Source organism: Zeugodacus cucurbitae, chromosome 4 (assembly GCF_028554725.1).
Source record: "Zeugodacus cucurbitae isolate PBARC_wt_2022May chromosome 4, idZeuCucr1.2, whole genome shotgun sequence".
In the NCBI taxonomy this organism is placed as follows: domain Eukaryota; kingdom Metazoa; phylum Arthropoda; class Insecta; order Diptera; family Tephritidae; genus Zeugodacus; species Zeugodacus cucurbitae.
This window is the reverse complement of record NC_071669.1, coordinates 73,655,118-73,860,080: the sequence shown is the minus strand read 5'-3', so window position 1 is coordinate 73,860,080 and position 204,963 is coordinate 73,655,118. Positions and strand designations below refer to the sequence as shown.

Sequence of the window (204,963 nt, the reverse complement as noted above, 5' to 3'; positions counted from 1 at the left end):
CCTCTGATCTGCTAGGCAATATTATAATTTTATTTAAACAAAGTTTTATTTTGTTTTCTTTCTTTATTATTGATTTTCTCACTTCTCTTTAGCTTTTCTGCTAATCTCATTATCGAACAAAAGCGAGTGCAAGGCGATTTTGTGGAGAGAACCTCCGTATCAACGCTTTGTACGGTTGATCGTAGTGCCAGCAGTCGTATATACCCGCACACATCCATACATACGCACAGAAGTGGAGCAGCGCGATAGAGCCGTCACAGCTTCAGATACGAATACTCCGGCTCGGTATCGCTTGATCGAGTGAGCCGCACTCAGTTGATCACAAACGCTCCAGCGCACCGCTAATACACACTTGTACGGAGAAACGCAAGCCCGTGCCGACTTGCCTGCCAAGTACGTAGAGTTTCTGTGTAGAGATTTTGAGAAAATACCGAATTAAAAACAAAAAAAAACACAAAAAAACAAAAAACAATAACAAAAGCAAACGTCGTTCTCGCTTCTGATTGCGATCGGCCCATAATTTGTTGTTGTAGTTGTTCCAAGTGGTAACCAGTTGTGCGTGCTCCATCGTTAAATATACAAGTGAATTAAGAAAAAAGCATTTAATTGCCATGCAAATGAATGTGTAATTAAGTATGTAAATACATACATACATACATGTTTATGAGTGAAACGAAAAATGGAAATTTTACAACAAGCTTTCGTCGATATTTCATGAGTTCGAAACAGAGCTTTAGCTGAGCAACGGAGGAGTTCGATGTGATCGCGAGAAGAGGGTGGGAAGGCGGTGCTGTAACACACACCCACACACGTAAATCGTTGTGAGCATACAAGATAATAGTGAAAAATATCAAAAAACCCAAGCAAAAAAAAAAAATTAAAAATTGTTTTGTACGCGCTTTTAAGAATAGAAAAGTAAATAAAAAGTAAAGTAAGTGAAATGCCGTAGAGAATGTGCCACTTAGTGTAAAACCAGTTACTTTAGTTAAGAGGATAAATACATACATACATTCAAATTCAGCTGCAGCTGCAAAGGAATCTTTTGCAACTCGTAAACCTCAATTCTATGTAAGTTCTAACAATTCACTAAGGGCTAGATGCGTCGACAGACAACCATTAAACCTAAGTTCAAACATGTAGATTGTCCCATTAGCTCTGTATATCTCTTCAAGAATGTTTCAAATCAACTCACAAGAACACCAAAAAAAGTATCGCTTTCTCTCTAGTTTGGATTGTTAAATCTTATTCAACTGTACTTTACAAGTACAATTAACGGTTCAGAGTGTTCCACGACAGTCGTTTACCAAATGATAATTGTCTTTATTTCTCAACGTCCATAAAAACGGGAAATAACAATAATTGCCACACGACTAATTTTTTGCTCTAATAATTTCCTTGTAAAAGCATGCATTGATGCTAATTACGAAAGTGACATTGATTAGTTAAGGTTTATATCCAGAAAAAAATAATATATGTAAATATATCATATTCCTAGGTATTTAAATGTATAACCAGGTCTAATAGCGTTTAGGAGTGCGTCAGTTATGTTTTAGCTTTAAGGATGACTAGATTATCAGATGGTTGACAAAATGCTCGTTCGTTTTGTTGCTCTTTTGTCGAACCGGTTAGTAGTTTATATGACGCCCATATATCTAGGAAAGATGAGTATGATTTCATCCCACAATTTCAGTTCACTCCAATACATATATATTTTTAAGCTAAAATCATCAGAACATTTCCCGCGCGCCACCAGATTTGGCAACTTTTTGGATTGTTTGAAAATCAATTTTTAACTTTCGAACTCTTCGGAGAGTTTTGTTTGCCCTGCCAAATTCGGTTTTGTCATAAATCGCTCACATCTGAGTTCTGAGAGATCCAGAATACAATATGTAGTTCTGCATTTATTCGTGCGCGTAAAAGCTCAGTTTGCTTGCACGGGTGTATGTATGCGTGTGAATCACACACTCATAAGCAAAGCACGTCATACAAAACCAGATACCAGAAATGCTAATTTTAGCACCCTTTCGTTCTGACTGTAAATTGTCTTCGTCTCGTCTCGAGGAAGCGAATGCGATAAAATAATTTGCATCGACTTTTTTCGCCTTATCAATTCGCAGAAGTGTATTTGTTTGTAGAAACGCTCGTGCAAATGTTCATTGAACAAATACGCGCAAGTAAGTGTGTTTGTGTGTGTATGTGTGCGCCGAACGCAGACGAATCGGCAAGGCTGCACGTCGCTGAAACAGCCGTCAACTGTGCACCTTAATGGCGTAAATAAGCTGGGTTGTGAAAAACAACAACAACAACAACAACAACAAAAGACAACGAATTCCACTTGTTCAATATACGAGTGTGTTTGTCACTGCTTTGTTGTTTACAGCCGGTTGCGAATACTTAATTTTTTTTTTGCAATTCAAGTTATCAACTTATGGCGGGTGTGTGCAAACACATTAGGGCGGTACATGCAACTCGCTTTAATTATGCTATTAATAATTGAAAGTTATTGAACTTAAATTCTTTGGATTCTTCGCATAGTTTATCTTGACGTTTTAAGCCTACAACATTTTCACTGGAATGGTTATGGCAAAGTAAGAGAGCACAACTCGACATTTTATATACTATTGAACTTCCATAACTCAAACTTCTTTAATTTCGTTCAAATTTCTTTCCATAAATCGAACTTTTCGAGTAGAAATTTGGACTTCCGCCTACCGCAAATGATGGCCAATAGGAATTTTCAACTACGGGAGCCGATTTTTTTCTTGTAAAAATAATAATAAAATTTTAATTCGAAAATCACTTAAAGAGTAGTTCCTCCTAAATTAAAAAAAAAAGCTAGTTGCTTACACAAAACATACAAAAATGGTTCCCTAAATCCTTCCGATATATGTATATGAAATTAGCGTTGAACCGTTTAGACGGTTATAGCCGAATCGATGATAGCGCGCCACTCCTCTCTTTCCTTCGCAGTTCGGCGCCACTTAGAGATCCCAAGTGTAACCAGGTCGCTCTCCACCTGGTCCTTCCAACGGAGCGGAGGCCTTCCCCTTCCTCGGCTTCCTCCGGCGGGTACTGCATCGAACACTTTCAGAGCTGGAGTGTTTTCGTCCATTTGGACAACATGACCTAGCCAGCGTAGCCGCTGTTTTTTATTCGCTGAACTATGTCAATGTCGTCGTATAAATCGTACAGCTTCATCCGAGACATTCTTTGATTTTTCATTGGTACTTCGTTTTTATGTGGTGGGTCCCAAAACCTACAACAACCGCCGAAGCGGGTTCGCCTTCTCACTTTAGCTCGCGTTCAAACGGACGTTTGTTAGCTATCCAGAGGATACTTGGTCTAAAACCGGAAGTCGTGAGCTGCTTGAATCATGTGTAGAAGAATCGTTTCTGGCCACTCCCAAGTGAATGACAATCTAAAACTTTCCTCACTTACGTGAACTTCTACACATGATCCCATCAATAAAGTAATAATAGTAAGACTATTTCATGTGGTTTCTCTTGCGTGGTTCTTTTGAAATCACGGAGTTTCGCATTATTTTAGTGAGTAATTGTGAATTGCAACTATTGTCATTGTGCACTTATTTAACCGCATTATAATGTACGCATGTAGAATGATTGACGTCAGGCCAGCATAGTTCGACAATGTGCTCCCTCCCACTTGATTTTTAAATTGTTGTTAAACCAAAACATTATTGGTAGCATGGATAAACGCTGCCTATTGGTGTGTGTGTGTTTGAGTGTGTAGGCATTCGTCATTTTGACACGGATTTGCCAATCAAAACTTCGTGCATTTCTGAGAGCTCGACTTCGGTATTTGTTGACGCTATTTATCTACTGTACACAGATAAGATAAATCGAAGTTATTTGCAAACACAGATGCCATTAAGGAGCAATTACATTAAAGACATAATCTAAGCTAGTTAATAATATTGAATGATTCTAGAAATAATCTGTTGTAAGGGATTGCCAATGTATGTATGTATGTAATTGGTGTAGGAACCGTTATTGGATTATAGTCCAATGTAGCACCTGCTGACAAGAGTAATTGATTCTGCGTTTGATTCCATGGTTTACTTTAATTGTGTTGTTGACTCTGGTTCCAACTTCAAAGTTATGACTGTCAACAGTGACGTGGAAGTCAAGTCGCGAATGTGCTGACTGTTTGTTTGAGGACAGAAGATGACAGGAGATATCAAGATAAGAGGTTCAGCTATTTTTTGAAAGAATATCCAAAGATATAGACTACTGTTTCACATTTATTGACAAACATCGTTGCGTGCATATATTGCATAATCTCTATTGATTGTTTCCTCTTTCATTCATTACAGAGCTCATAAGCGAAGAAATAGTTGTGAAATGTCGCCGTATATACAAATAATGTGATAATACGTGCGAAAAGCATATCGACCAAGATAACTCAGCGCTGTTGAAAATATGTAATGCAATAAAAAACGAGAGTGCATGTCTCAGTAAAAACAGTATTCGTAATTCAAGTATTGAATACGACGTTTATCAACGTGAAAAATGCATTTAAAGAATGATAATGAAATGAACTCAAATGCGAACATTGGCACTCGTCTGGATGTGAAACCGATTGCAGTGAAACCTTTGCCAAGTGCCTTTAGTGCCACATCAGCAATAGACGAGGCAACAATAATACCGTCAACATCGTCAGCTGGCAGTTGCGCCTCATCGACAGACTCTGGCGTTATCATCACCGACAACAACCGAAGAATATGCGACAACAACCACAACAAAAGTCCACATGCCAACAATGTAGATATCGATCGCGACAACCTCAATTGCAATGCTACAAGTGGCAATATCACAATAGATAACAGCAACAACAATATTGCCAACATCTATGGCGACGAACGACGGCGCAGCGTGGAAAGTTTGAAAGCAAACAAGAATATTACAATAAATACACAAATTGATAAGAATAGCATAAATATTGAAAATGTAATCAATGTGCGACGGCACCGTAGCTCATCCGGCAGCAAAGCGTCTTCAAAGAACGGCTCGCCGGCAGTGTCGATACGCAGTAATACCATATCCATCATATCGATTGATGAGAATGCCATCGACTCCAGTGTCGTCGATTCGGACTCGGACTCTGAGGGTCAACACAGCGGGTATGTCGTGAAAAAGCTCGGCCAACAAACAACCTACGAGCCAAACCACCCCAATCTGCCGAACATCAATAAGGGCATGCAAGTGCTGAGCCAGACTATAAGTCCAGGTGCAATACCGCCCACGGCCGGCACGCTCTCCGAGACGATACTCAATGGTGGAGTGCTTGCGACTCCCGTACTCGGCCCTCCTATGCCGCCAAATTCCGCACAAATCGGTAGCATCGCGCTCTCGAATTCCACAGATGTTACCTTCGGCGACAAGCATTTCTACGAGGGACCCGTCACGATACAACAGTTTCTCATCGATAGTCGTGATAAATGGAAGAACGGTGAAGGTGGAAATGATAATCCTGCGTTCACTGGCGATCCAGGTGAGTAATGCGTCCACTCAAGCTGCGTTGAATCTTGTTAAGAGACTTGAATTTGTTGTGTAGAGTATCAGCGAACGTTCACGTGCTGTTACTTAAGGGCCTCAGCCGCATTGCTGCTACACACTCTCGTAAAATTCATATTTTGTTGTTATTTGGGCAGTTAAAATTTTTTACACATTGAATATTATTAATTTTATTTATAATGCAAGTACATTCATCATCATCTGAGTTTGTTTTTGTATGTTGTATGCATTTAAAATACTAAATGAGCTCACCTTAGTAATTGCGTTCTCCTGAGGAAAATATTTAATAGTGTTTGCTCAAGTATTTGCAAATTCATGTTCATTTATAAAGATATATGTATATAAGATATATAAGAACATTTTAAAGCATATATACCTATACATATATACATATGTACAAACAGCAATAGCTTGTTTACACGAACGCATTTGAGTTTGTTTACAACTGGGGAATGTATTAATCTGTTGAGGCCATAAATTTGTGCCGAAATTATGTGTTGATGAAAGGAAAAGATGCTAAATGGCAATTCGAGCTCCCACCTACACACATACCTGCAATGATCACCACATACACACTCCATGTAGTCATAAGAATCATTCGGAAACTCAAACAATTTTCACCTATTCCTCTGGCTACAGCGTAGGCGAGTTCGATATTGCTGGTGTAATTGACTAGGACCCATGATATAGCTGCATAACAAGATGTTATAATATAATTGTTGGTTTTTGTTGAAAATGATAATAATGAGAATCCATTTCCCATAAATCAAATATACATATATGTATGTATATCGTTTATTATTCTTAGAACTTAGCACTTATGCTTGTCTAAATGGAAAGAGATATCTCTTATAATCAACTAAAAATTAAGGTTCCTTCTGATTTTAAAGACTAGTTTTTCACCGGGTTCTTTCACATCCATGTACATATGTATGTATGTATGCATCGATTAGAATATATGCAAAACAGCTTTTATCTAATTCCTAGTTTGTTTATTAAAAATATTAAGTCATCAGATTTAAATTAAGAAGTATATGTACCTACATACATATATGTGGTTGTAACTTATTCTGAATGAGTATTAAGCTCCCCCAAATAAAACAAGGCAAACGAAATTATAATTAAGTTGGCGTTTGCGCTAGACAAATATTATTTTATATTTAATACATAAGTAAAGTCAGCGCATCTCTTATCATTTAGCTACTAGTAAAAATCTGTTGCTCATCGGAGACGTTTTAATTACGTAAATTCACTCTTAAGCAGGTATCTTCTAAAAATACAAAATTTCCACACTCTACAGTCATATATATAAATGTGTTTTTGTATTCAGCTGCGAATACTCAAAGTAAACAAATGAGTAACACAATCACTTAATCAATGTTGTGATTTAATTGCCCCCCTCCCCCCATTTCCAATCTCAATGTGTCTTGTGTAGCGTTTAACTTAATGGGAGTGATTTAAACCGTTTTAGAAATATGTTCTGTTTCTGGATTGAGCTTTTATAATTTGCGCATTCACGCTTGCTTGTTCATTCCACACGTTTGCTCGCTTTGAAGTCGCTGATCTGGTAATTACCCGAAAGCTAAACTTGTATTGAGTATGTGGAGTCTTCCACAACTTCTCCAACCAATAAAAACATTGAAATCGCCGACTATTTAAGGGGACTTTTTTTCAAGAAAGACAATCTACATAATCAAAGAATGAGACCTTTAACTGTTTTAATTGATTTCACTGCTCCATTCATATGATTCGCATATTCCATGACTTCGTCTTGTCCGAAACGTTTGTATTTTGAAATCAGTTCGTTCAGAAACATCGAAAAAGCCACATCAGACCAGAAGCGTCTCACATTAATACTGCAATTCATTTACCATTCTCCGAGCCTCCTCCGACGTCATCACGAAGGTCAACAATCAAGTGTAGAGAAATGTCTTTTTGTCGTTGCTGCAACAAGTACATTGACTTGTATTCATACGAGAATGCTGTTAAATGCAATGGCCCTTGTCAGGGAGAGTTCCACACTTCCTGCACGAGTTTAAGCAATCAAGAATTGCTAATAAGTGTTTAATAAACGATATAATTCTTTACGAAATGGAAAAACGCATTCAAGTATTGGAGAAACAGCTGTTTACTTATTCCATGATTGGAGATATGAGTGAGTGACCTCTGTATTCGCAAATTATTCCACACATATCATTTAATTGTCGTTTAATCAAAATCGTAGATGGTTACTTCCAATGATAATTCGGGGTATTTACCGTGGGCGGTGCTTTTCGTAACTGTTCTCTAAACATGCCGTTTTGTGATAAGCCGAGAGGCAGGCACTGTCTGGCATGTGGTGAATATTATATTTTTAGATCTTACCGCTATCATAGTAGTTCTCCCGAAAACTCATACAACCACATTTGAACTCAAATTCTAAATCAATCTATGTCAATTAATGTACTAACAAGTAATATTTTTTGTTATTTCCAGAAAACGCCGAGAAATCTAATGATTCGTCCACACCGCCCGAAACGTCATATATATTCAACTTTCGTCGACGAGCTGTCATCATTACCGGCACTGTGATACTTCTAACGTTATTAGTTGGCATAGCTATAGTCACTGCGAATGCTTTCACAAAACAGACGAATCGAAAAAGTAAGCTTGTAGGCGATGGCGACGATTCCAGAAAGCATATTCCAATCAATTCAACAATAGGTATTTTTACACAAAATTTTGGTGCTCATGGTGGTTAAAACACACATACACACACACGCAAACACATATTCATACGCACAACAATTACGCAGCACACTTTCCATTTGAAACAGTTAAATTGACTAATCTGAATTTGAGATTGAGATTGAGATTTGACTGAAGCAAAACACTTCATTTTCATTTGCATACGCATGTGCAGCGATTACAAACCGTCCATTTAAGCTTTATGTCCTCGTCCATATTAGCAATAACTATTTCAATGAAAAGACAATGCGCCTTTTTTACTTTAAGGACGTATACCTATTTTTACGCATTTGTACACCCCTTCATTCCTCGGTGTGGTTTTCTCAATAAATTCGGGGTGCAATATCACCTTGTTTTTGGCCATTTGATGCGCTAAGCAATAGTAGTCAATATACATACGTATGTGCATATGTATGTACATAAAGCAACACAATTTGTTTACATACTATCCACCATTTGAGCACATCTAGGAGGCAGGATAAATGTTTCAGAAAACTTCTTTAACTTCTAACTCTTTAAACTCCTTCATTGCTTAAAATTTATAATGTAGGCATACATTTAGATCTACATACTTCGTCCAATATATTTCCAATGTGATGCTTGCAGTGCAAGACTCTTTTCTCGGTTTCTAACTAAACTGCTCTCTATAAATACAAAGGTGGGATTCGACAAGTGATATTTTTTATATATCATGAAACGTTCCTTATCCTTATGTTAGGTATATGGGAGCGAAGGGAAGCGATTGCTCGAATTTATATATTTTTGACACAGAGGCATATTAATAGAAGACAAATATTTTCTGTGATTTTTCTATATCTAAGAGATTTACTGGTGTTTTCTGTAAAAAATTATCCATAGGCACATCCGTAACATCAAGACGTCTAGAAAATATTGTGCACTAAATTTGATTGAATTGGTCGTGTAGTTTCTGAGATATGGCTTTTGACCCAGATGTGGGCGACGACACGACTTTTTTAAATGTATTATACCCGACACTCAGATTGTAGTACCTTCTTCCCTTGTATGGGAGGAGACCGTGGTTTAGTTTAGTTTTAGGAGTTACAAACAACCGTTATTGGAAAAAAACTCATATACTCCAAATATTCATATATAATATATGTTTACTTGTGCAACATGTTGCAAGTGTAGCAAATATATCTTAGGAGCCAATCAAATGCTTCTAAGTTACGTAATAACAGCTCCATTAGAATTATTATATTGCTGGGGTAGATTTATATTGTCGTATCTTGATAGCTAGAATAGTGATATTTCACCTTAAATCGGACACCATATTATCCACCATTTGAGCACATCTAGGTAAAGCGGAAACCTTATAAAACCTCAATTTTTTGCTCGGTAGCCTCGAAAATGCTCCAGTTACAAAGATCTGCCGTTAATAATGGGCATTCTGCTGAAGAAAGCCGGTACAGGTATTTATAGATTATACACCATATTTTGTATTCTAATAGCCAGATAGCATCTAGATCTTCAATCGGAGCTGTAATACATACTGGAGACATACTTAAACATTCTTATGCTTATTTGAGAACTACAATTGAATACGATTACACGATTAGTTCTCTGACACGAAATATTGAAGCTGTGTGCGAGAATCGTTAGGGAATGGCAAAAGGGTAATCCCCCACCGATAGTATTAAGTGTATTTAGAACACCAAGGTTGTTTATGAAAATGATAGATGTGATCTTTTAAGCCTCAACATCCCTCTCTTATCTGATAGCAAAACACAAGAAAGATTTGCTCTAGATTATATTAAAGTGTTTATATATATGAATTAGATTAATATGATATGAATTACGGCGCCGACGAATTCTGCATATCACTTTATTAGCTGGTCATCTTTTCTCTCACATTTGAAGTTCTTTTCTTTAAATCGCACAATCATCCGTCACATACATACTTACATAAGTACTTACACATTGAGATGTCTGTGCCTCAAAGTTTTTGTGCCTCAAAATGTGTGTACTTCAAATTCATATGTTAAATAATTGTGAAAGTGGTTTAAAAAAACATACTTATTGGAGCACCAATTTAAAGCCAAAAAGTTAAGTTGAATGGAATTAATGTATTTAATCCAGCTAACCATAATTAAACGCACAGATATTTAAAAAACAAAAAACGATTTTTTTTTCATTTCAGCACCTCGGCCGGATATTGGTAATGGTACATTGTGGGTAATCAGCAAAGACGAATGGAACGGAGAGGCCGAGCATGATGGCGTTTCCGAATTAAAACTGCCTGTGCCACGCGTCATTATCGCACACACGGCCTCAACATCTTGTGAGAATAAGGTAAGAAACCCACAAAGTTAGAAGAAAATTTTGGAATAGTTGTGTAGATATTTATACATATATCAAATTTGTGTCCTTCTCCATCTTGACATTTTATAGTTTCAATGCGATGCTCGAGTGCAAAGCGTGCAAGCCTTTCATATACACTCAAATGGTTGGGGCGATATCGGTTATAATTTTCTGGTTGGAGGCGATGGTCTGGTATACGAAGGACGTGGCTGGTATAAGCAGGGCGCACACACCTTGGGTTATAATAAGGATAGCATCTGTATTGCATTCATCGGTACGTTTAACGTGGAAGTGCCCACAGAAAACGACTTGAAGGCTGCCCAATTACTCATCGATGAAGGTGTGAAGTTAGGTGTGCTCACGGAAGACTACCGACTTTATGGAGCACGACAACTAAGTGCCACTGAGAGTCCCGGCAAAGCACTGTATAGCATCATCATGAAGTGGCCACACTACAGCAGACACGTTTGAATGGAATACAGTGAATTTATATTGAATTTTCAATTCAAAACTAATTAGTAGAATCAATGCATTGTACATTCTTGTGCTTTAAATAATAGTATAACCTTAATTGTATTTATATTATTAGTATACGTGAATTTACAACAAATATATAATTACATATTTATACAATATGATTACACAGTATTTTATATGCACTGTTGAATCAATTTATCAATTTATGATTTCATCATTACATCCCTTCTACATGCGAAGTGTGTCATAGCTGCTTAAGTACTCATGGTTGAAAATTACATCAAATTTTGAATTTTCTTATAACATTTCTGTCTACATTTTGCAGGGGATGATAACGTGGGAGGAGGCAAGATATTGAGAATAGTTCCGCGTGATGCTTGGTTGGCTCAGCCACCATCGGGTGATCCGTTACCTTTGACCACCCCCATTAAAAAGGTCATTGTCCTGCCCACACGTACGGATGACTGCGAAACACAGGTATGTAGAGACCACCTTATAACGGTCGAACGCAAAAGTTTGAAAAACGAAATCCTTGCTTATTTTAGAGCTTTACTATCTTTTAATGAGCATTGCCAACAAACTTTTGTCACCGACTGTACGTGCAAATAACTCAATTATTTAACAGTTTCAAATTTTTCCCTTTCTTTTCCCAGGCCATGTGCGTGTACCGAGTGCGCATGACACAAACTCTGAACATCGAATCTCAAAATCACGATGATATTATCTACAATTTCCTAATTGGCGGCGATGGCAATGTGTATGAAGGTCGTGGTTGGGATGTGATCGGCGCTCATTTGCGCGGCTTCAATTCGGACAGTATTAGTTTCGCCTATATTGGTACTTTTAAAAAGCAAAAACCATCTGAAAAGCAAATGGACGCCACCAAATTGCTGCTAGCCGAGGGTGTACGACTGGGTAAACTCTCGCAGGACTACAAGATATACGGAGCATTTATGTTGGATCCGACTTCGACGGATGTTAAGTCAGATGAGTTGTACAACAGCTTCAAGGATTGGCCACATTGGTCTGAATACAAATCTAACTGAGGCACAATGTATACATATATACATACATCGCTATATGTGCATATATTATATAATGAGTTGTTTTCTAAATTACTTAGTCACGATAGTTTTACGTCATATATAAATATTCTATAGATAATGCTAGCATTTAAGTCAGACTTAACGATTTAAAGAAAAGCTCTACAGAAATCACAATTGCGCTGGTCTAATTAATAGACGTATGTGTACAAAAAAGTCCTGATAATTATATCCTAATGTTACAAAAAGAGATGTAGCGATGATTTTATCGAAACTTCACAAGATAGGATTTATAGTTGATAGTTTCGCACCGTGAAAGCGAATTCCCGGTGGTGGGAATTATAAATACCAGTTTTAATAGATATTTCTTTTCACATATTTTTTGCACTGAAACAGGCAAGATTGTACACATGAAAATTGTTGTTGCTTAGAAAGCGCTTTTATTATTTTTTGGAGAGTATATGTACTGTAATCGCTCATTTTCGAATCTATATAGACTGCGGGTCTATAGTATTTTTATACATTTTTTTTGAATCTTCACAAATTCTTATAGCCTTTTTATCTAGTCAAAAGTTATAACTTGTCAACAAACGTTTTTTTTTACCAAATTAATAAATATGTTTTGTAGAGTGTAGAGTATATGTAAAAATTAAGCTTATTATATAAAACCAAAACACCTGGCACGTTGATTTCGAAATTTCATAAAGAAAATAATCGCGACAAATAATCGCTATAAAACGCAGACTGGAGAAATAACTCATCGATGTTGTCAAATCACATTATACACATGTATATATGCTATAGATATACTATATAATACAAGTAAGATTACAGCTGGAAAGCTGGAAATATCGTATGAAATTCTCGTTAAATTAGATATAAATTGTGATATTTGAAATAACTTTTAAAGGCACATTTTGTAAATTTTTTAATTATAATTATTAATGTTTGTATTAAAGAACAATAAAAATCAAATTAAGCAATCTATTCAAATTTTACTAATGTGACTCATCGAGTGTAATATTGAACATCTGATATTAATAAATAAATAATAGATCTACAGAAATTCAACTATTGCAATTATACCTCAGCTGGGGTTGACACAAAGATGTTCAAATAGTTTCCAATAGAATTAGTAGATTAGTTCTAACGAGAAAAATTAAGTCGAACTTATCAATTATTCGAAAAATTTTTTAGTTTTAGTTTAGGAGTTCAACCAATAGTTCTTCAAAATGAGTACAGTTCCAATTGGCCACTTGTCTGTGCTTATTTATTTCATCTAAATTAAGTAATTTCAAATTTAATATTGAATGCAATTCCCATAAGTTAAATTTACTATGAGGAAATAAATGTGAATTCTGTCCGTAAACTTGTATATACATACATTTTATATGTATAATATGAGCATCTGAATAAATGTCTCAGAAAGTTAAATGAAAGCACCGCAGCAATACTCAAACATATACATGTGTATGTGATTGGCGTTGCAACCGTTTCATTATATATCTATTTTATCACACAAGTTACATATGGTCCATATGTAACTGTTCATACTCAGTGCATTCAAGTCATTATAATCAGAAGTAAAATGCGTTCCAATGTACAGTCCGGAATAAAATAATACACTCGATAGTTTGATTTTAGCATTAATGATAGATCAGGTCTTCCAAACCATCTCATGTAAATAGATTTTAAGATCAGAAGTGTCAGAAGTATCTCAATAGCAATAACTTCGTTCGATATGATGGTGTTTAATGCAACTAACAGTACAAGCAGAGTGCGGTCGATGAAATCACAATGTGAAATCTTCGACTATAAGTATTTGGAAAAGGTAATGCCATTATAAAGCACACAACTGTAGCAGTAAGATGATATGCATTCAATGCTTTTTTATTTGCCAATCATCAGATTGCACCTATGATTTTTATTAATTATTCAATCTGCTCCATTACAGAATATGTGCATATCAAAGCAGTATTTGACTGTTCTCCAGACGTTACACATCACCCAAGTCAGCATCGTTTTGCTCAACTGTGCCCACCATGAATTTCAAGGATCACAAGTTTCTTGTGATTACCGTCAATCTCTTGGTGATCGCATTCATAATTTATACAATGATCGCTTTAAGTTAAATGGAATTGTAAGCGCAAAAGTCATATAAATAAATTACAGTTATTGTTCACTACAAAAACATAAAAGATATGTATCATTTCATTTACAACAAAGGAAACTTAGGAGGAAGGTAAGAAAAGTGCATAGCAATATAGCAAACCATTGACCATTAAAGCTCTACGGGAGATGTCAGGTAAGGAGGTTAGTTGGAGAAAGTTCTTTTCTTCTTCTTATACTACTACTTCTGTCTAGAATCACACACTTTCGGATTATCGGCGAGTGGGCCGAGTTACGCAGCCTCCGATTGAAAAAGTGGCTGTAATAAAATTTGATTTGCTTTGATTATTAAAAAAAATATATGTGACTTGGTCTACGGAAAGGGGGCTTAGGTGTCAAAAAATCAATTTTCACTTTTTAGTTGATTTTGGAAGATGAGAGTTGTTTATTTTTAACAGCTGTTTCCCAGAAAACTAGTTTTCGCACGTTAGCTCCCTTTTCGTAGACCAGGTCACATATATAGACTTTGTTTCAATGAATAAGGCTAGCCTGGAACGATTTCAACTATTTGCGCCACCAAGCCATTTTATATTATATCCAAGATGTTACTTTCACTTTCACATAGTAACCGATAAATACGGTATAAAGTCCACCGGAAGTTTAAAAATCCGTATATGAGATATACATATGCTAGAGGAAGTATTGACCTGAGTTTCGATTTCATCCATTTCCAAACTATACCATTGGGTTGCCCATTCTACTCGTCATCTTGATCATCATTTTAATATAACTCACATCCAACTCTTTTAGTTTTAGGGGGTGAAGAAACTATTATACTTTGCGCAACATGTTGCGAGAGTATAACAATATTACAACTTTTCCAGTTTGAGAATTTTTAGTCTATTGATTATTTAGTGATTGATTAAATAAATCTCAGCTTATTAATTTATGAGCCGCCCTATCACAACGTATGCATGAGTAAATATATACTCGTATATAGTACGTACCGCTACCGAGCTTTACTCAATCACTTCCACAGAAGAATTTTTTGTTTCTAAAGCTAAATACAAGGAAGTAGAGGTTGCAGGGAATCACCGTTGGGGAGATAAGCATTTTTACTCGTCAATATTTTGATTCGATTTCTACTATTGCACTAAAGTTTTAAACATCGCAGAGTATGGGTCGCAAAGTTGAGTCTAATTGTGGAGACTGCAAAGCAGGTACAAAACAGGAACATTGCAAGAACTTAGTGAACCCACACGAACTTAAAGAATCCTATAATTTAAGCGCTGAAGGGACCACTCCCGAAAATAATCATGGCAACCCCAATAAGGAATCATCAAATGAAATCAAAGTAGATTCCGCCAATTTGCTTGCCTTGGAGAAACGTGTAGAGGCTCTGGAGAGTCATCACAAATCATGTTCGGTCGACATAGGTGAGTTGCTTTGTTAATGAACTGGTACATTTCTGAAAAAAACAAATAATCTAAACTTATTTATTATTTAATGTTCGGATGTTCTTTGCATATTACAAGGTCCTGATTCAGTAATTTTTTGAGATTCTAATTAAATGTTCGATTTTGCTTATTTTCAGCGAATGTCACTGAAACCAGCGATTCTCCCACACAATCCGCAGCACCGTATAAGTCCATGCTTAATCGGCAAGTGCTCGTCTGTATTGGTGCCATAGCTCTGTTAATAATATTCATCGGAATTCTGTTGTTCAGTGAAGGTATCAAAAACAATGAAGGTATATATAATGCGAAAATATATAAACCCACTTGCCTACGAGTGGACCCATACATGTTAATTTCTCATTAATGTGCGAACAATCTCGTTTCATATATTTTGAATAAGATTCTTTCATATTTATGTTAAAGAATCTTAAAAATTAATAAAGCTTTTTATGTTCATTATATTATCGGGCTCTCTTTCCAGTGCCTCGTTCGAACGCGTCATTGGTAATTGGTAAAAATGAATGGTTTGGAGAGCCTGAGCAAGACAATCTGGATAAACTGAAACTACCAATAAAGCGGGTCATCATCGCCCATGTCGGCAACAAATGCGAGAACAGGGTCAGTTACAAGTGAATACATGTGTAGTCCAAACGAACAACTAAGTTCTCGAACTTTCAGGTTCAATGCGATGCTCGAGTGCAAAGCGTGCAAGCCTTCCATATACACTCAAATGGTTGGGGCGATATCGGTTATAATTTTCTGGTTGGAGGCGATGGTCTGGTATACGAAGGACGTGGCTGGTATAAGCAAGGCGCCCACACCTTCGGCTATAATAAGGATAGCATCTGTATTGCATTCATCGGCACGTATAACGTGGAAGTGCCCACAGCAAACGACTTGAAGGCTGCCCAAGTACTCATCGATGAGGGTGTGAAGTTAGGTGTGCTCACAGAAGACTACCGAGTTTATGGAGCACGACAACTAAGTGCCACTGAGAGTCCCGGCAAAGCACTGTATAGCATCATCATGAAGTGGCCACACTGGAGCAGACACGTTTGAATAAATATTGGCCGTTTTAGATCATTCGATTAATATTATATTATCGCTAATATCATATATAATATTATAAATAAATATTTAGTTAAAAAAATAATTACACTTTTATATACTCGTAGACTATATATTCTCTATAGGTATTACCTTATTCTGATTCCCTTTGCTGAACCAGTAAAAATGTAATTGCAGCAGTAGCAGAGAGCGAAATCGAAGGAGTTTTACAACACTTTTAAGTATTGGACGTATTTAGGATTGAGCTACGGATCTTCAGAGCGAAATATTTATTTTTTGTTTTTTGACATCCTCATTGACACTCAAATTCACAACAAAAATACTTTCAAATTCCTTATATATACATTTTAAATTTCCTAAAATATATCGTTTAAGTAACGAATTTTAGACAGATTTTGATATTTATGAAATAGGGGCGGTTTTTTGACGATTAACATTTCAAAAGCTGAGAACGAATGTGAAATACGAGTTATACAATAACAATAAAATTTAAAAATCTTAACATTAAAACAGGAAAGGAGCACATGCCAAACAATGGACGTAACGGAAGCGCAAATGGAAGAGGGACAACAGAAAGGCAAAGAAAAGTTCAAAAAGAATCTAATTTGTCTAGTAATATTGAACGCTTTTGTGCCTATATTTATAGTAGTTGTATCAATATTTAAATAAATATAATTATATAGTCATATGGAATGTACTTGGTATATACATACATAGATATGTTTGTACATTTCTCCTGTACTTGGAAATTGCCAAGCCGTCCATCGTGAGGGTATAAAGCTTTTTGGTTCCACATGTTCCGGATGTTGGCAAAAGTGTTTCAAACCCTAGCTTCCATTTATAGTGATTCAAACCTTCCCCTAGCTTCCATATGTAGTTATTTAAGGATTACGATCTCCCAGTTGATATGAATAATTTCTGATAAATCGTAGATTATTTTACTTATTTACTGCAAAATCAAGGGATATTGAAGTGTAGATCTGCCAATCGGTTCATTCTATATATAATTAGATGCAGGATGAATATGTAAAAGTTTTTTATGCAATGAAAAAAGTCCACTAAAATATCTCGAATTGACTCCAAAATAATTTCAACCGACATACATATTATTCTTATTATGTGTTTTGCAAAAGCCCCCCCTAGTATCGTAATATCATATGCGAGCGCATGTACAATATGATTAATAGCAATGCTCATTAACAATGTCGTGTTCTCGTAACTCAGTCCAGCTTGCGAAGAGGCGAGGTGCGGCTTGATTTTTTATTAATAGAAAATAATGACGTTATGGGAAAACAGAAAAAGTACCATGGGTTATCTATCGCCTACTCGAGTAGAGCACAAAATTCAAATTATTCGCAAAACAATTTAAATACACTCTCACAGTTGTATGCGTAATAATAGCAGTGATTCATTACATCACTCTGATCTCTTACAATATTATCAGTGCTTCATTAAATGTTCATGGTGTGGAGACTAATACAATTATATAAGTTGAGCTTAACATGTCAAAACATTTTCTGTAAATAAATCTCAATTAGTCAGTAGGAAAGGAATAGATATGATACGATTGTTTCCAGCTCTGCTACGAAGAATTAGAAATGCAATCAACTCAAATTCTATTAAATGACATATGACCGAAAACATTACTGTATAAATTATAATATCTCGGAACATTAAGGACCATTCCAATTAGAGTATGAGTCTGAGTAGAGCGGCATTGAAAAACTACAGCGTTTTCCCATTCATATATAGGCACTGTTATTATTATGAACATAACTGTATGTATTCACATTGAGCCATAACCGCCGATTTGACTTTAGTGAGTAATAATTTTGTACCCAGGCTTCTCTTTCCCTCTAAGGGTACACGGATATGAAAGTGGTTTTTATCCTGCCACACGTAGGATAAACTCTAGCCGAGTGTCCAGCACTTTGGTGCAATCTTGAACGGGTTAATAACACACAACACACAATTTGGTCTCAAAATTCAAAAATAAGTTTCGGAACCCTTTTCATTGCTCAGAGTAATTAATTTGTATAGAAATTTGCGAGACTCAGATACAAGTACGTTTTATAAGTATCCGCAAGCGATTGTGTACCTTATTATATCTATGTGCATGTACATACATATGTATTTATGTATATAAAAATATACTCGCTCAGTATTCTGAGATAATGACATTCGAGTACTTTTCACACAACTCACCCATGAAGTAGCTGTGCTGTAGCCGACATTGTCAGTAGTGGTGTAGCTCTGTCTTCTAACGAACCGATCACGCTGAGTAAAATGTATCAAATCACCAAGCGGTTAATAAGAAATCTTCTGTTATTCACAATCATCTCCGCCTGTGGAACGAAAATAACAGCTGCTGATCCAAATATTATTAGCAAATCGCAGTGGAACGGTGTCGAGTCGATTAATGAGCTCAGTGAGCAGGCTTTGCCAATTGGTCGCGTTATTATTATACACACAGCCGGTGCCGGTTGCCAAGATGTCGTGAGTTAATGATTTCTAAAGCAACACTTGGTACATGATCTCTTAACATTTCAATTTTCAATCATCCCTTTAGGACAGCTGCTCGCAACAAGTGCGTAATATTCAAAAATATCATCTAGACTTACATTTCGATGATATTGGCTACAACTTCCTGATTGGCAATGATGGGAATGTGTATGAGGGGCGCGGTTGGGATGCCATGGGGGCCGCCGTAAAGAACTACAATAATGGTAGCGTAAGCGTGGCATTCATTGGCACATTTGAAAATGATCCACCCACTGACCAGGCCTTAGAGGCCGCTAAGTCTCTCCTGGAAATGGGTTTGCGCACGTCCAAATTGGCAGGGGATTACAAACTCTTGGGACATCGTCAGCTGACGTCCACTTTAAGTCCAGGTGCGGCTTTATATAAGATCATCAAGCTGTGGCCACATTGGGCACGTAGAGCACGATAGAATGCAACATCCACGTGTTATATAGTTGTCGAACATAGTTTGCTCATTACAAAATAAAAACGGCGACTTCATTTGATACTGTTAAAGATAGTGCAAAAACAACAAATATACATAATAAAAAAAGAGTGTGTAGTCAGTTTCATGCGAATTATTGCCAGTGTTTTATTTTAAATTAAATCTCACAGTTCTATTGGAAAATTCAGTAAATGTATGTAATTGCGTACATCTTGGCATTACTTAATTATAACAAAAGAAAAGAAAAAAAACCTACCGTTTCTTATAACGGTTTCTTACATAAAATTATATGTACCTCAACAAACATATATATATATATATGCATATGTATGTACATATTTTCTAAAGGTGCTGAAAGTGAAATTGCCTGCTTACGAAATAAATTAAATTGTAGTTACATTCAAATGGCAAACTATGTACAAAGCAGCTGATTTTCACACACATTTTACTCGTATATTACACATTTAGATTCGAGCTATTAGTATTTGGATGTATGTATGTATGTGTAATCCGTAGGCTAATCCTCCATTACAATGCTGCATATCAAATCAAGACAAAAACTATAGAAGTAATATTCTACCGTCTTTTATTTTTATTTTAGTGGAATCACATCTTTGCGTAGTCTTCGTTTGCGTTGTCGCATACGCATCACTACTACTATGTCTGTTTTGGGTTTAGTGTATTTCCTTACTGTATATTTCCACATATTTCTTCTAAACTTTTAATTATATGATCTCTCTTGGCTGCGCCCAATTGTGAGTCGCCCTTCTGGTTATGTAAATTTTGAAAGCAATTGGTCATTGTAACTTTTGGTGTGTAGTCTTCGTTAAAACCATGCTCCTCCTCACTTGCTATCAGTATACAATCGTCGTCCACCCAATCATTTCGTAATGCAATATTTTTCGTTTGTGTGAAGAATCCACGATCTGTTTTTCGGAGGAAGTTATACAACGTCACACAGCCGAGAATCATTTTACGACCGTTCTCCTCATCAATCCGCAGTGGTTGCGATAATATGGGAAATATATTAGCTAGCATTCGTAATGCATTTTCGGTATGCTTATTAACCATATTCATGATATTATTGTAATTAACTCGCGAGTTATTTGGCACATCGGTCGGTCCGCTGAGGAGATAAGGCTTCAAGGGCAAACCACATTTACTTGCAAAATAGTATGATTGACTAATGTCATCTTGTGCTTCGTAACTCACTGGCAGTTTAACCTCGTCATTTTCAACTAACTGTCTAAATGTGGATTTCTCATAGATTTCATCGGAAGCTTCCGCTTCAGTTTTTTCGATATCGATGTACAGGAAGTTATCATTAATATCTACTATTGATGTGAATATGAGTGGTTGTTTGTTGATAAAGTCTATTTGCTCCTCGGCCCGCGAAGAAGAATGGAACCTGATTTGTTGCATGGACAAATTCCCAGCGCAATTCAGCATACGGTGTTTTCTCTGAAACTCGTTCGCCACATTTTGCCATTGCTCATCAGTCTTTGGTAGTGATACAAATGGATCCTTGAGTAATTCGTATATATTGAGGCATATGTTGGCTATCATTTTTAGTATCACAGGTTTCGAGGCACGGAAGCAATAGTTACGACACGAATGTACTTCACCTGAAAATATTCAATAACATGTTTTAATGTTGTAGTCATATGCTTTTTCAATGAGTTTATCTATATATTGAATTTATTTTATATAATACTAGCTGATCCCGTAAACTTTGTTCTGCGAGACAAATAAAGATTGCGAGCGATCGATTTAATACTTATTACCATCATTTTCCATTTTATTTTTGTTTAAATTTCGAAATGCCCTTTTCCTTTATATTTTGTAAACTTTCTAGACATACATATGTATGTACATTAGGATACGGATACTACATTCACGTATTAAAAACTGGACAGCCTCTTGATAATATAGATCGCTATATATCATTAACTTATGTTTATGAAAAAAAAAACGTGTAAAAACATTTATCAGAACTTACCCGTTGCCAAATACTTAAGCGTAATAGCGATTCGCTCTTCTGCACTGAATGATTTCTTCTTTCGATGAGGTTCATAGGAACTTATAACTGGTGATAGTTTATTCACCAAATAGCGAAACTGTCTTTCCGTTATGTTGAAGAAGCAATTGAAGTGGTATATTTCATTACTTCGGAATAGTATCTCTTTCCGTAGGTTTTCTTTGCTCAATAGCTCAGCTTGATTCTTTTTCAGCCATTCTTTTGTCCATTCCAATCGTCGTTTACAATTCAATATACCGGCCAAATCCAAAGCAGACATTTTTGGTAATTGTCGAGTAAGTGCTGATGCAGTAGTGTTTCGGTTGGTTGGTGCATAATTGCCACCCCCTCCACCGCCGTCGTCTTTCACATCTTCACCTTGTCCGACAATAGCAACACTTCCAACAGCACTGTCTGTAATTGCAGTTGAAAGAGTCATCACACGACACACGGCATTACCATTATCATTTGCAACACCTTCGCGTTCACGGAGTACGCCAATAGTTTTTATTTTTAATTTCTCCATATTTTTGATATATTTTAGCTTTTCTCCGTCTTTTACTGAATGGGCTGACGTGCCAGCGAACTTTTCACAGAACACGAGCCCGAAAACGAAATCGATTTTCGTTTTCAAGTATTGTAAAAACACGCCTTTCGATTAAATTCAACGGATAGAGATCCCAAGTAAACAATTATTTCGTCTAAGCCGTTTTTGGATATTGTTTATTATAGGTATAGGGTTGATTAGGTGTGGCCTATTATGCACAGTCAATCCGATTGAAGACAGATATTTTTATTTGATTTTCACCAACCTGATTTTTTCTTGGAATGTCGAACCAACGAACTTCGAGCAACACAAGGCGACCAACAACAAATATACACACAGAAAAATGGCAGCAGGCAGCACAAACGTACACACCCCGACGGCTGATCGGCAATACTTGATGCTAGAGTTGTTGCTATTATGTTTTTGCTTCTGCACCCGATTATGCACCAACTTCGAATATTCATATAAATATGAACGACTTTTCGGAGAATTAAATTACTTATTTTACCACTGGTTACTCTACTATTTATATAATTTGCAAGTAACCCTTTATGGTTAATGAAAAATTAATAAACTTTTTTAAAACAGCAATCAGTTTTCTGTTTTTATGTTTCTTTAACACGTTCAATCAGAATTCGTGTAGAAAACGAATTAGAGTTCAATTCATATTTCTTGTTTTCGTGAAAACAGCTGTTTGATACTCAGCTGACGCGGCGAGCAGGGTTGCATTTTTCGAAAGAGTGCTACCATCTCACCAATTCATAATTTGATATTTGAACAAATCATTGAAATATGAATCATCCTGTTTTTTTGTAACTACATTTTGCCTGCGGCGTAGGGTGTGTTCAAAGAGAAAATAATAGATAAAAAGGACAAGTCTCAAATTAACCTTATAATTTATCATACTCGTAACTTCTAGTCTAAATATGGTTAAATCATTACAATTATTTTACATTTCACTTTAAAATTTCGTTGGTACTCGTTTGAAAAAGTAATTCGGTAAATCATTGAAGCTGGAATTAGTATGGCATCTCTGCTAGCTTAAAGTATATCCGTAATACATTTTAAATGACAGTTAAAAAATTGTTTAAACGACATTTTCATGAATGAAAATTTAGAATGTATATTTCAATTGCTCAAATGTTTGAATAAAATCTAATAAAGCAGCAGTTACTAGATTCTTATGTGGATCTACTAATAGTTTGGTTATTGATTAATGTGCGTAAGTTGATAATATTTAACTGATTCAGGAAACAAGTGTGCAATAGTATATTTCGTCTTGATTTATTTCGCAGTTCACGAATCCAACGCATTCTTATACGACAAAGTGGAGATTAGCTTTTTAGGTAGGTACTGCTTTGGGCATATTAAATACATTCATCTATAAGTTTTTCATACATTAAATATGCATGCGGCAATATAGAATCTGGATTCAGACTTAAAGAGCGTAAAGACTTCAAAGACCAGTGACGAAATGTGTTTAACCACTCAATTACCATATTTTATTAATTTCAGTGGTGTTCCCCGGAAGACATATTTCTGTGACTAAAGTAAAGGTTTGCACTTACCATGCCTAGCTGACTGACTTTTCATACAAAAATTAAAAAAAGAAGCGTAAGGCCGTAAGTTTTATTAGATTAAGCATTTATTTGGTTAATCGTAGGCATGTGTGTTGCATTACAAATATGCTGTGTCCTCTCATGCATCGATAGGAAATGCATTTATGTTAATATTTACTTTGCAATAAGTTTGACTAATAATAACTGGTAATACATGCATTTTGGTATGTTTGTATGAATGTATGTGTGTGCATTGTTACATAAATATGTATCATCAATATTGTACTTAATTTATTTTAATGTATATATTAAATTTAAATTAATAAGATGCTTAGGCTTTATTTGCTCCTTTGGATTAAAAAATTAAAAAGACAAAGTCACTTTAAAAGCATTTCTATTTTTTTATAATTTTTATTATTTTTGTTTTTCTTATTAAGGCATCATACATGTGCAAACTTATACGCATGTATTCCATTGAAGCAGCTTAAACTAAATTACATCCATATGAAAGACTTATATATTCAAATAAGTTTTAAAAAATATTAAATACTCTACATCGTTAGTAATTTCTCCATTCTTGCTAACATCCCATATTAATATAACTTACCGCGTACAGTTTACGTAATCAAAAGCATCGTAGAAAATTTAATTTTTCCAAATATTACATACCGTTAAAATAGCAACAAGTATACATGTTCGCATAACCATGTTTTAAGTTTTTCATTAAATTTTATTTCACATTTCACATTTAGTTTTTACTTTGTTAAAAGCCAAGTAACGAAAATAGATGCATACATTTAACAGATAATATGTACGTACACTTAAAGAGTAATTTGGTTCATGTTGTTGCTGTTGTTGTTTTTTATAGCAAACTAAATATAATAAGTACATTAAGAATCGCTTAAAAACAATGTTTAACAATGTCAAAGTTGTGTTAATATGTGTGGATTAATAACCTTTAGTAATGCTTATAAATGTTTCGTTTAAACTTGTGTTCTATGTAGATTGGAATTAGTTAATAGATTAATGTTTATTACTTAAATTTCGATGCGCCGATAATACTAAAATGCAATGCTTGTATTTCTGTAGGGAATGTAACAGTAATATATGTGTCGAGATCCCCAAGCCATTTCCTTCGCCTGCTCACCATTAATAAAGCAATAGTTTGCGTTTATTTATTTAAATCTGCAAAAGAAAAATTTACATTTCAGTATTATTCAAACGTAAATCTCACTCACTCAATGGCTTAACGTCATTTGACTTTCTCTTTCACCTTTCTGGAAAAGATTCAAATGGAGATGAGCCATTTTACCGATGAGCATTATACAACTGTGTACCTACTGAACTACAGGATGTTCTAAAACTTTTATTTACTAGAATATGCTCCGCAAAATACTGTGCAGTTAAGGGTTAAGGATGTTGAACATTCGATTTTCATTTAAAAATGTTGTTGGAATTCATATAAAAAACATACATACGATTGAGTTATGTAAAAACATGTTAATAAATGAACTTTATTGCGAAATCCAGTATGAAAACGATTACAAATTGCAATTGAATTGAACTAAACTCGTCCATGGTAAATGTCTTTGTTCTTTGTATATATTAATAGCTTATATAAATTATAAAATATTTACTTTAGATGCATATATGAATGTATGTAGGTATATTTAAATGAATTTACTGTTTCATTCTTATAAGCAACTTTTTTGCTGAAACAAATTTTGAATAGTTTTCATGAACTTTTAAATTGAAGTCTATGATTTGAGCACCTTCTTGAGGTGCTGTAACCAATTCGTTACAAGTCTATTCCAGAGGATTTAATGCTGCGTGCTGAACACAGTTTAGAAAAAAAAAACAATTTAGTTCTAAATGTTTCGTCTCATTATGTTCTTTTATAAAGCATTTAGTTGAGCTCTACTGCATTTTTTGTTGTTGTTGTTTTTTTTTTTGTGAAGACAACGAATTTTATGAAAGAATTATAAAGACAGAGGTCTGCAAGAGAAAATCAAACCTTTTCTGCACGGATACATTTATGGGAATACAAATACATATGTAGGTAGCTAGCTACTAATGGGAACTCAGTGAAAATGTGCGAAGTGTTGCGCTTACCTAACCACGGATGTATGTATAAAAAGCTTGTAATCCCTTAATTATGTATATTTATGCGTGTCGTTTATTTCTAATTGCATTATCGTTTTTCGCTATCCTCCATATCGTCTAGTGCTGGTCGTCGTACTCTTGTCGATGCTGCGCTTGGCGACGTTTTAGAGCCTCAGCATCTTCCAGCAATACTTCCTCAAACACATTCTTATCTTCCACAACCGTTGATTCCTCGTGTGACCAGAAGCTAGACGATGTCAGACTGGAGTTTACACCCGGATATGAGTCCTCCATGAGTGTGCTGGATGCACAACTGGTCACACTCCCTGACATTTGCGAATTCCCAGCACTGGTCTGATAAGTAGCAGTAGTGCCTGCTGAACTCGTATTGGTTTGTTCAATGCAAAGTGAGTCGGCCGATGCGTCTTTGTGTAGCTGGCCCGAGGGGAAATCTAAGTTTATACTGCCGCTGGCGCTTGTGGTTGTAGTGATGGTCTGTGTCACGATGTGTTCATGTCCTTCCGCATCTGTAGTCGTAGTGGTGGTTGTTGTAGTCGTTGTCAGACCTTCGCCGAGTGTCGTTTCGCCCGTTGGAAATCTAGCCAATAAATCAAACTGTTCATTTTCCATCGAATCGATGCTCTCTTCACGTGTAGGTTGTTTTCGATCAGTTTCCAACGAGTCGATATCCGAGCGTGTTGTTGCATCCTTTGATATTTCGAAACTTCCAATGCTGCTAGAACGCATATCTAGACTTTTGTTGATCTCCAAACTGTCTACACTGCCTTTCTCCGAGTCCTGTTTATCCAGTTTAATTTTTGTCTCCAATGGCTCTGTTGACATTTCCGTAAATTTTATCATTGCCTCTCGACCTTCGCATTCTTCCAACTTCTGTTTGAGAAGCGCTTCAATAGTTTGCTGTTGTGCCGGCAGCACTTCGGTGCGTGTTACGGTACGTGTTACTTTGCTTACAACAACATTGCTGGCACCGTTTTCTCGATCACTATCATTTGACTTGTTCGAGTCGTCCGACCGTGAAAGCATGGCTGCCTCTTCTTTGGCTTTGATCTCAATCAAGTGTGCTTCTATGCACGCATTCTCCAGACCCTCAAATTCTTTAAGGCTTGAAATTGATATATCATCGCCTTGTGCTGTGGCATTGCCACTGTGACGGACCATGTAGCGTCGAGTGAAACTACCGTTACTAGAGTCCGTTGAACCCTGATGGGTTTTATTGCGATTCTCCAACGAAATGGCTTGTTCAAGCGATTCGAATTCTTGCAAACTATTCATAGACAAATCATCATGTTCGCCACGTGCGTAATATCGTCTTGCTGCCATAACATCATACTCAGGTGTACTGGAAAAGGAGTCTTTAAAACTGCTTATGCGACTACTGCCCACTTCGAACTCGCCATCCTCTTCCTTGATGTCCTCTAATACGCCGCCGGTAATGTCGTATGGATAACGCAATTGTGAGTCCGTAAGTTGCATTTCAACCCATCGTTTGTTAGACGCAGCCATGTCTCCCGAATCGCTTTCTTCCTGGGGGTCGCTGCTACTGCCCGCAGTTGGCGGACTTTCTTCAAACTCGAAGTTTAGATCATCTCGAAATATTTGAGAACCTAATTTGGGATCAGCGGGAGCAGATTTTATGATAATTTTTTCAACATCTTCATCATGTTTTGATTCGTATTTTGTTTGTTGAATTTTAATGCTCTTTCCGCCCAAATCAGCTTCATCTGCTTCTTTAGCTACTTCTTCGATTATCACAAAATCGTCGGAAATATCTGGTTGATCAATCATTTCAAAAGAGTCTGGGGAATCTGGTGCCTTGTCATAGTCATCGTAGTCGATATCTCCAACTTGTGGACGTTGGAGATCCGCAAGCTTTTGCTTGTACTGTTCTTGTACTAATTTTTGAAATGTTTCTTCGCTTTTATCCACACGTTTCTGCTGGTACAGAGGTTCATCAGCAGCCTTGTGCAATTCCTCTTGTGTTTTCACTTTGTATAACGACTTCTCTTCAAAACCCTCAGCATTTTCTTCTAAACTTGGTGACTTTTGGAAGTCCTCAGTTACTGTTATATCTGGTATATTTGAGTAGTCTTGCATATTTTGAGAAGGTCGCCGTTCTTCTTCAATCGCTTCGGCCTCCATCTCCTCGGTAGCGCTATCTTCAACTATAACCTCAGCCACAAGTTGTGAGGGAGTAAATGGACGTTTTTCGAGGTCAAAACTATGATCCATTTCGGCAGCTGCTTGCTTTTTCTTTTTATTGTTCTTTCGTTCATTCGGTGACCGAAACTGTCTGGTGTACTCAGATTCATAGGGGTCTGTGTCCGATTCGCTTTCAGACTCTTTATTTTCCCCCACTACTGGTAGATCCTTATCCGTAATGGCTTTTAAAACATCACCAGTGATCGAAGTGCTCTCGCTCCGCTTATGACCGCGTTTGCGAGTTTCACCGGGTGGTGTTGTAGCGGCAGAATCTTGTGGAGAGTGTTCCTTGCTGTCCATTTCCATTGTAAATGTGTCTTCATGCTCGTAAAATGAAGATGCCTGTTCATCGTGTGGGAACCCAAAGGCTTCAATGCCAGTTAACGAGGAAGAACCAGCTGAACCAATCATATCCTCAAAGTTTTCTACAACAGTTTCTATATTTGATGTACTTGACATGCTAACCGAAAGGATGCTACCTTCGTCTAAGCTAGAAGCCAGTTTAGTGTCGTCAATGGAGCGTCTTATGTCGCTGTGATAGAGAAAAATATCTTCAGGTCGATCTGTATCTTTTCCTTCGTCTATTTTAGCTTCATCCATAGGATAAGCTAAACCCCAAGTTTTCTCTACTTCCTTGGGTTTAGGAAACTCTTCGATCATTACGCTCTCGAATTGTTTTTCTTCTGGTTTGGTCTCCTCGATTTTTGGTTTAAATATCATTTCTTGTGAACGTTTCATCAGCGATCTTTGCATTTGTTGTTCGGTTTTATTGTAATCTTGAATGTCAAGACTTTCATCACTGTCCTCATCATCGTCACGCAAGTCACGAATATGGGCTAATTCTTCAGCTTCCAAAGCATCCGGTTCTGTAGAGGACGCTACCAATGTTTCTGATAATTCCGAAACATCAATACTGCCTAAATTACCGGATGTTTCGGATTGCGAATCGAAACTCTTCATGCTTGCATGTGAACTTATCGTTTTGCCGCTACTACTCTCAAGTGTGCTAACTGCGCTTATATATTCGGTTGCTTCACGTGTTACTGATGACACGTCCAATGCTGTTTGATATTCCGAAGAATTTCCTTGTGTCACTAAATTTTCGACATCGGACGACAACGGACGACTGTCGTTTTTCTCAAAGCTCTTGTAATAACTCTCACTGGAGCTCGATTGGTCAATTTCGGGTACCGACCATCTATTCGTGACGTCTACAGTTCCAGTTTCAGACTTGATACGATGCGTAACTTCCTCGAATGGTTTCATTGTTTGTTCGTTACATATTTCTGAAAATACTCCAGTAGCGCCGGGCTTAGTATCTTCGGCTGGAGATTTAGGGGTCCGATCTGGCTCTTCTGTGACAATGCTTGCTTTGGCAATTTTCTCTTGATAATAATCTTCCATTGAGCTAAAATCCTCCACAGTTTCAGTTGAAACGAAACCAAGGGAAGCATGTTCCTCTTTAGCTGCGAATGCCTCCATTGAGCTGTAGTCATCTGCAGTGCCAGTTGATATAAAGCCTAGTGAACCGTGTTCATCTTTAAGCTCTTCCTTAACATCATCTAAGTTAGCTTGAGCATAATGTGTAAATACTGCTTCTTTATTCAGAGTCTCTTTTGTTGTGTCTTCAAAAGTAGCTTCGGTTAGTTTTGTTGGTTCAAATGTCGATGGAGGTTGGGTCTCTTTCAGAGTATCTGGTATTCCTATGAATGAAGAAATATCTTCTTCTTCCATGAATTTAGGCTCCTTAACTTCCTTTTGCACAGAGCTTTCTTCTGTTACAACCTTTTCTTTTTTCTCAGCGCTAATAAGTGTGTTTGAAATCGAACGGAATTCAAATTCGGATGGTGACTCTTTGATTGACTTACCATCCTTAACTATGAACTTCAGCTCATTGTTTGCCGCATTCAATGATTCCTGCGCTTCCTCCAATGTTCTGGCAACCATTTCTTCATCAATTAGAGATTTTGGCAATTCAGTAAATTGCTGTGGTGAGTGTACTACCTTGGGTTTGGCTATAGGGATCTCTTTCTCTGTTGTTTCCCATTCACTCTTTTCTAATTGCAAGTCGAGTTTATCGGACTTTGAGCCACCGAACTTGAAACATTCATACTCATCTAAAGAAGTTTCTCCCTTTTCTTCGGTTGGTTGAGAAATTTCAGCTGTGATCAGAACAGTTGCATCATCGGGTTTTTCCTTCATTGGCTCTTGTTCTAGTATGTCATTTCTTGTTTCGGAACCTTGTCGAACTATTTTGCTTTCTACTTCATCCGTTTCACGCTTCATTGTCACAAATTCCTTAAATACGTCATTGGATTCATCCGAATCAACAGAAATCTCCTTCATCAATGCGACATCCTTTGCTTCGATTGTTTCCTCCAAGGCTTGATCGGTTGTTGCCGTTGTTGGGGCGGAGGACACTATATCGGCGTCTGGTTTTGTGGGTGTTGTCTTAATTATAACGTTACGGCTTGATTCACCAATATAGAAACTTGTTTTTGATCTGCCGTCAGAGAGCTCAGACTTTTCAGTGTCGGCTTCTGCATCATCTACTGATATCTCACTGGTTGGTTCCAGTGATTCTGTGCGATCCTCGGAGGCGGTCGTAATGGTGGTAGTTGTGGGATAATCACGTGCATGTGACGATTTAATAGATATTTCTGTTGAAACATCATCGGTTTTCGAAAGATCGTCGGTCATATCCAAGCTACGCAGACTAATGCTATCCGATTGTTCATTTGCCAGAGCGGCTAAATTCTTGAACGAATCGGTCGGTTTCATTTGTAAACGTGGCCTAGGCACGGGAGCAGATATCGACAGGTCGGGTAAGATTTCAGAGGAATCGGTAATGCTGTGTGCCTCATCGCTTTTTTGGTATTGCGTCAATTCGTCGCCAATATCTCTCACGGGTGATGCGGATTTGGCGGCGCGAGGCTTGGGTGTGGGGGCATCATGTCCAGTTGGGGCAGAAGTCGGCGCACTAGTTGGTATCGGAGTGGTTTCGGATGATTTAGCGAATTCAAAGCCTGTCTCTACAAAGGTAATAATAAGTGTGAAAGTAAAGGTATTTCAAAAGTATTAAAGAAGAATAAATCAAGTTTGAAATGAAAGGGAGATAATAAGCTAAACTAAATGGATAGACAGAGACAATGTGATTATAGAAAGCATATTGGTTTTATTTGAAACAGTTAAATTATATATATGTATTAATAAGTTTGCAAAATAAATAACTACTCAATTCAACTATCAAAGTAAATACAAATTGTTTCTTCACATGCAATTTAATTGCTCTTCTTGTTATGAAAGCAAAATCAAGTTAGCACTTACCAAAATCATAAACTTTAAAAATTAGATACGCAATTAGAGCTCAACTTTAACAAAACCTAGCTTTTACGCTTCATTGCTTTATGGATGCATGACTGCATACATACATAGCTACATACATGCGTAGTATGTACGCGGGCCAATATATATGTCTAATTAGACATACATATATAACGATATACTTGTAAGGACGTTTTCAAAAAGGGCGATGGATGGATATCGAAAGACTTCTTCTTTGAAAATCCTAAGGAGACCTTATGTAATTAGTATAGTATCTCGGCTCGAATACGAATTGTCCAACTATCAGTAATTTTTTGTTTGGATCATCCCTAAAGATATACCTGTAGGGCGGCTCTGCGAGTGAGAGTGTCATCTCTATGACTTTCATAAGTGTTACCGACTAGCGACAGGAAAATTGTGTTGTTTATATTCTAGTTTTATTATTTTCTAGTGGATGTCACCGGCGATCATGCACTTGCTAAGTCATTTTCAAAAACTTACAGATTAGTGCCACCGGTCCAAAATGAATATATACTCGTATATTTCTTTCCTTATAGCAAACTCTTAATTTGATAAAAACAGATAAGTCAGGCCGATATAATTGCTTGACATCTACCCGCGCCAATCGAAAACGTTTCAGTATTTCCATAAAAAAAGTACGTCTCATCGAACCATTTAAGCCGCTGCGTAGTCTACACTCACATGACTGAACTCATATAATGCATATGCTAGTAAGTATTTATGTATGTAGATATGTACGAGTATATGTATACTATGTTGGTTTTAATACCTGTTGCTATATCTTGTATATCGTTATCTGGTGTATTTTGACCGATTTCGCCCAAAGTGTTCGTCGTGGGCGACACACTATCGTCCCAACTCATTTTCGAAAACTCACTTTGCAAATTACTTATCTCGTCGTCCTGCACCATCGCATCGAAATCTGCATCGAACGCAGATGCCTGCGCGTCGATATCGCCGACATGTGAAGTGAGCTTTTCGAATTTGTGCTCAATGCGCCGAGACTTTGCAACACTGGCATCTTCTGTAACATTTTTGGGATCGCTAGTACCTGTACCTATAGGTGTATGCATATGGTTAATTCACGCTACAGTTTCGAAACGAAAATAAGTGTGTATGTATGTAATTGAAAAACAGTTTAAAGTTTATGAGGTAACCTAATGTCCGGGCGGATTTTTTTATACACCCCATGTCGTTCATGTGGATGTATGTTATCTATTAATTGTTCTACTATATGTAGGTGTGTATGTCTATATGTATGTTTGTGTGCTCTGTGCCTTGTCAAAAATTACCTTTTGCCTCCTTGCAGTTTGCTTCTTCAACAGCAGCATCGACATCACCACTACCATCATATGTACTAGCTTCGTTTAAGGGATCAATTTGCGTAGTAGTTGTTGTAGTTAATGTAGTTATAGTTTCTGTTGCTGACATGGGCTTGAAGCTGTCTTTGAGACTAATCAAATCATGTGACCGTTTTTGTTGTTGTGTTGTGGTGGTGGTGGTGGTAGTGGTATTAATTGTGGTGGCTGCAACACCGGGCAAAGCGCCGACTTGGACTTGCGTTTGTTGCTGCGCGCCAAGCCACTGCTCGTCGGTGAAGCTCATGTTATCGTCGAACGATTTACCAGACATAGACTCAATGGTTGGCGATTTGATGACATCCAAGCCACCAATATCATCACAAGTTATGGCATAGTTTTCACTTTCTGAATTGTACTCCTGCTTAAGTGAATCATAGCCATTGGCTTCTTGCTGCTGATGCTGCTGCTGTTGACGCGTGCTAATGATGCTAATGCTCTCTTCGAGCACGTTATCAATCAGCACTGTGGCCTCTTTGCGTATGTTGGTGTTGATGTCGAAATCGATGAGCTCATCACCGCCAGCTTTTCTACTACGATCTTCATCATCGTCATCATCCTCATCATCGTCATCATCATCATCATCAGAGTATTTTTCATAAACGTCATCCACATCACTATATTTATAAATACCGCTATCTTTTCTTTCTTCAATGTCTGCATTAAAATCTATTAACTTGTCTTTGTCATTATCTTCGATTGCGGCGCAAATGATTCGTTCTTTAACGTCGTCGCCTGCAAGACAATTGCACATTGCGTATACAGTATGTACCATATGTATGTAAATGCAACAATAACCCAATACTTAAGCACCATTCAAATGAATGTACGAGTAATTACAGCAACATATTTGGCAAGAACCGAAATTCATTTTTATTTTGTTTTTGCATCTTCCACTTGGCTAGTCAAAGCGTGCAAATCCATTTTCAATGCAATAATGAGGTGGTTATGAGCGTGTTTAATGTCGTGTTTAACATATTAGATATACATATATGTAATGATAATGCGATGTGTTTGCATGTGAAGCTTAAGAAGCGGTGACTAAGGAACACTTAAATTACTTATAATCATGTGTAAAATGAGCCTAAGACGTTCAACGGCGACCTGATCGTTGTTATCATTCTCAAACCAGTAATGCCTAAGATATCATTTGAGAACGAGCAAGCAATTTCAAGTACGACCTCTCTCAAACTCTGTAATCACTCTTCATGAGGCAATAGTTAAAGCGCGTTACCAGATGATCATCAGATGATACACACACACACACACACACACACAAAATTATTGAATGAAAATAACTAGAATTATCAATATTTAACATGACACCAGCATCTATTTCTAAAACGGTTGATTCAAATAGTGGCTTTAGCTTTCCTTACGCTTTATCCTTCAGTTCTACTTCTCTGCATATGCATGTATAGTGGTATGTGTGTGCTTTTGGATATGTTGGTGAATATTTTGTGTGAATACAATAGAGTTCTGAGTATTATTCTGTAAGAACAACGCGAGATCGTAGACGTTTAATACGAAATCATATATGTATTAATGCCCCAATAGTAAGTAGTACGTGTTCAACCAAACTTCAACATTAATAATCGCCTGGTTTTGTTAAATTTTGCTCTAATGCTCTAATTGTTATGTTTTCTCTTTTGGAACTTAACAGAAATGAAATGTGTAAATGAGTGGCTTAAAACTAAAACTAAAACTAAATAAATGCAATGGAAGAGGCGTGCGTGTTGTTGTGATTATTTTAGGTGTGATGGTAAGGCTAAGCGGGTGGTTGAAATCGTTCTTGTTTATATATACATAGATATATATTATAGGTACATAGAATGTATAAATAAAATAACAATTTTTGAGAAAATAAAAGAATACTTTTATACATATCTGCAACTGTTGACTTACCAATATTTCGGAATGAATCTTCATCTAAAACGAGCTTTTCTTCTATGGTTTCTATAAAAAACATACACACAAAGTAAACAATATTAGCAACTCGGTGAATTGAAATGTGGCGGCATTCAAGATAGAGATGTGATGTGAGCGTGGAGAGTGGAGAGTGGAGAGTGACAAATGTTTGTACCATAAACATAAAATGATGACCACAAAATGCAATGAAAAGTGATGCAAGACTAAAAATACTAGATGAAAACTTTATAACTACGTACTAGGCATGGTTATGTAGGGTTAAAACGCACTTAGTAAATCCAGTGCTTATAACTCAAGGCTTTTTGTTAGCAATGTGATTTGACGTTTAACGGTAATCGGGAGTTTGTTAGTAGTAATGACGACAACTGACATTCATATTTGTTAGTGTATTTTAATATGCATTAATTATTATAATTTGTTTTACTTAAAATGCAAAAACGTTGACATCACTAGCAATATTCAAATATCCAGATGAGATAGTGTTTTAAATTTTTTTTTTTAATTATATGTAGGAATATATGAAACGTTTTTTACTTACAAATTATGTTGAGTTTTTTTATTTTTTATTTTTTTTTTTTTAATTTTATTTATTTTTTTGTTGTTTTGTTTTCTGATTTGTGTTTGCTTTCTTTGTGAGCTGTATTATTGTATGTATTGATTGGGTACTCGTTTTAGTTGCTGGCTCTGGCAGCCGATTCGTCGGATTCAACGTATTCGATGTCTGTATGCGCATCGCGAGTTTCGACATTGCCTTTCATATGAAGTTTCTCAGCTTCGGCGTTAAAGCTATTGGTGTTCTTCTCGTGTACCACAGTGTAACTTTCATTTAACAGCTCGTTGAAATCAGCGCAATTGCAAACGCGCGAGGCATCCACAACTTTATCGCTGTCAGCGTCGTCGGCCTCAGATGGGCACTGCACATCTTCAATATCGGTATTTGGTGGATTGGTACCATCACCACCGCTGCCACCGCCGCCTAATGTCAAAGTTTGCAAATGATTTATGCAAGACTTCCGTTGGCCGTCTGTCTCTATTGCCAGCATAATATTGCTGTTACTCACTATGTACGCCTTTAAAGTCGAACTGCCAACATCCGCTTCGCATTGGGCTTCGTTATCGGATGCATCCGACACGTCATCAGCGCTGATATCCTCTATGTCGGTGGCTTTATCAATGCTGTCGTCTTGTTGCAGTTTTTGCGCTGCATTCAATATAACATTTGGTGGCAGACCGTGTTCGCTTAGATCCATATCTTCGACGTCAGTGCCACCATCCTCTTTAACTCTGACAACGTCTAAGAGTTTTGCTTTTCCTTTGCTCAGACTTCGTGTCTTCAGCTTTTTACGCCTATTTGTGCCATCAACATAGATTTCTTCAATATCTGTCACCGGTTCTGTGTGAGCATGCAATTCGAGACGCTTGCTAATCTGTGGTTTTAACGTCTCATTCAGTACAGTGACTTCGTCTTCTATTAGATTGTCAGCATTTAGACATTCTGCTACAGAGACGTTTCGTTCCAAATCATCGGCGCACGAATAATCTTCATCTTCAGTTTGCGCATCGTCGGATACGGTGTTGTAGACACCAAACTGATATTCTCGATCTAATGGCATAACATTTTCGATGGTGTCTCCAAATTTATCTTCTTTAAGCACTACCATCTCACGATGCACTGGTGGCAGCACAGCATCCGATATGGTGTTAAATTCATTTGAGGACTGTGTTCCGACATCGTCGCAAAATACATCTTCCACATCGGTAATGTCCCCGGAATCATCGCCAGTAGCCCTCAGTATAACCGCTCTAGGTATAGATTTCTCTTCTTCCTCACTATCGAAACTGTCCTCAGCCGCAGAGTCGTCAAGTTTTTCAACATCTGTTAAGACCTCATCTACATGTGCATTGGCCACCGTCAGAAAAGCATTCTTATTAAGAGACATAGTCGTCGACTTCCGACGCTGCTGACTGCCACTGCTGATGAAGGCAACATCAATGGGCGGTATACTTGCATTACTAGCATTATCGCCGTACACCTGGTCTTCATCTTCATTTTCGGATGCAGATTCTGAGACTACGATTTGACACTCCTCTTCATCGCCTGACATCTCTAGCACTTCATCTTCGGACATACCGCGTGCGCCGGCACCAGCAACATCCGACAGCGCCGACGCGAGCTCGCTAATATCACTCAGCACAGATAAGTCTTCGTATTCATCAGACTTTTCATTCTCGTTGGTGGAACGTGCACTATCGGCAATGAATACTCTATTCTGCTCACCAACGGCAGCATCTAAGTCAACACAAACCGACCGCTCACAACCGTTCTCCAATTCTGAATCAGTATTGTAGTCTTCACAGTCCGTTAGATAATCATTTGTCTGATTCAAGTTTTGTGCTTGCAAAAAATCTCCCTCTCTGTTCTCCACCTTTTCTTTTGCTTCATTGTCAACCATACTTTGTTCGCGCAGGCCGTGCTGTAAAAATTCTTGAAGGGATAGCTTTAATTCGGGATAAACATTGCTCTTTTCATCTTCGCCATCATCAGAATCGGTGTCATTGTAGTCTTCAATATCGGTGGCATCATTGTCTCTCTCACCGACTTTAGGTACGTTGAGCATATGGGTGGGAGCTTTCTGGGTTGGCAATATCTTCAAATCAGTCTGACTATCGAAATCCTCAACATCTGTGACCTCACCCGTATTAAAATTATAATCCATATCATTGCTGTTGGAATCATCAGAGGATTCCAATTCCGAATGATCGTTGGTGGTAACGGAAATGATGGGAAGCTTTGTGGACATTTTGTTTTCTTTCGTTTGGTTTGGATTGGTTTAGTTAGAGTAATTTAAATGTTCTTATTAATAGTTTGAGTTTTGAGTTTTCGCTATTTGTGGAAGAGTCAAATTGATTTTAAATTTTGAGTTATTTCCAATTGTATCAAATTAACATAAAATAATCGAATAAAATTTACGAAAGCATTTAAAGCATTGGACGGTATTCATACAAAAGCATCGCTACTCTAAACTTTGTTGTATGAATACCAGCAACAGCACATTTACTTAATTGACGCGTTTGTTACACTTTCGTGAGATGTTTGCGTAGTTATTGTTAGGCGAATAAGAGTTGTTCTTTTATGATATGCAACATGTCTTTGTACCCATGTTCCAAAGCTGCGAGATGTGTGAAACAGTGGACCAATTAAGTAAGCATACGCGAGATCTGCCGATGTACTCATATTAGCATTTAATGCACCACAAATGTACTTTACAGTTAGAGCGATCTAGCGATCTCTTTCTATTTGAATGATCTTAAAAGGGTCCTTCAATGCGTAACTGGTGTATGCTTACTTAAGTGGAAGCTTGCATGTATTCACAATGAGACTGATAATCCAGTAAAAGAGCTAATTTGAGGAGTATGAAGAATATTGAATATTTCGAAATATTTGTGCAGTTTTAAGAGATCTTTACAGTTCATCATAATATAACATAGTAATTTAACCCCAGACCTTTACATCTAACGATGTTATCTATTTTAAGAATAGGGTTTGACAAACAAGCAGCAATCTTTTTTACGCGGATCAACATTTTATATATCCATTTTACCTATAACATGGACTCATTTAACTGAAGCAGTTTTCACATTTAACAGAAACAAAGCTCAATATTGTATTTCTAGGAATACAACTGAGAGTATTTGTAAAGGTATGCAAAAGTACTATCGGTCTCGTTGTGAATGCATATCAAAATATTTACATAACAAATAATCGGAAAGAGTTCGTTAAGCAGAATCGTTCAATACAATTTTGCTGAGGTTGTGAATTACCATACTCCGAATTTAGAAGCACATTAACGAGCTCTCTCCAAACATTTATCCATATCTACCATATAAGTTCCATTATAAATATGACTAAAGCTTTGAACTAAATCGCTCAGTAACTATTTTTTTATAAATTCAAAATATTTTCGAAATTCGAAATCGTTAAATACTATTAATTTATTTACAAATTCATATGTAGATTACGTTACGCATTCCGTTCTTCGTATGTATGTATGCAAATATGGTATTAAAAAACAGTGTGTATGGTTTGTACGAGTAGGCTGTCCTGTATATACGAGTAATACTATATGCATATGTACGAGTATGTTTGACCTTTGTATGTAAGCATTTAAATACAACTTCGGAATCGCTTGTATTATAGACTAAATAAACATATTCGCACAACTTTCTAAGCTAACTAAATATGTATGTGATAAACGTTTATTTACCTTTAGGCGTTTCGTTCTGGTCCGATCGAGAATTGCGCGATGATGTCGGGCTTATACTTCCCATACGTATGCCAGAGGCACTGAATTGCATTTGTAGCGCGGGATCCACAGCATAACCGGCTTGCTGCCGTCGCAGAGTTTCTTCGATTAAGGCTAGTGGACTACGTGTTGGTTTTGGTGAGCCTGGACTTGCGGCTAATAAGCGATCTTGTTCGGTATTAAACATTGGCAATGCAACTGAATCGGACAAACTGGAATCGGTTGTATCAATGAAACTAACATCAAACTCGTTTGTACAACGTTGATCTGTTGATGGTGGCCGGACAATGGATGTGGAATCCATGTCGGTATCTGGTTGTCGATAAATAACTTCGAAAGCTTTATCTGGCCCAAATGTTTTGGTAAAAACTTCACTTGTTAAAACTTTTCTGCTTCCAGAAGATGAGGTAGAACTTTTTGTACTCTCCGTGGATTTAAAGGAGCGCGTTATTTCCGCATCGTCATCAATTATAACTGTACTGACGATAGCAGCAGCTACCGGCTCTTGGCTAACTTTTACCACCGTGGTGCGTGTGGGTACGGCTGGTATCTTGGATAATTTCGATGTGGTAAGTACAGACTGCTCTGCCAAACGCAGGTTAGCCACATCTTTATCCAGCTTTTTTATATTTGTAGTGGTGCGCGTATACTTACGTACGCTACTCAATGAGCCACTGGCACTAGTATTGCCGCTGCCTGTCATGCTGGACTCATTTAGAGAATCTTTAATTTTCTTTTGCACTTTCACATCACTCTTTCTAGTTTGAAATCTCTTTTTCGGTTGTTCTGTTTTATTTGTGCCATTACCTGTTTTAGTAATGTCGTTCAAGTTACTTTCTGTTCTAGTGGTTTTAGTTATTCTTCGAGTTGTTACATTGGAAGATACGCTAATGGGAACCTTCGACCGATGTTGGGTCCTTTCATTTCGTATTAGTACTTTCGTTTCTTCTGAGCTGTCTCGTGTTACACTTCTAGGCGTTCTGCCGGTGGACACATCTAATTTTGCGTTTTCCTTTGGTCTGTTAATTTTGTGCTTTAGTTTACTTTGATTTGACTTATTCAATACATTACTCATTTCCTTACTTGATTTCGGGGGCATTGATTTATCGGTTATGGATTCGCTATGTGCTATCACAGCTTTTGGCTTGTTTACATTACTTTTTCTATGATACAGTTTTTCAGTGCTTTTTATGGACTCCTTGCTATTAGTGAGTGAGTCCTTTTTTAAATTCGTCAAACTACTTTTAAAATTCAGTGTTTTCTCCTCTTTGGATAGATTGCGTACATATCGTCTTTGTGCATCAGTAGTAGTAGTGGTGGGAGTATTATACTGCTTACCTTTTGGTTGTAACACCGCTGGTCCCGGTGACTTTGTTCTCAACGTGATATCCGAAGCTGTGTCTATCTGTTTTAACGTGGACTGTGTATGTCCGTATCGCAGGCTGTGTGCCAAAGTAGGCTGCATGTATCTGTGCATCACAGTTGAGGTAGGTGTAGTTAGCCGCTTTCTTTGAGCATCTTCACCTGTTGGTTCGGAAGATTTCGTGATTGTCCTTGTTTTGGTTTTCTTTGTAGTGGTCTTCTTATCATATTTGTGGGTTTGCGCGTAAACGCTAGTTACATGAGAATAGTCGGCCTTTGGACGGCTAGGTGTTGGACTGAACGTTCTTAGTGTCGCATTATACGGCATTGCGGTCACATCAGTTCGAGTTCTCGGCCTTGGTGTCGTTGATCGGCTACGTGAGTTGTCTTCGCTTAAACCAACATTGACTGTTTGCGAACGAAGACTTGAAGATCTATCGGGTTGGCTTGGTGCACATTTTACAGTAGACAATTTAGAGACTTCATTTTTATTTTGCAACTGCCTTTTCTGGCTCCTCGGCACATCTTCTCTCTCTTTAACATAAATAACTTTCTTCGGAGTATCTTCACCAGCAGGTGTCGCATGAATTTTCTCAGTTTTCGACTTCCTGGCGGTAGCCCTAGTTTGAATTCTTGTTGAAGACGCGTAAGTTTTCTTCTCTTCCCTAATAAGTTTCTTATTAACTAAAGCTTTCTTCAACTTTACACTATTCTGCTTAGGAGCTTCCTTTCCTTCATCCAAATTTACAAAATAAGCAACACCTCTTTCATTTCGCAAGTCTGCATTCCGTACAGCTGATCTTTCTAAACTATCTAAACTACTACATGAGTCTAAAATTTCTCGGCTGTATGATAGGTCCGTCGACAACTGACACCGTTCATTTTCAGATGGTACTTCTTCGCTACTAGTCATATCAGTACCAGAAACTACCGACAGTAAGGGCCGAAGCAGATGCTTCACCTCAGGCACCTTAGGTTCGTCACATTCTTCTTCAGATTGTTCAGAACGCTCATCAATGTTTAGAGGAGATTTTGGTTTGTCTTCTGGTTTAGAAATTGGTTGAACGTCTTTAGTATCTTTGTCTTCTGGTTTGCCAATTGAAGGAACTACCGGTAATACTTGTTTTACATCAGTGACCTTAGGTTTATCAAACTCATCAGAAGAGTACAAATGAGAAACAGGCTTAGCAATGTCTGCAGGAGATTTCGGTTTGTCTTCTGGTTTAGAAATTGGTTGAACGTCTTTAGTATCTTTGTCTTCTGGTTTGCCAATTGAAGGAAGTACCGGTAATACCTGTTTTACATCAGTGACCTTAGGTTTCTCAAATTCATCTTCAGATTCATCAGAAGAGTACAAATGAGAAACAGGCTTAGCAATGTCTAGAGGAGATTTTGGTTTGTCTTCTGGTTTAGAAATTGGTTGAACGTCTTTAGTATCTTTGTCTTCTGGTTTGCCAATTGAAGGAACCACCGGTAATACTTGTTTTACATCAGTGACCTTAGGCTTATCAAATTCATCTTCAGATTCATCAGAAGAGTACAAATGAGAAACAGGCTTAGCAATGTCTACAGGAGATTTCGGTTTGTCTTCTGGTTTAGAAATTGGTTGAACGTCTTTAGTATCTTTGTCTTCTGGTTTGCCAATTGAAGGAACCACCGGTAATACTTGTTTTACATCAGTGACCTTAGGCTTATCAAATTCATCTTCAGATTCATCAGAAGAGTACAAATGAGAAACAGGCTTAGCAATGTCTAGAGGAGATTTTGGTTTCTCATCCGGTTTCGACACTGGTTGAACGTCTTTAGTATCTTTGTCTTCTGGTTTGCCAATTGAAGGAACCACCGGTAATACTTGTTTTACATCAGTGACCTTAGGTTTCTCAAATTCATCTTCAGATTCATCAGAAGAGTACAAATGAGAAACAGGCTTAGCAATGTCTAGAGGAGATTTTGGTTTCTCATCTGGTTTCGACACTGGTTGAACGTCTTTAGTATCTTTGTCTTCTGGTTTGCCAATTGAAGGAACCACCGGTAATACTTGTTTTACATCAGTGACCTTAGGTTTATCAAATTCATCTTCTGATTCATCAGAAGTGTACAAATGAGAAACAGGCTTAGCAATGTCTACAGGAGATTTCGGTTTGTCTTCTGGTTTAGAAATTGGTTGAACGTCTTTAGTATCTTTGTCTTCTGGTTTGCCAATTGAAGGAAGTACCGGTAATACCTGTTTTACATCAGTGACCTTAGGTTTCTCAAATTCATCTTCAGATTCATCAGAAGAGTACAAATGAGAAACAGGCTTAGCAATGTCTAGAGGAGATTTTGGTTTGTCTTCTGGTTTAGAAATTGGTTGAACGTCTTTAGTATCTTTGTCTTCTGGTTTGCCAATTGAAGGAACCACCGGTAATACTTGTTTTACATCAGTGACCTTAGGCTTATCAAATTCATCTTCAGATTCATCAGAAGAGTACAAATGAGAAACAGGCTTAGCAATGTCTACAGGAGATTTCGGTTTGTCTTCTGGTTTAGAAATTGGTTGAACGTCTTTAGTATCTTTGTCTTCTGGTTTGCCAATTGAAGGAAGTACCGGTAATACTTGTTTTACATCAGTGACCTTAGGCTTATCAAATTCATCTTCAGATTCATCAGAAGAGTACAAATGAGAAACAGGCTTAGCAATGTCTAGAGGAGATTTTGGTTTCTCTTCTGGTTTAGAAATTGGTTGAACGTCTTTAGTATCTTTGTCTTCTGGTTTGCCAATTGAAGGAACCACCGGTAATACTTGTTTTACATCAGTGACCTTAGGCTTATCAAATTCATCTTCAGATTCATCAGAAGAGTACAAATGAGAAACAGGCTTAGCAATGTCTAGAGGAGATTTTGGTTTCTCATCTGGTTTCGACACTGGTTGAACGTCTTTAGTATCTTTGTCTTCTGGTTTGCCAATTGAAGGAACCACCGGTAATACTTGTTTTACATCAGTGACCTTAGGTTTCTCAAATTCATCTTCAGATTCATCAGAAGAGTACAAATGAGAAACAGGCTTAGCAATGTCTAGAGGAGATTTTGGTTTCTCATCTGGTTTCGACACTGGTTGAACGTCTTTAGTATCTTTGTCTTCTGGTTTGCCAATTGAAGGAAGTACCGGTAATACTTGTTTTACATCAGTGACCTTAGGTTTCTCAAATTCATCTTCAGATTCATCAGAAGAGTACAAATGAGAAACAGGCTTAGCAATGTCTAGAGGAGATTTTGGCTTCTCATCTGGCTTAGAAATTGGTTGAACGTCTTTAGTATCTTTGTCTTCTGGTTTGCCAATTGAAGGAACCACCGGTAATACTTGTTTTACATCAGTGACCTTAGGTTTATCAAATTGATCTTCAGATTCATCAGAAGAGTACAAATGAGAAACAGGCTTAGCAATGTCTCGAGGAGATTTTGGTTTCTCATCTGGTTTAGAAATTGGTTGAACGTCTTTAGTATCTATGTCTTCTGGTTTGCCAATTGAAGGAAGTACCGGTAATACTTGTTTTACATCAGTGACTTTAGGTTTCTCAAATCCATCTTCAGATTCATCAGAAGAGTACAAATGAGAAACAGGCTTAGCAATGTCTAGAGGAGATTTTGGTTTGTCTTCTGGTTTAGAAATTGGTTGAACGTCTTTAGTATCTTTGTCTTCTGGTTTGCCAATTGAAGGAACCACCGGTAATACTTGTTTTACATCAGTGACCTTAGGCTTATCAAATTCATCTTCAGATTCATCAGAAGAGTACAAATGAGAAACAGGCTTAGCAATGTCTACAGGAGATTTCGGTTTGTCTTCTGGTTTAGAAATTGGTTGAACGTCTTTAGTATCTTTGTCTTCTGGTTTGCCAATTGAAGGAACTATCGGTAATACTTGTTTTACATCAGTGACTTTAGGTTTATCAAATTGATCTTCAGATTCATCAGAAGAGTACAAATGAGAAATAGGCTTAGCAATGTCTCGAGGAGATTTTGGTTTCTCATCTGGTTTCGAAATTGGTTGAACGCCTTTAGTATCTTTGTCTTCTGGTTTGCCAATTGAAGGAACTATCGATAATACTTGTTTTACATCAGTGACTTTAGGTTTCTCAAATCCATCTTCAGATTCATCAGAAGAGTACAAATGAGAAACAGGCTTAGCAATGTCTAGAGGCGATTTTGGTTTCTCTTCTAGTTCAGAAGTTGGTTGAGCGTCTTTAGTATCTTTGTCTTCTGGTTTGCCAATTGAAGGAACCACCGGTAATACTTGTTTTACATCAGTGACCTTAGGCTTATCAAATTCATCTTCAGATTCATCAGAAGAGTACAAATGAGAAACAGGCTTAGCAATGTCTAGAGGAGATTTTGGTTTGTCTTCTGGTTTAGAAATTGGTTGAACGTCTTTAGTATCTTTGTCTTCTGGTTTGCCAATTGAAGGAAGTACCGGTAATACTTGTTTTACATCAGTGACCTTAGGTTTCTCAAATTCATCTTCAGATTCATCAGAAGAGTACAAATGAGAAACAGGCTTAGCAATGTCTAGAGGAGATTTTGGTTTCTCATCTGGTTTCGATATTGGTTGAACGTCTTTAGTATCTTTGTCTTCTGGTTTGCCAATTGAAGGAACTATCGGTAAAACTTGTTTTATATCAGTGACTTTAGGTTTCTCAAATTCATCTTCAGATTCATTAGAAGAGTACAAATGAGAAACAGGCTTAGCAATGTCTAGAGGAGATTTTGGTTTGTCTTCTGGTTTAGAAATTGGTTGAACGTCTTTAGTATCTTTGTCTTCTGGTTTGCCAATTGAAGGAACCACCGGTAATACTTGTTTTACATCAGTGACCTTAGGTTTCTCAAATTCATCTTCAGATTCATCAGAAGAGTACAAATGAGAAACAGGCTTAGCAATGTCTAGAGGAGATTTTGGTTTGTCTTCTGGTTTAGAAATTGGTTGAACGTCTTTAGTATCTTTGTCTTCTGGTTTGCCAATTGAAGGAACCACCGGTAATACTTGTTTTACATCAGTGACCTTAGGTTTCTCAAATTCATCTTCAGATTCTTCAGAAGAGTACAAATGAGAAACAGGCTTAGCAATGTCTAGAGGAGATTTTGGTTTCTCATCTGGTTTCGATATTGGTTGAACGTCTTTAGTATCTTTGTCTTCTGGTTTGCCAATTGAAGGAACTATCGGTAAAACTTGTTTTATATCAGTGACTTTAGGTTTCTCAAATTCATCTTCAGATTCATTAGAAGAGTACAAATGAGAAACAGGCTTAGCAATGTCTAGAGGAGATTTTGGTTTCTCATCTGGTTTAGAAATTGGTTGAACGTCTTTAGTATCTTTGTCTTCTGGTTTGCCAATTGAAGGAAGTACCGGTAATACTTGTTTTACATCAGTGACCTTAGGTTTCTCAAATTCATCTTCAGATTCATCAGAAGAGTACAAATGAGAAACAGGCTTAGCAATGTCTAGAGGAGATTTTGGTTTCTCATCTGGTTTAGAAATTGGTTGAACGTCTTTAGTATCTATGTCTTCTGGTTTGCCAATTGAAGGAAGTACCGGTAATACTTGTTTTACATCAGTGACCTTAGGTTTCTCAAATTCATCTTCAGATTCATCAGAAGAGTACAAATGAGAAACAGGCTTAGCAATGTCTAGAGGAGATTTTGGTTTCTCATCTGGTTTAGAAATTGGTTGAACGTCTTTAGTATCTTTGTCTTCTGGTTTGCCAATTGAAGGAACTATTGGTAAAACTTGTTTTATATCAGTGACTTTAGGGTTCTCAAATTCATCTTCAGATTCATTAGAAGAGTACGAATGAGAAACAGGCTTAGCAATGTCTAGAGGAGATTTTGGTTTCTCATCTGGCTCAGAAATTGGTTGAACGTCTTTAGTATCTTTGTCTTCTGGTTTGCCAATTGAAGGAAGTACCGGTAATACTTGTTTTACATCAGTGACCTTAGGTTTCTCAAATTCATCTTCAGATTCATCAGAAGAGTACAAATGAGAAACAGGCTTAGCAATGTCTAGAGGAGATTTTGGTTTCTCATCTGGTTTCGATATTGGTTGAACGTCTTTAGTATCTTTGTCTTCTGGTTTGCCAATTGAAGGAACTATCGGTAAAACTTGTTTTATATCAGTGACTTTAGGTTTCTCAAATTCATCTTCAGATTCATTAGAAGAGTACAAATGAGAAACAAGCTTAGCAATGTCTAGAGGAGATTTTGGTTTCTCATCTGGTTTAGAAATTGGTTGAACGTCTTTAGTATCTATGTCTTCTGGTTTGCCAATTGAAGGAAGTACCGGTAATACTTGTTTTACATCAGTGACTTTAGGTTTCTCAAATTCATCTTCAGATTCATTAGAAGAGTACAAATGAGAAACAGGCTTAGCAATGTCTAGAGGAGATTTTGGTTTCTCATCTCGTTTAGAAATTGGTTGAACGTCTTTAGTATCTTTGTCTTCTGGTTTGCCAATTGAAGGAACCACCGGTAATACTTGTTTTACATCAGTGACCTTAGGTTTCTCAAATTCATCTTCAGATTCATCAGAAGAGTACAAATGAGAAACAGGCTTAGCAATGTCTAGAGGAGATTTTGGTTTCTCATCTGGTTTCGATATTGGTTGAACGTCTTTAGTATCTTTGTCTTCTGGTTTAGGTTTCTCAAATTCATCTTCAGATTCATCAGAAGAGTACAAATGAGAAACAGGCTTAGCAATGTCTAGAGGAGATTTTGGTTTCTCATCTGGTTTAGAAATTGGTTGAACGTCTTTAGTATCTTTGTCTTCTGGTTTGCCAATTGAAGGAAGTACCGGTAATACTTGGTTTACATCAGTGACCTTAGGTTTCTCAAATTCATCTTCAGATTCATCAGAAGAGTACAAATGAGAAACAGGCTTAGCAATGTCTAGAGGAGATTTTGGTTTCTCATCTGGTTTAGAAATTGGTTGAACGTCTTTAGTATCTTTGTCTTCTGGTTTGCCAATTGAAGGAACTATTGGTAAAACTTGTTTTATATCAGTGACTTTAGGTTTCTCAAATTCATCTTCAGATTCATTAGAAGAGTACGAATGAGAAACAGGCTTAGCAATGTCTAGAGGAGATTTTGGTTTCTCATCTGGTTTAGAAATTGGTTGAACGTCTTTAGTATCTTTGTCTTCTGGTTTGCCAATTGAAGGAAGTACCGGTAATACTTGTTTTACATCAGTGACCTTAGGTTTCTCAAATTCATCTTCAGATTCATCAGAAGAGTACAAATGAGAAACAGGCTTAGCAATGTCTAGAGGAGATTTTGGTTTCTCATCTGGTTTAGAAATTGGTTGAACGTCTTTAGTATCTATGTCTTCTGGTTTGCCAATTGAAGGAACTATCGGTAATACTTGTTTTACATCAGTGACTTTAGGTTTCTCAAATTCATCTTCAGATTCATTAGAAGAGTACAAATGAGAAACAGGCTTAGCAATGTCTAGAGGAGATTTTGGTTTGTCTTCTGGTTTAGAAATTGGTTGAACGTCTTTAGTATCTTTGTCTTCTGGTTTGCCAATTGAAGGAACCACCGGTAATACTTGTTTTACATCAGTGACCTTAGGTTTCTCAAATTCATCTTCAGATTCATCAGAAGAGTACAAATGAGAAACAGGCTTAGCAATGTCTAGAGGAGATTTTGGTTTCTCATCTGGTTTCGATATTGGTTGAACGTCTTTAGTATCTTTGTCTTCTGGTTTGCCAATTGAAGGAACTATCGGTAAAACTTGTTTTATATCAGTGACTTTAGGTTTCTCAAATTCATCTTCAGATTCATTAGAAGAGTACAAATGAGAAACAGGCTTAGCAATGTCTAGAGGATATTTTGGTTTCTCATCTGGTTTAGAAATTGGTTGAACGTCTTTAGTATCTTTGTCTTCTGGTTTGCCAATTGAAGGAACTACGGGTAATACTTGTTTTACATCAGTGACCTTAGGCTTATCAAATTCATCTTCAGATTCATCAGAAGAGTACAAATGAGAAACAGGCTTAGCAATGTCTAGAGGAGATTTTGGTTTGTCTTCTGGTTTAGAAATTGGTTGAACGTCTTTAGTATCTTTGTCTTCTGGTTTGCCAATTGAAGGAACCACCGGTAATACTTGTTTTACATCAGTGACCTTAGGTTTCTCAAATTCATCTTCAGATTCATCAGAAGAGTACAAATGAGAAACAGGCTTAGCAATGTCTAAAGGAGATTTTGGTTTCTCATCTGGTTTAGAAATTGGTTGAACGTCTTTAGTATCTTTGTCTTCTGGTTTGCCAATTGAAGGAACCACCGGTAATACCTGTTTTACATCAGTGACCTTAATCTTATCAAATTCATCTTCAGATTCATCAGAAGAGTACAAATTAGAAACAGGCTTAGCAATGTCTAAAGGAGATTTCGATTTGTCTTCTGGTTTAGAAATTGGTTGAACGTCTTTAGTATCTTTGTCTTCTGGTTTGCCAATTGAAGGAACTATCGGTAAAACTTGTTTTATATCAGTGACTTTAGGTTTCTCAAATTCATCTTCAGATTCATTAGAAGAGTACAAATGAGAAACAGGCTTAGCAATGTCTAAAGGAGATTTCGATTTGTCTTCTGGTTTAGAAATTGGTTGAACGTCTTTAGTATCTTTGTCTTCTGGTTTGCCAATTGAAGGAACTACCGGTAATACTTGTTTTACATCAGTGACCTTAGGCTTATCAAATTCATCTTCAGATTCATCAGAAGAGAACAAATGAGAAACAGGCTTAGCAATGTCTAGAGGAGATTTTGGTTTCTCATCTGGTTTCGCAATTGGTTGAACGTCTTTAGTATCTTTATCTTCTGGTTTGCCAATTGAAGGAACTACCGGTAATACTTGTTTTACATCAGTGACCTTAGGTTTATCAAATTCTTCTTCCGATTCATCAGAAGAGTACAAATCAGAAACAGGCTTAGCAACGTCTAGAGGAGATTTTAGTTTGTTTTCTTTTGGTTTGTCAATTGAAGGAACCACCGGAAATACTTGTTTTACATCAGTGACCTTAGGCTTATCAAATTCATCTTCAGATTCATCAGAAGAGTACAAATTAGAAACAGGCTTAGCAATGTCTACAGGAGATTTCGATTTGTCTTCTGGTTTAGAAATTGGTTGAACGTCTTTAGTATCTTTGTCTTCTGGTTTGCCAATTGAAGGAACCACCGGTAATACTTGTTTTACATCAGTGACCTTAATCTTATCAAATTCATCTTCAGATTCATCAGAAGAGTACAAATTAGAAACAGGCTTAGCAATGTCTAAAGGAGATTTCGATTTGTCTTCTGGTTTAGAAATTGGTTGAACGTCTTTAGTATCTTTACCTTCTGGTTTGCCAATTAAAGGAACCACCGGTAAAACTTGTTTTATATCAGTGACTTTAGGTTTCTCAAATTCATCTTCAGATTCATCAGAAGAGTACAAATGAGAAACAGGCTTAGCAATGTCTAGAGGAGATTTTGGTTTCTCATCTGGTTTCGCAATTGGTTGAACGTCTTTAGTATCTTTATCTTCTGGTTTGCCAATTGAAGGAACTACCGGTAATACTTGTTTTACATCAGTGACCTTAGGTTTATCAAATTCTTCTTCCGATTCATCAGAAGAGTACAAATCAGAAACAGGCTTAGCAACGTCTAGAGGAGATTTTAGTTTGTTTTCTTTTGGTTTGTCAATTGAAGGAACCACCGGAAATACTTGTTTTACATCAGTGACCTTAGGCTTATCAAATTCATCTTCAGATTCATCAGAAGAGTACAAATTAGAAACAGGCTTAGCAATGTCTACAGGAGATTTCGATTTGTCTTCTGGTTTAGAAATTGGTTGAACGTCTTTAGTATCTTTGTCTTCTGGTTTGCCAATTGAAGGAACCACCGGTAATACTTGTTTTACATCAGTGACCTTAATCTTATCAAATTCATCTTCAGATTCATCAGAAGAGTACAAATTAGAAACAGGCTTAGCAATGTCTAAAGGAGATTTCGATTTGTCTTCTGGTTTAGAAATTGGTTGAACGTCTTTAGTATCTTTACCTTCTGGTTTGCCAATTAAAGGAACCACCGGTAAAACTTGTTTTATATCAGTGACTTTAGGTTTCTCAAATTCATCTTCAGATTCATCAGAAGAGTACAAATGAGAAACAGGCTTAGCAATGTCTAGAGGAGATTTTGGTTTCTCATCTGGTTTCGCAATTGGTTGAACGTCTTTAGTATCTTTATCTTCTGGTTTGCCAATTGAAGAAACTACCGGTAATACTTGTTTTACATCAGTGACCTTAGGTTTATCAAATTCATCTTCAGATTCATCAGAAGAGTACAAATGAGAAACAGGCTTAGCAATGTCTAGAGGAGATTTAGGTTTATCATCTGGTTTCGAAATTGGTTGAACGTCTTTAATATTTTTATCTTCTAGTTTGCCAATTGAAGGAACCACCGGTAATACTTGTTTTACATCAGTGACCTTAGGCTTATCAAATTCATCTTCAGATTCATCAGAAGAGTACAAATGAGAAACAGGCTTAGCAATGTCTAGAGGAGATTTTGGTTTCTCATCTGGTTTCGAAATTGGTTGAACGTCTTTAATATCTTTATCTTCTGGTTTGCCAATTGAAGGAACCACCGGTAATACTTGTTTTACATCAGTGACCTTAGGTTTATCAAATTCATCTTCAGATTCATCAGAAGAGTACAAATGAGAAACAGGCTTAGCAATGTCTAGAGGAGATTTTGGTTTGTCTTCTGGTTTAGAAATTGCTTGAACGTCTTTAGTATCTTTGTCTTCTGGTTTGCCAATTGAAGGAACTACCGGTAATACTTGTTTTACATCAGTGACCTTAGGCTTATCAAATTCATCTTCAGATTCATCAGAAGAGAACAAATGAGAAACAGGCTTAGCAATGTCTAAAGGAGATTTTGGTTTCTCTTCTGGTTTAGAAATTGGTTGAACGAATTTAATATCTTTATCTTCTGGTTTGCCAATTGAAGGAACCACCGGTAATACTTGTTTTACATCAGTGACCTTAGGCTTATCAAATTCATCTTCAGATTCATCAGAAGAGTACAAATGAGAAACAGGCTTAGCAATGTCTAGAGGAGATTTCGGTTTCTCATCTGGTTTCGAAATTGGTTGAACGTCTTTAGTATCTTTATCTTCTGGTTTGCCAATTGAAGGAACCACCGGTAATACTTGTTTTACATCAGTGACCTTAGGTTTCTCAAGTTCTTCTTCAGATTCATCAGAAGAGTACAAATGAGAAACAGGCTTAGCAATGTCTAGAGGAGATTTTGGTTTCTCATCTGGTTTCGAAATTGGTTGAACGTCTTTAGTATCTTTATCTTCTGGTTTGCCAATTGGAGGAACCATCTGTAATACTTGTTTTACATCAGTGACCTTAGGCTTATCAAATTCATCTTCAGATTCATCAGAAGAGTACAAATGAGAAACAGGCTTAGCAATGTCTAGAGGAGATTTCGGTTTCTCATCTGGTTTCGAAATTGGTTGAACGTCTTTAGTATCTTTATCTTCTGGTTTGCCAATTGAAGGAACCACCGGTAATACTTGTTTTACATCAGTGACCTTAGGTTTCTCAAGTTCTTCTTCAGATTCATCAGAAGAGTACAAATGAGAAACAGGCTTAGCAATGTCTAGAGGAGGTTTCGGTTTCTCATCTGGTTTCGATATTGGTTGAACGTCTTTAGTATCTTTGTCTTCTGGTTTGCCAATTGAAGGAACTACCGGTAATACTTGTTTTACATCAGTGACCTTAGGTTTATCAAATTCATCTTCAGATTCATCAGAAGAGTACAAATGAGAAACAGGCTTAGCAATGTCTAGAGGAGATTTTGGTTTGTCTTCTGGTTTAGAAATTGGTTGAACGTCTTTAGTATCTTTGTCTTCTGGTTTGCCAATTGAAGGAACCATCTGTAATACTTGTTTTACATCAGTGACCTTAGGCTTATCAAATTCATCTTCAGATTCATCAGAAGAGTACAAATGAGAAACAGGCTTAGCAATGTCTAGAGGAGATTTCGGTTTCTCATCTGGTTTCGAAATTGGTTGAACGTCTTTAGTATCTTTATCTTCTGGTTTGCCAATTGAAGGAACCACCGGTAATACTTGTTTTACATCAGTGACCTTAGGCTTATCAAATTCATCTTCAGATTCATCAGAAGAGTACAAATGAGAAACAGGCTTAGCAATGTCTAGAGGAGATTTCGGTTTCTCATCTGGTTTCGATATTGGTTGAACGTCTTTAGTATCTTTGTCTTCTGGTTTGCCAATTGAAGGAACCATCTGTAATACTTGTTTTACATCAGTGACCTTAGGCTTATCAAATTCATCTTCAGATTCATCAGAAGAGTACAAATGAGAAACAGGCTTAGCAATGTCTAGAGGAGATTTTGGTTTCTCATCTGATTTAGAAATTGGTTGAACGTCTTTAGTATCTTTGTCTTCTGGTTTGCTAATTGGCGGAACTATCGGTAATACTTGTTTTACATCAGTGACCTTAGGTTTATCAAATTCATCTTCAGATTCATCAGAAGAGTACAAATGAGAAACAGGCGATTTTGGTTTCTGTTCTAGTTCAGAAATTGGTTGATCGTCTTTAGTATCTTTGTCTTCTGGTTTGCTAATTGGCGGAACTATCGGTAATACTTGTTTTACATCAGTGACCTTAGGTTTATCAAACTCTTCTTCAGATTCATCAGAAGAGTACAAATGAGAAACAGGCTTAGCAATGTCTAGAGGAGATTTTGGTTTCTCATCTGGTTTCGAAATTGGTTGAACGTCTTTAGTATCTTTATCTTCTGGTTTGCCAATTGAAGGAACCACCGGTAATACTTGTTTTACATCAGTGACCTTAGGTTTATCAAATTCATCTTCAGATTCATCAGAAGAGTACAAATGAGAAACAGGCGATTTTGGTTTCTGTTCTAGTTCAGAAATTGGTTGATCGTCTTTAGTATCTTTGTCTTCTGGTTTGCTAATTGGCGGAACTATCGGTAATACTTGTTTTACATCAGTGGCCTTAGGTTTATCAAATTCTTCTTCAGATTCATCAGAAGAGTACAAATGAGAAACAGGCTTAGCAATGTCTAGAGGAGATTTTGGTTTCTCATCTGGTTTCGAAATTGGTTGAACGTCTTTAGTATCTTTATCTTCTGGTTTGCCAATTGAAGGAACTACCGGTAATACTTGTTTTACATCAGTGACCTTAGGCTTATCAAATTCATTTTCAGATTCATCAGAAGAGTACAAATGAGAAACAGGCTTAGCAATGTCTAGAGGAGATTTTGGTTTGTCTTCTGGTTTAGTAATTGGTTGAACGTCTTTAGTATCTTTATCTTCTGGTGTGCCAATTGAAGGAACTACCGGTAATACTTGTTTTACATCAGTGACCTTAGGTTTCTCAAGTTCTTCTTCAGATTCATCAGAAGAGTACAAATGATAAACAGGCTTAGCAATGTCTAGAGGAGATTTTGGTTTCTCTTCTGGTTTCGATATTGGTTGAACGTCTTTAGTATCTTTGTCTTCTGGTTTGTCAATTGAATGAACCACCGGTAATACCTGTTTTACATCACAGACCTTAGGTTTCTTAAGTTCTTCTTCAGATTCATCAGAAGAGTACAAATGAGAAACAGGCTTAGCAATGTCTAGAGGAGATTTTGGTTTCTCATCTGGTTTCGACACTGGTTGAACGTCTTTAGTATCTTTGTCTTCTGGTTTGCCAGTTGAAGGAAGTACCGGTAATACTTGTTTTACATCAGTGACCTTAGGCTTATCAAATTCATCTTCAGATTCATTAGAAGAGTACAAATGAGAAACAGGCTTAGCAATGTCTAGAGGAGATTTTGGTTTCTCATCTGATTTAGAAATTGGTTGAACGTCTTTAGTATCTTTGTCTTCTGGTTTGCCAATTGAAGGAACCACCGGTAATACTTGTTTTACATCAGTGACCTTAGGTTTATCAAATTCTTCTTCCGATTCATCAGAAGAGTACAAATGAGAAACAGGCTTAGCAACGTCTAGAGGGGATTTTGGTTTGTCTTCTGGTTTAGAAATTGGTTGAACGTCTTTAGTATCTTTGTCTTCTGGTTTGCCAATTGAAGGAACCACCGGTAATACTTGTTTTACATCAGTGACCTTAGGCTTATCAAATTCATCTTCAGATTCATCAGAAGAGTACAAATGAGAAACAGGCTTAGCAATGTCTAGAGGAGATTTTGGTTTCTCATCTGGTTTCGATATTGGTTGAACGTCTTTAGTATCTTTGTCTTCTGGTTTGCCAATCGAAGGAATCAGCGGTAATACTTGATTTACATCAGTGACGTTAGATTTATCAAATTCATCTTCAGATTCATCAGAAGAGTACCAATGAGAAAGAGGCTTAGCAATGTCTGGAGGAGATTTTGGTTTGTCTTCTGGTTTAGAAATTGGTTGAACGTCTTTAGTATCTTTGTCTTCTGGTTTGCCAATTGGAGGAACTACCGGTAATACTTGTTTTACATCAGTGACCTTAGGTTTCTGCAGTTCTTCTTCAGATTCATCAGAAGAGTACAAATGAGAAACAGGCTTAGGAATGCCTAGACGAGATTTCGGTTTCTCATCTGGTTTCGATATTGGTTGAACGTCTTTAGTATCTTTATCTTCTTGTTTGCCAATAGATGGAACCACCGGCGATACTTGTTTTACATCAGTAACCTTAGGTTTATCAAATTCATCTTCAGATTCATCAGAAGGGTACAAATGAGAAACAGGCTTAGCAATGTCTAGAGGAGATTTGGGTTTGTCTTCTGGTTTCGATATTGGTTGAACGTCTTTAGTATCTTTGTCTTCTGGTTTGCCAATTGAAGGAACCACCGGTAATACTTGTTTTACATCAGTGACCTTAGGCTTATCAAATTCATCTTCAGATTCATCAGAATAGTACAAATGAGAAACAGGCTTAGCAATGTCTAGAGGAGATTTGGGTTTCTCATCTGGTTTCGATATTGGTTGAACGTCCTTAGTATCTTTATCTTCTGGTTTGCCAATTGAAGGAACCACCGGTAATACTTGTTTTACATCAGTGACCTTAGGTTTATCAAATTCATCTTCAGATTCATCAGAATAGTACAAATGAGAAACAGGCTTAGCAATGTCTAGAGGAGATTTGGGTTTCTCATCTGGTTTCGATATTGGTTGAACGTCCTTAGTATCTTTATCTTCTGGTTTGCCAATTGAAGGAACCACCGGTAATACTTGTTTTACATCAGTGACCTTAGGTTTATCAAATTCATCTTCAGATTCATCAGAAGAGTACAAATGAGAAACAGGCTTAGCAATGTCTAGAAGAGATTTTGGATGGTCTTCTGGTTTAGAAATTGGTTGAACGTCTTTAGTATCTTTGTCTTCTGGTTTGCCAATTGGGGGAACTACCGGTAATACTTGTCTTACATCAGTGACCTTAGGCTTATCAAGTTCATCTTCAGATTCATCAGAAGGGTACAAATGAGAAACAGGCTTAGCAATGTCTAGAGGGGATTTTGGTTTGTCTTCTGGTTTCGATATTGGTTGAACGTCTTTAGTATATTTATCTTCTGGTTTGCCAATTGAAGTAACCACCGGTAGTACTTGTTTTACATCAGTGACCTTAGGTTTATCAAATTCATCTTCAGATTCATCAGAATAGTACAAATGAGAAACAGGCTTAGCAATGTCTAGAGGAGATTTGGGTTTCTCATCTGGTTTCGATATTGGTTGAACGTCCTTAGTATCTTTATCTTCTGGTTTGCCAATTGAAGGAACCACCGGTAATACTTGTTTTACATCACTGACCTTAGGTTTATCAAATTCATCTTCAGATTCATCAGAAGAGTACAAATGAGAAATAGGCTTAGCAACGTCTAGAGGAGATTTTGGTTTGTCTTCTGGTTTAGAAAATGGTTGAACGTCTCTAGTATATTTATCTTCTGGTTTGCCAATTGAAGGAACCACCGGTAATACTTGTTTTACATCAGTGACCTTAGGCTTATCAAATTCATCTTCAGATTCATCAGAAGAGTACAAATGAGAAACAGGCTTAGCAACGTCTAGAGGAGATTTTGGTTTGTCTTCTGGTTTAGAAATTGGTTGAACGTCTTTAGTATCTTCATCTTCTGATTTGCCAATTGAAGGAACCACCGTTAATACTTGTTTTACATCAGTGACCTTAGGTTTATCAAATTCATCTTCAGATTCATCAGAAGAGTACAAATGAGAAACAGGCTTAGCAATGTCTAGAGGAGATTTTGGTCTCTCATCTGGTTTCGATATTGGTTGAACGTCTTTAGTATCTTTATCTTCTAGTTTGCCAATAGAAGGAACCACCGGTAATACTTGTTTTACATCAGTGACCTTAGGTTTATCAAATTCATCTTCAGATTCATCAGAAGAGTACAAATGAGAAACAGACTTAGCAATGTCTAGAGGAGAGTTTGGTTTGTCTTTTCGTTTAGAAATTGGTTGAACGTCTTTAATATCTTTATCTTCTGGTTTGCCAATTGAAGGAACCACCGGTAATACTTGTTTTACATCAGTGACCTTAGGCTTATCAAATTCATCTTCAGATTCATCAGAAGAGTACAAATGAGAAACAGGCTTAGCAATGTCTAGAGGAGATTTTGGTCTCTCATCTGGTTTCGATATTGGTTGAACGTCTTTAGTATCTTTATCTTCTGGTTTGCCAATAGAAGGAACCACCGGTAATACTTGTTTTACATCAGTGACCTTAGGTTTATCAAATTCATCTTCAGATTCATCAGAAGAGTACAAATGAGAAACAGACTTAGCAATGTCTAGAGGAGAGTTTGGTTTGTCTTTTCGTTTAGAAATTGGTTGAACGTCTTTAATATCTTTATCTTCTGGTTTGCCAATTGAAGGAACCACCGGTAATACTTGTTTTACATCAGTGACCTTAGGTTTATCAAATTCATCTTCAGATTCATCAGAAGAGTACAAATGAGAAACAGGCTTAGCAATGTCTAGAAGAGATTTTGGATGGTCTTCTGGTTTAGAAATTGGTTGAACGTCTTTAGTATCTTTGTCTTCTGGTTTGCCAATTGGGGGAACTACCGGTAATACTTGTCTTACATCAGTGACCTTAGGCTTATCAAGTTCATCTTCAGATTCATCAGAAGGGTACAAATGAGAAACAGGCTTAGCAATGTCTAGAGGAGATTTTGGTTTGTCTTCTGGTTTCAATATTGGTTGAACGTCTTTAGTATATTTATCTTCTGGTTTGCCAATTGAAGGAACCACAGGTAGTACTTGTTTTACATCAGTGACCTTAGGTTTATCAAATTCATCTTCAGATTCATCAGAATAGTACAAATGAGAAACAGGCTTAGCAATGTCTAGAGGAGATTTGGGTTTCTCATCTGGTTTCGATATTGGTTGAACGTCCTTAGTATCTTTATCTTCTGGTTTGCCAATTGAAGGAACCACCGGTAATACTTGTTTTACATCACTGACCTTAGGTTTATCAAATTCATCTTCAGATTCATCAGAAGAGTACAAATGAGAAATAGGCTTAGCAACGTCTAGAGGAGATTTTGGTTTGTCTTCTGGTTTCGATATTGGTTGAACGTCCTTAGTATATTTATCTTCTGGTTTGCCAATTGAAGGAACCACCGGTAATACTTGTTTTACATCAGTGACCTTAGGCTTATCAAATTCATCTTCAGATTCATCAGAAGAGTACAAATGAGAAACAGGCTTAGAAATGTCTAGAGGAGATTTGGGTTTCTCATCTGGTTTCGATATTGGTTGAACGTCCTTAGTATATTTATCTTCTGGTTTGCCAATTGAAGGAACCACCGGTAATACTTGTTTTACATCAGTGACCTTAGGCTTATCAAATTCATCTTCAGATTCATCAGAAGAGTACAAATGAGAAACAGGCTTAGCAATGTCTAGAGGAGATTTTGGTCTCTCATCTGGTTTCGATATTGGTTGAACGTCTTTAGTATCTTTATCTTCTGGTTTGCCAATAGAAGGAACCACCGGTAATACTTGTTTTACATCAGTGACCTTAGGCTTATCAAATTCATCTTCAGATTCATCAGAAGAGTACAAATGAGAAACAGGCTTAGCAATGTCTAGAGGAGATTTTGGTCTCTCATCTGGTTTCGATATTGGTTGAACGTCTTTAGTATATTTATCTTCTGGTTTGCCAATTGAAAGAACCACCGGTAATACTTGTTTTACATCAGCGACCTTAGGTTTATCAAATTCATCTTCAGATTCATCAGAAGAGTACAAATGAGAAACAGGCTTAGCAATGTCTAGAGGAGAGTTTGGTTTGTCTTTTCGTTTAGAAATTGGTTGAACGTCTTTAGTATCTTTATCTTCTGGTTTGCCAATTGAAGGAACCACCGGTAATACTTGTTTTACATCAGTGACCTTAGGCTTATCAAATTCATCTTCAGATTCATCAGAAGAGTACAAATGAGAAACAGGCTTAGCAATGTCTAGAGGAGATTTTGGTTTGTCTTCTGGTTTCGATATTGGTTGAACGTCTTTAGTATATTTATCTTCTGGTTTGCCAATTGAAGGAACCACCGGTAGTACCTGTTTTACATCAGTGACCTTAGGTTTATCAAATTCATCTTCAGATTCATCAGAAGAGTACAAATGAGAAACAGGCTTAGCAATGTCTAGAGGAGATTTGGGTTTCTCATCTGGTTTCGATATTGGTTGAACGTCCTTAGTATCTTTATCTTCTGGTTTGCCAATTGAAGGAACCACCGGTAATACTTGTTTTATATCACTGACCTTAGGTTTATCAAATTCATCTTCAGATTCATCAGAAGAGTACAAATGAGAAATAGGCTTAGCAACGTCTAGAGGAGATTTTGGTTTGTCTTCTGGTTTAGAAAATGGTTGAACGTCTCTAGTATATTTATCTTCTGGTTTGCCAATTGAAGGAACCACCGGTAATACTTGTTCTACATCAGTGACCTTAGGTTTATCAAATTCATCTTCAGATTCATCAGAAGAGTACAAATGAGAAACAGGCTTAGCAATGTCTAGAGGAGATTTTGGTTTCTCATCTGGTTTCGATATTGGTTGAACGTCTTTAGTATCTTTATCTTCTGGTTTGCCAATTGAAGGAACCACCGGTAATACTTGTTTTACATCAGTGACCTTAGGCTTATCAAATTCATCTTCAGATTCATCAAAAGAGTACAAATGAGAAACAGGCTTAGCAATGTCTAGAGGAGATTTTGGTTTCTCATCTGGTTTCGATATTGGTTGAACGTCTTTAGTATCTTTATCTTCTGGTTTGCCAATTGAAGGAACCACCGGTAATACTTGTTTTACATCAGTAACTTTAGGTTTATCAAATTCATCTTCAGATTCATTAGAAGAGTACAAATGAGAAACAGGCTTAGCAATGTCTAGAAGAGATTTTGGTTTCTCATCTGGTTTCGATATTGGTTGAACGTGTTTAGTATCTTTGTCTTCTGGTTTACCAATTGAAGGAACCACTGGGAATACTTGTTTTACATCAGTGCCTTTAGGTTTCTCAAATTCATCTTCAGATTCATCAGAAGAGTACAAATGAGAAACAGGCTTAGCAATGTCTAGAGCAGATTTTGGTTTCTCATCTGGTTTCGATATTGGTTGAACGTCTTTAGTATCTTTATCTTCTGGTTTGCCAATTGAAGGAACCACCGGTAATACTTGTTTTACATCAGTAACTTTAGGTTTATCAAATTCATCTTCAGATTCATTAGAAGAGTACAAATGAGAAACAGGCTTAGCAATGTCTAGAGGAGATTTTGGTTTCTCATCTGGTTTCGATATTGGTTGAACGTCTTTAGTATCTTTATCTTCTGGTTTGCCAATTGAAGGAACCACCGGTAATACTTGTTTTACATCAGTGACCTTAGGCTTATCAAATTCATCTTCAGATTCATCAAAAGAGTACAAATGAGAAACAGGCTTAGCAATGTCTAGAGGAGATTTTGGTTTCTCATCTGGTTTCGATATTGGTTGAACGTCTTTAGTATCTTTGTCTTCTGGTTTACCAATTGAAGGAACCACTGGGAATACTTGTTTTACATCAGTGCCTTTAGGTTTATCAAATTCGTCTTCAGATTCATCAGAAGAGTACAAATGAGAAACAGGCTTAGCAATGTCTAGAGGAGATTTTGGTTTCTCATCTGGTTTCGATATTGGTTGAACGGCTTTAGTATCTTTATCTTCTGGTTTGCCAATTGAAGGAACCACTGGTAATACTTGTTTTACGTCAGTGACATTAGGCTTATCAAATTCATCTTCAGATTCATCAGAAGAGTACAAATGAGAAACAGGCTTAGCAATGTCTAGAGGAGATTTTGGTTTCTCTTCTGGTTTAGAAATTGGTTGAACGTCTTTAGTATCTTTGTCTTCTGGTTTACCAATTGAAGGAACCACTGGGAATACTTGTTTTACATCAGTGCCTTTAGGTTTCTCAAATTCATCTTCAGATTCACCAGAAGAGTACAAATGAGAAACAGGCTTAGCAATGTCTAGAGGAGATTTTGGTTTCTCATCTAGTTTCGATATTGGTTGAACGTCTTTAGTATCTTTATCTTCTGGTTTGCCAATTGAAGGAACCACTGGTAATACTTGTTTTACATCAGTGACCTTAGGCTTATCAAATTCATCTTCAGATTCATCAGAAGAGTACAAATGAGAAACAGGCTTAGCAATGTCTAGAGGAGATTTTGATTTCTCTTCTGGTTTAGAAATTGGTTGAACGTCTTTACTATCTTTGTCTTCTGGTTTGCCAATTGAAGGAACCACCGCTAATACTTGTTTTACATCAGTGACCTTAGGTTTCTCAAATTCATCTTCAGATTCATCAGAAGAGTACAAATGAGAAACAATCTTAGCAATGTCTAGAGGGGATTTTGGTTTCTCATCTGGTTTCGATATTCGTTGAACGTCTTTAGTATCTTTATCTTCTGGTTTGCCAATTGAAGGAACCACCGGTAATACTTGTTTTTCATCAGTGACCTTAGGCTTATCAAATTCATCTTCAGAGTCATCAGAAGAGTACAAATAAGAAACAGGCTTAGCAATGTCTAGAGGAGATTTTGGTTTCTCATCTGGTTTCGATATTGGTTGAACGTCTTTAGTATCTTTATCTTCTGGTTTGCCAATTGAAGGAACCACCGCTAATACTTGTTTTACATCAGTGACTTTAGGTTTGTCAAATTCATCTTCAGATTCATCAGAAGAGTACAAATGAGAAACAGGCTTAGCAATGTCTAGAGGAGATTTTGGTTTCTCATCTGGTTTCGATATTGGTTGAACGTCTTTAGTATCTTTATCTTCTGGTTTGCCAATTGAAGGAACCACCGGTAATACTTGTTTTACATCAGTGACTTTAGGTTTGTCAAATTCATCTTCAGAGTCATCAGAAGAGTACAAATAAGAAACAGGCTTAGCAATGTCTAGAGGAGATTTTGGTTTCTCATCTGGTTTCGATATTGGTTGAACGTCTTTAGTATCTTTATCTTCTGGTTTGCCAATTGAAGGAACCACCGGTAATACTTGTTTTACATCAGTGACCTTAGGCTTATCAAATTCATCTTCAGATTCATCAAAAGAGTACAAATGAGAAACAGGCTTAGCAATGTCTAGAAGAGATTTTGGTTTCTCATCTGGTTTCGATATTGGTTGAACGTCTTTAGTATCTTTATCTTCTGGTTTGCCAATTGAAGGAACCACCGGTAATACTTGTTTTACATCAGTGACTGTAGGTTTGTCAAATTCATCTTCAGATTCATCAGAAGAGTACAAATGAGAAACAGGCTTAGCAATGTCTAGAGGAGATTTTGGTTTCTCATCTGGTTTCGATATTGGTTGAACGTCTTTAGTATCTTTGTCTTCTGGTTTACCAATTGAAGGAACCACTGGGAATACTTGTTTTACATCAGTGCCTTTAGGTTTCTCAAATTCATCTTCAGATTCATCAGAAGAGTACAAATGAGAAACAGGCTTAGCAATGTCTAGAGGAGATTTTGGTTTCTCTTCTGGTTTAGAAATTGGTTGAACGTCTTTAGTATCTTTGTCTTCCGGTTTACCAATTGAAGGAACCACTGGGAATACTTGTTTTACATCAGTGCCTTTAGGTTTCTCAAATTCATCTTCAGATTCATCAGAAGAGTACAAATGAGAAACAGGCTTAGCAATGTCTAGAGGAGATTTTGATTTCTCTTCTGGTTTAGAAATTGGTTGAACGTCTTTACTATCTTTGTCTTCTGGTTTGCCAATTGAAGGAACCACCGGTAATACTTGTTTTACATCAGTGACTTTAGGTTTCTCAAATTCATCTTCAGATTCATCAGAAGAGTACAAATGAGAAACAATCTTAGCAATGTCTAGAGGGGATTTTGGTTTCTCATCTGGTTTCGATATTCGTTGAACGTCTTTAGTATCTTTATCTTCTGGTTTGCCAATTGAAGGAACCACCGGTAATACTTGTTTTTCATCAGTGACCTTAGGCTTATCAAATTCATCTTCAGAGTCATCAGAAGAGTACAAATGAGAAACAGGCTTAGCAATGTCTAGAGGAGATTTTGGTTTCTCATCTGGTTTCGATATTGGTTGAACGTCTTTAGTATCTTTATCTTCTGGTTTGCCAATTGAAGGAACCACCGGTAATACTTGTTTTACATCAGTGACTTTAGGTTTGTCAAATTCATCTTCAGATTCATCAGAAGAGTACAAATGAGAAACAGGCTTAGCAATGTCTAGAGGAGATTTTGGTTTCTCATCTGGTTTCGATATTGGTTGAACGTCTTTAGTATCTTTATCTTCTGGTTTGCCAATTGAAGGAACCACCGGTAATACTTGTTTTACATCAGTGACCTTAGGCTTATCAAATTCATCTTCAGATTCATCAGAAGAGTACAAATGAGAAACAGGCTTAGCAATGTCTAGAGGAGATTTTGGTTTCTCATCTGGTTTCGATATTGGTTGAACGTCTTTAGTATCTTTATCTTCTGGTTTGCCAATTGAAGGAACCACCGGTAATACTTGTTTTTCATCAGTGACCTTAGGCTTATCAAATTCATCTTCAGAGTCATCAGAAGAGTACAAATGAGAAACAGGCTTAGCAATGTCTAGAGGAGATTTTGATTTCTCTTCTGGTTTAGAAATTGGTTGAACGTCTTTACTATCCTTGTCTTCTGGTTTGCCAATTGAAGGAACCACCGGTAATACTTGTTTTACATCAGTGACCTTAGGCTTATCAAATTCATCTTCAGATTCATCAGAAGAGTACAAATGAGAAACAGGCTTAGCAATGTCTAGAGGAGATTTTGGTTTCTCATCTGGTTTCGATATTGGTTGAAAGTCTTTAGTATCTTTATCTTCTGGTTTGCCAATTGAAGGAACCACCGGTAATACTTGTTTTACATCAGTGACCTTAGGCTTATCAAATTCATCTTCAGATTCATCAGAAGAGTACAAATGAGAAACAGGCTTAGCAATGTCTAGAGGAGATTTTGGTTTCTCTTCTGGTTTAGAAATTGGTTGGACGTCTTTAGTATCTTTGTCTTCTGGTTTACCAATTGAAGGAACCACTGGTAATACTTGTTTTACATCAGTGCCTTTAGGTTTCTCAAATTCATCTTCAGATTCATCAGAAGAGTACAAATGAGAAACAGGCTTAGCAATGTCTAGAGGAGATTTTGGTTTCTCATCTAGTTTCGATATTGGTTGAACGTCTTTAGTATCTTTATCTTCTGGTTTGCCAATTGAAGGAACCACCGGTAATACTTGTTTTACATCAGTGACCTTAGGCTTATCAAATTCATTTTCAGATTCATCAGAAGAGTACAAATGAGAAACAGGCTTAGCAATGTCTAGAGGAGATTTTGATTTCTCTTCTGGTTTAGAAATTGGTTGAACGTCTTTACTATCCTTGTCTTCTGGTTTGCCAATTGAAGGAACCACCGGTAATACTTGTTTTACATCAGTGACCTTAGGTTTCTCAAATTCATCTTCAGATTCATCAGAAGAGTACAAATGAGAAACAGGCTTAGCAATGTCTAGAGGAGATTTTGGTTTCTCATCTGGTTTCGATATTCGTTGAACGTCTTTAGTATCTTTATCTTCTGGTTTGCCAATTGAAGGAACCACCGGTAATACTTGTTTTACATCAGTGACCTTAGGCTTATCAAATTCATCTTCAGATTCATCAGAAGAGTACAAATGAGAAGCAGGCTTAGCAATGTCTACAGGAGATTTCGGTTTGTCTTCTGGTTTAGAAATTGGTTGAACGTCTTTAGTATCTTTATCTTCTGGTTTGCCAATTGAAGGAACCACCGGTAATACTTGTTTTACATCAGTGACCTTAGGCTTATCAAATTCATCTTCAGATTCATCAGAAGAGTACAAATGAGAAACAGGCTTAGCAATGTCTACAGGAGATTTCGGTTTGTCTTCTGGTTTAGAAATTGGTTGAACGTCTTTAGTATCTTTATCTTCTGGTTTGCCAATTGAAGGAACCACCGGTAATACTTGTTTTACATCAGTGACTTTAGGTTTGTCAAATTCATCTTCAGATTCATCAGAAGAGTACAAATGAGAAGCAGGCTTAGCAATGTCTACAGGAGATTTCGGTTTGTCTTCTGGTTTAGAAATTGGTTGAACGTCTTTAGTATCTTTATCTTCTGGTTTGCCAATTGAAGGAACCACCGGTAATACTTGTTTTACATCAGTGACCTTAGGCTTATCAAATTCATCTTCAGATTCATCAGAAGAGTACAAATGAGAAACAGGCTTAGCAATGTCTAGAGGAGATTTTGATTTCTCTTCTGGTTTAGAAATTGGTTGAACGTCTTTACTATCTTTGTCTTCTGGTTTGCCAATTGAAGGAACCACCGGTAATACTTGTTTTACATCAGTGACCTTAGGTTTCTCAAATTCATCTTCAGATTCATCAGAAGAGTACAAATGAGAAACAGGCTTAGCAATGTCTAGAGGAGATTTTGGTTTCTCATCTGGTTTCGATATTCGTTGAACGTCTTTAGTATCTTTATCTTCTGGTTTGCCAATTGAAGGAACCACCGGTAATACTTGTTTTACATCAGTGACCTTAGGCTTATCAAATTCATCTTCAGATTCATCAGAAGAGTACAAATGAGAAACAGGCTTAGTAATGTCTAGAGGAGATTTTGGTTTGTCTTCTGGATTAGAAATTGGTTGAACGTCTTTAGTATCTTTATCTTCTGGTTTGCCAATTGAAGGAACCACCGGTAATACTTGTTTTACATCAGTGACCTTAGGCTTATCAAATTCATCTTCAGATTCATCAGAAGAGTACAAATGAAATACAGGCTTAGTAATGTCTAGAGGAGATTTTGGTTTGTCTTCTGGATTAGAAATTGGTTGAACGTCTTTAGTATCTTTATCTTCTGGTTTGCCAATTGAAGGAACCACCGGTAATACTTGTTTTACATCAGTGACCTTAGGCTTATCAAATTCATCTTCAGATTCATCAGAAGAGTACAAATGAAATACAGGCTTAGTAATGTCTAGAGGAGATTTTGGTTTGTCTTCTGGTTTAGAAATTGGTTGAACGTCTTTAGTATCTTTATCTTCTGGTTTGCCAATTGAAGGAACCACCGGTAATACTTGTTTTACATCAGTGATCTTAGGCTTATCAAATTCATCTTCAGATTCATCTGAAGAGTACAAATGAGAAACAGGCTTAGCAATGTCTAGAGGAGATTTTGGTTTGTCTTCTGGTTTAGAAATTGGTTGAACGTCTTTAGTATCTTTATCTTCTGGTTTGCCAATTGAAGGAACCACCGGTAATACTTGTTTTACATCAGTGACCTTAGGCTTATCAAATTCATCTTCAGATTCATCAGAAGAGTACAAATGAGAAACAGGCTTAGCAATGTCTAGAGGAGATTTTGATTTCTCTTCTGGTTTAGAAATTGGTTGAACGTCTTTACTATCTTTGTCTTCTGGTTTGCCAATTGAAGGAACCACCGGTAATACTTGTTTTACATCAGTGACCTTAGGTTTCTCAAATTCATCTTCAGATTCATCAGAAGAGTACAAATGAGAAACAGGCTTAGCAATGTCTAGAGGAGATTTTGGTTTCTCATCTGGTTTCGATATTCGTTGAACGTCTTTAGTATCTTTATCTTCTGGTTTGCCAATTGAAGGAACCACCGGTAATACTTGTTTTACATCAGTGACCTTAGGCTTATCAAATTCATCTTCAGATTCATCAGAAGAGTACAAATGAGAAACAGGCTTAGCAATGTCTAGAGGAGATTTTGGTTTCTCATCTGGTTTCGATATTCGTTGAACGTCTTTAGTATCTTTATTTTCTGGTTTGCCAATTGAAGGAACCACCGGTAATACTTGTTTCACATCAGTGATCTTAGGCTTATCAAATTCATCTTCAGATTCATCAGAAGAGTACAAGTGAGAAACAGGCTTAGTAATGTCTAGAGGAGATTTTGGTCTGTCTTCTGGTTTAGAAATTGGTTGAACGTCTTTAGTATCTTTATCTTCTGGTTTGCCAATTGAAGGAACCACCGGTAATACTTGTTTTACATCAGTGACCTTAAGCTTATCAAATTCATCTTCAGATTCATCAGAAGAGTACAAATGAGAAACAGGCTTAGCAATGTCTAGAGGAGATTTCGGTTTGTCTTCTGGTTTAGAAATTGGTTGAACGTCTTTAGTATCTTTATCTTCTGGTTTGCCAATTGAAGGAACCACCGGTAATACTTGTTTTACATCAGTGACATTAGGCTTATCCAATTCATCTTCAGATTCTTCAGAAGAGTACAAATGAGAAACAGGCTTAGCAATGTCTAGAGGAGATTTCGGTTTGTCTTCTGGTTTAGAAATTGGTTGAACGTCTTTAGTATCTTTATCTTCTGGTATGCCAATTGAAGGAACCACCGGTAATACTTGTTTTACATCAGTGATCTTAGGCTTATCAAATTCATCTTCAGATTCATCAGAAGAGTACAAATGAGAAACAGGCTTAGCAATGTCTAGAGGAGATTTCGGTTTGTCTTCTGGTTTAGAAATTGGTTGAACGTCTTTAGTATCTTGATCTTCTGGTTTGCCAATTGAAGGAACCACCGGTAATACTTGTTTTACATCAGTGACCTTAGGTTTCTCAAATTCTTCTTCAGATTCATCAGAAGAGTATAAATGAGAAACAGGCTTAGCAATGTCTAGAGGAGATTTCGGTTTGTCTTCTGGTTTAGAAATTGGTTGAACGTCTTTAGTATCTTTATCTTCTGGTTTGCCAATTGAAGGAACCACCGGTAATACTTGCTTTACATCAGTGACCTTAGGCTTATCAAATTCATCTTGAGATTCAGCAGAAGAGTACAAATGAGAAACAGGCTTAGCAATGTCTAGAGGAGATTTTGGTTTGTCTTCTGGTTTAGAAATTGGTTGAACGTCTTTAGTATCTTTATCTTCTGGTTTGCCAATTGAAGGAGCCATAGGTAATACTTGTTTTACATCAGTGACCTTAGGTTTCTCAAATTCTTCTTCAGATTCATCTGAAGAGTACAAATGAGAAACAGGCTTAGCAATGTCTAGAGGAGATTTTGGTTTGTCTTCTGGTTTAGAAATTGGTTGAACGGCTTTAGTATCTTTGTCTCCTGGTTTGGCAATTGAGGGAACCACCGGTAATACTTGATTTACATCAGTGACCTTAGGTTTATCAAATTCTTCTTCAGATTCATCAGAAGAGTACAAATGAGAAACAGGCTTAGCAATGTCTAGAGGAGATTTTGGTTTGTCTTCTGGTTTAGAAATTGGTTGAACGTCTTTAGAATCTTTGTCTTCTGGTTTGGCAATTGAGGGAACCACCGGTAATACTTGATTTACATCAGTGACCTTAGGTTTATCAAATTCTTCTTCAGATTCATCAGAAGAGTACAAATGAGAAACAGGCTTAGCAATGTCTAGAGGAGATTTCGGTTTGTCTTCTGGTTTAGAAATTGGTTGAACGTCTTTAGTATCTTTATCTTCTGGTTTGCCAATTGAAGGAACCACCGGTAATACTTGATTTACATCAGTGACCTTAGGTTTATCAAACTCTTCTTCAGATTCATCAGAAGAGTACAAATAAGAAACAGGCTTAGCAATGTCTAGAGGAGATTTCGGTTTGTCTTCTGGTTTAGAAATTGGTTGAACGTCTTTAGTATCTTTGTCTTCTGGTTTGCCAATTGAAGGAACCACCGGTAATACTTGTTTCACATCAGTGACCTTAGGTTTATCAAATTCTTCTTCAGATTCATCAGAAGAGTACAAATGAGAAACAGGCTTAGCAATGTCTAGAGGAGATTTCGGTTTGTCTTCTGGTTTAGAAATTGGTTGAACGTCTTTAGTATCTTTGTCTTCTGGTTTGCCAATTGAAGGAACCACCGGTAATACTTGTTTCACATCAGTGACCTTAGGTTTATCAAATTCTTCTTCAGATTCATCAGAAGAGTACAAATGAGAAACAGGCTTAGCAATGTCTAGAGGAGATTTCGGTTTGTCTTCTGGTTTAGAAATTGGTTGAACGTCTTTAGTATCTTTATCTTCTGGTTTGCCAATTGAAGGAACCACCGGTAATACTTCATTTACATCAGTGACCTTAGGTTTATCAAACTCTTCTTCAGATTCATCAGAAGAGTACAAATAAGAAACAGGCTTAGCAATGTCTAGAGGAGATTTTGGTTTTTCTTCTGGTTTAGAAATAGGTTGAACGTCTTTAGTATCTTTATCTTCTGGTTTGCCAATTGAAGGAACCACCGGTAATACTTGTTTTACATCATTGACCTTAGGCTTATCAAATTCATCTTCAGATTCATCAGAAGAGTAAAAATGAGAAACAGGCTTAGCAATGTCTACAGGAGATTTCGGTTTTTCTTCTGGTTTAGAAATAGGTTGAACGTCTTTAGTATCTGTATCTTCTGGTTTGCCAATTGAAGGAACCACCGGTAATACTTGTTTTACATCAGTGACCTTAGGCTTATCAAATTCATCTTCAGATTCATCAGAAGAGTACAAATGAGAAACAGGCTTAGCAATGTCTACAGGAGATTTCGGTTTGTTTTCTGGTTTAGAAATTGGTTGAACGTCTTTAGTATCTTTATCTTCTGGTTTGCCAATTGAAGGAACCACCGGTAATACTTGTTTTACATCAGTGATCTTAGGCTTATCAAATTCATCTTCAGATTCATCAGAAGAGTACAAATGAGAAACAGGCTTAGTAATGTCTAGAGGAGATTTTGCTTTGTCTTCTAGTTTAGAAATTGGTTGAACGTCTTTAGTATCTTTATCTTCTGGTTTGCCAATTGAAGGAACCACCGGTAATACTTGTTTTACATCAGTGATCTTATTCTTATCAAATTCATCTTCAGATTCATCAGAAGAGTACAAATGAGAAACAGGCTTAGTAATGTCTAGAGGAGATTTTGGTCTGTCTTCTGGTTTAGAAATTGGTTGAACGTCTTTAGTATCTTTATCTTCTGGTTTGCCAATTGAAGGAACCACCGGTAATACTTGTTTTACATCAGTGACCTTAGGCTTATCAAATTCATCTTCAGATTCATCAGAAGAGTACAAATGAGAAAGAGGCTTAGCAATGTCTAGAGGAGATTTCGGTTTGTCTTCTGGTTTAGAAATTGGTTGAACGTCTTTAGTATCTTTATCTTCTGGTTTGCCAATTGAAGGAACCACCGGTAATACTTGTTTTACATCAGTGACTTTAGGTTTATCAAATTCGTCTTCAAATTCATCAGAAGAGTACAAATGAGAAACAGGCTTAGTAATGTCTAGAGGAGATTTTGGTCTGTCTTCTGGTTTAGAAATTGGTTGAACGTCTTTAGTATCTTTATCTTCTGGTTTGCCAATTGAAGGAACCACCGGTAATACTTGTTTTACATCAGTGACCTTAGGCTTATCAAATTCATCTTCAGATTCATCAGAAGAGTACAAATGAGAAAGAGGCTTAGCAATGTCTAGAGGAGATTTCGGTTTGTCTTCTGGTTTAGAAATTGGTTGAACGTCTTTAGTATCTTTATCTTCTGGTTTGCCAATTGAAGGAACCACCGGTAATACTTGTTTTACATCAGTGACCTTAGGTTTCTCAAATTCTTCTTCAGATTCATCAGAAGAGTATAAATGAGAAACAGGCTTAGCAATGTCTAGAGGAGATTTCGGTTTGTCTTCTGGTTTAGAAATTGGTTGAACGTCTTTAGTATCTTTATCTTCTGGTTTGCCAATTGAAGGAACCACCGGTAATACTTGTTTTACATCAGTGACCTTAGGTTTCCCAAATTCTTCTTCAGATTCATCAGAAGAGTATAAATGAGAAACAGGCTTAGCAATGTCTAGAGGAGATTTCGGTTTGTCTTCTGGTTTAGAAATTGGTTGAACGTCTTTAGTATCTTTATCTTCTGGTTTGCCAATTGAAGGAACCACCGGTAATACTTGTTTTACATCAGTGACCTTAGGCTTATCAAATTCATCTTGAGATTCATCAGAAGAGTACAAATGAGAAACAGGCTTAGCAATGTCTAGCGGAGATTTTGGTTTGTCTTCTCGTTTAGAAATTGGTTGAACGTCTTTAGTATCTTTATCTTCTGGTTTGCTAATTGAAGGAGCCACCGGTAATACTTGTTTTACATCAGTGACCTTAGGTTTCTCAAATTCTTCTTCAGATTCATCTGAAGAGTACAAATGAGAAACAGGCTTAGCAATGTCTAGAGGAGATTTTGGTTTGTCTTCTGGTTTAGAAATTGGTTGAACGGCTTTAATATCTTTGTCTTCTGGTTTGGCAATTGAGGGAACCACCGGTAATACTTGATTTACATCAGTGACCTCAGGTTTATCAAATTCTTCTTCAGATTCATCAGAAGAGTACAAATGAGAAACAGGCTTAGCAATGTCTAGAGGAGATTTTGGTTTGTCTTCTGGTTTAGAAATTGTATGAACGTCTTTAGTATCTTTGTCTTCTGGTTTGGCAATTGAGGGAACCACCGGTAATACTTGATTTACATCAGTGACCTTAGGTTTATCAAATTCTTCTTCAGATTCATCAGAAGAGTACAAATAAGAAACAGGCTTAGCAATGTCCAGAGGAGATTTTGGTTTGTCTTCTGGTTTAGAAATTGGTTGAACGTCTTTAGTATCTTTGTCTTCTGGTTTGCCAATTGAAGGAACCACCGGTAATACTTGTTTCACATCAGTGACCTTAGGTTTATCAAATTCTTCTTCAGATTCATCAGAAGAGTACAAATGAGAAACAGGCTTAGCAATGTCTACAGGAGATTTCGGTTTGTCTTCTGGTTTAGAAATTAGTTGAACGTCTTTAGTATCTTTATCTTCTGGTTTGCCAATTGAAGGAACCACCGGTAATACTTGTTTTACATCAGTGATCTTAGGCTTATCAAATTCATCTTCAGATTCATCAGAAGAGTACAAATGAGAAACAGGCTTAGTAATGTCTAGAGGAGATTTTGCTTTGTCTTCTGGTTTAGAAATTGGTTGAACGTCTTTAGTATCTTTATCTTCTGGTTTGCCAATTGAAGGAACCACCGGTAATACTTGTTTTTTATCAGTGACCTTAGGCTTATCAAATTCATCTTCAGATTCATCAGAAGAGTACAAATGAGAAACAGGCTTAGCAATGTCTAGAGGAGATTTTGGTTTGTCTTCTGGTTTAGAAATTGGTTGAACGTCTTTAGTATCTTTATCTTCTGGTTTGCCAATTGAAGGAACCACCGGTAATACTTGTTTTACATCAGTGACCTTAGGCTTATCAAATTCATCTTCAGATTCATCAGAAGAGTACAAATGAAATACAGGCTTAGTAATGTCTAGAGGAGATTTCGGTTTGTCTTCTGGTTTAGAAATTGGTTGAACGTCTTTAGTATCTTTATCTTCTGGTTTGCCAATTGAAGGAACCACCGGTAATACTTGTTTTACATCAGTGACCTTAGGCTTATCAAATTCATCTTCAGATTCATCTGAAGAGTACAAATGAGAAACAGGCTTAGCAATGTCTAGAGGAGATTTTGGTTTGTCTTCTGGTTTAGAAATTGGTTGAACGTCTTTAGTATCTTTATCTTCTGGTTTGCCAATTGAAGGAACCACCGGTAATACTTGTTTTACATCAGTGACCTTAGGCTTATCAAATTCATCTTCAGATTCATCAGAAGAGTACAAATGAGAAACAGGCTTAGCAATGTCTAGAGGAGATTTCGGTTTGTCTTCTGGTTTAGAAATTGGTTGAACGTCTTTAGTATCTTTGTCTTCTGGTTTGCCAATTGAAAGAACCACCGGTAATACTTGTTTTACATCAGTGACCTTAGGCTTATCAAATTCATCTTCAGATTCATCTGAAGAGTACAAATGAGAAACAGGCTTAGCAATGTCTAGAGGAGATTTCGGTTTGTCTTCTGGTTTAGAAATTGGTTGAACGTCTTTAGTATCTTTATCTTCTGGTTTGCCAATTGAAGGAACCACCGGTAATACTTGTTTTACATCAGTGACCTTAGGCTTATCAAATTCATCTTCAGATTCATCTGAAGAGTACAAATGAGAAACAGGCTTAGCAATGTCTAGAGGAGATTTCGGTTTGTCTTCTGGTTTAGAAATTGGTTGAACGTCTTTAGTATCTTTATCTTCTGGTTTGCCAATTGAAGGAACCACCGGTAATACTTGTTTTACATCAGTGACCTTAGGCTTATCAAATTCATCTTCAGATTCATCAGAAGAGTACAAATGAGAAACAGGCTTAGCAATGTCTAGAGGAGATTTCGGTTTGTCTTCTGGTTTAGAAATTGGTTGAACGTCTTTGGTATCTTTGTCTTCTGGTTTGCCAATTGAATGAACCACCGGTAATACCTGTTTTACATCAGTGACTTTAGGTTTATCAAATTCTTCTTCAGATTCATCAGAAGAGTGCAAATTAGAAACAGGCTTTACAATGTCAAGAGGAGATTTTGGTTTGTCTTCTGGTTTAGAAATTGGGTGAACGTCTTTAGTATCTTTGTCTTCTGGTTTGCCAATTGAATGAACCACCGGTAATACCTGTTTTACATCAGTGACTTTAGGTTTATCAAATTCATCTTCAGATTCATCAGAAGAGTACAAATGAGAAACAGGCTTAACAATGTCAAGAGGAGATTTTGGTTTGTCTTCTGGTTTAGAAATAGGTTGAACGTCTTTAGTATCTTTATCTTCTGGTTTTCCAATTGAAGGAACCACCGGTAATACTTGTTTTACATCAGTGACCTTAGGTTTCTCAAATTCATCTTCAGATTCATCAGAAGAGTACAAATGAGAAACAGGCTTAGCAATTTCTAGAGGAGATTTTGGTTTCTCTTCTGGTTTAGAAAGTGGTGGAACATCTTTAGTATCTTTATCTTCTGGTTTGTCAATTGAATGAACCACCGGTAATACCTGTTTTACATCAGTGACCTTAGGTTTATCAAATACATCTTTAGATTCATCAGAAGAGTACAAATTAGAAACAGGCTTAACAATGTCTAGAGGAGATTTTGGTTTTTCTTCTGGTTTAGAAATTGGTTGAACGTCTTTAGTGTCTTTGTCTTCTGGTTTGCCAATTGAAGGAACCACCGGTAATACCTGTTTTACATCAGTCACCTTAGGTTTATCAAATTCATCTTCAGATTCATCAGAAGAGTACAAATGAGAAACAGGCTTAGCAATGTCTAGAGGAGATTTTGGTTTCTCTTTTGGTTTAGAAATTGGTTGAATGTCTTTAGTATCTTTATCTTCTGGTTTGCCATTTGAGGGAACCACCGGTTGTTTAACATCAGAAACCTTAGGTTTATCAAATTCAGCTTCAGATTCATCAGAAGAGTACAAATGAGAAACAGGCTTAGCAATGTCTAGAGGAGATTTTGGTTTGTCTTCTGGTTTCGAAATTGGTTGAACGTCTTTAGTATCTTTGTCTTCTGGTTTGCCAATTGAAAGAACCACCGGTAATACCTGTTTAACATCAGAAACCTTAGGTTTATCAAATTCAGCTTCAGATTCATCAGAAGAGTACAAATGAGAAACAGGCTGAGCAATGTCTAGAGGAGATCTTAGTTTCTCATCTGGTTTCGAAATTGATTGAACGTCTTTAGTATCCTTATCTTTTGGTTTTCCAATTGAAGGAACCACCGGTAATACTTGTTTTACATCAGTGACCTTAGGTTTCTCAAATTCATCTTCAGATTCATCAGAAGAGTACAAATGAGAAGCAGGCTTAGCAATGTCTAGAGGAGATTTTGGTTTCTCTTCTGGTTTAGAAATTGGTTGAACATCTTTAGTATCTTTATCTTCTGGTTTGCCAATTGAGGGAACCGCCGGTTGTTTAACATCAGAGACCTTAGGTTTATCAAATTCAGCTTCAGATTCATCAGAAGAGTACAAATGAGAAACAGGCTTAGCAATGTCTAGAGGAGATTTTGGTTTCTCATCTGGTTTCGAAATTGATTGAACGTCTTTAGTATCTTTATCTTCTGGTTTTCCAATTGAAGGAACCACCGGTAATACTTGTTTAACATCAGTGACCTTAGGTTTCTCAAATTCTTTTTCAGATTCATCAGAAGAGTACAAATGAGAAACAGGCTTAGCAATGTCTAGAGGAGATTTTGGTTTCTCTTCTGGTTTCGAAATTGGTTGAACCTCTTTAGTATCTTTATTTTCTGGTTTGCTAAATGGCGGAACCACCGGTAATACCTGCTTTACAGTTTTTGCGTCGGTAATATTAGTTTGGAGTATTTGATGTTCCATTTGATGTTGAGTTTTGTCATCTTGTTTGTAAGCAGTACGTTCTTGTTTTAACGCTTCGTAATCAGAAAATATATTTTGGTGTTCGTCAACATATTTTTGGGTATGTATCAGTACTGTTCTCTCGGAAGTAGTTGTGAAGTCTTTGTTTTCAGGAAGAAGATAATGGTCATACGTTTCTAAACTTTTTAATCCTTCTTCATTCAGAATAGTGTTTGAAGTTGTCGTTAAAGGCACAGGTGGTCCAGTGGATGTTTCCAGTGGTAATTGTTTTTTCTGTAAATGCTCATATGAAATAGTGTTTGTAGCTTCTGCTGGACTTTCTATTTTGTTAGTTTCTTTAGTTTCTATATAAATATCTTTTTGCTCAATTATCGGTTTCGATAGAGCTACTGGAAAGCTTTTGATTGTTGAGTCTACTTCGGAAGATTTCATATGTCTCACATTCTCTTCGCTATTTATTTTTTGTTTAACGTTTTCTAAACAAGCTTCTAGCTTGAGTTCATTCTCAGCTGTTTCATACATTTTCAATTTATACTCCTCTATAATGGTCGTACTTGTTTCAGGTTTATCACGTGTTAAGTCAACCCCTTCTCTATGTTTCATTGGGAAGCTTAAATTGTCTATCACAAGTTTGTCTTCGATTGGAAATTCGGTTTTATCACATATCGTTTCAATGAAGTCGTTTGCAGTGTCCGCAACCTTGTGCTCAGCTAGGACCATAGAAACTATTTTACACTTATTGTCTTTTAGGATATTTTGATCAATCAAGTTTGTGACATTTTCTCTACTTATTTCAGACACCTTTTGTTTTCTCACTAATTGTTCTGAAACCTCGAATTCTTCTTCTTGTTTCAAATCGCTACCTAACCTTTCCTGAGTTTTGCTGGCGCTACGTGGTAACGCATGCTCTGGAGGTGCTGTTCCCGCTAAGATTTTCAAAATTTCCTCACTTTGACTGAGAACTTGTGTGTCTAAATATGTTATGTCTACTTCATTTTGCTCATTTTCTGCACGAGAAATAAGTTTGCGAGTGGGTAATGGTGAGGATTGCAGAGAAGCGAACTTCTGCTCAAATGTTTTAACAACATCTCTAACATTTGGTAAATTTTCAGAGACTTCACTATCCACTAATGGCAAATCAATTTCTTTAGATAACATCTCAATCGGAGGCTCAACTTCGGGCTCTGCGTCATCAGTCTTATCCTTAGCAATTTCGAACATTTTACGTTTCGTGCAAACTTTTTCACAAATCTCTTCCTTTGGCACGTCGGAGTTGTCCAACCTGGTCTCTATAGCCGCAACAGGCGAAAGTTTCACCTCTACTGCCGGCGGCTTATGTGATATAAGGTTTTCCAATGCAAGATCGGCGTCCGTTAATATTTGCCGCTCCAAAGCATTCTCATCCACATCAGCTGGCGTTGGATCGCGTTGTCTCACCTTAAAAGGTATTGTTTCGACGGCATAGTCATGCAATTTATTTTCGAAACCTTTTACCACCTCTTTAACAGCCGGGATCTTTTCACCCATCTCAGCCAAAGACTTCTGCTGGCCAATAGTGGAAGTCGGCATTTGGGTTCTGGTACTTTCCAACTCTATAATCTTGCGTTTAACATCACCCCGTCCCTTTAAATGTTCCAAATTAGACTCAAAGTCTTTAGTAACTTCAGTTGCATTCCCATATGGCCTGTCTTTAGCTCGAGCTGTGTCATGTATATGTGCCATTTCGGTTCTGGTTACAGCAGTTGTAATAGTTGTCTTAATTTGACTACCACCACTCATTTCTGAAAATGAGGTAGTGTCTTTAAGATCATCCTCTTCTTCTGCGTCGGCTGTTCCAGCCATATTGTTCGTGTCGGGCGACTTTTCAGATTCAGTAATCTTGGCAAAACTACTAGATTTAATATTTTGAATGCTGACGTGCTCTGTGATAAGTTATTTCATTTCAATTTTATATTCATTTCAGTTGCACATCCGGTGAGTTAAAAGCGGTTCAGAGGAATATACGATGTAAAATAACAAGTACAATTAACACTAATGGATAATGCCATAAATATCGACTGAGAAATCAATGAGGTCAGTTGGTTATACTATAGTATTTATCTATTTAGTATTTAGTATTTAGTATTTAGTTGACAACATGCATTAGTGAGATGGTGTGTTGATTCGTATGATAAATTTTTATGTAGGCACCAAGTTGCATGTGATACGAGTATATGGTGTGTGAAGCAACAAAAGAATAAATTTACAATGATACGACCAGCCAGCAACCAACTTAAACAGTTCAAAGCTGCACATCGCCATTTTATGTTAATACGATTACGAGTATATGATTATACATACTAGGTACATATGTGTAGACGTAATATGCTATACGAGGTCGTGGATTATATGCAGCTGGTGTTTCTGTCTTGTTGTGCGAGTATTATATATTTTGAATTTAACCGTTGCTTAATATTACATTTATTTGAATACACAAGTGAAAGGTAACGTTTGCATTTTTAAAGAAATATCAATTATGAAAACACTTTCGAGACCATTGAGTGTACAAAGTTATCTAAGGAAACAGCACGAATGAGATTCTCAAATTTCGTGAGAGCTTGTCCAACCACGACTTCATATAACATACAGAATAATATACATACAAAAAAAACGAACAAATGGTAATCGAGATACATACAGCCGCTGCATTGCCAAATTTATTTGAAAAGCACAAAAGAAAACGACTTGTGTATAAATAATAAGCGAGTGCAAGAATACTTCCTTTTCCCATATAATGACTAAACTAAATCCAAAACCGCGTTGTGTCTTATATGGTTAATTTAGCGTGTGTAAAAACAAATCAAAACAGCAACATATTATGCAAGATAATTTACATATATACAAAGTATTCGTGTTAATCGCATTTTCCCAAACCAAATATTCAAGAACAAAATCAAGCCATACAAATAGTATAAACAAATCATTATAATGTAGTAAATGTAAGAAAAAAAGGAAAAAAAACATATTTCTATTTCTCAGCTTCTGTACATAATTATGTTACCCTAGGAACTTTCTGCTATACACGTATCCCAAATATAGTTTATTCTTTAGAACTAAAGGGGTATCATCAAATTTCCGGTAAATATCTATTATTGTAATGATTGTATATATGTGATTAATTGCCGGACATCAGTCAGTGCTTTTAATTTTTGAGCTTTGAACGCTTTTTTAATGTGACTCAATTAAAATTTGCTAATGCAGATTTGTATTATTAGCTAAGTGAACATCTTTCTAGTTGAAACTGCAAACATAATGGCAATTGCATTTTAAATGCATTAAATAAATTAGATTTCAGTGAAAGACTTTTTTAATTAATCTTCATTTTTCAATAGTGCCAACCCAGTCATCCGAAATTAAATTTTATATGTGGAATTTCTATTTGAATGTTTTCCCAATTAAAAGCAATATCGAGTAAAAGCACGATCCCAATTACTTATGTATTAGTTATTAATACTATGAGAAGTATTGAATTGTGTGGGTTCACATATTATTATATTATTCAATGTATGTCATGAAGCTAACATGTATGAGGATATTTACTTGAGACTTTAGAAATCGCACATTAAAAAAAAAAAAAAAAAAACATTTCGAAAAAAGTCAGAAATTTAATGAGCCAAAAGTTGCAATTTCAAAATCTTTCAATTGAGCATAGATTTTGAGAATAAGTATTTGCGTTTATTTAAAGATATAATGTTTCACAAACGTGCCATTTTTTTTTTAACTGTACACTCACACTCTTTTCAATAGGCGACTACTGATCTCTTACACACATGAGCATTAACTTACGCACACATATACATATGCATATTTCAAACCAAATTGAATAAATTAGCTTGAAGTAGTTTGATTGTTCAACATAATTTCTTCCATTTAAAATTGCAAACGTTTAACAACTTCATTTCGATTTCGATTTCGATTTTAAGTACTACATCGCTATGGTAATGTAAGATATGTATGCCTGATCTTAGGAATAAAACCAATACACACTGTTTTCTTTGTTTCTTCATATTTTGTGTCATGAATACATTTCCACTTTTCTTCTCAACCTCAGACCACAGGGACTCCGACATGTTTATGTAACTTACCGTTTGATTGAATTCTCTTTATTATTCGATATTCGTATAAATGAACTTTACTTATTTACGTTATTCTAAATAAACGTACAAAACGTAAATCTACGGCTAGTAGATATGTATTAGTTAATATTTTGCTTTTGTTAAATGAAAAAAACTACATTGGAAATAACTCAAAATTATTTATAGTTCAAAGTCGTATGTATGTATACTACACATATATATGTATGTATATATTTGTGTGAGTATTCGATGTGTTTCAAATTTCTTGACCATACGAGGCTATGTATGTATGTATGCTTGAACACCAACTTTTAGCTTACGCCCAACGAGAAACGAGAAACGAGAAACGTTCACGCGAAAGTCAAATATCTAACTGTAAGCGAATTATCTGTTACATTTCGCAGGAAAGAAAATATTTTCCCACAACTTTGTACAAATTAAATTAGCCAAGGCAGTCGCAAAAGCGGGTGGGTGGTGCCATTGCCGCCAGCTCATAGGCTATTGCGGCACGAATACCTCCAACACATGCATGTCACATACATATGTTTGTATGTATGTCTTTTGTTGAAGCTTAAATATGTAAATGTCGCATGGTAGTTCCATGACTCTGAAGGCCAAAGGCGTTGGGGAGCGTACTAAAGCATCCATAGAGGTACTCGCAAACACTGTTAGACTTGTTATACCACCTGTGTGACCTATGTAAGTCTATATGCGCAGAAACGTATGCGGGAGACCTGATACTTGTGCTATTTTGTTGGTAACAACTAACAGTAATGCTTATTGAAATACAAAACCAACACGGAATGCATTTTGTTTGTGTGGTATGCCTCTCTGCTTCTTCAACCTTTAACCTTGGCAATGCAAAGATGCAACGTAACGGAGCATTTCAAAAAATCAATATGGAAACCATTCAAAGGTCTTTTGAGTTCAATAGTTCGAACAACTTTTAATGATGACTACTCGCATTCTTGCTTTCATTAAAGTACTTAATTGTATGGACGTTTGTACATACATATGTGTCTTAAAAATAAATATTACTCAACGAACTACCATTGGCTGTCTGAATGCTAGTACGCTGATAAGCTAATTTCTGCTTTAGGCTCTTCTACGCTCCTAACATACATACATACATACATATATACATAAATATCCAAAACTATAAGTATAGGGTATTGAAATACTCTCTGTGGGCGTTCGATACATTCGCATATTCGTTTATTGTGAATATATAAAAATAGGTTTTATTTCGGTTTTGTATCACTACCAGCCGCTAATTCATTCAATTAGCTTCTGATTTTTATTTTTTTTTTTTGTTTTTTCGGTAAACACAGATAAACATCGTTTTTACACTAGAACATGAATGGAATTTGCATACAAAAAGCCTATGGGAAAACAAACTGTAAATATGTAGATACAATAAATAAAAAGGTAAGGATAAGATGATACGAAACAGAAAAATGAAATCTACAGTATGCCATACAAACAAAAGAAAATGGTGGTCGAATATATAAATTTATTTACTTCAGAAAATGCTAAAAGGCAACGAAAACATGAGAGTCTCCTAATAATAGATACTGTCTGATGATATGGTTTAGCGCTTACCGATTTTTGAAATTCCCGAAACACGTTCGAATGTCGATTCTGTGGTCTTGTGCAAAGTGACCACAGTGTCAGGCAAATGGTCTGAAAAATATAATTGTTAAAGACATATTATTGTACAAGCTATTATATAATAACGGTGCGCATGTACCTTTTCCCGTAAATTTAACACGCGGTAAGGATTCTTCTTCTTGTCTATCAGTTCTAGTATCGATCGGAGTTGGTGGTGGGGTTTGAGAATCAGGTATGTCGCTCGCTGCTCAAAAATTTGAAACAATAAAATCTGTACAATAAGAATTTTATTGATCGTGAATATTTACCGCTAGTTTTGAGCTCGTCACTAATTTCAATTTGTCCCGCACTCATCTTCTTCGTGATCGTTTCCTCGACTGACTTACAAAACTCAGCGTCTGTCAGTGTTATGGATTTGCGTGGTTCCACAGGCGCAGGTGCAGCAAGTTCATCAGTCATTCTTTGTGCAGTTTGTGTTTCAGGTTCAGCTGCGGTCTGATCGGTTGAAGGTTTCACAACTGGTAATTGTGTCCGCTGCTCTGTGGCTAAGAAATCGTTCGTCATTTTAATGGCATCGATTTTCGTTGCTGCCTCAGTTACTATCTTAGCAATTTCCTCGCTTAAACCAGCCGATTGTAGACTGCTGAAAGTATCTGCAGCAGCTTGTTCTTTTTCATGGACCGGTAGTGTTGTCATTTTTCCATAATCGTCGGTTACGATTGTTTCTTTGATCGGTTCAGTGCTTGTAGAAAACTGTGTTGTCTGTTCTATGGTGAGGAAATCTTCAGTTAGTTTCCTTATACCAACAGCAGACACTTTGTCTGTCTCATTTATAGGAGCGGCTAATTCGATGCCATCTTCTCGAGACTTGTCTATTACCTTTATGGTTTCCTCTAGCTTTTTAATGGATTCTACTAGTTTAATACTCTCTTCTTTGACCGTATCCGTTACTGCTGAACTCATCGTAAGTGTTGTTGTTTTCTCATCAATAACGATTTCTGGCTCAAAATCTTTTAGAGTTGCATCTTGTTGAATACCCTGCGTAGGTTGCTCCGAAGTTGTCGGAAGATTCAACGACCTCTCATCGCTTTTAGTATCTGTAAGACTTTCCTCCATTGATTTAATGGTCTCCGCTGCTGCAACTGTCGGTACAGTCGCCATAATAACGCTTGTTGTTTTGATCAGGTCACCCATGGCGCTTTTGATTTCGACAGTTTGTGTCTCCATTAGTGATTCTACTTCCTTAGGGGCAGTATCTGGTAGAGGTGCTTCTTGTACGTCTACCAATGTTTCTTCGTGCTTAACATTCCAGTCAGTCGATGTAATAGGGACGGCAGTTGCACTTAAAATAGATGGCACGACTGTGTGAGTGGCCGATTTCAAGAGTCCATAATTTTCATCATCAGCTGGGGATTCTTTGGAATAGGAGAATTTCTGTTCCATTGTCAAGAAATCTTGCGTTAATTTTTTGGTTTCCGCAGATTGCAAGAGGGACGTTGGCTGAACAGTACATACCTCATGTTTGATGCTATCAAACTTCGTATCTATTATTTCTTCTTTGTCCCTTGAGGAATCACTACTTAATTCCTTGGATCCAATTGTAGATGTTTCTTTTATAAGGGTGTTATCGGCTTCCAATATTTCTGATTTAATTTCTTTGTCATCTGGAATATTACCAACCGCAGATTGCATTTTTGATTTTTTTTCATTTTCAAATTCATTTAACATTGTTGTGGTTTTTTCCATTTTTGATTCTATTTCTTTCTCGCTTAGCTTCTCAGATTCTTTCAAGATTTCTGTTGGTTTTTCCTTCACACTTTCTTGTTGTTGAGCGAATTCCATCAAATCGTCGACTTTACTCTCCTTTATCACCTTCTCTTCAGTTTTTTTCAAAAATTTCGTGGTCTCAATCACTTCTGTCTTCATAACACCGTCCGATTCCAGTAAGTTAACTTTGGTTATAGTTGTCAGATCAGTTGCCAATTTATCTTCTATATTCTCTATTGCTTCTGTGAGATCGCCTGCGGGTTTTGCAATATCGGTTTGTGTTATTCCATCCCATTCTTCTGTGACTTCTTTCAATTGAGCTTTATTTTTTTCTGCGTCTTTCATTGGCAATTCTAAATCAGTTGCAATCTCGAAATCATCAGCCGTTGTTTCAAGCACTTCCGCCGTACTGGTTATCAATTTAGTTGTTATTGTTTTCTTTATTTCCATTTGGGGACTCCGTTCCTTATGTGAGACCTCAGTTGTAGCAATTTCGATATTTTTATTCATATGTTTCTCGAATTCTTTTATAATTTCCGTAGCTTTAGGAATGTTCTGCTCTTCTTTGTGCTCTGTTATAATAGACTTTGATGATTCTATTTCATTAGATGAACGTGTCATTGCCTGAGGCGCTTTCTCAGAAAGTGATGCTCTCTTTTCGGCAACTGGAGCTACGTGAGCGGTTTTTATCACTGCACTATCCTTTTCTTGTTGAGTAGCAGCAGTCATTTCCTGGATAGATTTAATGGCTGGTGATATTTGAGCTTTTTGTTCTATCGCTAAAAAGTCTTCTGTAATTGTTTTTTCAAATGACTTGATGGGTTCCTGATGTTCTTCATAGAGCTCGTCTTCTTCTATATCCTCATGTTTCTTTAAATCTTTTGGTAGCACTGATTTCATATCATAGGTAACCCCTTTTGCTTCGAAGTCGGCAATTTTGTCCTCAATAGAGCTGCCCTTTACTTTACCTTCCGTAACAGCGTGGATGGTTTCCGTTATAGTGGTAGTTTTACTAACAATGGTATCTTTCTCGTCATTTTTGCCACTCTCAAATACAGATATAATTTGTTCGATCTTTTGACTCGATTTCTCAACCAATTCGGTAGTTTTCATTTCTTTTTCCTTTACCTCCTCAACAAACTTCTCACTGATGGTTATATCAACTGGAAGTTGAGTCTGCTTCTCAGCATTTAAAAAGTCTTCGGTTAGTTGCTTGGTTGTGTCATGTAGTGAATCTATCGGAGACTCCTGAAGCTTCTTTGACTTTTCAACGGCACTAATGTCTTGTACTATTTTCAAATTTTCATCTTCATCAATGTGTTTGTATTCTGTTGTTAAGTCTTCCTCTTCGGAACTGCGTCCGGATGTCTTTAATTTGTGCGTCAATTCCTTGTCAAAATCACTTTTACTTATCTCAGCGGAATCCATTTTTCCCATTTTCATTTTCATAACTTGATCGGGTGCAACGGTTGACTTCACTATGTTATCTGTTGGTAATTGCATCATGATTTCCGATTCATGTATAGCCTTTTTATCCTCGATAAGGCTCTTACGTTTTATTTCGGAAATTTCACGTGATATCTCTTTCTTTTGCGATGAAGCAGGAATTTGGCGTTCAATGGAGAGTCGTTTCACAATCTTGTCACGTCGTTCAGCAACAGTACGCTTCGTGATTTCCTCATCTGATTCAGACTCTTCCACTTCTTTCTCTTCGGCCGAATATTTAACTTCCTCATGATCGTGAATCTGTTGAATCCGTTTACCTAAAATAAAATCGAAACATTCAGTTTCAATTACACAATTGGCTAGCACACTATGAATAATTAAATATGTACTTACTCTCTTGTCGCACGAGCTCCTCCACCGATTCCGAATTCTTCATAATATCAGTTTCATCAAAGTCACGCGAATGCGAAAGTCGACCACTCTTACACTTCTTCATAATATCTTCGCGTCCGATATTTTTGAGTGCAGCTTCTAAAGCGTGAATATCATAATTTGGTTTATCTTTGAATAGACGAATCATGCTTTGGGCCTGCCGCGCAATACTATCAGTATTTTGATTTATGATGTCATCAATTTCTTCCGTACTTATACCGATTTCAGAGGCTAATTGTATCCAATCCTTGCCTAATAAATTGGACAAATCCACAATACGTATATCGCCGATATAGTGATCATTCTGGTGTTTACTCAAACTAAATAGGGAGCTTCGGTAGGTGGTGGTGATCTTATCACTGAATTCGGTAGTTGTGTCCGGTATAACAATATCCGGTAATACGATATTCAAAATACAGATAGGATGTTGCGGTGGCTCGCCCTTGGCAACTTTTGGCTCCTTCATGAATAATGTACGTCCAACAATGTCAGCGTGTTGATCCTTCACTCGTACAGTGAATGGTAGACGATTCTCACGGAACCCTTTGAATTGCAATTGCAATTGATCGCCAGATTTTGTTACTGGCACCAAATTACCCGCCATTTCAATGTATTGTGGCTTGCCTTCCAGCACCTCAACGTCGCGACTCTTGGCAACTTCTGTAAAGAGTTCCTGCTTTTCGAGAGTCTTATCCTCACGATCATCGGTCATGCAGAACACACGTAAACGTGCCTCGTACGGTTCCACTTTCTTTGCGAAGACTACAAACTTGGCCATGAACGGCACATGTATTACCTCCCTAAATGGAAACGTTTTGTCATTAAATAACTAATTTAATAATAATAATATATATTTTTTTACTATCAGAATTGATAGTCGTAGTCGTATTCTCATACTCTTATTTACATAAGGGTAGATACCCATTGTTCGATAAGTTTGCAATACAAATCTAAAGTAACATAGGTAAACAAAATCCCTGGAACTGTGCATTTCCCATTATGAAAAGTCGACTAATTCGATACCGAAAATGAGGACAATCAGTTCAGAATTTTACTTAATATCATAAATTTGTAAAATTGAATATTGAAGATCTTTCAGAATATTTCATACTATTCCCGAAAGGCTTCAATAAGTCCATGGATATTTATTTCAAAAATCATTAGTATGAATCTATTGTGAAACGTCCTTATTTCCGACAGTATATAAATGTATATGTATGTATGTCATTTTCAAATCAAAATACGCACTTGTATAGCTCGGTCGCCATTTTGGTAGCCTCGGAGATGTTCCTGCAGTCCATTAACCAAAATCGTGCTGAAACAGTGGTCGTAAACGACACGCAATCATTCACGAAGGTCAACGGCGTGGATCCCGTAACGTCTTCCCATTGCGCGCGAGAGGGTCCACCTAGATCAGGCGACACATACAAAAAAGACAATGCCACAAAACGTAAGATCCTTGCACCATAGCATCGGTATGCAACAAAAACATTTTGCTTATAATTACTGTTTTTGTTTTTCTACTACAAATTCATTAGCAAAAACATAAGGAAAAAGAGTTGTAAAAAATGTCTCAACGAACCAAAGAAATAAATCAATGTGTAAATAAATCATGGTGTCGCTGTTAAATGAAATGTTTAGGAACACAAAACAAAATAAGCTTAATGAAAAGCTTCTAGAGTAGATAGAAGAAACTTAGTTAGAAGTTGTGAGGTATGGATGCAAAATGTAAACAAAAGTTAAATCGCAATTGTCAAGCAGCGTTTTAAGATAGCGCTAAATAGCATTAAATATGTATGTATATGTACACATATATGTATAATATATATAAGTACGAGCATATTGCTTTCAAAATGGTTATACTTCAATAAAGAGATCAGTTAAAGCTGGATTATCGCTATTGTACAAAGGTTATTTTAATTTATTAATTCTTGTTTTTACAAAATTTAAAAAAAAAATTTAAAAACATGCGCTTTGTAATTAAAATCAATGAAATGTGAATATTTTGTTGTTGTTTTTTAAATTGTGTACGTGTTTGAAGGCAAACAAACGTTGAAGAAATCATGAAAAATTACCAACATTAAAATAAATATGTAAATAATTAGTAAGGAGAATTCATATGAAACCAATTTGTAAAAATCAACAACTTATTCAAAATGAAATAAGTATGAAGTCGATAAAATATAATTAAATTCATTATGCATGGAAATAATGTGAATTATATAAGCTGCGCTTGTTTTTGGCGTATTTATGTTTTCGTTTGTATTTTTGTTCGCAATAATTGAACTTTTATGAAATTGCTGTGATTTGTCTTCACTTTTGAGTAAGAGATCTCGAATTCGAATGCGAATGAATAGCACTTTTACAATATCAAAACATTAATATTTAGTTAGAATATACATATATGTACAAACGCCAAATCGTTTCCAATAATGTTGAGGCTCCCCTTTTCAGAAAAGTTCTCTTTGGTACCACAAACAGTAGGAAATTCATATTATTACTTTGAAAATTATATTTGTTTATTCATTTTATTTTTGACATATGTGCAAAGAACCAAATAAAACATCAAATAAAGCAATACAAATGAATACAAAACTAATAAATTTACACAATTCTAAACATAAGAAAGGTATACCTATTTGTAAGAGTGTTTATTTTACTTTGATAGGTACTTTCAACTATTCATTTTGAAAATTTCACTGGCATTGGGGCAGTACATTTCAATGATTCACGCTTTATATTTAAACATGTGATATTTACGTACGCAAATTGGTTACTAAAAACGGTAATGAAAGCTAAATTAGGAACATTTTTTTTTAATTATCGAATTTCCACAGTGACGTCAGAAACGAAAATATGAATTTTGTCCACAGACCGGTTTTCTCCTACCGTAATTACTTGCCTAATCGTTAGATACTGCTAAACACTGAAACTTTTTTCATTGACATCTCAATGTTCCGAAGATTGGAGGTTGGAGATTTCAAATTTATGGTATTTTTTACAAAGTCAGTACTATTCTTCACTTACACTCTTTCTTACATTATCGAAAAACTCTCAAGAAGTGTAGATAATTTGATTACCATTTTTTTTAAGAATAAATAAATTTCTAACAAAAATAATAACAAAGATTTTTAACTAAAATCAGACTAAATTTTCACTAACTAAAAATAGGTGTATACACATAATGAACAAATTCGTTAAATAAATATCAATGGTGTACAAATCGATCGTTGGAAATTAAGTAACTTGCTCTTTAACTGTATATTAACTTGTGCAATTCTTAATTAATTCCAAACGTACATGCATATGTACAAAATAGAGTAACTTTGGTTCTAAGAAAACACATTGGGAACTTAATAACTTCAGTAAACCATAATTTAAACAGCTCTTCTGGAATGCTAGGAGAAGTGTGTACGACTATATGTGTAAATGTGCTTTAGCCCGTGTGAAATAACTTTCGAAATATCTGATTGTCGGTGGAAAAGATTAACTTCTGAGTTATCTGAGACATAATACACGAAATGAACTAGCAGTATATTAAAGTGTGGCCAACAGAAGTGCCCATAATAAAAAAAATGTGACAAATCGACAATTTGGAACGCAAAGACCTACATAAAAGATCGTGTTTGTAAGTGCCAATATTTAATTACGTTTCGGTGCACTTGATCTTCCTCTATCAGAATCTGGCTTAACCAGTGAAGTCGTGATTTTGGAAAAGTGTTTGCCTATAAAATGTTGACATAATATTTATATTCATCTCGTTCATTTAACTGAGCTATTTTTATTAAAATTATATTCCGAAAAGATTGTGTTTTAATGTACACAAATAATAATAATAATAATAATGATATTGAATTGAAGTTTCAAATTAAAGCCAAATTTCCAAGAAATTGCATATAGTTATTTGGACCAAAGAGTAACTTGCAGTAAAAACTGTTGTCGGTGATTATTTTCCATAGTATTTTGTACGAGTATGTGAAAAGGTAACCTAACCTAATTGTGCAGGAATTTAGTTAAAAATCATTTGGTATCAGTTATAAAAATCGCGTTTGGTTTACAAATTAAAAATGGAAGCAAAGCTTAAAAATTGAATTAGTTATCTTTCGTTAGTTAATACATCATTAGCTTATACATTCGCTGTGCATTCGTGTATAGCTCGTATTTAATATCAAAACAAATAAATGGTGCTTTGCCTTCGAAATTTATGAAATAGCTTCCAAATTGTTTAATATTCATTTTTAAATTATGCAGAGGTTGTCTGGTGAAGTGAAGGATTCGTCAATTTTATTCGCACAAACAGATCTCTGATCACTTTGGAGAACATTCAAGATCCGCAGGCCAGATTCTGTTTATGCTCGGTGAATTTCAAATCGGTAAAGTGGTACCATTGTACATATCCTTAACTGGAATGCTTCCAAATGGTCTTTGTTTTTACTAACTTTACTTTTACTTGACAACCCCAGCATTAATTTAATGATTCAATTTTGAAAACGACTCTTAATACATTCGCTTACTTAATTATATGGATTGCTGAACAAATAATTGAATTAACACAACAAAATTTGCGTATTTGTGGAAAGTAAAAGCAAATCAAATTTATCGAAATCAAGTCCAACAAAACAAATAAACTTAGTACATATATTTCGTAGTTAATTAAGTTTTGCTTCAAAGCATATTATATATTTAAGTATTGGAATATTATAGAAATTGGAACTGTTTGATCGAAATCGTAAAATTAATCGTATGCAGAATCTAAAATGTTCAATTCATCAATGTTATTTCAGTTTTTATCGAACTAAAAATTTCTTGAAATTTGTGTAATTTTAATTATATTTTTTTTTCTTATTTGTAAAATTAGATTTCAACATTGGGCTTCAGATAAATGTATGTAAATCTAATAACAATAACTCAAAATACAAAAATGCTTTTGTCTGTCTTAATTGAATTTGAAATTTCATACATGTTTGTGATTTTGAAATTGCTAGTTACCTTTTAGAGATCTTTTCCGAAACACACCTTCAATGATGGAATAAAAGAATGGTATGCGTGCACATATGCATTTACGCATTAGTACAAAATTATATACGAATCGAATACATTTTGAAATCTAAATCAGAGGAAAACAACAAAGGCAATCCGAAATAAATAAACAGAACAAACAAAACAAACAAAAAGAAAACAAATTTCAAAAAGTAAATCATTTTTAACCAAAACCAAAACTCGAATTAATTAAAAATTCTGGAAAAAGGAACAAAATAATGTTAACTTCATATTGTTGGCATATGTATGAGTCGATTCCATATGTACGAGTATGTATGTATGTGTGAGTGGTGTGGTGTATTACATACGAGTATGATAGATTAGTGTTAAGACGAGAGAGTTGAGATTGTACAAGTGTAGAGTGTCGTGTATGAGATTGCGAATGAGTTTAGTTTATTACAAAGGAAAACCAAATCTTATGCGAAGTACGAGTAATGCATACATACACAATGTGAAGAATGATAATTGGATAACAATTTAAGCGAAAACACGCAATTCGTTAGATATTATTTTACTAGCATTTACTGACATATTTTGTATGTGATTATGTACTTTTTTACATACATACATACGTATCAATAAAATCTGTATGCTCACTAAATAAACATTCATATTATATATGTAGGTTAACTACTAAATAAAAAAGTAAATTTCTCTTTTTAAATTCTTCATTTTCTTGAAGCTATTTATATATGTAGTTTTTGGGTACATGAGCGATCTATAATTACAATATGCTATAAAATGACTATCCTAATGGCTATAAGGGCATTTATGTACTTCACTATTAATAAGAAACGAATTAAAATATCAAACTAAAAACTTTAGAAATTAAAAATGAAGGAGTGTGTTAATGCAAAATGTTTATGACCGTTCTGGTGTAAGCACTGGTTAATGTTCGACATATTTCAGGTGTTTTCCGGCAAACGGATGTGTGTGACACATCATAACACAAAAAACATAAAAACTCAGCAAAGAGTAAGTGATTCATAAAGCGATTGGAAGCGGGAAGCTCACGGGGACTTAACAAATTAGTATCTACTAGCCAGCCATTAGAATACACTTCACCGGAACACACTCAACGCAAATGGTGCTCGTCTTAGTTTAATAGGCCGCTTCTTAATCGCCAACTCACATCCGTAATTAAATGCTAGAAAAAGTCACAAGATTTTGGGACGTCAGTTGTGAATCAGCACTCCGTTATAACCGTTCCCATTTTCAACGATAAGTAAGTAAAAAGAAAAAATCAATGTCCCCGAACTGTGAAACTTTATATGGACTATGATTGTCTGCGAATTTCGCCACTAGCAGTTACCACTGTCAAAAAGTTAGAAAGCTTTAGAGTCACCGAATACAGAAGTTTCCAAACTTGTTGTTCACATTCCTCTTACATCACTTTTCTATACCGGACCTTGTGCATACCCCGCCTTATAATTGGAAAACTATTTATATAAAATTATTTCTTTATATACGATATATATGTCATAATCTCTCTGATTTTTTTTTTGTCTTCTCGAATCAACCGAATCATTTCGAAATTTTCTTTACTAATTAGATTAGATAGATTTACCGATAATTCTGGCATAAAGCTTTTCTAAAATCTACTTGAAAAAAAAAAAATTTAAAATTAGTGAAGATGCACACATCCATATGTAGTATACATATATGTCAGTTTTTTAGTAAATCGCACTTTATATGACAGCTTAAATAATGCGACGGATAGCTTTAGCACATAGAACAGGTATTTATTTATGAACAATACATAAATGTACAAGTTGAAATGAAATAAACAAATGCAGTTGTGTATACATAATGTACATATCCATATATGCATGTATGTAACGTATGCGTACAAAACACTGTTTCGGGTGCGATTCAAAGGTAGTCAAACTTGCTATTTGGTTCTTTAGGCTGTTTGAATATCAATGACTGAAATGTCTCACTGAACATTACGACCGACTTATTAAATGGTTAAAAATGTAACAATAGATTATATAGAAAATGTGAGTATGTAGTTTATAGAAATAAATTTTGTCTTTTCAAATATGTAAAAACCAAATACAAAGAAAGTTAAAAAGTTAGTTAACAATTTAACGGAAAATTCTGAAATGAACTTAACGCAAGTACAAGTATTTACCCAAATTACAAACAAAAGGAAGACAAATGGAAATTAAACACCTAAGGTATACATAAGTTACAAATACAAATCTTATTTTAAGTAATCGTTAAGGAATAAAGTTATTATTTTCTCTTGTTCTTCTCCTTCTTCAAGGCTAATTGAATTTATTTAATTTGCTAAGGCTCGATAATACGAGTAGGGAGCGAAAAGAACTGTGTAAACATACCTGTTATGGAGCAGAGTAGGCGTAGCGTGGGTGTATTGCCGGAATATTGATTTATCATGCCCTGGCTATGCGCCTTGGGTGCGGGCATACTCAATGTGATGGCCTTATGGAATTTGCGACGTCTTGGCTCGACCGTTACAATCGGCGAGACCGCCACACCGCGGCCAAGTAGTTTAGCAGTTAGATCTGGATCGACTGGTTGTGCCTAGAATGAGGTAAACACAAGAAATGGTCGATACATTTTTGTGGTTACCATTTCAGTTATTTTATGGTTAACTGTGCGCTGATCTCGCCAGCTTTTCGCTCTGTTCTTTCTTACATATACGAGTACAAATGATTATTTCAACATGAAAATGGCCACTTAAGACTAAAGTACAAGTGTGGAACAAGCGGAAAGAAGAAAAAAGCAAGTAAAGCGTATAGAAGCGACAAAGGTATGCATTTGCTTAACTACAAGTAATTTAAAAAGTTTATGAAATTGTAAGTCCTCTTTTCAATAAGTATACAAAAATTTAGCGATTTACGTTACGTATAAGTTGTGTATGTTTCCATTACTTCATTGATTTACTATATATATATAGGTTTGTGTGAATTATAAAAAGCGGAGGGCTTCTGAGCTAATAGCTGAACATTTTCCATATATCTCTAATTTAATAAACTGTTGGTATATCGTCGATCGTCAATCAGCAATCGTCGACTGGTATTACAAATGTTCAGGCCCATTAGCTTCCCAATAAATTTAGTTATCAAATAAACTTTAAAAACTGCAATACATTGTTAATAAACTGTTTCACATTTATGTATACATATTTGTTAAGGTATTCCGATTACAATAATTGTCTTCTTAAGGGCCGTTGAAAAATCATTAATCATTTTATATACGAGTATATGCGATATGCTTGTAAATGACTTTGGCACATTCGAGGCACACAAATCCAGACCCAATTGCAACAACTATTTACTGTATGAATATGTATTGTGACATTTTAGACATTTCTTGCATCTTACAAGTATTCCTGCGCGCTTCTTGTGCGCCAGTTGTTAAAAACGTAGAACGATTAGGAAAATGCACACCAACAAAAAAACATTTTGATTTAAAGTTTATATTGGAACTAAATTTATTGGGTATTTTTGTTAATCGATTATGTTTAATTTTAAATATAAATGTTGATTATTGAATAATTAATAAGTTGTAGAGAACATACGAAATATACGAGTATATACGAGTCCATACATAAACATATGTATAGTAGGATAATACTAATACAAATACAAATATTTCTTAAACGAATATAATTGTAATAGTGTAGTACATATATACGAGTATGTAGTAGAGTAGTAGACTTTACTTAGTCGAATAGACCATATGTATTTCATGGTCACTTATTTCTAGCCTGGGGAAAATTCCTTCGTTTTGTCATAAAACATTCTTTGTAAATTTAAATTTGATTTTTTATAACTTTGTAAATCAAAAATATTAGTGTTAAAGGACCATAAAGTCAATGTCAGAAAACGGTGTAATCCATTTAGCAACGGAACAACCTTAATGTAGCAAAGGTCCTCTGGTTTTGTGTTTCTTGATTATGTAATATTTTTATAATTTTATTGTATTGAATGTTGATTTGTGCAAATTTTTACTTTGATTTACAGATATTTCACGATATGGATCATGTTTCTAAGCTATTTTCCTTTGTTTTTGAAGTACATTGATTGTAGGTTGGTCCTGAATTTATTTTCTCTTATAACGTGCACTTTTTCTAATGAAAGCGAACTTGGCCTAATTTAAATCAAATCAGCCGAAATCTTCTATATACTATATATAACACATATTTAGACTGCATATTCTATTTAGCTACTTTAAGCTAGTTTTAAGCGATAGATTAAATATTCAATACTTGGTGTCTTATTTGAAGAGTTTTTAAATGCTGACTAGATTGGTATGTATGAAAATCATGCCACAATTTTTATACCGAAATATATCTCTTCGGCTTATGCTGGACAACAATAATTCAGCGCTACTAAAGACTGAAAGTATTTTTTTCATAAAACGAAAGTGATTCCAATACATATTTGTGCGTGAATAACGGTATTCCATAATTTTTAACCGTTTGAAGGTTAGGAGCTATTTTGTGAAAAATCAATTTCAGGGCGTGGTTTCCTCTATTGGATGAAGACATTATGGTGTATAACCAAATCTTATGTTTAGATTCAAATTCTTCACTAGTCTATCTTTGCCAATATCGATATATAATTGTGTAGTTTGTGATTATGTATTCTCCGTAATATAAATGCATACATTTTTGATTTCTGACTTCATATAGCATAGGAATAGATTATACTCGTATGTGTGAAAGGTTATGCTACGACATTAATACTAATTTTGATAACTTGTTATTGTGAAGAGTATTCTTCTTTATAGTATATGGGCGCAACCATTATGTACTAATAATAATTCGGTTTTGCTTATGAAGTTTACCAAATAAGTGAAAAACGCTTCTTCTTTGGTACATGATTAACGCTGATTTTTCGCAATTTTTCTGGTGCAACACCTTTGCGTGGTTTAAAGAGATTTACCTGCAAGCCCACTTTGATCTTTTTGGTGAGTGCACCCTGCGGGAAAACGGCCTGCACTTGTGGCACCACTGTGCTGGACACCATGCCGCCCTCGGGTCCGATGGCATGCACCTCTTGGCGTATGCGTGAAACCACAGCAAAGTATTGTGGGAAGTCATAGGTAACAAATCGGCATACATGATTGCCACCTTGCTCCTCAAGTTGTGCTATTTCTAGAAATAACAAACAAATTAACAACAATTGAATACGTTTGCCTTCATAAGTTTGCCGATGTTTACCTTCGGGCTCAAAACATTGTTGGAGCACATCGTGCATGATCTCTTCGGAATTGTCGATTGTGTGTTCTCGCCAGGTTTCGCCATTATCTGAACGCAATATGATGATTTCACGTTCTTTGCCGCGGAGCGATGCGAAATGTGGTACTTCCATGATTACGGGACCAATAAACTTGGTGGACACAGGACCCAACTCCAACACACGGCTGGCCAAAGCTTCGCCCTCCATTAGCTGCGGAGGATGCATGGTGCGTTGGGGTTTCACATAACGGCAAGTCACACGCGTCGGCTGGCAAGTGGAGCGCGAGGGTATAATCATGCGCACGCCACTGTGACGGCAGCCACGCATGGCGCCTCCACGTGCATCCACCAGAAACGATACAAGGAAACTGTAAGATAAACGAAAATGTTGATGTTCAGAAAACGTTATAAATTGCGAAGAATTCGCACTACACCAATTACACCTATCAGACAAATCCAATTGAATGTTGTACGATATAATGAACTAAAACGATGTTTGGTTTACCTTTTCCACGAAAGCTTTCGGCTGCTTGTAAATAGAGTTTCATAAGTGAATTATTTGTTTTACGATTTTTCGATCTTTTGAAACTCACCCCATATGCTTTTGTTCGTCATTTAAGCCGTTGCCCATATAAATACCGTCCACAAATGATTTCCCAACACCATGCACTTGAGCTTTGTGTGGACTTATAAGCTCCTCTGCGATGGCCTGCTGTTGCGACGGAGCTCCGACCCCACCAGCATACTCAGCGCTGTGGGTCATCATGCGATTGGAGTCGATGCGTTCATCACGTGTCACATCGATTGGCAAGGAGTCATCGCCTAAGGATTTCATTTCATCAACTGTCAAATAACGGTAAGGCTGATCGGATAACATATTATCTTCGCCTGGTGATGGTTGGTATGTAGTGGTAAGTTGACGTTTGAGTTTTAATATTGTATTTAATTGGCATTCCATTATAATCCGATTTTTTCGATTTGGTTATTGCAGTTCAATTGCGGTGTCGGAGCGAAAAGTGCAAAAAAATTGAAGAATTTGAAGAAACATAAATAAATATATGCAAATAATTCCTTTCGATTTGAATGATAAACACACATGCATAATCAATAATCTGTCGGATTAAATATGAAAGCTGATAACACATTTGCAGTAAAATTAAAAAGAAACTCAACTGAGGATTATGTAAATATAAAATGCTCACATATATGTATGTATGTTCTTTTTTATACAAATGCAAATGTTTCCTCTATGTACAGGTATTGATTTGATTGAAATGAACGCACACAGAAATGGTGATAACGGATAATTAACAGGAATAGAGTCCTATAAAAGCCATTTCGAAGTAAGTAAACCAATTTGTAATAAGATTTTCTCTGTCTTTTACACGTAATATTTCCAATTTTATACAAGTGATCTTATCTATATACACATTTCAGTTTTGGGAGCAAATTGTTGCAGAAACCCAATCATTTTTACTTGTATTCAGGAATACGTACTTAAGTATGTGTTCAGATATTTCCCAGTTTTTATACTCTCTCAATATGTTGCACATTTGAATTGAAAAATAAATTTGAAACATAATTTCGTGTGTGTGTGTGTGTTTCAGTGTATCGTATATCTCATGTACGAGTATATTTATTTACATGAATAAGACTATGTAGAATATTTTTTTTTTTCATTTACAACAACACCAAGATTCGTTTAATTTATACATGGAGATTATTATACTGTAAAAACATTGATTAAGATGAATATTACATATATGTACATGTACATAGTACTAGGGTGACACTTGCATACATTATTGATATACAGTAGTTTTCCGAAATAACGAACACATTAATTGTCAGGCCTGTTCGTTATATCGAATTTTTCGTTAATTCGAGTACTCACTTAGAAGTATGGTTTTCAATAAAAATGAGTTAAATATCCGTAAATTGCAGTTTAATAAATTATTTTATTAATTATTTGTTAAAAAATAAAAAAAAAACATAAAAACAATTGAAATCCATTAAATTCTTCCAATATTGAGCAATTCTGACACTTATACTTATATTTGGTGCTGACCAATAATTTTAAGCTTTTTTAAAAATTCATCATATTTCAATTCGCACATTTTCTTTTTAAATTTTTTCAAGTTTCATTTTTAATTCTGGTCGAAGTTATTTGATTTTTTTCTCTTTCTTCGTATGTCTTCTTCATTTTGTTCGTTAAACCGAGTACTTACAAATCCCCGATGTTCGTTATTTAAATGTAACAAATTTGCTTGTTCGTTATAAGCGGTTTTCGTTAAAACGAATATTCGTTATTTCGGAAAACTACTGTATTTAATCAACCAGCTAAAGAGTACTCCTAAAAACATTACTATTAATATTGTCATCGCCAAGTTCATATACCAGTCAAGCTGAAAAGCTCGTATGTTTGTACATCATCCGATTATATATTTGTTTTATACATAATTAAACGCAAAATTCAAAAGACATAAGTTATTCAAAAGAGGTTATTGTGAACGAAAACCTCGAGAGCTCTTGCAAAAGGGTTTTGGATGACCAGTATATAATGCTTATAAAGATCGCTTTTACTTTGAAATTGGTATTTGGATATTATTATATTATTATTATCATTATGGGAACGTTTGAAGTCCCAAATCGCAGACAAAATTGTTTCATCTGGATACCCTGACATAAACCGATGAAAATTATATTCAAACCAACTACATTAAATTATTTAAAAATTGCTTCCGCATTCACCATATTCTTCGGATCTGAAGCCAAGCGATCTTTTCTTATCGCAAACCTGGCTGAAAACGAATCCAACGACATTAATCAGATAATTGCCATTCCCATTGCCATAAAATTGTATTTTTCTTTTGGAAATAACGAACTTTTCAGCTTGAAAGGCGTTTATTTTTTGGCACTATGTTTCTTAGTTTCAATATAATCGTAGGTATTTATTATTCATTTTTGAGCACCCTAGTACCAGCACCTCAAGACATTTAATAAGAAGGTGTATCATAAGAACTTTCGTGTATGCGAGTAGTCTATGTACATATGTATATCCCCCGTAAAGTGTGAAAGGTGGTCTAAAAATTTTGACATGTTACTAGTTATTTTCAAACATAAACCGATTGCTTTAAGCGAGCTTTTCACCAAAATGCAAGCTTCAATGGAAACACTGCCACACACACACACTTTATAAGGAACTTCTCTTTGAAAGGGTTGTTTAAGGAAAACGAATACGAATACGAATACGAATACGAGTATGTTTGCTTAATTCACTGTAGTTTTTCAATACTGCTAATAAGTGTAAAGCTCAGTGTATGAGACTTACTAGACATAAAGAACGCTTCGCCCTGGTAATACGGAAGGTAAACGTGGTCTTCATTCGTATTTTGATCACCCTTAATGCCGTAACAAGGATCCCAATCGTTTGTGTCACCTGAGACACAGTTGTTGTACAAAAAATATATATGTATTTAATGTTTAGAACTGTAAATTTTAGATATGTACATTTGTCAAGTTCATGTTTGTTTCGGATATTATATCCTCATTATACGGATAGGTTAAGATACAATGGATAAAGTAAGATTTTTTAACTGCGTGTCTTATTTGTGGAGTGCTTCGCATTGTGTTCTTCGAGTAGCATGTCAAAGTTTCCATACCGGTATTGCATACGAGTATTTGAGGTCTAACATACTCAATATAGATCTGGACTAACAATTGAATGCATGATTTAGTGTGTTGTAAAGCGATTGTTTCTCTATGCGTATGTTGAAATGAAATATAAAGGGTGCTTTTATGTGACACACGAGATGTGGAACCAAGCAAAATTTTCAAATGTAAATGAAGTCTCATACGCTCGTACAAATGTTCATACATATGTACAAAATACAAAATATTCTTTTTAAAGTCGTCTTTATACATACCGCCTTCTTCTTCCGAATCGGACATGAATGACTCGTGCATTGCCTCCGGTGCAACAACGCGATACTTCTCATCGGTTTGAGTTTGTGCTGCGGCATCCGGCTCATTCGTAATCGACTTTAACGAGTCCAAAACGCTTATGTAACCCAATTTGCGTGCAATATGCAACGGAGTCTGTCCATTGACCGTCTGAGCGTTGGCGTTGGCCTTATGCTCCAGCAGTAGATTTACGATGTGGCAATGTCCTTGCTGAGCAGTTTGATGTAGTGGCGTATAACCGATGGATGTGGCCGCGTCTACATTAGCGCCATGATGCAACAAAAAGCGGACCATATTCGCCTGACCGAAATGAGCGGCCACATGCAGCGGTGTATAGCCGGCCTTGGTGGCCATGTCGATGTTGGCGCCATTGCGTTGCAAGATTTCGGCAACATTCACGTTGTCTTCTTGAGCACACAAATGCATTGGAGTTAAGCCGTTCTTAGCCGGATGATTTACACCGGCCTTGTGCTCGATTAGCAAATTCGATATCTCAGCATGACCCTCCTGTGAATATAAATTATTTTTATTAGAGAAAACTATTACAATTATGCGTGGAAAGTTGAGCCATGATGATGATGTTGTTACTCACTTGACAGCTCAAATGTAAGGGGGTGAAACCAGCTTTGCTCTCGGCATTCGCCTGGGCGCCGTACTCCAAGAGCGTTGTGGCAATGTCCATTTGATTTTTACGTGCCGCAATATGTAACGGTGTGTGTCCATTTTTGGCTGTAGCATGTGGGCTAGCGCCCTTCTCCAGCAACAATAAAGCGACCTTCTGGTTGTCGTAGTGACAGGCCACATGCAATGGCGTGACGCCATTCTTTCCCTGTGCGTCCACATCCGCCTCCTTTTGCAACAACAATTGGGCAACCTTGATGTGACCATATTTGGCGGTCAAATGCAATGGTGTGAAGCCCTTCTTCGTAGCAGCATCCAAAGCTGCACCATTCTCGATTAGAACGGCAGCAACCTGAGGGAATTAAAATTTTAAATGTTCCTGTATATACATATGTACGTGTGCGCTTAAAGGGTGATAAAGAATTGCTAAAGAAATAATACAAAATGAAAATTAGTTTCTTCATAATTTATTAAACATTGTATTGAGGCAACAAAAAAATCATAACATTTCAATCATAACAACATATATTAAACCAACTTGTACCAAACATAACAAAAATAATACAATTAACAAAATATAATTTTAAAGGACTTACGAAATATCAAAGAAAGAACAATAAAACTTAAATACAAGAGTTTTCAATGTCCACTGAAGTGAAAAAATGGTTTTAACAAATAAATTTTTATAAATATTTTAAATATTAAACCAATGTAAAAAACAGTTCTTACAATTTTTAGAAAAGATTTTGTGAAAAAAAAATTCATTTTTAACTTATTAATAGAAATACTGGAAACACACAATTCAAGTTGAGTTTATATAAAATTTAGAAAATAAATATATAAAAATGTTCGTATCCAACCGAATCCACTGGTGTAGCTGCGCTCTCAACTAACTCTGTGCGACAGAGCAGTCGATTTTGCAACATAAAAGTAATAACAATAACAAGAACTTAGGTAACATTAAACTAAAAACAAACTTAAGCATAGGCGTACATAAAATGAGCGAAAGAACTAAACAAGAAATCATAGATCAAATGAAATACTCCTGGTGACGTATCCAAAACAATTGCATCAAATACACCGTGTCAATGTGGTCCACAATTTTTTTGGCAATCAATTGCTTTACCTCATCCTGACCCTCCTTGGCCGCAATATGCAATGCCGTGTACATATCCTTGGTGGTGGCATCCACTTGAGCGCCATGCTGCAGCAGTAGCATGACAATGTCCACGTTGCCGAGACGCGAGGCGATGTGCAACGGCGTTTGCTGTTCACGTGCACGTGCATCCACTTGAGCGCCATTGCGCAACAAAATGCGAATAATATCAGTCTGTAAAGGCGAGTAAGCATTTTCAATTAGCATCGCAGTTGCACAGTTGCCCTGTTTCCATCCTAGCAAGACTTACCTGATTTGCTCGTGCGGCCAAATGGAGTGGGGTCTCTCCGCGCACGGTCGGCACGTCTGGACTGGCGTCATGTTGCAGCAAGTAGATGACGATGTTCATGCAGCCCATGAAAGCGGCTACGTGCAGCGGCGTCAACCCGCTTTCCGTAGTGGCACTAATGCTGGCGCCGTGACGCAGCAGCAACTCCACCACCTTTATACGATTCTTCTTGCAAGCAATGTGCAGCGGCGTGAAACCATTGAGTGCACGTGCATTGGCGTCGGCATTGCGATCGAGCAATAGCTTAGCGACACGCACATGTCCACAATGCGCTGCCACATGCAGCGCCGTCAAGTAGTCCACGGTGACCTCGTCGACGGGTGCACGATGGTAAAGCAGAATGCGTGCGGCATCTACGTGCTCACCCTGTGCGGCCATATGCAGCGGTGCAAGACCGTTCTTTGTTTTAGCGCTAATCGGGGCACCGCGCTCCAACAGCATGTCGACAACTTGCTCGTGCCCGGAACGAGCCGCACAATGTAACGGGGTTAGGCCATCGCGTGTTTTGGCCTCTATGTTAGCACCCTTCTCCAGCAGTAAGGAAACCATGTTGGTTTTACCCCATTTGGCGGCAACATGCAACGGACTGATATTGTGCTTGGCGGCGAAATTAACGTCGGCACCCTTCTGAATGAGTAAGGTGGCGATGGCTTGATTGCCATAGTGGGAAGCAATGTGCAGTGGTGTAAAGCCAGATTTGGAAGTCACATCAGGATTGTGGTCATTCTGTAAGAGTAGGTCGGAACACAACAGAGAGATTCGCACATTAGCGAACGCAACGATTTCATATTGAGCGTATACTCACATCGAGAAGTAGTGTGGCGGCCTTCACGTCGTCTTTCTTGGCAGCAATGTGCAGTGCAGGCAAGCGCACCTTGCCGCGTGTATCGCTCTCCAAGAGCACCGCGACGACTTTATCATGTCCTTGCTGCATGGCTACTGCCAACGGTGTGAACCCATCCTCGGTGGCCAAGCTTTGATTGGCGCCGTTGGCCAGTAGTAGCTTCACAACGGAATCGTGATTCTCTTGCGCTGCCATGTAGAGTGGCGTGAAGCCGTTCTGCGATTGTACATTCACGGCGGCATTGTGCTCCAGCAGGAGTTTCACCACCTCTTCCTGTCCGGCCAGTGAGGCAATGTGTAAAGCTGTGTTGCCCTTCTTCGTTGCACTGTCAACAATGGCGCCACGTTTCAACAGCTCGGAGACAACATGCGTATGTCCGTCCTTCGAAGCCAAATGCAGTGCATTCAAGCCATTCTAAATGCCCGGCCATAGAAAATGATTTTAATTAGAAACTTACGAAATTACGAATTACGAATTAGAATATATACTTACAGCGTTGCTGGTGTTAATATCAATATTGTTTTTTAAATGTTCCAAAACTCGTTCTAAATTTCCAGCTCTGGCAGCTCGTAGAAATGACGTGTTTCCATCGCCCTGCAACAAAAATAACACAAGTCACGGAGTGAGTATTGAGGATTTTATGCGGAATTATTCATTAAATTAAAATACAGTGAAACTGCTCTAACTCGAATCACCATAATCCACAAAAAACTTCGAGTTAGAGAGATTTCGAGTTATAGAAGTTCGAGTTATGGAAGGAAATTTGTATGAAATTTGATTTCTAAACGCTATTGCCAATTGAAAAGTTCGAGTTATGGCGATCTTCGACTGTACAGTTCCTCTGAACTTTCAAAAGAGTGACGTAAACATAATGTCTTCTGCCGTTGGCGACCGCTCCATCTATAAACATGTTAATTGTTGAATATTGCTTTTAATATGAAATACCTTTGATCGATGGCATGAGTATTGGTTCAAAAGGAACGAGGTATACATTTATAAAATGTTCGATGGCAGCAGAGCACTCAGATCTTGATAAAAGATTTGAATCGAAACTATTCCACAAAAGCGTGCTTTATTATTGTATTCAAAGAATAGAAGTAGATGTGCCTATGACAACCCCCCATTATTTAGCAGAGCATAATACAATGAACAATGCACTCCCCCAACACCTGCAAGAAAGCAAAAGAAATGGTCATTCAACTGGCACAGGTGCATTAGAGGCTACCGGTTGCCACTCAACCACTCACTCCACCATCCAACAACTAACAAATTATGCACGAGTGCACGGCTGCAATGTCAAGCTGAAGTGCGCACTTAAATATATGCAAACAGCTGTCAGCAAGTGCATACAACGTATATAAATACACTTTCACATATGAAATACATCTTATATATGTACATATGTATTCATGAGTGTGTGTGTGTGCATTATAAAAGTTGTTTACTAGACATTTGTTTACAAACTTGAGGGGGTTGAAAGGTGAGCATGCACTTAGAAAGCGAAAACACTCCGAGTTCGAAAGAGCGTTCATGCTCGAAAATGGCGTCATCATTTCGAAAGCAAGAGAACTTCGAAAGCGAAATTTCGAACATGCGCTCTCCACTCCTTTACTGCTCATTTCTTCCTTTTTGGTATTTTTGCTTCCGGCTGGAAATGAAGTGAGTGCTCAGCAATAACGGGCAGACAGTGATTTTTTTGCATTGTCCTCTGTGTTTACCCAGTACATATTGTGTGCACGCATTCTATGCACTGAAAGGAATCATCCCTGTGGGCATGTTGTAGAAATGCATGGCAGTTTTCATTAAAAGAACACCTCTTTTGTAATAGAAATATGAAAGAACTTAATACCGGAAGTAATCTAACATTTTAATAATATTTACTTAAGTTAATGAGCATGCTTGGCGAAGTTAAGAAGCTAGGAAGCAATTGTGAATATTAACGGTGTTTGCCTTAACTTCTTTACAAAGAAAGTAGCTTTTAGCAAATTAAAAGGTTTATTTTGACAAAATACATACATATGTAGATATTAATTATTATTACCCGCAGATATATGGACATAACAGGACAGTCATTAATAATTTATTTTTTCAATCTTTAAGGTTATAATTAAAATATAAATTAAAGAAAATAGTTTTCGAATATTTTATTTTGTTATTGTTATTTTTTAATTAGACAAATCCTAAATATATTGAAATTAATAAAAAAAATCAATTTAGAATTTAAATTTATTTAAATATTATACTTAACTAATTGAGCATTTCTCTAGAGCTGCTGTCAGAGATTGTAGATTTATAGATTTATATGCTCGAATTGTAAAAGCGAAAATTTCAAATTGAAATCAATTGCATTATTTTTACAAAATATGACGGTAATCGGTAAGGTTTATTTGATTTATATTTATCTTAAACCTTAAGTATTTCTGTGGAAACGAAATTTCATTAGCTGTTGTTTGTAGAGAAATTGCCAATAAATTGACCTATTCCATTAATTCATTAAATATTTCAAAAAAAATTATAATTACATAAATAAATTCGAATTTGCTGCGAAATGCACTCAAGCACCTGTCTTCATAGGCATATACACGTACGTGCATTTATGAGTCAAATTAAGTAATATAGATCACTTTTAAATTGTCCAAAAGCTTTCCAAAATTTATGGCGTATGACTCATTCAGCTGAAAAGTGTGCACAATAATAACAATAAACAGGACATGGGGGTACCGTTAATATGCAAAAACAGTGTCAGTGCATATCTCGAAATTGGGTTAATCTAAAAATAAAATGAATGTTGGATACGTTCAACCAAACGCGCAAACACGCACATCAGTCATACTGCCATAGTGCCGTGTCACACCAAAGCCGCGCCCAAAGCAAAATTATCTCATTAATGCACGCACAACAAATACACACTTGAATAATATTTCAAAAAGAAACGCGTTCCCCTGATAGTAACCGCTAGCTGAATTGTATCATATGTTTGCATATGAAGCTAGAGGTCCTGCAATGAATTACCATTTTAATCACTTGACAATTTTCACACAATTACACTACTATCACCTGCACTGCTCCCTCAGCACTTCAAAGTTCGCTACTCATGCGATAGTCGGCGCAGAGTAGAATAGGAAAATCGATGAAATTTTCACCACCTCATATGGGTGGGTCCCGATGAAAATTTCTTGCATTTTTCAAAGTAAAATTTCATTTTCTTCATCTGATCCATTGAGATATTGAATAAATTTGCCAATTCCTTGCAAATAATGTATAATTTGGTTGCGAAAGTGGTATTATTCAATGCAACTATGAAAAATCGATATTTTCAAAGATGGACGCCAATATGGCTGCCGCATAATTGAACAACCAAATCGTGAATTTTCACTGAATTATAGAACTTTTCATATAAAAATCATATTAGAAATATTGAAATTTACCTGGGTTCCATTTTCAGTGACCATTTTGTAGAAAATCTAAATTATTTGAACGTTTAACAGGCAAATTTCTTCACTTTAAATTTATGTAGTATAGAGAAATTGTGTAAGTCGATGTCGTCACTGCTTAGTCATAGCTTTCATTTCTTTTCCTGGTTTGAAATTTTCATTTATGTGCACGATAATTTATAAAAACTTATTGAAAGTGACCTTTTAAAGGCTTTGCAGTATTATTTTCATTAAATTTATTACTTAAAATACTTTAAAATTCGTTTTTAATATTATATATATATATATTTGTGTGTATATTATATTTATGTATATCTATAGTGGATAGCTTTTTCACTTAGACGCTGATGTTAAGAAGAATTTTTGCTTCCGATTTCTTGAAAATTTTACTCTAGACTGGATGTGACCGCAACTTCAGCGTATCCTAGTAGCTGGCTACCAAGTTGTCGACTCAGGATGTTCGAAGGACCTGCGCACTGCATATTCGAAACGAGCGCTTTCGAAGTCACACATTGGGAGTGTGCGAGCGCACTTCGAAGAATTACAGAGAGCGTAGCAATCAACAGCTACGACGAGAGAGTGCGAGTACAATCGCCGGTCGCGTGCCAAACAATGAGTTTTAACACGTGCATCTGTTATTGTTTTGATTAGTTGCCGGTTGTCTCGTATATATTTTGCCTTCATATAGTATCATCTATATGTATAGTATACGGAATTGAAAATAAATATTTACGTGCCTACAAGTGTACGAGTGTGTGTGACTTTAGCTCGCACATGCGCAACACAACTTTGATTAAGACACTTTAATATCTTCGGCACAACATTTTAGCATTTCACACAGTCGTTTTGAAATCCATATTTGCCGATAATTTTGGTGTATTCTTAATTTTTTCGATGATTCATTGCACAGCCTCTACAAAACACATACTTATGTACATATGTGCATTCTTTAGAACAGACAGTTTTTAATTAAGCATAATTCAAAAATAAAAATAAAATAAATAAATATGTTAACGGTTATATTTATAAAGTACAAAGCAATGACAAAATGAATTAAAAATCGTATGTTTTTTTCGATGGCTATTTAACAATTTGAGATTCAAAAACTAAGAAATGAATACTTCAAGTTTTAATTCGATGGCGATCGGTGGATGACCTTTGACAGATTTTTGCAGTTACGAAATAAGCGTATGCACTTTTGGAAGTACATATTTATATATAAATATGTCTGTGTTTCATGCGCTAATATACTCAAGATCAAACAAATAGCATCGAAAACACAAATCCAAAATGGCATGTACATGAATACAATGCATATGTATGTATTTGCATGTATTGTATTACATTGTGCATAAATTGAATTGCATTTCCGTGACACATAACATAAAATGTTTCGCTACGTACCGCAAAGCCAAGCCAAGTCAAGCAAAGCGTGAAACACACGCACCGGACACAGGTCACGTTTTATTCGCAAAATATTCCAATTTCAAATGCATTTCGGCTTCACCCCAGTCAACACATGCGCCCTCTTTTGCAGAGGAGGGTTGTTTCAGCCCCCAACTCGCGCTTTCATTGTTGATAAACTGCACTTCATACACTTGGTACACATAGCTAATCGCAACGACGCCTACGTATGCACATACATACATATGTACGGAAGTGTGTATGAATGTATGTAATGTGTGAAATTTCTTTATTTGAGAGTCTCATTCACTTACGACTCTTAAACGAAACATAAGCATTCAGCTCTAGAACCAATGAACTGTTATTAGATATACGAAATATAACTAATTTCCGTTGGAGTTTCATGTTGTCAACCTAAAACTAATGCTTTCACAACTGATACATTTACAATAAAAATCTAGATTTTATTTCAAATTACGTTGATACTCTGGATCCTATTGAACAGAAAGAAAAGTCCAATGACAAGTAAGAGGGACTGAATGCAGAAATCAAATTAACCAAATCTAAAGACTTAAGAAAAAGTAAGTAAAAAAAAGATTGATTCCTTGAATCCGATCGTTCAGTTTGTATGGCAGCTATATGATATAGTGGTCCGATATCGGCAGTTCCGAGCAGATTTTTGAAGAAAAAATAACATCTGCAAAATTTCAAAACGATATCTTAAAAACTGAAGGACTAGTTCGTATATATGCAGACAGACAGACAGACGGACATGGCTAAATCGGCTCAGTTCAACATACTGATCAGTTATATATATACTTTACAGGGCCTTCCTTCTGGGTGTTACAAACTTCGTGACAAACTTAATATATGTATAAAAAAAACCATATTTTTGCCAGGATATTTTTGATATAAAGCTTCCAGCTTGGCAGTTAGGTTAGGTTATGTGGTTGTCGAAACGACGCACCTAGGCCTTTTGGAGGCCCATTGTGACACCACTGGGACTAAGATCCCTCACACTATAGGGTCATCTTTGAACCACCCTGTGGTCTTAATAAAGTGAAAAAGTTCACATAATTTGATATGAGCAACTTCACCCACATCCTCGAGAAAACCGCGTCCAATAGTCGCAATTATTTTCCTATACAGAGCCTTACATCCACATAGAAGGTGTGTAATCGTTTCTTCCTCTTCTTCTTCCTGGCAGCTTCTGCAATAATCGTTACTAAGTAACCCCAGCCTGCTGGCATGTCTACCAATCAGACAGTGTCCCGTTAACACCCCTACAAGGGTTCTTGTGTCATTCCTATTAAATTTCAGTAAACGACAAGTGCGGCTCTTACTCCATTCAGGCCATGTTTGTCTACTTACGGAACAAGTCGTCCATTGTGATTCAGCCATATCAACAGCATGTTTATCTATTAGGTAACTGCACGTTGCCAGAGGCATATAAATTCCCTTTTTATTAGCATCTAACTGCAATGTTGTGCCCAATCTGGCTAATTCATCTGCTACACAGTTTCCAGGAATGTCACTATGTCTTGGGACCCATTGCAGGTGTATCGTGAAATATGATGTCATTGCTATTAGTAAATCCAAACACTCTTTCACTATCTTCGATGATATTCTATGCGTCTTTAGTGATTTTAAAGCCGCTTGACTATCCGAAAATATGAATATGTGCTTAGTCGTTAGCACTCTTACAAAAACGAGAAGGCTTTCTTTAATTGCAGAGATCTCTGCTTGGAAAACACTGCAGTGATCCGGTAATCGGAAAGCGATTCTGGTATCCAGTTTCTCTGAAAATACCCCGCCTCCTACTCGTTTGTCCAGTTTTGAACCATCTGTATAGATACTTATCCCAGAATATTTGTCCACTTTTCCCATTTCCCACTCCTCTCTAGAGGGGAAGGATATGTGTAGGTCCGAGTTTAGATTCATTTCTATAGGATTTCGAAAGTCCGTACTATTCGGTATAAATGGGAACTTGCCGAGTATACTGGAATGTCCCCTATTACAGTTTTGCAGTAGCGACGATTCTCTCAGCCTTAGTGCCGATTTCGCCGCCTGTTGTTTGCAAAATAGATCTATAGGCAGTAAATACAGAATCGCATCTAATGCCTGGCTCGGCGTTGTTCTGAGAGCTCCACTGATACATATACATGCAGCTCTTTGTAAACTTACCATACGCTTTACTGCGTACTTCTTGTCAATTATTGGCCACCAGACCAGTATCCCATATGTCATTATCGGTCTAACTACAGCTGTGTAGAGCCAATGTGATACGCGGGGAGTTAATCCCCATTTTGGTCCAACCATTCTTTTGCAAGTGTATAGTGCCAAAGCTGCCTTCTTTACCCTGGCCTCCAAGTTTGGTTTCCATAACAGCTTCCTGTCTAAAATAAGTCCCAGGTAGCTTGCCTTTTCATTTATTGGTAGCGAGGTGCCGTTTATTGAAGGTGGTGTGAACTCTGGAATCTTGTGTTTCCTTGTAAACATCACTACTTCAGTTTTGGTTGCATTTAGCTTGGCAGTTAGAAAAGGTATAGTCCAATTTCGAATATTCTTTAGATGACTACATTTTAGAAGCACGCTATTTGCTATGTTTATTCCCATTAACATACTTAATGGAAAGTAGACGTAGATGAAATAATATGGCAGTTGTCTACCATTTCTTAAGCATACTAAGCTTAAGCCAATTCGGCCTCTAATTTATTTATAGAAAATTCGTTTGCTACTGTTCTACTAAAACTTTTACAGAAACCGTGTTAATAAAAGAAACAGTTGGATGCTAATGGAAGCACTTGTAAGGTATATTCTACTATTTTTACTTTTCATTTTAAACTTTTTTTTAACCAAGGAAAATAATAATTATTGATAAATAATTGTGTCAGCGTTAGTTGTTTTGGATTTTCGCCCTTTATGAACACAACTGTAAATTATTAAACTTATAAAAGTCAATAACATCCATCAATAATATACGCTGGGGACAGCAATTTCACCTCACATTCAAATATTATATGTGAACTTATCTGTAACTCGTCCGTGCATATCTTTATTTATAGTACGAAATATGCACCAGTAAGAGCGCCAAATATTGCAATCTAACAAAGAACCCAGCTCTTGTTCAGATTTTCCAACAGGGTCTGCAAAACAACACAACTAGTTGTAGTTGTAGTTGTTTAATGCAAAAATTGTTGTATACACAAGATTTTACTGCAGACATTTCAGACCAAAGCAACATAAATATATATATGTATATATGTATATAGTTGTATGAAGCAAATTACATAAATTTCCTCAAATAATACAACTTATTCATTCCGACTACAATTCACCAAGCAATTAAAATAGAATTACCGCCTTAGAGTGCAAATGGCAGAACTAGTTCACCAGCTCGCTCGTTGTCGGGCCAATGCATATTAATCAATTTGCATGTAATTGCTATCGTTTTTCATAATTTATATACAATATTTTGCATACGCGAGTACATAGAGCCAACTTCACTTCACTTCACTCCACTTCACTTACACCCAAACTTTGTAGCGATGGAAAGCGCTTCTTCAGTGACAGCATTTTGCTCGGTTTTCTTTGCAGTTGGTTGGGTAACTGTTAATCAATAATGTTAATTAATAGTGTCGCGAGTTCATTAAATACGGCTTTTCACATCATAATTTTATCCACGAGCAGGCGGTGGCAAAACAACTTGTATACTGCAGAGGAAAATGAAATCCATTTTGTAGTTTCCGAAGAGGCATGTGGATACCGTTGCGCCGAGGAATTTCTCGACGAGATTGCTTGTTTGCTAAGCATTTATGTTGTTTCGAGCAGAATTAGCAGAATTTTGAAAACAATATCAATCTATTTTTAAATATTCTTTTACAAAACTTCTCAGAGAGTGATATTTATATTGGCTTGTGCTCTCGATTTTAGTTCGGTCGTTTCATTGTGGATCGTAGTGTGGATTGCAGACACAGTTGTTTGAATGAGCGTTCTGAGTTGTCTAAATAGATTGTTTGGGTTATAGTTATACAAAAATCGAATTCAACTCCAACGAACACCTGTACTGAGTATTTTTTTTAATTAATGGGAAGTGATTATCTCTTCCCCGCTAACATGAATACAGAACATGTTCCAATTTGAAGACACACTACATATTTTGATAGAGATATTTTTTGTAATATTGTAATCCATACCCAATGTCGTCTTAGATGTGTGCGTTTGGGGGTTGTCACATAGAGATTGTAGCATAAATACCGAGCTAGTCCTACGTCATAGTGGTGGAGGACGGAGAAATGAAAATGTGAAATTTAAAACTCACTTTAACAAATCGACTCGGTAGATATGTACATGCATACATTCCTTAATATATCATCAGCGATTAGTAATGCCCCCATCCTTTAACCCAAATACAGTATGACTTTAGCTGCCAATGTGGCGACAACTTTCCAAATACAACATTTAAATCTTGTCTGCGCAACATCTTTGTCTCATTTTGGATTACGTCACTCTTTGTACATCTACTCTATATATAGTACCTATACACGCATCATCCAAGGGACATGGTAGAGTCACCTTAAAGCCATCCGGTATACGTAGTATATCATGTACATCTACACAATAACAACTTCATATATCTAGGTACTATATGTAAATCATGTTTGTTGAGATGTTGTTTCATATCGATTCTATTTAGTAACCATCCTAGGCCAATTGGGCATCTAAATATTGACATGAGCACCTGATTAACTGTAAATAAGCTATTAAGGATACCCTCGCTCGCTCTCTCTCTCCTTCGTCTACATTACTTAATCATCTCTGAAAATATCCGCACATTAAGTGTGGCATGTATAAATATTTTGATGAGACCACAAAGGGTCTATTTTGATGTTTTATGTTGATAGCACACTCATACGTACTCATAGATACATATATAATATGTACATTCGTATGTATAGTCAATAGCTGTTAGGTTAACATGTATGTATGTATTGTATGTATGTACTTACAGAGCTGTGATGTCCGAAGTGCTCATGTTTGGCTCCATGTTTGCCCACGTGATAATGGTGTGTTGGTGCGCCACTTGGCGGCGACGACAGTTGCGACGGTGGGCTGTGGTGGTGGTTGTGATGTTGTTGTTCCTGATGCTGCTGATGATGCGAGTGCTGGTGATGGTTGTGCGATGTTGGTGGCGACGGCATATTGTGGCCGCTGTGAGGCAGATGAGATGTGTGCTGCATGCCAACCTGATGGCCATGGTGATGCGGTACATGGCCCTGCGAGGCCTCCAGCAACGTCGGTTGTATGTGCGTTACGAATTGTGCCATTTTATATATTTGCGGATTATTTTTTATTTAATAATTTTTATAATATTAAATATTTTATTTAAGTGAGTAATATTTGAATAATAACATCCACTCACTTCACTTTGAGCTTTTTACTTTTTAGATTTTACAGATTTTCAAATACATGTATTCCAGATTTATGGGCGTAAATATAAAATTAAGTTAACATATAGATACGTGCAAGAGCACACACTAAATTTTTGTATCGCACTTTTAAATTCTATTTTTGTAATAGTTCATATATATATATATATATATATATGTACGTATATTTTTTTTAATACAAACTATTTAAGTTTTTTTCAAAAGGGTTTTCGGAATATTTGCTTCACTTCATATTGTAAATTTTATATAAGATCGCTTGGGCATACATATATATATGACAGTGCATATTGTATATATTTGAAATATTTTTATTTTTGCAACTTTTCAAAAACACATCTAACCACTCACAATTTGCCATCCATATTTGCACTCTTCGTGTTAAACTTTAAAATTTCAATGCTTTGGATTATTCGATTAGATAACTTTTGCATAAAAATATTTTCACATTTTGTGGGTATACCAAAACTAGATGTGTGTGAGTTTTGGTGTACAACTGGAGTTTTCGCGATGTCAGCCGTCAGGACAACCTTTTGCCAGGAACAATGTCAAACAACTGATACTGCTTTCGTGAAATGTTCTGGCTTTAGCCTTTGCTTTTTGGCATTGCAGGACTTTCCGTGCACAGCACTTCGCATCGCTTCGGCATCGCTATGTACAACATGCGAACGTGTGCGTGCGACAAAGCCCTGGTCGCTTGTTGGTATTGGTGTTAACAGGGCCAACCACCTCGTCACTGACTGGCGCAAAACCAAATACAATCAAAACAAGGAAGCTACAACAACATTAGCGAAACGGGCACACAAAAGAATGCCACCGAAGAAGGCATAACACATTAAATGTGTCCATCATGTTCTGGTCTGGGTTGTGAAAAAAAATATTTCCACGGCTCCCTTTTAAGAGGGTGAGCAAAATAGGGTGTTGCCGCGCTTGCGATGTTGCTAAGATGCTCCACCGAGATGTGAGGCATCTATGTATGTATGTTTGTATATATGTATGTGCATATGTATATATGTACCATATGGATGTTTGTGTGTCAAGATACTTCCGGTTGGCAATTCTTAATATATTTGGCAGGAATTAACTTCCCTCACTTTAGACATAAATACATAGTATATTATTTATTACTATTATATTTCATTAACGATATACATTTTTTGAATATATTTGTAAATAAATTTAAAAATTAAATACATCATAACTTATTACTGTACTGTAGTCTATAAATATTTACATATACATTGTAAGTATTTTAAGTGACAAGTGAATCAACTGTCTCAGCATTGTGTCATCACTACACGTCAATTTCTACGTTAAGTGCGTCCGTAGCGTCGAAACGTAACATTAAAACAGATAAGTATGTAGCTAAACTGTGGTGAAAAGTGTGGAGCGCAAACATGTTATTATTGCGAAGAAAACAAAACAACACATACATTCACATATACATATGTATACGTACGTATGGATGTATCTATGTATGTGGAATTATACAAATGTGTTGATAACAACTGGTCTAAAGAGAGTGTGTACACAGAGCGCACAGTTCCAAAGTCCAAATCCGATGCACTGACTTTCAATAATAAAGCAAGAGTGCTGAGCAAATTTATTTTTATTCGAATTCGCGACGTAGCATAGTCGGGAACAAGCCACCTCACATACAGCACCGTGTTACAGCATACGTACGTTCGTCGGCATTTAGATTTCACTAGGTCTAATTTCTTGCTAATTTGCAACATTTTAATAAATTATATTTGCGCAATCACAAACAGCGATGGCCTTTCTAAATAAGGTAAGAATACGGGTGAATTATGATCAGATTGTTAAGCGAAGATCGGTAGAAGTAAGTAAAACCACTTTTGTAAACCAGCCGAAGAGCAGAATTTTGTGAAATATTTCAAATAAAATTTCGTTTTTAGGACAAGTGTGCGTACATATGAACAAATACATATGTATATGTACGCGAATATAGAAGGGAATGTGGGTGTGTGTGCAATAAAGTGACGTGAGCAAACCAAGCAAGTAGTTGTTGTTTGTTTATTTGTTTGTTTATTTGTTTATATGCGTCAATTCTGTACTTTGACCCCTTCACTTGATAATAACCGCTAACTTATACGAGAATTTGTTGCTTCGAAAGTCTGATTGGGGGCCAACTTGTTTATTAGAGATACCAAACCTTGTGTGAAGGTATGATGATAAATACTTTATACGAGTACAATAAAGAATACACAGATATTGACATACATATGTACACATATGTGTACTATATCTAATCAACACAAAATCAAATAAGAAATTTGTACGTTTATGTATATATGAAGTATAAAGTCAGGGGTACTTGAGTTTAATTTGAAATAATAATAGGAAAACAAATGTCTTTAAGCCACATATAGCCTTAAATAATTATTGTATAAATTCTCAGCATACATTCATATAGATTTAAAAATTTTCGCTCTATTTTATAAATTAAAATTATAAAACGATTCATATCGAAGCACTTTCCAACCCGTACGTACTCATGACAAACAATGGAATTTATATAACCGGTGTGAACGCTAATTTATTCACAAATCTTTGAAATTATTTTATGTTGTTGCGACAGCAATACAGCTTGGATATTAAATTTATATTTATTTATTTTTAGCTCACAGCCACGCCTCTGCGCCAATTGGCATCCCGCAGTTATGGAGCACTTTCTCATGTCTCACCAAATGGACCCTCCTTTGGCATTACCGAAGACCAGAAACAAATGCAGGAGCTTACACGGAAATTTGTGCGCGAGGAAATTATACCGGTGGCGGCTCATCATGACAAAACTGGCGAATACCCATGGGATATTATCAAGAAGGCATGGTCGTTGGGCTTGATGAACAACCATATACCAGCCGATATCGGTGGTATGGATATCGATTGCTACACCAGTTGTCTGATAGCCGAAGAATTGGCATACGGTTGCACCGGTATCATGACAGCCCTAGAAGCGAGTGGTTTGGGTGTAAGTAAATAAGTGACAGTTCATAGTTCTTCTGGTATGATCGATTTTTTATTTATCTACAGCAAACACCAGTTATCATTGGTGGTAACCAAGAACAGAAGAAGAAATATTTAGGTCGCCTATTGGAGGAGCCGATAGTGGCCGCATACGCGGTTACAGAGCCTGGTGCCGGTTCCGACGTTAATGGCATTCGAACGAAAGCTGAGCGCAAAGGCGACGAGTACATTTTAAATGGGCAGAAAATGTGGATCACAAACGGTGGTGTTGCCAATTGGTACTTCGTGTTGGCGCGCACCAATCCCGACCCGAAAGCCCCTGCCTCTAAAGCCTTTACCGGTTTCATTGTCGACCGTGACACACCCGGCCTTACGCCTGGTCGTAAGGAACAAAATATGGGTCAACGCGCGTCTGACACACGCGGCATCACATTCGAAGATGTGCGTGTGCCAAAGGAGAATGTGTTGATTGGTGAAGGTGCCGGTTTCAAAATTGCCATGGGTGAGTACAGGCGACGACTGTCGACGACTATTTTTTCCTATCCAATTAAGTAGATAAAATATTGATTAATATAATGTAATGTTTTTATATCTCTTTAGGTACTTTCGATAAGACACGCCCACCAGTTGCTGCTGGCGCTGTCGGCTTGGCGCAACGTTGCTTAGACGAGGCACTGAAGTACTCAATGGAACGTAAAACGTTCGGCGTGCCAATCGCTTATCATCAAGCTGTACAATTCATGCTCGCCGACATGGCGATCGGAGTGGAAACATCTCGCCTGGCCTACCGCTTGTCCGCATGGGAAGTGGATCAAGGCCGTCGCAACAGCTACTACGCTTCGATAGCCAAGTGCCATGCGGCAGATATGGCGAACAAGATTGCCAGCGATGCAGTACAGATTTTCGGTGGCAACGGCTTCAACACCGAATATCCCGTCGAGAAATTGATGCGCGATGCTAAAATTTACCAAATTTACGAAGGTACATCGCAAATTCAACGTCTGATCATCTCCAGAAATATGTTCGAGGAGGCCAAACAGTCGGCCAAATAAGTTAGGAAATATATTTATTTATATAAAATATGTAATGAAAGATCTAAATGAAATTTATGTAAGTTTTTTACGAACTGCTTGATTGTTACAAGTAATCATATGGAATAAGAAATATACAATTAAAATATATATGTATGTAGGTCAAAAGAAATAAATTATACAATTAAACTTAATTTAAATTTTTATTAGACTCTTTCTTTCATTATTCATTATTCAAATTGCTTATCTTTTTACATTCTTCATTTTGATGAGCACTTTATATAAAACGTGTTAATGAACAAGTTCAATGTTCAATCCGAACTGACTAAGCCCCCGCCCCTCGGTGCTTATCAGCTCAACCTTTACGACAACCGCAATATTGTTGTCCGACTGGGGGTAGTTATTTATACATGTCTACACTTAGTGGAGCATTTGTTATCGCTGGAGTACCAGATTTTATTTATTTACTGATAACGGGGTCCAGTTAATAGAACATATGCATACATACATAAGAAAATGTTTTATATACAGTGACGATCATATAAATTCGTACTTTTAACAGTTTCAATGAGATTTTTTAGACTCTGTACGCGGCTGCCACGACATCACACTCAACGACGGCGATGTGTTCTATGGAAAATAGAGCACACCTATTAACTGCGTCATATGGCTCATAATAATTTTGAGTTTCTCACTTTCAAGATTTATATGACCTTTATACCACTTCAAGGGTGCGATAAACAGATTAAATATGGATTTCGTACGTAGAAGGGACCAATTGGTTCACAACAATAATAAAGGAGCTCATCTATTACGGTTTATGTTTTTTTTTAATCCATGTCCAAATTAATTAATCCGTAACAAAATTTAATTTATTCGTAATATGTACAAATTTGTTCTTTAATAATACTAATATCTAACGATAACTACCAAAGTATCCTTTATTATAAGCATATGAACACTTACGTTAATCCAAATACTCGGATCATTACCAGAAGACACACACTATATCCAGACAAAACAGCCCAAAAACATTATGATATCGATGTCCAGCTATCGGCAGTGAAAATGTGTTGTCCTCAGAACTGCGCGTGAAATCAACTGTTTCTCTATCACCAATTCTGAAGCAAATCCTTTTCGTTTATATGCAATAGTAAACATCCAGAATATGTTTTTATTTGCGCCTTATCGCCCCAATGTGATTGCCACAAGCTGCGCAGCCGCGGCTCATATTCATTGCATCTGTCGCCTAGAGTTAGCGATACAAAGCTGGGAATCTGCTTCAGTTGCTGCATTTTCTCCAAGCGTTCCTCGTCCACAAAATGCGCGCAATTCAACGCGCATAACCTCCGCAAGTGCGGTATCTTAGACAATACCGTCAGTAAAGTGGCGCCACTTAATTTGTTGTTATCACTCACGTCAAGTAGATCTAAATCACAGGCCTTTTGAAGATTCTCAGTTATTTTGTACATATTCAGATCGCTTAGGTGGCAGCCGCAAAGCCTGACGCGTCGAAACTTCTCGCACGTGCCGCTTTCAAAGAAGGACGTGATATATTCTGCATTCAAGGCCGGCTTGCGTTCGTCTGCAGGTGTGCATTCCTGCATATAGCTCAGATTAAGCTCCTTGAGGCGAGATGCATTTAACTTCGCTAAAAGCTTACGCAAGGAATCACTCGTAAGTTTGTTATAGCTGAAATCAACGGCACTCAATTGGAAGAAAGCCAAATCAAAGTCATACAAATTCGTTAATTTACAATTCGATAGCGACAGTTGTTGCAGCGATTTGGCGGCACTGCTGCTGCAAAATCTTTCCAAAATTCTTAAACTGTCATTGCCCAAAGGATTTTGACTCAAGTTCAGCTCTTCGAGTTCTTCCAGCCCACTTGGCGTTGAGAGCAGAGCCTCAACACCTTCCGCAGTTATAAGGTTGCCTTCCAAATTCAACGTTTTCAGCTGTTTGAGCGTGGGTAACGATTTGGCCAACTGGCGACAGCCCTCGTTTTGTATGAAATTATTTCGTAAATTGATAACTCGCAGATTAGCTTGATGCAGCACTGCCTTGAATATGGGCTCGGTGATTGGCGGCAGGAGCCAAAAATCAGCTAAGCAAATTATATTCGATGTCTGTGTCTGCTCCAATGCGGACAATACTTCACTGTTAACATCTGTAAATAATGTAAGCGTTCACAACTGAATTGCTCAAGTAGTTTGATTTGCTTAAATGCATTGCAGTTGCAACTGGCAATACTTAGCGGATAAAAAATATTTTCCTTGAAATTGTAATCACCTTTCTTTAGCTGGTGACACATTTCTTTGTAACGCTGACCCAGCGGTGAAATCTGCCAGTCCAACACTGTTGCCAAAATCATATTCTGCTCCAGCGCCACATTCAGTGAATCATTCTCTTCGTAAGCAAAACCATCGGCGGTTTTTAAGCGTAAAACTGGCTTCAAACCAACTAAGCTGTGTGGATTTCATATATACATATTATTGTTACTTGTTACCACTTTTGGCGATCTAAGCTACATACTTGTAATAGCGCCTTGCCGCCTCCTCCGCCAGCCAGCGTATGTTAATGTCATTCAGTTTTTTTCGTTCAACGGGCACTAACAACAATTCATTTTCAACTTTAATTTTGAATGAAATCGTTGTTGGAATGACTTGTGTTGCTTGCACTTTAATTGGTGATGATTTTGAGGGCGATATCAGCAAATGTATAGATGTCGTTGTTGAATCGGGCTCATTTGTTGTTGGCAGCACATCAAAGGACTCATCACCGGATCTAGGGCTCTCGCTGCGAAAGCGGCAAAAGCCATTTTCCAGTAATGACGATTGATGCTTGGTCTTATTTCCTCTGACGATTGACAAATTCGAACAACTGCTAACGCTGGACGAACCGGATAAACGTAATTTTCTTGTCTGGCTTTTACGTTGTTGTTTGGTCGTAGCAGTTGCAGCTTCAAGAAGTACTTGAAACGCATCGTCAGGTGCCAGAGCGTCATCTGCACTCCATGTGGAACTCTTTGAATCGCTGTGTATATTTTCTTTAGATGTGGAGGCGATTTCTTTGATTGGTGTGTGGAAACGGCGTTTTTTGCGTTCGGGACCTAAATCATCAACTAGCCAATCGTTATCATCTATTTCATCTTCGGTCAATAATGCACTGCGTCGAGATTTTAGCGAAGTTGAAGAACTCGTTCCGCAGCTTAAGCCCTCAAAGGTATCTACTTCAAATGTGTTTGAACGATTCGGATGTTTCAACTGTGCCATTACTGTTTTGTATTCCATACCAGCAGATTTGTCACGTGGGGACTTTTTTTTCGACTCCTGCAATAAAATGGTGATAAGTGAAATTCTAAACAAGAAACAGAAACATGTGGTGTACCTTTGAATCTTTTTTATTTTCACTTGAACGATTTAGGCTAATACGTTTTCTACCGCTACTATATAATTCCTCCTCCACGAGAGTTGTGTCACCGCAATCCGATTCAGCATCTGTTGCAGACTCAACTTGTGCATTTGTCAAGGGTGCTGCAGATTTCTTACAAATTCCTGTCTTCGAAAGTGTTGCCAGCAGCCTAGACCTAATAACTTCATAATGCGCTTGTTCACCATCGGTTATTGTGGCTGAACGTCGCCATTTATCCAAACCATTCATACAAGTTTCCCCAAAATCTGTTTTAATTGCGGTGTCCGCGCCACGATCTAAAAGCAGTTCCACAACATCGAGAAATCCATTCGAACAGGCATCATAAAGTGGGGTTATTCCATCACAACTTATGCCGCCTTTATCATTAATGGCAACAGCTGCCCCACGATCCAATAGTAACTCTACTATATCCCGAAATCCATGATTGCACGCCTCATGTAAAGGAATCCAACCAGCATGATCGCGCACATTTACCACGTGACCTTGATCAAGCAGTCGGCGTACCAGCTCTATGTTTCCCGCTATGCACGCCTGATGCAACTGGGTTTCGCCTTTATTGTTACGCTTTATTGTAAGAGCGCGTACTCCACGCGTTGCTCGATGCGGCCGTGGTTTTTCTGTCTCATCTAAGTCACTCATATCTGAATCAGTTAGGTCATCAAGACATACATCATCGCCAAGCTCTGGCGTATTTTCCTCATTGACTGTAGCTGTATCCGCCTCTGACTCAGTGTCACTATTTCCTTCGTCGTAAAGTTGTATTTGTATCCCTGCGCATGGAAATAGAAAAATAAAAAATTGAAACAGACTAAATAAAAAATACAACGTGTTGGTGATATTTTCACCTCTCTCTTTTGCTTCCGCCAGCAGTTCATCTGCCAGCATTTGCATTTTGTGTTTTAACATTAATCTCTTCAAACGCACAAACACCACACGTTCTTGTTTAGCTCGCTCTCGTTCGTTAGTGTTTTTCGCCACTTGCTGCTTTGCCTTTTGATAAATATCCTGTATGGTCCAAAACGATTGTCTCTGGCGTTCGCACACTTCGGCGATTGCACAAAGGGTAGAAAATGCCTCTGACGGATTATCTTTATTAAGCTCGTATTCTTTCCACAGATACACCAGCGCCTGGTCATATTCTTTATTGTCTTTGTAAGTCTGATAGAGACTCACATATATTGGTATTAAATTTTTCTCTGGTTCCAGGTTTTTCTCAGCGCAACTTAACATTAGATGGTAGTACTCAATAGCTTTAGAGTAGTTTTGAAGTTGGCAGCACCCATCACCAAGTTTCTCATATAAACTCTTACGTTTTGAATAATCTAAAGAACTCGTTGTGACCAATTCGTCCAAAATTTGACAAATCTTTACGACTAAGAAAGGAAGGAATGAAAAAGAAAAATAGTTTTTAAGACTGAAAAAGATAGATCGCATAAATGCTTACCAACACGTAGTGACTTCTCAATCGCATTTCGATCGTTTTCATCGGGTGTATTTTTTTTATACGCTTTAGTTAATATTTGTTTGGCGCTGGCAAAATCGCCATCTTTAATTAAAATCTCCGACTTCGTAATGAGTGTTTCGCAAATCTTTTTGACCCTGTTCGGCAGACGTTTCGCCACCTCCAATGCTAAATTACAGTAGCGTAAAGCTAATGTCGAGTCATGCTTTTTGTAAAAATATAGCAAACTCATCGAAATGTAGCATAAATGTGTTAATTCAAATAGGTCATGCGATTTACTGATTTTTATAGCTTTTTCTATATACGAAATTGACTCTTCGAATTCTTCCATATGCTCTTTCACAACACCGATGTTAAGATAGCAACGGGCTTGCATATCCAATTGTTCCTGTTTCGATATTTGTCCAGAAAGTCTTAACAAAATAATGGAAATTAGCTTTAGTTAAAGAACGTTGCACCCAAAACTCACTCCTTTATCAAAAGCAAACTCTTAAGGAAAGCACGTTCCGCTTGCCTCAACTGATCCATAGCGGTCGATGCTGCACTTTCTGTGGTGCTTTGTCCATGCAACAAGTGTGCCCGTCCCAATGTAGCGTAAGCGCGCTGCTCTTCCACCTTATTATGGAGTCTTTTGACAATATCTTGAAATTATTGTTCAAATTAATTATTATTTATCTATTATTTAAACACACTTACCCAGATAAAGGTTTATGTGCTCTTTGGCTTGGTCAAATTCACTAAGCAACATAAACATTTCCCCTGTCATTCTGTTCGCTTTCGCCATTTCCAGTTTTTTCCCCAGTTTTGCGTAAATTTCTGCCTCCTGTTGATACTCGCGCACTGCATTTTGATATTTACCCTGCTGATTGTAGAAATCGCCCAAATTGTTGCAACAAACAGCCAATTGTTGATTATTGCCGTCACTTCGCGCCTTCTCCTTCCGCTTGATATATTCTAGCAATGTAATACCTATAAGTACTCAAATTCACAACAAAATATGTTGTTATCATCACTTACTTTTTTCATCCATAAGTCACTGCTTGTACTTCAACTGCATCTATTTATATAAACGACTTTTGCAAAATATTACTTTACTTAATTTGCTAGCATTGCTAGTTTGGCGCAAATTTCGTAAACAATCAGGAATGGTGGTATTTCAGATGTATTTCGACATAATCGATCAGTGTTATTATTATCGATAACAATTAAATTTTTAGTTAAAATTAAGTATAAAAAAACAACTAACAAATTGTTCAAACATATTAACTGAAAACCATTATAACTACATGAATATTAAATATGAAAATATGAAAAAGACAATAAGCTAACACAGACCATCATTGCTTAGTAATTTGCTGTGCGAAATTCCAACAGGGTTAGCAGAAGATTCAAGTGACAGTTCAATTTTGTTATGATTTTTCACACTATAGAAATAGTTTATTTTAAACGAAAAACCGCCAAAGAATTTTCAATTCAATTTAAAATAATTGTAAATATTTTTCAAATCAGTATTGTTTAAAAATGGGAGTAAAAGATCTATGGTCGGTGTTAACGCCTCATGCTGAGAGGAAACCTTTATGTGAATTACGAGGAAAAAAAGTTGCTATCGACCTGGCCGGCTGGATTTGTGAAAGTTTAAATGTGGTCGATTATTTTGTGCACCCCAGACAGCATTTGAAGTAAGCTAATATATATCATTGAGTCTTTATTTTTAAAACCACTGATCTTATATATAAGTTTAGTTATTATTATTTTTTTATTCCCTCCAAAGAAATCTATTCTTTCGGACATGTTATTTGATATGGGAGGATGTGACTCCGGTGTTTATCCTGGAGGGTCAAGCTCCCAAGCTAAAGAGCCAAATAATTTCAAAACGTTCTGAGCAGCAATTCCGTGGTACCAAACCTATGAAAAATAAATTAGAGAAACAGCCAACAGAAGCCAAAGAAAAGGAGAGAGGACGGACAAGATTTAACCATGTATTGAAACAATGCGAAACCTTATTACAGTCAATGGGAATACAATGTTTTCAAGCGCCAGGCGAAGCCGAAGCCTATTGCGCGTTTCTGAACAAAAAAGGGGTATGAAGTAAACGCATATGTTTTTTAGTTTCTCTATTTCCTATATTGTTTTTAGTAGTTAGTTGATGGGGTAATTAGCCAAGATTCAGACTGCTTTGCTTACGGCGCTATACGTGTCTATCGTAATTTTTCTGTGTCTACTCAGGGTGCACAAGCAGCTCAAGGCGGAGCAGTAGATATCTATGACATGCAACAAATACAAGGAAAAATGGGTTCGTGCAAATATTTATATTTCTCATACCAGATTATATTTCATACATAAAATTTATATAACTCATCAGATTTTGGTCAAAACAAAACAATTGTAATGGCACTACTCTGTGGCTGTGATTATTGTCCTGAAGGGATAGGGGGCATTGGGCGTGATGGCGTTTTAAAGTTGTTCAATAAGTACAAAGAACAGGAAATATTGGAAAGGTATAGTAAGTCATTATAATGCGTCTTATACATATATAAAGTTGTATTCTTAGGATAAGATCATGGCGTCAAGAGGACAGTAAATATACCGCTTTAGAAATGCGAGTTGATGATAAATTGATTTGCAACAATTGCGGACACATGGGGCGTACGCAAAGTCATACAAAGAGCGGATGTGGAATTTGCCGTACTAATCGGGGTTGTGATGAAAGTTTGTGGAAGTAAGTACAACCACATTGTTTATTTTCACAATTCACTTCGAAACACTTTCAATTTGCAAAAACTATTTATTCAAAATGTCTTTGATATGAAAACATATATTTTCTAACAGAGAGGAGCGTTTATCTCTGAAAGCAGAACTTTCTTTACGTAAGAAAGCAATGACTGACCCGTCATTTCCATCAGAAGAAATTATTTCTGAATTCCTCAACGAACCTCCCACAATTCCCACTTTAAATTTGACTTGGAGACAGCCAAATATAGTAAAATTTATAAAGCAAATTGGGAAACTGCTGCAATGGGCAGAAATTTATTGCTTTCAGAAGTTCTTACCACTTTTAACGCGTTGGCAAGTAAGAAACATGAAAAAAGGTACAAATTTCGATGCGGTCCATTATATATCAATCAAAGAAATAGTAAAAAAACGAACTGTACGAGGAGTAATCAGCCTGGAAATTATTTGGGAAGATCAGAACGGGTTTTTTAATGGCTTGATACCAAACATTCAGCTGCAGGAATTCGAAAAAGAAAATACGAAAGGTCTTTTTGGACTTTGGAGTACCATAGAACCACTTTATTTGGTTGAAAATGCTTATCCGGAATTGGTTGAAGCTTTTCTGAAATCCAAGGAAAAACCATCAAAAGTAACAAAAGGTCGCCGAAAGGGCAAAGCGCCTTCTAAAGCTATACTAAGTTCGCTTGAAAATTTAACCGACTTAATAAGTGCTACCGAAGAAGTAGCAAAGACCATCAAACCAAAAGCCAGCAAAAAAACGAAATCTACGAACAAAAAAGGTATTCAATTGATTGACAAATTCTTTCAGCAACAACAGATATCTTCTGAACATGGTACTCCTATTAAAAATCAGGATCTGTACAGATTAACACAGTGCTCCACTCCAGTTACGAAAACTTTACCATCCGATTTAGAAAGTGATTGCGATGAGATGGCACATGATATTTCAGATATTGTACGAGGAATCGTGAATGCTCCTGATCGGGTTGTCAAAATTACCTCACATAAAGGGCGACCGTTGCACTATGAACCAGTTACAGAAAATTTAAGCATTTTACTGAATGAGTGGAGCATTAAAGATGATTTGGATTTAATAACTAAAAAAAGAAATTTGTCCATTTGTTCACAAAGTGGTACAAATGGCACTCCCTTACAAAAACGGATGTCACTAGATGACAGCTTCGATGCTTTAGTAAATGCAAAGCGTGACAAAATTCATAGCTTAGCGGAAAAGGCGAAAAGACTAAATTTGTTTACCAACAACACAACAACCTCACCAAAACTGAAGTCTCATGTAGATCGTTTTGTAGAGCAAAATTTTCCACATTGCTTAAATGTAAGCGAGCAGCAGCCAAATAAAATGCATATGAGTGTTTCGTCAGAAAGTGAAGATGCTCAAAATATAAGCTATTTCTTTAATAAAAGTAATATTGAGAATGATGAATTTGAAAAGTTAATGGATTTAAGCATATTAAAAAAACCAACAATGAAATCGATTTGCAACGCTCCAGATGATGTCTTAATTATAAGCGAAAGCAGTGACGACTGTTGATATTTACTTTTATCCGATTTGTACTTATTTATTTGTAATCGAATACGTTTATAATAAACGCAGACAGTGTGTTAATAAAAATAATGTGATTTTGTGCGTTATTGTCAAGTTGGATTAGTCAATATTCGTTATATTATATTCAAATATGCATACGCTGACTCACACTATCTTAAAAAACGCTCTGTGCCACACTTTTAAAAAATTGTTATATGAAAATGCTAACATTTATTTGGTTTATATATTAATATAGTTTTTGCTAATCAGTTTCGCACATTTCATCACTTATACTTTGTATAAATATATATATTTGATATTGATTTGATCAACAAAAATTGATTAATTTAGCTCTTTCGTAAATGAAACACACATCTTCAAGCCATCACCACATGGGTCTGCAAGAAGATCATACATATATATTATAATATTTAATATTCCCATATAAATGTATGAATCCTTGAATTCGTTGTCATAAAATATTATTTCCGTTTATAATCATGCTTGGAATTTCCTTTTCTTATTATGACTTCCGTGACATCCGTATATTATTTTCGTTGTAGCATTTGGTTTCCAGGGAAACACTATACAATATCAATCACAAAGCATTTGTTTTAGTCTTCTATTCAATTGTATGTAGTTTCATTTATATTTTTTGAGTGAATAGCTTTTGTAATTCAACAATATACAAAATAGTGAAAAAATGGATGAGTTATCTGAATACTCCTCAGAAATTCTGGAATTTTTACCAACACAACAGTTGGGGAAGCAATGTAAAGTGGTCGAGGCTTGTGTAAGCACCGACATGGAAGCAAGTTGTCAGGATAAATCTGTGGAAACGACTCTTCATTCACACACAAGCACACAAACAGAACTTTCCACCTCAATGGATAGACATCTAGACGATCAAAAACTTGCGACGTGGTTAAGGAAAATTTATCCCGCTGTTGAGGCACAGCTACTCAAAGGAACTACTCCCTTAAATGACAATGATGAAGGTGTTCAGAACGCTATTACCTCTTTCAGTGAAAATTTGAACATACAATTATATCAGAAGATTACCTTCGGAGGAGCGGAAAATTCACAAGGCATCGCAACATGGTTGTCGGTGCACACAAACAATGCACCCATGCTGGTAGTAAGCACCAAATCACCACATGACAACTGGTGTGATCATTTGCAGCAAACCCTGAAGCTGTTCGTACCCAAACGCATACAAACTGGAAATCTAGTTGCTTACGCTGAATGCAAAAGTGTTCCGCTTAAGGCATGCCTAGGTTCTATGAGTACGAATACATATAATAAGAGCATATTTGCTGGCTCCACTCTGGACGGTGACATACACGTATGGGGCTGTCGATCAAATAATCGAGTTGGAAATAATAATACATGGAATGGAGGGAATTCGGTCAGTTCATATGAAATTGACGAACTCTGCTGTGCATCATCCCTTCATGGTTCTGCTGTGGTGTTGTGCTGGTCAAGCGAAAATCGTCTGCTTAGTTTTCATTCCAATGGTTTTATCATAAGCTGGGCTGTGGGCAAAGAATTGCTAATGGAAAATGAGTGAGCATCCATTTTCTATAATTATTAATATCATATTATAACAATCTTATTGAAGTCATGTCTAACATATTACTCTCCATGTATATTCTCATAGCTTCCAACTAAAAGTGCAACCCAGCGAGATTACAGCGGCCGTTTCTTTGAGTTCCAATACCTTCGTAGTTGGTGTCAAGGATGGCTCGATATATTTGTGCACTATAACCAGTTTCAGTACAATGCGAAAACAAATGGAAATTGTGCCGTTGAAAAAACATTCATTTATGATCTCAACATTAATAAAAACCGTGATCAATGGCTGTCAAACGGTTATAAGTTGTGATTTAAGCGGACAAGTCGTTTACCACAGTATACCACATATAGAAGAGGTGAGAGAGCCACAACTATTTTTATTTTAAGATTATTTCGAACTATCATCTATTAACATACCTAAATATGTACATTTGTATTCAAAGGAAAATCAGGAGGTTACACGAATTCCTTTGCCATTCAAGACTACAATTGCCTGTTCTAAGGATGGACATGTTATATATTCTCCCGGAAGTGATGGCTCTTTGGAGTGCTATAAGTAAACCACAATCACACTTTTTCAATATTTAAATATCCGCATGCACTCACACCCACATACATATTTGATTTCTGATTTTGCAGCATAGTCAGTGGAGTTCATACCGTTGTTGAAGGTGCTTTACGTGGCAAAGGGAATTTCATCGCATGTAGTGATAATGGGTAATTATTGAATTCCAAACATCCAGATTTATTCAGTAAATATTGCTTCCTTTTAGAAACTGGATAATCACTGGGCTTTATGCAGATGACTTCCAAATATTCTATATAGAAAATTAGATGTCGCAAATGAAGAATTCGGCATACATATATGTGTTTATAAATATATATATATTTTTTTTAAAGGAACATCTGAAATTTGCTAGTCCCAATACTGCAATGTGTAAAAAACAACAATAATAAATAATATTATTTTATCATAATTGGAATTTATTGTGTATAATTTTACTATATACATACGAGTTTATAATTATTTCTTCGTTTACCAAACTTATACACAAATATTAGTTGTAATTTTTATGAGTAGCTTCATAACCGCACATTCATCATTCAAGTGTATTGAAAATAAAATGTGTTTTTATAATTTATTTAAAATATAGATACAATATAAAAATTTGCATTCGTTTTCTTCAATACAATTATCAGACATTCAAACATTTAATTCAATTTGTTAACAAATCACAGACATAAAATATTAAACATGTACACACATATTTTTGTTACAATTTCTAAGACCCACTTAGCTCGAGAAGTAATCCTAAAACAATTTATTAAACAAAAATGCCTGTGATCGAAAACGGTGCTAGGAAGACTATATAGGAATTTAATAAAATAAAGAAAAGGTAGTTGTTGCCTGTGAGCTTTGTACATTGCATTTTAAATGTGCCTTATATCAGCGATATTAGTATTTTCTACCTTGCTACAAGAAAGCAAAACGATTTACAAAACAATACAATTATACATGCTCTTTCACGTATATATTTTTTAGTTCCTTTTTCGTAAATAAGAGTGTATGTATGCAAGATTGAATACACAGAGAGTGTATTTGATATATGGTGACATTTTATTGATACATTTAACGCTATATGATCCTAGAATTTCTTACTGTTTACATAAAATCGTCTATATAGTATTATGAAGTTGTTTCCTTTGCAGAATATCAGATCGATAGTAATACATTAAAATTGTAAAGATATAAATTTAACAATTTACATAAAACATATCAAAAATATATATATAAACTTGTATAATGGAAAAAGCGGATACTTAACGCGTACAAATACATGTACATATAATGAAATCATCTAAGCGTTGAAATGTTGAATTTTTCAAATTTGGCACCGCCAAAATATAGTGTTAATACAATTTCCTATCAGCATACGCTTGCAGAGTTTGCAAAAAATAATACAATAAATAATCTTTTGATCATACAAATATATAATAATTAAATACATAATTAGATGTCTGCATGACATGATATATACTAAACGTATGGATAGACTAACAAAAATGATATTGAAAGAAATTCGGCTATTTATATATATTTATGGTACAACAAAGAGTACGCCTAGATGATGAATTGCCAACAGATCACGACGTCCGACGCCAGTTTTGAAAAGAACCTTGTTAAATGATGACTAAATATGTATTACCAATTAATTGAATAAGACAGTATTTGGGTCCTCATTGTCCATTTGCTTGACGTGACGCAAAACATCTTTTTTCGTTATAACACCCAGCAGACGTCTAATAAGATTGCAGATATTGGTTTGCAAAAATGAAACATAGGTCAATTAAATTTTCATTTAGTGGTTAAATTGATATAAAGCTTTAAAACATTTGTAAAAGTGATTTACCCGTTGTGTGTCACGAGCGTTTGTCGTAAGCCCAACTTTCTGAACATATCCACCACAGTTTCCATGGGTGTCTGATCTGTCACCGTTATGGGTGCCATATCAAGTATTTTCTTCAACTTGAGCGGCGGTGGTCCCAAATTTTGTGTTGCGGCTGATGCTGACGTGAATAATACTATTGATGCGCCAGTTATACCCTCAATCAGACGTTTGGCATTTTCTGTAGAAGCACAAATATCCAGCAATCTCTTATTATTATCATTATTTGATAAAAGGATTAACGAAGTTAATTTACCTATAGCCAAATTTAGATCCCTGCGCAGAACGAAACCCACTAAATACTGACTTTCTTTTGACACCACAACTGGATAGCCATTGTGCTCCGTTTCCTTAAGCAACGTCTCGACATCATCAACAGTCATAGAATCTTGTGTAATCACATTGAGCGTTTCATTTCTCCTAGAGATGACAATGAAGATTAATAAATGGATTCTATGAAATACCGATATCAACTTACTTTGGCTGCATTACATCGGCTGCTAGTGTTGTGTGTGCAAATTCTTCTTTACTATCAAGGAATGGATAACCATTAAGAGCTATATGCGCATCATAGATACCCTGTGATAAGGACCAGAGCGTGGAAATCAGCAAATTGTTAACAGAATTATTTGATAATCGTTATCAGCAAATAAACTCACCTGTCTACCGAGAGCATCGCCCACCCATTTGGAGGCCATGGCTGCTGCCATCAAGGGAACTATATAACCAACACCGCCAGTCAATTCGAACATGATTACCACTAATGAGACTGTCATGCGGGTAACACCACCCAAAGTAGCTGCTGCGCCTACCATTGCATACAATCCGGGTGTAATCAGATTTTTACCGTTGACACATTCACCCGTAAAGAGCCATATATTTGGATAGCTGTACGCAAAGCGTTCGACACCTAAACAAAAATATAAATTTCAATGAAGGTTTAATTAAGTTCTCATATCAATGCTTACCAATTCCTACAATACGGCCCATAATGGAACCCATTAAAAGGGAGGGTATAAATAAGCCCGCTGGTACTTTCATTCCAAATGTGAAAACAGCCAAGGCTAGCTTGAACACAAAAGCTAGTAGCAGCAAGATAATGGCATGATATACACCAGGACCCGGTTCCGTTACTTCTATCGAAGACGTGGCCCCATTTGTGATGTTCATACGCTTGTAGTCGCTGAAATAAATTAAATGTTGTTTGTTAAGCCAATTTAACGCAATATATTGAAAAATTTGTTGGTACCTACCATAGTGGATTCGTGCTGTCGCCGGGAGAGCATTGACTAAACAGCAAGTAAATAAGCTCGTTCATATTCATTCGGGTGAATGGATTGGGAAAGCATAAGATACCAGTAACTAGTGTTACCACCAGCACTTCAGCAACGGGATATTGGCCTAACTTACTAAATTTACGATAACGGCACCACCATAAATTTGCTTTGATGAAAATTGTGCCGATTACACCCTGTTATTTTGTGGAGACATTAAACAAGTTATGACGAAACAATTAGGATAAATACTTACCCCCATTATTCCTAAGAAGACGAATGGTATAAGCTCAAAAAATATCCAGGGCTTATTGTATTCGACGAAGAATAAAACCGAATGCTCATTACCAAACGGTGTTAGCGAACGCAAAACGAATGCAGCAATCAATGCGCAAAAGAATGAGCGCCACAGTGTTTTTAATGGAAAATAGTACGAGACCTCCTCCAGTGAGAATAAAACACCACCGATTGGTGCACCGAAAGCCACGGAAACACCGGCTGCTGCAGCTGCGGATAAAATCTCACGTTTCTTAGCTTCGTTGCGGCCATATTTGGGGAACATATGGGAGAATATATTTCCAATACAGCTGGCGATATGTACCATGGGGCCTTCTTTGCCCAATGTTAAACCCGCTGATACAGACAGCATGAGACCAACCGATTTAATTAATAACGTCCATTTTCCCAAATAACCGCGAATAATAAATCCCGAAAGAATTGTCTTGATTTCAGGAATACCAGAGCCACAAGCATATGGAGCGAACATGCGTACTAGAGAAGCACTTAATGCTGCAAACATCAAAGCCCACAAAATGAACCAGAAGTATGAGACAATATAGGCACCGGTCCCACTGCGATCCATGCCCATTATCTCAGGCCATGTTTTCCACTTTAAACAACAAAAACAAAATATATAGTATACACATTATGTACGCGTTATCTCGCAATGTCACACAATTTACCGTTGAACAATTCCCTTCCTCGAAAACGGACTGCTTAGTTGGCCAACAGCATTGCTCGCGATTGAACCAAAAAGCCTGTGGACAAATGCCATGCTTCAAATCGGACATCCAACTAGCGCCAATGTCAATCATGCCAGCTACGAAACCAGCAGCAATGCCAACAAAGAGGACACAAAGCCAACCAGACCACGCGTCATGAGCACCCTGTGAAAATACATTATTTTATTATTTTATTATTTAGAAATAGCAGAAGAGCAATATAGTCAGCAAACCTTCAGCAAATCCCACAATGAATCCTGCCGCTTTTTCACTATATAGCGATGTCGCATGCGATCGCGGGCAATATCACGCTGCCAGTCGATCGTATGAAAATCATCGTATTGCCCAATACCCGGTATGTCGTCGTGTGGATCTACATATTAAAATAATGTAATATTCATATGTAAATACAATTGTCTGTTTGTATGTAGTTTTAAGATATTATAATTTACATTTATATATTTATGTATGTGTATTTTCAATTGCTTACCCGACACACCGTAGAACGCCATTCCACCTTTACCCATGAAAAGAACAAATTTAATAAACGTAAATATTCGTTCGCGCAAAATTATACATGTAGACATATATAGAAGAATAATCAAATAGAAAGGTGAAATGAAAAAGAATATTTCAATTAAATATGTATATGAGTATTCATATGACGCTGCTCTCTTTGTTCAAGTGTCAAATTTTTAAAACACTTCGTTGAATACCAGAACGAATATCACAGCAAGATATTATAACACTTTTAACAATTGCTGCTTGTTATCTGAAATGTGAGATACATTTGCTAGTGATCTTACACATCTAATATCCAAGACTTTCCATAGCATAGGTTCTGTGTGAGCAAATTCGCTTAGCTGACATACTTATCGAGTGGAAGACGTTCATGGTAGTTTTGGTAACAGAAAGCACAGAACACCGAAATAGAGACGTGACTGATTTCATTTCATGGGTTGACATTTTAGACCCTTTAAACACTTTCCGAACCGGATAAGAATTGTTTGGACTAATACTAACACACAGAGTGTTAATTTATCTCTGAGTATAGTTATCTTTTAATTAAATTAATCTGTGTAATATGAAAATAATCAACGTCTGTGCTTCTAAAAAGTGCTAATGAGAATGTAAATTGAATGCGCCAAAAATAAATTAGCATACAAAAAAGCAATATGTTTAGCTGATAACAAATAGTCTAATTGTTGATATTTTGATAATTTACACGGTGGATCAACAATTACTATCTCACACTTGCAGATACGATAAAAAGCAAGCTTTATATAATATATATTTCCTAAACATTAATACGAGACAAAAAATCAGATAGATAAAATGCTAAAACAATAAAAAAATTAACGATTTGAATATACACATACTTAGCTGTATTTATTTCTATACATTTAAGTAAGTAAAAAATTAAGCCAATAATATTACTTCATTTAACTAAAAAATAATACTAATTTATATCCATCTCTTATGTACGTTGAACCACATACAGATATGATAGATGAACATATGTACATATATATATATAGGCAGATGTGTACATAATAGTATCAGCAAATGTAAACATTAACTTTGAATATCGAATACTCACTATCATTTGTATCGCCGAAGGCGCTATGTGTTGGGACATGATGATGGTTTCGCGAGTAGTGATCTCCCTCCATATCTGAGTCTGCCGAAGTGTGGCGTTTGTAATTAAAATTCGACGAATGCCCCGCATCTCCGGGACTTGAATGTGGTGTGATGTCGATCATTTCGTCGTCGTCGTCGTCGGCAACTGTGAGTGTAGTTTTAGCTGATGAGCCGTTACTTTCTTTAGTTAGAGATGATGTAGCCAATGGATGATCCTGAGTACCAGTAATATCTCCTATGGCTCCCGAATGACCATTCGACTAAAATTATATAAGTAATTTGTTATCAATAAACTATTTACACTAACTTTAGTATAAAAATTAAACCAATTTTTTTTTTAATTTATTAGTATATCAGAATTTATATAATAATCCTGGCCACTTAATTAATTGTGCGGAATATTTATGGGCTTTATCATTATTCACTTTTTTCTTGCTAGGTTTAAAGAATTCTAATTTTAATGTATGGTGCCAATTTTGACACAAAATTTAGGAATTTTTAGAACTTATTTGCCACGTCACGAAAAAAAATTCTTATAAATACTTCTGGTAAATCGGAAAATGAATAACGATAGAAAATCGACTGTAAGAAAAATAACCTCCCTAATACACATTTGTTGGTCTACAGTCTGAATTAATGTCACTTTTGCAGAGTAAACAAATTTATTAGGAAAGGTAATTTGTAATAATTGTATTTTCTTTTAATTGTTTTATTAAGCTCCAACAATGATAATTTTTTTTTGGGGGGATTTTGTTGTACTCCCTCTTAAATACGCAATCATGCACTAATATCACTTACAGTAGGCGTATAACTCATACCTTTTTCAATACCGACTGATAGGCCGTAATGTAACTATTCCCTTCAGCTGCAATCTCCCTGCTGCCTTTCAAAGGAAATTTTTCCATAACGATTTTACTTATGCTTTCAATTCAATTCCACTAGAAAAAACATTAAATACTGCTAGTTACATACGCATATCCTTAATTGAAAAGTGTACAGTACATATTAATAAAATAAACATCGGTTTTTGGATATATTTTTGATAACAAAAATTGACCACATTCCACTATAAGACACAATTGTAAAATATTTTTAATTGAACCTGGTTTAAAGATTCTCAAACAAAGAAAACTTTATTCCAAATACCAACTCGAATGACCACTATGTTTTGCACTACTGCACTCATTTACAACACATTTCACATGAATATGGCGTATGTCCTTAGCAAACCTCAATTTTAGTAAATAAGTTAAAAACACGTACTCATCTCAATAAATTTAATTATTGCGCAAACTTCAGCAAAAAACACTAAATATATTTTGAGAAAATGGAAAATTTTCTTTGCACTCACACACGATCAAAACGAACGAAAAAACCTAATGACGTCCTAAAACTTGTAATGCTCAGAGTTGCTTCAGTCTCGAACAAAATATATTCGTTTGAATTAAAAACTGCGTACAATTGGCCAATTGGCGCCCGCGCAAATTGTATTGTATCAGATTTGTTGCAAAAATGAAAATGATATTGGCTTTTATTCAGTTTCTCAGCATTTGATTTGATTGTGATATAATTATCACGTTAAATTATTTCTGTGTACTACTCTTTCACAAACACTGATCAAATGCAACCCTAAAGTATAAAACATATCTGAGTTATTTTGAAAATCAGCTGATGCTTAAGGCGATAATACACTATTCCTTCCTTCGAACCGGTTCGGAAGTTTATTTAAATAATTATACACCCATACATAAACGTACTACGTTTTCATGTGTATGTATGTCATTGAGTTTGTTCTTCAGATTTCTCAAATATATTAATTATTATTTTTGTACATATATGCGTATATTAATCCACACGTATTTATTGTATGTTTGATAGTTAAGAGCTGACGGATGTAAATGACGACTGGGCCGAACCGTTACGTAAGTATATGTTGATTTTATTTGAAATTTCAGGAAGTTCCTAATATCTGGAAATGGGATTGGACCCTGGTTCCTTAAACCGCAACAATATATGTACTTTATTATATTTAATATATGTTATTTCTATAGCGACTATATTGTTGTGCACTATTCCGTGAAGTCAACTAGTAATAAATAATAGTTAATAACCTATTTTAAAAGAACAATTTTATGGCAATTTATTATAGCCTTCTCATAGACTCTCTTCTTATTAATATAGGGTACATTTCGACCAGGGCATATACAAAATTTAAAATTTTAATTTCGGGGCAGAATTTTAAAAGTCCCTATATCGTATGGGGTCACAAAGGACAGTCGAATCGGTCTAAGTGAGCTGCGGAGATCTATCCCTTAACCTAACCTAACCCAAACAATAGCTAACTGCAACAAACAAAATTACAGAATACTAGTTTTAACACATGTATATAAAACAGTATACGAAGTAAATATATAAAAATGTATATAAATCTATATTTTAGTATTAATGAAAACTTCTGTAACTTGAAGTCTCTCTAACTGGAAGTTTGTTTGTGGATTGCGTGATTCGGGTTAGGGAAGTTCAAATATGTATCCTATATGTTATTTATTTATATATGTACAATATTTTTTCTTTTAGAAATGAATTAATGAAAGTCACATGTATTTCTTATTAATAACAATAAATGTAAATATGTTTTCCTTTTGACAAAACTCACCGCAATCAATGTCAAAAATATTAAAAGGCACTTTTGTATTTGTGGCTTAAATATTACAAGCATTTAAGCGGGGAACGCACTTAAGCGGAGGATCTGAAGCGGGAAACTGCGCTGAGAAAAAACAGCGATGCCGCAAAATAAAGCCACTCAAATGGAAAAGGCACTTAAGCGGGGATCACTGTATGTTAGAAATGCGGACGTGCTTCTAAAAATGCCTGGAATTTAAAATCTAAAAATTAACCCCGGCAAAGAAATGTGATACAGAGATTTCGATTTAATGGAAAATATACAAATCAAAGATTTTACGTCCGACGACATATCCAAAATCTTATAAAACTTCATTGAAGTTTTCCATTTCAATGTAATCAACAAACAAATTTCATGAATGACAATACATATACGAAAATAAGTATGTATGTATACATATATATACATATATATATGCGTCTAATAAAGGGTGATTTTTTAAGAGCTTGATAACTTTTTAAAAAAAAAAAACGCATAAAATTGCAAAATCTCATCGGTTCTTTATTTGAAACGTTAGATTGGTTCATGACATTTACTTTTTGAAGATAATTTCATTTAAATGTTGACCGCGGCTGCGTCTTAGGTGGTCCATTCGGAAAGTCCAATTTTGGGCAACTTTTTCGAGCATTTCGGCCGGAATAGCCCGAATTTCTTCGGAAATGTTGTCTTCCAAAGCTGGAATAGTTGCTGGCTTATTTCTGTAGACTTTAGACTTGACGTAGCCCCACAAAAAATAGTCTAAAGGCGTTAAATCGCATGATCTTGGTGGCCAACTTACGGGTCCATTTCTTGAGATGAATTGTTCTCCGAAGTTTTCCCTCAAAATGGCCATAGAATCGCGAGCTGTGTGGCATGTAGCGCCATCTTGTTGAAACCACATGTCAACCAAGTTCAGTTCTTCCATTTTTGGCAACAAAAAGTTTGTTAGCATCGAACGATAGCGATCGCCATTCACCGTAACGTTGCGTCCAACAGCATCTTTGAAAAAATACGGTCCAATGATTCCACCAGCGTACAAACCACACCAAACAGTGCATTTTTCGGGATGCATGGGCAGTTCTTGAACGGCTTCTGGTTGCTCTTCACCCCAAATGCGGCAATTTTGCTTATTTACGTAGCCATTCAACCAGAAATGAGCCTCATCGCTGAACAAAATTTGTCGATAAAAAAGCGGATTTTCTGCCAACTTTTCTAGGGCCCATTCACTGAAAATTCGACGTTAGCTCGTTAGTAAGTCTATTCATGATGAAATGTCAAAGCATACTGAGCATCTTTCTCTTTGACACCATGTCTGAAATCCCACGTGATCTGTCAAATACTAATGCATGAAAATCCTAACCTCAAAAAAATCACCCGTTATAATATGATAATTTAATTGAAAGAAAATAATTAATATTTACATATTTATTTTGTGCACATTTAGTGTATTTATTTTGCTTAATATTACAAAAGTCCTGCATATGCCAAGCTAATAAAATATTTATATGCACTCTCACATATACATATGTATGTACGTCGTCTAATTTTGCGAATACATTTGCAGTAAAACATACGCATTTAAGTATGTGTAGATAACATATACGGCACTAACGTATGCAGATGTATTATATTGGCAGAGTCTAAACAAATAAATCGTAAAAATCTTAGATAACAGGAAATAAAACCGTGCGCCATCGAATGTTTGTGAAATATCTGCGTCGCTGATTTGTTTGATCTGGAATTGACACTCGCCCTTGTTGCGTGTACAGCACTCCTGCTGTGATTGGCAAGCTCTCTTCGGGTATAAAAACGATAGCAAATCCTCATAGTTCATCAGTTGTTATCTGCAATCCTTCGTGGCATTTTCATCGTTCAATCATTCAATTGCAAAACCGTTAAATTAAAATACTAAAAAATGGTTAAGCTTATGTGTCTTGCCTTCACTCTGATTTTGAGTGCAGTGGTATTTTCATCTCAGGCGTTGCCCACTCCCGATGAGGACCGTTACATGGATAAAGAAGTAAGTATTAACAAATTCCTGAAAATCTATTTTTTAAGTTTTATTGTTCAATATTTATCAATTTCAGTACAACCGTGAGCTTTTGAATTGGCTAAACTCTATGCAATACCCACAGCCTTATGCAGCCCCTTGCAAATACTATCCGGTCAATAGTTTCACTGGACCTGTGCCAAAAAGAAACTCGGAGTTGATCAATTCATTACTCAGCCTGCCAAAGAGCATGAACGAGGCCGGAAAATAAATTATTTTTGATGTACAAAAGGAATTCTACTAAATTAATCTGTTTTATAATCAAAAATATATAGGTATATACATACATTTCGAAAGAACACGCAATGTGAGAGGTTAGGTATTTCTGATACAAATGCATAATTATATTAACGAATCATAAACGAATACTCTGCTGTATACAAATTATGTAAAAATGTAATGCTCTTGACATGCACCAACGTGCATAAGGATGCTTAAATAACAATGTTGATTAATTATATCGTTATAAATGACTAAATAAAAATAATATAAACAAATTATAAGTAAACAAGTGGACGTTTTTCAAAAATACATTCGTTGAGCGCGAAAATAATGGTGGAAATAGATTAACACTCTACCGACGTTACCCAGCAATCACTAACTACGAAACTCCCGCATTCACATGTTGTAACTCATTAAAATTTTGTAAAATGCTTTTGGGTAGTTTTGTTGATTTGAAACTTTACTGAAAATCAATAATAGCACCCTTTGGTAATTAACAGATGATTTATCGGATAGCCGATGTGCTGTGTATTTTTCGTAACCACGAATAAGGAAAATTGTTTAAAAAAATAATAATTTAAAAAATGTATGCTTCAAAATTGTATATTTCTTTGCACGTTATAATCTTCATTCAATACATTTCGTTATAAGATTCACGTAATTCTCAGTAATTAATAAGGTAAACTTATTTTTTCATAAGTCTTTATTTTTAAATCATTTTGTAGATACATCGGAAGATTCATGTTCCATAAAATGCACTGTTTGTGTACAATTTCTGAAAAGGGAATAACTCACTTATTTCAAATTTACTCATCATTAATTTCAGAATTTTCATACTTGTATCATTTCTTGATCATCAACTTGAAAGGCTTCTTGACTGGAAAAATTGAAAGCAAGACGGCATTCAAGTTCGAAAAGTGAGAGTGGGTAGTAGAAAAGTGTGAGTGTGTGGCAACTTGAAAGCAATTTCTTGAACGTGCAACGTCCGGGTTAACGATATATGCAATTAATCTATTATATTTTACAAATATGGCAGCCACATTTGGATTGTACAAGAAATGTGAATAATAAATCGATATACGTATATCGAAGATAATCAGTTTGCATTAAATAAACAATTGCAAATATAAAAGAGAAGTGTAGTTGTTAAATATCTATTACAACAGTATTATAAACAATTTAACTGAAACAAGCTGTTCCGAATAAAAGCATAAAACATATATGATTGTATATTTATATCACATATGTACGTTCAGACTGTCAGCACTATATTAGTGCGCTGACATATTATTTGTTTATATTAAATGTTTTGTCTATTTCAGACTACTCTGTCGCTAACACAATATAGTGCGAAATATATTACTTACATTTTTGTAGTTATGGCTGGATTTGTAGCAGTCCACACCGGTATGAGACTTGATATATTTATTTGAACATGAAATTATTGTTTTGGAAATTAATTGTTCTTTAGGCGCTGGAAATTGCATAGATGAAACGAAATACCAGCGTGTTATTAAAGAAGCTTGTGTTCGAGCAACAGATATACTAAAGAATGGTGGTTCAGCGATGGATGCTTGCGAGGCGGCAATAGTTCGCCTTGAGAATTGTGGCAATACAAATGCCGGTTTCGGATCTAATCTGTGTTGGGACGGTCGAGTGCAGTGTGATGCATCTATAATGGACGGTTCAAATCTACACTTCGGAGCTTGTACCAATGTTAGCACTGTACGAAATCCTATACGCTTAGCTCGTTTATTATGCGACGGTCAATCGACTATGCTCTCAATGGAACGAATACCACCAATGGTTATGGCGGGCAGCGGTGCAGAAAAATATGCAGAAGAACTGGGTTGCACTATGATCGACTCAAGTGCAATGATATCTTCTAAAGCAAAACTTTCATACAACCATTATAAATCTAAAATATCGACAATAACATCTGCTACGGAAGCACCTACTACATCGGTTGTGCCCGCTCAAGTCAGTGCACTTGATACGGTAGGAGCTGTGTGTGTAGATAGTGCCGGTAACACCGCTGCTGGTTGTAGCTCTGGTGGTTTATTACTAAAAGTACCGGGACGAGTGGGACAGGCAGCTACTTATGGTGCTGGATGTTGGGCAACTAACACTACTGAGACCTCAGTGGCCACTTGTACCACCGGAAATGGTGAATATTTAATGAAAACTTTGTTGGCAAAGGAAATATGTGGGGATTTATTGTCAAGCGATTGTGCCGTAACGAGCTTACATAAAAGCTTGAAGTGTAAATTCTTGGAATCACCATTCCTTCCCGTTGACCAAGAATTGTATGCCGGAGCGCTTTCGCTCATTTACTACCCCCATGGTAACACTGGTGAAGTATTATGGAGTCACACAACCAAATCATTTTGTGTTGGCTACATGTCCACGCAACAAAAAGCGCCAAAGGTCAGTGCTTTGAACGCGATTTTATTTATAAACATAAATAAATAAATAAATATATATTTTTCTCATTATTTTCAGTTCATATATTCTCCACTGCCGACGTATAGTATAGCGGGAAGATCATGTGTGGTCAATGGGCATAATTTCCATTTGCGCGTCTAATCGCCGCCTCAGCTGCCATAGCTTGCATTAATGATGACAGCATTCGCATTCATTGTGAGTGCTGGCATTGCATGTATTCAACATTCTTTATTTGTTCGCGAATGTACATACATACATAGATAAATATGGTATTTCAGTAGGAAGAAGAAAGCACAATTGTGATCAAGAATTTCCAATCGAAAGTCATTTTTATTCAAAAGTTGTGTGTTTATTAATGTTTGTTTGTAAAGTATATAGTAATTTAAAAAGAAGCGAATTACAAAAGTAAATACTTATAAAAAATATAGTAAGTATATAGGACGATTTATATATGATTTATGTATATATAATATTATAGCCAGCTTAATAAGTATTTTTGTATTCAGTTGTGAAAAAATGCTTTTATTTTGCCAAAGCGTAAGTGACCGAAGCATCGATCACGTAAACGTAGATAAATATAGTTTTTAATTTATCCTCTATGTATACTGTATATAATACTCATAATTTCTATACTAGATAAAGGCAAATGTGGTATTTCGAATACTTGCAACATGTGTAGGCATATATTGTTTTATTAGATGTAATGATCTTTTCTATAAATTAGAAAATGTGTGCATTTATAGTTACGGAATCAATATTTTATTAAGTAAATACTTAACTATCGTAAAATAAACTAATGTTATGTAACTCTTTCGTTGTAGTGTATATTTGGAAGAGATTCACAAAAGGTTGATGTATTTTTTGCAATGACTATTCAACTTCCATTGCGTATATACATACATATGCATATATAAGTGGTAAATAATATTGTGCGATCAGATAATCACAATCAGAGTAATAAGATTAAATTCACGGCGAAAGTTCTCAATTTGTGCTAATAATATAAATATTATGAAATGGAAAACATGATTTTTGGAAGTCTATTTATTTGAGTTTAATTACATGTATATGAATGTGGTGGATGCAATGAAATTCCAACATATTCCAATATGATAAAGATGAAGAGCCTCAATTAAATTCGAATGACTGAAAGTAGTTTCACCATAATGGCAGTGTCGTTTATCTATTAGCTGCCAAATACACGTTAAAGAAACGCATTAACATAATTGTTAAAAGAATTTTCCAAACCAGATCGCGAAATTGCTGTGCTATAGCATAATTGGTTAACTCAATTGTAGAGTTTAACTATAGAGTCTGTAGAGTACTTGGAACACTTGCAAAATTATTAAAGGATCTAAACATATGCGAAGCCATTAGCCTGCACAAATTTCCCTTGGTGTATTTTAAATTTATATACGCAATACTTTTTCCGAGTAAAATAAAAGCTAACTACATTTTTCAAATTGCTATTGTCTAAACACATCCATACTCATACCAAATACTATTACTTTTGTCGTCAGTACGCTTTCGCAGAGATTTATCGTCTGGTGCTGCACTTGTGGTTGTCACTGGTGTCGAGTTATTGCCTGTTAATGTTGGGTCGCGTGATGAGCCCGCTGACATGTTGCACTCCGAGCCAGCACTGCCAATCGTTGTGTTGATGCGGTTGTACATAAGGAATGTAGTCGGATTATCGGTTTTGGGAGCTGAGGACAAATTAGAAGGTGTCTGCGGTTCGGCAATGCCTACTCCAGCGCCTCCAAGACCAATATCTGCCGACATATATACGTCGTCTATGGTGCCGGCACCTGTCAAGGTTGTGGACGTAGAGCAGGCGCTTGAGTTCAGGGGGGAATTCGACATGTCCCCACTGCCACCAACTTCACTACAACTACTGTTTGTTTCGGGTATTTTTTGGTGTTCATCAATCAAATAAACTGTGCGTCGGGATCCGGCTGTACCCAGTGTCAAACTGCTACCCGTTACATCTGGCGCTTCAAGACTGTTGAAGAGATATCATACATTAATATATAATTAACTATTAAGTGCAATTGTACAAGTGCCAACGAAAAAGGTGTAAGGGTCTTACATGTTCATATGAAAGTATTTTTTCTAATATTTTTTTGCCACGTAATTTATATAAATACATTTATTTAATATTTACAAAATAGAACGTTTATTTCGTTTGGGTAAAGAAAATTGACCAATTATTGTGAGAATTAAGCGGGTTGAACTATAATATGCAGCATTAACATTATTTACATTTCAGAGAATATTCATTTTCGAAATCCAAATGTGTGCCAAATATGAGGCATAAAAATACAAAAAATAAAAAAACACAAAATAATTTTTTGGCAAATGTCATACCGACGCCACACACCATGAAACATTTCGAATATCTTGCACACTAATTGTCTGAACAAATTGTTCTAAATAGTGGGTGTGGGCGAACGTCGGTCATATTGAAAGATAGCAACAGCTGCTCTAATGTAGATTTGTAAGGCGTTGCAAGAGCAAGGTTGCAAGCAAAGTGAAACAACATGTATGTATGTACTTAAATGTATACAGTGTAGCAGCAGTAGCAGCACGAAAGCAACAACAAATATTATTGTTTGGCAGACTATGACGTCATATCGGAAACGATACGCCAGTGATATAAACATACCGGGAGGTTATTTGGCTTAGATAGAGCGAATTATACAAACACATACATACATACAGATTATTAATTTTTGATTTTTTTCTCTGGTTAGGAAAGTGTATTAAACTTTCATTCAATGCATTCAGGCAGACGCCGAGGCAAAGAAAAGTGTACTTATTTTCTCTTTATTTAACCACAAAAGCATAAGCGAGTCATTAATGCACAACAAAAAATGCAATGGCGATTAGTGTTAGCCGAGTTCGTATGATGATCGAATATTTACCGAAAAATCGCTTCAACACTTTTATTTTTCTTCTAAGCCCACAACCCATTCAAGCATACCAAGTTCGTGCCCGGTTTCCATTACATATAACACACACATTTGAAAGTAAAGAAATATTTTGGAAAAATTGGATGGGGAGATATAAATATATTATTTGCAACAAAAAAAAAAAAGAAAAGAACTTGATTATTTCGGTTTACTCACCCATGGACGCTATTTCTTCGAGAACTATTCAAGTCCGTTCGCTTCTGTGACTGCAAACTACTTCGTATTCCGCCCCGGGAAAGTGAGCTATCCATTAGGTCTCTGCATTGGAATAATAAATAAATATATATTTACGATAAAGTTATGTATGTATGTGTGTATGCATGTATAGGAATGAAGTTCCCTTACCGCTGCAAACTTTGTCGTATAGGCAAGTTTCGTTGGAGCAAATGAGAATCGGACTCAATGGACATTGGTTCCTCTAGGCTGTTATCAGAATCATTCCCGCCAGACTCAGAGCCAATCACAAATTGCGACTGTGTAAGACGAGAGTCATCCACCCATGATCGGCGATTCTGTTGTGTTGGATTAATTGTTATTTGATCCATATTTAGAATGAAAAGTAGTTACACTCACCCGGCTTGTTGGTACCTTGTTTATAAAATCAGAACCGGCCTTTTTCACACGTCGAACAATGCTACTCGCGAATGGTTTTCTGTAAATTTTTTTTTACATTTAGTTTTGTGTTGTTGTTTTTTTAATGATGAATATGTGTTTACATACTTTTTTGGTAGAACGGTTTCCGGCTTTTTGTAATGTTCCATTATTTTCTCCTCCAATTTTTCCTTTTGGCGGCTCAAATTATGCAGACGCTCTGTATAACTTTTCTCTTCTTCCCGGAAATGCTGTTTGTCCTCCAGCGAATGCGAGAGTAGCTCGTGATACTGCGTCAGCAATTGTGAAACATTGTCCATTAAGGTTTTTCTGTCTATATCAAGATGCGCATTCGTTTGCAGTAATACCTATAAAAATGGAAATTTAAATACACAAGAAACAATTGAAATCAAACAATGGGCTCACTTCACACTGTTGGGCGTAGTAGGCGGCATCACTTTCCATGGTTTTTATGTGGTCATTTTTGGCATCCAGCTCACGTAATAGTTCGGCAATTTGTTTCTTTAATTTATTATTTTCTGGGCGTATCATTTTGTATTGTTCCTACAAATTGGAAAATGAATTTTTCGTTGTAGCCATTTGATATATTATAACAGTTGTAGAGAACGTACCTGAATATTCTTATACTCGTTCTTGAAGCGAAACAAATTTCGAAAATCATCTGTCAGCTTGGAATGTTCTGTCCGCAATATTGTTAAATCGTTTTCATAGCTCTTCATTTTAGCATTCTCCTTCGTCAACTCGGCAATACGATTTTCTAAACTCGAGATATGCTCACGTAATTCGCGTGCCTCGTTTCGCGAATCGCGCTGCAGCAGCTTGAGTTGCTCTTTGTCAGCGGCGAGCGATTCATATTCTGTTGAAAGCTGATCGTGCAAAGTTCGCAGGGCCATTAAGTCATGCTGTATGTTTTTATTATCTTGTTTAATCGACTCGCTTTGCTTCAACAATTGATCCTTATCGGAGGCGAGCTGTGAGTTAGCCACTTGTAATGCGACTAACTGTGTGTTTAGTGTGGAGATTTGTGAGCTCAAAGTCACAACGTCTACATCGAGTCGAGCCTTCTCAGCCTCTAATTGCACATTGGCCGATTGCAGGGCCGTATAGAGTGCACTTAGCTCCGTGTTGGCTTCCTTGAGTCGTAAAATTTCGATGCGATCGCGACCAGTCGGTGCAGTTAAGGTAACTTTGTGTTCGAAACTTAGCTCTTGTGGCTCATTATTGGACAGTTCAATATTTTTTTCTACTGTGTATATTTCCTTGCGGTGGCACAGCACGCATATATCCGACTTTGTGTTTTCCTTTTGGTGCTGCTCTTTCGATACATTCAACATGATTTCACGGACTGTCTTGAAAGTTTCTGGGTTGCGTACTAACTTTTCTACGACAGTTTCAACATTTAATTCGCCATTATCGTCGGTCTGGCCACTATCAGTTAGACCTAATTTCTCTAAATTTTGGCGTACTTTATTGGTCGCTAGCGTACCAGATACTAGATCGTTTCGTAGTGTCAGTATGGTGTCTGAATCAATTTCACGCTGAGTCATTAATTCTTGATTTTGTTTCTCCAGTTCTATGACTCTTTGGTGAGTTTGCTCAACTTTCGTTAGTTCTTTTGTAAGGCGGTCAATCTCTTTAGTTTGCGCTTCAAGCTTCGCCGTCGACTCGTCTAGCTGAACTGACTTCCCTTCGGTGTTCTCCTTCAATTTTGCGACTTCCTTCAAAAGACTGTTATTTTCCCGCTCAGATGAACTTAGCTTTGCTTCCAAATCGTACACCTTTTCTTTCAACTTACTCACTCCCTGTGAGCGCTCCGTTAGCTGTTGGATTTCCTTGGTACGTGTATCCAACAAACGATCCAAATCATCAGCGCGTCGTTGTATACTTTCGGTAAGGGTTTGTAAGCGCTGCTTTTCTTTATTTAAAGTTTCTACATGTTGTTCCACGTCCAACAACTTATTGCGTTCCTGTTCGCGTTCTTGGCTTTGTCGTTCATATGACTTTTGTCGGTCGTCCATTGTATCTTGCAGTTTCTTATTCTCTTCCAACGCACTTTTAAATACATCTTCCAATGCAGTATTTTGTTTGGTTAAACGTTGGATATTTTCTTGCATCTGCTCGATTTTCAATGAAAGCTTCTTTTTATCTTTTTCCAGCTCAAGAATTTTGTTTGTAGACTCATGAAATGAGTTCTCCTTTAGTTGCTCCAACGCGGCAGCTAGCTGCTTGTTCTTCAATTCCAATTTTAAAATTCGTGTCTGAAAATAATACATTTTTTTGATATTCAATAATTTCAAATTATCAATAATGGGCATCGCTGGTGAGTTACCTGCGCGTCGTTGGTTAGTTGTTCTGATAAACTATTATCACCCGAATTACATTCATCCTCATTATCGGAATATGCGCTGTCAAGTCTTTGAGTAGTATTCAGAGTTTTAGCAACCAACTGTAACTGGGTATTTTCCTCTAACAGCTCTTCTAACTTGGAACGATCAACGTCTCTTTCCAAAGCCATATCGTTAAGTTTCTGTTTATATTTTATAATTTCAGATTCCAAAGTCATTACGTGCTCTGAACGTTTCCGTGCTCTTTGCAGCTGATCTTCTAGCATTTCCCTAAAAATTAGTTTATATTAGTAGTTGGTAATTTTTTGTTTAATTTTTCGTATTTACTTAGTTTCCAAAAGCATCCGATTATCTTCGCGTAATTCCTCGACACGTGTCTTATAGAATTCAGCGTCTGTCAATTTTTCACGAAATTTTTGAACCTCAATTTCCAAGCGATCAGCGCGTTCAGCTCGCTCTCTTAAAACATCGACTTCATCCCGATAGGCATAGGCCCGTTTTGCCTCTGCGTACCATTCTTGGCTCTATAAATCCAATTATAAAACATTATTGTTATTAAAATAAATTATATTTACGTTCAAGTCTTTACTCACTTCAGCTCGCAGTTTTTCATATTGAGCATTTTTATGATCTAGCTCCTCTCGCAATTCAAGTTGGTTTTCAGCTTTCTCCTCTCTACACAAAAATTAAAAATAAGTTTATTACAAAAGTAAACTAAGCGAATGTGTGGCACTTACAGTTCTTGCCGTAATTTCCGAATTTTGGACTTCAAATCTGCAAGTTCTACCGCCATGTGGTTATTTTCAGAGTTTGAAGATGATGGGCAGGACGTGGTTAGAGTGCATGACAATGGTGATAATGGCATACTCAATGAGCCATCAGCACAAGCGGACATGTTTAGGTCCGTGTCCGCGCACATTGATGCAATCCAACGCAGATACATGTTATCACGTTCTTTTGTCAGCCGCAATATATGGTTGTACATATTAACGGGGGTGAGTAAATTTACAGATTCCTTTGTAAGAACAAGACTTTGGTCTTCCGTAACCTACACACACATAAGAAATGCAGAGTTTTTATTGTGCAAATAATATTAAAAGATTACACTTGATCACTTACTTGTTTTATCAAACCGACAATGGCATGCTGTGTTTCAACGTCCAACATTTTAATACGGCCAATGAAGACTTCGCGATTAGGACACTGCACAGCAGCACCTAATAAAAGTGTCAGCAAAATCTTCATCTGCTCCAAACCATGTTTAGATTCCGGATGGTATCCAAGTATATAAACGTCAGGAAGAACTAGAATTGTGTGTTCCAATTCTTCTTCAAACAGTGATTTTAAGTTACGTGCAATGCATTCGAAGTTTTTCGATCGTGCAATACATAACGATACACCAATTAAATCGCGTATATCCGTTGGGTGGTTTTGAGGTTCTGGGTCTATTTGCAACCACACACTATGTATAATATTGCCATCCAACAAGGAGGAATAACCAGTTAATACTTCAGGGCGGGGCAGACATGATTCCAACTGAAATGATAATGAAAGTGGAGAATATATTTTTTTTATAACTTGGTAAAATTAAAATATTTTGCCGATACAAATGAAATTAAAGTATTTATACATTTTTTAATTTTTATAATGAATATGTTTATTTGTAGAAATGTGTGTACATTTACACATATTTCATTAAGTCATAAGAGCCTTAGAAGTACATGTACATATGTGTCTCCAAACAGGGCAAGCCTGCTGTATTTGGAAAATCGACGGACGATACTTCAAAGGTTATGCAAATAATAAATTAAAATTGAAATCACCGAATCTTTTTGATGAACATTGTTGTAAAATCATTACTACTAAATATAATAAGAAACTTTTTTACATAATTGTAACATCATTTATGTTAACTGACCCATGAAACTAAAGCTCCATTTATAAATTCGTCAATTTCCAAAGGAGTTGCTGTTCCGGCGTTTGCCATTTTCAACTTTCACAGACTCCAGGTAGCATTCAATTGCATTTATTGCACCTTAATAAAATTCCCAGCAGAATCGCTTTAATTTCACCAAATCACTTTTTTTCTGCACACAATGAAAAAAAATTCAATTCGTCTTTATATTACTCTTCACATAACCACGAACCCACTTTCACGAGTCATAAAACAATAGACAGTTTAATTAGAAATATTTTCATATTTAAGTAAGACTAGTAATATCTACTTCACTAGAAGAAATAACTTCACAGTTTAAACTTTTCCTCAGCCAAGCAAGTGTCTATTCTGAAACATTTTCAAATGCAGAAAATAATCGACACTTTGTTACACTTGTAATTCATGGATAAATACAAAGCCAACTACAATATCTACACCAGAGTTGCCAAGATCAACGCATAGAACAGGGTTGCAACGCTAAGCATTTAAAAGATGAAAGCAATTTCGAATTATCTAAAAAATTTAAATTGCCTAAAATGCCATTTACAATAATATTTTATATTAGTTTTGAATAATCATGATTGTGTAAAATAAGTGATGTAAGAATAATTTCAATTTCAAGTTATTAAGAGCGTAACAGTAGGAGAATTCAAGTTCTATGCATGTTCGAATGCAAGTTCGAATTTGCGCTCACATCGATTATACAGGTGTAATTTTAAACTGCAGTAGAAAGTGTAACATTAACGGCAGAAAATTTTTAACACTCTCACACAAAGCAACGATATATTTCCACAAAGTCATTTCGCGAATGGAGATTTGAAGACGCGGTCACAGACTCTTCAATAACTAGAGAACTTGATGCCTATGCACTTAGCCTTAGTATTTTCACCTACCCTAATATCTTGCAGCTGTTCGTTTATTTGACAATTATTAAAGATAATTGTGACTGATATCGGAAAGTGAAACAAACGCCGGCAAACAAGTGCTCTCATACGTATAGAAAATAAACAAAATGCGCCTGGTAAATTAATGCATTTATATATATAATTTTAAATAATAATTTATTCCTTATGTAGTATTGCCTAAGTAATGATTTGGCGAAGCACTGTTATGTTATAACTTTCAAAGGTCTGCGAATAATGCTGGATTGTGGTCTAACGGAGCAATCGGTTCTGAATTTTTTGCCACTTCCCTTCGTGCAAAGTGTAAAATTGTCAAATTTGCCTAATTGGATACCAAATCGCGATCATGATCCTCAAATGGACGGCGAATTGAAAGAGTGCTGCGGTCGAGTGTTTGTTGACTCTGCACCCGAATTTACATTGCCAATGGATAAAATGATGGATTTCAGTGAGATAGATGTGATATTAATATCAAACTATCTAAATATGTTAGCACTTCCTTTTATAACTGAGCACACGGGATTTAAAGGAAAGGTCTATGCGACGGAGCCAACTTTACAAATCGGTCGTTTCTTTCTTGAAGAACTTGTGGAGTATATTGAAGTAGCACCTAAAGCTAGTACTGCTCATATATGGAAAGACGTTCTACATTTATTACCCAGTCCTTTGAGTGAATCATTTAGACCCAAGAAATGGAAAACAATATTTAGTTTAAAAGATGTACACAATAGTTTGGCGCGCGTAACAATTATGGGTTACGATGAAAAATTGGTAATATACATATGTTTATTGAATATATAACTACGTTCCATTCTTATACGAATATATTTAAAGGACATTTTGGGTGCTTTTGTGGCAACTCCTGTCAGTTCGGGATATTGTTTAGGTTCGAGTAATTGGGTTTTAAGCACAGCCCACGAAAAAATATGTTATGTTAGTGGATCGTCAACCTTAACTACACATCCTCGTCCAATCAATCAGAGTGCACTGAAACACGCAGACGTTCTAATCATGACGGGATTAACACAGGCCCCAACTGTTAATCCAGATACAAAATTGGGTGAATTATGCATGAATGTCGGTTAGTAAAATATATACAACTGTTATGTAAGAAGAAAAATGAAATACAAGTAGCAGATGGACAGACGTACAATAAAATATTAATTATGCATTACATTTAGTTACTGAGACTGGTACACTATACATAACACACAGTATTTTTTAAATTACCTTGACTAGCAATTACATATTAGTATTCATCCATAATAAGAATATAAATTTCGTTTGAATTCCAATTTTATATTTCATTTTAGAATTTTTTCAATTTTAGCTCTAACGATTCGAAACAATGGTTCAGCATTAATACCTTGCTATCCTTCTGGAGTCGTGTACGATCTTTTTGAATGCCTTACACAGAATTTGGAAAACGCGGGATTAAATAATGTACCGATGTTCTTTATTTCCCCAGTTGCCGATAGTTCATTAGCGTATTCAAATATTTTGGCTGAATGGTTGAGTTCAGCAAAACAAAACAAAGTGTATCTGCCTGATGATCCCTTCCCGCACGCCTTTTATTTACGCAATTCAAAGTTGAAGCACTACAAACATGTGTTTTCTGAAGGCTTTAGCAAAGATTTTCGGCAGGTATTTACTTAATCATAAATCATTAAAAAATCGACAAATAATTGAACCTGTTCTTCATTTAGCCTTGTGTAGTATTTTGTGGACATCCCAGCTTGCGATTCGGCGATGCTGTGCATTTCGTAGAGATGTGGGGTCATAATGTCAATAATTCCATAATATTTACAGGTAAATTAAAAATAACATCGCATTGTTGATTGAGGAAATTAAAATTCAATAAGTTACTTTCCAGAACCGGATTTTCCATACCTCCAAGTATTGGCACCATTTCAACCGCTCGCTATGAAAGCTTTCTATTGCCCAATAGACACCTCACTTAATTATCAGCAAGCAAATAAATTAATAAAGGAACTGAAGCCGAATATTTTGGTGATACCTGAGGCGTACACCAAGCCACATCCAAATGCACCGAACCTCTTCATCGAGCAGCCGGTAAGCATTATAAATGTAGTGAATGCATTATAATTACACAACTTTCTCAAATTTTTAGGACAAAAAAATTATTACATTTAAATGCGGCGAAATTATTCGATTGCCGTTGAAGCGAAAGCTCGATCGTGTTTATATAACATATGATATGGCCCAAAAAATAGTTCCACGTGACGTGGGTAACGGTGTAACTGTGTCCACAATTACTGGCGTCCTTGAAGTTAAGGATAAAGTACACAATATACACCCATGTGCAGATTCTTCAGATGATAAGCCAAGTGGTAGTAAAATGCTCCCTCCCAGTCGAGAAGATGTGCTTAAAAATACCAAATACGAATATGGCACTTTAGACGTAGATTTGCTTAAGAAACGTCTAATCCAAGATGGAATCACAAATATCAAGGTGGAGCGTACTGGCAATGTGGTTATGCTGCATTTGATAAATGAAGATACAACGATAAAATTTGATGACAACGAGACTCATATAATATGTGGCGGCAAACAGTCGTTACGACTCAAACTTCGCGACTCGATACTGAAGTGTTTACAAAGCTTTTAAATATAACAAACTTATCGAAAAAGTTAACAATTATTATCTGCTAGCTAGAACTAAAGCGCAACGGTTACAAACACAGCCGTCAGTCTCAACTGCGTATCGTCGACAACGTGCGCACAGGGTCAGTTCCAATTTTTTAACATTAATATTGCTGGAATCTACGTCATTGGATGGGTGAAGCGATACACATTGAACTTGTAGTATTTCACAAAGCTCTGAATTATTTGAAGGTGCTCCTGCCTCTCCTTCTTGTAAACGACTTAGTATCTGCATTTCCTCATTGTTTTGGTTGTATGAAATGTCGACTGCTAGATTGAACGAGTTCGTGCTGCCCGCTTTTTGATTAACAATTCGCTTTAGTTCCAATGCAGTACTAACAGCTTTCTCGGCATCGGCATCTTTCCAAGTAGGGTCAGCTGTAAAGTTTTCTTGATGGAACGCCCTCTTAGAATCTAGAAAAAAAATAAATTGTTTTAAATATATTCAAAATTGCAGTTATACAGTATTCACCATAATATTGCCAACTTTCTTCCACCAGGAAGGGTGTAATAGGCCACATCGTAGAGCAGAGTACTTTATAACAATTTAGCAATGTATAGCGTATACTTCGCAAATCGATGTTATCCCCACAATATAGTCGATCCTTAATTGTGTGAAGATATATTGTCGAAACTTGATTTGCCACAAAATTTTGCGTGTTTGTTACGACACGATTGTATTCGTAAGTGTCATATAATTTCCTTATCTGTGTAAATTGTGTAATATTATATTATATTATGCTTTATTCTTATCAAATGTGCTAGTGTGGGCTCCATACCTCGTTTTCGTGTTCCACCAAAACGCTTAACATATATCTGTTTAGAAAAGTACCTTTTTCATTCAGAACTTCTGTTTTATCACCAATAACTCCATTTAAATAGCGTAAAGTAGCGCGAATTTTGCTGACACTTTCGGCGGCTTGTTGCATCAACTTCTCACTGACAGTTATGGACATATTCTGTGCACAATGTGATGCAACCCACCACCTAAAACGACAAATTATAAAAAGTTTAGAACATGTATTATGTGTAAGGGATTTGTCCTTTAACCTCACCTTAATGCATCCACTCCGAACTTGCTAATTATGTCCTTTGGTGAAATTACATTTCCAAGAGATTTAGACATTTTGTGACCCTTATCGTCTACTGTGAAGCCATGTACAAATATTGACCTATATTAATGAAGAAAATTTACGAAAAACTGCAAAATTTAAATTATAGCTCACTTGTAAGGCGCTTTATTTCTTGCTGCAACACTTGTCAGCAATGACGATTGAAACCAGCCACTGAACTGATCGTAACCTTCAAGGTAAACATCAGCCACCTTTTCATCCTTCAACACACTGGACCATGTACTGCCCGAGTCGAACCAAATATCAAATATGTCTCCACTTTTTTCCAAATCATCAGCAGATACATTAAGCGATTCCAAAATATTCGATGGTAACAATTCCGCTACACTTTTCGACCACCAAAAATCAACGTTACCTTCCTTCTTAATGAGATCACAGATATGGTTGATTATAGATCTAATAAAGGTTATAAGAAATAAATCCAGATTTGTTCACATGGTTTCAAATTCTCTACCTATTGAGAACAACATTCTTCGTTTCTCGTTCATAAAAGACTGGTATGGGCACGCCCCAGACACGTTGACGTGAAATGCACCAATATGGACGTTTACGCACTTGTGTCATGAGCGCCTTTCTACTCGCATCTGCTTGAACAAGTGGATAAACACTTATTTTACTGATCTGATTCGAAGAAAGGAAAAAACAATTATTATTGACTCTTACATAATGTAAAATTTGTCTTGAAATCAATTTAATTACCTCTTCAATAGCTCGTTCCTTTAGTTGTTCGGTATTCATAAACCATTGTTCACTGGCACGTATTATCACGGGTTCCTTTGTACGCCAGTCAATGGGGCATGAATGTGTTATCTTACTAGCATGTAACACGTCTGTTGAAATATTATCCAAAACTAATTGATCGCCTTCGCCAAGCGCAGCTTTCCCATTAAGGAAGTCGGGAGCCTGCGATGAGTATACACCATCTTCATTGACAAGACATATCTGAAGATTTTCGGATTGCATTTAATAAACCTTTTCAGACAAATGCATGCACAACTAACCACTGGCAACTTGTTCTCTAAAGCAACCAAAAAATCCTCCGGTCCATGCGCTGGTGCGGTATGAACAAACCCTGTACCTTTTGAATCCAGCACATGTGGAGCAGCAAAGAATGGCAAATTCTTTTGGTCTGTGTAAATCGGATGTCGATATGTGCAGTTCGATAGCTCTGTGCCATGTAAAGTTTCTACAAGCTCGTAGGTAATACCAGTAGCTTCCACAAAACTTTGCAATAAGCTTGTGGCTATTAAATACAAATCATTGCCGTAATTCGATAATTTAATCACGCTGTACTCTAGTGTTGAGTTGTAGCATATTGCTTGATTACTTGGTAAAGTCCACGGTGTCGTAGTCCAAACCAAAGTGTAAAGATTGGTATTTGGTGTAAGTGATATACCATTGGGCACATTTGTTAATGAAAAGCGCAAGTACACTGAAGGACTAACGAAATTCACATCATACTCTAGTTCTGCTTCGGCTAAAGCTGTTCTGAAAACCAAATGTAAGCATTAAGTGTATAATCTCACAATAAATAAAAATAAATGTACCTCGATGATGGAGACCAGTAGACAGGCTTCAGATCTCGATATACCAGTCCACGTTCATAAAAATCTATGAACATATTGAGTTGATTTATTATAAACCTTGGGCGCATTGTCAAATAAATATTTTCTTCATTAGACCAGTCGCTTAAAATACCCCATGAACGAAATTCGTTCAATTGTCGTTGCATTGCATTTAGTGCAAAATCTCGAGCTTTTTTAAAAAATATACTCTATATTAACTTAAGGGGAAAAAGGAGTTCAAATAATATTTACATCTATTTCGTATGCTGATTGCATCTTTATCTTTAGCGCTAGCAATGTTATTATCTTTAATAGCTGTTGTTGCCTTTAATTCAATTGGCAGACCATGGCAATCCCATCCAGGAATGTAATGCACTTTTTGACCACGTACTACGTGCTGACGTAATGTTATATCTTTCAGAACCTTTGTCAAAATTATAACAGTGTTATTATTGATCTGAAACGTCTGTAATAAGCATTTCTAACCTTGTTGACTGCATGACCCATATGCAGATCTCCATTAGCATATGGGGGCCCATCGTGCAGAACAAATGTTGGTTCATGATTATGATTTTGTTGGTAACTATATGCTTCTGAAAATACATCCTGCAATAATAATAATATTTTTCCAACTTTGCACTCAACGTAAAAAATAATTATTTTAACCTCAACCAGTTTCCTTTCCAATTCTGACCGCTTAGTAGCATTTAATCGATTCGGAAATTTTGTTTTTGGCAAATTGATGGTGTCGGTATACTTTATGGGAGGTTTTGCTGCTTGTTTAATTGAAAAGTGTCTCACAAAAGTAGTATTACAAACGATTTTTAACATCTTAAGATTATTCTTCATAAAAATTCAACGCAGTTCTTAGAGATGTGTATCCTTACATCAGCTGTTTCCGATAAGAGGTAAGGTGGAACACAAATATTAATTGGAAGTAAAAACTGAGAAGGTAGAAGACATAATTCAATTTGCCCTTCTCTACATTAGACTATTGGGTTATCGGAAATATTAAATATAGAAACACACATCTCATCTATTAATTAGCGATTATTATCCCGCGCATTTAAATAACATTTTTATTTAAAAAAGATAACAAACAAAAAATGCCACAGGAAATTAGAGTTTTGCAATGTTCTGAGTGTAAAATGTTCCAAGTAAATATAAACTTATTAATAGAAATAAGCAGAAAACGTTAATTACTTTTATCTTCTCAGGTCGATTTAGTTAAAAAGGGGACGAAGTGGACTTGTAAGATATGCAACTTGAAACAAAGTTTTGTGACTGAGTACTTTCGTGGAAGTGGTCCCGATTGTCGTGTGCTTGTACAGGAACTTAATAAGAATAGAGGGCTTTCAGTATTAAATGCGTGTAAGTTTACTTTAGAAAGGACTGTGGCCCATAGAAGGGAACAGCAAAATTTATCTCCAGGGTCAATGAAATTCAATGAAAAGGAATTTGCAAATGATGCCGAATCTGCCAATCAGGAATATAGTGGAAGAGATGTAGATATTCCACCAAATAAGAATAGTGAGTCTTTCGAAAATGCTAAAGAACCGACTCAAATCAATTTGCCAAATAGCAGTAATAAACGCATATCAATAAGAAATGGCTCTTGTGATTCCATTAAGAAAATATGCAAATGGGATAAATACGTATAAAAATGGCTAAAAATGGCTAAATAAATAAAAAATAAATACGAAATGTTTTAAAGCATAAATATCTTTTGGACTAAAAACGAAGTATTGATTATTTGTTGTGATATCATTTATTGATCATAATTGAAATAGTGTTTACATTTTTAATTCAAAATTATTTGTAAACACGGCATGTTATAAGTTATTTTCAGATTATTATTTTTTTTCTATATTATGTGGATAAAGAGAAGTGGTCCAGTGATCAGTTTTCAATTTTTCCACTTTTTAAACATTTATATATTTTTAATATGTGAGAGATGTTAATTGAAATTTAAAACTACAAACGTGGTATTTGTGTTATTAAGAGATTAAGCTGTAAGGTCTTTTTTAGATACTTTCTCATCTGTACAGCTTTCATCGCCTTCAGCCACGTCGGCTTCACCACCAGGCCCACCTTTACCTGATGAACGGCGGCGTTTACGGTTTAAACGCCATGGTCGTATAGGAAACTTCAATGCCGGTAATTGCTCCATGCCAAGAACTTTGTAAATTTGCCTGAATGCAATATAACGTAAAAACAATTGTGCTGACACGGTTAGATCTTCGCGTTGCTGTTTTGTCAAATCATGCAAAGCATCTTGAGCTTCCTTTTCGCATGGGTCTAAAAGTCCTGGCCCATTAATAAGAAATCCAGAAGCCAAGGCCTCCATTATACGACGAAGACAATCACCTGGAGATATTGGGAAACCAGCCGATGAGATCACTTTTTCAACTAATAATTCTAGGGACCACTGTGGCAATGCCTGCCACGACTGAATGCGTTGACAAAGATCTCTCAATATGCGTATTACCATTACACACGATTGAAGGCCCGTGGCACGGGCTTGGAACCACTTGGCGTGACGCAGTTCAGCTAAAGCCTTTAAATAGAACAAGTTTGGATTTATCAAGTACAGTTATTTCTAATTTGAGACTATTTTGCAGAGATCATACCCTGAGACACGGTTCGCGCGGCAGTAGTGCGAGATCTCCTGTTCCTCCATTAACGTTAGCCGCATCATTTTTGCCTTCTTGAGAAGCTTCGCGCAGTAAGGGCGACGTAAGTGAAATCTTAACGGACACTACGTCATCACGCACAATTACAGCCGAGTCTTGAGCCACAACTTCAACAACATATTCAACAGGATTATCGCCTAAAAGCAAAACGAATTTAATTAACAACTTTCGGAAATCTCAATTGAAAGAAGCAATAAAGGCTTAATTGCAGACACATTTTTAGTTGCAAATCAAATGTTTGAGTTTCTTAAATAATATGGGTTGAAAGTGACAAACATGTCCATCATTTATCATTTAACTATAATTGTACAATTTGTAGTATAAACTTGTCACTTTTACCAATATTCACATCATTAAGAAAGCATATGCTTTAACCTTTGTGTGGCTGTGACTTTTTAAATACTTTCATTCATTGTTAAAACAATATAATTTTTTTTGCATTAAAACGACCTCTGTTAATTGATGGTGCATCTTCTTTAGTATTAATATGCCTCTGTTAGGACTCATGCACTCAAAACATTCAACGGTATCAGTAAAATTCTTAATTTCTAAAAAAATAAATAAATATTTTTGTTAAGTTAATTCTTTTAAAAACAGTTTTTACAGTTTTCACCGTGATCTAAGTTCTAAACTACCTATTAACGAGAGACGGCCACATAAAGGTTAAACGTTCGAATTTAAAATTCCATTGCATAAAGCATCCCCAGTAAGCAGAGGTACAAAGCATAAATTAGGCGGATTTTAATCTTCAGAGTATCCGAAAAAAAAACGTAATGAATAAATATACAACTTTCAATACAGGCACATTCTGCTTTTGCACCTCTCTTTACATTGTAGCACTTTTGCTATTCTCTTATATATCATTAATATTCTTAAAAACTTTGACCGAAACTCAATGCCAAGTGACGCCGCGACGTATATTATAATAGGAATTTGCATCTTTGGACAGCTAGACATTGTACCGTGTATAACTCATTGTATGCCCTAGCGGTGGACAATTGTTTAGAAACTTATAGGTTTCAGATGATCAAGTATCTTCTTATACACTGGTGTATTTTATATACGATAAAACACCGGCGTAACTGTCATTTATGTTTCGGTCACAATTTTCTCATATCGAACCACGTCTTCTTGATATTTGATACACACAAAACGGCTAGCCAACAGCGAAAGGTTGCTATTCGTGACAACAAACATAAAACAACAAGAACTGCAACTAAAGTATGCATATCAAATTCACTTAATTTGGAAAGGTCTGACCGTTTTGTTTGTGTAGCTATTTGAAGAGCTTTGTTTCATATGTGAATTCACCTTAGAATTTATAACGAAAGGATTTTATTTACACAAAGTTAGATTTGCTTGTAAAAACTGGGTATAGAAAATCGCGATTTATAAGGATGAAACGAGAAACTCATGTATGTATCTAGTTAATAACAATAGCATTATGTTGGTCCTAAAACTTTGTATAAATATATTCCTTTATTTGGGCCACTCGCACATAGGCGCAGAGTACATTTTACCGTTCAATTTCCAGTCCAGCAACAAACAGCGCAATAAAAGAAAGATACTATGAAGGAGGAGTACCCGTACGCGTACCCGCACCACAATAAAAGTGAAGTAGAGTGAAGTTGAATGTCCTGTTCACAAACCTCAAATAACCAATCTCAATGGGACAATGGCATGTATATCCGGTGAAGAGCTGAAAACACCAACAAATAGGTTTTAGTTCGTTCATATCCCTTTGCTGTAAACAATACGTATGCGGATATGCATAACTCCACCAAAACACCATTTTTCATTTGTTTTCACTTTTTCCATACAAATTGCCTTGCTTTGTTTGCAAATAATAATATCCGTACATATTTTTTTATTAATTGTTAATCGTGCAAAAGTCCATTCATGTTATGCTTATTGTATTGAAAATTGAAATTGTATAAACTTTGGTATTATTCATTAAGACATGAAATTAACCAATTTGTATCAATTCATCGATTAGCGGTTGTTCAGAACACAGCGTCGAAAAAGTACGTTTTCAATTTAAGCTATTTCTTTGGAAAAAGTTACCACCCAGTTTTTCTGATTTCACACCAAAACTATTAGAATTCATATAGCTTGGCGTAATCAATCAGAAATACTATATACTTGTTACAAATATGTATTTTTTTCTCGGAGACGAATCAAGCAATTTAAATGACCTTTTTATGGCTTTGACTTTCGTACAAATTTAATTATAGAAAATATACTAAATAATACATACATGGGCATGTGTAGACACGTATTCATTGAAGCAATGCAATGTAGGTCATTCAAACTTGAAAAATTCATATCCATAAAAATATACAAATGCATAATATACTGTATGCAATCCTTCATGTGTGCACTTACCTGCCACTTCCTTTAATTTGGATGGTAATTCAACGGCAACACGTTTTAGTAATCCAACAGTTGGCTTCTCAGAACATAAAACTACCAATTCAACTGCATTATCACCCTGTAATAAAAGCCCTTTGGCCAAAAATCCGACTCGCATTACACCCTTAAGAATGCGTACATTTCCACTATCAGCCTCCTTTTGGAATGATAACATTTGATTATCGCGCCCGTCCTTCACTTGAGTACTCTCCAGTTTCTCCTTTTTATTAGCTGCGCCCTTTTCATCTGAATTCTCGGCAAGTTTATCTGAGACAAATTTAAGAGCACGTTCAGTGTGTGATACGATGCGTTGGATGGTTTGCAACTCTTCCTCTTTAGGATAAATCTCTGCGTGGCGGGCAATTGCATGACGATCGTCGGTGCTTTCAGGACGACGTATGCTTCCTCCCCCACCCGGCATCATTCCAAAGAATGGTGGTGGACCATTGCCCATGCGACCTCCAAATCCACGTTGAGCACCTTTAATTGAATTGACGAAAAAATTAATTTTGAAACTTTTACACAAAATAATTAATTGCGAGTTTTTACCAGCAAAGCTACGTGCCAACCAGTTGCTGTAATCGTATTCGTCATCGTACTGTGCCCGGCGACGTTGTTCATCCCAATACATTCCGCCACTATTCTCATGTTCATCACCGAAGCCAACATTGCCACCTCGGTGCGATTGCATAAGAGCACGCTGGGCACGTGCTTCGGCTAGTCGTCTTTGACGTGGAGTGGGCTTAAAGTCGACCACCAGATCTGGTTGGACTTTCCGTTTATATTGTAGGCGATGTCTGCGGCCTTTCATGTGCATCTCTTTTGCATTTGGGTCGTTAAATTTACAATCACACAGTTTACAATTGAAACTAAGTATCTTCCCTTCATCGTCCTTAATTTCTTCAATGTACTCGCCGCCAACTGGTTTGATATTGTCAGTGTTTTCTCCGGATGCAACACTATCATCTTGATTATCTGAATTATATTAATTATTTTTATATGTATCGTCTATTATATATAAATATTATAATACCGTTTTCGTTGACACTGGTATTTTCGCCTTCAACGTTCTCTGTATTTTCAGTGGAGCCACTGGCTGGGACGAAATTAATTTTTGACAACTTCTTTGGCTCATCTGGCGGAATCGGTTTGCCAAGTTTCTGATGAAGTTTAACCACTTTTTGATGTTTAGCGCCACGTACATGGGCGGCATAGGCATCGGTTCCAGTGCACGTAACATCACAAAGCTCACAATGATAATTATTGCCACGATTTTGAGCTGCAGTTTGGGCTGAGGCCTGCATTTTCAAAGATGCCTCCCGCTTTTTGTGTTTTTGACCTTCCAAATGTTCACGATAAGTTTGAGGTCCCGCACATGAGATCTTGCATACTTCACAGTAATGTAGTTGTTGCGGCCGCGGTGGAAGTTTGATGCGTGGGCGTGATGCATTTGCTCCTCCAGTTGCAGCACCTTTTGGAGCTCTATACTGCCAACTGTTGGCTGGAGCACCATTTGCATTCGGTTTTACACCGCCGGTTTGATGTTGCTGTTGAGCAACATACATCGAAGCTGCACTATAAAGAGCAGACTCGTAATTACTGTACGCATTAACAGCCGTAGCAGTAGTAGCTGCTGGAGTGGCTGCTGTTTTAGCAGCTCCATTTGTTTTATCTTTAACACCAGTGGCTTTTGAACCAGCATTTATATTTTTAACTGGTGGAGCCGAATAATGCGTCTTACTGACTGTAGCTGCTGGTACCGTGTTGTAGCTAGCTGACGCTTGTTGATAAAATGTTTTCGATGCGTCATATGCAGGAAGTGTACGACCGTAGTCGCCGTAACCTGCATAGCCGCCAGCTCCCGAAGCGCCAGCAGCTGCATAACCACCCTGACCAGCAGCAGCAGCAGACTGATACGCAGCAGCGTTAGCATAAGTGGCATTTGTTACAGCTGGATAAGATACCTGTCCTGGATTGTATCCGGCTCCTCCTGCACTGTATTGAGTTCCGCCATAACTAAACCCAGCATAATTATTATTAGCCATTATATGCTACTATTAAGAATCAAGAAAACCTAAAAACGTTTCAAAAGAAAAATCAATAAGTGTGACTGCCGCAAATTGATTGAAAATCCAGATACTTACCTGAAAAGTTAATCTTAAAAACTTGACAACGAATACTCGCCACCAGTTTGAGAAATTTCTTGCTTAGAACTAATCAATTATCGTAAATGTTTAGATTCTATCTTTCGTGTAGATATTTATATCCAAAGGAGTAGAATTGCGTTTCTGAAAGATGAAAAATATTTAATCGACGCGTCATTTGCCGAAGAACATCTAGGGGTTGATCGGCACATTTTTGCATTTCAAAATTGTATTTTTTAAACTCAGATCAATTACAATTAAGCAAACCAAACAATAAAAGAATAAAAATATATTTAAGAAATAAAATATCTTTGAAATATTTATAATTTTATGTCAATTACCAGCAATTTTCACTTAAATATTTCAGGAAAAATCTCCGCACAAGTAGTGAAAAATTGTCGGAAGTGCACGAATGAATTATCGATTATTTTATAATCGATGTAGCATCTGATCAACATCTAGAGTGGCCTCGTTCATAACAATTTATATTTTATTGAGTTTAAATAAATTAACTTAAAATTGCAAATATAAATGTTTGATAAATAGTAAATTTTTGGCATATAAACATTAAAGATTTACAAAATATTTCTACAGTTTTATCAAGTTCATCCCCTATTGGTGCCAACTGAATTCTCAGATAAGAAGCATACACCACAAACTTAAAGATATATCAAATTGACAAATAATCAGTTCAGCAATTTAAATTAAATGATTTACAAATTGTTTGATTTGTTTTAATCTTATCCCAGTTTTCGATAATTAAATATAAATATTTCGATAATTAAATCATTTGTTTTAGTTCATTAAGAGACATTAATAGTGAGCTAAGCAACACTGGTTTTGCCTCCGAAAAGGAATAATAAGAATGTGAAAAATATTCTTATTGGACTCTCGTGGTTTTTTTAAAGCTTAGAATTTATTTTTATTATGGAAAAAAACTGAAGTGACTATAATTTTTAAAGTTTGTGACGATCAAAGTGAAAGGCAGAAATATAGATTAAAAGATATTTGAATAATCAGTCTGCCTGTAGTTTTATAAAATTACGCGCTTCCCAACAATTTCGGTCGCATGCTGCGTAACTGAAGGTGAAGACGATTTGCACTTCTACTGCCATTGCTATATTATATTATTATAGAATTTTTGCTGGCAGAGTGCCTAGCAATATCTGTAAAGCTGGACAAGCTGGAAAGAAAGGTGAAACTAACGAATATCACAAACTTAAGCATTGACGATGAGGAATTTATCTACAATGTCAGCGGTGACATTGAGCACTTTATAAACCAAAGGCATAGTTCTAGGTGAGTAGAACGTTTGGCAATGTGTATAGCATATACTATGTATGGCTTGAAAGCTGAAAACCAAGGCGTTAAAAAGTTAAAAAATATAAAAGTTCATATAATTAACATTTGGATTCTATAGAAATATTAACAGTTTTTAAATTTTTCTTACGTTTGTGTATCATGAAATACCAAATGTACATATGCAAAAAGTTATTGTTGAAACAACATTAACCGGTTAGATTATGAATATTAAATGCTACATATTCCATCTGTTCTCTGATTTAATATCCAAAGATCCCTTTTAGAGCGTGAATGCCTAAGTATGTACATATTTATATTAATTTTGTTTTCAATGTATATTTCAGAGAAAGGTACATATGTGAAATATACATACCTTTCTTAGTAAATACCTTAGAAAATCGCGTTGCTCTCCAAATGATGGTTACTGGTTTTTCATCATCTCGCATTTTTCTTCACATTGTTGTCCTACTTGTGGTTGAATGAGGCGGTGAGTGGCTTTTCATTGGATATGATATTTTCCTAATGGAATTCGTTACGCGTTATACATAAACAAGTTTTAGTAACACAGTTATGTATGTACATATGCGAGGGCATCGCAATACGGAAGGCTGGATGTGAATCTAGTATCAAGTTAAAAGTAAATACTTTTATTTTAAAATAATTGCAGCATACACTTTCGGTACCAAAGACTAGTGTTACTTCATTATCTTATGCACAAGTAATTGTTTGTCTAAGAATTTGAAAATTTTCTAAACTTATACTTCCTTTCCCTTATAACGCTTTTAGCTTCTTTTGTAGCAAAAACATATGCAATATAAATACATATATCATCGTACTTCATTTGCAACAAAATGAAATGATAAAGATCCACACTGCTAATAAGTTTGGCACCAATTTTGCAGCAAAAAGGTTATTCTAATGCTGTAACGGTCTCCAGTTAAAACGTAAATGTTTGCGTTAATGAAGTTTTCCAATGATTTATTTGTAAACTCTTGATATTTTATTAATTTTAATAAAATGTTCTATTTTGAGTAAGTTTACATCCTTTGGAATCGAATTTGTAAATCACATATTCGATTACATACCATCCCTCTCACCACTTTTACTCATCACTGAAGTATCAACGTAAACTACTGCGTTTATTTTATTGCATAATATTCTCATACATATTTATTTTCTGATTTTTCTCTTTTCTCTTAACTTTTTGCTTTTTCTGGTTTGTACACTTCTTCATTGTTGTGAATAAAGCGTTTCGCACATTGACGCTTAACTACAATAAAGAAAAACATTAAAATAGGGGGGAGGAGGGAGGATTTGCCTTACTTTAGCCGTTGTGTTGTTGGCCAGTTTTTGCAATTTTCCTTTAGTACTGATTTCCTACAACAATATAATAATATACATTCCAGCATCTAAAACGCCACATTAATTATAAACATACATATGTATATAACTACTTTTTAGCGCTAGAAAATATTTGAATATAGTAAAAAATATAAAAACTGCAACTGCAAGCAAATGCGATATCAATTAAACATCTTCTAATCTAACTATGATCTGTAATGGACAAAATAATAGATGTGTACGGTTTTTACTTAATAACATGATAGTGGTTGTATTTTAAACAATTTTGTTTTAGTTAAATTAATGTTTTACGTAATTCAACCGAAATATATCAAAAATGTTTCATTCTGAATCTGAAAGAAGAAATACAATAGGACTAAATAATAGGTGTAAAATATATTCTTCTAAATAAAAACAAAAAAAATGTAGTTTGGTCGATGGGTTTTTAATAATCAGTATATCCTCCATGGTTTTCACCGGTTTTCCGATCGTATTCGGCATGGATTATATTAATTTTTGGTAAAATTTCAATGGGCTAGTCTCTTTGCTGTCAGACACTTTTGCTTATAATTTACAAATGGAATGTCTGTCAATCTTCTTTTAGGGCCACTCCACAAATTCTCAGTCAAGTTTAGATCAGAGTATCGGATAGGCCATTAAATACAGGTCACATTTGCATCCATGAACCACTCAGATACTAGCAATGATTCGTGTTTCAGGTTGTTAATTTGTTGATAACACCATCTCAGGGGCATGTAATTTTCAGAATATGACAGCATAATATTTTGCAAAATATCCCTGTACTCAATGACGATCATTATGACTTTTATCCAAAATAACGGACCAACACTTTGACAGGTGAACCATCCCTTTTTTGTGGTGTTTGTACATTCAAATTTGTTTGCCTTTTGGTCGACAAACAGTCCTTTTACAATCATTTCCACAATTATTAATCTTAACTTTAGCCCTTGATAAAATATTTCACCTTCAGTGGGTCCACATACATTTTTGTGTTCAGCGACAAAACTTTCCTCTTCTGTCTATCGACTTTCCGTAGAAGTATTTTTTTTTACTTTGAGTCAAATGTATAAAAAAATTTTCTTATAAAACCACTCTTATATTTCCCCTTCATCATAAATATATAAAAGTATCAAAAAAAAGTAACGGTTTTAATAATATTTGACAAAAAACAGTAATAGCTAAGCGAATAACTATTATTTTGTCCATGAGTGTATATTTATACCGTATTTAAGTATGCGTTCTTATACATATTTTGCAGTGTTCTACTTTTTCCACCTGTGAACAATTTTCGCCGTTTTCTTATACATCAGGCATGTGAGCAATTTCGCCAGCAGTACGATCTCTTCACTTTTTCAGTGGGACAGGGGCCATTCCGCCGCACTGTAGTCTGTTTTCGGAATCAATTATTGGATCCGAATAAATTTACAGAGTCAACGGCAGCAGCAAACTTTGAATCGTAAGTATGTACTTCACACTACGAACCGATACGTATATACATATGTATATAAGTATAAGTATAAGTATACATATGTATATAAGTATACATATATATATACATATAATGCTGTAGAACAAATTGGGAAGTTTCGCGACATTTATTCAGTTCGTTCGAAACGCTAGATAATTAATGCTTTATTTTGTTTCCTTACAATTTAGGCGAAAAAAGTCACCAGTGAAAAATTGGCGCAGTGAGCGAAAAGCTGACGGTACCACGAACGAAATAACTTCAGTTGCTAGACAGCACAAAAACACGCTTGTTAAGATGGGTGTGGAGAAAAATGGAAGCGAAACGCGTTGTAAGTCTATTATATGTATATTTATTTATTATAAATGTATGTACAATACATATTTATGGAATTATTTACTTATGTCAGATAAGTCGCTTTTAAATGATTATGTTCTCACTCCACACCTCTAATGGCAACCATAAATTTCTACATAAGTATAAATCCAAAATGTTTTTATTCGTCAAGTCATAGCATATCCAAAAATATAACAAAGCCGGCTAAATATATATGTATGTATATACATACACTCTCTCATATAAACATGTGTAACGTATAAATACATATATACACATAAACGCTTTTACATGCAATACGCGATTTGGACAGAGCGCTTTGCGGCAACCTATGATGAACTCCATTGCTGAGGCATTTTTTAAGTGTTTGCGCTACATAGTCAAATTCAAGGTCGCCATTCATATTTAGTTTTCGTCTTTTCTTTTGTACCTTCACTTCTTACTAAAGCTGTTTAACTCCCTTTTTACGCTCTGGCTTTCTGCGTATCGGCCAAAATTTTGTACGTGATGTCGCAGTTGCGTCTCAGGGTCGAGTAACCAGTTAGCCAATTCAAATGCCGCTCACCTCCCACCGCGCGCTCAACATAGGTCTCATATTTGACTTTTAGTTTCTTTGTTTTGGTTTATTTTTCCTTCGATGCGAGTGTTTGTATCTTTTCGGCGATTCTTTCATATTCATTTACATATATTGAGTAACAGTAAATATAATTTATTCACTAATTGAGTGGATGAAATATCAAAATAAATGAGTTAAAAATTTAATATAATTTTATATGTATTACTTTGAGATGAGAATAAAATGAAATTTTTGGTTTTACAAACCATAAAGCCAGTTTGTATTCTTGTAAGTCATTTAATAAACTCTTTTTAATTATAAACATAAATAATATCAACAATTTTTAATTGCGCTCGCTTCAAGGCCACTTCAGGAGAGTGAGCGCACTCTCTCTCTGGCTGTACAAATTAAAAGACAAAAACAAAATAAAAAAGAGCAACAAAACTATGAAATTTGGGTCAACATTTAATTTGTATTCAACAAGTATTTCCACATTAATACATTAAATGGATGCATACATGCATAGACATAAATTCGTATGTGCACATAAAACCAATTGATTAATTTTGCGTTATTTATATTTATGTATGCTGTGGTTAAAAACAGCTTATCCATGCGTAAAATGTTTTATTTTTATAATTACTACTTTAAACGTTCCATCATACGTAATATGCATATTTCTTGATACATTTCAACATACTTTCTGGATACCACTGTATACAACTAATTCAAATTTAGTTTTGTTTTTTTGTTGTTATCATTTCTAAAACACTGGCAATATTACTTTAATTATATTTGTAAAATATCGAAGAACTATTTTCTAAATATGTGATTCATCTCTCTTACAGTAATTAAAACGAACTCATTAGATCTCTACCGACCGCCAGCCTTAAGAAATTATAATCAAAGTGGCGCTTCGGTTGATGCTATAACCACAACTTATACACTCACTGCAGCGGCGGCAGAACGTCCTTTTACAACAACCGTGGCTGACAAATCAACTCTGTTATCTACCTCAATATCATGCAATAATTCTCCGACACATGCAAATGAGAACAACTGTTTCGATAATAATGCAATGACCTCGAGGTGCGTAAACGAGGGCCATGGCACAACAACGACAACGACACCTAGTACATCGGTAATCGCATTAGAGCCGCCAACAAGTGGCGGGGGTATGCCAACAGCGCCAGCGACTATCGCCGCCGTCAGTACCAGCGCTGCTCAGCAAAGGTAAACGAACGTAGTAACAGACATACAAAGCATACTCGCGAATCACACCAGCACACACGCACAACCATATTGCTGAAATTCCTCAACGAGTTTTGTGTGTAATATATGCAAATTAATATGTGTACAAAGAGTTTCAACAAAGGCAGGGAAGAGAGAATGCACAATAATTTCGGCATATCTATTTCGTTTGTTCATGATTATTATATTCAATATTTGTATATATAAATATATATAGTGCAAAGGGATTGCAATTGAGGCGCTCCAAAAATTGTGGGAGTTTCTTGATGATGTCTAAATTTCCCAAATTATCTGGAAAACTGGGAAATAGCATTCACATAGTATAGATAATTATGAAACTGAACTAAACTCAATTCAACTTTAACTATAATTTATGTTAAGGAATAAGATTTCCTCTGCTGACATATTCTGAAGCTTGTTTATACCTCATTCTTATATTTAAATGGTTCTTCAAATTACCCTGAAACTCACTAATTCGTCCACCCAATTAAATTTGAAGATACTTAAAATATTTGCCTTAATAATCATTATTTCAATAACGGTAATATGACTGAAAATATTGCAAACGCAATTTTGCTGAATACTTTTAACACGCATTTTGCAACAATTACTCAATATTATTACAATAACTCAATATTTGTTACTATCGTACAACTGAAATCCCAAGCGTATGTGAGCAAAACTACGCTCCAGTACAGGTCTAGCCGCTAGCTGCGCTATGAGTAGCAAGAAGTTACCTCATCGCAATCCAACGTGTTTAACTAGTTTTGTTGCATTTTACGGAGTTCTTTTGTGACTTACATGCCATTTTGTTTTGCTCCTCTCTTTCTTAGTTTCGTGTGTATGTATAGGTAGCTGCATTTATGTTCAAGTGATTCGTTCACCTGTCTGCCGCACATCCATTCACCTACTTACCCCGAAACACGCAAACATACATACACATATACACACATACTTATAAATAAATAAATGTTGATTGAATTTCAACTACAAGTATAAACATCCAGCGGCTGGATGTTTTATAAACATATGTAGATATAAATATACATAGATATTTCATGATGTGTGTGTATGATTTTGCTCATTGCGTTTTTGGGTTTTTTGCTGTATTACAACAATAAACCATTTATACGTATTTACTTTACTTCATATGTATGTACTTTGTTTTGTAGGCAATCGTCAGCTGTGAGACGTGAACGTCGACCAGATAGAGCGGTGTATATTCCAAGGGCACGACGCAGTCAAACTACCCCGCCAACGACGCCAGCAGCTACAGCTGTCGAAGTAACAGTGTTACAACAACAACATAGTAAAACAAATGCTATCACACCATCGGCTGCTTCGTTAGCTCCGACGCCACCAACGACAGTTTGTAATAATAACAGCAACAATAGCTGCGGCGGCAGTAATCAGCAGCGATTGGCAATTACTCCGCCAGTACACATTACAGCGTCGACCAAGCTAGACGATATATCAGGAGACAAAAGTGCAGGTATAGCAGTTGCTTGCGCCGGAAAGAAGACGAAATCATCTACGGTGAACAATCGTGAACGCAGAGAACGTTCTAAAAAATCGACTCCGCTCGCTGAGTCACAAGAGGCGAAAATATCAAAATTATCATTGGAGAGAATCGAAACAAAAATAGTACGGAACGGACATGATTCAATAGCATATAGCAGCGATACGCGAGAAAATCAAGCTGGTTTGATAAGTCAACAAAAACAACTGCATTTGAATAGTGATAATTTACGAAATATCTTGTTACTCGAACAACAATCAGCAGAAGAACTTCAAACTAAAGCGGAGACCTTTATTAACAACGAAATGAATTCGAATTCAAGCAGACGAAACAAAGTGAAGCAAAGTAATACTGAAAATGCAAGCAAAGTGCAGAATTTACGTATCGAAGATGTTGCATCAACAGAAAACGGCACAAGGAGCACAACTAAATGTGATGTGGAAGCACAAGAGTTCCAGCGAGCATCGAAGGTAAATTAAAGTGCCACATTGTTGTGTAGCATTTCTATATATATGTATGTATATACTTATGTATATAAGTACAGTGATTAAGAGTGCAGTGTAAAATGAACAATTAGTTACATTAATCGGTTTATTTGCGCAAAGTAATTCATAAATTGAATACTAGTGTCTAATTGCAGGTTTACTAACTAACTACTGTAATTTGTATTATGTATAGCGGTTTAATTTCGCACAAGTAACTGGCAAATTTATTGAAATGTGTATAAAAATTAATGTGAAGTGAAATTCTTTGACATCGTAAGATTTTTTGTGATCGAACAGGTGTAAATACATAATAGACATAACGCCAAGCAAAGTTAAGAGAAGCAACAAGTTCAGAAAATATAGATTTTTAGCCAATTTGTATATTTTATATATGTAATTTATATGATTTATTATTTGCAGGAAATAAATCGTAGTAATCGACGGATCATTAAGCAAACATTCGTCTCAGATGTACTTGAAATTCCCGAAAAAATCGAAAATGACAAGGAATTTAATCAAAGGAGTTCAAATAATATCATTTCACCAACAAACCGATCTGGGGTAGACAGTACTACTGAAGAGGAGGAAGAGGACGACTGGGAAACTATGTTCGATGATAGCGGAGAATGTTTAGATCCGAAAATCATGCAAGAACTCACAGCTTCGGTGGGCAAAGTGAAGATCGAGTTACCCAAAATGGATTATAGTGTAAATATTTGTCTACGTACACACCAATTTATATATTTTATTAATTAATAATTTTTATTTTATATGCAGGCATATCTTACAAAGCAGTCTATACTCAACGATGAAGAATTTCCACACGTACTTGAAGTATCAAACTTCCCTGTTGAATTTAAAAATCACGACCTACTTATGGTTTTCTCACAATACAAGGAATCTGGTTTCGATATTAAATGGGTGGATGATACTCATGCCTTGGCTGTGTTCAGTAGTTCCCGAATAGGTGAGTTTATTGGGTCAATCCCGGAAAGCACGGAAAGCAGAGGATTTTACAGATATTTATGAATGTATTTGTTTTAAATAGCTGCTGAAGTTTTGACCATGGGCCATCCATTCGTAGTACTGAAACCATTAGCGGAAGCTACAATAGAATCTCGCTTAAAGGCTAAGAAATGTGCTGCATCCCTGCAACCATATCGTCAAAGGCCCGAGACTTGTGCGGCTCTGGCACGTCGTCTTGTAACTGGTGCTTTGGGTGTACGTCTGAAAACAGCTGCCGCAGAAAGAGAGAATGAAAAACGTGTATTACGTGAGGCCAAAGGTAAGCTTTGCATTTATTTTTGCTTATAACTGAAAGTGAAATGAAAGTACAATGTTTTTTCTTCTCTAATATTATAGAACGTAAGATGTTGGCAGCAAAACAACGTGATGAAATATGGGAAAGCTAGACATCAATGTCTGCAAGATATTTGTTATACTATTTCCTGCCTGCATTCTAAATAATTATGGACTATAAAGAAACAAAGAAAATCGTTTTAAATGCGATAAATAGCACTGGATATATCTTTTTAAAGATATCCCAATAAAATATTTAGATATAAGAGAGTAATAGAGAATTTGTAATTTATATATGATAAAGTTTCACAAGCAAGTGCAATAAATTTGCTCAAATTTGTGAGTACACAAGTAACAATTTGTATTAGATGACAATGTACTGAAAATTGCAATATTGATCACAAAATGCATGTATATTTTTGCAATTTTTTAGTGCGTAAATTGTAAGTTATGGAGAAGAGATCTATATAAAATCCATGCAATTTTTCGATGTAAGTGATTTTATTGTATGTATTTTATAATTGAGTAGTTATTTGTTTATAAGAGGATATTTTGAAAATAAATCGTGATAAAACCAAACCTATATTTTTATAATTAGTTATTAATGGGAATAGAATTCTCATATACAATTTGTTGATGTTTGTGAAATGGATGTGATATTTCTATCCGTAACGATTTTTTTTTTACAAAATATATTTTTATTGGCAGATTTATTTGAAGTTCTATTGAAGTTTGTGTGCTTTAGATTGTGCAATATTTATTTATTTTACAACAGGCTGGCAGCATAATTAAGTTTTTCACCTTGACAATAGATGGCGCTTCTCAACGAAACAGCTGTTCACCATCAGCTGTTCTTCATAAAAAAACACACGGCTCATATTAACATAAATTAAATAAATATGATAAAATCTAGTATATTTCGTGTGCTTCGTGAAAATCGATTAAGTATTCCATTATTACGTTCACTTCATCCTGTATTTACAGACACAGATCCAAAGAAAGACAAAGTCCATGGCAGTGAAAAGGATAAAGTCACTTCCTCAGCGGATACCAATTCTGAGCCAAAGGTAAAATAGTTTAATTATAAATATAATTATTGTGCTGTTTATTAACTATATATTTAGTTTCAACATACAGTAGCAGGTACCGTCAGTCGTAAATATCAAATTTTCGAAGATAAGGATGCGAATGAGATTTTTGACGTCGAAGAGGAGCGTTATCGATATCAAAATGAGCAGGAGCCAAAAGTTGCCGAACGCGACGAATACTTGGGACTGAACTTAAAACGTAATTATATCTTATTGCTTGAATATTGATTGATTGCGGATATTAAATGAGAAGCTTACAGATGGAAAACATGGTGTGTATGATGTAGAAGATTTGGTTGATGTATTACGAAAGGAAAATGCGGAAGATGTTTTTGTATGTTCTGTTCCTAAAGATTTAAAATATGTAGATTATATGGTAGTATGTAGCGGTCGGAGCTATAGACACATGCTGGCGATTGCGGAATTTGTGAGACATATTTACAAAGTAAAGCGAACAAAAGGAGAGATTTTACCAAAGATAGAAGGTGAAAATAGTCGACAATGGATGGCATTGGATTTGGGTAGATACTTTTTTATAATTCTTTAAATAATTAATAAAAAGGTATAAAATGTTTGCTTTAATTATTAAAGGTAACATTGCGCTGCATGTCTTCTCTCCTGAAGCTCGTGAACAATACGATTTGGAATCGCTATGGGCTATTGGAATTGAGTATGACAAAGAAACGCATAAACCACAGGACCCACTTGTCGAACTTTTTGAAAAACATTCAATTTCGCTGGGAGACACACATCGAACACTTGGTGATCACTGATACCCCCCCAATATACGTATGAATTCGTTGATTTTTTTAATATATGGTAGTAGTGTATATAATTCTTTATAGTATCAAAATAGTTACCAATTTATAAAATTATTTGAAAACTTTTTATGAAAATCATATAAACTTTGGAAAACAAAATGATCCTCTATTTTATCGCCATATCTTTTAATGAGGTAGTTCACACTTTTCTCGTGTATCAGCACAGCATTCCAACCAACATTTTTGGCAGCTAAGTAATCCGTAGTAGGTCCGTCGCCGATATGTAAGCATTCCTCTGGCTTTAAGTGATCCAAATCGGACAACTTCATGGCTAAATCGAATATTTCAGGACTTGGCTTTTCAACGTTGCTATCATACGAATTAATTGTAAAGTCAAAATAATGCTTAATTTTCAGATTACGCAATAGCGTGTCTAAGCGAGGATCAAAGTTTGATATGACGCCTAAAGCTATTTGTGACTTGTGACAGCGGTGGTTATCACCAACATCATTATCATTATGGTTTGTAGCGAGTTGTTGTTGCAAACGTAAATAATTTAGTAAATCTACACTGCCATTGCAATGCTGCCAACAAAGACTTGTTTTGTAAAGTTCGATCAGATGATTTGCTAAGCTACTTAATTTTTCTTCGGGTATCAATGAACCGCTGTCCGAAAACGTACCTAAAAATGTTTGAAATAATTATTTGAATCAAACGTGCACCTATTCAAAATTATTTCTCTAACTTACTGCCAATTAGCTGATGCCACCATTGCTGCCAGTTAATGCGAGAATTACGTCCGAAATTTGGATATTTCCTATTCATTGTGTACCTATATATATGTGTATATAAAACAAAAAAACGTATTAAAAATCATGCTTGAACAATTTGCTCTTACTTTACCAATTAGCCTTAAAATTTTGTGCGAGTTCAGCATTATCACAGAGTACACCGAAAAGTGCTCCTATCTCCCCATATTGTTTTCCAGGACTACCACGAAACTGCAGTAACGTATTGGTGACGTCGAATGTTATTAGACGTATACGACCCAAAGCACTTGACATAGTTATCGTTCGAAGGCAAAGTCTCCAGAATTACTTATGTACATATATTAAATTATTATTTCTACTTATTATTATTATCACGTACGCCGGCAATACTTATTCTATGTTATGGTATGCGATGCTATTCGATCGAGACTCTCTCTACAACTGTTTATGTGGCTGGTGTTCGCTTGCTCTGCAGCAAATCACATCGGCGTTTTGCTTTGGATTTGGATGTCTTATCAATGAAAACAAATGTTGATTTGCTCTTCTGACGATTAGCCCGTGGACGATTGGTTATCTATTCACATACATATTTACATATGCACATGATTATTTATAAAGTGTTGATATGTTTAGAAAAGTTAAGTCATGTACATATGTATGTATATTTGTTGTTTGTATTATGTTTATACTTTATTATTGTTCTATATATATCGAAAACTATAAGTACTATGTAGCTATTGTATATAAACATTTTTAAATCCTGAAACTCGAAAATTTTTAAAATTATCCTAAAGGCAAAACAAAAATAACAAACGGTTTTGTTTTTGTCTAATATTTACAAAAATCCGTCTTTCTACGATTTTAAGGGACTTCCTTTAAGTATAGAATAACGAATATTTGTTGTTGTAACCGAAATTTTTACAGTCGCGCTGGCCTTTGACTCGTTATCACTTCAATAATGCAGCAGTTGTATCAGTGTGACCACAAACACTAGCATGCTGCTACATACATATATATAAATTTTATATAAATTTACATTTCAAGATTTAAATGTTAGAATTTACTAATTTTAGTCGATTATACAGATGTTATCCTGTTGAAATAACTTTTAAATTTGTGTTGTTTTTATTTTATTTATTTTATTTATTTTCCATTCGTTAAATTGATCTATTTGCACACATATAGTAAATTAGTTGTATAGTATACGTTGCGCTAAAATCCCTGCATGGAATCATGAAGCCATCGTACTGCTTGTGTTTAATCACTTTGAAAACACAGCCTTTCAAGCATCATTATTGTAATAATAATTTATTTTCTACTGATCAACATAAAATGCCCACCCTTTACATTTACGAGTGAAATAAAGTAGAAACATCTGTACTTAACGATTGCATTGAAGTCAGTGGTCGTCAAACTTACACAATGAAGCGATTTTTGTTTAGACAATTGTCTCAGTAGTATATTTAACAGGTCCCGAAATTGCTCAGTTCGAGGGAGATTAGATCCATAACTGCTTTCTTAACAATCGCTTTGGTTAACAACTCGATTACATATAACTGTGTCTTTAAACGTGAACAAGCTCGTACAAAATAAAATAAAAAAAATATTATAACAAAAATTGAAAGTATAAAAAAAGTTTAACTTTTGGTCATTCTTACCATTTTTTAATGAAAAAAGCTTTTTTTATATTGTATGCAAATAAGAAATCCTATACCAATCAATAAATATTAAAGATCATGTACAATATTTTCTTATATGATGCTTATGAATCTTGTACATTCATATGGGCACGCGGCATATGTTTTGCTCGCTATGTAGTCACGTACACGCGCTCTGATTTAAATCTATTGTATTCATAAAAGTTTACGATTTGTTTAATATTTAATATTGTTTTTGTGGCATGTATATTTTCTGTGCCGTAATTAAGATTCATATTTATTTTCTGTTTATCATGTTGACTAAATTAATTTTTAAGGGGCACACCTAGTGTGATGGCCTAAAAAAAAAGGTGATTTTTGGGAATTTTTATAAAAAAAAAATACTTTATCAATTATTTCAATATTTTAAGAATATATTTATACATGTTTCAAGAATATACAGTGAAATTTTTGAAGAAAAAAATTAAATATTTTTTTAAGTTATAGTCGATCTCCAACGGCGCGAAAAAAAGGTCCTTCACTGCTGCAGTGATTCCGGCCTTCTCCGTAGATGAAATCTAAAAAAAAATTCTCGTTAAACTAGATAATATTGTCTACGATAAAAAAATCAAAAATTGACAATATGGCGGCGTTTAAAAAAACTAGTCGATTTTCACCCAAAATTTTGGTCGTTTTTGGCCTGCCAAAATTCGATTTTTTGATCAGATCAAAAATCGATAGGTCATTGTACGGAGAACTATATATAGAACATGTAAAAAAAGGCACTAGGTGTTCCCCTTAAAGTATTTGTGCAATGTTCAGCCTAAAAGTATGTTAAGTTTTTATTCAGAAATTAATTCCAGAGAACGTAAACAAAGAACGTATACTTAATTTTTGGCTAGTGCAGAGAACGTAAATGAAACGAGAAGGAGCAGATTAAACCAAATCTATTTTGGTGTTGAGTATTATATTTATATTACTCAATAAAAATCGAATGGTATTTTATTGAAAAATGACTTAGGTCTCGATTTTCAAATAGAAAGGGTTTAATCGAAAAATATGCTCTCGGCAGAAAAGTCTGTGTACAAAAATCTTACAGAAGTAAGCAGAATTCACAGATCAAACTCATTTGGCCGAATCGAATCGCACTTTAAAGCATTATAAACTGTAAATGAAATTGAATATGAACAGATCTAATCCTAAATAATATTCTTTGTGGCTTCTAGATATGCGCTGTTGGAACCATCACGATATAGTTAAATATGGGATTTAAATTGTCGCTTCAACGAAAGTATTTACAACATTGCAAATTGTCATAGTACTTTGACATCAGTGACGGAGTAATAATCGCCAATCTATTCAAAGTTCTGCTCGTGGCAGTCGAAATTCAGGTGTTTGCAGCTAGTCTTCATCAGCCTGTCATCGAATAATTCGTATGCATTAACTCATAACTTATGTGTATATTTATGGATATATTTACCTATGCTCATGCATATACATATGTATGCATGTGTGTATGTATGTGCAGGTATGCAACTAAGAAATAAATATTTCGGAATTTCTTATGGCTCAATCCACATATGAATACGTGTCAGTTTTATTAATGATCGTGGGAAGGGAATGTGCGATGACTACTCGCTCTCCATGCAGCCTGCCATGCACGTAATGAATTCATATGTGTTATACTCCTATATTAATGCCACTGTTAAGGTCGTTCTAATAATTTTTAGAAATATTTACTTCGAGAAAGTGGAGCATATTCAGATTTTTGAGGATCTACATATATAATAAGAAAGGTGTAATTTTCTATTGTCCGTACAGGAATACATATGTTTGAATCGGATTTTTTGTGCAAGAAGTCAGCAGACTTTCTATTAAAAAGTTGAATTCACTTCAGCTTAAATGTGATAAATAACGGAATTTATTGGTCTTCCCCATGTCTTTGCTTCTGTCAGGTGGTGCAAATCTTAAACTTTGAGGCATGTAGAGTTTGCTTCCGATAGTGAGCATTCCTTACCTAAAAACACCACTCTCATGTAAAGGTTCATTACCAACAAAAAAAGTAACACCTAAAAATATCAAAAAAAAAAAAAGTTGAACCAACCTAATGCGAGTTTCCAGGAATATCTGCGCGACGTTACGAACGCATGCCATTGACAATATTGTTGCGCGCACCTCTACAAGCGGTAATAAACGCGACAGTAACATTGATATGCCGAAAAGTTTCACGATTATGCGAAAATACTTTCTGAAAACCTCAACACAAAGCCAAGTGCATTCCTCATACAAAAAAAGCGGCCGAGTGGTAAGACATAACCAAAAAGAAGGCGCTAACAAAAGCGATTGTGATTTACAAAGCTGAAATAGTCAGTCCATGGTATATACGCACCTAAATATCGGTAGTTATGAAATAAAGCATGGTTGTCTATAGGACAAACCGACACGCATGAACCGTAAAAGCATGTGGCATGGGACTGAGGCTCAAGCTATTATTTGAGGAAAAGTGAAACTCTTTGATGAGTTTGAGTTTATTTTGGGGATGGGTCAGAATTATTTAATAAAGTTAGTAGGTGAGCTTTGCAATGAGAATGTAGCAAATTAAACGCTCGACCTTTCTCTAGTTATTAAAGCTTGGAACTTTGGAATCCTGACCCAATTCCAATTAGTCTGTTTTTTTTATTTGATTTCTGCAAGAAATACCCAGTGGTTGTGGGAAGTCACTTCGGATTGAACTTAAAATTTTGAGTAGAAGCAGAATACGTAACTCCAGCAATGGCCTTTACCTTACAAGAAATGTCGTAACTGTAAGTAACTGTTGAAAGTTGCAATCGGAGCTGGAACACATTCAGTCATAACCTGTAAGTTCTCAGAACTTCTTCACCTTTTGAAGACTAACAGGAAGGACTAATCCTCCGCATATACTGCATATTACATCAGATAAAGATATAATTCTAGATTACCAAGTCTACATCCTACATTCTACAGTTGACTGTTGATTCAATTTCGTTGTCGATATGTACATACTTGTACTCGTAAGTGGAATCTTCAAATAATTACAATCGATTACTGAACGTGTTCGACTTTGACTACCACCTTACTTACTAATTCCGTTCGCTTCGTTTAAACTTTCTAACTTTTCATTCTGATGTATCACGACTTTGGATGTGTATTGTTATTGTAGTTGCTTATGCCACGAGTGTTTGGCCGTTGCAGCGGTGCTTTTCCCGCACTCTTCCCGGTCTTCGGTCCTCGGTCTTCGCCTTTCGTACAAGTGCGAGTATTTGCATTGCTATCTGTCCTTTTGTTTCGAAGTTTGTCTGGCAATGTTACATAGATTGTTGGTCGTGGTGTCGGTCGGTCGGTCTGTTTGCTGCCGTCGCTGCACAGCCACATTGGAATGCTAAAGTAAATATAAAACTCAAACCGAAAAATGAAATCGCTGAATAAGGCAGAATGTAATTCCAAAGAAAAACATAAAAATAACAGAAACATAAATTCATTCATCCGAGGGGGTCTCCGTCTATGCGCCTCTGCGCCTCTGCTGCCGCTCTTCGCCTGTTGCCGCTGACGCAGCTCAGTTCACTCTGTGGAGTAACTCCGATAATTTGGAGTGTGTGCCTCTGCCTCTGCCTCCGCTTCGGCTTCTGCTTCAGCCTTGCTTGTGCTTTCTGTGTGTTTGTATGTATGTATGTATGTATGTGGTGGGTACGTGCATGAAACATGATCGGTTCGCGGGAATGGTGCCTTATGCACATACCGTGCGGTCATTTGGGGCAGAGTGGGGCAGATACGCTGAGTGTAGGGAGGCTCTCGAGTGTATGTGTGTTGTTGTTGTTGGCAGCAACAAAACCAGCGCCTTAGCTCTTTGTGTGCTGACGGCGGTGACGTTTATGTTGTTGTATTTTTGTTTTGGATTCTTTAAAGACTTCCATACGCTAACAAATATATGTACTTGTAGTTGTTGTTGCTATTATTATTGGCGTTGCTGTTGTTTCGATGGCATTCACCACGTTTGTTTTGATGCCGGAATGCGTTATCATATGACAACAACACGCCGGTATTTTTGTTGTTGTTATTTACAACATTTGCATCATGCCCCCCATCATTTCTGGGCAATGTGTTGCACTTACGTTTAGTGGGGGAGCCCACTGAATTCTGCTTTTAGCATTTGATGTAAAAAGTTTTTATTTATAGAAATTATTTTAGCAAAGCTTTGCTGAGGAAAACCGGATATTGTTGTTAGAAATAAATAAAAGTGTGAGGAAATGTAAAATGTCTTCGGATATAGTTCATTTTTGAGTGATATGTATTTATAACCCAACTTCTCTACCCCAATATCGAGCAACGCTAATATATTTAAAAGCTTTTATATTCGAAAATACTTTTGTGTTTCAATTCCATATTTTTTGTTCGTTAGATCACACAATACTCGACATGTTTCACTAAAAAAGTTCGTACTTCCAGGTTTGAAATCTTCTGCTTAACTTCTATAACTTCTTTTATTGGCAAATCTATAATATCGTGTCATTATTTGATTCTTTATTTTCTTCGATGTAAAGATACATCTGTAGTCATTCGATTCATTATCGCATATTAACAACTGTGCAATACATACATACATTACTGTAGATCTGCGGGGAAGCAGACATCAACGTTTCGTTTGCAGTCATTCAACTGCACAGTTTAAGTTACACATCCAATAACCACTTAAGCACTTCCGTTGCCACTTAGCACCTTTTACTGTTAACTGCATTTATTCATAGGCATATGTAGATGCATATAGGCAATTGTGGACACCACACACCAGGCGCAAACATACATATACATATGTACATACATACATATACGTTGACCTGCACACATGGAATACCAGAATACCAGAGCTCGTACACATACGGCCACCCAGAACTCTGTTGCCACGAATTCGAGGAAATTTCGCATTTGTAGGACAATTGCGGCTGCCCGTCTCAGAGTACACACACACACGTGCGGATGTGTATGTATATACGAAGAAATTAGACACAAGCCTAGGCATTGGCAACATTCTAACGCCTCACCTACATTCCACCAACCAAACAGACTGGCATTCCAAGACATTTGCAAACATGCAACAACACAGCACACAACCGCCCGTGCACGAATGTTGCACTACAGCATTCCAAACTTCATAAACGGTGGACGAGCGCGGCCTGTTGTCTCTGCGAATGCGGCAGTGCTGGACTTTGTACGAGTATCTAGGCGCACGCTGTTTGGGGCGAGACATTTCCACACTAACACATGAACACGGCGTGGCCGTTTGCTGCATGGAATGCCATCGGCGCTGCGGAGTGTACCATTTAACTTGCTGGCACAAAGACTAGTCGCTTGCTGCAAGATCGGTTCCCAACAACTGCAGACACTGATATTTTCTCTCCTCAAGAATTTTTACTTCAAAATTTCGGCTGGCAAACAAGTTGAATCGAGTATTGATTGCGATGTTGATATGCAAATTAAAGTAATGGGTTCTCTCTAAACTCAGTTGGTCTGCTCCATGTGCAGAGTAACCACTAAATTCCCGTAGGAAGAACTATAGCCGACAATGCTGGTTAGATTAGGTTGGATTATTAGGCAGATCTCTGCACTATCACTTGGACAGTTATGAGCGCTATCCTTTGTGATACTAAGAATCTCTTAAGCGATCAGAAATACACTCACGATGATTCGACAAAACACTTGAAATCTATTACAAAATTCTTGAGTCTTATGTCAATTCTAGCCAATTCGCTAGGTTTACTGAATGTGTGCCACCAAGGTGTATCAACCACAGTATGGTAAATGCTAGGCATTGGAGGAGAAAATGCTTAAATGGTTCCACCTCGGCTTACTCCATACAGCACATTTCTAAAAGAAAGCAGTTCGAAGGAGATGTTACGTTCCAACGCTGGCCAAAAGGACCTCGGAACTGCACAGGTACTGGTTGTTGTCCAGGGCTGGCCACCCGAACCCATGCGATGCCTGTAAGTCCAGCGCTCGTAAGCAAGTGGAACATGGACTTCCAACCCGCTCCCATTCCGGTGTAAATGTTGCTAGGGTACCCTCTGTTGCAAGCTTGTCCACTTTACAGTATCCTGCAATTCCGCAGTGACCGAGTACCAACACAATTCGGGTACAGAGCACACATTCTCTTTCAATAAACAAGATCGTATGTAGTATTTGTAAGATCGCAAATTTATTTACGTCACATTAGCGCAGGTTCTAAAGTGTAGGCCAGTCTTTCGAACGAAATCGAAATTCTTCACTCGGTTTTTTAAATGCAGAAGCCAAGAGAGCAAAATGCAAATATACTGAAACTAAGTTGTCTTGAAAATGGATTTTTATGCCGCAGTCAGAAACAATATTTTAATTTTGCTTAGAATGCTTTTATGGAGCGGATAAACGGTTGAATGACAGGCGAAAATACCCAGACACTTATGTAGCTCATAGTATTTATATACAATATAAAGCTTTCATGTGAATATCTGAAATATTCTGTTTCTGTTGATGAGTGGATGAGTGGATGAGTGGATGGATGGACAACCCACGGCACGGCAAAGATAGCCTGACTAGTAGATAGTGGCGCGGTAAGAGCAATCATACCGCTGGGGACGACTAAATGGAATGAAATGTTTACGAAAATAAATTTAACTCGGAGATATCACAAAAATATTTCACTTCCTTCTATACCGAAAACAAATAGCGAAAATAGATTTAGAGACAAATTATAAATAGACACGTAGACATTCTGAACACCGATGAAACTCTACATATAGTCGTCTGTAGCGGTGCTGGCGGTACTGGCGGTGACAGCGGTGACAACGGCCGGCTATGATTTGGTAATACTCGTGCCATAGCTTCTAGTTTCGGCTGTTGCTGTTGCTCGCTGACGCTGACTATTGCTGGCAAATGTGTGATGATGCGCTGGTCTGCGACGCAGATAAACACAATAATAACGATACAAATGATGAAGATGGTGTCGCAATGTTGTGGCGGCACGGTGCTAGCGACGTTTTTCGTAGATCACGTCAAATTAAATATCGTCTGGGCGCAAGGAGGTATGGCACGGTCGAATCACGTCACCTCCAACCACACCGCACCACGACGGGACGGGACGCCTAGAATTCTAGTGCTTACACATGCCAAATATAACGCCACATACTTATGCATACACATTCATACCGATATACATATGTATGTAGATACATAGACTCGTACTTATTTATTTGTGAACAGAACACACGGATAGTGCAGATGAAATTTGTTGCGACAGTCGCAGATAATTTAGCCCAAGGCATACGCATAGATCAGGATATGGAATGTGTAATCTTAGATGATACACTCGCATACATACAAACATATACTCGTACTCGTATACAGTATGAGCACATATACGATCTTTAAAACGGTAACCGACCAGTTACTCGTTTGTACCAGATGATAGTTCAATATATTTTTATACTGTCACAATATGTGGCATAGAGTTTACCAGTTTCTTCGCCTAATTGTGACTCGAAAGCTCTAAATCGAATATATCTAAGTATATATATACATATTAAATCAATGAAACTTGGTGTACGTATTTCTTGACACCCAAAGGAGATTGTACCGATAGATGCAAATTAGCATTTGTCGCGGACCATATATGTATTATTTCCAATACAAAATCTGGCAGATAGGATGACAGAGAAAAAGAAGGAAGTATCTACCATATATTATATAAGATTCCATGACAGATCATGAAAATGGGTGAAATGATGACAAAAGCGGATGTCTGTATGTTTTCGAATAAAAATGAGATATCCAACTAATACCTGAGGAATGTAATATTTACTAACGGTATGGAAGCTGAAATAAGTGCAAGTGTTCCCATTGTCGACATTTCGGCGAAAAGTCACTATTTTAAGGGCGTTAAAGGTTTAAAAAAAAAGTTTCCTACAAGTAGCGGTTAAATCAAAAGCGTACTAATTGTGACACTGACTCCACATTTGATCTTCTATAAGAATTTGTGGTACTTAACTAGAAAAGGCAGTGATTTATATATGTTCCAGAACTACCATCCCCATGTCCACGATGGTAGAGTAAATATGGTTCTTTGATATTATACTTTTCTAGAACACATATACACAAATTCCTTCAGATACCAAGCTGATCATCGCATTCGCTTGTCTAACTTGATGATCCAGCCTCGTGCACATAACGACATACTCCCGTAAGCACATATTTCCCCGTTAACTACACACATAAATTTACAAACCTGAGCTGGCCGGTCATCTCACTGGCCGGCTTGCTTCATTAACTACCGTTGAAAACATTAATGCAAAGGGACAACAAGATGAACGAAATGCTCAAAGTATGCTTCCAGGAAATTGTGTCCAATAAAAATAAATTCAAATAGAATCTGCGAAGCATTCAGAAATTAAAAGCAGCCCGCGGCCTGCAGGCCCAGCCAAGAGTCAAAGAATGCATGAACTAATAAGGAAGATCAGGTATAAAATATTCGCAATCCGAAAAACATCACTAAGCGTGTCTCAGAGGCGGCACGAACGCGGATTTCGCGGTGCGACCCATCGCCGTGCTGGGCTCTGCGCGTCTATGGTCAGTGGCGGGCATTCCACTTGCTGTCGGCTTCTGTGCCGGTGCAACAACCATAGCATACGAGTATGTCTGGTGGAGATGTGTTCGTGTGTGTAGGCATGCTCTGCGAAAGTTGCCACTTTATCGGCAGCGCTGGCTTTTAACAACACTACAAATAAATATTTACCTGCGCCGATGAACATACATATGTACACTGTTTGTTATTGTTGTTGTATCGTTAAATACCTCTTGTGCTGATGGCAGAAGAGTGGCTGGCAACAGTGCAAGGTAACGCACATAACCACGAGCTTCTGTTGGCCGCCACCAACTAATGCCGTCTGCCTTCAACATGTCCTTACGTTTAAACGTACGTACATATGTACAACGTAGTGAAAATGCGTCAAACAAGTTCAAAACTGATAAATAGCGAATAAAGCAATAAGAAAACAAAACAGCGAAAGCATAGCCGAAGATTTTGCATCCAACTAGAAGGTTCACATAATGAAATTCCATAAGAGCCAATGACTTCCTCGAACTGACTTTGCCCCGTGACAATGTCCAGCCGACAATTAAACCAACAACAACATGTACGAGTCTACCTATAGTAAATATTTAAGATATTTTTTCTATAATTGTTCGGAACAAAGTATTTTCTACGGTGGCGATTGGCTATAGAGATCTTTAACGATTGGTACTACGAACAACGAATTTGGATAGTAGTTGCTAGTGAGTTCTCCGTTAAGTGAATAATTTAGTTTTTAGTATAAGGTGGCATTGGATAATTATAACATTTATCCTTCTAATTAATTCACGGTCTAGGTAATCATATTTGGCCCATATAAGTAGTGCACAGTCTGCACTGCCATAAGGAAAAATAAAAAATTGTACCTCGAACACGATCCAGACACAGTCGACAGTTGATAAGAGTAATTAATAGCAACTGCTCGTAAACCACTTTCTGTTAGTCAAGGTAAGAAATATAAATTTCATATGATTTTCTTAATGTTTCAAATGTTTATTTCGATAGATTTAAGCTTATACTTGAAATACCTATTTTTTGCACATTATTCTATCTAAATTAAGATTGTTGCTGCCAAACGAGGACTTTGCGATATATTGTCAAAAGTATAGTCCAAAAATGCTAAACGCTTTTATTGAAAGATTTTCCTAGTGGTTCATGTGCTCAGTTGCACGCGCTATCGGTTCAAAAGAACCAATAACAGTCGAGCACACTAAAACTTGCGGCATGGTGAGATGTGTGGACGCATACAGTGGCAAGTGCAAAAATGAGTTTGAAATTCCCACACATACAGACATAAGAATAATGAATATTTGAGTGAGGGAACTTTATTGGAAGCGCTTGCGACGAGGGTGAGCGGGCTTTGAGCAATTCTCATATTTGCTTATATGCGATCTTTTGATAAATATAAATACATACATATATGTATTTATGTATGAAATCGTTTGCAAAGAGAATTTCAGTGTGATTTTTAAATTTTAGAGGAAATCAAGCGAAATAAGCCGTAAGTAAGGAATTTACCTACCCAAAATCTGGGCTGAGATGCACTCTCTGTCCCCATTGTAACGCGTATTATGAAAAATTGCAGTGAAATTTTGAAGAAACCACTGCGTAATGAATATCATCAATACTGATGGTGATGATGTTGGTGTTGGTGTTAGTTAAGTACCCGTTAAGCACGCTCGTGTTGTGTCAATAAGCGTCAAGCGACAAGCGACGCGGCCAAGTTGTGAATGAAATGATTGCTGTGTGAGCTTGGCATGGAATGTGGATTGGTGAGATCCACAACTAGGCCCAGCCAGAGATGCCAGAGTATCGATGATTGTCGTAGATAACGCCCTGCATTGTTGTTGGCTGCACATATGTACGTGCTTCATGCTCATGCCCACTCGTGTATCTGAGGAATTTCGTTGTGCTTGTGTGCTTTTCTCACGATCTTGCGTTTTTGTGTTGGTGAGATAGTTGTTCACAGCGGAGCGGAGGTACACTTTACGTGCCAATATGTATGTGAGTGTCCAACAGTTGCCACTTTGGTGATTTTTTTGACCGAACGAAAATGTTGCACTCCACGTCCAATTAGTAGAGGTGTCGGGTGAAAACTTAAAAGTTAACTCAAACTTCCATTATATTAGACAATTTCTGAACTCTTTGGAAGGAGTTTAAAACATTTTATTTTCGTTACTCGTCGCTTAGTCTTTATTTTGGGTGGGATATTTGCGAGCATGTGGCAACTGTGATACACTTTGTATGTGTGTATTTGTGCATGATAATTTCTCCCCTTTGTTGATAGTGTATTTGTGCGTGGCTCTCCGTGATGTGTGCGTGTTGGTGAGTATCTCTCGCGTTTTGTTGTTCTTTTTCTAACAGTTGTTTGAGGAGAATTCGACGAATTGTATTTGTATTGGTAATAAAATTAATGCGCGTTTGCTTGCGTGTGTGTGTGAAATATTTCTTATATGTGATGATGCTGTGTATTAGTTGCATAGTATTAGTTGAATTCCTTCACATTGTTGTTGTCATCGTATGTGCGGTAGGTTAGCGGACGACGGCGGTGGGAGGAGTGTGCAAAAATAATAATGGCGGCACTGAAAATGTGTCTGATTAGATTATGGAATATGGAAAAATGCGCAATTAAATATTTAGACATATGAACATTTCTTTGTATCTATTCTATGAATTTTTACTTGAATTTTAAATTTATGTAATGTAACTGTTAATCGGATACTTATTAAAACCCATAAAAACTTCATGAACTGCAGTTGACATAAAATCTGGCAAAGCCCCTTTAACTCCTTGATCCATATGGCACAACTTCTAGAAAAGAAATGTGAAGAGTGAATTACGTAAAAGGTGTTTTTTAGACATGTCGTTTTCAATACGAAATAAAACGCATATCATTTATTTTTATAACCTAGAATACTTGACAGGCTTGTATAACTTCCCACCGAGGAGTCCAATTTTCAACCACTTTTTGCAGCAATTGGAGCCGTATGACGGCAATTAACGTTGTTCTGGAGGAAGTCTATTCATTATAAAATTGCAAACCAAACTGATTATAAATCAAATGCACATATAATTATAGTTAATAAAAAGAGCAACTTCGAAAAAAGCATTGCCTTATTGAACACATGTCTAAAAAACACTCGTTTTATAAATAATATATATATTTGTACAGTTTAAGCAATGCTAAACCATCCTGAATTAAAATAGTCAAGCATTAACCTGGCATGTATCCACGCGTGAAACATTACGAGGATGGAACAAAGAAAATGGCTTTTCAATCAGCAACTTTTATCTATCAACTAGGACTCTTGAACGCTTATTTTGTTACCTAGGTTGGTTTGAGAAGTGAAACTATGTTCTACGGTATTCGGTCTTTTCAATTTAGGAGAGACCTCGTTAAACGCTATCACCAGACACTACCGTATTATAAACACGTCTCCGAGTGTGTTTATGCGGGTCCATGTTCCATTTCATTTGATATTCCTTATAACCTCTACAGATTTTCGTTGGATGAATTCTCCATGCGTATTTGTTGTTGTTATTCTCCAGATCCATTAGCATAGCTTCCTTACTTTAGGAATTCCTTTTGAAAAATAATATACTTCAATAATTACCGTCATTTGAAGACGAGGTCAGCTAACATTCGAGTCATGACAGTGATTGATATTAGTTTTAAAATTAATTTTGTGCTTGATTTGACAAAAGTTCGAACCTCGAAATATATAATAGTGGTTTGCTTTCCTTTGGTTTTTCTTTAAATGTCTTATTCTATCTTTCGTTAGTTTTCTTCAGAATCAGGTAGGATCTTCGTTCAACACAGTTAAAATGACGAAAAAGTGTGTTTAACTCACATACATTCAAATGATGAAAGTGGCTCAAATCAATTTCGAAGCTTTGATTTGGCTAACTTCATTCGTAAATGAGCTATTACAGGCTTAAATCAAATCAGATTATACAGTTAAAAACAATAAATTTGGGTTTGTTTCATTCAACTTCTCTGCAATTCTCGTCCTTTAAAACAAATAGCATTTACAGTTTATAGTCAGTTTTCGGTAAAGGGAATTTCTATCGTTCTTTGGTTTTTGAAATCGGTGAAGATCTGAGAACGAATTTCGTAGTAATGGTGGAAAGGAGACATTCTCTTGAACTTGTTATCACTTCGCCTTGGGAATTCATTTAAAACCAATACATAAGTATATCAATAGATAATAGATATTTTATAGTTCGACGAAATGCCATTACACACTTACTTGGTAAACCTCACACAGAGACAATGGACAATTCCCAATTCCAGAGAACTAATCATCTTCGTCCTTTATCGGCATTGGCGACGTCCGCACTTGAGCTCGCTCGCTGTAGTTCTTAGTGTTTCATGTGGCAATCGTGTATATGTATATGTATGTGAGACACAAAACCAATACATACATGCACATGTGTAAGCAAACAAATAACAAACATAAGGAATAGTGTGCCGTAGTAAGACCATCATCGGAGCGGCTTTGTCCTTTCTTTTTCCCACAATTTGCTGACTGTGTTTTGTGCGCTTTGCGTTGATTTTCGGTGTTTTCTTTTATCCTTTCTTGTTTTTTTTTTTGTTTGTAGTTCATTTGTCCAACCCTCTTCTGTGCAGGAAGTGGATATTGATATAATTAAGAATTCTGGGAAAACGGGATTTTTCTTATAATCCTTGCTGCGGAGACAAATGGAGTGTAGAATTGTGTACGCTGAGGCGAGAAGCAAAAAAAAAAATGAAGCAAGTAAATAACAAAATATATCTGTATACAAAAATAACAAAAAAAACTTGTTAATAGACAAGAAAAGAGTGACCAAGAAGCTACTTCTTTTGTCCATTCTTTTTGAACTTTGATTGCAAAAATCTTCGTAATGGAACTTGTTCATTCCTGCAAATAGACATTGGGCTTTGTGAAACCCTTTTGTCCTTTTTGACGAAGTGGTCGAACTGGTTTTCATCGGTTTTGTATAAATCAGACGCGCGAGTAATATGTAACAATATTTTCATAGCGCACAAGATACATATTGCTTTCATTAGGGCTAGTCGGGAGAATAATTGAAAAAATGCGGCAGATTGGTCTAAATGACCACCACAGCTCCCACAGGGAATAGCATTCTCATTAAGGGAATGTGATTTGTAGTTTCATAAGATTCCAGTCTATAGAATCATTTTATACAAATTCGAACAATGTTATAGGTTATGGGTGCCGACACCGTTACATGGGACTTGAAGGATCTAACTGGGGCAGCTGAGAACGTCGGTCCTTTATAATGTCCAGAACTCATCAGTATGCGCCTGCCTTTCTTGAAAATCTATATATATTTTCACCTCGCCTTTTTAACTTCACCGTATGTACATATATGTATAGGGCATTGGTCTGCTTCAATTGCTGGAAGCTTATCTTTGCTTAACCTGGCTCGAAAAGTTACGTATATTAATTTCCGGCGATTACAGAGCTCTCGCGAGGTTCATAAATCCAGCGCAGGAGCATACCAGAGGGTATTGGAGTACTGACTCCTACCCAGTCTACGCTCAGGCAAACAAAGAATTCTCATAACGAGAAACTATATGTTATTTCTAACTAACTCGATGCTTGACTAATTTAGATCCGATCCGGTTTCTAGAAAGGGTTGTGGACATTAGCAAATTGGGTAATTGACCGCAGTCTATTGAAGAACAGTTGTCATTAAAGACAAGCACATAAAAGCGTGGACATTAATCTGAATGATCTAAGAAATAGGTTTTCTCGTCAATTGCTGCAACCGTAACATACTTTGAAAGCATACTATCGATCAGTCTCGCACAATTATTTCGAATATCGAAATGTTCCGAAACTTGCGGCGTATACCTTAAATCAAATCATTACTTGCCGCGGTACAGGTTGTTGTGCGACTAGAAAGGCATTAAAAAGAAATATGAGAAATGAGTATAAAAGTAGTGCCACATGAGAAGGAACCAAAAAAAAAGAAACGAAAATAAGCTTAAAAACAAGCATTGCGCATATAAAATGCATACTTCAATCGTTCAGATTGGAATTCGGCTTTCTCTTTTCATCGCGATCGCTTGACTGCTTCGCATGCAGAGGTCGGTGGGGCAACGATGGGAACGATGGGCAGGGGCGGCTGCTATGCAGTTTATATCAATAATCGTACTCGCAGACGCACTTCGAAAGCCGCGACTCCAACGTCCAACTGCATCTCCATCCGAAACCATCCAACTCTCATTTAACCTTACGGACACGCAGACACGTCTGCCGGCTTGGCGTTTCGGTGACTTTCGCTGTTGCTATTGCTGTTGCAATGTCTGCAAGACCGAGTACGAAATTCCTCAAGAACTTAGTTATACCATTGTATGCATACGAGTGTGTGACCATACATACATACGTATATACATATGTATGTAAACGTAAGCGAATGCTTGCATGCACGTATGTACATATGTATGTACGTAAGGTAAAGAATGAACCCACACACGCTCCGCAATGGCTTACAAGGCATCTAAAATGGGGAAATGATGAAATGAAAAATAAGTAAAGAAAACAAAAACAAAGTTTCTCACGTTCCTCTTCCTAAATTCTTGGAATTGCAATACATTAAAAAGAGGTCTGCGCTCAACACCGCTACACCGCCACACCGCCGCACCAGTAACGCCGCCGTCCGTATCCCGACATAGCACGCTTGTGCACTTCTGACCGGACCGAAGTCGATGCCAGCAGCTAAAAATCCACATTCCCTTTCCCATCAACGTCGATGAGTCCATGAGTGAATGCGTGGATTGCATGCACTGTGAAAAAAGAGAAAGCAGATAAGAGCGAGAAAGGAGTACGCGAGGCGCGGCGCGGCTCACGTGCAATGGTGTAATGGGAAAATTTTTAATAAAAGGGAAATTGATTGATTCGTTTAGGCACTTAACAGCGCTGCACAAGCAATCACACGTACACATGCATGTGTGCGAGCTTAACTTATGGTGGGAGTCAATTGCGAAATTCCAAAATCATTGAGTCAAAATGAAAACTGGTTAAATTCCAACCAAGACGTCTCATTGTGAATAGATTTTGTGGCAAACTACTTGTGGGATAACGGTGCATTAACATGTTGTATGTAGCATGGGAAATTTAGCGATTCATATAACCCCAATGAAAGAGAAATATTGAGTTCTTGACAATTCAGAAAAGGTCGTGTACTAGTTCACTCCTCGATAAAGTCAAGACTTTGGAATCATGACGCCTTCGAGACAAAGTTGATATTCTTAGTCCCACTGATATTTATTTAACATATGGATAATCGATGTATAACCGAAGAGGCAAGTCTGTTTGCGACCTTTTATTGCTTCCGATACTATGGGTTCCGCAGCAATTCATCGAGCACATGTACGATGGAAGTAAAATATGGTTAGAATTCCTAGTTGCTGATCCTGTGACCTTCAATTTAGTTCCACCAAATAAAAATTAAATTAGACAAAATATTCTTGCACAATTTCTGTCTCGGGGCTTATTAACCCAACTGGATGGTAATCCAGAGGGATGGATATGACGGGAACGATGATTGTGAATGATCTGCTGTTAAGAACATTTCTGTTTCTTAAGTTAAGGATTGACTGCTAGCAGACTTAAGACTGGTGGGCCTCGCTCCAAGTACATAATTATAACGCTGATGCATCGGTTGTTTGGACAGCGATTTCAATAAATTTTTTGTAAGATTTTTCTGTGTGTACATCATGCCGCACTCTTACATGCCTCACTGTTAATAATTTCTTTCTTCACAATGCGTTTTCCTCTGTTAATTTAAATTTCAATTTTGGCTTGTTGTTGTTGGTAGTAGCTAGTACACAAACTCGGTTCATTACCTTGTTGTTGATAATTCCGCCGTGCCACTTGCTAACGCTTGCCGCAAAACTCTGCTGTGGCGAGCCCAACACCGTCAAGTTCACTCCTCCTCCTCCGCCCAAAATGAAGCGCTTCAGAGCCAAAGCTGCTTGACCAAAATATGTACCACATCTAATTGTACGAGTAGCCGTTGGTTGCCCTGTGTTGCAGCAATCATTGTTGCATGCATCGTTGTTGTTGACCACTATTCTTGTTTTGTTGTTGCTATCGCCCCAGTCGCGGTCGCGGTGCGCTTGCTGTTAGTTAGCGCTGCCAACAGCGCCACTTTAGTTGTAGGTATCGCTTGTTTTCGTTTTTTGTTTTGTTTTATTGTTGTCGTCGGTGCGATCAAATGAATGAATATCGCTCTGAACTAACCTGAACAAACCACCGACTTGATGAGCGAACAACGTGTTGTTGTTTAACACTTTGCCGACAGACCATTGGCATTCAATTCGCGCGTGTGTGAGTGTTTGCCTCGTCTGCCTTGTCTGCACGAAAGTATGTATGTTTGTATGAGTGTGAGAGTTGGCTCATCGATTTGACTTCTCATATTAGTTGATTTGTTGATGCTGCTCCCCGGTATTGAACACTCTCCAGCAACACTCGGAGGCCCAATGCAATTGATGATGACAATTTCTGCTTTAGTATCAGTGCTTCAGTCTTCCACTTCTTGTTCTATTCTGATTGCTGTTAAGGTTGTGGTTGTTGTTTTCTGTTTCTGTTGCATTTCTTGGATGCGGCCCTGACAAACAGATCTTGTGGCACAGTGCTTTTTAAGTATACAAATTTAGTTTAGCGCTCTGGGTTAGGCGGCATAAGGAGATACATGTTGCCAGAGTTGTTTATTGATGTCGGGTGCAAAGTCAAACTTTCTACGAAAAAAATAGATTTGCAGAAAGTTTCAAGGGAATATTAAGTCTCTGATATAAAACAATTTCAAATCCACATTGTTAGTGAAATAATCGTAAAACAGTTCCATCGCATATACACATTTCAAGATCGACAGAGGATAAGAGCTTTCGAGGCGCATTAGTTGTTAGGAGTTAGTCGCAGAGAAATTTTTGATGATGATAATAATTTGTTGTTGCCCTCTGCCAGTCCAGCAAAGATTTATAGAACCCTTCATGATATTATTATTTTCGTATGCGTGTATTGGTTATAGTCCTCATTCATTTAAAACTAAACTAAGAACTAAATTTTTAAGATAAAAGGCTTTTCCTCCCATCATAATCAAAACAAACTACGGTGCTCAATCGTCGTCAATAGCGATTCGCTCATTCCAATCCTACACGTACACCAATACAAATATGCATGTAAATATGTATGTGTGTATGTACACACTGTTGAGGACGCCGCCTCAAAACGTCTAGTTAAAGATACCCGTTCATGTGTGAAACTATTGAGCTTGGTATTTATCAGCATCCAATGTCATTTAGTTAATTTATTAAAATTTACTGTTTTTCTTTTTGTATGGCGGCACACACACAGAGATGCACACACACATTGATACGAACATGTTGCAAGGTACATATATTGCAGACATAGGAATACATTGTAGGGTGATCGGCAGAATATTTTGAATTCAAAAATGAAAATGAAAAATAAATTCTCTGAAATTTCCAATATTCCGGTGCACATGCATTCAATTTATCAGGCAGCTTTTCTGTGGAATCTATTTTGTGTGGTGCAGAACCGAAAAGTATGGGTATGCCACTGGTAATCCCTGTAGAATTCATGCTTTGGGCGATCAAATGAAGACGTGGACCACAATTAAGAGTAGATTTATCACAACTTTAGAAGATACATACATATAAAATGCCGAGATGCAACCGGACATGTTCAAAAAATTATTTACAGTTATTTACCCCCCATGTTGGATAAACTTGGTATGGTTTTCTATCGTATTCCAAGTGGTAAAAGAGTGAAGTAATCGCTCACCCTAGTGTTTACAAATTCACGTATGTATGTGTGTGTGTTTGTGTGCTGCATTCTACAGGGTATCTGCATTCCAAACGTGTATCTCTTTTTTTGTTTGTTCTTTTTATATTTTTTAATTAAGAATAAGAAATTCCTGGAAAATCCTAAGCCCCTAGTCGGGGGTCTCTCTATGGAGATGCCGCGCATGGAATTTACACGGGCACACTTGATAACAGTTACCGAATATACTCGCACATACACACATACCAGACAGACATATGTACATACATATATTATGCTTGGTTGTGTGTAGAGATTAGTATACTTGCACAATATCTCACTCTATCGGAATGCATTTAGTCACATACGTACGTACCTATGAGTATACTCGTATGTAGGTATGTATGTTGGTATGTACATGGAAATGTTTACATTTCTGTTATCTTCGTATGCATAAGTGTACGAGCATGCGGTGGTATGCACATCAATATGCCAATCGTTGCATGTCGATCGATTGCTCTGCTGTTTGTTCGGTAAAACTATTTTAACGCCTCATCAGGGTACCGCTGAACCTAAGCCGGTGGTCAAAGAATATTTTCTTCATCACGTTTTCGTAAAGGTATGCACCTACCCAGCAAGAAAGCTAATATTCTCACACAAATAACCGAATATCGAAATGTGCCCATATGTGAATATATTTAGTCTAGTCGTGGATGTACAATATTTTCTTACGGCTTGATGAATAGGTGGCATGATTGCCCATTTCTTGGTCTAAGACACACATATATTTAGGTTGATTTCAAAATATCGGAATATTGACTAAATATTCAGTTGCATCTGTCAATTTCGTCTGAATCACGCATCAATGCTTTTATTAAACTTAGTGAGGAAATATTTTCAAATGAACGGTCTTATAAATGGATTTCAGTTATTCCCACTTTGCTGACAAATATGTGGACAATTAATAAACTGAACCCCTAAGGGTGACCAAAGCTTACTTAAAAATGCATTGAAGTATTGAAGCATTACGGCTTTCGTAGATGAGCCTTCCATTGGATAAGTCAACTGTTATTAGACATGGATGTGGTTCAAATCTGTAATTTAAGTAAATTGCGATAGTTTCTCATAAAAACGCATCAACATGTTCATTAAACTCGGTTAAGAGTGTAGCAAATGTACGAGAATAAATTAACATTAAATTGTATTTAGGGATATTTAGAATCAAACAACTTTTTTAAGCGCTGAAAGTGATCTTACAATACAAATGATAAAATGATGGGGTAGAACAGGTATGTCTTAATACAAATGAAGATTTGTACTGTAATCAAGTTAGTAAATAACATCGTCTGCGAGATACACGCCAGCGACCTTTTATTTAACAGACTTTAATGGCTTTTAATTACTTCGTGCCACAAAAATGTCAACCTGGCAAGGGCGCCGCTGTGTAATTATTTTATTTACATTTGAGTTTATGCTTATGGTGTGTGTAAGTATGATTCGACATGTTGTTGGAATTCCAATTGTATTTCTTCTCTCTGCACTTTAATATGAATTTCTATAGACAAATAAATCACAATTCCCATTTCGAAAGAATGATGAATTTGAATCTGAGACGCTTGTTGATCGTGTTGTCTTATGAAGTGTGAAATCACGCAATTGTAAAGAATACTCAAACTCGCATATAACAAGTCCTAACTATAAGACTAACCCCTAGAATATATTTAGCTAGTTTATGTTATTTCTATATTCACAGTAAACTATTACAAATATGATAATTATTGAAAATACTTTTCTACTCATTCAACTTAGTAGTAGCCACCATTTTACAATAATACAAAATTTATATGTGCATATATTTGTCTCACTCTAATACTTTCGAATTTATAATAAATGAAATGAAATAGTAAATATGTTGTATTTAAAGATTAAACGAGATAGATACTCTCGTAAACGAAATGGACAAGTACAAATAGGCAAATTGGGATACGTTAATTATTTCCAACAGTTGATATGAACCGGAATTTATACTGAAAGCACTTTTGAAATCATATAATTTTCATAAATTTTCTAAAATGCATGTGACTGTGTTTCTTCCAACGAGTCGGGAGTACTCATTTTGTACTCGGCTAAATATTTGCCCGAAAGGAATTAAATTAAACTTACGAAAGCCTGGCTATGTGTGACCAAAGGATTTGACGTTAAAACGAACCCTTAACGTGTGGTAAGCTTCCGGTATTAGAGCTAATTGATAACCAAATAATTTGGTTTGGAATTTTAGTTATTTGTATTTTTTTTTCTTTGCAACAAGTAAGTAAGTCGATTCGTTGCTCAGCTAAGTACTTGATCGGTAATGCTGGTAATCTAGTGCCATTGCATTTTTGGAATTTTTTCAAGCACGCACGACAAAAGAATCAACAAAAAAAACGAATAAAATGAAATATGTATTTCGAAAAGACAAGCACAATTGAGGTGAAAAGCATGTAACGGGGTTTCAAGGTGATATCTGCTATTCGTGGTACATTGGAATGCAGTTTGTAAACAAAGCGCACACCGTCAAGTACTTGGCAGTGGTAACAACAGTTTCAGCTCAAATTCCAGAAAGCACTCTATTGTTTTTGCTTTTTTGGAGTAAGTCGCTGTGTACACATTTGTTGGCTGAGTTTGAATGGCAGTGCTAATAGACATGGTTAGGTGATGCAATAGGCACTTAGAGTGTTAAGCCACCAATATACATACATACTAAAAAACAAACGTATAAATGCCAAATATGTTTATACGTACCACCGAATGAAGGCCGCCCGAAGTATTACATTCCACAGTTGCTACTTAGTAATGCCAACTCTTCAGCTGAGGTCAAGTTGAATTTATGTGGCAACAGTTGCCGCGGATGGCAGAGGCTTTTTGCATCTTCAAGGAGTTCGAAAGATCGTAGTAATTACTATCACTATCGATCGAGTTGAATTAGAGCCAGATTTGGATATTTCAACGGGGTTTTTAACAGTAGTGAATACATTTCCAATGGACCTTCAATTCTACAAAGTTAGAACAGATGTTCAAGTGTTTGTCTCAGTTGTGACCAGTGAGTTCATTCATATAATATTCAGTATTTCACCACCTATTATCGGCGGAAAAATTATAATCTAATTCTATATTTAATAGTTATGCGAAATATATTCTCTCGGGTATATTCGTATATATATCGTGGAATAATTGAGAGCATCTAAATAGCCTATCTCTATACATAATTAGCTCTTACGAAACTTTTATAACCCATTCCTTGAACATCTTATTTATTTTTAAAAGAACCACTCTTTTGGGGGAAATATGATCGAAGGTTTTTCATGGGCTCGTTAGCGTTATTGCGCACTAACCATTAACTAAATATTTGAAAGCAACTTTGAAACCATGAGGGCTCGTTATGATGGAAACGCGGGCGGATTTCCGGCGGAATTAGAAAAAGATGTTTTTGCGAGGAACTACATACGTTGTTCATAATTTTGTTTATTGGTTTGGTTTCTGGCGCTAAATCAGGTATTGTATTAAAATCCAAATTAGTCATGTTAAAATTAAAAATATTTGGAAAATGATTTTCTTCAAATGTGGAGCTCGCATTCGTTTGGAATGTGAGCTTTCATGTATTTACAATTTTTTTACTTATAGTATAGCGGGCAAAAAAGAGCGCGTGTGGCGCACGAGGCCGGTCCGCCATTTTAGAAGCATAACGTTTTAGCGCTAGCATAAAGCTTTTGCGTGCCAGATTAGGTAGACCATTTTGTTGGAACTCGATGTTTGTTGTTATTGGCAACGGACGGCACATTTCGCATACATACATACATACACTCTGCTATGCGCTCATGTACATATGTACGTATGTATGTATGTATGTATCTGTAATCTGTGTGTATTGATTATAGTTTCTGATAAGCTTTCAGTTGGACTAACTGATAGCAAATGAGTACAATTCGAATAATTAAGAAAGAAAAATTAAATTATATTATACATGTATAAATTACGTCTAAATTAAAGGTGAATTGGGTAATTGCGCATCAGTTTATTTTTGCCATACATGTACATATGTATGCATTTAGCTGTTGTGAAAATTTCTTTTACAAACGTACATACATATTTGTCGCATATGCATATAGGTATATGCAGCAGTAAATGCCTCTACTGAATTTCCATGTAGTTTTTGTAATTTCCCTAAAGTTGCATTTATTTATATTTTTAATTTCGGATCATTTAGTGGAGTTTCTGGATTGACATTCGTCGTACACGTGATAAAATCCACACGTCCGCAAGATATGTGTACATGTATATGTATGTATGTATTATATTTTAATACACCTCCGAGTACGTTAAGTAAAGCAGCAGCTACGCAACAAGAGGAGAGGGGAAGCGGTGGATGTGCCCTGGAACGGCGATCGCTACCGCTGAGCAGTGCAATTAAAAATATCGCACATGTGAGAAGAGCCTACAATTCTCGGGCGATGACGATGATCAGTTAGTTCTCCAAGTTCGAGCGCGGCTACGTGTACTCATTCACCCACACATTGAAGTGCCCTCATTCGTTTCGTACGTCGACATCCTCATGGTTATATTGGTGAATAAGTGTGAAAATTGTGCACTGCTGAAGCACCAGCTAGCTGTAGCTATCCAGTGGTGTCAGTGTGTGTGTGTGAGCACCGCTTTGTTCGTCGTTATATTAGTGACCAAAAACGTCTCGTAGATGTATGTATTTGTTATTAAAAATTGTTGTTGTTGTTCTTTTTTTTGCTTTTACTTCTCAAAAGTTGTACACGCCCCTACCCTTATGTCGTGGAAAGCACGTGGAGCACGGCGAGCGGCAGATAAATAGGCAATTGAACACAATAAGTTCCTGCACAAACAAATATATATGTATGTGCCCATGCACATACTCGTAGTATATATGTATGTATGTATGTATGTACATCTATTGATGGCTGTTTATATGGCGCATGTAAGTGCATGTAAGTGATGGGCGCAACGGTGACCGCAATTTACAACATGAGGGCTGCATAGCGGAAGCTCGGCGCTAACTCAAAGTGCTCCAGTTCCGTGCCATTTCATACATAAATAAATACGCAATCCTAATGCTTGTGTGTATTCATGTGGAATGAATGTGTATGCATTCTATTTTTATAACATACACCCTAATAAAATTCTGTTTAATGCGGAAGGAAGTCGGGAGTTATTTAAGATGCTATGGTGTAGTCTAGGGAGACCTACATACATTTTTTGAGTGTATTTGTTATTGTTGTACGACTATTTAAATATTTCGAATTGACGTTAAAATATAATTACGTAATCCTTCTTTCTTAAAGTAAGTTCTCTACTGGCTGATTTCGCCCAGAAAATCAATTGTTTAGCAAGCTTTTGCTCGATTTGCACAGTCGCTTATTTCAGTTGACAGTGGCGGCTTTTTTATTTCTAAATGAGCCAGGCACTTTGGGAACCTCTTTCTTTTTTCTTTCTTTTTTGATGCAGAAATTCTTAATTTTCTTCAATGTTCTATGAGCATGCTTGGTTCTTTGTTAATAGAACCTTAAATTCTATAGTATATGTTTTAATGGAAGTGTGTTGGTATCCACTTGCGAATAAGACATGTGAGTAAGGTGAGCCATGAGTGCCGCACTGTATTTAATCTAGAATAAAATCTATTTTAAGAACAACAAAGTTGTCATCAACTGCATCAAGCAGAAGTGCTGTGACCACAGATGTGTCTCGGGCGCGGACACGTGGCTTCCATGTACTACACACGGCGCGCGACACAACAGAACGCCTTGCGAGTACCAACCAGGTGTCGATATATACACATAAGTACGAGTATATATGAACCTCCCAAATTTGTATGTCCGCTTGTACACATGTTCTTGTCTTTATTTACATACACACATACATAGGTGCCTGGATGGCAACACATCTTTCGATTGCAACAAAGAGGGAAGCGAAAAGAATTCTCATCAATTTGACGAATGCTCCTGAGGTGTGACAAAATAGCGGCTACACAGCTATTTTTGGATTATTATGGTTTATTGATAGACTGACAGCAGCACCGAGGCCGCCTCTGATTTCTTTAGTTGACATATTTGAGCGCCACCCAACAACTTAAGGACTGTGCTATGGGTTCGAGCTCGTCTACTAGGGCAATTCTTTCACTAGGGGTCTTCGTATTATTAACAGTTTGGGACACCAACAATCGCAAAGTTATATATTTTAAATAATTGGGGATCAAACATGCGATAGGCATCTAAAAATATATGACATTGTGTATAAATGGATCGCTCTAACCTAAAAGTGAGGTCGAATGCTACCCGTAGTTATTAAACATATTCTCTATATACTAAAAGAATATAATTATACTCTCGCAACAAAGTTGCTAAAGAGAGTATTATAGTTTTGTTCACATAACGGTTGTTTGTGTCACCAAAAAGAGATAGATATGGGGTTATGTATATGTAAATGATCAGGATGACGAGTTGAGTTGAAATCCGGATGTCTGTCCGTCCGTCTGTCCGTGCAAGCGATAATTTGAGTAAAAATTGAGATATCTTAATGCTAGTTGGAACACATATTCTTTGGCACCCTGAGGAGGTTGGTATTGAAAATGGGCGAAACCATTGCCACGCCCACAAAATGGCAAAAACCGAAAACCAATACAGAGTCATAACTAAGCCATAAATAAAGTTATGAAAATAAAATTTGATTAAGAGGATCGCATTAGGGAGGGGCACATTTATATGTATTTTTTTTTAAGTGGGCGTGACCCCGCCCCCAAATAGGTTTTTTGTATATATCTTGCAAACCAAACCTTTCTGTCCAAAAATGCAAGAAATCGGATAATAAGCACGGCCACCTCCCATACAATGGTTATGTTGAAAATGACTAAAAGTGCGTTGACTCACTGACATCAGAAACACTAAATTTTATATAAGAAATGACAGATGAAAACTGCAATCAGATTTTGTTTACAAAATTGGAAATGGACATGGCGCCGCCCACTTATGGGTCAAAAACCATATCTCAGGAACTACTTGACAGATTTCAATGAAATTCGGTATATAATATTTTCTTGATACCCTGATGACACGGGTGGCGCCTACTTCCCATATAACTCAATTTTGAATTCCATCTGATTTGTTCACTTTATAATATATGAATTAATGAAGATAGCGGAATAAAACTTTACACAAATACTGTATTTGAGCTGTGACATCACTTGTGGAAAAATTGTCAAAATCGGACCACAACTTTTCAAGGCCCCTGATATCGAACATGAAGAACTCAGTGCCTAAGGGTTTTTCACCGAAAATATAGACAAATCTCTCAGAAATTTTAATGTAATTCAGATGGAATTTTTTTTTTCTTATAACAATTTGTCTCTGTACCAAAAATGATTAAAATCGGGTCATAACTTCCCCTATATCCCATATACCTAATTATAGTAATATAAATTTAAGTGAGCGTATAGTCTTCGATATATTGTATCTTGGTGGTGAAAACGAGTGAAATCAGTTCAGGAATTACCTCAGTCCCCATATAGTATTTATGATGATTTTCGTTATTCTATTGAACTTTATGCCGAATATATGGGTCGAATTGTGTTATCTTTATAAAATTACATCAATAAATTGCGAGAGTATAAAATGTTGAGTTGCACCCGAACTTAGCCTTTCCTTACTTGTTTTATTCTAATTTTCTTTACGAATATTATCAATGGAATGTTAGTGTAAGTTTGCAATAGGATATGAACGCGCAAGCTTTACTCTGCGTTTTGCGGTTTCAAATCCACGATCCGTCGAATCAATTTGACATATTAATGCAAGTCCACTATTGTATTGTTGCTTTATATGAGCGCTACAATTCGAAAACGTGGGGAAGACGATGTTGGAGGTTCCAAGCACTGGCTTAGAATTAAATATGCACTTGGACTTGCCTATCTCGAATCACCATAATAAGAGAGAATTCGAGTTATGGTGGGTAATTTTTTATGAAATGTGACTTCTATTGCTAATTCAAGAGTTCGAGTTATTTAAGTTCAACTGAATTTACATATTATATCAAAATGGGGACTTGATGATACCTCCAGAATTACACATACCAAAAGCTAAGTTTGTATACCGATAACAAACGGTTTTTGTGGTCTTGTGACTGTTTTTGTTGCAGCTATTGCTGTTAGCTATTAGAGCAATTGGAGTGGAGGTACGCTTGCGTGATATGCTGCATTCCACGCGGCGGTGTTTGCTGCTTCATTCACGTTAGTTCCGTAATGCAGAATGCAGTTTGTCCGTCAGACGGGTACCGGTTGCTCGCTGCTGCTCCATGCGCCATGCCCGATTTGGAAGTGCACATTGTGGCATTCTTTCATGAGTTATCTTTGCTTCGGCTTCTGCTTCTGCTCGCATGCCTTTGCCTTTGCCATTGACAATGTCGTCATTGCGCACACACACACACCAATATATTTGAGTGTAAAAGTTCACGTCAGCCACTTTTGTCATAAAACTGTATACAGTTTAACTACGCGCTCACCACCACCACCAATAACAGCTCTGTAAATTTATACGGGTATGTGTGTGCACATACTTGTTCATAGATGCGTGTGAGCGTGTGTGTGCGTGTTTATTCATTAAAGCGTACATTGTGATCGCACGCTTGACCGAAATTCTCACATTTCTCACAGACACAGATGCGCCTTGTGCACATTGGAACATTTGAGCATTTCGCTGTTCGTCTTCATATGTGTGTGAGTGTGCCTTACGCCCCACTGTGGGCCGGAAAGAAATGACCGTATAGCTGCCGCCGCTATAATTGCCGTTGGCAGACGCTTGCTAGACAAGCCAGCGCACAAAAAAGCTGTTGGCAACTTGTTGAGGAATTCGCTGTCCCGTTTACAGTGTGTAGATATGCTATTTTTTTGCTCACACACCAGCCGTAATAACCGTAACTCGTGTTGACAATAACATCAAAATCGCCGAAAGCTACACGCATAACATCCCAACCATATACACGAACATATGTATGTGTATATGTGAAGGTTTGCGTGTGTGTGTATATATGTGTGTTTGTATTGTGTTATTGCATCTATGCCTACATCGATTTCCAACTACGAATGAGCGTGTAGTGCCCCTCCACCGAGAGGAAGAGAGCGTCTAAAATGTATGGGGGCACTAGACGTACGCGTATACATACACTCACATATAATAATAGTAAATATGTGAGTGAAAACGGCAAAATCGAGAATGCAGATAAGAGTTTTATTCAAACCCCAAAAGGTTATTGAACCGTAAAATTTGTTTACCTTCTCAGGGTTAAATGAAACACATGAGTACATACCAAAGATTTTAGACAAAAAATTGAAGCTTCAAGGATATCAATTTCTCTCATAATCAAATTAGCAACCTTAGCACATGAGGTCGACACTTTGTCTAAACACAGATTTTTTCAAAGGTCCTGGAGAACTCTGAAATATCTTCCAGAAACTGTTGAGATCACATTGCTATTGTTGCATTCACGGTTTAAATGTCTGCCCGTATCTGGAGCCAAGGAAATACAAAAATTTTAATTATTTTTTGCCCATCGAACTGAGAACTTGTTTTTTCCAGACTTTAATAAACTATATGTCACAACTCTCCCGTTGACTCGTTCTGTGATGTTCGGAAAATTATTGTTTATGTGCAAGTGATAACGGAAAGTGATGAAGTTTACAGAGCTCCAGGTAACCGAGTCACATCCGCTGTGGACTTATTCTTGATATTGAACATACAGAACATTTTACCATGCAATTCTGAAGTTACGAATATGTCTGATCCTGATCAATATGAACGACGTTATATATGCCGAAATCCGTAACTCTTAGCTCTAAATTATAGCCTGAGTACAGCAATATTTATTGGCTTGCCTTCCGAACTAAAATGTGGGACGGGCAGGCTGTACCCTCTTTTCAATTATTTCGTCCTATGTATGTATGTAGTTATACTCCAACCGTAGGTTGGGGCCTCCAGTTTTCTTCTCTTCAATTGTGACGTCAGATGTCTTTGTGTTTTAACAGACGAGATAGGATTCCCCTAAAGATAAATTCAGAAATAAATACGAATATGCATTGAAAGCTGCTTATGGATCAGCTTGCGCCAGGGTAAGCCACCCAGAAAGTGAGCATTCTGGTATGTTTGTCTGTTTGCCATTGCTAGAAATCGGCCAGTCAACCAGTCAGCATTGTTAATGAACGTACCACGGAAATAGGAATAAGCTGGCGTCAAACCATAGCAAATAATGAAGAACGAAACGTACACGCATACTTGTGCGCCACGATTTCTCACAGATACTGGTAGCGCCAGAAGCAAATCCATACGAACGCATACACACTCGAAAGTCACAGAGGCATATTGGTCTGTGGTAGTGCGTATGAGTATACCTTGAGAGAGAGGCAAGAGTACTGCGATGTGACTACTGTAAGCGTAGAAATGTGCCATTCATTGAGCCGATGATGGCTACAGTAGTGGTGGTGGTGTTTGGGTCTGAGGCAGCGTTGCCGTTTGGTAGTTTCATGTGCCTTTGGTAGTTTGGTTGCTAGGTTAAATGTTTTGGTAGGCAAAATTTTGTATTAGATGTACATATCTACAAAGAATGTTAATCTTAAAATTGGTTCGCTTAATATTGCATACTTTCTTGCTTTAAGAGAATTTCAAGAAATTTATGAAATGTGTACCTGTGTATCATGTTTTTTCTTTTCTTCAAACATAAAATGTTTGATAAATA

At 36.4% G+C, this 204,963-nt stretch overlaps 22 protein-coding genes and 3 long non-coding RNA genes across 63 annotated transcripts; 15 read left to right on the top strand and 10 right to left on the bottom strand.

Annotated features, from left to right (window-relative positions):
- Positions 1-231: 231 nt before the first annotated feature.
- LOC105213040 (peptidoglycan-recognition protein LC) lies at positions 232-14,298 on the top strand. Of its 7 annotated transcripts, XR_008471097.1 has the most exons (6): positions 237-1,068; positions 4,334-5,511; positions 8,010-8,237; positions 11,383-11,534; positions 11,711-13,931; positions 14,055-14,298. XR_008471097.1 is itself a non-coding variant. In XM_029040740.2 (5 exons), the coding sequence occupies exons 2-5, from the start codon at positions 4,530-4,532 to the stop codon at positions 12,101-12,103; spliced, it is 1,755 nt and encodes a 584-aa protein (XP_028896573.1). In that variant the 5' UTR covers positions 232-1,068; positions 4,334-4,529; the 3' UTR covers positions 12,104-14,298. The 7 variants fall into 7 exon arrangements, 6 of the variants coding, with proteins under 6 accessions (XP_028896573.1, XP_028896574.1, XP_054086094.1 ...); XM_029040740.2 differs by having other exon boundaries at positions 232-1,068; positions 11,711-14,298; XM_029040741.2 differs by having other exon boundaries at positions 235-393; positions 11,711-14,298.
- A 1,088-nt stretch (positions 14,299-15,386) lies between these two features.
- Positions 15,387-17,450, top strand: LOC105212921 (peptidoglycan-recognition protein SC2). Of its 2 annotated transcripts, none has more exons than XM_011185290.3 (4): positions 15,387-15,645; positions 15,804-15,941; positions 16,148-16,284; positions 16,345-17,450. In XM_011185290.3, the coding sequence occupies exons 1-4, from the start codon at positions 15,387-15,389 to the stop codon at positions 16,723-16,725; spliced, it is 915 nt and encodes a 304-aa protein (XP_011183592.1). In that variant the 3' UTR covers positions 16,726-17,450. The 2 variants fall into 2 exon arrangements, with proteins under 2 accessions (XP_011183592.1, XP_011183591.1); XM_011185289.3 differs by having other exon boundaries at positions 15,804-15,959.
- A 1,570-nt stretch (positions 17,451-19,020) lies between these two features.
- LOC114804085 (peptidoglycan-recognition protein SD-like) lies at positions 19,021-19,684 on the top strand. The gene is made up of 2 exons (XM_029040736.1): positions 19,021-19,230; positions 19,304-19,684. The coding sequence occupies exons 1-2, from the start codon at positions 19,021-19,023 to the stop codon at positions 19,682-19,684; spliced, it is 591 nt and encodes a 196-aa protein (XP_028896569.1).
- Positions 19,685-19,817: 133 nt separating this feature from the next.
- LOC105212918 (uncharacterized) lies at positions 19,818-22,930 on the bottom strand. Its single transcript, XM_029040747.2, has 3 exons — positions 22,529-22,930; positions 21,699-22,471; positions 19,818-21,324 (listed from the first exon to the last, which is right to left on the bottom strand). The coding sequence occupies exons 2-3, from the start codon at positions 22,240-22,242 to the stop codon at positions 20,387-20,389; spliced, it is 1,482 nt and encodes a 493-aa protein (XP_028896580.1). The 5' UTR covers positions 22,243-22,471; positions 22,529-22,930; the 3' UTR covers positions 19,818-20,386.
- A 242-nt stretch (positions 22,931-23,172) lies between these two features.
- LOC105212917 (uncharacterized) lies at positions 23,173-26,133 on the top strand. 2 transcript variants are annotated; one of them, XR_008471058.1, is made up of 4 exons: positions 23,173-23,485; positions 23,559-23,609; positions 23,687-23,885; positions 24,912-26,133. It is a non-coding gene; the product is annotated as an uncharacterized LOC105212917 (long non-coding RNA). The 2 variants fall into 2 exon arrangements; XR_851749.3 differs by having other exon boundaries at positions 23,194-23,485; positions 23,779-23,885.
- On the bottom strand, positions 23,887-79,782 carry LOC105212915 (uncharacterized). Of its 7 annotated transcripts, none has more exons than XM_054229769.1 (4): positions 79,708-79,782; positions 35,316-37,661; positions 34,754-34,804; positions 23,887-25,007 (listed from the first exon to the last, which is right to left on the bottom strand). In XM_054229769.1, the coding sequence occupies exon 2, from the start codon at positions 37,576-37,578 to the stop codon at positions 35,449-35,451; it is 2,130 nt and encodes a 709-aa protein (XP_054085744.1). In that variant the 5' UTR covers positions 37,579-37,661; positions 79,708-79,782; the 3' UTR covers positions 23,887-25,007; positions 34,754-34,804; positions 35,316-35,448. The 7 variants fall into 7 exon arrangements, with proteins under 7 accessions (XP_054085744.1, XP_054085743.1, XP_054085745.1 ...); XM_054229768.1 differs by lacking the exon at positions 23,887-25,007 and adding an exon at positions 31,089-31,177; XM_054229765.1 differs by lacking the exon at positions 23,887-25,007 and adding an exon at positions 33,511-33,583.
- Positions 23,887-113,062, bottom strand: LOC105210957 (ankyrin-3). 19 transcript variants are annotated; one of them, XM_054229749.1, is made up of 24 exons: positions 111,627-112,901; positions 102,272-102,373; positions 101,741-102,193; positions 100,897-101,661; positions 100,617-100,820; positions 99,462-99,842; positions 98,833-99,376; positions 98,238-98,345; positions 95,500-95,794; positions 95,412-95,432; positions 94,889-95,274; positions 94,611-94,822; positions 92,037-92,241; positions 89,644-89,670; positions 85,903-86,062; positions 84,616-85,454; positions 81,318-84,539; positions 81,149-81,256; positions 81,001-81,081; positions 34,754-34,804; positions 32,783-33,583; positions 32,260-32,547; positions 25,935-31,177; positions 23,887-25,007 (listed from the first exon to the last, which is right to left on the bottom strand). In XM_054229749.1, exons 1-23 carry the CDS (start codon positions 111,942-111,944, stop codon positions 26,043-26,045), a joined length of 14,706 nt encoding a protein of 4,901 aa, XP_054085724.1. In that variant the 5' UTR covers positions 111,945-112,901; the 3' UTR covers positions 23,887-25,007; positions 25,935-26,042. The 19 variants fall into 19 exon arrangements, with proteins under 19 accessions (XP_054085724.1, XP_054085735.1, XP_054085721.1 ...); XM_054229760.1 differs by having other exon boundaries at positions 81,149-81,253; XM_054229746.1 differs by having other exon boundaries at positions 94,611-95,274; positions 111,627-112,910.
- LOC128921399 (nucleolar protein dao-5-like) lies at positions 39,035-61,701 on the bottom strand. Its single transcript, XM_054229029.1, has 5 exons — positions 61,673-61,701; positions 54,959-55,343; positions 54,791-54,867; positions 52,933-53,651; positions 39,035-41,487 (listed from the first exon to the last, which is right to left on the bottom strand). Exons 1-5 carry the CDS (start codon positions 61,699-61,701, stop codon positions 39,035-39,037), a joined length of 3,663 nt encoding a protein of 1,220 aa, XP_054085004.1.
- LOC128921630 (uncharacterized) lies at positions 94,631-111,768 on the top strand. The gene is made up of 5 exons (XR_008471059.1): positions 94,631-94,770; positions 94,827-95,817; positions 95,898-96,089; positions 96,164-96,249; positions 111,629-111,768. It is a non-coding gene; the product is annotated as an uncharacterized LOC128921630 (long non-coding RNA).
- Positions 113,063-113,666: 604 nt separating the features above from the next.
- LOC105210980 (medium-chain specific acyl-CoA dehydrogenase, mitochondrial) lies at positions 113,667-116,277 on the top strand. Its single transcript, XM_011182205.3, has 4 exons — positions 113,667-113,853; positions 114,706-115,056; positions 115,119-115,554; positions 115,653-116,277. Exons 1-4 carry the CDS (start codon positions 113,836-113,838, stop codon positions 116,102-116,104), a joined length of 1,257 nt encoding a protein of 418 aa, XP_011180507.1. The 5' UTR covers positions 113,667-113,835; the 3' UTR covers positions 116,105-116,277.
- A 131-nt stretch (positions 116,278-116,408) lies between these two features.
- On the bottom strand, positions 116,409-122,332 carry LOC105211004 (tonsoku-like protein). 2 transcript variants are annotated; one of them, XM_054229763.1, is made up of 10 exons: positions 122,313-122,332; positions 121,995-122,089; positions 121,674-121,931; positions 121,447-121,618; positions 120,960-121,390; positions 120,361-120,888; positions 119,471-120,285; positions 118,616-119,412; positions 118,373-118,548; positions 116,409-118,250 (listed from the first exon to the last, which is right to left on the bottom strand). In XM_054229763.1, exons 2-10 carry the CDS (start codon positions 122,005-122,007, stop codon positions 117,196-117,198), a joined length of 4,245 nt encoding a protein of 1,414 aa, XP_054085738.1. In that variant the 5' UTR covers positions 122,008-122,089; positions 122,313-122,332; the 3' UTR covers positions 116,409-117,195. The 2 variants fall into 2 exon arrangements, with proteins under 2 accessions (XP_054085738.1, XP_011180541.1); XM_011182239.3 differs by lacking the exon at positions 122,313-122,332 and having other exon boundaries at positions 121,995-122,149.
- Positions 122,333-122,377: 45 nt separating this feature from the next.
- Gen (flap endonuclease GEN) lies at positions 122,378-125,346 on the top strand. Its single transcript, XM_011182234.3, has 6 exons — positions 122,378-122,656; positions 122,749-123,058; positions 123,117-123,270; positions 123,340-123,475; positions 123,529-123,696; positions 123,807-125,346. Exons 1-6 carry the CDS (start codon positions 122,499-122,501, stop codon positions 125,260-125,262), a joined length of 2,382 nt encoding a protein of 793 aa, XP_011180536.1. The 5' UTR covers positions 122,378-122,498; the 3' UTR covers positions 125,263-125,346.
- Positions 125,347-125,833: 487 nt separating this feature from the next.
- LOC105211001 (uncharacterized) lies at positions 125,834-129,058 on the top strand. The gene is made up of 5 exons (XM_011182232.3): positions 125,834-126,822; positions 126,917-127,187; positions 127,275-127,387; positions 127,471-127,548; positions 127,605-129,058. The coding sequence occupies exons 1-5, from the start codon at positions 125,960-125,962 to the stop codon at positions 127,663-127,665; spliced, it is 1,386 nt and encodes a 461-aa protein (XP_011180534.1). The 5' UTR covers positions 125,834-125,959; the 3' UTR covers positions 127,666-129,058.
- LOC105210989 (H(+)/Cl(-) exchange transporter 5) lies at positions 128,395-134,687 on the bottom strand. Of its 4 annotated transcripts, none has more exons than XM_029040108.2 (14): positions 134,546-134,687; positions 134,013-134,132; positions 133,154-133,454; positions 132,044-132,070; positions 131,787-131,926; positions 131,515-131,718; positions 130,809-131,441; positions 130,532-130,749; positions 130,247-130,461; positions 129,938-130,188; positions 129,757-129,857; positions 129,535-129,698; positions 129,243-129,459; positions 128,395-129,132 (listed from the first exon to the last, which is right to left on the bottom strand). In XM_029040108.2, exons 2-14 carry the CDS (start codon positions 134,097-134,099, stop codon positions 129,042-129,044), a joined length of 2,649 nt encoding a protein of 882 aa, XP_028895941.1. In that variant the 5' UTR covers positions 134,100-134,132; positions 134,546-134,687; the 3' UTR covers positions 128,395-129,041. The 4 variants fall into 4 exon arrangements, with proteins under 4 accessions (XP_028895941.1, XP_011180519.1, XP_011180528.1 ...); XM_011182217.3 differs by having other exon boundaries at positions 134,458-134,616; XM_011182226.3 differs by lacking the exon at positions 132,044-132,070 and having other exon boundaries at positions 134,458-134,616.
- On the top strand, positions 131,947-133,340 carry LOC128921631 (uncharacterized). Its single transcript, XR_008471060.1, has 2 exons — positions 131,947-132,960; positions 133,055-133,340. It is a non-coding gene; the product is annotated as an uncharacterized LOC128921631 (long non-coding RNA).
- A 2,585-nt stretch (positions 134,688-137,272) lies between the features above and the next one.
- On the top strand, positions 137,273-138,417 carry LOC105211015 (protein PDF). The gene is made up of 2 exons (XM_011182260.3): positions 137,273-137,876; positions 137,944-138,417. Exons 1-2 carry the CDS (start codon positions 137,772-137,774, stop codon positions 138,115-138,117), a joined length of 279 nt encoding a protein of 92 aa, XP_011180562.2. The 5' UTR covers positions 137,273-137,771; the 3' UTR covers positions 138,118-138,417.
- A 790-nt stretch (positions 138,418-139,207) lies between these two features.
- On the top strand, positions 139,208-141,310 carry LOC105211032 (threonine aspartase 1). Its single transcript, XM_011182286.3, has 4 exons — positions 139,208-139,374; positions 139,451-139,535; positions 139,600-140,555; positions 140,631-141,310. Exons 2-4 carry the CDS (start codon positions 139,508-139,510, stop codon positions 140,712-140,714), a joined length of 1,068 nt encoding a protein of 355 aa, XP_011180588.1. The 5' UTR covers positions 139,208-139,374; positions 139,451-139,507; the 3' UTR covers positions 140,715-141,310.
- LOC105211045 (integrator complex subunit 9) lies at positions 140,861-152,418 on the top strand. The gene is made up of 8 exons (XM_011182312.3): positions 140,861-141,000; positions 149,347-149,459; positions 149,515-150,111; positions 150,175-150,421; positions 150,671-150,984; positions 151,047-151,149; positions 151,214-151,413; positions 151,472-152,418. The coding sequence occupies exons 2-8, from the start codon at positions 149,451-149,453 to the stop codon at positions 151,967-151,969; spliced, it is 1,968 nt and encodes a 655-aa protein (XP_011180614.1). The 5' UTR covers positions 140,861-141,000; positions 149,347-149,450; the 3' UTR covers positions 151,970-152,418.
- Positions 141,645-148,869, bottom strand: LOC105211024 (girdin). Its single transcript, XM_011182272.3, has 13 exons — positions 148,421-148,869; positions 147,622-148,038; positions 147,240-147,550; positions 147,096-147,177; positions 146,830-147,026; positions 146,487-146,772; positions 144,769-146,415; positions 144,563-144,700; positions 144,266-144,504; positions 144,119-144,197; positions 143,891-144,057; positions 143,702-143,803; positions 141,645-142,575 (listed from the first exon to the last, which is right to left on the bottom strand). The coding sequence occupies exons 1-13, from the start codon at positions 148,487-148,489 to the stop codon at positions 142,047-142,049; spliced, it is 4,263 nt and encodes a 1,420-aa protein (XP_011180574.1). The 5' UTR covers positions 148,490-148,869; the 3' UTR covers positions 141,645-142,046.
- Positions 151,869-155,629, bottom strand: Iars2_1 (isoleucine--tRNA ligase, mitochondrial). Its single transcript, XM_011182299.3, has 12 exons — positions 155,369-155,629; positions 155,189-155,308; positions 154,955-155,126; positions 154,685-154,892; positions 154,139-154,625; positions 153,837-154,079; positions 153,592-153,758; positions 153,231-153,533; positions 153,060-153,176; positions 152,784-152,991; positions 152,477-152,711; positions 151,869-152,418 (listed from the first exon to the last, which is right to left on the bottom strand). The coding sequence occupies exons 1-12, from the start codon at positions 155,549-155,551 to the stop codon at positions 152,003-152,005; spliced, it is 2,859 nt and encodes a 952-aa protein (XP_011180601.1). The 5' UTR covers positions 155,552-155,629; the 3' UTR covers positions 151,869-152,002.
- A 28-nt stretch (positions 155,630-155,657) lies between these two features.
- On the top strand, positions 155,658-156,374 carry LOC105211053 (MRN complex-interacting protein). The gene is made up of 2 exons (XM_011182324.3): positions 155,658-155,859; positions 155,920-156,374. The coding sequence occupies exons 1-2, from the start codon at positions 155,809-155,811 to the stop codon at positions 156,361-156,363; spliced, it is 495 nt and encodes a 164-aa protein (XP_011180626.1). The 5' UTR covers positions 155,658-155,808; the 3' UTR covers positions 156,364-156,374.
- A 77-nt stretch (positions 156,375-156,451) lies between these two features.
- LOC105211064 (zinc finger RNA-binding protein 2) lies at positions 156,452-162,445 on the bottom strand. Of its 2 annotated transcripts, none has more exons than XM_011182336.3 (7): positions 162,293-162,445; positions 161,952-162,095; positions 160,841-161,881; positions 160,357-160,782; positions 159,781-160,287; positions 157,333-157,532; positions 156,452-157,259 (listed from the first exon to the last, which is right to left on the bottom strand). In XM_011182336.3, exons 3-7 carry the CDS (start codon positions 161,850-161,852, stop codon positions 156,708-156,710), a joined length of 2,697 nt encoding a protein of 898 aa, XP_011180638.1. In that variant the 5' UTR covers positions 161,853-161,881; positions 161,952-162,095; positions 162,293-162,445; the 3' UTR covers positions 156,452-156,707. The 2 variants fall into 2 exon arrangements, 1 of the variants encoding a protein (XP_011180638.1); XR_003752453.2 differs by lacking the exon at positions 156,452-157,259 and adding an exon at positions 158,916-159,094 and having other exon boundaries at positions 157,459-157,532.
- Positions 162,446-163,043: 598 nt separating this feature from the next.
- Positions 163,044-172,105, top strand: Gidrp88_1 (uncharacterized protein DDB_G0290587). Of its 2 annotated transcripts, XM_011182388.2 has the most exons (9): positions 163,044-163,250; positions 165,874-166,071; positions 166,272-166,411; positions 167,821-168,205; positions 169,396-170,212; positions 170,648-170,935; positions 171,005-171,194; positions 171,276-171,512; positions 171,590-172,105. In XM_011182388.2, exons 3-9 carry the CDS (start codon positions 166,378-166,380, stop codon positions 171,637-171,639), a joined length of 2,001 nt encoding a protein of 666 aa, XP_011180690.1. In that variant the 5' UTR covers positions 163,044-163,250; positions 165,874-166,071; positions 166,272-166,377; the 3' UTR covers positions 171,640-172,105. The 2 variants fall into 2 exon arrangements, with proteins under 2 accessions (XP_011180690.1, XP_054084832.1); XM_054228857.1 differs by lacking the exon at positions 163,044-163,250 and having other exon boundaries at positions 165,935-166,075.
- Positions 172,106-172,349: 244 nt separating this feature from the next.
- On the top strand, positions 172,350-173,534 carry Reg-2 (uncharacterized). The gene is made up of 4 exons (XM_011182367.3): positions 172,350-172,593; positions 172,651-172,813; positions 172,875-173,135; positions 173,206-173,534. The coding sequence occupies exons 1-4, from the start codon at positions 172,426-172,428 to the stop codon at positions 173,385-173,387; spliced, it is 774 nt and encodes a 257-aa protein (XP_011180669.1). The 5' UTR covers positions 172,350-172,425; the 3' UTR covers positions 173,388-173,534.
- LOC105211080 (rhythmically expressed gene 2 protein) lies at positions 172,935-174,439 on the bottom strand. The gene is made up of 3 exons (XM_011182355.3): positions 174,279-174,439; positions 174,125-174,207; positions 172,935-174,057 (listed from the first exon to the last, which is right to left on the bottom strand). Exons 1-3 carry the CDS (start codon positions 174,437-174,439, stop codon positions 173,471-173,473), a joined length of 831 nt encoding a protein of 276 aa, XP_011180657.1. The 3' UTR covers positions 172,935-173,470.
- Positions 174,440-204,963: the final 30,524 nt, after the last annotated feature.

Excerpts from the sequence above, each read along its gene's own strand:
- LOC105212918 (XM_029040747.2), bottom strand. The coding sequence starts at position 22,242 with ATGGAGAAATTAAAAATAAAAACTATTGGCGTACTCCGTGAACGCGAA. Across the intron at positions 21,325-21,698 it reads GCTTAAGTATTTGGCAACGG|GTGAAGTACATTCGTGTCGT; the intron begins GTAAGTTCTGAT and ends GAATATTTTCAG.
- LOC105210989 (XM_029040108.2), bottom strand. The coding sequence starts at position 134,099 with ATGGAAAAATTTCCTTTGAAAGGCAGCAGGGAGATTGCAGCTGAAGGG. Across the intron at positions 130,750-130,808 it reads TCTTCTTAGGAATAATGGGG|GGTGTAATCGGCACAATTTT; the intron begins GTAAGTATTTAT and ends ACAAAATAACAG. Across the intron at positions 129,133-129,242 it reads ACGCTCGTGACACACAACGG|ACGTCTGCTGGGTGTTATAA; the intron begins GTAAATCACTTT and ends CAATCTTATTAG.
- Iars2_1 (XM_011182299.3), bottom strand. The coding sequence starts at position 155,551 with ATGAAGAATAATCTTAAGATGTTAAAAATCGTTTGTAATACTACTTTT. Across the intron at positions 155,127-155,188 it reads TGGGTCATGCAGTCAACAAG|GTTCTGAAAGATATAACATT; the intron begins GTTAGAAATGCT and ends ATTTTGACAAAG. Across the intron at positions 152,419-152,476 it reads AGAAAGTTGGCAATATTATG|ATTCTAAGAGGGCGTTCCAT; the intron begins GTGAATACTGTA and ends TTTTTTTTCTAG.
- LOC105211080 (XM_011182355.3), bottom strand. The coding sequence starts at position 174,439 with ATGTCAAGTGCTTTGGGTCGTATACGTCTAATAACATTCGACGTCACC. Across the intron at positions 174,208-174,278 it reads CAAAATTTTAAGGCTAATTG|GTACACAATGAATAGGAAAT; the intron begins GTAAAGTAAGAG and ends ACATATATATAG. Across the intron at positions 174,058-174,124 it reads GTGGCATCAGCTAATTGGCA|GTACGTTTTCGGACAGCGGT; the intron begins GTAAGTTAGAGA and ends AAACATTTTTAG.
- LOC105213040 (XM_029040740.2), top strand. The coding sequence starts at position 4,530 with ATGCATTTAAAGAATGATAATGAAATGAACTCAAATGCGAACATTGGC. Across the intron at positions 8,238-11,382 it reads TCCAATCAATTCAACAATAG|GGGATGATAACGTGGGAGGA; the intron begins GTATTTTTACAC and ends TACATTTTGCAG. Across the intron at positions 11,535-11,710 it reads CGGATGACTGCGAAACACAG|GCCATGTGCGTGTACCGAGT; the intron begins GTATGTAGAGAC and ends TTCTTTTCCCAG.
- LOC128921399 (XM_054229029.1), bottom strand. The coding sequence starts at position 61,701 with ATGAATTTGACAAACCTAAAGTCACTGAT. Across the intron at positions 55,344-61,672 it reads ACAAACCTAAAGTCACTGAT|ACAAGTATTACCGGTGGTTC; the intron begins GTAAAACAAGTA and ends CACTGATGTAAA. Across the intron at positions 41,488-52,932 it reads ACCGATAGTTCCGCCAATTA|AAGACAAACCAAAATCTCCT; the intron begins GCAAACCAGAAG and ends TTTCTAAACCAG.
- LOC105211004 (XM_054229763.1), bottom strand. Across the intron at positions 121,619-121,673 it reads GCACATAAACCTTTATCTGG|ATATTGTCAAAAGACTCCAT; the intron begins GTAAGTGTGTTT and ends AATAATTTCAAG. Across the intron at positions 120,286-120,360 it reads GGCGGAAGCAAAAGAGAGAG|GGATACAAATACAACTTTAC; the intron begins GTGAAAATATCA and ends TTCCATGCGCAG.
- LOC105210957 (XM_054229746.1), bottom strand. The coding sequence starts at position 111,944 with ATGGCACAATTCGTAACGCACATACAACCGACGTTGCTGGAGGCCTCG. Across the intron at positions 32,548-32,782 it reads AAACTGCAAGGAGGCAAAAG|GTACAGGTACTAGCGATCCC; the intron begins GTAATTTTTGAC and ends ATACACCTATAG. Across the intron at positions 31,178-32,259 it reads TATACAAGATATAGCAACAG|AGACAGGCTTTGAATTCGCT; the intron begins GTATTAAAACCA and ends TTACCTTTGTAG.
- LOC105211045 (XM_011182312.3), top strand. Across the intron at positions 151,150-151,213 it reads TAATTCCATAATATTTACAG|AACCGGATTTTCCATACCTC; the intron begins GTAAATTAAAAA and ends GTTACTTTCCAG. Across the intron at positions 151,414-151,471 it reads ACCTCTTCATCGAGCAGCCG|GACAAAAAAATTATTACATT; the intron begins GTAAGCATTATA and ends TCAAATTTTTAG.
- LOC105210980 (XM_011182205.3), top strand. Across the intron at positions 115,057-115,118 it reads TAGAAGCGAGTGGTTTGGGT|CAAACACCAGTTATCATTGG; the intron begins GTAAGTAAATAA and ends ATTTATCTACAG. Across the intron at positions 115,555-115,652 it reads CGGTTTCAAAATTGCCATGG|GTACTTTCGATAAGACACGC; the intron begins GTGAGTACAGGC and ends ATATCTCTTTAG.
- Gidrp88_1 (XM_011182388.2), top strand. The coding sequence starts at position 166,378 with ATGGGTGTGGAGAAAAATGGAAGCGAAACGCGTT. Across the intron at positions 171,195-171,275 it reads GTTCAGTAGTTCCCGAATAG|CTGCTGAAGTTTTGACCATG; the intron begins GTGAGTTTATTG and ends TGTTTTAAATAG. Across the intron at positions 171,513-171,589 it reads TGTATTACGTGAGGCCAAAG|AACGTAAGATGTTGGCAGCA; the intron begins GTAAGCTTTGCA and ends CTAATATTATAG.
- Reg-2 (XM_011182367.3), top strand. The coding sequence starts at position 172,426 with ATGATAAAATCTAGTATATTTCGTGTGCTTCGTGAAAATCGATTAAGT. Across the intron at positions 172,594-172,650 it reads ATACCAATTCTGAGCCAAAG|TTTCAACATACAGTAGCAGG; the intron begins GTAAAATAGTTT and ends CTATATATTTAG. Across the intron at positions 173,136-173,205 it reads ATGGATGGCATTGGATTTGG|GTAACATTGCGCTGCATGTC; the intron begins GTAGATACTTTT and ends TAATTATTAAAG.
- LOC114804085 (XM_029040736.1), top strand. The coding sequence starts at position 19,021 with ATGTATCAAATCACCAAGCGGTTAATAAGAAATCTTCTGTTATTCACA. Across the intron at positions 19,231-19,303 it reads GTGCCGGTTGCCAAGATGTC|GACAGCTGCTCGCAACAAGT; the intron begins GTGAGTTAATGA and ends TCATCCCTTTAG.
- LOC105211032 (XM_011182286.3), top strand. The coding sequence starts at position 139,508 with ATGGCTGGATTTGTAGCAGTCCACACCG. Across the intron at positions 139,536-139,599 it reads ATTTGTAGCAGTCCACACCG|GCGCTGGAAATTGCATAGAT; the intron begins GTATGAGACTTG and ends ATTGTTCTTTAG. Across the intron at positions 140,556-140,630 it reads CGCAACAAAAAGCGCCAAAG|TTCATATATTCTCCACTGCC; the intron begins GTCAGTGCTTTG and ends CATTATTTTCAG.
- Gen (XM_011182234.3), top strand. The coding sequence starts at position 122,499 with ATGGGAGTAAAAGATCTATGGTCGGTGTTAACGCCTCATGCTGAGAGG. Across the intron at positions 123,059-123,116 it reads CGTTTCTGAACAAAAAAGGG|TTAGTTGATGGGGTAATTAG; the intron begins GTATGAAGTAAA and ends TGTTTTTAGTAG. Across the intron at positions 123,271-123,339 it reads ACAAATACAAGGAAAAATGG|ATTTTGGTCAAAACAAAACA; the intron begins GTTCGTGCAAAT and ends ATAACTCATCAG.
- LOC105211015 (XM_011182260.3), top strand. The coding sequence starts at position 137,772 with ATGGTTAAGCTTATGTGTCTTGCCTTCACTCTGATTTTGAGTGCAGTG. Across the intron at positions 137,877-137,943 it reads ACCGTTACATGGATAAAGAA|TACAACCGTGAGCTTTTGAA; the intron begins GTAAGTATTAAC and ends TATCAATTTCAG.
- LOC105211064 (XM_011182336.3), bottom strand. The coding sequence starts at position 161,852 with ATGGCTAATAATAATTATGCTGGGTTTAGTTATGGCGGAACTCAATAC. Across the intron at positions 160,288-160,356 it reads GTTGGCACGTAGCTTTGCTG|GTGCTCAACGTGGATTTGGA; the intron begins GTAAAAACTCGC and ends ATTCAATTAAAG. Across the intron at positions 157,533-159,780 it reads CAAATTAAAGGAAGTGGCAG|GCGATAATCCTGTTGAATAT; the intron begins GTAAGTGCACAC and ends TTTTGCTTTTAG.
- LOC105212921 (XM_011185289.3), top strand. The coding sequence starts at position 15,387 with ATGGGTCGCAAAGTTGAGTCTAATTGTGGAGACTGCAAAGCAGGTACA. Across the intron at positions 15,646-15,803 it reads ATCATGTTCGGTCGACATAG|CGAATGTCACTGAAACCAGC; the intron begins GTGAGTTGCTTT and ends GCTTATTTTCAG. Across the intron at positions 16,285-16,344 it reads GCAACAAATGCGAGAACAGG|GTTCAATGCGATGCTCGAGT; the intron begins GTCAGTTACAAG and ends TCGAACTTTCAG.
- LOC105212915 (XM_054229769.1), bottom strand. The coding sequence starts at position 37,578 with ATGTCCACAAAGCTTCCCATCATTTCCGTTACCACCAACGATCATTCG.
- LOC105211024 (XM_011182272.3), bottom strand. The coding sequence starts at position 148,489 with ATGGCAAACGCCGGAACAGCAACTCCTTTGGAAATTGACGAATTTATA. Across the intron at positions 144,505-144,562 it reads ACTACGCCCAACAGTGTGAA|GTATTACTGCAAACGAATGC; the intron begins GTGAGCCCATTG and ends CCATTTTTATAG. Across the intron at positions 143,804-143,890 it reads ATACGACAAAGTTTGCAGCG|AGACCTAATGGATAGCTCAC; the intron begins GTAAGGGAACTT and ends ATTCCAATGCAG.
- LOC105211001 (XM_011182232.3), top strand. The coding sequence starts at position 125,960 with ATGGATGAGTTATCTGAATACTCCTCAGAAATTCTGGAATTTTTACCA. Across the intron at positions 127,188-127,274 it reads GTATACCACATATAGAAGAG|GAAAATCAGGAGGTTACACG; the intron begins GTGAGAGAGCCA and ends TTGTATTCAAAG. Across the intron at positions 127,549-127,604 it reads ATCGCATGTAGTGATAATGG|AAACTGGATAATCACTGGGC; the intron begins GTAATTATTGAA and ends GCTTCCTTTTAG.
- LOC105211053 (XM_011182324.3), top strand. The coding sequence starts at position 155,809 with ATGCCACAGGAAATTAGAGTTTTGCAATGTTCTGAGTGTAAAATGTTC. Across the intron at positions 155,860-155,919 it reads CTGAGTGTAAAATGTTCCAA|GTCGATTTAGTTAAAAAGGG; the intron begins GTAAATATAAAC and ends TTATCTTCTCAG.